Raw genomic sequence first — 288,358 nt, forward strand, 5'->3', positions numbered from 1 at the left:
TTTTGCTCAACACTCTCCCCTTGCCCCTCTGGGAGCCATCAGCTTATTCTCTGTATTTATAGGTTTGATTCTGCTTTTAGTTTGTGTCTTCATTTGTCTTCTTTTTAGATTCCACTTACGAGTGAAATCATATGATATTTGTCTTCCTCAGTCTGACTTATTTCTCTTAGCGTAATACCCTCTAGGGCCAGCCATGTTGTCTCAGATAGCATGATCTCATCCCCCTTTATGGCTGTGTAATATGCCATTACGTGTATGTATACAACCCCCCCCACCCCCCCCCCCCCACACACACACACATCTTCCTTATCCATTTATCTGTCAAGGGACACTTAGGTTGCTTCCATATCTTGACTATTGTAAACAATGCTGCGATCCACACAGGTGCGTATATCTTTTTGAAGTAATGTTTTGTTTTCTTTGGATAAATACCCAATAGTGAAATTCTTGGATCATATGATATTTTTAATTTTTCAAGGAACCTCTATACTGTTTTCCACAGTGGCTGCACCAATTTACATTCCCTCTAATAGTGCTCGAGGGTTCCTTTTCTCCACCTCCTCACCAGCACTTGTTACTTCTTGTGTTTTTGATTCTAGCCATTCTGAACAGGTGTAAGGTGATCTTTCATTGAGGTGTTGATATGTATTTCCCTGATGATTAGTGATGTGGAACATCTTGTCATGTTTCTGTTGGCCAGCTGTATGTATTCTTTTAAAAAAAATGTCTATTCAGGTCTTCTGCCCATTTTTTAATTGGATTTTTTGGGGTTTTTTTGGTGTTGAGTTGTACAAGGTCTATGTATTTTGGATATTAACCCCTTATCAGATATATTATTTGCAAACGTATTCTCCCATTCAGTAGGTTGTCTTTTTGTTATGTTGATGGTTTCTTTCACTGTGCAAAAGCTTTTTACTTTGATGTCCCAATAGTTTATTTTTGCTTTTGTTTCTCTTGCCTTGGGAGACCTATCTAGAAAGATGCTGCTATGGCCACTGTCTGAGAAATTACTGCCTGTGCTCTCTTCTGGGATTTTTATGGTTTCAGATCTCACATTTAGATCTTTAATCCATTCTGAGTTTATTTTTGTATATGGTATTAAAAGGTGGTCCAGTTTCACTCTTTTACAGGTAGCTGTTCACTTCTCTGAGCACCATTTGTTGAAGAGACTATGTTTCCCTCGTTGTATAATCTTGCCTCCTTTGTCATAGATTGGACAAAGGATTCGGCATGTAATTGAGTTTATTTCTGGGCTCTCTATTCCATCCCATTGATCTTTGCGTCTTGTTCTGTGCTGGTATCCTGCCATTTTGATTACTAAACTTTGTAATGTATCTTGAAATCTGGAATTGTGATACGTCCAGCTTTTTTCCTTCTTTCTCAAGATTGATTGCTCTGGCCATTTGGGGTCTTTTGTGGTTCCATGCAAATTTTGTGTTATTTGTTCTAGTTTTGTGAAAAACACTGTTTGTATTTTGATAGAAATAGTATTGACTCTGTAGATTGGGTAATATGGACATTTTAACAATATTCTTCTAATCTATGAGCATGGAATATCTTTCTGTGTCATTTTGAATTTCTTTCATTAGTGTTTTATAGTTTTTGGACTACATGTCTTTTACCTCTTTGGTTAAGTTTATTCCTAGGTATTTTATTCCTTTTGGTGTAATTGTAAATTTCTTTTTTTTTTTTTTTTTTTTTTTTTTTAGTGCTTATTTTTGAGAGAGAGAGAGAGAGACAGAGACAGAACATGAGCGGGAAAGGGCAGAGAGAGAGAGAGAGAGAGGGAGACAGAGAATCCGAAGCAGGCTCCAGGTCTGAGCTGTCAGCACAAAGCCAGACGTGAGGCTTGAACCCACGAACCACAAGATCAGACCTGAGCGGAAGTCGGACGCTCAACTGACTGAGCCACCCAGGTGCCCCAGCAATTGTAAATTTCTTAATTTCTTTCTGCTACTTTGTTATTGGTATGTAGAAATGCTACAGATTTGGGGGGGATTGACTTTGTATTTTGAAACTTTACTGAATTCATTTATTATAGTAGTTTTTTGGTCATGTCTTTAGGATTTTCTATGTATAGTATCATGTCATCTGCAAATAATGACAGTTTAACTTCTTAACCAATATGTATTCCTCTTCTTTTTCTTGTCTGATTGCTGTGGATAGGACTTCCAGTACTATGTTGGATACAAGTGGTGAGAGTGGACATCCTTGTCTTGTTCCTGATCTTAGACAAAAAGCTCCTAGTGTTTTAGAATTACGATGTTAGCTGTGGGTTTGTTAAATATGGCCTTTATTATGTCGAGGTGTGTTCCCTCTAACCCTGTTTTATTGAGAGTTTTTATCATGAACGAATGCTGACTTTTGTCAAATGCTTTTTCTGCATCTGTTGAGATGACCATATGATTGTTATCTTTCATTTTGTTGATATGTATCACGTTGATTAATTTGCAAATATTGAACCATCCTTGTATCTCTGGAATAAATCTCATTTGGTTGTGGCAAATTACCTTTTTAATGTATTGTTGTATGTGGTTTGCTAATATTTTGTTGAGGATTTTTTCATCTATGATCATCAGGGATATTGACCTGTAGTTTTGTTTTGTTTTCCTTTGTGTGTGTGTGTGTGTGTGTGTGTGTGTGTGTGTGTGGTCTTTGTCTGGTTTTGGTATCAAGGTAATGTTGGCCTTGTAGAATGTATTTGGAAACTTTCCTTCCCTTTTATTTTTTGGAATAGTTTGAGGACAATAGGTGTTGAGTTTCTTTAACTGTTCGGTAGAATTCACCTGTGAATCCATCTTTTTATTTTTGGGTAGTTTTTTGATTACCAACTCAATTTTGTTACTTATAATCTGTTCAGATTTTCTATTTCCTCCTGGTTCAGTTTTGGAAGATTATATGTTTCTAGGAATTTATCCATTTCTTTTAGATTGTCTAATTTGTTGGCATATAAGCTTTCGTAGTATTCTCTTATAATTCTTTGTATTTCTGTGGTGTCGGTTGTTACTTCTCTCTTGTTTCTGATTTTATTTATCTGGGTCCTTTCTGTTTTTTCTTGATGAATCTGGGTAAGGCTTTGTCAGTTTTGTTGAACTTTTCAAAAAACCAGATTTTGGCTTCATTGATTTTTTTTTTTTTTTCTATTTGATTTGGGTTTTTGTTTTTGTTTTTTGTTTTTCGGGTTTTTTTTAGTCTGTACGTCATTTACTATTGCTCTTGTTTGCATTATTTCCTTTCTTTTACTCACCTTGGGCTTTATTATTCTTTTTCTAGTTCCTTAGGTACAAGGTTAGATTATTTATTTGAGCTTTTTGTTTCTTGACGTAGGCCTGTATCCCTGTATATTTCCCTCTTAGAACTGCTTTCACTGTGTCCCAAAGATTTTGGGCTGTTGTTCTCAGTTGTTTCCATGTATTTTTTTTAAATTTCTTCGATTGCTTCACTGACCCTTTGGTTGCTTAGTATCATGTTATTTAGTTTCCATGTGTTAGTGTTTTTTCCATTTTTTTATGTGTGCTTTATTTCTAGCTTCATACCATTGTGATTGGAAAAGATGCATGGTATGATTGCAATCTTCTTAAGTTTACTGAGACTTATTTTGTGGCCTAATATGTGATCTATCTGGAGAATGTTCCATGTGTACCTGAAAAGAATGTCTATTTTGTTGCTTTTGGATGGAATGTTCTGTATATATCTGCTGGGTCCATCTGGTCCAATGTGTCATTCAAAGACATAGTTTCCGTGATTTTCTGCCTGGATGATCTATCCATTGATGTAAATAGGGTGTTAAAGTCCCCTACTATTATTATATTACCATCAGTTTCTCTCTTTATGTCCGTTAATATTTACCTTATGTATTTAGATGCTCTAGTGTTAAGTGCATAGATATTTGAAATTGTTATCTACTCTTACTGGATTTATCCTTTTATCATTATGAAATGCCCTTCCTTGTCTCTTGTTACTATCTTTTTTTTAAAGTCTATTGTGTCTGATATAAGTATTGCTACCCTAGCTTTTTTTCCCCACTCCATTTGCATGGTAAATGTTTCTCCATTCCTTCACTTTCAGTCTGTATGTGTCTTTTTTTTAATTAAAAAATGTTTTAATGTTTGTTTATTTCTGAAAGAGAGAGAGAGCACAAGCGGGAGAGGGGCACAGAGAGAGGGAGACCCAGAATCCGAAGCAGGCTCTAGGTTCTGAGATGTCAGCACAGAGCCTGACATGGGACTCGAACCTCCAAGCTCTTAGATCATGACCTGAGCTGAAGCCAGATGCTTAACTGACTGAGTCACCCAGACGCCCCCGGTCTGTATGTGTCTTTAGGTCTGAGGTGACTTTCCTGTAGGCAGTATATAGATGCATTTTGTTTTTTTATCCATTTCACCACCCTGTGTCTTTTGATTGGAGCATTTAGGTCATTTATATCTGAAGCAATTATTCATAGGCCTGTATTTACTGCCATTTTGTTATTTGTTTTCTGGTTGCTTTTGTAGTTCTTCTCTGTTCTTTTGTCTCTTGCTCTCTTTTTTTGGGGGATTGATGAATTTCTTTAGTGCTATATTTGGCTTTCTTCTTATTTTTTGTGGTTCCTATATTACATCCTAAGTAAATAGTCTGTATTAGTTTATTGTCATTTAAGTTCAAATACATTCTAAAAAAACCCAAAAACCAAAACACAGAAAAAGGTTTTCTCTTTCCCCTTCTTTTCCTTTTCACTCCCTCCTCTGTGTTTTATGTATATGTTGTCATATTTTATATCTTTTTATTCATAATTTTCTGATGTCTAATTATGGACATTTCTTTTCCACCTAAAGACGTCCCTTTAACATTTCTTGTAAGGGTGGTTTAGGGGTGATAAACGTATCTTTTGTTTGTCTAGGAGAACTGTATCCCTTCTTCAAATCTGAATGATAACTTTGTCAGGTGGAGTATTCTTGGTTGTAGGGTTTTTCCCTTTCAGCACTTTGATTATATTGTGCCACTCCCTTCTGGCTTGCCAAGTTTCTGCTGAGAAATCAGCTGATAGCTTTATGGGGTTGTCACTTGAAGGTAACTTTTTGTGTTTCTCTTTCCGCTTTCAAAACTCTCTATCTTTAACCTTTGACATTTTAGTTATTGTGTGTGATGGTGTGGACCTCCTCAGGTTCGTCTTGTTTGGAACTCTGGTGCTTCTTGGACTTGGATGTCCTTTTCTTCCCTAGGTTGGGGAGGTTTTCAGCTATTATTTCTTCAGATAAGTTTCCTACCCCTTTCTCTCTTCTCGGCCTCCTCCCCTTTTCCCCCTCCCCCCATAATGCAAATGTTGGTCTGCTTGGTGTCTAAGAGATCCCTTAACTTATCCTCATTTTTAAAAATTCTTTTCTCTTTTGGCTGTTCAGCTTGGGCGCTTTCCATTGCTGTGTCTTCCAGATTGCTGATATGTTCTTCCGCATCTGCTGATCTGTTGATTTCCTCTAGTGTTTTTACTTTTATTTCTGTTACTGTATTCCTCAACTCTGATTGGTTCTTTTTTATATTTTCTATCTCTTTATTGGCGATCTCACTGAATTCTTCCACTCTTCTCTCCAAACCAGTGAGCATCTTTATGACATGTAAATTCTTTATCAGGCATATTGCTTTTCTCTGTTTCATTTAGTTTTTCTGAGATTGTTTTTCTTGTTCTTTTCTTGAACATATTTTTCTATCTCCCTATTTTGCTTGACTTTCTGTGTTTGTTTCCATGGATTAGATGGAATGGCTACTTCTCCTAAACTTGAAGGAATGGTCTCGTGTTTGGTCATCTCCTATATCAACTGTGTGTGCTTGGTGGCTTTTGCTGGCTGGCTGGAGCTGTGGCTGGCATGGGCTGGGGGCACGGGGGTTCCATGTAGCAGGTGCCCTGTCAGGACAGCTAAAACTGAAGTGGATGCATGCTGCAGTGTCCAAGGGATCTATCCCCTGAGGGCACTCCAGCAGGATCGTTGAAGCTGAAATAGGCACAAGCCAGAGTGTGCCATGGTGCTCTGCAAGGGGTGCCTTGGTGGGGTGGCTGGAGCTGATGTGGTGTGTAGGGGAAGAGGTCCTTGAGCTCTCTGTGCAGAGATGCCCTACTGGGATAGCTGAAAGTAAAGTGGGTGCTAGCTGGGGAGAACCCAGGGCTCTACACAGAGAGGGTACCTTGGCTAGATAGCTGACGCAGAAATGGATATAAACCAGGGTGTTCTTGGACTCCGCACAGAGGTTGCTCTGAAGGGCTGGCTGGAACTGAGCTAAGACACAGGCTGGGAGGTCCTGGGGTGCTTTGCATAGGGGGCGCCCTGGCAGGACAGCTAAAGCTAAAAGGGGCATGGGCGATGTGATCCCTGGGCTCTCCCTGTAAAATGTGCCCTGGTGGGACGGCTGAAGCTCCCTGGGGCACAAGCCAGGGTGTCCCAGGGTGCTTTGTGCAGCGGATGCCCTCGCTAGGCACCTGGAGCCAAGGCCAGTGCAGGCGAGAGGGTTCCAAGGCATTCTACACAGGGGGCGCCCTTGCGGTGTGGCCGAAACTGATGCAGGCACAGGCCTGGGGTTCCCGGGCACTCCGTGCAGCTGGATCAGAAGCCGTTGTCCGCTGAGATGTTCTGGCGTGCTCTACATCAGCGGTGCCCTAGCAAGCCATCTGAAGCCAAAGGGGTGTGGGCCTGGGGTATTCTGGGGGTACTTTGCACCTGTGTCACGTTGGTGTGAGGGCTGGGCCCGTAGTGAGTGCTAACCAGGGGTATCCCAGTGTGCACTGCCCCGTGGTCACCTTGGTGGGGCAGCTGGAGCTGGTGTGAGCTAGAGGCCCCGGGGTTTGCTGAAGTGGCAGGCCAGCTAGCGGGCCCAGATTGTGCATCGGTCTGTGCTTTCAAGGTAGAAGGGGAGTGTAAACTACGTCCGTTAGCCCTTCCCACCCAGAGCGAGTTCCAGTAGAGCTCCCCCACCACTGGGTGGAGCTCTAGGGCAGACACGTTTATTACGCTCGTTGCCTTTTCTCTCTTTTTTGAGAGAGAGAGAGCGCGCACGCGTGCGCGAGCTTGAGCGTGCAAGCGCCCACCTGTAGGTGAGCAGGGGAGGGGCAGAGGGAGAGGGAGAGAGGAACTCTTAAGCAGGCTCCATGCTCAGCATGGAGCCTCACGTGGGGCTCCGTCGCATGACCTCGAGATCATGACCTGAGCTGAAACCGAGAGTTGGACACTTAACTGACTAAGCCACCCAGGTGCCCCGCTAGTTGCTCTTTTAAATTGTGGCTCTTTAGAGAAAGAAAACAATAATTACGCAATTAAAAAGAAAGAAAAAAAAAAAAAAAACAGAGCCAAACCAGAATAAGACAAAAAACTCCCGTGGCTTATTTTCTATGCCCCAGCGCTCCCGGGGCTGGTGTGGGCTTGCGAACCCTGTGTGTTTGTTTTTATAAATTCTGTAACTGCAAAAGGTCTCCTTCTCTCTGGATGACTTACTTACTCTCTTGGATTTTCTTGCAAGATTTTTATTTTTTTGCCTTTAAGTCCTTAGGTCCAGGACTTTGTTTTACATACTATCATCTATTGTTTATGTGTATGTTCTTTCATATGGATACCCTGTTGTTTGTTGAATAGTTCATGCTTTGCTACTGAATTGAACCACCAAACTTGTCATATCCTACCTATTTCTCAAATATCCCAATATTCTAGATTTTCTAGATGTTTCCATTAATTTTTGTTTCTGTTACACTAATGTTAAATTGATTTTTGTGCTTTATAGAATTCCCTCATTTGTGTTAAGGCCCCTTCACTGTTCCTTTCGTCCTTCTTAGCTATTCTCAGACATTCATTTCTCTATCTGAACTTGAAGATAACTTTAGAGAATTCTAAGAAAAGTCCTGTTAAGATTCTAATTGAAATTGAATGCAACTTATATATTACATTTGGGAAATTTAACATTTTTCATTATTAAGTATTCCTATCTAAGAACAATTCTAACCTCCCATTGGTTCGTAAGTTGTTTTCTGTCTTTTAATAGGGTATTATAGGTGTTCACTTATGGGTCTTATGTCTCTCATACAAATTTTATTCCTGAATATTTTATACTTTTTTGCCACTGTTACAAATGAAAAACTTATCCCCATTTGCATTTCTACATAATTATTATTAGAGTAAAAAAAGCTCCTTGTTATTATAATATGTTTGGTTTCTAACCTCGTTACCAAATATTGTTAATGATTTTAAGTGTTTTAATAGGGTCTCTTGCGTTAACAGCAAACAAAACTAATTTATCTTTTCTCTTAGCGTTACTAGACATAGCAAAAAAGATATAGAATGCCCAGTTAAATATGAATTTCAGATAAACTACGAAGAATTTTTTAGGATAAGTAAGTCCCATGCAATATTTGGGGTATACTTACCCTAAAAAATGATTTATTGCTCAGGGTGCCTGGGTGGCTCCGTAGGTGAAGCATCTGACTCCTGATCTCGGCTCAGGTCATGATCTTGCACTTTGTGACTTCAAGCCCCACATTGGGCTCCGTGCTGACAGTGTGGCGTCTGCTTGGGATTCTTTTTCTCTCCCCAAATAAATAAATAAACTTCAAAAAATTATTCATTGTTCATTAGAAATTCTGCATTTTATCTGGCAACTCCACTACTTTCCCAATGATTATACCCACTCTTTTATTTATTTAAAAAGCATTTTTTAATGTTTATTTTTCAGAGAGGGAGAGAGACAGAGAGACAGAGTGCGTGCAGGGGAGGGGCACAGAGAGAGGGAGACACAGAATGCAAAGCAGGCTCCAGGCTCTGAGCTGTCAGCACAGAGCCCGACGCGGGGCTCGAACTCACAAGCCGTGAGATCAATCAGCCCCAACTCACAAGCCGCAGTCAGGTGGTTAACTGACTGAGCCACCCAGGCACCCCTGTGGTTTTCTTCTTAACATATTTAGTAAAATTTTCTTTGTGGTCCGGTACCTGATCTATTTCTGTAAATATTTCATGGACAATGTCTGTATTTTTCACTTGAGGTCCGGCTCTCTGTGTTTGTTACCCTAAGTTATTAGTTGTATCAATCATTTCATCTGTGCTCCTACTGACTTTTTGCTTATTAGATATATCCAATTCTGAAAGAAGTGAATTAAAACATCTCTCCAACACTGTATTTTTATTATATCCTATTTGCATTTCTAAAGGGGTTTTTTTTGCCTTATGATTTTGGCATCTGTTATTGAATGCACATAAATTTATAAATGTTTTGTTGCTTAACTGTATATTTTTGTTGTATACAGTGTCCTTTTTGATCTTATTTAGTGTTTTCAGCATTAATTTTTTCTTTACATCTGTTTTTCCTTTCCTCTTTTTAGCATTTTTCTTATATCTTTTTGGCATTTTATTTTCTGTCTTTCTTTGTCACTTTGTTTTTCTTCTAAGCAGCATATACCTGGATTTTTATTTTTAGCTCCAAAAGGCTGTGTCTTTTATTGGGTAAATTCAGTTTAGCCAATTTTGGTGAATTGACTAATATGCTTGATTTTACTTATCTTACTCTACTTATTAAGCTGTTGTTTGGGGTTTTGTCCCTCTATTTTTTCTAGTTTGGTTAAGTTGACATTCATTCTAGTTCCCCCCGCATTAATAGCGACTATAGAGTTTTAATGGAACTTACGGGTGTATAGTTTTCTTATTTTTGTGTGTTTTTGTACGGTTTTCATGAGAATTTTTTTAAGTTTATTTGAAAGAGAGAGAGCATGGGCCAGGGAGGGGCAGAGAGAGAGAGGGAGAGAGAATCCCAAGCGGGCTCCATGCTCCATCTCATGAACCATGAAATCATGATCTAAGCCAAAATCAAGAGTTGGATTCTTAACTGACTGAGCCACCCAGGCGCCCCTCACACGAGAGTTTTAAGTGACGAAGTGGCAGAGATAATTCATGCAATTGAAAGTCAAACCAATGTCCTTGTAATTCTAATGCCAGTGATCTTTCCGCGATAGCAGGGATTCAGAGCAAAGCCAAGCATTTCTAACTAAATGAACTGGGCTCGTGTTTAGATCAGCTTCAGGTCAGAGTCTGTCACTCTCTCCTGGGGCACATCGGTGATGGTCTCTAGTGAGCCAGACTTGTGTATCTCTGGTAAGAAGGGTGGATCCTCACTGTCCCATGGCTTCGTGGGCCTGGTGTGGCCAGAATCGAAGGCCCGTTAGCTGTTGCTCTTCAAGAGGCCCTGTGGGAGGAGCCTGGACTTCCTGCCCTTTCAGGAATGTCTCTTTACGAGTTACGCCTTGTAATTCTGAGCATCTCAGGGCAGGGACAAATGTTCGGGTTCTGTCTCCAGAGGCTCAGGTAGATGGCATTCTGAGGGCCCCTATGGCTTTTAGGGCTGTCCCCAAGGGAGGAAGGCCTTGAATCGCCGGCGTGGATCGTCTCTGCCTTGAGCACAGGCTGGAGGCCCTATTCCCGGCGTTGAGGTCCCTTCCTGTCCTACACTGCTGCCTCCTTGGGTCTTTGCCCAACCATTGTCCTGGGGGGGGGCACTGCCATGGTGGGATCAGAGCCCGTGGCTCCCCATCTGGGGTCCCTGGGCCTCCTGAGAGGGCAGTCATCGTAACAGGAGTCCACAGGATGTCATTTCATAAAGCTCTCCAGAGACTGTTCATGGTGCTTCAAAATCTTGGGCCAACAAAAACGTCACATTTCTTTGCTTTTGGCAGGAATCCCAGCTCCTCAGCTTGGGAGCGCCATTTATCCTTGCTGCACAGAAACTTCATTTGGCCATTGTGTTGGCCTCCAATTAATAAATTACAGGAGAACAAATTAATTTACTGATCACTTGCAGCTTGGTAGATAAAATCCTTCAAAGCAGAGGGAACATGGGGTAATAATAAAACACATCCCTGTTGGGGAAAAAAGTTGGGGATTCCTGAGGCCACTGAGAGCTCCCACAGAATCTGAGGTAGGGGCAGAGTCAACACCCCCGACCCCCATTAGTCTCCTGGGGCCGGCGTGAGGATCCCGGGGAGATGACTGCGTAGGAAGTTGCTGCGGCCTGACGTGTGTGATGAGGGTGGTTGTGTGCGGTCGCAGGGGCCCCGCTGACGGAGCCTGGGGTGGTTCGAAGGGGCGGGTGGTCCCCCAACACCACCCTGCCCTACAAGTCCCCTCTCCGAGAACGTCCGAGCGGCAGCCCCCCCCCCCCCCCCCCCGGGAGCACACGCGAGAGCCTCGGATGGCGTGTGAGACGACAGTGCTGTTCCCGCCCGGTTGCTGAGGCGAGGGGGACGCGCTTGTGTTTCCTCACCCTCGACGAAAGTGCCTGGGACAGGATGCGTTCCCACAGCCTGCGAACGCTGCCTCCGCCACGTCTCCCGGGTGCGGCTGCCCGCACAGCTGCGGCCCTGTTCCCTCGGTGACGTCACCGAAGGTCTGAGGACCGTGGTGGTGTCAGCGGGAGTGAAAGCTCGTCCGCTTCACGGATCCTCTAGGCCAAGGTCTGGTGTGAGTGTTTTGCGCGTGTTAACGCATTCACCTTCACTGCCACCCCGGGAGGTAAAGGCTGTTATCATCACTTCTATTTTGCGGACACAGAGACCAAGCCACCGGCCCCAGGTCGTGCCTCTGGCACACCCCGGGGGGGGGGGGGGGTGTGGTGGCTGCGAGCCTGCTGCCAGGCCCGAGGAGGGGGTGGTGGTGGCGGGGATGGTTCTGCGAGCTCACTGGGCTGTGCTGTTTGGTAACTGTCCTGGATCCGAGTTAAGCAAAAACTGCACGGGGATCAGGAAACTCCATTTTCTTTTATTAAAAAAAAAAAAAAAAAAAGCCTTTTTTTAATGTTTTATTTTTGAGAGAGAGAGAGCATGAGTCAGGGAGGGGCAGAGAGAGAGGGAGACGCAGAATCCGAAGCGGGCTCCAGGCTCCAAGCTGTCAGCACAGAGCCCCACACAGGGCTTGAACCCACGAACCACAAGAGATCACGACCTGAGCCGAACCCGACACTTAGACAACTGAGCCACCCAGGCGCCCCAAGAAACTCCCTTTTAACTTGGAGCTTCGACCTCTTCGCTCTCCCCAAATTTTACTTCAAAACCAAACCAAACCCCACCCAGCCCCGGAGACACTAGCAGTGCTTGAAATGGCTGGATTCCCCCTCCTTTCTTTTCCCCGGGGACCCGGAGGCATCAGCCCCAGGAGCTGGTGTGTGGGCCAGACCCTGCTCCTGCCCCTCTCTCCCTGGCCTGCTCCCCACCCCCCCACCCCCGCTCCCCCGCGCTAGGCTTTGTCCCCCACGAGGGAGAATGAAGGCAGGGGAGAGGGCGCAGGATCTTGAAGCGACGCACAAAGACCCCGAACGAAGGAGATATAAATGGAAATTCTGAGGCTGTGTGATTCACTCACCATCATGACTCATGCTCTGCTAAGGGTTCCGTGAACAATATGTTCGCAGTCTGATTTAATTATAGCCCCGATTCACTGCTGCCTCGGTGAGCTTCCGAGCGCACCCCATGCCTCACTACGCTGCCATGCGGCCCGAGCTGCGATGCCTCCCTGGGGGACGGGGGAGGGGGCCCTGGAAACGGTTTGCTGCCGCGGGTCACATCACACGCGGTGGGACAGCTCTGGAGGGGGGGGGGGGGACCTGGGCAGGGAGGGCGGCCGCCCCAAACGAGCCGACCAAGCTTTGTGGTGGGTGTCAAGCCCACTGGGGTGTCTGCCTCTTGGGCTTCCCCTCCGTGCGGAGGCTGGAGCTGGTGTGTGGGTGCAGGTGACGGACCGAGGGAGGGAGAGGATGGCGGGAAGCCCAAGGCCGCTGCCAAGCGCAGGGGGGCCATGCCTTCCCCGCCCCTGCCACCACTTGGAGTTTCCGCACCCGAAGGGGATTGGCTCGCACACGGAGAGCTGCGCCCACAGTTACAGCCCCGATCTAAGCAGCAGTCGGGTCCCCCGCCCCGCCCCCAAGTACAAAGGCCCCCGGGTGCATTTCAGTGGAAAGGGAGTGGTCCTTGCGCGGGGTACCGGGTATTGCACATAATTAACACCAGCTCAGCTGGCATCTGCGTGGGGGGGGATGGGAAGGAGGGTGATGACCCCACCGGCTTCAGGGCTGCCCGATAAACTACAGGGCACCCAGTTACCTTCGAATTCCAGATGCTGCATCATTTTGCAGCCTCAGCATGTCGCAAATATTAACTGGGACATGCTTGCGCTCAAAATGTATTGGTTGTTTACCAGAAATGCTAATTTAACTGGGCATCCTGTGGTTTTTCATTTGCTAACTGTGGCGACCGTCCAAGGCCTTTCAGGTCCCACAGCTTCTGCCTCTCTGCCACCAAGGCGTTGTGGAACTCCGTGGACGAATGACTTGAGCATTTGGAGCCTCTGTGGCTTGTCCTGCAAAAATGACGGTCACGCAACGCAGCCCGGAACCGCGGCACAGACAAGAGGGTGCGCAAGGTGGGCCTCCCACAGGAAGCCTCGCGGGCTGCAGCGGCCACGGTTGGTGGCCACCCACGTCCCCTTCGTGGCCAATGCGCCCACTCTCCAGCTTCTGGGACTGCTGGGTACTGACCACTCGGCTGCACCCTCCTCCCCCTAAGTTGCCCAGGGCTGAGGGGAGGCACCCACCTAGAAGGTCGTGATCCCCGCACACCCCCACCGCACCACCTGCCCTAGCCAGCGGCTGGCTGACCAGGCACCAGCACCTGGTTCCAGCCCCCTCCCTTCAAGGCAGGACATGCTGCGTCTCACCGCTGACACTCAGGGCTCCCCAGGGGTCAAGCTAAAGCTAGTCTTCTCTCCATGCACGTCCTTTCTCAGCAAACGACTCTGTTCTAGTTTTCTTCTTCTCTCACTTGCTTATAGGTAGGTCTCCTCTAAGAACAAGCCCTCAATATATCACTAGCACAACAATCTTCTACCTAGGGCCCCAGAAACAGGCACACCGGATAGCCGTGTTCTCGTAAGCCTTTGCGCTGTCAGTGTCAGAGCCCAGGGATGGCTCAGGCCCTGGGGCTGGGGGCAGGTTGGCGGCATGCGGTCCATGGGGTAGGGCACAGTGCTGGGCCGCAGGGAAGGGACTTGTCTCCTTGGGGAAGTCGGGAAATGGAGACGTGGGCCTCAGGCTTGGAGCCCTCTCTGCAGAGCCGGCCGGAGCGCCTGGGGTGGGCGGCCAAGGCCTCTCTGCCTCCTCTCGGGGAGCCTGGCTGCGGAGGCCGCCGGCCCCGGGGAGGCCCGGCCTCGGCCGGGCAGCGGTGGGGGAAATCGTGGGACCCGATTAAATTCAGAGGAGCGGCACGAACCGAAGGGCTCAGCGGGGTGCCGCGTGAACTCCCGTCTCCCCGTCCCACCCGTGGGCTCTTGCTCGCTATGCCACGTTGCTTTAAAAAGAAGCCGTGGGCAGGATGAATCCTCGGGAGAAGGTGTACCGTTTTAAAGAGCAAGGCCTGGCTTTGAAGCGGGGCTCTGCCGCTTGTGCGCAGGCTCCGGGGTCTGGAGCTTTGGAGCCTCGCCAGGCCTCAGGTTCCTTCCAACGGAAATGAGGATGCCTCCCCTCAGACGTGAGGCGCCCGTCACTGCTTTTCTGTCTCAGAGGTCGCTTTTTTTTTTTAATATGAAATTTATTGTCAAATTGGTTTCCGTACAACACCCAGTGCTCCTCCCAACAGGTGCCCTCACGCGAATTTCGAAAGGGGAGAACATCATGGGCACGAGAGGGCCCCTTGACGAGGAAGTGCTAATTTTGACCTTGGGTTCTAGCTCCTTGCTGCCTCCACAACAGTCGGGAATTTTCATGGCCACGGGGAGCAGGTGCGGCTTCGGGAGTGTCAGGGAAGGTGGCCGGGCTTAAGTGGCCGCTGGGAGATTTGGAATTCTGCACGGACATTTGGGGGAGCTGGAGTTTTGGGGTTCATGACCCCTGGAGCACTTTCTGAGGAAAACGGATCCTCTGAGAGGGCCAGCGGCACAGGGCACAGAGGCTGGCGTCTCAGGAGGCGCTTGACGTCCCTGGGGAGGGAGAGGAGGCCGCAGTCCTCGAGAACCGCCCCCGGGGGGCTCATTCCTCTCTCAGCGCCTCCCAGGGAGTTGGCCTCCTCGCTCTGCTGGGGTCCGTGTGGGAGGAAACAACCTATGAGTCCTCGGTGAGACGTCAGCAAGAGGGCCGGTGCCTCTGGGCCTGGAAGAAGGCCCCCCCTTGGCGGGCTTCCTGACCCAGGGCCTGCGTGTCTCCTGGGGTTGGGAACTATTGGCCTGGCCATCCCGGCAGATGCGTGTAGCTTTTCTCATTCCGTAGTATGGACGCGTGGCCGCTTCGTGCTCAATCAATAGCCCACTGTGGCTGCTTCCCACCAGCACAGGCCCTTTTGCATTCAGAAAAGCCGGGCGGTGCCCTTCACGGGCCAGCTGTCTGTTGGCACCCTGGATGAGTCGGAATGAGCAGATCCCTGGCTCCCGATTTCAAAATGTCAGTGACCTCTCCAAATGGTGACTGCGGAGGGGCTTATCACCGAGTGACAGGGCAGTGATTTTGCTGGGAAACGTGCCGTGATCTGCATTAGGCCCTGGGTGCACGGCTCCTCTCCCCACTAGAGGGGCCACACCAAGCTGGGACACCGGTTGGCCTTGACCTGGGTCCCAGTTCCAGTCAGCAGCCAGGGCCACATCCATCCTTCCAGCTGCTCAAGGGAAACACCTTGTGGCCACCCCGCCCTGTTCCCCCCACCGCCCAACTGGTCTGTCAGCAAGTCTTCTTGGCTGTATCTTCCATATGCCTCCGGAATGTGACCCTTCTCACCAGGTCGTCGGCCACCACCTTGAGTCAAGCTCCCATCATCTGTACCCCGGATGACTGCATTCCCCTCCAACCGGGTCTCCCTGCTCCTCTCACCCACCCCCGGGTGGCCCTCTTTAAAACCTAAGTTATCTTGGGTCATAGCTCTGTACAGAACTCCACAATGGTTTCTGGTTTCAGAGTCAAAGTCCAAGTCCTTCCAATGGCCTCCAGGGCCCCATGTGATCTGCCCTCATGGGCCCTGTGGCCTCATGGCCACTGCCTCACTCGCTCTCTCCCTCCGCTTGGTCACAACAGACCACCGTGGGTCACTCAGCTCGCAGGGCACGTGCCCCTGCCTTCAGGCCCTCGCTCTAGCCATCTTCCTGGCTTGGGATGCTCTCCCGAGTCACCTCATGCTGTCCCGCAACCCTTTCACAAATCGGCTCGAACCTTTTCCCGAGGACACCTAGCCTCGGCACCTTTTTGCCACCGCGGCCGGACTCCCATGCTCTGACCTTTCTTCTACCTGTGGTTCAGAGCAGGCCTCCTTGTCTAACATACTTTATAACAGACTTATTTTTTGCGGTTATCGTTTATGGTCAGTCTCTGCTAGAAGTTAGGTTCCGGGAGGGGAGGAGCCGCCATCTTGTTCGCTGATGCGTCCCGTGTCCAGGTCAGCACCTGGCACGTGGTGGGGGCTCCCTAAATACGAGTCAAGTAGAAGCACCGAGGAAACCGGGGCCTGAAGTGGTTAAGTAACCTGCCCAGGTCACCCAGCTCCCTGGGGTCGGAGCGGGGATTGAAGCCCAGACTCTCACCCCAGAATCCAGACTCTTAACCCTTGGACTCTACCGCCCACCCAGTGACACGCTGCATCCTTGCAATCCTCTCTGCCCCTCCTGCCGGGGTCTCAGCAGGCTGGGCCTGTGCCCTGCAGCCTCTTCTCTTTCCTCCCCGGCTGATGTTTGGATTCTCCCTGGGGCTCGTGTTCCCGCCTCTGGATCCCTTTGAGGAAGTAGACTGGGCTGTCCCTACCGGGTACCGACTGTCCCCTCGATGCCTGACATCCCTCAGAGGGGCAGGAGGCGGGCCTCCACAGTGACCTCTGAACCCTGGCCTGGCCTAGCTGGCGGCCAACAGCTATTAGAGTGGCTCTTGATGGGAGAGACACCCTCATGCTTTTCTGCAGCTGGCTGTGGCCTGTCCCCTGGTCCTTTTACCCTCGGGCCAGTCCTCGGAAATCCTCCTCTCTGAGAGTTAGTTTTGTACCAGGCAGATACAACGGGTCCTGAGCTGCAGCTGCCTCCAGTGAGACCCGAGAGCTGGCCTGAGCGGCCCCTGAGTTCCACCAGCTCCACACGGCATGAGAGGCGTCGCCTGCGGGGGCTGAGCTGGGGGAGCAGAGGGCAGACCCACAGAAGCGGCCTGGCCGGAGCCCCACGCGAAATAGCTCTGTACGAGTCCTAGAGTCTGGGCGGAACGTAACAAGGGCGGCGGACTCCGGATCTTTCCTCCAGTCAGCCTGAGTCCATCATCGGCTCAGCATGACCCGCTTCGATTGAACCCATTATTTAGCTAGCTATTTTTAATGATAAGCACACGCAGCCCATCGCCCCAGACAAAAAGCCAGGACTCTGACACTAACTGTCCACCTGGTCAGGTGGCTCCCCCTCCATCATCATCTCACAGTGGTTTACTTGTTCTGAATCCCTCAGAAAATCCCACAGGCGGGATACATTCTTTTTTTTTTTTTTTTAAGTTTTTTCTTTATTTAAGTAATCTCTACACCCAACGTGGGGCTCGAGCTCACGACCCCAAGATTAAGAGTCACGTGCTCTTCCGACCGAGCCAGCCAGGGCCCTGGAGGGACACATTTTTGCCCACAGACGGGTGAACACCTCCCAAGCTTCCGCCTTCGTGAACAGCTCGCCGCGAGCATTGCCAAGCCCTCTGCTGGTCTCAGTTGCAAAATTGCTGCCATAGTGTTGAATTTGTGGGTATTCTGCTTTTTTTTTTTTTTTTTTTTTTTAAATATTTAGTGTTTCTGTAGTGATGTCCGCCTTTCTGTCCATGATATTTTGAGCACCTCTGGCAGATGTTTACCTGTTTTGTTACTTTTCCTAAAAAGGTAACCTTTGGCTTGGTCGATCTGTCTTGTATCTTGATTAACCTGTCCGTATTTTTATTATCTTTGTTCTTTTTCTGACTTCTTAAAATGGAAACTCGCTTATTAATCTGGAGGCTCTCATCTTTTCTAATGTAAGTATTTAAGGTTGTAAATTTTTCCTCAAAGCGCTGGGTTTTTGTATCTCCCAAGCTTTGATATGCGATAGTTTCATTTTCATTCACTTCTGGGTATTTTAAAGGTTTCATATGATTTCCTTAGTTTATGAGCCATTTAGCAATTTAAACATTTCCGAACGTATTGGCATTATTTACCTTTTTAAAGGTCAGAGACTGTGGTCCGCATATTTATTTATCTTTGACTAGTTCTCTATGGGCTTAGTATATAATCAAAACCTTAATGTTCCAAGTGTGCTTGGAGAAGCCAAATGTGTGTTCTCAAATCGTTGCATCGGCCTTTCTACATGTCCGGTAGGTAAAGGCTGTTAATTGTGTCATTTGGATCTTTTGTCCTTGATGACTTATTGGTCGGCTTGATTTATCAGTAGTCAGAAGCCAGGTGTTCAAATCTCCTGTCGTGAAGACAGAGCCATCAGTTCCTCCTCGTACTTCTATTACTGTTGCCTTTACATTTTCTGAAGGGATGTTATTGGATATGTACACATTTAAAATGGCAGTCTCTTCTCGGTGAATTTAATCTTATCCTCATGTACTCACCCTTCTCATCCCTAATACTCCTTTTCGTCCCGAAGTCTATTTTAGCTGATGTCACCGCAGCTTGCTTTGGGTTGGCATCTGCCCGACAAGGCCTTTTTCATCCTTTTCCTTTCATCCTTCATGTTCACACGCAGATAAATAGCACACGTCTCTTTGTAGTCCTCCGATTGGCCTGTCTTTTAACTGGCGGTCTGGATCATTTGATCATCACTCTCTGTAGCTTGTTTCTAACATTTTCACCTATGTGGTGGCTTGTCTCACCTGGTCTGTTTCTATGCTTGATCCCATGGTGTAGGGAGGTAAGAAAGTGGTGGTGGGGAAAGGGGGTTCGAGTTGATGGAAACAAGTAAACAAGTCCCAAGTATTTAGTGAACCCCAGCTTTTTCCAAGCCAGAAAAGGCTCTTGAGGAGGCACAAGAAATTTCAGGAAGCACGAAAGAGGCCAAGACAATGGCCTGGGGGCTAAGTGCTCAGGAGAGGCTCTGGGTTGCCCATCCAGCAGCCATCTCCCCTTTTCACTGAAAGAACCCCAACTTAGTATGAGGTGCAATGGGTGAGGTCTCAGAAGGTGACTTCTACCTATAGGTCCCCAGTACTTCTAGATTTAGAACTACCATAGTTCCAAAGCTGTCCCGTCCATCCTCATTGTTTCTGCCAGTGATCAGCCTAAAATTGTTATGTGACTCAGTCCTGGCCAATGAGAACGAACAGAAAGTCTGCTAGGGGGAGGAAAGTAGAGGAAGAGAGATGCTCAAGAAGAAAGCTCTGCCCCTCCTTCCTGGTTGGGATGTTGTCTTTTAAGCACGTGAGGCTTTGAGCTGTGGCAGCCATCTTGTGACCACAAGAGAAAGCACCACATTCTGAAGATGATGGAGAAGGAAGACGGGAAGGGCACATATCCTTCATGACCATGTTGAAGCCACTGTGCCAACCCCGTAACATCCCAGCTCCATACTTCTTGTTAAATGTTCAATATCTTTATCGTTTGAGCCACTGAGAGCCATGCAGTCTATGATGTACCTCAAAGTATCCTGAGAGAGTGTTGTCGAATCTGTTCACTTGCACGATCCTGCCTTTCAGAGTTCTGGGAGCAGACAGGCCTTCAGGGTGCACCCCCAGCCAGTGCCAGCCCACACTTGGGCAAAAAACCCTCCGGGTGCAAGTGGTGGGCCTTTTACCCTCCCCTCTCCTTCGCCCTGTCCTCTCCAGACACCCTATCCAGCCCAGAGGCTAAGAATTCCACAAGTCAGAGTTTTGGAGACTAAGCCATGGCAGGAAATGCAAACGCCTCTAAAAGCGCCCTCCAGGCTGCTTTCTTCTAAACCTTCAACAGGAAGAATCTCTCAGAGGAAACAGACAAACAGATGCTGGAGTGAGGACAGAAGGGGAGAGAAGGCACTTCAGGGCTGTTTTGAAACAGGAACTCGTTGAATGGTTACCTTCACTACCTAATTTTTTTTTTTTTTTTTAAATCAAGCAAACGTTTGTTTCGCACTTCCTCTGGTGCCAAGGGATGTCCAAGCACTTTAAGAATACTCATATGTTTAATCCTTGCAACAACTGAATGAGGTGGAAGGGCTGCGCTAACCCCGGTTTCCAGATGATTTGGGCCTGGCAGGCCAGCGCCAGCTCAGAGCCGCGCTCTCAGCCATGCCCGCCGCAGCTGTCACGGTCTTGGGCAAAACGCCGCCGTGCTCCGCCGGCTCCCCGGCCCCAAGCCTTCTCCGGCTGCTGTCCCGGTGGGGCGGACTGGGCTGCCTGTGTGGCCCGAGGATCCGGGAGGCCCTGCCCCTCGGTCTGCTGCGCCGGGGACCGTGCCCACCCCAGGCACTTTCTTCTCCGAGGGCGCTGATACCGCTCCCAAGTCAGCGGGCGGGCTCCAGACCTCTCCTTTCACGAACCAGGTCCTCGGTGACAGGTTCTAAGAGGAAGAAGGAATTCAGGAGTAGACGAAAATAGGGCTTTGAAGCTCTTTGTTCCTTCCTCCGAAAGCACCATCTCGTCCTCTGTCCGCCCCGCTTCATCCTTGGTCGGCGGCAGAATGGGAGATAGGAGCCTTGACCTCTCTAGAGTGTTAGTGACTGCTCCCTGAATTGGGCTAACCCAAGTTTTGCCAGGTTGCAGTCCTGATAGACTGCTCTAACATTTTTTTTTTAAACTCCCCTTATCTCACCGTCGGTGGTCCTCCCAAACTCTACATGATGAGGACTACCGTCCGCATTGGACAAATGAGGAAACGCAGCTCAGAAGGTGACTGGCTGTCTGTGGCCACCCGTGGCCACACAGCTTAAAAGTAGCCTGAGTCCGAAGCCCAGATTCATAAGCACCTGGGCTGCCTCCCGTGGGGATCAGCAGCATGTAGCTCTAAGTGGGGTGCCACCATAGCGGAGGTGGGGGGGGGGTAACTGCAGCAGTGGCTTATAGACGTCGTCAGATGTTATTACATAGATGTGGTGATCACATACCTTATCCGATATCTGGTCTATATAGTCACCACCCCATTCCAGACAGGAGGAAACTGCAGCCCCAAGAGGCTATATATAACCCAAGGGTACCTAGCTCGAAGCAGCCGTGTGGAGATCGGACTTCAGGCCCGACTCGCCCCAGAGCACCTGGCAGGCGGAAGGGCCAGGGGGCCCAGGACGTGGTCGGAGCGAGGCGTGACACCTCAAGCCAAACGCTGCCTCCATGATAATTTTGCAGAAGTCGGATCATCTGGTCAGGGGCTCGAGGGTGGCAGGGTCTACGGGAATAGACACTCGAGTTGTTAAGAGCTTTGCAGTTTCCAAAGCATGGACTACGTTTCTTTGGGTTTGAAATGGCCCCCCAGAGAAAATGGAGCAGGGCCCGGCCTCCCTGCTTTAGCTGGGGAGCCAAGGGCCACGTAGCGGCTGCCCGAGGACTAAAGCCAGAGCGCCGGTAGTCTAGCCCTGAGCTGGACGCATGCTCCAGCAGGCTGCCCATTTGCAAACAGGATTTGCATTATCTTAGGCTGCGTTGGGTTTTCTAAACCCCTTTATGCAAAACTGGGAATTCCTGTCCCCTGCAGTACTTGTCCCCATATGTACCACCCAAACCTTGTGTAAACCAAGGAAATGGGTCTCTCTTGAGGTAGATTGGTAAAGGCAGTGTTCTTTTGCCCAGATCTAGGTACACACGGAGTCTTGAAACACAGGCTTTCATCTTGATCTGAAATAGGAGAACTTATGCAATGCCTAGGCCTTTTGAGCCTCAGTTTCCCCATCTGTACAATTCTGGTGCTAATAATGGTCTGGCAGCTAAGCAAATGTGCGATGAGGATAGGTTCGTTCTTTACCAATATCGGAGGGATGTACCAGATGCACAGTTTAAATCTCTGCCACCGGCCTCCGTCTTTCCAACACACGTGAGGTTGGCCCAGAAATAAGACCCTCAGAAGACAAGGTCATTTATTCTAGGGACTCCTCAGAGCCAATCCTGTTGGCCTCCCCTACTCCCACCATATTTCCACTCTCTCCCCTTTAAGGTACACACCACGCCCTGGCCAGCCTCCTGGAATGTTCTCCTGACCACCGCCTCTGATCAGGGAGGGAGCTGCTCCCTTCCTCCCGAGGATGAGTCACTAAGTGTCTTGCTTGCTTGCTTTCCACTGTGCTTTTTTTAAGTTCAAAAAAAGAAATGTGTCAAATTTAAAACTCAGCACAGCACATCTATTTAAAGCGCAGAGGAAGCAGCCTTGGAGCGACCTGCAGAACGTGAAGCCTTTAGAGCCTAGAAGGCCTTGGCCTCCGTCTTTCCTGTGCTTTCTAAGGCCCCAACTTGAAAGGCAGGGGAGTGCCCGTGGTCTGAGCCTTCGGGGCTGGGGGCGGGGAGAAACCTCCGTGGAGGGCTCAGGGGCAGGCGACAGCAGGCAGAGGCTTGCCTGAAGGTGAGCCCCGGGGACGGTTCCCAGCCAGTGCACCTTGGCGGCCCACGAGACATGGGAGTCACAGCCCCATCTCCGGAAGTGTCGCAGGCAGAGGCAGGCCAGGCCGACAGCCGTGTGCGCACTTGTGCACGTTTGCTTGAAGACGGTGTGAGGACTGCAGGGGTTTGAGGCCAGAGACGGGGGTGGAGGTTTGAGGAAGGGAACAGGAATAGCTCCTTGCAGTCCTCTGCCCGCCTCTACTTCCCCGCTTCGCGCCCCGAACGGCAGCAGGGCGGGGGCCGCTCCGGGAGCTTGTTGGCACCTCAGGAGGAGCGGAGGAAGTTCAGTTCCCTCGGGCGCTCGTTTCCTTCCCTCTGCCTCCCAGACGCAGTCCCCCTAGACCTGCGGTGCCATGAGACCCCCCTCCCCTCCGCCTTGAGCTCCTGCCCGCGGCCCTGCTTCCCCCTGCAGCAAGCCTCTCTGGAACTCACGTGCCGGTGACAGAAATGACAGCTAGCAGATGTCCTGGGAGGCCTGTGCTGGGAATGCATCCCAGCAGGTTGGGCAGTGTCCTTCCTCAGAGGTCTTCGCCAACGAGAGGCGTTTTTTCATCCCGCCACGCTCGTCCGTATTCCCGCGGGCCGAGCAACGCCTAGCCTGAAGTAGGCCCTAATAGATGCTTTCTGAGCAGTTCATTTTTCACAAGGGGTGACATATTGCGATGAGGCAGAGGGACGCGTCACATGACTGCAGAGTTCATCGGTTCCGATTATCCCACTCCTTCTAAGAAGGCGTTTTTGCCAAAAGTGCACATATGTTCCTTAAAAACACACATAGTGGTTTTCTGGTGGAATTGTTCCCTCTCCCCAACCATCCAACACTCCATGTGTTAGACTCCAGAATAGTCTCTTGTGGTTTCAGTTCCTCTCATGCCTCAGAGAACTCTCTTGGTAACTCAAGGGCATGGCTTTTCCTAAACGGCTTTCTGAGGAGGGCAAAGGGACACCGGGCTCTAAGAGGGTGACGGCGAGGCTTTGCTTTCTCCTCGCAAGCAGAGGAATCGGTGGCCAAGTCTGGGAGAACAGAAGGCATTCTGGGACCATGCAAAGTGCAAAGACACAGAACAGATGGCAGGGATTTCAAAAGCAGAAGAGTCACCTTGAAAGATAATGGCGCCAAGGGAGGGGGAGGGAGGCTTTTGTACCCTCTGACAACAAGGAAGCAGGGAAGATGAAAGCCATTTGCCAGACTTGTGTGCGTGTCTGTAGAACTGAGTGACGGTTCTGCTGTAATTTACATCAAGGGAGGCTGAGCCTCCTGTCGTCTTGTCCAGAAATAAATGGTATCAATCAGCTGACAAACTGTTTCTCTTGCCTCCTGATCTTCTGGGCTTTTTTCTTTTCCTTTTTTTGTGTGTGTGTTTTTGTGGGTTTTTTTTTTTTTTTTTTTTTTTAAACACAGGGAGCATCTAACTTCTCTCTACCCAGGCAGCTAATGTGTAACAATCTCCTGCCATTGACTAGGCCTCAGAAAAGTGGCAGAAGCCCTGACTTCCTGACAGATGCCCCCCCGCCACCCCGTCAGACACTGGCATGACCCAGAGACCCTCCTGCCCCTGGCCTTTGGCCCAGCTAGGAGCTGCCATTGGGAAAATCTGGATTCTTGTGAATGGGGAGCTCCAGGTTCTGACCGCCAGAGGCGGGGAGCGGAAGGCGTGATCCCTGTGATCCCCTCACACTTAGCCCTGTGCCAGTGTGCGGGCCTCGTGTGCATTTGACGGGTGGGCAAACGGGGGCGCACAGAGGCTACGTAACTCACCCCCAGGTCACAGAGGTGGGATGGAAGGCTAGCCTGACCCGGAGACAGAACTTTCCTCCTTGCTGCTGGCTTCACCTGGGTCAAAGCAGGGTGAGCAGCAGGTGGGGCGGCTGACGGATTTTCAACAGATGTTAAAAGAAATGTTTGTTCCCGGCTCTGCAAGAGGACATGCTACCCCCGCCCCACGCCCAGCACAGGTCAAAACTGGCCTTTCTGTTCTGAGGACGGAGAGAGGAAAAGAGCAGCAGGGGCTGCCGGCCGCTCTCTCCCAGCATGGAAACCCTGTGTGCCGAGGCCAGGACAGCAGCGGCTCGGGGTCTCTACCGTCCCCCTGGAGCATCTGTTCCCCGCGGCGGCGTGGGCCTCCGCCGCATCTAGCGTCAGAAGCCTGTTCTCCTTCTTTGAAGCTGACAGCTTGATGCCTGTGGAAATGCGATACTATTTCAGGATTTTATTTGAAAGAGGCTTCAAAAGAGTGAATCGAAGGCTCCGTTGAACTGCTTATTGTGGCTCTTCTCCCGGCCCGCATCGCGGTTGGTGAGCCCGAACACGGCATCTGTGGTTTTGTACGTCATCCACAGGCAGGTGATGTTCTAAATTAGCATCTGGCTCATTCTGGAGTGCTGTAACTCTTCTTGAGCTTTCTTCCAAGAAGCAGCCAGGACTTTCACAGCTGGTGCCTTTCTTACATCGTCTGTTTCAAATGATCCTCTAGGAAGTCTATCAGGTGAATTACACGATCCTTGTTTATGTCAAGCGTCTTAAAGACACTGACAAGCGAGGCTATGAAAATGTTAAGTCTGAAACCAGGGTGGCTGTGACCACCTCCGAATCCCAGACCCTCAAAGGCAAATGAGACCAAACAGGATTCCCAGGAAAGGCAGGGCACGAACAGGAAGCGCTGCAGGAGCTCGGGGGAAGCGTGGCGCGGGGCCAGGTGCCGCGTGGGCAGGAGCGGTAGGCCAGGCTGCCGGCACCGTCTCAGATCTGTGCCGATGCCGGTGCTCTGGGCAGGCCCCACCTTCCGGTCCCACACCGTGTTGTCTCTCTGACACCACCCCCGCCACCCTAAAGCGTGCTCATCTTTTCACACCAGCCTGCCTTGCCGGGGTGAGGTCCTTGAGTGCCGAGTCACGCCTCCTGTATCTTTGTGTTCCCACACCTGGCACAGAGAAAGTGTTCAACACGTGCTGATATTAATAGGGAAGGGAAAGAAGAGAAGGGGAGAAGTCCAGTGGAGCAGAAAGTGCGAGATGCCAGGGCTTTCCTTTATGTAACTACCCTGTGCCCGAGCGAAGAAAGTATTGTGGTTTCAAGAACAGGAGACAAAAGTTACGAAGTCACCTGTGCAAGACGAGCCCAGGTTGGGAGCACTGAGACGTGGACTTCTAGACCATCTCTCCCCTGGGTCTGGACCGGAGAGAGGCTCTTCAGCAGGAAGCGGCAGGAACGCGAGGCCACCCCGCCTCTCCTTCAGGAATGACCATCAGCACTGTGTCTGGACTCTGGGTGGGGCCGGGCACCCCCGGGGCCCCTCAAAGCAGCCGGAGCACCCACGTTCTCCACCGTCACGCAAACCCCGAGCCACAGGCCCGTGGCCACACCCCCCTTTCAGAGGCAGAGCCACTGCTAATGTAACCCGTCACGGTCGAGCCGCCGGGGCACACCGGTCGACCACCACGCATCTGCCTGTCCTCCGAAGTTTATTCTTCACGGGAAGTGTTCCCCTGGTGTTGCCCCATCCCCCACCAGGTAAGACCAGGCCTAGAGAAAACCCCATTCACCAGAACATCGGCCCAAGACTACGCGGCCCTGTCCCGTGAGGATGTGTCCTGGCTCGACGTCCAAGCTCCCCAAGCACACCTACCTGGGAGCTAAGAGGAAAACGCTCCCACGAGAAGGGCTCGAGTCGCCAGCCTGGCTCTCCGCTAAGACAGAAGCACTGCCTGTGCAGTAGCACAAATGGCATCGGGCACCGTGTACTCCTTGTGTGGCTCCCCACTTGCCTGCCAGGGCTGTCGCCCTATGTGGGGGTGGGGGGGGGGGCACAGGCCTTCCAGAGGGACTCCCTACTGCTCCGGCCCCCAAACAACAGTTGGCCCAGCTAGAAGTGCTGGCACCTCTCCTGCCACCCCCCCCTTTTTTTTTTTTTTTTTTTGCTATATTCCAGATTTTTTTTTTAAATAAGGCAGAAGAAATCTCTAATTCATAAGCAGCCAGGATAGAATCCTTGAAGACCACAAGCCAGAGTTAACTGTGAACACTCTTCTAAATCTCGGCAGGAGAGGACTGTCACGCAAAGGTAGCCGTGCCAGTAAAACGAGAGGCCTAGAAAGAAAGCAAGGCATAAGAAAACCAAAGTTGCACAGAAAGACAGAGTTGTTGTATTTGGTAAACAGTTTGGTCCACAGGCCACATCCTGTTAAGATGTCTCCCTTGTCAAGGTCCGCTCGTCAGACGCCCCCTGCTCGAAGATCTTCCCATCCTTGGAGGTGTCACTAGCATATCTGACCACCTGACTGCTTTCGGGAACTCTCAGTGAAAGCCAATTTAAGCTGGCCTCTCTGTTCACACTGCACTCAAAAGAGACCAGTTTCTAATTCCTCCTCATCTGGTCTCTTGGAGTCTGTTCTGGCAAACGTCACAGGGAAGTGAACCTAGACAGCGAACCCATGGTGCTCCCTGTGGGGACACAGGATCCATCGGCTCTGTGGCTTAGACACACACTGGTTTTTAGGTCGGTGGCTTCCAGGGTTTCTGACGGGACGTGCTTTTGTGACCACACCGGGGATCTTGGAGAACAGGATGTTCCTGAAGAGGCTAGGGAGCGAGGGACAGACTCAGAGCACTGAGGCCCTATTGCATCTGGCAGCCTGAATTGGGCAGCAGTTCCTGCAAATGGGAAGCTACTGCCTTTGTCAGGTAGGTCATTGTCCCATAAGCCCCACTCGGAGCGCTGTCGTAAAAGAAGTGGCAAATGCCCGTGACTTGGTCTTTCTCCAGGGTATCCGTGGCTCCAATTGACATCTGCAACGGGAAAAAACACAAAGAATGAGCAGCATTCAGCCCCCCCGGCGCTGTGATGGCTGTGTGCACTGGCGATCAGGTTGCTAGAGACCAGCGCCCCCCAGAGAGGGGCTCTGAGCCCAAGGGCAGGAGTCAAGGGTGCCCAGGGCCAACATCCAGCCTCTCCTCTGGGGGCCACACTGTGCTCCCGCACAGCCTAGTTTGCAGTGCGCGATGTCTCTGTAACGAGAGCACGGCTTCTCCTACCTCGATTCCGGACGCAGGGTAAGTGGTCTGCTTATCCAAGGCCGTATCCACAGCAAGAGTGGTGCTCGCACTAAAACCTAAGCCACAACGAGTCTATCCATTTGCAAAGATCTTTAGGTTTCCCAAGCGGCCGTTGTGCCATTTTCTAACCAAGTGGTTGACTTTTTTTTTTTTTTTTTAACCACCATCTGTGGTGACATTTTCTTTGTTTGAGAATATTCTTTCCTACTGGACACAAAATCCTCAGCCTTGACAGAGACACAGGCCAGCCAACCCGTCACCTTGCCCCTCTCTCCGTCTCGGCTGTGGGGGTGACTAGGTGGGCCTGGACACTCACCTGGTCCTGTAGGAACAGCTGGTTGGCCATCTGCACGATCTGGTCCACGTGGATGATGCCCCCGATGCTGTTCATCTCCGTGTCTGAGAGCAGCGTCAGCACCATGATGGCCTCCACCAGCAGCTGCCGGTACTCGGGCTGCGGCACGCGGTTCAGCACCGACTCAACGTGCACGGCGAACTTGATCTCCTGTGGGGTCATCTGTCAAAGGGACCGGCAGGGGGGCGGGAGTGAGCTGAGGCCAGACAGCCCTGTGACCAACGTTGACCGTAGCACCCGCTGGGCCCAGGGCTCAGCTCCAAAATGCTGCCTCCTTTCTGGCCACGTTGATTCCACCAGCTGGAACCCTCTGGAGCAGGAGGCCGGGAACCCTGCCGTGCGGGTGAGTTGGCCTTGTCCTAGCTTGATGAACCTACCCCACTGGACTGGGCCGTCCAGGGGGCAGGGCCCTTTTCTTATTCCTCTTTCTTCTTGGTCACTCCTTGTGCCATAAAGCATGGTGTCTCGGGTGGGACAGGAACTAAAAACTCAATTTGTAAAAGAATGAACCGGAAGAAGGAAACCCGGAAAGCGTTCTCGGTGGAGGGGGCCGAAGGGGACTGCGTCAGTGCCCAACGAGGGTGGCGGGCAGCTTTGCTCTTTTCTCTTAATAGCACTTTAAAGAGCAAGTGTATAGATCTTGGCGGTCAGAAATGCTATTTCTGTGAGGTCAAAGAAAAGGTGATGCCGATAAATGCGGGAAAGAGCAAAATTGGAAGGTGAAGTGGCTCAAGAGATGGACTTACAAAAGGCCTGTGTGGACGTAGCACGCTTGAAAGAAGCGGGAGTGTTAGGAGACGGTGAAAGAAAGCCCTGGGTAGGGGTGGGGGACGGGGTTTCCCATCATACCTCTCTTGTCGTTGAGGACGGGAGCACATAACCGTCGATGGACAGACCATGGCACTGGAGACAGAACACACACCGCACAGTTCAGATTCCAGGAGCGGATTAGTAAGTGTGCACACACGTTCGCACACACTCAAGTCACTCTGCCCTGGAAACCTACACGGGGGCTGAACACGCCAGACTGTCAGTTATTTTTAGAGAGCTTGTTCTCACTGCCCACAGGCTGTTTTCGATGGAGCGGTTCTAGGGAACCAGCAGGCATCTTTCAGATCCTGTGCGAACGATGCCCCAGGGAGCCGCGGGGTCCTCCTCTGTGGCAGCTCCGCCTTTCACTTGGCAACCAGGCCCCGGCGGCTGCGAGGCACCCTTTGGGGCCATAGAAAGGGATATTTTCACGGCTCCTGCTGGTGAAGTGATACTTCTGTGCCTTTGCAGGCATCTATTTTTGAGATTTCTATAATAAGCACCAATCACAAAAGACTTGAGCACATGCACAGACATGCACACGCGCACCCATGTATATAAATATCAAGCGCCGGCTCAACGCAAAATGCGGCTTTTTCATAATAAGAGTGTCTTGGTATTGAACTAGTGGAAGTCTGGATGGAAGCGTCTGATGCCCCAGGAAGAGTGGGGAGATTTTCTGGGAAGTCTGTTCTCATCTCACTGGCTGCCTTCTCAGTCCCGGTGCGCTGGCGGGCCGAGGACAGAGTGGCAGCAGTGGCCATACCTTCTGACCGCAGGTAGAAAGAGGAGAAGCAGAGGCTTCTGCGGGATCTGAGGGCTCTGCTCCCATGTGAGGACCAGCTGCCCAAGGACAGGGACCATTCTGACCTCCCCATGCCCAGCTGCATGAAGACCTCGCTCTCCACACAGCAGAGAGGCTAAGGCTCCTTAACGGACCACTGGCCCCTGCCACCGGAGTACAACCGCTGCGAGGTGCTATGCCTTTGGGAAGGGGGTTATAGCGTGTGCTCATTTGGGATTACTTTCCTCTCCTACTGTGAAATGAATGAGCTAACAAAAATAGTTTTAAGAAAAAACTGGTCCTGCCCATGGTTCTTAATTTGCACGGAAGCCTTTAACTGAGGCAGACTGTGTGCAAGGAAGGATGCGCGTTGGGGCTGGTGCGGCAGGGAGACGGAATGTGGGTGCGGACAGCAGAGGGGCACGGCTTCCCCGCTGACCCCCGGCACTCGGGCCCTCCTGCATTCGGGTGTGTGTGGTGCAGTCTGGGGCTCCACCGTACGGCCGTCTCTGACGGCCTCTGCAGACATTTCCATGTCCTCAGACAGCCGGGAAATGCAGCCCTGATGGCCACAGACTGGGCAGCCAGCTAAGGGGAGTGGGTCTGGGGTCCCCCCATCCTCTAGGTGGAGAGGCAAAGGTGGCCCCAGGTACGTTGGGGTTTGGGGTGACTCAAGGCACCCGGGAGCGGACACGGTGCCCCGCAGACAGGGGGTGCTCGATCGTGTCGCTGAACGGTGGGGACACCACACCCACTGGAACACGCAGGAGGCTAGAGCCTGCGGGGGTGGGGGGTGGGGGGGTGGGCATTCCAGGCCCTCTACGTCACAGTGTTTTCAGCCAAAGCCTTCCCTGGTTTTTGTCTATCTTCTGACATTTCTGTGTTCCTAAAATATGTCAAAGGTGGTCCCCTAACACTCGGGCTGCCACCTTATCTAACTTGCTGCAGTTCCAGCCGGCGGTTCTGAACTGGGATGATTTGCTGCGCGTCCCAGGGACACCTGGCAATGTCCAGGGATATCTGCGCTTGTCACAGCTGGGGGTGGGGGTGCCACTGACATCTAGCGGGTAGAGGCTGGGGATGTCACCGAGCATCCTGCATACACGGGACCCTCCCCCCCCCCCCCCAAAAAAAAGAATTGCCCCGCCCCAAATGTCAGAGGTGGAGAGACCCTGCTCTAGGCTGGGACTCCCCAGGCTCGGGGACAGGCTACCTGATCCCTGCAGGTGCTGCCATGCCTCGCGACGCAATTAACGGGGATGGTTCATCCCCCTGGGAGTGTCCGTCCCCCAGCAACAAGGCCAGTGGAACGCAGCACAGCGGCCAAGCTTACCTTCTGAAGGATCTTCCACACCTTCTGGTAGAATCCCACGGGGACCCTGTTGATGGCTCCGTCCAGCCTCCTCCTGCGTAGCCACTGGCCCTGCCGCTCCCCCCAGCCGATGTGATGCCCGCCAGAGTCTGACGATGATGTGCCAGTGGGCGAGGATGGGGTGCTGGATCTCTGCAAGACAGACAACACACGGCCTTCAGAAACCTCGGAGCCAGCAGCCGCAGGGACCGCTGGCCATCAAGAGGGATGACTCTGTGACCTAGTCAAACTACCAGACCACGTGTCCAGAAAGGAACAAAGTTCCTTAATTTGACTTGTGTGTTTCTTGAAGCTGGATGGATTCTTTCCTGTACCAGTTTGGTTATGGGTCTCCTGTGTATTCTTTCTAGCCCTCAAGAGGTAGCACGGCAGCAAAGGACCTTGACCTGACAGGGAGGCTGAGCAGGTAAGAGTGAGGGCTCTGGGGTCAGTCTGTGAATCCCAACTCGCCATACCTACATCAATCCTGAACACTAGCTCCGGGCCTCAGCTTCATCTGCACAATGGGTCACGGTCATACCTGCTTCAGGGAGCTGTGAGCACTCACTGAATACAGATGCAGAAAACCCCGAGAGCACACCTGGCTTGTGGTAAGTGCTCACAGGAGCCAGCTGTTACCACCGAGGCCCTCTGGCACTGCTGCAGGAGGGCCGGGGGGGGGGGGGGGGGGCCCTCTCAGAGTAGGTGAACCTCTTAGAGGTGCCATAGCCCAGGGACATAAATGCCCTAATGCCCACTTCTGCAGTGCCACAGGGAAGCAGTGGTCACCTCCCTGTATTCTAGGTGCCACAGAGAAGGTAACATAATATGGGGGCAGGCGAGAGAGAATGTTCTGGAACGAAAGACGAAAAGTAAAGGCAGGGAATCTGGCCCTTTGGCTCGCTTTCTATTCTGCCTGTTCTCAGCTCGGGGCCGGCTGCTCCCTGGGGCCGGTGGTGGCCTCCAAGTCAGAACACATGCTTTACTGAAGCGGAGGGAGAGGGCGTCCTCCTGTTCCCACCCCCCAAGCCCAAGGCCGGACTCACTCTGGCCTCCGGGAGGGAAGAGCTGGGGCAGGGCCAGCAGGCCCGCCCACGATGCAGATGCAGCTCAGAGAGGCTCCCCGTGGGGGCCTGGACCGGGGCCTGGAAGCGGAGCTGGCTCAGCGTGGGGGCGAGGCCGTGCCGCAAGCCTCCCTGTGGCAGCTCCCGCGGCCTGCTTTCCGCTGGAGGACGGCTTCTAACCCGTCCATCTAAAGGGCGGGAAAGGGATAACCCTCGTCCTTACACATCGTGTTCTGGACTACCTGGCACTTTTATTGCTCAAGGCATATCAAACTTCAAGGTTTAAAAATGAAATCCAAATGGTAAGCGTGCCAGCAGGGCAGGAGGCAGGAGTTTTCCCTATGTGCTCATTTGGACTTCATCGGATCTTATTTTGAAGAGGCTGTTAGGCTGGGTTATTCCATTGGGCTCATTACTGCCACTTAAATACGGCAACAATTAGATACAAATAAAAGTAATAACAGCCGCACTCATCAATGACTCAGCTGGTTTTCTCCTAGTTTCAAGAGGAAGATTAAGACTCACTTCTGCAATTAGAATATTTCCTAGTCCTCCACTTGATCTGGGGCCTCAAGCCAAGCCGGGGCATTAGGAGTACAAGGTGCTAATCACTCAGCAGGTGCAGGCGGTGGCTCACCGTCAGAGCTCCAAAGAAAGGCACAGAACCAATGCCTCAAAGGTCCCAGAAGCTCCTGGGCCAACAAAGCTCAATTCAAGAACTTCGTGGCTTTCTTTCTAGACTCTCTTCAGAACGACAGTCAAATGAAAACACTTAAACCTGTTCAAATCTTTGGGAGTTAGGGACGAGGTAGGTGCACGAGAAGGGCAACAACAGCATTCAGACACCACAACACGAGGAGGCGGTGAGGACAACAGCGGGGTGCGTGGTTTACCGCAGACTTGGAGGAATGTGCACTGCTGGCCACGGCCTGGCTCACAGAAAAGAGCTACAAAACAAAGAGAGTCCACTCAGTCATGGGCAGTGACACGAAAGGACACACACAGAGAGGAGGAACGCACAAGGCATGGAAAGCACCCCGCGCAAAGAAGGTGCACAGGATGCGGGCGCACAAGTCTCACTCACCATCTAGGCCGATGGCGCCAGGCGCCGGCCAGCGCGGAGCTCTGGGCCGTGCAACGGCGAACTTGGGAAAGGCTCAGACTATGAAATGTCACCCATTCTAGTCATATGTGGATGTGCCTCGCCAAGGTAGGGCACATTTTATTTTCCACAGTCATAGCCACAAACTGCTAAGCTTCTATGTGAAGAGTTTGAAAATCTGCAGAGACCAATAAAATACCTACCCATGACCAGCCATTTAGCATCTGGCACCTACTGCCATCCAATAGATATTTGTTACATGAACAAACACGATCAGGCGGATGACCTTTGGCCAAACAGGCATTTCTTCATCTAAAAACCTGTAACGTACCCTGAGCTTGCAGGGGGCAGGGCCTGCGCCCAAACCATGCATCCATGGTGTTCTTGCAAAGGCGAAGAGAAATGTAAAATGCCAAGACACCCATAAAATTTTGGACCGAGACCGTATTTCCTTGATATAAGTGGCCCAAAATAAAACTTGCACTGGCTGAATCTAAGCCTACCAAAGTAGATCATTTTGTCCCCATAATATGTAAGGGTGGTATTAAATGGAGGCAGAAGGAACCGCCCACATTCCCCCACAGTGAGCCACTGCCGGGATATGGTGCCACCGAGTGGCTAGCAAAGGGAGGTGTTCGGAAATGGAGCATAAATTAGCCTGGAAGACGACACACAGAAGCTGCATGTCACTGTATGACTCCTCTACGCTCTCTCAGTCACGCACGTGAAATCGTCAGGAACGCGCTTCCGACTTTCTGGAGGGACGAGGAGGAAGCACGTCCCAGGGGTGATATGAAAGAGTGGGATCCTCACACTGTTTTCCTTGCAGGGTTAAATTCCCCCAGGCAATCTGCAGACAGGGACAACAGTATTCTTTCTATTCATATACTCGATGACCACATTTTACCTTTCCCTATTTACTTCCCTTTTTTTGAACAGAAACTCCTGCCGAGGCAGAGCCCAGAACCATCTCTTTCACAAAGCATCCTATAAAACCCAAGAGCTTGATAAATGGACTTTTTTAAAGGCATGGGGCAAGGCCATTTCCCCTGCTCTCAAGTCCGGCACTCTGCCTGTCCCCAGGGCTGCCCGCCACAGTCCGCAGAGTCACCTCCACTCAAGCCCATTGGACGGGCAAAACCATTCTCCACGCAATCGCTCTCCGTATTCGCAGCCTCGCTTTCCGCATGCAAGCCAGAAAGGACACGAAACACACACGTGAAGGACGGAACAAGACAGAGGTTTCACCTGTTCATCAGCACTAAATCGCCTAGTCATCTGAAAGTAAAAATACATCAAGAAGTAAACACAAGCCACTTTTGAACCAAGGATGCCCTACCTCTTCTATCACCCTCTGGAAAATCCAGGGAAGTGCTGGCCCAACTGCTGGGTGTGACCCATCAGCACCTCGTGGACTCCATCTAGCGAGTCACCACCATTTGAAATGGAGAGGAGAACCTGAGTCCGTTTCTCACTCAGGTCATGGTCAGAAGGAAGCTCTCCTTCCCTCTGTACATCGGTCAAGTCCTAGCACCTGGGAACCCGGCACACTAGGACTAAAAAGCTGCTGCCTTGCAGTCCTGTGGGGTCAGTTCAGAAGGAATTTACTGTGAAATAAAAAGCGAACAAAGAAAAGAGACACCTGTAGATGGTGGCAAATACAGGTATCATGAGCATTCCATCCTCTTTCTACATTCCTCTTGCCATTTGGCGTGAAGGACACATTTGACGGAGAGGTGGTTCAGTTACGTTTTGCGCAACTCCACTTCTGGGATAGCTGCGGCCCACCACCGAGAAGCGTGGTTCTCGGCAACAGAGACAAACGTGGGTAAGGATATTTTCTGGAATGTTCACATAATTTTTCGATATCTGGGTAGAGTGTGTTCAGATTTCAGGACAGAGGGGACCTCACATCCTCTACGAAGAGCAGGCCGCGCCCTGCCTGCCCTGGGTTTCTATCACTTTCTGAGGTGAGTCCAGGTATGAAAACCACTTCTTTCCCGGCACCGCCACTGAGAGTTCCGTCTTACCTGTTTCATCTCGCTCCTCAGCCTGTTGATGCCACTCCTCTCGGTTTTGGTGACTCCCGTGTGTCCCACCTCATGGATGGAGATGGCAGGGCTGGATGTGGAGGAATGGATGGGTCGCACTGGAGGGGAAACGCACACAGGGCTCTTAGATACTATCAGCAGCCCCCGCCCCGGGGGAGGAATGCGTGCGACGTGCGCATTTTTATCCACATCTGCCGGACGTGCTTACAAACTCCATTAGAAGAGAGCCTCGTCTGCCCTGGCCAGTGCTCTGTCTCTAGCACTTGGAACAGCACCGGCCACACAGCGCGGGCTCCGCAGGCGTCCAGCGAATGGGTGAGAGAGTGACCATCGCTTTGAGCGGCACGCAAAAAAACCAGAGCGGCCATCAAACCCTTTAACGAATTGTTTCTAAAAAATAATTGACTCTCCAAAAGCACAGCTTCCTTGTAAAAAATGGAGACCACTCAAATAAGGGACCTTGGGACTGGAGAGGGAAGTCCCAGGAGAACAAGCGGCCCCAGGGCCACAAGTGGAGAAGAACCCACGCGCTCCCGCCATCACCTCACTTCCAACCCGCTCTGGCGGCCTCCGGACTCAGGTCTGTCTGCGTCCTGCCCCTCCCCGCTAACTGGCTCTCTGTGCTTCGGTCCCAGCTATCATTCGAAAAGGCAAGTGTGATCACGTCACTGCACGCCTGGAATCCTTCCAGGCCTAGCTCTGTCTTCCGGATAAAGCCTGCCTGACCTGAGTCCCACCTACCCCTCGCAGCTCCACACTCCTAGCCAGGTACATGGTGCCGGGCATTTGTATGTGCTGCTGCCTCCCATCCCACCTGCTCCCCCTCTGCCAGGCGCACCTTCTCCTTCTGCAAACGCAGCTCAAAGGCCACTTCCTAGAGCAGCTCCCCTGGGTGCCCAGCCTTCCCACCCAGCCCTCAATGAAGCTATGGGAGTAGAGGGCACCGCCTCGGAGACTGGAGACAAATAAGGAGCCAGGGGACACCAACATTTAAAGGACAGCAGGGAGGAAGGGACTCGCAGAAGAATCACAAAGATTAGCTGGAGAGCGAGGAAGGACACCAGGAAAGTGGAAACCAGAAGCGAAAGGGGTCTGAGGAGCTACGGTGGGGCCAGTGTAGGGTGGGCAGTGGCTGGAAAGATCTCTGACATCTCAGAATTAAAAAAAAAAATTCTAAGACTATTTGAGTTTCCTAACTTATAAAAACTGAACAATGACAGAAGACAATAAAATGATGTTATATGTAAGACGGACCTCTTCTGGCCTTGCTTGCAACCAGACATATTTATAGCTTTCTAGTGACACTAGTCTCTTCTCAATTTTGTAAGCATCTACAGCTTTATAATAACAAATTTTCAGTAATTATCTGCATCAAACCATGTATATGATTTTGATGAACAGAACACATAAAATATTTATCTCGCATATTTACGTTTCAAGGACTGTGCATTTGAAAGAACTGGAAATTACTTTTGGAAAAGGATCTCGAGCGCTCCTCCTTCAGGAAAGGAGAAAAGCGACCAAAACACGTCTGATTGCATGATGCCGCCGCCTTTGTTTGCTGGCTGGTGTGCGCTCTGGGGAAAAAATACGAAGTACCCAATGTCCTTCTCATTAAATAAAAAGAATGACAGCCTGCACGGCGTTTCTTTGGCGTGATGAAATAAATCTGCCAATGTGTCTGCAAATCATTTTGCTTTATTAGGAGAGATGATAATTGCTTCAATTATAATTAGGGAGCATTTGAGAACAAAATTCCACCAGGACTTGGGCGATTCTACTTCCTAGCACAGCAAAGAAGGTTCTGGTACAGATCAAAACCCAGTGAACAAGATGGAGTGAAGCTCAGTCTCTCAGCATGAAGGTGCTGAGAGCATGTGGAGGACCCCGCGCCCCTGAAGGGTAACGGGAGTGTGGCCGAGAGTGCTTCTACCCAAGCCAAAGGTGGGGCACGCAGGAGCTGGGAAAAGACAGCCCTTCCACCCCTACACCCTGCTCACCTCATCCCTCCTCACACCCGTGCATAGGGGCCAGCGGAAGGAGGGAGGGCGCAGGCCAGAGCGCAGAGGGGTGCACACCACACCCACGTGCGATGGCAACGCTCTCAGCAAGCCTATGAGGGGTCACAAAGGCCTAGGAGCCCCAATCTTGAGCCCAGGGACCGTCCATCTCCCTAAAGCAGGAAGCCTACCCTCGTCTATGCCGTCCACAGTGGCGGCTGTAGGCAACCCTGGGCACACCAGTCGGCCCCCTGTGCCGCTGTCCCCGGAGGTGAACTGAGCATTCACTTACCGCTTCTTTCAACGCCAAATTCTTTTCCACTCAGAATATGGTGCAGAAGGTTTTTCATGTCAAAAGGGCTGAGGTTCATCAAACTTTCAGAAGCTTCTTCTCCTACAAACAAACATAAGCGTCTCTGACATCGGGCTGGTGGTGCAGAGTCGGGTGGGCCTTGAAGAGGGGGTAACAAAGGATGCTGTAGCAGGCCTCCCTGCTCAGGGTGACCTCACCACTGTTTCAGGGCCGAAACGTGCCACTCCTCGGTGACGCTAAACGCTGCGGTTTCAATTGTGTCTTTACTTAACACTCAGACACATCCTTTTTCACCCTGTGATGGTTCCCAATGTTGGAATGCATCTCGTAGTCGATTTACACTTTTAAATTGATAGGATTTCTCCCAACAGAGGCGTTATGAGATGCGGGATGACATCTCACCACAAGGAGACACAGTAAGGGACTTAGCTGGCCGGAGCAGGGCACAAGATTCTAGTACCTCCTTCTCCCTGACATATGAAATTCAACGAGGTGCGCTGGCTGGCCTGGCGGAAGTTACATCTAAATGAGAGAACCTGGTAAAGCGTGAGCACACACAAAGGCCTGGAAGCCCCGGTTCCAGGATACTTGGGCAGGCTCCCCCTAGGGGCGGGGAGGGAGGTGCAGGAACCCCCCCCCCCCCCCCCCCCCCCCCGCCCCGAGTCCACCCGCGTACATCGTACCTGAGCAGTTCAGGCTCCGTGCCAGCTCCGTGGCCATCACCTGAATGATCAGTCCAATCCGCAGTCTGAGCATCTCCACGAAGAGGCTGGGCTGTGCCCTGACATACATGGCCAGGTAAACCACAATCTCCTGACGCAGACACACGTGGAGACAGTGTTTCAGAGACTGGCTGCTGGAGGAGAGGCCCCTGCGCCTGGAAGGCGGCTGTGGCCCTGCCCCTTCCTGGCTCACTGACCTGTGTGAGGACGGCGATGCTGATGTCCTGCCCGCTGGCTTCGTAGATGAGCTTTGTGAGCTCCTCGGGGGGCAGGGGCCTAGGAAGAAGCATCAGGACGTGAACATCATGAAAGGTGCCCAGGAGCGGTGCCCCCTCGCCCTCCATGGAAGAGCCTTATTTTCCTGCTGGAAGCTCCTGAGTGACAGCGTTTTTAAAAAGACCCTCTTCCCACATGGTGGCTGGCACTGATGCTTTCCCCACAGTCCCCCACAAACCTCAGCCCCCCCCCCCCCCCCCCCCCAGGCTGAAGACTTACGCAGAGATGGTCTTCTCCCGGGGCTCTGGTGGCAGGCCCACTGTGAGCTGCTTCTGGTGCGACAGCAGGTCCGTGCAGGCCTACTCATTTAGAGAAAAGGGTGAGGGCCACGGCGACAGCAGGAGGGGAGGGGGAGAGCGGGGGTGGGGTGGGGTGGAGATTAGCAAGGCCAGCAGGGAAGGGTCACTCCCAACAGAATCAGAAATTTACCTTTACAAACTTTATGACCCATGGTGTCCTTTATTTGAAAATTCATATACAGACCCTGTACTGAACAACCTAGGCAGGGCTGGGTCCCTGTGATCTTTGTGGCCTGGGCCGGGCTCTGCAGGGCCCATTGGGGTATTTAATGCCCATCCACTGTAGCAAACACATTGGATCCCCGGATATCCTACAAGGGAGATGAGCTGTCACGAGTCCTAAGATACCAACTACCAACGTTAAGGGTTAATGACCATATTACAGTCTTAGCTTGCCAGTTTCTCCATTATTCACATATAACAAATACCATCATCTTACCATAACACCGAACTCTAACGTCTTAGAAAGCAGTTCTGGATTTTGCAGGGCCTCGGGGCTAAAACGGTAATGATGATTATACTGCAGATGTGCAGAAATAAGAACGCTCTGTGTAAGGGCGCCAGGCCACAGAGCTTTTTCATTTGATTTCTTGGTAAACCTCTTTCTGCAGCTACAAAGGAACAAAACTAATCAACTTGAATCTCATTTCCTCTGCTTGTCTTCCAAGAGCAGTGGGAAGTCAGGAGAGGAGGGCCTGTGCCATCCACGTATGAGATAACTGGTTTCCTTTACAAACAAGAGGTGCTTGCCTCCAGCTTTCCTAACACAAAGAGGGCATGGGGCTACAAAGAACAAACGGGCTGCCCCAGTGCACTTGCTCTGACCTCTGCCAGGACCTCCACTTTCTTCCTGAGCAGGCCAGAGATGTAGCGAATCAAACCCCACTCCTGGTTCAAGCCAGCTTTCCCATAGAGCTCACTGAGGAGGTTGTGAACCGTGACCCCGTGCTGTCCGGAGAGATTTGTGTCCCAGCTGGGGCCCCTGTCAAGAGAGAGAAAATCCCAGAAGTATGACCTGGAATGCTTAAAGGCTGGATTCACTTGGCAGGGAGGAAAATGAATCACTGTACATTCTGCCAAGCTTTGGGGGCCTCCCCGTGCCTCTGAGTCTCACCAAGAGGGTTCCATCCTACCAAAGCATCCCTTCTATTTGAAACAGAAGCCTAACATAAACAGGGAGATCCTGGCCTCACTCAAGCCTTCTAGTCCTGAGAGGCCAGAGCTGGTGGGTAGAGAGGGAGACAGAAGTCGGCTCATGGTGATCCTGGGTTATGTGGGTGAATATAATCATGACCTGCTTTGCTGGAAGACCAAGAAAACGACAACAAAGAGTCCAGGAGCATGGAGAAGGCTCGAGCTGGTGAAGACCATAAACTTACTTTATTACATACAGAATGTACAGAATGTCTGCTTGGTCCTGTAGGTTTGAACAATCTTTCAGCTGCTCAACCAGCTTGTCACAGTCCACATCACCATGGTCATCTCTGGGCCACTGGAAGTCGTCTTCGGGGGCCTGGCCATACAAAAGCCAAACAGCGAGGGAGGGGCTGAGCATGCGAACTTTCAGAAGACCAGGAAGTGACACACCAACCGGGTCTTGAAACTGTCACTGCTGTGCTCCAGGTTTCAGTGACTCTTCCGTAGCTTTTTATTTATATGTTTTACTATTTCTGATCAGCGAATCATTGGGTTAGTCAATGTCTGAAGAGCCCAGACGGAACAGATGAAGATATGTGTATTTATGCAACGTTCAAAAACGGGTTAAAACGAAGCCCTGGTGTTTGAACTCAGGCCGGCAGTTACCAGCAGAGTGGAGGGAGGAAGCAATTGGGAGGGCACAGGGGGCAGCTGTTTCCACCGGTCCCCCGGTTCTAGCCTTTACGCCTTTCTCTGTATGCTGTACTGCAATAAAGATCTTTTTGAAAGCAAAACACAAAAAATACGTAAGTTTTAGACAACCTCCAATTGAAGTCAGGTTAAAATATTCTTCAGTAGACACTGAATCTTTCTATTCACGTAGGATAAAATCATAGACAAACCCCTAGATAAAACGAATTATAGGAATCAGTGGGAACACCCTGACATTTTATTCTCCTCAGGGATCTTTTTACTTACTTCCTCTAGTGAGACAGATTCTGGGCAGAAAGGCAGTAGCCTTTTCCTACATGCAAAGTATCCAGGTTTGCATCAAATGCATTGTGGATACTAACAAGAGGCAGATCGCAGACAACCAAGTGAGCGGGTTCCCACTGAGACCCAGAACTTTTAATCCCAAAGGTCCCGGACATCAAAAAATGTTCACTTTTGAGTTCAACCCCGTAAAAGAGTTCTTGGGAGTAACACCAACATCGAAAAACATTACACTAAAACAAAACAAGACCAAAGGGATTCTAAATACTTTACCTTGTTTAGGAGTGGCTGAGGAGAATCAACAAGATTTAGTGATTTACGGTGGGCACTTAGAACTTTAGTTGGCAAAGTCATGGGAACAACTGGAAGACAAAAGAATAAAGAAAGCCCTTCTGAGGAGGAGGAAGGATAAGATACTTCTTTCGAGCGTTACGGCGACTACTCCTTACCCAATACGAACCGACTAAAGGAACGATTACTTATTTAAATTAATTTCAGCCAAGAATTTACCAGGTAGCCACATCATGTGCTAGACCTGGGAACGAGAGGTGAGCAGGACATCGATCTCGCCTCTCCCTCCTGGAACTGAGGGAAGTGACACAGCATCTGAGGACCGGAAGGGGCCTTGGAACTGATGGAGGCCGACCTTTGTCCTTCGGATGAGGAAGATGGGAACGACAGAAGGAAGAGCATGTGTTCGGGGTCACTGGCCTTCTCCTCATTAAGGTGTCGGCTTCCAGAAGTCCAGTGTATATTTCACTTTGCCACCGCCAGGTGTTACCACTGCTGGTGTTTAACCGCCTTTGGATGCTATCATTACCAGTTATTTCTTCACCAAACCATCTGCGTCTTCCAGGCTAGGTCATATCATCTTGGGAACAGAGGAAGTTTTCAACAGAGAGAGGGGGCATATTTATAAGGCAACTTATAGACCTCCGGTTTACACTAGTAAATTAAACACACATTTTACTTCCTCTCAACCGACCACTAACACTGTAGAAAATGATTTTTTTTTTTTTTGTTTTAAAGACAAATCCTCAAGAATAGGGCAAAGCAGGGGCGACAAGAGAGTAGTAACGGCATTTTGGAAGCAGGGAAGCTGATGGATGAAAGATAACCGGCTTAGCAGACAGAAAGCAAAGGACAACCAGAGCCCAAGCCTGCAGTGGGAAAAACCAACAGTCAGACTGGTATCAGAGAATCCTCAGAAGTCTCTCCTGCTGCACTACAGACCTCTGAAACTGGGCTCCAGAAAGGGTGTCCAAACATAAGGAAGACTGCGGAGAAGCGGTGTAAGAAGCAGGGAGCTCCTTAGATCCCTTCCTCAAATCCAGACGGCTGGGCAACTGCCGTGCTCACCCCGACAGAAGACTAGAGGGTCTCTGTGAAGAGGGTAAAAGCCGCAGGCGGGGTATGTGGCACACCTAAAGGACGTGCACAGTCCTGAGGTGGAAAAAGTGACTATATAGCTCCAAGCAACCAGACCCTTACGTGTCAAAAAGGAGACTGAAAACGAGATGGTAGGGTGTCTCTGGGAGATCTACCCGGCCCGCACCCGTTAATCCCACAGGCTCCACCTACACGCTTAGAGACTGTCAAGCACGAGCAGGTAACCAAGAAACACCCAACCCTGGAGGAAAGACTCTAGTGTGGAAGACAGAAGCCAAAACAGGAAAAATTGACTTGGGGGACCTGAAAAACGTTTAGGGAGAAGAAAACGTGAAAGCAAAACCAAAAAGCCCTGCTGTTAATATTCTTGGAGTAATAAGAAATTAAATTGCATGCACGAAACAAGAATGGGTACAGATCAGAGAACAGAGATTTAAAACCTGGCAGCAAAAGTGAAAAAACTCAATCGAGGGGGTGGAACATAAAGTTGAAGCAACTGCCCTCAGAAGAGAGCGCAAGCCAGAGAACCGGAAGACAGAAGAGAAACGCTAAAGACTTCTCTGAGAGGGCAACAGTGGATTCACAGGTGCTAGAGAGAACAGAGAAAATGTAAGGAAGGAAGCGAGTCAAGACATTTTTCAGACAAACTTTACAGGACTGAAAAAAAAAAAAAAATTCCCAGGGTTGAAAGGGCCCACTGAGCCTCCAACACGGGGGATGAAAATATACCCAGATCGAGGCACATCCCTGAAATTTCACAACCTGGGAACAGAGAAGATCCTAAAAAAAATTTCCAAGAGAAAAACAATTCATATTTGAAGGATCAAACACCAGAACAGGATTAGATTTCTCAAAAGCAAGCCTGAAAGCAAAAAGACAGTGAAGCGATGATTTCAAAATTCTGATGAAAAGTGGATTTTCAACCTAGAATTCTATAACCAAACTCTCAAATGGATATACAGAATATCTGTAGGTATTTTCAGACTTGCAAAGCCTCGACAGTTCTCTCAACCGAGCACCGTTTCTCGGGAAACTACTAGATATCTTCCACCAGAGTAAGAGAGTAAGCTAAGAAAAAGGAAAAGTAGAGATACAGAAAGCAGGAGAGCCAACCCAGGAGACAAGGAAGTCTCAAGGGACTCTCCGGGATGCTGGCGAAGGAAGATCCCAGCATAAAATCGACATCCCGGACATGGAGGGCACCCAGGCAAACGGGGCGGGGAGCTTCCGAAACCAGCAGGCTGAGGGCTGCCACCACCGTGCCTGCCCCCTGTACTGTTTTAAAACTTGGCGAAACTATTCTAGAATGTGTTCCACCAAAGGAAGAAATCAAGAAGAACATGCCAAACTCAGGAAACAGGGAGGCCAACTGAAGCGATAAGCAAAGGAGATTCCAAAGATTATAGTAAAGAGAAGTCCTAGGATGCCAGGTGTGCAAAAGGCCTAGAGCACAACCAAGCAGACGGAGGAGACTTGTGGGCTCTACGAAAAGTAGTCCAACTGAGAGACTCATGGCTATGACTGGCCTTGTGAAAATTTGTATTGTGGGCCACTGGGGGCAAAGCAAATGAAAGAGAGCAACTTTGAATAAAGTTAATAGTATTCGTGACTTCTAAAGTTAGTGGTATGAACTTTAGAAAAAATAAAAACTAATACGGTCACAATATACTATACAGCTCAGTTGAGAATACTTGCATACATGCAATAATATGAAGAGCGAATACCGATTAAACTTGAATACAACTGCCATCACTAGGTTATGGGAAGCGAAGCATAAGAGTGGTGATTTAAGACAGCTACATCCTCATCCACAGAAGAGGAAGCCAACACATACTGAATAAAAGTCGACACGTCAAAAGATTGCACGATACACACATTGTTTTAGAAAAAGAGACATGTAAATGCCAGAAGAAACAGCTACCAGTGGAAAGTGGTCGCCTCTAAGCAGAAGGACTGGGTCAACGAGGAGGAGGCAGGAAATCTCTGCATTTTGTGGTTTTTTAGAATTCTCTGACTTCTAAATTATGCTCACGTATTACTTTGAGAAGTTATTTCAACAGGCAGAAAAGAGTTTTAATAACGCACATGGAATTTCCAAACCCTTTGCTTTTGCCATCACGGAAAGTATATCCCGAGTGGAGTGGATGGCACTGAAAACATGGCTGTCTTCTGTCTTCTTAGAAAGAGGGGGCAGATAGCACTTGGAGGAGGTGCTTTGGAGGAGGTGGTTGATATACTGGTCAAGTTCATCCTCGCTTTCTGTAACTGGACAGGCAAGAGAAAGAGCCAGTGAAAAGAAGCTGCAGAAATATTCTAAATGTGTAACAGTGATATAACATGCAGCGCTGAGTAGATTTAGTGGGAGACAACATTCGGCTATAGATACTTGCACCCCCACTCCCAGAGGGTAACGAAATTTACAAGGATAAATTATGTATGTGTTGATAAAGTTATCGTCTGGAAACACCTCATCCTAGGAGAAGAAAATGCAGGTCAAGACAGATACACATCATACCAAGATGAACTGAATATGTAACAAAACCGGAGGGCCAGCGGCTAAACATCTGAACTTTTTGTTTTGCTGTGAGTGAGCTAAGCATTAGGGAGTGCCCAGCCCCCACAACCACAGGCCATTTCAACCCCAAACCTTGTTTAATTTGAAAAATGTTACGTACATAGGATTTCATCACTCAAACCTGACCAAACCTACAAACCTAGATCACTCTACCATTCCTCTGAAAATTCAAGCAGGGGGTTTCTGTCTTTAGAACGTATTTTGTGAAAAATCCTCATTCCTGAGACTCTTTGTCCCTCTAGGTTAAAAAAAAAAGCCCCACTTCTGCAGGTTAGGTTTTTAAACCCGCATTTTACTCATTTTAATACACGCGAGTTTCTAAAGCCTCTTTTTAGTTATGTTAACGACCAATCATTTTCTGTGCTTGAGTCTCAGGGCAATTTTCTCACAATGCCACCGTTTAAATATTCAACGAACCACCTGCAAAGGCATTTCAAGCCATACCTTGATTATAGGTATCTTCCAAATATCCTCCCAAGTCGGAGTCAGGACTGAAGCTCCCTTCGCTGTCATCATTAAACAACTTCTCATCACAGTCTGGATCCAGGAAGGTCAGATATGTGTAGAAAGACGTGGTAAGAAATTCCGAAAGGCTCCCTAATTTCACTCTGCCAGCCAAGGAGAGACTATGTTAGACATACAGGTGTATGTGGACAGACTTCCACTATGAATCACGGAGAAACGTTTCAACAACCAGATGGTGCTTCTGCCAGAATCGATAAATACATCACTCTGCAGACTGCCCCACATAAGTAGTCAGCCAAGAAATTAAAACGAAAATTCAATACCAAGTATAAAGTGGGAGCACGTAGCATATTAAAAGCCAGAATGAATCATGCTGATTTCTTACTCCCAAACCCAACACAAACAGAAGTCTATCTTACTGAACCGACCAAAGTTTTACAAAACAGACTGAGCAAACCACTTTTAACCAGAACCAAACAAGCCTTGGGGGTTTTTTCTGCCCTAAAACAACTGGACCAGAAGAAAACCTACCATGCAATATGCTCACGCAGGCACAGGTATGTGATAGGAGAGGCAGTCTCAGAGGCAAAGTTCTTTCTAGAAGGAATGCCATGGGGGACCATCCCCAGACCAGAGCAGATGCCCAGTGTGGCCTTACTACAGTTTCAGGCTGGGAAAAGTTCCACTGAAAACTGGAAGCTGGGTCTGGCAGTGTGGGGTCCCGGGTCAGGGAGCACAAGGGAGGGGCCACCCCCTGCAGAAAGCCACCACTGTGTGCTTCTTAAAATGTTAGCTCCAGAGGCAGAAGACAATAGGATCCTGGGAGCTACCAGCATCAGATTGGGACATCAGATCAGCATCAGATTAGCAGCTGGAAGGACCGAGAGAAACATTTAGGGAACACACGGAAGGAAGTACGCGAAGCAAGTGAGTTCAGGGGTGCTGGAGCTTCAATGGGCAAACGGACGACAGCCAGAAACATGGCCTGAGGAAAGGAAAGTCTTTCCTTTAATAAAGTAACATCTTTTTCCCACCAGGGTCTTGGGGCCAGTTCTAATGATTCCTTTGCCTTGAGACTGAGGCCAGGAGGAGGTGAGGGGGAGAGTGGAAAGTTTCTCTCGTTGGAAGTTGAAAGGAGTCAGGTCAAAGGTAGAATGGCAGGAATTTAAAAAGGCTTCTGATAACCAGCTACCCCAGGAGGGTCTAGAGGGAAACTCTGGCATCTAGGGTTTTTAAAGACCCTCGAACCTAAAGGAAAAGCCAAAATGAGACTCAGTGTTAATTATTTCCTTTAGGAAAGGTAGCCTGTTGGAGCCTAGGCACTCCCGTTTCTTTCCACAGTCCTCCGAATCGTTTGCCATGCTCTATAAACAGGAGGCCCTCCAGATTCGTGGGAGCCCTCATCCAGCTCAGCATGGAGGCTGAGGCCTGGTTTCTGGGTTCATACAGAGATTCTGCACCTATTCATCTCGAGCCCCTCGCCCTCTGAGCCTATAGGTCCTGGTCTGTCAAACAGGAATACAGCCCACGACGCAAAGTGAAGACTAAGTCAGACAGTGCATCCAAAGCAACAAAGAAGGCACCGCAAGTGAGCAATTAACTGGAGACAGTATCCTTTTTGACAATGATTAGATTTCAATTGAAGAGTTTATTTTGCAAAAGTTAATTAGGAACGTATGGTATTTTCTCTTGGCTATAACGCCGTGCACCAGGCGGTAACTTCTCCAAACCGGAGGCGGAACGTTCCAAAGTGCATGCCTACTGCAGTTATGGCGCTCGTGCTGCAAAATGCTGGGGACGGTCTCACTGACACTCCAGGAGAAGATCGGAGTGGGGACATTCAAGTATACGGCAAAGCCGCAGCATGCTCTGTGAGCAGAGGTGTGAACCCCAGCACTTCGAAACACAGGGACTCAACTACGGGCGTGAGGCTAAGTGAAATATGCCAGTTACAGAAAAACACACTGGACGAGTCCACTTAGATGAGATATCTAGAGACACAAAATAGAAGGGTGGGTGTCAGGGAGAAATGGGGAGGTGGTGTTTAACGGGTAGAGAGTTTGAGTTTTGCAAGATGAAGAGAGTCCTAGAGATTGGTTGCACGACAATGTGAACACAATGTTACTGAACCATATACTTTAAAATGGCTAAGATGGTAAATTATAGGTTACGTGCATTTTACCACAGTTTTAAAAACCACTGCAGTGGCAGCAGAGTCCCAAGTGTGGGGAGACGGGAGAAGGGCCGACTTCAAGGCCCAAACACTTGGCGACTGACATTCTATCAGGGAACCAACAGAAGACTCCAGAGCCCAGGAAGGGTCACACCTCACTCAGGGCTAGCTGTACAGTGAGGTTCTTCTGGAACCCTTCTGGCATATTCCAAAGGATTTGGAGATTAGGGCATAGAAGCTATAGAGAAAACTTCTGCCTTGTACAAGAGGGTACAAAAATGGAACGGGTTTTCCCAGGAGGTGAGGCCCCTCTATCCCTCAAGGTGCTTAACCATCCTACCTGGGAGCATCTGTGGTACTGTGGGCCCGTCAACTGGAATAGGTATCACTCCACTGAGGATGAGAGGACAATGGTCTAGGCAGGCCCATTCAAGGGCTCTGCTCTGAGGGCCCCTCAGGGAATCTGTAAAGTTCTATGAATTAGTCTTAAGGTCATAACACACTCAAGTCAATTCAAGGAGTATTCACTGAGCACCTGTTAGATCCCAGGCACTGGGTGTTTTCCTCCGGGCCCTTTACTAGAGACAGACACAGCATTCCATACATGCGTTCCGAGAACGCCACTTTCGAGAGACCGGACGTTTCACCTCCCTATGCCTCAAGCCACCTGGCACCGGTAAAAGCATCACAAACACCCTCAAAAGCAGCTTTAGCGAGGATCCCAGTTTCACGTGGGTGAACGGGTAAGTTTCAACTTCTTTTTTACTCTAAACTCCATGCTTCTATGTTCAGTGATTCATATGAAAAGCGGAGAAGGGCAGCAGGAGACTTTTTAAGAAAGGTCACGGATACCTAAAAAAAGAAATAAAAAATAAGTTTAAAAATCACAAATTACCTGGCTCCTCCAAAATATCCATCCTCTAGTTTTCTAATTGTAGAAAGAACTGCAGAATGAATGTCTGAACCATCATTTGCTAAGGGGAAAAAAAAAAAAACAACAAATTAGTTTATTTAATCTGGGAATACTTTCTGGTTTTCCGGGCATGCGCTGAAATGTTTTCATCAACACTATCTAATTAAAATACTTATGGCATAGAAGATTCCTGACCTCAGAAAGCAAACTGCTGAGAACCCCCTTCAGTACTTAGCTTTGTCTGTGGGACTCATTTCAAACATTTTGAAAAGGGCCCAAACCAACAGGGGGGACACGAATCAGATCAAGTTCATGGAGTTACTGAGCATGGTGTGGGTGATGGGGAAGGTGAGCGTGGGTCTGCCCGTCATCCGCCAGCAGGTGCACAGGTAGGCCAGTTCGATCCTCAGCATCTCCACAATCATCTCATTGTCCAGGGCCAGGTAGAAATGATGCTGGTCGGTAAACTGCAAGTCAGATCAGGCCAAGTAAAAAGCTGTCCTTCATTCCCTCGACACAACCTCAGCTGTCATTCATGGCAGCACTAATCCTTGCATTTTGTTTCCAGAGAAGGAGCTCAATCCTGGCTGTAATCCTCCCCCATCACAGGGCTCTCCCTGCAATCAGACAAAAATTGATCTGTCGCCTGCCCGGGAGCCATAGCTACATTAGCCTGGAAGGGAAAGGTGCGTGGCTAGATCCATTTATAGCTCCGTGGATGAGGATTTAAGCACGCAGCCCAACACCACGGTCTCTGAAAGGAAATCAATAACTCCTTAATTCCTACGCATTCTAAGGCTGCTGGGCTCGGAGAGGATTTCCAAGTCAGGGAAGTGAGGGCACTGAGAGCCGGTGAGATGTGGAGACTGTGTTTACCCGATAGAGGGCCTGGTAAATGTGAACTAAAGGCACTACGGCCTGGTGTCGCTGAAAATCAAACTGTTCTAGCCTCTGGACCAGTCCACGCTCAGCTCTGGTCTGAAATTTGTTACAAAGGGAAATAACTCACAAGACTGAAGTGAACAACATGGGCTAGGGTGAAAAAGGACAACTTGGGGCTACTGACCCGTGACCCCACGGATGACAGTGTGACCAGGTGGTGGGGTGGTGTGCCCACGGTGACAAAGTGAGCCCACAGCTGATTTTTCTAGCTGGGCAAATGGATGAAAAACATTTGGTTTGGGTTCTGCCGGACTACCTTCCTTTGTAAACAAAGACTCTGAGAAAAAGGCTCTATAATCAGTATATTTAGGATCTCATCAGGTGGGTTGGGGCCTGAAAATCAGACCGGCTGTGTGTTGCACAGAGGGTCTGATGACAACCTAAACAAGGGTTAGGGACTACAGCAATCACAGGCACGAGGGCTGCAAGTCAAGTGACACGGCGCTAGTGAATTTGGAAAGTGGAGTGAATGTCACTACTACTCATGACCGAAAGTGACGGCACCCTCAGTCACTGAGCACCTACTGGGAATAAAGAATCGTACTAGGTACTGGGTGTCACAGTATGAATTTCTATTTGAACATACGCATGCACCTTCTGCCTCATTCTGAGTAGCTCACCAGGAAGAAAAGGGAACCTAGTCAAAGGATGAGTGCTGCTTTGCTGCCGGTCTGCTCTCCTCACCTGGGGTGTAAAAGTAAAGATCTGGTTCCTAATCACATATAGCTTAGATGTTCCAAGGACGCCAATGTGCCGATATGGCCTCCCACTCAATTTCATATTCTTATTCCGTCCTATTTGAAAAATAAAAGAGAAATGAGAGTTAGGACCAATATGGCAACATCTAATCCAAGCGACTTTGGCTAAGACTGGGCTTATTTTCATGCTAACCCACTTTGGGGTTTGGTGTTTCTAATACCATCCAACCCTTCTTTAAAATGGGGCAAGGATGAATTATAAACAAATCCTGCCACCTTCTTCTCATGCATGTATACAAACGGCACCTGATTCAACACCTATATGGAGTTAAACTATTGACGGAACTTTATGAAATGTTTATTTCTAATTTATTTAGTATTGAGCCATAATACTAAACAAAGTTAGATTTTAGATAAAGAGAACCCCCCTCCCATTTTAATGGGTGAATGAGCATTTTCTAAGGATACAGATAAAAATCAGAAACCTATTAAGACACAAGACTGATCCAATTGCAAATTTTCAGAGGTGGTGCCCTATTTTACAACAGATCTGGCGAAGGGCACAGCCAAGCTCTGGTGACATCTACTGAATTGAGTGAGAATGTACTGGTCTGCCACCCTTCTCCACTTTGAAGAGGTCGAGCCACACGCTTTGGTGGCTTGCCCAATTCTTCACAATTCACACCTATCGGTCTCCCCCACACCCGAAACCATGATGCCCCCTCACCAAAACCACCCTGCTATTTCCCCAAACCTACCAAGCTTGGCATATATGTGACTAAGAATCCGGCCTGGCTGGACTCGGATTGGATGAATGTCAGCAATACTCTGGACGTTTACCCCATGTTTCCTCAACAAGTCCTTAATGTGGTTGTTTTCTGCCAGAACGGTGACTGTGAACAAGAGCGTAGAATCTGCATTAGACTGGGGCCTTCTGTCTCCTCACATGGAGAATATATTGTATTGAATATATTGGATAAGTTTCTGAAACTGTACTTCTGCTTCCTCCAGCCCAGACCTTCTGATATTTGCTATTCTGTTCTGTTCTCTTACATTAAAAAAAAAAAAAAAAAAAAGTCGCTGCTGAAGACCCATCAGCTGGTCCCGGCCTGCAGCTGGAAAAGCAGCCCGGTGGATTTACGGGCTGGCGTAGCAGCGTGTGTCGTGGTCAAGCGCAGACTGTGGAGTCAGGTGAATCAGTCCACCTGGACGTGAGAGTGGAGTTGGTGCCTCCAGCTGTCAGCTCTGGGTCCCTGCGTGAGCTGACCTCTGAGCCTCACGTGTTAAGACATGGATGAGAATCACAACCGTCACGATTTCTATCTGATCGCAATGTTGTGACAGCTGGGTGTGTGTCTGAGGTCCCGGAGCACGGGAGCGACGCAGGGCCTCTTGCCGCATCACAGGCAGGGGTGGGGAAATGAGTCCATGGCCGCAGAGAGGGCTGCCCCCTCATTTGTTCAATAATTGCTTTGAACCTGTTGACTGACCGTGTGCCAATCAACACAGAAGCTACAAGAACAGTACGGGCCTTGTCCTTAAGAAACGTAGGGTGTAATTTAGAGGAAATAAGGCCTGTACACCACGTGCGTTGATATCAGCTGCCACGTAAGTTGCTCGGCTACGTAAGAGGCCCGCAAGCTCCTCACGAGTCCTCCCCAGGAGGGAGGGGGACCGGTGAGCCAGGACCCGCACCGAGGGTTTTCCTGGTGACAACTGCGGTGCATCTCGGGACCACCCTGTGAGGGGGCACCAGTTACGATGACCCCGAGGCACGGGGTGGTGAAATCACATGGCTCGGCAGGGACAGCACTGCGGCGGCCCAGGCTGGCCTTCCTCCTCTCTGAAAGAGTTGCTGGCTGGACAGGAGGGGAGGCAGGTGGAAAAACATGGGCCTGCAGCTCTGCAGAGAAGTCACACCTCAAAGGAAGCAACGAGTAAACCTTCACTCGGGTTCTGAATTTTCACCAGGGTCATGTTCTACTTTTTAAAGAATTTCAGTAATGACAAATGACGCGCGGTGAATCACTTGTGCCCCAACTGCGATCAAGATTTAGATTCAAGAAAACAATGGCTTTGTAGAAAGTAACTTTGTGGTTGGAAGAATACTGTTGCCTTTGGGAACTAGTGAGTTATAGAAGGTATGTCCAGGAAGTAAGTGATAAACGCTAGAGCACACATACATACTTTTTACAAAGTGGGATGGGAAACTAGGGAATCTTTTGCATTAAAAAGAGCATTGGTTTTAGACGGTTGGATATGAACAGTAAACACGCTCACAAACCTTGCACTACGACATCAGGTTTGACGGAAGTGGAAAATCTTCTATTTAAGGGATCAATTTCCCCAGTGGCAAGGAATCCCTAGGACAAGAGGAGAATTAACACTATAAAATACAATTAAATTTCACCTTAAACCCAACTTTGAGAATGAAATATTTTGGGGCTCAAAATATTCAGTATTTTATTCCTTTACGTTGTTTAAATCAATTGCTTATCTTCTCTGAAACACAGTACACCTTTTGGATAGCCACTGATACACGTATTGTGTTTCCAGCACCCAGCTCTCTAAGCTAGTCAGACACGCCAGCGTCTCGTGTGAGCGAAAAGAGCAATAGTGACTAAACTTCCCGAGTCCTTACTCCTCGCCGGGTCCCGTGCTGAGCCCCTCCACATGCCTGGCCACACTCAGGCCTCCCAACAGGGAGGCACTACGATTATCATTTTATAAGTGGGGAAACCGAAGTAACAAAGCACTTAAGGTAAGTGGCAGAGAGGGGACTTGGCCCCGGGGTGACTATCCTGAAACACAAAGCTCCCATCCCTGCTTGCAAAGAGCGCTGTTTGCATATGGATCTCCTCACGTCTTCTGCAAAGGACTGGAGCCCTCAGCAAGGGGATCAAGGTGTTCTAGGAGTTCTGAGGAAGAATCCGACCCAGTGCTGGGCCTAAATGAAGGCCTTTACACGGAAGAGGAAGAAACAGCTGTTTGTTCCCCCATCTCACTGACACAGACATCAGAGCTGGAAAGTAATGCAGAAAATGATCAAGCCCAACCTCTTCACTTTACAGATGAGGAAACCGAGGCTCCTGAGGCCAGAGAGCTAGTAAGAGGCAGACAAGACACATGAAATGTGTCTGACCATGAAATGGAGGAGGCAGTCACACCCATGAAACAGCTGCCCCACCTCAGCACCGGCAGCTCCCAAGGGCCGCTGCTACTGTGAGATCTTTACTTCTGATATTTTGCACACTAGGAACCCCAGTGGTATTGGAGCCACTACTCAAGCTCCCCACCCCCAACTTCCAGAGTCTGACAGAACACACAGGAATGGGCCAGCCTCACAGGCTGGAGCTCCTAGCTCTTCCCCCGGGACTCTTTCCTCCACACCCCTCCCCGGGGGCCCAGAGTAGTCAGCTGGGCAGGAGCCCCCCGAGGACAGATGAACCCATCTGATAACCTCACCCACACACCATCTACACCATCACCCCCGTTGGGGAGGGGGATTCATTTTTAGTAGACAAAAAAGCATTTGCATTTTAAAAACTTAAGCCTGGGGACGAGAGAACATTTAACAAGAAGAAAGGAGTCAGAGGCAGCAGACCTTCTAAGTAAGGGTGTTGGGGGCTGAGGGAACACCTGACACAAAACGCACCACAGGAAAATGAGCCCCTCCCTGCCCCTTGACATAGACAGACTGTGCAGCCACGCCATTTCCTGTGCCCAGGACTGTGCCAGGGGAGCCGGAAGCCGACTTCTCCAAACCTGTATCTTTCACACATGTGCGGATCCTGACTGGGAAGCTTCTAGTCTCCTGCTGACCATCGACTCAACCAGGTTCCAGCCACAGGCCAGGAATGTGAGGGGGGTTGGTGCCTGGCACGCAGCGAACTCTGAAGTGGCTTGATTTAGTAAATATGGGCACACAAGCCCAGGCAGCAGGCCTCAGAGCCGACCCAGTCCAGCTGCCTTTACAACTCTGAGTTGCCAAAGTCATTCACAGCCACGTGGGGCAGAGCTCCTACGCTCTTCTAGGGTCCCCTGTACCTCAAATCAGATGGCTTCCAGTCTGTGAGGTCCCCAAGTCCCCTACCTCTGCCAACAGCGAGCTGAGGATGTACAAGGACTGACCCCACAGATGGGGCAGCTTCCCCAGAGGAACTCTGTCCACCGTGTGGGGGTTCTTATACTCTTCATCTACCTGGCAAAGAGAAAAACCCAAAGTCAGAATGTCAGAGGATAAGGAGGCCCACGTCACTGTACATCGGGAAGCGCGCTGAGGATTTACAAAACACCACTCATTCGATCCCCGAAGCCAGTCCTGTGCGAGCACTGGGGCAGGGAGGCCGAGGAGCTAAGGCCTTTGCGTGGGGGCCACGTGGCTAAACGCAGCCGAAATGGAACTGAAATCCAGGCCTGGCTCCAGGCCAGCGCCCCTCGCACAAGCACACTGATGGCAGAAGGCAGAGAGGCAGGCACACGGAGCCTGGACTGCCTTCTGTGAGCACCGCTCTGGGCAGCAAGAAGTCTCGCAGCTCATGCTCGCGCTCGTCTATATGATGGGTACGATGATCTAAAGCACTGCCCTATAGCCAAGGCAATGCATCGCAGGATGCTAAGTCAGGTTCCTCCTGTCTTGTTATCCCCAGGAGCTCACAAACTGTGTGCCTATGCAAGACGGTTACCAGAAGGTGGCACTATTTATTGAGGAAAAATAGTACTGTACTATTAGATCACTAATTTTCCACCAGGGACTCAATAAGCTGGATCCACTGGGAGCTTCTGACTCATCAAAATAAGCTACGGTTCTTTTTTCAGATGGACAGCGCTGCATATACATTGTAAAAGTCAGTCTGCAATTTTCTCTGATGTAAACTCCATGCTGACCTTCGGATTCATTATTTTTTTTTTTTCAAGCCAACTCTACCCCATCATGGGGCTGGAACTCACAACCCCAAGATCAAGAGTCACATGTTCTACCGACTAAGCCAGCCAGGTACCCCTGGCCTTCGGGTTTTTAGCCATTACAACGCTGGTTGGGGTTAATGTTAGTGACCGCTTTTTTCCTGCAGAAAACACAGCAATCGAAGAAAATAGGAAACACTTCTCCTTCTCCAAAAGGGAAAGTCACACCACGGGGGGAGTCATACTCTGTGGATTAATCAGTGATGTTATTAATAAATTGTTAAAATTTGCTGCCGTAGTAAACATTAAGAAAACCTTAAACTCGTAAACTACACAGAATTAACCGTGTCAGTAACCAAAATGAGCTGCTAGCACGACAGTGTGGAAGGAGATTCTGCAAAATGTCAGAGTTATCGTTGGTAGCAAGTTTGGTTATCTTTGGGTAGTAAGAGGACGGAGAAGTATTTTCTCCTTTCTACAGAATCCTGGATGTTTTACAGTGTACAGGATTACTTTCACAATCAGATTGTACGTTAAGGCTATTTGAAATGTAAGTAGCGTTAAGAAAGATTGCAAAGATCTGGAATGAGAAATACTTGATGCAAAGAACAGAAGGCAAAGTGTCTGGATCAAAAGACAGCTTGGCTCTGGCCTCCCCCCACCCTTGGGCCAGCTCCTGCCTCCCTGTGAAGGTGTCGCTGTCTCTCGGCCCCTCTCCACCCCAGTGCCTGCAGGTCCTCTTAACGCACTAGGCCTTTGCAACGCCGCTCTATGTCTGCCTCCATTCCCCAGACCAGCTCCTTCACCCCCCAGTAGCCTGTAACCCTCGTCGAGACAGAGCTGGCACTGTAACCCCTTTGTGCCCCGTACCTAGCTTGGTGCTGAAGAGACCACTTCTGGAGAAAAGGTGTTAGGTCTGAAAGGGGGATGAAAAATACCAAAAGCCAAGCACGAACTCACTTCATTTTAGATAAGCAGCTCTCGGTTACCTTGTTAGGTGGGATGGCATACAGTTCTGGCACCAGGTGGATCCCGTTCTTGCCTCTGATTAATATTCCCTCCAGGGCCTCTCGGTACTCTTGGACCTGAAAAATGGCCCCATGCCCCAGCATGAAAGAGGGGTCACTAACACTGTAACAGGAGTACGGCATACAAAAATACCTCTCTTGGCAACAGATTACTAGTAGGACACAGGGCCAAGAAATGCATGAATACCTTCCACTTCAGAAGGGCAGGAGGAACTAGGACTCTTGCCGACAGCAAAGGTCAGAAGGAGCTAAACGCGTCGGGCTTTTCTGTATCGTCTGAACTCATGACTTCAATATTTCACCCTTAACGTCTCACATATGTAAATTTTGTCTCACCAGCTAGCCTGTATAAACTTCTTGGAGTGGAGGCCAGATCTTAAGCAGGGTATCCCTATTTCGACCTACCGGTTTTCCACTTAAAAAGCCCTCATTCAAACATTTATTGCTCAACAAATACTTGCAAAATCGAACCCGATGTGAGGAAAAGGAAGTGTATGTACTATGATTCATGGACCCGATTCTTAGGATGCACTGCTCAATATAACAAAAGCTGTTGATGTAAACATTTCCATTAAATTAAAAAGGCAGCGATAAAAAACCTATGTATGAAAAGGACATAGACAAAAGGGGAAAAACAATCCTTAACCCAGCCACCCAGCTATTTAACACATTTCATCTTTGGAAAACCTAATCAAATGCCTTTCAGATCTCATTTTCTTTACTTTTGAAGTTTGTGGACAACAAAGTCTGAGCAGGGGTGTGTCATTTTTTAAAGATCGTTGGGCATCAAGTGGAAGAGACAGAATAGGGCTAACAGTAGTAAATTCTACGAGGCCTAGAAAATAAGGTCCTAAAGCACATTCTTTTTTGTCTTCTCAACCTTTTGTTTGTAATAACTGTCAAACTTCATCACAATTGAAATTCCAAATCAATTCTTTTGAGACCTTTCAGTTCTGGGATAAAAAGACCGAAAACATAAGACCCGAGATAATCCCCAAGCATAACAGTAAGTATCAACGACAGGGGAGCATTAACATTTCAAGCTTACTGCCATGTTGGGAAGGAAGAATTCCCTCTGCCCTTCAAGGTCCTTCTAGCTGGACTGAGACTCAAGCTGACGTGAGACAGATTAAGAGGAGAAAATCAAATTTAGTTACATACATATGGGGAATCCACACAGGAGATTCTGAAGACAGTGAGGCAACACGAGGTTTATCTGACATCCTGAGCTCAGGAGAGGGGTAGGGGTCCGAGGATACAAAGGGAAGGAAGACCATTTGCAGGAGGATGAGAGGAGATGTTGGGAAAACAAAGGTTGCCCTGCTCTGCACTTAAGTTTCTGAGGTAAAGAGGAATCGTGTCGGAAGCTCTCTTTCTGGTATAGGCAGGCAGTTGAGGGGGAGCTTAAGAGCTTTTCTGGAATCTACTGGGTTTTTTGATTACTTTTAACTCAAAATAATGTTCATGCCAAAGCGGCCCATCTTGGGGTGGCCTGCCCGTGGCCCCTACACCCACTTCTGAAACCCCTCTCAGAATTTCTGAGCAGAGGCGGCTTTCAAAACCAAAATAAATCTTTGATTTCTGATCCCACGCCGGTGCATGTGCTCTGAACAGGTTAAGACAGCGGTGAAGCATCTGTCTGTCAGTCATTCACATGCGGTTCACGAGGATGGGTCTGTTCTAATGCGTACCAAAGTATGCACAGCAGCAAATGCCGAAGAAGTCTGTCTTGAACCAATGGATGCCGCATTAACAGATCTTTATTCGGCACTTGCTATACACACCAGGCACAGGGACTAGATTAGTGAAGTGGTCAAAGACCGCCTCCACCAGGGTGCTGTGACAGGTAAGTGGGAGATTAAATACAGCTATAGGTGCCATAGTGTGGTAAGTACTGTGGGACATATAAAAGGCTTTTTTTTTTTTTAATCCAACTTTTAGGATCAGGGAAGGCTTTCTGAAAAAACAGACATTTACGATGAATCAAGTGAAGGAGAGAGGGGCAGCTGGGGGAGAAAACCAGGACCTGGGTATTTAAGAAGAGGGGAGCCAGCACGGACTGTCCAAAAGACGGAAAGGGTTTCAGGGCATCCCAGAACTCAAGAAAGTAAGTGAACCGTAAGAAACCAGGTTACGGTGTTGAATACAAGGGCCAGATCTTATGAGACCCCACAAAACATGTGACGACCTTATACCAAGGCAAACCGGAGCCTTTGGAAGCTCTTAAGCAAAGCAGCGACACGATCTAATTTGCTTTTTAATAAGATGCCCCTGGCAGCGGTATAGAGAACCAGCAGGGAGTGAGGCTGGCGGCGGGGCCACCAGTTAGAAAGCTGTTACATTACATGGTAGCTGAGGGTACTCTTGGACTAGAGCTGAAGGCAGCAGAAGCCTAGGCAGGTGAGAAGAAGACAACAGAACTAAACGTGTGTGGGCCAAGGTGGTCCCCGATGAGCCCCGCTTCCCGTTACTCATGCCTGTGTGTAGTCCCCTCCCCTTGAATGTGGCACGACCCTTTAAACAAGAGAATGCAACAACAGTGACCCGGCCAGTTCCAGGCCTAAGCCTGAAGAAGGCGTGGGAGCTTTTGCTCTTGCATTCTGGGGGAAGAGGACCACCATGGAAACAGCCTAACTGCTCAGAGACTACACTTCTGTGAGAAGCAAGGCCTGGGCCCACAAGCCCAGCCAAGGTCCCAGCCAACAGCCAGCATCAAGCTGCAGGCCAGGTGAGTGAGGCCATCTTGGAAGGCCATCCTCCAGCCCCAGCGAACCAGCTGTCGCCAAGGGAAGCAGAGACAACCCGTCCCTGCCGAGCCCTGCCCAAACGGGGCAATCGTGAGCAAATAAACAAAGCAGTTGTGGCTTTAATTCACTATGTTTTGGGAGAGCTCGGTAAGCGGCAACAGGTAACTTAAAGTGCCCTCAGTTCTTGCATAACCTTATGTTCTCATACTAATCGGCACACCCATGGGACGAAAATGCCGATTATCAACACAACACCCAGCACTTTCTCACCTGAACGGCGTCACCGTTGAAGACCCCATCTATTATGAAATATGTCCAGAACACAGGCCATTCACATTCAATGTTTTCAAAGAGCTTGAGTTCAGCAGGGTCATAATGCAATCGGTTTGGGTCCTGGAATCAAACAGGAGACCGTCTAAAAGGTGATGTCAGATCACACGTATAACACCATCGTACCTCACTGGGTTTCCCTCGCTTTCTGATTCAACCCAGCTTTGCGGCTGATAACGATCAGGAGTCTGCTTTAATGGGGAGAAGCTATTTTTGGCAGTTTTCCGTGGAAAAATTTCGGAAAAGTAAATCAGAAATGTACACAAGACTCCTTAGTAGTTTATATTAAGCTTCCTATATCCCTAACAAATAAATAGCAATTGGCCGATCACGATGCTTGGCAGACTATCTGTTTTACTGAAATCACTCTATCAGTCACGATGGCAGAAAAAACTCAAGAGGGAGGCCACGGTTGCTCTTTAAAACATCATGTGAGCCACAGAACTGTTTTGTCCTTGTCTACAGGCTGCTTTTAAACCACCAGCCTGCTGTCCTCCTGATGATCTTATTCTTCTATTGCCTAACTTCAGCCTCGCTGTCTCCAAAATTAAGACTTCCCTTTCCAATTTTCCAACATGTAATTTTATAATCAAGGAAAGGAGAACACCACAGTGGTGACTTAAATATGAAGCACTTAAGGAACTATAAGAAACAATATTTAAGTACAACCTCTCTTGGGGTTTTATAACCGTCTCGAAGGAAGCGACAGCATCCATAACGCCCCTAAGAAGAAAAAAGAGTGCATTCGATGAAACAGAAGAATTTCTTTGCCTTTTTATTTTGATTCGCGTCAGCCCTTCACCCCCATTCCCATCAATCTTTTAGTAACGAACGAAATGTGTACCAAGTGCTTTTTGTTCTCAACACAAAAAGTTATTTTTAAGTAATAAGCAAAGTAAATTCAGGTTTGATTAGTGCCAACGAGGGAATGCCAAAACTTTCCGTCAGAGTATCAGGGCTGGGAGAGTAATTACTGAGAGTTCAGAGTGACCAGCCTTTCAGTCTGATTGGCTGTATCACGCAAAGATGCAAAGGGACCCTCACTGCTTGCAAAAGCCACTAAGGGAGACACTCGGACTGGACTACTTCTACTTGAAAGACTGGATAGCAGAAAGGACATTTCAGACTCCTCACAGTTAGGCTCTGGATGCAAAGAAGTAGGGCGGCGAGGTGGGGGCAGGGGCAGGGGTAGGGTGGGGTGGGTGGGGCTTCCTAGGACTCAGGGCTGTTGCTGCTGGTTTTCCTGCTGCAGGCTCCGATATTCTATTCATTCGTCTTCGGCTTTCTGGGTGTTAAGAAAGAAGGGCGGTGGCACCGCGCTGTTAACGTGCCTCCCTAATCCCTGGATGGCAGTGCTGGGTGCCCGCTCCCAGTTGGGGCTGCTTTAGCGCTGGCTGCGGAGGCAAGCACGCTCTGTGTGGCCAGCTCTGCGGTGTTCTGGGAGTCCTGGGGAGGCCCAGCCCAGAACCCGCTCCCCTTTAAACACTTCATTCCCTGCATTAACTCCCTGCCTACCTGGACGAGCTCAAACAGCTTGCTTTTACTCCACTAAACCGTGAGACAGCTTCTTTGGGGGTATGACTGGGGACCCTTTAACCCCTTTGAATCCAAGGGCTAAAATCATTTCTATGGAATCTAAGCAGGATCATCAATATGAAGATTTTGGCTTAGGAAATGTAAATGTTTTTTAAGGAAACTTACATTTTTCATCATTTTACTGATAAATCCAGTTGCCTGGACTATTTAATAACATTCTCAGCTTGGTGTACTGTATTGTAGTTCGTGCATTTCACCTCAAGGCAGGGATTTTTTTTTTAATTTTTTTTTAACTTACATCCAAGTTAGTTAGCATATAGCGCCACAATGATTTCAGGGGTAGATTCCTTAATGCCCCTTACCCGTTTAGCCCATCCCCCCTCCCACACCCCCTCCAGTAACCCCGTTTGTTCTCCATATTTATGGAGAAACATCTCTTATGTTTTGTCCCCCCTCCCTGTTTTTATATTAGTTTTGCTTCCCTTCCCTTACGTTCATCTGTTTTGTCTCTTAAAGTCCTCATATGAGTGGAGTCAGATGATATTTGTCTCTAATTTCGCCTAGCATAATACCCTCTGGTTCCATCCACGTAGTTGCAAATGGCAAGATTTCATTCTTTTTGATAAGGCAGGGATTCTTTTAACCTCAATGTAACTTGGGGATTGCCAAGTCCTCAGAAATTGTGCATGAAGTTGGAGGATACTGGGACGTGTGCGTTTTTTTCTGGCAGGGACTTTATAGCTTTCAAGACGTTCTCAAAGAAGTCTGTGATCTCTCACGGGTTAAGCAGCTCTGCTTTAGAAGTACAGGAGGGATACGAATCGGGGTTCAAAGGCGCCGGCTTGGGCGCTTGAGCTCAAGCTCTGCTATCAGGAAAAGAACCAAGACACTTGAACGCTCTGAGCCTTTGTTTTCTCACCTGTAGACTCGGCTTTGGATGCTCTGAGTCCACTCAGATAAACCAAGCCTCTGACCTCACGGAGAACTGAGGCCCGGGTGAGCGACTCCATGTGATCACATGAAAGGGGCACATAACACAGGGTAGGGGGGCACCAGCCTGATCAACGCTTACCTGGAGCTTGGAAATAATTTCATTTTTGGTCACATTCACAAGGTTCATATCTTCCACTGCAAAGGCCGGGAAAGAGATAATGGAAAGAAGTCCAGCGTCAATCTCCTTAGACGTTGATGCTCTTGGCAGCATGGAGAACAGAATAGACTGAATGAGAAACAAACAGGTGGCTTTAACCTGGGAGGCGCTGATAGTTACGTACGATATCTAGAGACCATGACCTTAGCCCCAAGGAACACCTGAATAAGTGTGCCAATTCTGAGTAGAGCTTTTTCCTACCAACACGGCCCTCGCTGGGGGACCTCGCCTACCCAGCCAACGACTCCCGTTCCTTGCGGGAGAGAAGGAGCTCGGGGAGAGCACGGTACTGCCTGGAGCGCATGCTGAGAACCGCTGGTCTCCCTCCCTCGGGTGCCTTCTGTAGACTGTGCTGTGTCTTTTAGGACACACAGGAGAGGGACTAAGGGCTAATGCGTCAGCAGGCCGGGGTGTGCTGGCTGTGAAGACGGAGACACAGAAGAACACACATATGGGGCTAGCACACAGAAATGTCCGGCTTCTGTGGAATGTGACTGGGTGATCCAGAACCCACTTGAAGAGGGAGGCCAATCCGAGAGACCACACAAACAGGCAAAATGGTAAATAACAGAATTACTTTAGTCCTAGAACTAGGGTTACTTAGTGGCACTATAACGTGACCTCGATTATAAGGTGGTTGGGTTAGGCACTATAAACGAAAGGAAGGTGAAATGATAAGGAAAGTTTGCGAAGGGAAGGTAGCTGACACTGGGATCTAACATGTACAGACATGGGGCTAGTTCCCTGCAAACATAAGCTTGCTAACTCTCAGATACACATGGTGCACTACACTAACTGATTTTCAAATGTTAAACCAATTTTGCATTCCTGGAGTAAATCCCATTTGGTCGTTAAAAAAATTTTTTTTCTATTTTATAAAGAAGGAATTTGGATACTGTGCCCAGGGCACACGAGGGCTCTGAGACTCAGACACAGAGATTCATGTGACAGAACGAGGATTCTAACCGAGGCCCAGCTGGCTATAAAGCTCACACAGTTTCCCCTAGGGACTATGCATTATTAAGATGTATCATCAGCTTGTTCTGTTAAACCGTAGCTCAAGAAATAAACAGATTCCCCATTCAGGACTATTTGATGGGGGGAAACGGAGTGAGCCGGAAGGTAGGTAAACACGGCGGAACCTTCAGCTTCAGAATAAAGCTTCGTTTTCTTATTTTTATTGTTTTTAATTTTTATTTATTTATTTTTTAAATTTACATCCAAGTTAGTTAGCATATAGTGCCACGATGATCTCAGGGGTAGTCCTTAATGCCCCTTACCCGTTTAGCCCATCCCCCATCCCACAACCCCCCAGTGACCCCTGTTTGTTTTCCATATTTAAGAGTCTCTTATGAGAATAAAGCTTCAGTTTCTAAAGCAAACTGACCTCCAAGCCCAGTTCAGTAACTAGTCGCTCACTCCTAGGCTCTCTGCCTGCACACACGGCCCTCCCCCCAGAAGCTCTCTGCGTACAAGCTGATACTTCCACGACCCTGGCGCGGTACCTGGCCCAGAGGGGGCCCTCACTAAGTAAGAGTTTGCTGACTGACCAGCAATCGGTGACCTACTGCCTGCTCGATGGAGTCCCCTAATCTGCAACGAATCGCTCCTTTCTCTGACCTGTATTTCATGCAGTTTCTACTAATTTTGCCATTTCTCCCATCTCACCTCTCCTCCACTATCCGTCCCGCCCCTCCCCAGCCCTCCCCAAGTGAACTAATGCTTGCTAGTCATCCATTTTGGTGGCACCACGAAATAAACTTGAGAGAAAACCACCTGTATGCTCAAAAACCGAAAAAGATGTTGCCTCCAGCAAAAGAAGGTTGCTGTGATTGCTGACTCCGCAGATACACCTCGTGATCATCGTGTCTTGTGTTTACCCAGTACTTTTTAGCTCATCGAGTGCTCTGACAAACTAAGTTCATTTACTCTGATCCTTACAACCGCCTTGTGTGACGGGAGAGGAAGGTGCCAGCACGCCCGTTTTATGGATGAGGGGACTGAAGCTCAAGGAAGCCAAGTACCACCAAGCGAGAAATGTGAGGAATGCGGGCTGCCCGGCTGGCTCAGTCGGTAGAGCATACGACTCTTGATCTTGGGACTACTACGTTCGAGCCCCATGTTGGAAGCAGATTACTTAAAATCTTCAAAAAACAAAACAAAACAAAACAAAACAAAAGCGAGAAAGAAAGAAAGGTGAGGAATGTGACGTGGAGCCCAGTCTTCCATTCCATCAGCCTCCTGCCCTCCTGTCTGGACTGTGAGAGGCTTGGAGCTGTTACCTGGCAGTGTTCGACATCATCAGGCAGCACGTGGATCACTGACTTGCGTCCTCCATGGGCTCCAAAGAGGTCCAGTTCGTCAATTGCCTCAAGGGCTGCCTACAAGCACAGGTGTGAATCGGATTTTCTTTCTAGTAAACGGACACTTTCACAGCCACGACTCCTTTACCATTAAGCAATCTAGCGTAAATGCCTTCCCCAAGGTGGGGAAACATATCAGTAAAATTCAGCTAAAGTGTCCTGGAGACAGGTCCTGTCCTTATTTTCAGTGAAATCACAACTTTCCTGGATGTTGCCACTCTTTGTAGAAACAAGAAAGAAAAAGCAGACTAACGTTCCCCCAAATGAAGTTAGTATTTCTCCCAAAGTGTGAGATATCAATGAGTTTATAACATTGTGTGGCAGGGAGGGGGGGGGGGGGGCGGGCACTAAATTCAGACAGCTTTTCTTTCACCTATTTGTGTTAATTTTAACATTAGCAATCTGCCACTTAAGGAAGTTAATTCTTTTAGTATTAAGCTTTCTGTCAGTTGACTGTAACAGAACATATTTATTGTTGTTTTGAAAATTCTAGCTCTGGAGTCTTTATTCTATCCAAAAATATACTTCAGTCTTGAGCAAGAGGGAGGCACATTAAATGTCTAGGGCAAGAGACATAAACCGGTGACTGGCAGACTGAATCTGCCCCACAGGTGTGTTCTGTTTGGCCTGATGAAGTTTCATTTTATTATTTTTTAATGTTTTATTTATTTTTGAGAGACAGAGACAGGAGTGGGAGAGGGCAGAGAGAGAGGGAGACACAGAATCTGAAGCAGGCTCCAGGCTCTGATCTGTCAGCACAGAGCCCGATGCGGGATTCGAACTCATGAGCAGTGAGATCATGACCTGAGCCGAAGTCGGACACCCAACCGACCGAGCCGCCCAGGCACCCCAAGGCCTGAAGTAGTTTTAAAAATGATTTTGAGGGGCGCCTGGGCGGCTCGGTTGGTTAAGCGTCCGATTTTGGCTCAGGTCATGATCTCACACTCCATGAGTTCGAGCCCCGTGTCGGGCTCTGGGCCGACAGCTCAGTGCCTGGAGCCTGCTTCAGATTCTGTGTCTCCCCTTCTCTCTGCCCCTCCCCTGCTCATGCTCTGTCTCTCTCTGTCTCAAAAATAAAGACATTTAAAAAAAATTAAAAAATAAATAAAAATGATTTTGAACTGGAATACTTTTAGAGAAAGTTTCCAGTGCCTCCAATACCCCTCAATACTTTTCTATCTGGCCAGCTTCATTTGTTTATGTTACTTGCCAGACCTGAGCCCACAGGCTTTGGAACTTTTGAGCCCTGCCCTACAAAGCAGTCATATTCTTCAGCTCTCTTTATGACCCAGAAAAGGAGACTGGACATCATACATCCAGATGCTTGGACAACAACAAGAGCTTAGACCTGTGGGTGATAATAATGAGGAAGCAGGACACTTATTTTCGGGCACAGGCACACTTCAGTGTAGGAATCCTACATTCTTTACCTATAATCTCAGCTGTCCGGGGTACCTGTGCCACTTGAATTTCATACTTGTGGCTGACTTGAAAAATATGCTCATTAGATTAAATCCATCCCCCTAAAGATGAGAACCAAATCAAAGCAGTAAAAATGCACAGCAGGAAGAACAAACAGGTCAAGACCATCACCTTGGCCATTCCTACAGAGCTTGCGTTCAGTTCCGGAATGCCCTGATTAGTCTTATCTCCGCGCTCCCACATTCCATAATCCTGAGGAAGAAAAAGGTAGTCATCAGAGCAGGAAAAAGAGGTATATGAGAAGTGCTAGGGAAACATAATTCCTTTATGTTACCACAGGCACAATGGCACACGAATATCCATTCTCAAAGGTGACAGGATTCATGGCTGTGTTTGTCCTTGATTTCACTTCATTTGACCTCTGTGTAGAATTTAACTCAAGTGGAACAAAAATGCATGCAAAAACACTCTCAATTTTCTTATTCCTAAAAGTTATCAATTTGTAAGAAATTCCTGATTTGTAGAGAACAACATGTTTTATTTCTCTTCAAATGAAATGCTGCCCCTCTATTTAGCTAACTTAAATTGTAAGATAGAATAAAGAAACTTTAACAGATGCATTATAGCTAGTTGAAGCCAACCAAACCACTTAAAATAATTTAATACCAATTTCTAGCGTTACCTCTTGGGAAAAAGTGCTAATAAGCAAGGAACAAAAGCCAAAATCAAGTGAGGCACAGAATACTGAACTTGCCCTATCTTTTAAACCAGATTAATAAGAACTGGGTCAGAACATGCCATCCACACAGAGGCTGTGATCCACGCATACCTTTTATAATTCGTATTTTCACTGAGGTGAGGCAAGCGCTGGATACGCTTCTGAAATAACGCTACACACGCTACTGAAAAATGACAACCCAACGAGAACAGGACCAGTGCCAGAATTGCAGCGTTTATTGTTTGATCTGCAAAGACGAACATTTCCAAAATGTGCACACCGGAGCGGCTTTCGTCTCGGTCCTGCTGGCACACCTTGTAGCTTAGCCCCAGGACTCCTTCCTCCGTAGTCCTCATACCTGGGCCTTTGCGCGCATTCCACGCCATTCTCACTCCAACCCCAGAGCCAAGTGACTCATCCTCAGCAACTGCTTTGATCAGCTCACCCCCCTGTGGAGGACTCTAAAATGACAAACCATTTATTCCCCAGGGGCTCCCGGTCAAATGTCTCTCTCTGGCTGGCCACACACCTCTGTTATCTGGCCCCCGCCCCTTGCACGCCCACAAGCAGACTCGGTTTTCCGGTTTTCCGCTTGTCTCCAAGACTCTGCTTTCAGGCTGTCTCCTCCTTCCCCCTGAGCCCCCTCTCCCCAAGGACCGCTCCCGCATTCAGAGCTCATTCCCGCCCATGACTGCACATGCTCTTCCCGCACCGTTCTGCTCACCTAAACCCTACTCACCCTCCAAGGTCTACCTCAAGTCCCACCCTTCCCACAAGGACTTTTCTGGTTTCTTTAGACCTGGGCACTGCCGCCATTTGGAGCCGGATCCTGCCGTGTTTGGGTGCTGCCCGTGCGAGGTGGGATGTTCAGCAGAATCCCTCGCCTCTGCTCACTAGGGGCCAGTAGCTCCCTCCACCGTGTGACAAGCAAAACTGTTACCAGATGTTGCCCAACGTCCCCCGGGAGGGGAAGATTGCCCCTCGTTGAGAATTGCCTCTTTAGACCCGGGGTAGCCCTTGGACCAAGCCTAGTTTGCCATGTATTTTTGTAAACAAGGTCTGTCTGGGACACAGCCATGCTCACATGCTCACGTGTTGTCTAGGGCTGCCTTCCTACGACAATGGCACACTTGAGTGGAAGCAACAGGGACCGTAGGGGCTGAAAAGTTGAAAATATTTACTGTCTGGCCCTTTACAAAAACTGTTTGCCGACCCTTGCTCTAGACCATAGTGGCGTTTTGGGTTTGTTTTTTTTTTTTTTTTGAAAACAAACTCTACCCTTTCTTTACTTCCCTTACGCTCAGCTTTGCAAAGGTTCCTTGTTTTCTAAGAAGTGCGCAAGGCGCCGCCTTCCATATCAGACAGAAGCCTGGAGGAACTGGGTGGGGTTTATACAGTTTACACCCACCGGCACCGGCCAGGGCCCACATCTGGCTCTGGGCCCTCCGCCTGTTGGCTGCGTGGGGGGATCCCCACGCACAGCAGTTCCTACCCACACGCCAACGCGGCCGCCCATCACCCTGGGTCAGGCCGGCCCGGTACAGGCCACAGGACACGTTTTGGTCTTATTTCAGATCGGAACAATGGGTTCGAGCAGAGCACGTGGTGCATTCCAAAAACATCAACTCCCCAGCTGCGTTCCAGGTCGAAAACGTGCACTCTGTGCACAGAGGTGACAGTCACAGAGCTCTAACCTCGCTAACCTTCTGATCAGCTCCAAACAGTCTGGCCCTCCAAGAATGGTAGGAGTTTTATTCTTCTTAACTGGACACCTGAAAACATTACCGGGGTTGATACTTACAGCGACTTTATATGCAGCTTCTATGTAAAAAACAAGATTCTGTACGAAGGCCACCTCGTCAAGGGTGAAAATAATACGTAAACCTAGTAAAGAAAAACAATAAAGTTACGGACTTACGTTGTGAAGAGAGAGCTGCCAATTACCAACTACAAATACCACACTAGGAAAGAAATCCTTGTACCCCCCATTTTCAGTTTTCTTACGAGCGCATCAAAAATTAAGTCTGAAGCATGGGGTGCCTGAGGAGCTCAGTCAGTTGAACATGTGACTTCGGCTCAGGTCATAATCTAACAGTTGATGAGTTTGAGCCCCACACTGGGCCTGCTGCCGTCACCCTGTCAGCATGGAGCCTGCTTAGACCCTCCGTCCTCCTCTCTCTCTGTCCCTCTCCCACTCATGCTCGCTCTCAAAAAATAAATAAAACATTAAAAAAAACCCTTTTTTTAATTCAGTCTGAAGTAAATTGGAACGGTTAATGCCTAATCTCTGAAAGAAAAAGGAAGGGAGGAGTGTGTGCCTACAGGTAGTAAAAATGGGAAGAGAAGGTGTGGGGCCTTCTGGTAGTGCTGGATTTGTGCAAAGAAGTTTCCAACAAACCATGAATTTTAGCCCGGAGCAACCAGACACCATTCTTACCCTTGAGTGAGCCAAAGGGTGGGTACATTTCCCCAGTGGCAGGCGAGAGAGTAGAGCCCCCAGCGTCAGGAGACAACCCTTAACCTCGTGGAAAGGCGAGCTCCCCGGACCTCCCTAGGGGGCTGCACTGAAGCAGGCGGTGACCAACAGGGCTGGAGTTTTGCTTGGGTCCTTTAACGTTTAGTTGATCATGGCAAATACACATACTTTTAAAGTATGAATTCTTGAAGCTGGTAGAGGTATGGTGAGATATGAACTCTTGCATCAATGGGGGGAGTTTGGCTAGTAAACTGTTCTGAAAACAACTTGGTAATATATGTAAGTAGCCTCTGAATGACACCCAACAGAAGGAAGCAAACGGAGAAGGGGTCAAAGTTGGTATTGCAACATTAGTTACAATAGGGGGAAAAGAATAAAGGAATGGTTTGATTATAACATATCCACTGATAAAGTCACTAAAATTATGTTTATCGAGAGCTTGTAAGATCATGGGGAAAATGCTCAAGTTACAATGCTGTATAATAAAGATTATTAGCCATGCAAACGATAAGACCTTAAATAGAAAAAAAAAACTTGGAGGACACACATTCAAATGAAAATGGACAGTGGAATTTTTTCTTTGTATTTTGTTAAATTTTCCAAACTATTTACAGGTTCATATTAATTTTCACAACCAAGAAGTATTTTTTATAAATGCCTGGTGTATTCACAAAGCTGTAACAATATCATTTGTGGATTTCTGCTAACTTTGAGTTTCACACCTGCAGTCCGAACTACACGGGAAGCCTCTAACTCCAAAGGTCAGTTTACCGCCGGTGACGAGAACTTGGCGACACAGCAGCTGACTGACCTAAGCCCCGGGGGCCACAGTGGCAGGCTCTGGCCCGGGAGGGACCCTCTGGTTACAGACGAGCTGCGGCCTGAAGCTCAGGAAGCCAACGGCTCGGGCTGAGGGGCAATGCTCACGGTCGGGGACTTCGGGCCCACTCCCAGCATGGGTACTATGGACTGACCGACCACTCCGGGCACACAGCCGAGCTCTAGAAATGACACTGTTTGGGTATAATTCAGGTAGATGAGGGTGTGTCTCGAAGGGGGTGAGCCGGGCAGTGAGAGGAAAAGGTGAAGGGGCCAGGCCTGCTAATACTAGAGAAGAAAATCCTGAGAGGGGGTTTGCCGCTGTCTGCAGATGTTCAGACTGTCAGAAGTCGATCTGATCTCGGCTGCTCCAGTAAACAGTGGCAGCAAGGAAGCTTTGGGATCAACAGCCCTTTGTCCTACCAGTCCTCAGAAGGTTGGCTATGAGCATGTCACAGAGTCAGTGCACGTAACGTTACCAAGAGCATGCTTTTTCTTTACAGAAATAACTTATTTTGAATTCTAATCAATGCCTGTCCCTCCCCACCCCCTTCTCCCTGTACAATGGGCTCGAACGACCCTGGCTCACCGGAGGCCGTCATCTGGGCCAGGAACAGGAGGAAGAGGGAGGTGGCATCCACCTGGAGGTGGCCCCACTGGTCGTCACCCACCACGGTGCTGCAGGTGGCGGTGTTGTACTTGGCGTGCAGGCTGTCCTTGGTACTCTGAGTGTGCTTGAACTTCTCCACTTTATGTACCTGAGGGAGGAAGCAAGCCGGCTCCACACAGTAAAGGGGCTGACGGCGGGCGGAGGCCATACCCAAAGTCCATCTCTTAGTTCTAGACCTCTTAGCAGCTACCTCTGGGAGCCAGAGGGATGGAAGGCAGCACATGATCCCTAGTGAGCACCACACAGAGGGGCTGTGTGGGGGATTCTTCCCGTCCGCACCAGAAGGGGCCCGGCCCAGTGGGATTTTAACAAGCTCTGCAGGGCGACGGGTCAAGCCAAAGGGTTTCTTTGTCTGCATATGCCCGGCATGAGCTGTGACACACGGGAGGCACTCAGTAAGAGAGAGAGGGAACAAAGAGGCCCCGTTTAAACTTCAACTTCTTGTTTCCTTATGTCCAAAGGAAAGGGCAACTAGGTCTTCGAAGACTAACCGGGCATATGCTGATGAAGGGCGGGGACAGTATCATTCATCTCGGAATGCGTGCAGATCCCAGCAGGATGTTCTGCACACAGTACAAGCTCAATGAATTGTTTTATTTACTCCTCGCTGAAAATACCAGTAAACAGCAATGTCAAGTTTTAAAAACTCAAGCATTTCAACTCAAATGAAAGGAAACCCTTTTATAAACTCAACAAAATAAAGAGTGCTACATGGCTGTCTGGGAGTGGCTTTAAAAAACAATGATATCTGGGGCGCCTGAGCAGCTCAGTCGGTTAAGTGTCCGACTCTTGATTCTGGCTCAGGTCATGATCTCATGGTTCATGGGATCGAGCCCCATGTGAGCTCTGCACTGACAGCGCAGAACCTGCTTAGGATTCTCTCTCTCCTTCTCTCTCTCTCTCTCTCTCTCTCTCTCTCTGCCCCTTCCCTGACCGTGCTCTCTCTCTCTCTCAAAATAAATAAGTCAACATTGAAAATAAATAAATAACAATGGTCTCTGCCCCATTTAAAAAAAGGGCATGTTCTCCTTTTACACAAGTAACTCTTCAAAAGAGATTCTGAGTAACGGGGTCCTTTGAGTCTGGGTCCTTATTGAAGATAATTGAAAAGGACAAAGAATATAAAATATTTCCTATTTCTCTTCCACTTGAGAAGAAAAGCTCAAGACGCTTTAGGGATGTTAGCTGTCACCATGTAAATGATAAATACCCACTGAGATGACCTGAAAACACATTTGCCATTTTCTGCCTACCTGTCTCATCATGCACTGGAGAAGACCCCGCATCAGTTTCACCACGTTCTGCGGAAATAAAGCGGGATGAGTGACGAGGCCAGCTTCCCTGCTCCATGAAAACCACCTCCTTACCACGTGGTCGGTAACCAGGGCTGCCTGGAGACCTCCCTGAGAAGGCACATCCTGAGCATATACACGTCTTCCGATTGTTTCGATTACCTCCAATCCATCACAAACAAAGAAAATCTGGATGCAGCGACTTATCTCAAATAAAGGGGTTGGACCACATGGCACCTCCAGTTCTGAAATCCACTGGTGTTTTAGCGAGACAATTTTTATAAGCCTAGTGCCCTGATGTTTAATTCTGATGTCACAATTCTTAGTAATTCAGTTTTGTCATGCTAAAGATGAATTAAGTCCACCATCCTGCCCCAAAGTAATGACACTTTGCCAAAAGAGCCATTTGTGACACCATCACTGGACTATTGAGTAAAGTTCTTACAAAATGCAAGTAGCCGCCAAGGTTACTCAATAATACGTATCGCAACCAACTATTGTAATTATTATTATAAATAATAACAATAGTACGATGATAATCAGACATTCTGCCCAGGAGCTGTATAAAACACTTTACCTGGGTTCTGTGTAATTCTCGCAAACAACCTTACGAGGTGAGTGTCATTATTACCCCACTTTATAGATGAGGAACCTGAGGCTGAGAAAGATGAGGCGACATTGCTAAAGTCACGCAGCTGGCAGGCGTTTGAGCTCTTAGTCAATACGTTATGTTGCCTCCCACTTCCTTCACAATTCAGGCCCATCGAAAGACTGCTCTTAATAGGTCCTATGAGAAACACCATAAAATGAATTCACAAGTGGCTACAGAATGGGACAGTTTGTAGGTCGAAGTAGACTGGCTGGAAGAAGCTCCCACCCAGGACCACGAGCATCTCCTGTCTTGCAGAACGTACGTGGTTTGCCGAGGAGGAATGTAGTAAAGGCCATGAAAGTTAATTACCAGAGAAAAGTCTGGAGTGAATTATCCTTCAGATCCTTCTGCCTCTAAAATCCTAGGATTCTAGCATACGATTTCACTTTAGGTCATAAACTCTTTTGAGGCAGAAAATGTTACCTCACGATAAGGTTATAACTAACATTGCTATAATTAACATTTCCTACTGTGTACAGCGTGACCATTTGTCAACTGACTTCCCCTCAAGTAAAGAAAACTTATTTTCCATTATGAAGAGGCACAGTGGTTCCCAACTGGGTGGCCATTCCCATCCTCCAGTGGGGAGGGAACATCTGGAAATGTGGGGCCAGGAGCATTTTTACCGTCACGAAGGTAAAGATGGGGACTACCGGCATTTAGTGCATAGGGACCAAGGAGCCTAAGTGTCCTGCCATGCATGGGCTAGTCTCACACAATGAACGACTGTGCTTCCCAAGCTCCAAGCGCAATAGCATCCCTGCTTCGGATCACTGGAAGATCCCATGTTATCTTCCATAATCAAGGGAAACGTCTCTCTTTAGTCGTCAACCACACTCATCAAAACAACGTGCCCTATTCGTGCCTCGCTATCGTCCGTCACAGAGCAGCAAATCCAGTCAACTCTAGCCTGCGTCAGAAAATGCTTACAGAGGGGGCGCCTGGGTGGCTCAGTCGGTTAGGCGTCCGACTTCGGCTTGGGTCACGATCTCGCCTTTCATGAGTCCGAGCCCCGCGTCGGGCTCTGCGCTGACGGCTCGGAGCCCGCTTCAGATCCTCTGTCTCCCTCTCTCTTTGCCCCTCCCCTGCTCACACCCTGTCTCGCAAAAATGAATAAACATTAAAAAAAAAAATTAAGAAGAAAAGAAAACGCTTACAGAGGAGAGGTACATGGTGTGTGTGCGTGCGTGCACACGTGTGTGTAGACGGGCAGGCTTTACTTTGACTTCGTCTCAAGGGAGGATGGGAAGTTTGATGAACATCCACATTAAATTATTACGCTGCTAAGAACGGCTCACTTATGTGCTAGCTATCCAACTTCTTGGGGAAGCACCCAGTGCTTGCTATAAGCATTTTTTAAAACTACCTCTTGCTCTACCTCCAAGGCTTGGTGATTGTATCGCCTTACGCTCAGCAACGTCCAGTCAAATCCAAACCGTCCTTCCCTTGCTCCCACAGACAGGTTTCCTCTCTTAAGTTTCCCTACTGTCGTCAAGGCTGCCCACAACTCCTGCCCACTTCGGTTGCCATCACAAGCACTGATCGGGCTGTAAGAACTCTCCCTGGGTCTGACAATCGGCTGGCTGGGAGGGCCAAGGAGGAACGTACGAATCAAAGATAAATCCAAAAGGTTCTCCTGCTAAGAGGACTATAATTTTCTATGTCAATGCTTTCTGCTTCAACACCGTCACTCCAAATACTCTGAAAATACCTCCCGTGCTCAAGGGCAGAATATTTTCTTACGTACTCAAGGATGGCAAACCTTTGCTTCGGCGGGTGCGTCAGTTTCTGATCTGAGAAATCAGTAAGAGGATTTCATAGTGCTGTGATGGTAACACAGGCATGAATATTGGACAACACCAATGTGACTCAAAATTAAAGGTAACTATAAATTAATAAGACCGCTTTGGAAGGGCTCAAACTGGAAAGGAATTTCTAAGGGAAATTCCGAAAATGTTTCAAGCAGCAGCAATACCGTTTGGAGAAATACCCTTTCAACATGACTACTACAGAGCATACACTCCGGAACGTATATTTCTGGTGTATTCTTTGAAAACAGTCATTATATGAGTGTATAATGGCACTGTGTATGTAAGTATATGTAAAATGGACAGAGCATGTGAGAGAGACATGTAGCTGGTTAGAAATGTGGACGCTTTCTTTTCCTGTTCAGAATAGTATGATTTTTATTGTTTTTAAGGAAGACAAAAAATCTCAAAGAGAAAGACCAATGAGAGGTGGAGGCTACCTAAGCACCCCCCTAAAATATTCTATAGCAGGAATGGACGGGGCGCGTACACCGAACTGTTCTACACAAACAGCTACCTCCTTGGAGGCTTTTCAGTTCAGGGGAAAGGGGCTGAGCAGCCAACGTGGCTGCCACTCGGCATTACCTGCTCCAGCTCGTAGGCTTTGGCCTTGTCCTCGTCGCGGTCGGCATTCTTGCGGTAGGCCATGCCCAGGCCCCACACGGCCAGAATGCTGTAGATGTTATCCCGCACCCAGGCGTCCTTCTGTTCGTGACTGGCTGACAGCAGCCCTGTGACCGGATTCTGTTAGACAAGAGACACAAAATGACTCAGCGCCACCTTCACCCAACTCCTGGCAAACGGACGCCTGCCCTGAGGGGCACGCCGAGGGCCGGGATGAGGAGTAGAAATCGGAGTTCTGGTCCTTCCTTGCTCTGCCACCAACAGCATGGTCTTGCGAGAGAAGTGACGTCACTCCTCTGTGGTTCCCTCATCTATATAATAGAAATATTAGCCTAGAAAGTCTCTAGGGAACCTTCTAACGCTGAAGTTCTTGTGCTTTCAAACCAGATCATACCGTTGAGACAAACAAAACGACCGACCAATAGAAAAAGCCCACGAGAGTCTTACAAATCTGCGCACCACAGTCTTCAGGTCTTCTCCTGCCTGTATGCTTCCACACCAGCTGGGGAGACATTGAACCTGGAGCGAGAGACCCAGATGTGGGGCCCCACTCCACCAGTCCAGCTCTGTATGCCAGGGGAAGCCTCCTACCCTATCCAGGCCTCCAAGGCCTTGTCTGTAATCCAGACATTTCACGTGCCCAAAAAGGACACACTAAGCAACAGGACATCGGAGGTCCTATTTAGCTATGATATTTAAAATTTGTTTTTATGTTTTTTTTGAGAGGGCCAGAGCGCAAGCGGGGGTGGGGCAGAGAGGGAGGGCGACTCAGAATCCGAAGTGGGCTCTGGGCTCCGAGCCGTCAGCACAGAGCCCGACGCGGGGCTCGAACCCACGCGCCGTGAGATCGTGACCCGAGCTGAAGCCGGATGCTTAACCGACTGAGCCACCCAGGCGCCCCTAGCTATGATATTTAAAAGGGCAGCCGAGTCACTAAAAAGCCAGATCTTCACACACACAGAAGTACACACAATATTCTTAACAGCATTAGTCCTAATAACTCAAAAGTGGAGACAACAGATGCCCATCAACTGATGAATGAACAAAATGTAGTCTATACAATGAAATATCATTCAGCAATAAAAAGGAATGAAGAAGCATTCGTATATGCTACAGCATGGGTGAACCTGGCAAACATAATGCTAAGTAAAAAAAAAAAGCTGGTCACAAAGGACCACATACTCTCTCATTCCATTTATATGAAACGTCCAGAATAGGTTAACCTGTAGAGATAGAAAGATTAGTGGTTGTCTAGGGCGGGGGTGGGGGGCGGGTAGAAGGAAATGGGGTGTGAGTGACTGTTAACAGGTCACTTTCTGGAGCTGATCAAATTGTTCCAAAATTGATCACGGTGATGATGCACGACTCTGTAAATATACTGAAAACCATTACACTGTTTACTTTAAACAGATGAAATGTACGGTAAGTAAATTATATCCCAATAAAGCTATTATTTTTTTTTAAAGCCAGTGCTAATAACTCTGTGCCTAGAAATAAAATGGATAAGATAGAAAAAGAGTGACATAAAGATCAACCTTTGTTGACCTGTCCTGAAAATATGTAAAGAAATATGTATCTGATAAAATACGTCCAATAAAATACAGAGCCTTGCCAGCTTAAAAAAAATTACTCAAAAGAGAACTAAATTATTTACAAGGAGGCTCACGAAAAAACTGTTGGGTACTTTCAAAGTGATAGTGCCACGGTTATTAGATAAAAGAAAACACTGGCATAGTTCCAAACGGTCCCACATGAGGAATTAAATAGTGGACTTTCTCCTTTAACTAATCTATGCCCTCTTCAAAAGCATCTAAAACTCAACTGAAACTGCCCACAGGGGCAACAGAGTTTTGTGTTTTGACACAGCTCCATGGCCAACAATTGTACATCAATCATTTTAAAGAACTGAAGTCTAGAAATGGCTGGGTGAAGGTGTGAGTCTTAGTCCAACATCGGACAACTGGGGTTTTTAAAAAAAAAAAATCCAACAATGTATAACATAAGCAACTTTAACTGTTCTGAGGCCAGTTGGCTAATCCCAGGACGGGAATCATCAGGAGATCCAGAGAAAGAAATCAGTCCCTTCCTCGAATATCCGTCAACTGAGAGTCCACGGAGACAAACAGCCTTCCGATGACACAGCAGTGACCGCCGACACATAGTGCCAAGTGTGGTTTGGATTATGAAATGTCACTGTCCTGTTAGCTGGAAGTTACTTCTTTGATTCTTTAGTTTGGGCTTACCTGGTGAACTGGATTATTTTATCTCCACCCAGAGCTATTATGTCTGAACCCCTCGTTTCACTACAGGGATGCAGTCTGGGTGTTGAGATCCCCACATTCAAAACTACCTACTCAAACCATGTTAAACTGCGGTGCTACTGCACTCAGTGAAAGGAGTTATGAACAGTAAGTTATGAATTTAGTATTTAAAAAAATTTTTTTAATGTTTATTTTTGAGACAGTGACAGAGCATGAACGGGGGCGGGGCAGAGAGAGAGGGAGACACAGAATCCGAAGCAGGCTCCAGGCTCTGAGCCCGATGAGGGGCTCGAACCCGTGAACCGTGAGATCATGACCCGAGCCGAACATGGACACCTAACGGACTGAGCCGCCCAGCGGCCCTTTGAATTTACTATTATGAACTGAACATTCCTGTCTATTCAGATGCTGAAATCTAATTCCCAACGTGATGCTATTCGGAGGTGGGGCCTTTGGGAGGCGATTATTGAGGGTAGAGCCCTCATGAATGGCACCTAGTGCCCTTATAGAAGAGGCCAGAATGCCAGCTTGCTCTCTCTGCCACGTGAGGTTGCAATAAGAAGCCGGCTGTCTGCAACCTGGAAGAGGGCCGTCACCAGAACCTGACCATGCTGGCACCCTCGTCTTGGACTTCCCAGCCTCCAGAACTGTGAGAAATAAATTTCTGTTGTTTCAGCTCGCCTGTCTGTGGTATTTCGTTACGGCAGCCCCAGCTAAGACTGGCTTCTTTCTCTAAGTTTATAAAAAATAATGTGCTGTGTTGGAAGACGTGGGAGGTTCCATTTTGATGTAATTCATAAAAACTGAAACGACCACAGATCGGGAGATACTGTGCGATGCCCAGTCTGCTGTCCCTTCTTCTAACCGAGCCAGTGGCTTTGCCTTTGTGCTACTTACTCCCCTCCTTAAAGGTGGCTTATGCTGCACCCCCTGCATTCTCACTCACTGGTTTCTGTGAACCACCCAACAGGTCCATCCCTTCAGAGCTCTCTCTGGGGTCTTTTACTTGCATTAGCTATCTAAACGGAAGGGGCCTTCAAATCTGCTGCAATTTTACAAGCCAAACACAAACAGCCAAACCGCAGACAACAGGAGGAAAGTGGGCAGAGCTTTTCAGGCTAAGCCAATGGCTTCAGATATGATCATTTTAACCATATGCTGCTTTCCAATCTTTTAAAAATATAATTGTATCTATACCCACACATAGCCTTCAGCGTATTATGTTTAAGAGCAGAGGTGCTGGGAGGCACCTGGGTAGCTCAATCGGTTAAGCATCCGACTCTTAATTTCGGCTCAGGTCACGATCCCACAGCCATGGGATCGAGCCCCGTGTGGGGCTCTGCACTGAGCGTGGAGCCTGCTTCAGATACTCTCTCTCACTCCGTCTCTCCCTCTGCCCCTCTCCCCAACTTGCGCTCGTGCTCGCTCTCTCTCTCTCAAATGGAGGGTGTTGTTGGTGAGAATTAAATGAGTAATCCAAATCAAGCATTTTGGACTGTATCTACCATAAATCAGTGCTCAATAACTGCTAACTATATTATCAACCTATCTGAACAGATTTCATTCACATTACTTCTTTTTCATAGAATTATTTCAGGAAATCCGATGGGGAAGATGGGGATAGTGGTTAGGGGAACAATCTACAAGTCTGCTTAGCGTAACCATCATTATTTTTATTAGGAAAAAAAAAGCCTGGTGCCTTCTTTTATTTTTACAGTAAATATGGCTAGTGGATATATTTATCCCATTGATATGTTCAAGAAAAAAACCCTGGCAACCCTCCACCCTCTCCACCCCCAGGTCTTTGCCTTTCCCCTTCTTTAGCCCTGAATTTTGCTCACTCAAATCAATCTTCCTTGTTTTACTAAACTCTCTGTGTACTTTACCTGTAAGAGTAAATTAACATTAGTGACAAATTCTGTAATAAGTGCCATGACCGCTCGACAACCGTTTCCTGAGGTGACAGGTGTGGGGCCATGAAGGAAGAAGATGGGGCGGACTGCAGACAATGGGGCTATGAGGACAGCCATGAAGAGTCAAGGGTAGTGTCCCAATGTGGAGAAGGCACAGGCCTGAGCCAGGAGACTCAGCACCCCTGCTGTGAGGGAACTGACAATGATACCCTTCAACTCGAGGAGAAGAGGCCTGAGACAATGAGCCCAAAATAAATTGTGTTTCATTGAGCACAAGGGGCCAACAGTTGGGCATCTTGTCCTTCAGTTTCAGTCATCTGATGGCCCCTCTTACCTCTTCCACCACTTCTTCATTTCTAAATTAGAGAAAGTGCCCTTCTTGGCACCTATTTGTGAGAGAAAGGCCTAGAATGAATTGGGCCCAGGGCTTGGCGTCTTATAACACCAAACATTCATTTCTCTTCCATGCCTCATGTCCATCGCTGGTCGACCGTGGTTCTGCTCTGTCTTGTCTTTCTTCTAGGAACCAGGCTACTGGAGCAGCCTATACCCACAACACTGCCCATCCCATGGCAGGGGAGAAGAAAGACAGCGAACCCTGAGCTGCCTCTTCAGGCTGCCAGCCAGAATGGACACATATTACCTCCCCTCTTATCTCATCCATGAAACCAAGTCTCATGGCCATTTCTGAGTTCAACAAGGGAGAGATGTGAAATCCTCCCCTAAGGATGGGAAGCAAATAATTGTGAACTATTATGTGAACAATTATGTAAACAACTATTATGTAAAGAATTGTGAATAATTATGCTGTCATGATGACCTTACCTGCTAGCTGTGGTGGGTTGGGACCCCCACCTTTATAGCCCACTGATAAGTGAATCTGTAGCAATCACAGATTAACATGGTAACGAGCCATTTGCATTTTGCTTTTTGGCTTATAAAAAAGTCTCTCTCTGTCTTTCAAAAATGAATAAATGTTAAAAAAAAGACTGGCTTATAAAAAAGTATTAAATAAATGATAATTCCTACTCTTTAGGACAGGGGTAGGAGGAAAAAGGAATTGAGATATTAATATCAGGTAAGGTCTTTGCTGACTTTACTGCAAAGAATATTACCAGGGATACAGAGGAATATTACATAAAAATGAAAGAGTCAGTTCACCATGAAGACTTAACAATCCTAAATTTGTCTCTACCTAATAAGAAGTAAAGGGATAGACACACAGAGGTCAGAGTACAGAGTCCAGAAATAGATCCACACAAATATGACAAATTGATTTTTGACAAAAGTCTACAGACAAACGGGGAAAGGACATTTTTTTTTTTAAGATTTTATTTTTAAGTAATCTCTACACCCAACATGTGTCTCAAACTTACAACCCTAAGATCAAAAGTTTCATGATCTACCGACTGAGCCAGCCAGGCACCCCGAAAGGACAGTTATTATTTTAATAAGTGGTGTTGGAACACAGAAATACAAAGGGTAATAAAAGAATACTATGAACCATTATGTGCCAACAAATTGGATAACTCAGAATAAATGAATAAATTCCTAGAGGCACACAACTTTCTAAAACTCAATCACACAAACCTCACCATACTCATGGAATGGAAGAATTGTTAAGTTAATTAAATTAATTGTTAAAATGTCCATTCTACCCAAAGCAATCTACAGGTTCAATGCAATCCCTATCAAAATACCAATAGCATTTTTCACAAAACTAGAACAAAAAAATCCTAAGATTTGTATAAAACCACAAAAGACCCCAAATAGCCAAAGCAATCTTGAGAAAGAAGAACAAAGCTGGAAGTATCACAACCCCAGCTTTCAACATATACTACAAAGCTATGGTAATTGAAAACATTATGGTACTGGCACAAAGACAGACACATAGATCAATAGAACAAAACAGCCAGCCCAGAAATAAACCCATGATTATATAATCAATTAACCTACAACAAAGGAGGTCAGACTATACAATGGAGAAAAGACAGTCTCTTCAATAAACGGTTCTGGGAAAACTGGATAGCTATATGCAAAAGAATGGCAATGGGCCCCTTTTTTAGACCATACACAAAAACTAGCTTGAAATGGGTTAAAGACTTAAACCTAAGACCTGAAATCATAAAACTCCTAAAAGAAAACATGAGCAGTAATTACATGGACACTGGACTTAGCAACATATTTATGGATAGGTCTCCTCAGGCAAGGGAAACAAAAGCAAAAATTAACTAATGGGACTACACCAAAGTAAAAAGCTTTTGCACAGTGAAGGAAATCATCAACAAAACAAAAAGGCAACCTACTGAATGGGAGAAGATATTTGCAAATAATAAATCTGATAGAGGGTTTATACCCAAAGTATAACAAGAACCTATACAACTCAATAACAACAACAACAACAAAAAAGCAAATAATCTGATTTAAAAATGGGCAGAAGATCTGAATAGACATTTTTCGAAAGGAGACATACAAATGGCCAACGGACACATGAAAAGATGCTCAACACCAGTAATCACCAGGGAAACGCAAATCAAAACCATAATGAGATCACCTTAAACCTGTCAGAATGACTAGAATGAAAATGACAAGAAATGGGTGGCATTAGCAAGGATGTGGAGAAAAGGGAACACTTGTGCACTGTTGGTAGGAATGCAAACTAGTGCAGCCACTATGGAAAATAGTACTGAGGTTCCTCAAAAAGATAAAAAATAGAAATACCATACAATCCAGTAATTTCACTACCCAAAGAAAATGAAAACACTTATTAAAAAAGATATATGCACTCCTATGTTTACTGCATCATTATTTACAATAGCCAAGATAAGGAGGCAATCCAAGTTTCCACTGACAAACGAACAGAAAAAGAAGATGTGGTTTATAAATACAATGAAATATTCCTTGGCCATAAAAAAGAGTAAGACTGTGCCATTTGTGACAACATGGATGGACCTAGAGGGTTATGTTAAGAGAAAGACAAGTACCGTATGATTTCACTTATATGTGGAATCTAAAAAACAAAAACAAACAGAAACAGATTCATAAGTACAAAGAACAAACTGGTGGTTGCCAAGGGGCGGGAGGTGGTGAGAGGATGAGTGAAAGAAGTGAAGACGATTAAGAAGGACAAACTTCCGGTTATAAAATAAATAAGTCACAGGGATGAAAAGTACAGCATAGGAAATACAGTCATTATTGTATTTGACATTTGTCATTATTGTATACATTGTAAATAACTTTGTATGACAGCAGATGGTAACTATACTTACTGTGGTGAGCATTTCATAATGTATATAATTGTCAAATCACTGTACTGTATACCTGAAACTAACATAATACTATATAGGTCAACTACACTTGAATTAAAAAAAAATACTCAAAGAAATATTGAAACCACTCAAGGAAAGAATGAGAATAATAAAAACGTGCTATTTTTAAAAAATGTGAGTAAACAAAAACAATAAACTTAGATGTCAAAATTGTCGTTAACATGGTTCTAGAGCAAAGCAAATACCGGGCATCCATATGCAAGAAAATGAATCTCAATCTCAATCCTGCATCTCCTACAAGAGTTAACTCAGGGACGCCTGTGTGGTTCAGTCAGTTAAGAGTCTAACTCTTGATTTCAGCTCAGGTCATGATCTCACAGTCATGAGATCAAGCACCGTGTTAGGCTCTGTGCTGAGCTTGGAGCCCGCTAGGGATTCTCTCCCCCATCCTCTCTCTCTGCCTCTCCCCTGCTCACTCTCTCTCTCTCAAAATAAATAAATAAAACATTACAAAAATTAACTCAAAATCACAGATCTCAATGTTAAATGGAAGCCTCTAAAACTTTTATAAGCAAACACAGAAGAAAAACCTTCATGACCTACAGCTGGGCGGAATTAGCCATGATAGTACTAAAAGGAAGATCCATAGAAGAAAAACCGATAAATAGGACTTGAGTAAAATCAAAGACTTTTGCTCTGCGAAGGACACTGTTAAGAGGTAAAAACAAACAAACAAAAACAAGCTACAGACTAGGAGAAACTATTTGCAAGTCACATACTCAACAAGAGAATTGTATTCAGAATATATGAAGAACTCTCAAAACTCAACAGTAAGAAAACAAACAGCCTAATTTAAAAATTGGTAAAAACAAACAAAAAAACTTGGATACTTCACTTAAGAGGACAGATGACAAATAAGCACATAAAAAGCTCAACATCATTAGCTATTAAATACAAATTAAAACTACTATGAGCTATCACTACATACCTATTAAGATGGCTACAATTAAAAATACTGCCATTACTAAGTGTTGACAGAGACGTAGAGTCACTGGAATCCTCTTATGTTGCTGGTGGGAATGCAAAGTGGTGCTGCCGCTCTAGAGAACGGTTTGGCAATTTTTTTTTTTTTAAGCTTATTTATTTTGAGAGAGAGAGAAAAAGAGAGCATGAGCAGGGGAGAGGCAGAGAGAGAGGAGAGAATCTCAAGCGGGCTCCACACTGCCAGCACAGAGCTCAACGTGGGGCTCAATCTCACAAACCGTGGGATCATGACCTGAACAGAAACCAAGAGTCAGATGCTTAACTGACTGAGCCACCCAGGTGCCCCCAGTTTGACAATTTCCAATAAACTTGAGCACTTACCCTACAACCCAGCAATCCTGTTCCTGAATATTTACCCTAGAGAAACAGAGACCTCTACAAGCATGTGTAAGGCAGCTCAATTCTTAACTACCAAAAACTGGAAACTCAAATGCCCTTCAATAGGTGAATGGATAAACACACTGGGATATATCCCTATAATGAATACTACCTAGGAATGAAAAGAACAAACTATTGATATACAGCAACCTGGATGAATTTCACAGGCCTTATGTTAAGTGAAAGAAGCCGCTTGCAAAGGTTACATACCACATGATTCCACTTATATGACATTTTTGAAAAGACAAAACTATAGCGATAGAGAAGTGATCGGTGGTTTCCAGGGGTTAGGGGTGGGGAGAGGGTGTGACAAAGGGGTAGCAGGAGGGAGATCTTTTGGGGTTGAAGGAACTGCTTTGTATCTTGATTATGGTTACGGTTACATGACTCTACACATGTTTTAAAATGCACAGAACTGTACACTAAGTATATGGAAAAGGAAATTTATTGTGATTTCTAGCACTTTTTACAAAAATGTTTTATTGTGACATAACTCATATACCATATACTTTACCCATTTAAAGGGTACAATTCAATGGTTTTTGCTATAGTTACAGACTTACAGAAACATCGCAGTTAATTTTAGAATATTTTCATCACTCCAAAATGAAACCCCATACCCATTAAAAGTCATTTCCCATCTGCCCCTGACCTTCAAACTCCCAGGCCTTGGCAACCACTAACCTACTTTCTGTTCCTATAGATTTGCCTGGACATTTTGTATAAACGGCCTCATACCATATGTGATCTCTCATGCCCGGCTTCTTTCAATCAGCATAATGTGTTCCAGGTCTTTCAATGTTATAGAGGTGTCAGTACTCCATCCCTTCTTATTGCAAATAACATTCCGCTGTGTAGACATAGTAAATTTTGTGTTCCCACTCATTAGTGGATGAACATTTTGGTTTCGGCAAGTGTAGGGGTACAGGGGTAGAGGATGACCAAAGAAAACAGTAGACATGACTTCCTAAGAGTGGTGTGCATGTAGTTGAAAAAACACATATTCAACATTATAAGTATCTACTTGAAAAATGAAAAAAATGAAAGCTAAAGCCTTCATACAAGCTCAAGAAAGAACACTTACACAATCTTGGCTGGTGGCAATACAAAGATGATTCTCAGAGCAAGCAGGAAATGGAGATTTTAACAACAGAAGAGAACAGAGATGTTGAAACGGTGATAGTTACTGCCCTTAGAGGATGTGTAGAGGGGACAGGAGAGACAGGTAAGGGCTGCAAAGTAGATGCTGAGCCAGTACTGGACCAGGAGAATGCTTATGGACTTGGGCAACTGGTCGAAACAAACTAGAAAGAATTCAACAAGAATTTATTTATTGGGCTCATATGCTTAATAAATGTTTGCTGAACTAATTTTATTAGCCAACACTCCCACACATTCGAGTCGACTCAGTTCCCTTTACACATACATTCCTGCCCCAGGGGCCCCAACACATCTTTAACAGAACCTCTTCTCTCTTTTCCAAATCACCCCCTCCTTCCCAACTCCAGCAGCTACCCTGTGACACTGACATTATCCGGTCCCAACACTTAGGTGCAAGAAATTTCAACCATACAACAATGACTACAAGTTTTAACAGTCACCTACCAACAGCATATGAGTGGATACCAAAAAAGCCAATGCTGTGTTAATGGAAGCAAAGTTTTCAGATGAGAGAAATGAGAGTCTCACTAAACTGCCAGCCTCACGGAGCACATCTAGCATATTTAGTCACTGCCAAACACCATGTTTTATTCATTTAAAAATTTTTTAATGTTTTTAATTTATTTCTGAGAGTGAGAGTGGGGGAGGGACAGAAGGAGAGGTGGACAGACGATCTGAAGCAGGCTCTGTGCTGACAGAAGTAAGCCCGATGTGGGGCTCAAACTCATTAACTCTGAGATCATGACCTAAGCTGATGTCAGACGTTCAACCAACTGAACTACCCAGACGCCCCCAAACACCGTATTTTACAGGGGACGTTCACCGCCTAGAATGTCCCCAGAGGGTGATTAGGGCTATGAATAGGCTGAAAGCCAGATCTCATGGGAACAGGGGAAGATTATGGGTATTTAGAGAAGGCTTAATGGAGAGCAAGTTAGCATCTTCAAAGAGCTGAGAGGCTGTCTTGTGAAAGAGGGATTCAATTTTCTCAGTTACTAAAACTCAAGTCAGATTTCAACTCAATACAAGAACTTCCTAACATTTAGAATTTTCCAAAGAGAATGGACAGGATTGTAGGTAATGCGGTCTCAGTCTGGCATTATTTGGGCAGAAGGAGCCTGAGCGCCAAACCCCACCCCCACCGCCCACACACACACGCCCCCCCCCCCCCCCAGGAGGTGTAGTGTATAACCCAGTGGTTAAGGGCATGGGCCCTACTCTACATAAGATACAGCTGGGTTCAAATTTCTGTCCTGACACTTACCTGCTATGTGATCTTGGGCAAATTACTTAACTTCTCCGGACCTCGATTTCTCTCTCTATAAAAAAGAGGATTCAAAGCAGATTGGAGAGCATGGGTCTCCCTGGGCCCTTCGCTTGATCCCTACCCTAATGGAAACACTGTTGTCTCTGCCTGTCTAGCACCCGTTCTGCTTTTTCTGGTAAAGGCCTATTATTTCCCCTACTCTGATTCAGTGTGATTCTGGTGGGGCTGACCCATCACTGCCTGCCCCCTGGCCCCAGCCCCAGCTTCAGGGAAGGACATGGGATCCCAGGCCTGGCCAATCTAGGCACAGTTCATGGAGGAGCACACAACCCAAGCTGGATCAGCTGAGAGCCATTCTCGTCAGGACTTGTGCTGGAGTCACTATAAAAAAGCTTTCTTTTTGCAGAGGCCACCACTCTAAAAGGATACAACCTGGAGCTGCCAAGCGGGCACCGCTGTGACCATGTGGGATGAGCCCGCCAGAGAATAAAGTCCACTCCAAGTCAAAGGTGGCCAAGCAATGCTAAGAGACATACTTGATCATTTGAGGTCCCGATTCCAGCCATGCCTGAATCCAGAACAATCCCTCGGACTTTTAAGTTATTTGAGCAAGAGATCCTCTTTTGTGCTTAAAGGCTGTTTGAGGCGGGTTTCAGTCATTTACACCTGATAGAATCCTGACAAATGCAATCATGAATGTTTAAATGGCCAAAGTGAACTAGATACCATAATTTATTTGATGCTGTTAAAGACATCCAAGGTTGCGGCAATATTAGAGCAAAATACAGACGCCTGATGGTAGCCCCACGGTACTTCACATTGTCCAATTCAATTTCTAGCTGGAGGGCACGGAGATGGATGTGGTCTATGCACCAAAATTGGCAGAGTATAAATTCCCTCCTCCCCTACCGCTATCCCACGAGAAGATTGGAATAACTCCTTACTGATGTTCCTGCCTCTAGTACTGGTCCCTTCCAATCTATCCTCCACAAAGGAAGGTCGCAGAAAGAACTAGAATCTCAATCACTGCCCTGCTCAGAATGCTCCAATCCTACAAAGTAGGCTCATCAGGTGCAGCCTCCTCCTCCCACATCTGGCCCAATCACCTGACACTCCTTCCTTCGCCCCTGCCCCCAAGCTGGAATTCATTTCCTGCCCGCACTTTGCACACTTCCGCACACTTCCGAGCCCGTGGGCCCGGAATGTCCTCACGCCAATGCCTCCCCACACACTTGCTCTTCTGTGAAGCCTCTCGGCTGGCTCCCTTTTCCTATACTCTGTGAGACAGAGGTCAGAGGCTTCCAGCTAATCTCTGCCCTCAGTCCTTTTTCCTTTAGATTAAGAATGGCTAAGACCATGTCGCTGCCTTGCTCAGTTCCAAGGAAGAAAAGTACAATTCGATTAGTCAAATGAAATACCTAGAAGAAACTAGGACAAATATTGAAAATACATGATTGGGGCGCCTGGGTGGCTTGGTCGGTTAAGCATCCGACTTCGGCTCAGGTCATGATCTCACGGTCCGTGGGTTCGAGCCCCGCGTCGGGCTCTGTGCTAACAGCTCGGAGCCTGGAGCCTGTTTCAGATTCTGTGTCTCCCTCTCTCTCTGCTCCTCCCCTGCTCATGCTCTGTCTCTCTCTGTCTCAAAAATAAATAAACGTTACAAAAAAAAATTTAAAAAAAAAAAAAAAAAAAAAAAAAAAAAAGAAAATACATGATTATTCACTATCATCCCCCAACTCCAACCCCATTTTGGAAAGCAAAAAACAGAAAGTGAAAAATTCTGATATTAAAAACTCCAAAAACTGGTTAAATTCATTTGTCATGCTGAAATTTTATTCTAGCAACTACCATTTAAAATATTAAAGGGGACAGGAAAGGGCAATCAATGCCTTGGACTTGAGATGTTTTTTAGGGTGGGAATTCCAAAAGCCTTTGTCTTAAAATGATTACATCTGGGGCTCCTAGCTGGCTCACTCAAGTAGAGTGTGTGACTCTTAATTTCGGGGTCATGAGTTCAAGCCCCACACTGGGAGTGGAACTTACTTAAATTAAAAAATAGAATGTTAAAAAATAAAAAGATTACATCTCTAATTGAGACCACGGGCTGTGTAACACTTTATCAGTTTAAAAAATAGGTTTTGTATCATTTGATATGTAAACCTTGGGCATTCAGAGAATAATGCTGAAAACGGAAACTCTAATATGCAGCAGGCCTCATGCTTTTACCTAAGGAGATCACAGGTGGGCAACTTTTCCTTTCAACTGATGTCTTTTTCTAAATTGCTGCTTAGCAGACTTTCCCCTCTGGGTTCACAAATAATACACACCTCCAAGGTGCCCCAGGCCTAGGCACTTGCACCATCTCCTATGACTGAAGAATGGCTTCCAGGGAAATAAACTAGGTCAGGAGCCAAGTACTGCAAGCGCCCACTTCAATCCAGTTTTCTTCCAGCTTCAATCCAGATCCCACTGCCCATCTCAAAACTTTCGAAACGTACGGAAACTGGCTGGGCCCCTTGGCTACCATCAAATGGACAAAGGATTTTACCACAGTCTTAGGCTATTTTATTTCTTTGCCTCTCTCGCCGATCCCTGTAGTAAAGTGGGGATGACTGAGATGTCAGTCCGTAGCCAGCTGTGAGAAGTGATGGAGTACAAACGCAGTGGGGTTGCTGGGATCCTCTTGGCCGACACCTGAAGTCCGAGGTTTCAGGGATTGCTGGGTACCACACTAGTAATGTTCCCCCCCCCCCCCCACAGAAGAGTTGTGGGCATCGCTATTTATTTGCAGCTCTAAGACTGACTTTGATTTCATTAGGCTCAGGTTCAGAGCACCAAGTACCACACGTCACTGCGAATCTGGACTCACTAGAGGATCTACTAGGAGTTGACTGATGGGCTTTGGGGGGCAGGGAGGTGGAGGTCCATGAGACTCCTGGAAATTCTTCATGAGCATTTTTCTCAGGAGACAATAAAACATTCAGCTTTCACCAAGCTCCCAAATGGCTCTGTAACTCATTTGATTAAGAACCACTACTCTACATGTATGTTACGAACATTAATTACGTTCTCTCCACCCAGTGTGAGGCAGACATGATATTTATTTCACTCTGTGACTTTCACTAATAGAGTGAAATAAATATCACGTCTGCCTCAGAGTATAAAGAAAGGGCCTATGAAAGTTTCACTATTTTAACAGGCAAAAATAAAGGGCCTACGAAAGTTTCACTATTTTAACAGGTAAAAATAAGGAGAATGCAACTTTTAATTGGTGCTCACAGCAATCTGGTGTATCTAAAGTATTTCTCTCCATTCCTCTCATCGCAGGGCTGTCGGCTCACCAGAAGGATGGCCTTGAAAAAGGTCCCCTCAACTCTCCTGGCTGAAGTTTTTAGCTATAAAAGGAAACCAGTTGATCTAACTAGATGATCTTTTGGATTCCTGCAAAACTGGAAACAGTTCTAAATCTCTCCCGTGTATGGGTTATTACAGTCCTCTATTTGTTAAGTGGAAGATTCAAGGGCTTTTTTCATTCAATTACTCAAATGTTTTCATCCGGCACTAAAATATTTAAAAGCTGTCCTGAAAAGAGCACAGCAAAAGCCCTCCTCCTGGCACCCAAAAGAGTTGAAGTAGGAGATGGCAAAAGGCAGGGCACTGAATTATGTGAAGGAAAAGATGTCATCCGTTCAGTACTTTCTTTCTCCAATCAACACACAGAGCAGACAGCCATCTATCGGCCCTAAAAGGGCTCGGGGATCCTAAGGGATCTGGGGACCACACTCCTGAGAACCACTATACTACTTCAAAGCAGGAGTGGATTTTTCCTGTTCATGTTTTAGAAATTCTTGTAAGTACGTGTCCCTAAGCAAGGAAGAATATTATTGGGGATGCTTTTAAAGTTCCACATACGCAACAGCAGACTGTACTTATTCTTCTATAACTTGTTTTCATTCAACTTTAAATTTCTGAGTGCTATCCAATTTGATACATGTAAGTCTAGGTCACTCATTTCAAGTGCTATATGGTGTATGGCTATTGTGTGGCTAGATATCTCTATTCGTCCTTTCCCAAAGTGATGAACACTTAGATTGTTTCTAATTTTTCCCTCTTACAATGCCTCAACAAATGTCCTTGTACATGTCTCCTTGGGTAACAGGTAAGAGCACACCATTGGTATGCATAACTACATATGGACCTCCTGGGTCACGTGATATGCATCGCTTCAATTTCACCAATATCTCCAAAACGTTTTCCAAGGTGGCTGTACCACTTAACAGTCTGTAACTTACATTCTAAGGCACAGACTACTAGCTAATCACTAATTGGATTTCCTCTTCTTCTTAGGCCTTCAGCTATACTGCATTTCCCATCCTCCCCTGTAGTTAGATGCGACCATGTGTTTGGGTTCTAGCCAAAGGAACCTAAGTGAAAGTGAAGTACGCAACTTCCATGCCTTGACCGTAAAACTCTCCCATGAACAATCTTCCGAACTCTTTCCTGATCCACCAGCTGGAGGTCGACATTCGGGGTGACCTTCGGAGCTGCACACTGAAGCTGGCAGAGCCACTGGTAGCCCAGGTCTCTAGATGACACCGCTACTGACCTGGACCCACACTGGCTGTTACATGAGTGAGAAATAAACTTCTGCGTTTATTCAATGAAATTTTGGGCTTTCTTCGGTCTATCTTAACTAGTGCCTCTTCCCATGAGTAGCGTATAACAATTGCCCCTTCTCTATAACCTTGTCAACACTTAGAATTATGCTTCCAAACTGCTGCCAATCTGTCAGTGTGTATTGTCTTGATCTGTTAGAGTTCGAGATACTAGCGAGGTTGAGTCATCATTTCACATATTAGTTTCCTCTTCTGTGAACTGCCTATTTATATTATAGAATACAATCATGGAAATAAAATATATAAAATTACTATAAATGAGAAAGAGAATCAACTTAATTAAAGGGAAACTATGAAATAGGACACTTGGACTTAAAATATTTTTTGGTTATTTTGGAACTTCTCTTTGGTGTTAGGAGAAGTAATGAAAGGAGAATATTTACAAACACAGAAGCCAAACAATAATGTCAACTGCTATCTAATCAAATTGAAACAAGGTCTCAAGTAAAAATTGAAACGTAAATCAATCAACTATAAGTGGCTGGCTCCCTAAAGACTCTTTTAGGATTAAGCTTCTGTATTTATTATTTATTAATCACCCCAAAACTTACTCTAAAAATCGAGAATTCTAGTTACAGTAGTTTTGGGTTTCCTATGGCATTTATATCTGCAAATATCATCTCTATCCTGCTCATTTGTTTTTCATCTCTGTTATGTGGGTCACAATTACAGTGCTGAATAGAAGGAACGCTAGTGGCGATCCTTGACGTCCTTGACTTTAAAGATACTGTTTCTAATCTTTTGCCAATACGTTAGTCATGTTTGCAGATTTTTTTAAACAATTTTCCTTTATCAGGATAATACAATTCCCTGGAATGCCTAGTTTGCTAAGAGGTGTTTGTAATAAATCATTTCAGATGCTGAATTTTATCAAAGGTTTTTCTACACTTACTGAGATGATCACACTATTTTCTCCTTTAATTTGATAATGTGGCAAAATGCATTAGATTTTCTTATAGTAAATTTCTTAGTATTCCTGGGTAAACTCAACTTGATTGTGATGCGTTTTTTTAAACAAATTATTGGGTTTTTTTAAATGTTCATTTTTTTTGAGAGAACAAGCACAAGCAGGGGAGGGGCAAAGAGAGGAGGGGGACAGAGGATCTGAAGCAGATTATGCGTTGACAGCAGAAAGCCCCAGAGAGCCTGACATGGAGCTGGAACTCACGAACCAGGAGATCAAGACCTGAGCTGAAGTCAGACGCTTAACCAACTGAGCCACCCAGGAGCCCCTGTGATACATTTTTTAATACACTGCTGGATTTATTTTATTGAGTATTTCACTTTGTATTTCACATCAATATTTATAAGTGAATTTCCTCCCTAGATATTATTTCTCATTATGTCTTGTTTGCCTATGGTATCTTGGGATATTGGCCACATAGGAGGAGTTAAGAATTATCCCTCTTTATCTTTTATCTGAAACAGTTTAAGATAGGAGTTCTCCGTTAATCCTTTGCACCCACCCCTCTCACTCCATTGTATTCACTGGGCAAAGCCCCACCTCTTGTTAAATCTGACTCTGCCTACTCTGGGGGTGCACCTGAGCAGCTGAATGTGGCTGGAGAAAAACACAGCCATAATTTCCACTGGAAATTAATGACCCTCCAGTGCTGTCCAACAATCCTATTAAAAATCCCTGATTTCCTTGAGAAGGAAGGACTATTTTATACCTGCTCCTCTCTCTTCGATCCTCCAATAACTCCTCCCCATCTGTACCCTTGGCTGATGACCATGCCTTATGTTTCAATGAGAAAGTAGAAACAATAAAAGAGAACATGGCGCCCATGCACCCTGCCTTCCTTCTTGTTTTGATGAATAAACAATCTGTGCTCCTCTTTAAGGTCATCTACCACGTGTGTGCTACACTCCACCCCTCTCACTCGTTCAAGGCCTTTGCTCCAGTGATTTTCACTCTGCCTCTTCTCAGTCTTCCTTGGCAGCTGGTCATCTTTTGGATCTTTCCACCTCTGTAAAGCTCCTCTTTGAACATCATCTCTTCTCTGTCTACACTCACTCCTGTAATCTCATCCAGCCTCATGGACCTTTTAAACACCACATATAAACCAATATAACTCCCAGATTTTTATCTCCAGCCCAGACCTCTCCCTTACTTCTAGATTCATATATTCAATTGCCTACTTGCTATGTCTACTTGGATGCCTAATGGGCACCTCAAACTTAATAAAAACTCCTTATCTTCCTCCCGAAGTTTGTTCTTCCACAATCTTTCCCAACTCAGTAAATGGCAATTCCATCCTACCAGTTGCTCAAGCCATTAACCTTGGAGTCATTCTTGACTTCTTTCTTCTACACACCTTACACCCAATCCACCAGTAAATCCCGTTGCCTCTACAAAATTTCCCCCAAACGCCACCACTCCCAGTGGTCTCCACTGCAACCACCCTTGTCTAGGCCACTGTGGTCCAACTGCAGCAGCTTCTCAATTGGTCACTCTGCTCTGCTCTGTGACCTCTTACAGACAATATTCTATGCAGTGATAGCGGGATTCTTTTCAAACATTATTCAGATGTCACTCATCTGCTCAAAACCTGCTCGTGGCTTCACTTCTTAGAATAAAAGTCAAATTCTGGGGCACCTGGGCGGCTCCGTCGGTTGAGCGTCCGACTTCGGCCCAGGTCACGACCTCGCGGTCCGTGAGTTCGAGCCCCGCGTCGGGCTCTGTGCTGACGGCTCGGAGCCTGGAGCCTGTTTCCGATTCTGTGTCTCCCTCTCTTGCTGCCCCTCCCCCGTTCATGCTCTGTCTCTCTCTCAAAAATACACAAACATTACAAGAAGTTAAAAAGTAAATAAATATATAATACCTCTCTCCTTAATGTGATAAAGGCCTAAGAATGCTTTAACCTACTTCCCATTGCTCTGCTATGTTCTTTCACAGTATTTAATTCTATCTTTTTTTTTTTTTATAAATTTTTTTTTTCAACGTTTTTTAATTTATTTTTGGGACAGAGAGAGACAGAGCATGAACGGGGGAGGGGCAGAGAGAGAGGGAGACACAGAATCGGAAACAGGCTCCGGGCTCCGAGCCGTCGGCCCGGAGCCCGACGCGGGGCTCGAACTCACGGACCGCGAGATCGTGACCTGGCTGAAGTCGGCCGCTTAACCGACGGCGCCACCCAGGCGCCCCTAATTCTATCTTTTTTAAACCTCCCCCAAACTAGACTTCACTATTATTATTACTATTTGTTCCCTACTCCGTGTTTTGGTTATCCCATTCTTTTCGTTTTAAATTCCATTGCCCCTAAATAAATAATACTCAGTTACTGTTCTTATTTCTTAATTATATGCTTTTTATAATAATCTGCAGTTACGGTCACTGCCTCGATCACTTTTTCTTTCTAATCCATATTCTCTTATCACTACTTTGTGCTTAACACTTTTATGAGCCTTCAAACAGAACTTATATTCAAGAAATGTACATTTAATGTTTATCTGGACCAAAATAAATCTGAGAATTTCTTTTTTTTTTTTTTAAGTCAATGATTAACTGAAGATACTTCCTGGAGTGTATATTTATACTCTCTGTGTATATGAAATCCTATCTGCAAAAGAACCCTTTTATAAACATAGCTCTTCTCTGCCTTAAAAAATTGAGTAATATTTAGTAGCACATGTATGTGGCAAATGACTAATGGAAAAAGTTGTTCTCTTTCACAGATACAGGAAAAGGAATTAGTTGACACGCTATTGCCTCTAACAAAAGAATGTTTAACATGTTTAACACTAAATGATTCCTAACGAGTGAAATCAATTTAGAAAGCAAATCAGAAAACAGAATGCAATGAAAAACACCTCATAACATCTCCATACATCTACAGGAGATGGGGAGATACAGCAATCAATTTAGAAACCGTTAGTCCAGCTCATTCATTTTTTTAGTATGGCAACATATGCATAAAATTGCCCATTCATTTTTAGACTGCTTAGGTGACCGGAGATCACTCAGCAAGAGGATGAAACTCTAAATGGGTTAAGGGTCTACAACTGTGAAGCCCAGCTGTTGGGGCTGGATGGGTTGGGGGCGGGGTTGGGGGCGGGATGGGGGGCGGTAAGGAGCGTGATTCTGTGAATGCAGACTCCTGGCATTTCCCAGCAGGATGGTACGCGGAGGATTCTGGTCAGCCGCAAGGGTACAGAGGGCAAATCTGAGAGCTTTTCACCAACTACCCCCCAAATAAATACAACTAAAGGCTAAGATAACTTTCTTTTAATCATTAAAATGTTGGAGAGGAAAGTCCAACGCTGCACGTTTGCTCTAATGAGGCAGTTCTTTTGCTCCTGAGAGAAGGCAAGCCTGGATCAATGGCTGGGTCAGAGCCTGCAGGAAGTATTTGATCAACAAGGATTTAATGGTTCCTTTCACGAGCCTGGAACACTGCTTAACTCAAAACGTACAAAACTGATGAGGCCTCTGTGCTTAAGGATCTCACTGCATCAATGGGGACACATAATCATGTTCACGGACTAGAAAGCAATTAGTAGTTATATCAGGGCCTTCAAGAAAGGGAGTATTATGGCCCAGGGTGGTGAGGTGACGACGTGTGGCCCAGGTATGTGTGGCCTATGTCAAAGTCATAATACCACCAATAGCACTATTTACTGTTGGCCTACTGGGCGCCAGGCAACATACTAGACCCGAATTTTCTTCACAATACCTCAATGAAGGTAGGTGTTACTGTTCCCATTTTACAGATGCGGGCGTGGACTTAAGAGATGTTGAGTAAAAGCTAACACATCATTCAAGGCAGAGCCGGGGACACAAACACGGGTGTGACACACGAACCAGGCTTCATCACTTCTCCTTATAGCCCCTTCCATGACAGTAATGAAGGGAAAAACGTTTCAATTTGAATTTTAAAACAATCTGCCGATGTAATTATAATATTTTCCAAATGGGAAGGCAAAGAGTAACCACCCTTTGCCCGCCTGTTCCTTGTTCAATTCTCAACTTGAACATCATCTCTTCCAGGACTCCACCCCTGGTCCCCAAACTGGGCTAACCTCCCCCAAATAAGGACCGCAATCCGTGTGCAATTTCTAAAGCCAATAAGCTCTGAAAATTTAAAGTCTTTTCCTAAGTTTGTAGCAAGCTTGGTGGCAAAAGGTGACCTGAACTGATGTGAAACTATTTAAGTCTTTGCTTTTCCTACTCAGTGCGAATATTCACATTCGGGTGTGAGAAAAATGGGTCCAAGGGTCCAATACTTCCCATTGCAGTTATTAAAGACTTTATGTGTATATTACCTTTCCAAAATCCAAACATTTCTGACTTGCAAACATCTGGCCCCAAGGATCTCAGACAAAGGAGTCTGGACCTACACCTTATGCACAGATCGCACTACGAGGATTTATTCTTTTCCTAAGTCCAGCACTTGACAGAGTGCCTTGCATATAACAGGTACACAATAAATATTTCCTGAATGAAGAAATGAGACTGAGAAATTGGTTAAGAAGGGAAAATGGTCAGTGGCTTGGGAATGATTACAGCTCCGACTTGTAGCCTGAGCCTCTACTCATGGAATGCCACTTCCTTCTCAGACATGGAGGTCCTATAAATAGTTGCTGCTGATTGAGGGCAAGGGACATAGCTGCTGTCCTCACTAGGAATAAAAATAGTCCAGTGGTCTTAACATGATGGGCCCACATATCACTTTAGCCCAGTAATACAGAACAGCAGGCATATTCATACATCAGACCACATGGGCAGCCTCACAGGTCCCCTTAAAGCTGGGAGCAGAAGACCTGCGTTTGGCTCAGACGGTAACCTTTCTGGCCTGTGGTTTTCTCACCTGTAAAATATCAACCAGAGTAACCCCTGAGGTCCTCCCAGGTGGGTCTCTAACAAAGTGACTCAAGGAGCAGCAGCAGTCGCCCCACTCTCTTGAGGCCGGATGCAAACCCCAGGAGGTTCTTCGCTCCTGTCTACTGCCCTGGCAGTCCGAGTTCCCCATCCTTATTCAGTGTGCTCTGTCCAACCTATACACACCCCCTCTCTCACCCCCCAAAATGGACAGTCAATGCAAAAAGACGCATTTTTGTGTCCAGGGCACGGGGTCGGAGGGGGGGGGGGGGGCTCTGTCTTCGATCCCAAACAGGGGTCAAAGAATCTGTGAAGAGTGGCCACACAGCACTTCGGTCCCCTGAAAGAGGATGGGGTGGAATGGGGGTGAGGGTAATCACTGGCCAGCAAGCTCTGGATTTGAAGAGAAAAACCTCTTAACTGCAAAGTCTCAGGACGCGGGAGGGGATTGGGTAGGAGAGTAAGTGCCACGAAGAGGGCAGCTTGGGGTGGTCCTTCCTTACCTGGTAGCACAGGATGGTTTGCTGTACCAGCCGCGCGTATCCATCCAAGCGGACTCCGGAATTGCTCCTGCTCCTCATCTCCGCGTGCTGCCCGAGCCCCGGCGCCCGACGGGTTGTGCAGAGGTGGGACGCCCGGAATGAGGCCGCCTAGCGGGCCTGGTTCCCAAACACTCACAGCCTCGTTGTTCTCGGGATGGAGCCTGGCGGTGGGAGGTCGAGACTTTTTAAAATGGAAGAAGCAAAGTATGCTTGGAAAGCAAGCCAACCAGAGTTTCACTCTTCTGGAAGACGCGGGGGCGGTGATGGGGGCTGGCGCTAAAGCGGTCCCGCCTTGACCAGGCCCGCCGCACGCCCGACGCCCGCGGGTCCCGGGCTGCCACACGGGAGACGCGGGGAACTGGGCTCTGGACGTGAGACGACAACGACCCCGTCGAGCCTTTTCTGCCTTCCAGAGGTCTTGAAGAGGCCCCGGGGCGGGCCGCCAACCCTACCCAACCAGCCTGCCGCAGCACACTTGCCGCCCCGCCCCCGCCGCGGAACGCAACCTTCCGAGTCGCGGCTCGAGGGGGAAAGAAAACGGGGTGGCCCACGGGAGCAGCGGAGAACCTGGCTCCGGGCGGGAACTCGGTTGCCTCCCTGAGCCCCTTACCTCCCCGCCGGCCGCCGACCGCCGAGCCCCGAGGAAACTGGAGAAACAGGCCCTTCCGCGGAGACCACCTGGACGTCCTGGGCCCGCCCCACGCCCCACCCCTGGACCCGCCTCCAGCTCCGCCCCCGCCGCGGAGCGGAACCCGCGGAGCTGGGCTTGAGGAGCAAGGTAAGCGGACCGCTTTGCCAGGGACCCCGAACGCCCCTAAAACCGCCCACTTGTGGCCCCGCCCCTCCCTGGGATGAGCTCACCAGCGCGTCGGTGAGCCCGCCTTCCATCCCCGCCCCGCAGCGGAGCAGAACCCTCCGCGTGTCGGGGATAAGGGCCGGGGATGAGCCGCCAACCTCATCGGAGGCGGGAGAAGTAGGCCCGCCCACCGCGGCCGCCTGAGCGCCCGACCGCGGGCCAGGATCACAACTGTGTACCTGGCCGCGTCCCCACCTCCCTGCAGAAGCAGAGTAGCGGGGCCCCTCAGGGAAGGAAAAAGGGGATGTCGGGGCAGAGTTCCACGGCTGCACCTCCCCCCCCCCCCCCCCACTCCGGCTTCTGTAGCGCCGCCCCTGGTCACTGCCCTTGAAGTCAGGCCTGCTGTCCACCTCCTATAGGCCTACAACTTGAAATTGGCATCACAGTTTTCCGTAGCGGCTAACAGGCTTTGACCCAGTGTTCATTTTCCAACAGCATCTGTTCCGCGGGACAGCTCGGCTAATGGAATTTTCACAAGTCTTCTGCTAGTCTCCATGCATTTACTATATGCTTGACCTAGTAGGCCATTCTTCCACCTCCTTTTCCTCCTCCTCACCTATTTACTGAAGCCTATCCTTTAAGGGCCAGCTCAGTTCCCCCTGCTATAATAAGCCCTCCCCATTCTCTGAATTCCCACAATTTCTTTGTAAGAACTTAGGTTTTGGAGTCAGTTCAAATTAAATTCAAATTACGGGTTGTGCCATTTACAAGTGTGAGCTTGTCTGCCATTGAAGCTGTTTGAAACTCAACATTCCCTTCCGTAAAATGGGGATAATAGCACCTACCTCCTAGGGTGGCCAACATCAAGAGGATGGATATAAAGCATTTAGCACCATGCCTGGCTCATAGAAAAGTACTTCATGAGTCGTCATAGTTGTTTTCATCCATCATTTGACAATGTACTGCCTCATATTGTTAGTTTTCAGATAAGGCATGCTTTTCTAATGATTGTAAGTTACTCATTGAAATAGTCTTTGATATCTCCTGCCATGTCTGGAACAGTGTTGAGCATGTAGTGTGGCTCAGTGTTGAATGAATGAAAGAAAATCCGTCCTGCTAACTGGGTCCCCTTAACTGAGTTCACTTTAGAAATTCCATACCATAAATCTATGTCACTCAACTAAAGCATCAAACCCCTCATCATCTCACATACTTTTTTCTTCCTATTGGCTCTTAAAGTATGCAGCAACCCATGTGATATGCCTCCATGCAGAATTTGCTATGGTCTAGGGGTGAAATGAGACATTGTTATCACCAATCTCTTTTGGAATATGTACTCTTACTAGAACTCATATATTTTGAATCAAAAAGCTGGGATCCTTGCTTCATTACTGTTTTTGTTCATACTGAATGCTTCTTCAAGAGTCCATTTTGCAGCCATGGGAGGCAATAACTGATAACCTTTGCTCATTATCTGGCATTTCCATCCAGTATGGAAACATTTTTAGTTTATCTCATTCTTAGTAAATTCTTCTGTGCACACATATACCCCTTTTGGTGTATAGCTAGTCTTTATGCTTAAGCTTTGGCCTGTACTTTAGTGAATATTATCATATAAGCTATATTTTTCAATAAGCTTGAAATCCAATGATAAAACCAAGAAGGAAGGCTACAACTGTTTACCTTGTAAATTTCTATGCAAATTTTGGGCCATAAACTGTGCTACATAAAAATCAGACTCACATCTTAGTATCCTATGTCCCTAAGATACAAAACCTCCATATATTGGTTTCCATATCCACAAAGCTTTTCTCTGGCTGTGATCCAACAGAAACCTGTCTCCACGTCATTTCTCAAATATTGGTCAAGAATCAGATATGGAACGTGATGGGGTATGTTGTTGTTTCTGAAGCTGATGCATGATCTTCGTAAACATGAAAGCCCCAAACTGGACTCGGGTAGCACCCCATTTGACTTCTCAGACCCCATCCAGAGCGTCTGCCCCATTGTCCTGCCATGGGGGCTGAGGCCAATGAAGTTCCCATTGGGCCCCATGTCAGCATCCAAGGGAGAAATCATCCAATGTTTCTTCTTGAAGGCTCAAGTTTTTGGGTCTAAAGAAAAGCACTCCATCTTTGACACAGGGGAGAGGGTTCATTCTAAATCAATTTGCTGAAAATAGCCAATTTGCCAAATTTCATTATTTTTTTGGCAGTTAAGTTTTTGTTGACTGGAGGTCATTTTCATTGCAATATTTTAAAGAATGTACAATTTGTCTCTATTCCAGGGTCCCGTAGCTAGTTTGAGACTAAGAGGTAAAGAGGAGAAACACCGGGGACTGTAAGATTTCTTCTCAGTGACGAATATATAGATATATTTAGAAGAATATATTCTGAAAGAAGGTATTCAATTTTTGTCTGGCCCAAGTTTTTAATGCTTTACCTACAGAAAAGGAAAAAGAATCTACTGACAAGAATTCTGCCCATTCAAGATTATGTTTTTGTATCCACCCAGTCTTTCCTTTTTCCTCTCCTTCAGACTCCAACTACATCAGCGTGGAGCTGAGGCAGAGACATATTGAACAGTCCTTAAAATGCCGTCATGGAGAAAAAATGGCAACACACGAGTCCAATCGGTAACTTGTTCATTCAGTGAAGCAGTCCTTTGTCCAAATGGCCTTCAAACCAACCTGCTTTCTAGGCAACCTCATTAGATACAACCTAGTATCCCAAATGAAGCCATGTCACCATTTTTGCTAAGAGCAGTCATGAAAAGTCATGAACAGCCTTCAGCTTTTGCTAAGAGCTCGCTGAAGTGAAGAGTTACTTTGTGGGATTAATGACTGCAGTGTGTTTTGGGGAAAAACACTTCTCAAATGTTCTGAGGAGATTCTTCAAATTCTGGTCAGTGCTGTGACACTCCTCGCCTCCTCACACTGGCACTTCTCTCCCTTTCGATGGAATCTCAGACTGTGACGCCAATTTTAAACTCAAAGGAGGATGCTTCTCGGGGACATTCTCTCCGTCCTGCCCCTTATCCGTGTAAAGTAAAAAAGTAGACAAGAGAATCTGGCTTAAGGCCCACGGCCCAGACACAAAACACAGCAGGAAAAATGAGGGGGCGATGGACAGGATCTAAAGAATGTTGGAATTGTGCATTCTTTGGTGTATGCTTTGATCACATCATGTGCAGGAGATTGGGTTTCTGAGCTCTCACGCCCAGATCTAGAGTAGCTCACCACCTTCCTCATCAGTGGAATCCTCAACCTCTTTGGGGCAGCTGAGCATCATAGGAGAGGCTGCTCTAAGACCTCTTGTGGAATCGAGGCCAGTTTCCCCCATTGGTGGCTCCCACATGCTAATCAGTTCCCCAGAAACCCCTAATCCTGTCCTCACCTTCTCGAAATCCTACTGCTGAATGCTGAGGAAGCAGAGACACGGAGGGGATCTAAATCTGGGACTGTGTGGGCCAAAGGCAACATTTGTTAAAGAGGGAATCTTGAAAGAGATCAAGAGGAAACTGAAGAGGCGACCCCAGAAGCTGATCTTGTGAGGAAGACCCTTGCTCTAACCCCGCGGTGACTGTGTGTCTGCTGTCTTCCAGGAGATGTTACTGTCACGTTCATCTCGGGCCACTTACACGCCACGCCGCCAGGGAAAGAGACTGCAAACGCCTTCTCTTTGTGAAGGCTTTCAAACTCAAAGGACTGAGCTACAAATTTATTTTGGCGATTTTAACAGTCTTGTCGATTTTAACATAAATACAAGACAATTAAATAAATCAGAGAAGAAATATTGCGAAGGCAAATCAGCACTCACAGAAGTGTATTACGTTATTACTGTGGTTAACCTGGAATACAACATTCACTTGAACTATATGCAAGGGAACCTTCGTGAAAGGCCTAACTAAAGGGTTTTGCAATGTTCCTAATAAGGACCTACTCGAGACATTGCTCAAACAGCTGTAGGTGGGAAGCAAGATAAACCCTCTATAACTAGAAACAATCAGGCTTTGATACGTATGGAAACAAGAGCATTGAAGGATAGGTCGTGTTCCCAATAGCTGCTCCCCCTTGTCACTATACATTCTTCAAGACTTCACACCTTTTAAAGAATAATCCTAGCTCTGGCTGGGCCAGAGCGTACCAATCATGACAATTAACAAAGTACTACGCAGTTGCCTTTTAAAGAGCAGCAATATGATTATTTTCCCCCATGTACACCTCCCTTAAAAAGTAATCCTACTCTACTCCCCTTTTCTGAAAGGCTCTGGGGATTTGAGAAGTGGCAGTGTATGTATCTCTTCCACATTCACAATTTTCCTGACAGATGGTCTAGATTACAGTTCCATCCCTCTCTGTGGCCAAGGTGCTAAGCTAAACGTCTTGGTGCAGATTCCCTAATCTGGTGATTAGGCATGAGGTCAGGAGACGGGTGTTGGTATTGGGTGCCGCATGTGGGTGTACAGATGGTATCCTGCACAAGGGTGCACCCAAGAGGATGAGAGAGGCTAAAACATGGCCCCCACTCAGTGTGCCAAGCCATGAGCCCTTGGGGCTGTGTCTGCCCAGTCGGGGCACCTTTTTCCAACTCGCTCAAAGGCACTATATGAGCTAATTGTGGCACTGTCTGTTTACATTTTGTCCAGTCTGGCTGGCATCATTAATTTCTTGATTTCAGTGAGGCTTCTGTATTTCACATCCCATATAATCTCCAAAAGGAGCTTTAGAATTCACTGAACCATCAAGGATTTTCTGAATTATCACATTAGACACAAGAACACAACCACGATTCTACAAAGAAATACATTTACACGGTAGAAAATAAATACAAAAGACGTGGAAGATATCTGACATGTGGGTCACTAGAATTTAGCTTATTTACAACAAATGCATGCACAACTCAACTCACCAACAGGCTGAAGTCAACAGTTGCTTTCTGGGACGTTATCAAAGATGACTTCGCCTCTAAACTGTGGCTGGAAATGAACTACTTTGATTTTCAAGAAGTCTTACTCTTACTGTGTTGTTTAAACCCAATCTCCTCTTAAAAGGAAGGATAAAAAAACAAACTGCAAATGTCTAAAAACCATGTCTAAAACCTCTTGGCTTCCTCTTCCAATAACCATCGCCCTTCAATTGGCAAATGCTCCTCCAGAGGTTGCCGAGTATAAAATTAGTTGATTTTCATACATCTCACATTGTGTAAAAGATAAAATTGGACATTTCACACTGTCAAGCATCATGCTTTGATTTTAGAAAAAGGAATCACATTTACTCAATAAAGTGTAAGCTTCCCCGCTTTGAAGTCCTTCTGAGAGCGATACGGCTTTTCCCATTGCACGGATCTTCTTTCTCGTTAAACATGTGCTGCTTTCCAGTGAAATCATGAAGGCACACATCTCCGTTCTGAACACTGAAAGAAACCCCGTTCTTCTCTGAAGACGCATTCCCTATATAAGGAAAAACAAAATTGGTGTCATGGAGTATCCACAGAAAGCAATTAAAAATAAACTTAAGCATCACTTTATTCTGAAGTAGGCACGTGTAGAATGGTTTTTTAAAAAATGTATTTGTTTTTTACTTTGCATTCCTTCCCTAAGGCCACTCAAAGTAAGCAAAACAAACTGGGGAATTAGTCAGAAGCCAGTTCTCTGTGGCATTTTTTTTTTTTTTAATGAAACGGTCAAAAATGAAGCAAAGCAATATATGTGATTTGAAAAGGCCCATTTCCTAACTCTGGTTGATCATTATCGATCCTATGTGTAGTGTATTGATCGCATATCGAGCATACGTATAGTATAACCTGTGATATTCTGGTCTCCCCCAAAAGGTAAAGGTTAACAGAGATCCCCATAGGTCCCCTGACAAGGTTCCTGGTTCCTTAAGATTCCTATGAAATAAAACCTTGTACCAGAGAAACCCAGAGCAAAAACAGTTATGGCCAAGAAAAAAATCATCTCTCGTAGACCAAACCAGCCCCTCTGACTACATCAGGACAGGGCTGATTCCCAAGAGGAAACTATCAATGACAACCTCAGAGTCTAGGCCAGGGTGCAGCTGGGCATTCTAGAGACATCGAAGTTTGGACCTGGGCCTCCCGTACCGCAAGCAGGCCCCGAACTGTGTGTGACCATTATACTATTAGAAGACAATGTAGAAAGCTGAATAATAAGCCCATTTTTTTAGTTCAGGCCATAATTGTAGTAATAACGGTAAGAGTGCCGAGAACTTTGTAAGTATTATCTCATTACACTGCAGGTTGAGTGCGATTATCATCCCCATTTCACAGACGATGAAACAACGGTTTCAGAAGTCAAGTGCTTGGCACAAGGTTATACAGCTCAGAATTGATGGAGTCAACATGTGATGTTTCTTTCAAACTGTGAGCTTGTGGCCCCACGTACCTAACAACACGGCTGCTGGCACCAAGCCCGTAGAGCAGAACTAAACGTGTCACACACCAACAGGGTGATAGATAAGCTCAACTAGGGCATGTGACTGTCTGAGGCAGCTATCCTGACCTAGGCATTCTGGTCTGAGGACATCTGGTGCAGGGACAATTTCACCTGGTTTAAGAAACCATTAACCTTCCAGCTTCTTTTTTCAAATTGCCTGTCCCGTCCCTCATCCATCCCAGATCCTGGTGTGTAGCCCGAGGAGTCAGGGAGGTCTATCGGATGAGCATGTCACGTGGTATTAAAAACCTGGCTGTTCTAGGGGCGCCTGGGTGGCTCAGTTGGTTAAGTGTCCCACTTCGGCTCAGATAGTGATCTCAGTTGGTGGGTTCAAGCCCCGCGTCGGGCTCTGTGCTGACGGCTCAGAGCCTGGAGCCTCCTTCAGATTCTGTGTCTCCCTCTCTCTCTGCCCTTTCCCTGCTCCCTCCCTTCCTCCCTCCCTCTCTCTCTCAAAAATAAACAAACATAAAAAAAAAAACAAAAAACTTGGCCATTCTGGTGGCCCAAAATGTACCCCTACCCTCACTGGTAGCCATCAAAAACAGCTGTGCAAAATGTGTTGCTTCAGTCAAATCTGACTCCCCAAAGGATGGATGGCAACACAAGCTAGGCAAATGAGGCTTCATCTCTGAGTTGTTTCTAGAATATGGAAAAATCTGGCTTTAAGACCTCCAAACATTTTGGTCCAAGCTAATAGGCTCTATTGGTATGTTGTGATTCTGAGGATTCATGACGGCTTACCTCATACCTCCGATTTCTCTGCTTTGAACTTGCTTTCTCATGCTAACAACTTATTAACCAGCCCTGAAGCTACTGCCTGTACTCTGTTTACCTGTATTGAGTCATTCCTGACACAGCCATTTGGCACAGAAGCCAGAGCTCTTACCCTGGTAGCAGAGCTAAGGCCATGTGGTAACTGTTTCCCATCTTCTACGGCATTGGTTCTCAGTGAAGGGGGGTGCATGATTTTTACCCCTCCGGGGACATTTCATAATGTCTGAAGGCATTTTTGGTTGTCAAAACTGGGGGGGTGAGTGGGTGGGTGCTACTTGTATCTGGTGGGTGGAAACTAGCATGTTGCTAAACACTCCCAATTGCACAGGACAGCCCCCCCCCCCCAACAGTTACCTAGCTCCAAATGCCAATTGCGCCAAGGTGGAGAAACCTCGATTTAGAGGCACTCTATTGCATTTTTTAATTCTATATAAACAAGCAGGACCTCCCATTTTTGGAGGGTTGGAAAACTATGTGGTATATAAACCTTCTCACAAACTTATTTGAATTCGTCATAAAAATAACTAATGTCTTAAAATGATGAATGAAGGCTGGGGCGCCTGGGTGGCTCAGTCGGTTAAGCGTCCCACTTCGGCTCAGGTCACGATCTCACGGCTTCTGGGTTCGAGCCCCGCATCGGGCTCTGTGCGGACAGCTCAGAGCCTGGAGCCTTCTTCGGACTCTGTGTCTCCTCTCTCTCTGCCCCTCTCCCGCTCATGCTCTGTCTTTCTCTCTCTCAAAAAGTAAACATTAAAAAATGTTTAGATCGTCATCAAGTCCCATCATGAAAAACTAAATCCTAAAAAAGTAAAGGTTTTGGTATTTGCTCTAAAATGAGTAAGTCTGGATGAATAAACCTTCTCTTCTATAACGGAACCGCATTGTGATCCACTAGTCCTATGTAATTTTTCTCTTAGCTGAGCAAAAATGTCATTAAAGGATAAAACTACTTTAATAAAAACAAACACTAGCTTGAGACATACTATATTGAGACCTACGTACCGTTCCCGCTCACAAGTCCCGAGCAATCGCTATTCACCAGCAGCGTGGTGGAGTGTGTGGAGTTACTGTTTGACTGTAAGGAATTTGAAGAGCTGGACACTCCTTGGTTTACGGTCTGCTTCTTTAAACCATTAGTAGCAGTTTTACTCCAGTCTGTAACAGAATAAGCATTTCAGAAAAACCAGATGGAACGCTGAAGCTCAAATGCAAGAGACAGATCATCGCGGTATAACCTGTTCTATCTAGCAACTGATCTTGCTTCCATTTCTTGCAAGGAACTCACACATTTCGCAAGGTGGTGTGATAAAATGTATTTTCATTTAAGACTATATACATCTGTGCTTTAAATGACTTCCTGGTTAGAAGTAAGCTATATTCTCTTGGACTGAAGTCCACACTGATTTGATTGTGTCTGTAAATATCCCCTGAATTAGGTAGTAGTCAGGAGCCCAGGACTATCTTAACAAGAACACAAGACAACTGTGTTGTGATGACTGATGGCTCTTAAACGTTTTAGAAGAACCGCACCAACTGTACTGCCATTTTCCGAGTACAGATCTCATGCCACCAGATCTTTGCAATATTGCAAAGGTTGTGTTCATGGGTGGTATTCGTGTAAAAGGAATTTATTTTTTCAAACAGTACTTCATTTTTCTTATTTTCTTGCAAATGAGCAATGTGCTCTACAATTCGGCAGGGCGTACCTGAAAATAATTTCAAAATAACCAAAGGTATGCTAAAGCTTATATACAAAGACTTGCCTGCTAACAAATGAAGCAACTGACCACTGGGACCTGTGGTAAAAAGGTTGAGCCAAGACATTTTTTTGTAAGAAAATAATATGCTTTATTAAAGAACCATAGAATTTTTAGAATGTTCTTATTTAATTTCCAGTTAGTTAACAGCGTATGTAATGTTAGTTTCACGTGTACAATAGAGTGATTCAACACTTCGATACATTACCCGGTGCTTATCACAAGTGCCCTCCTTAATCCTGCCACCTGTTTAACCCATCTCCCAACCCCCCAGGTTGAGTTAAGACTTAACAAGTTCTGAAAGCAAATATCAAAACTCACTTTGTGTAAATGGAAAAACTGAGCTCAAAAGGGAATTCTAAAAATTTCACTCTTGTTTCATGTAAGAAGCAACAAGCCCATTCATTCTATTGCTCGTGAAGCTCCCAGGTCCCAGACGGGAATAATTATTTTTTAATTCACTAGATTTTATTCCCTAACGTTCACAATTGGGATCTGTTCATTGATTTCTAGATCAGACGGCCTTTTGACATTGATTGCTTTAGATCTTAACTTCTGTCTTTTCCTCAGGATTTAAGAGGAGAAAAAGGTAAATCTTTACCAGAATTTTCAGCCAGCCGTAACTTTCCACAACAAAGATACCGCCTCCATTGCTTTCTGACGTTCTCTTTCGCTACACAGTAAAAGATGAATATGAAAAATCCTACGGAGGAAAAAAAAGTCACATAATTCCAAACTAAGACCTGAATATCATGGGCTTCCTTTGCACAAAAGATAAAATATTTGGCAGCTATAGGCAAAGTGAAATTTTGTGAATAAAAAAAAAAAAAAAAAAGTCCAAAGTCCTGAAAAAGTTTGCTATTGAAAGACACCCTGCAGGGACTCTTTGTAAGATAAAAAACAAAAAAAAAACAAAAACAAAACACAAACTACTTATAAAAGTAATGATAACTCCGTATTTCCAGAATTAAACTGTCCCTCCTCTCACATCCTGTCCTTGGCCTTCTCTACCTTTGCAAGTACAAGCCATCCACTCAGGATGCCAGCTCACACGGAGGCTCCTACCTCCCCAGCCTTCCTTCCATATGCATCCAGTTTCATGTTCTGTCAAGTGCCACATCCTTGTCCGTCTCAAATCCCTGACTCATCTTCTCCAGCCCACGGCTGAGTCCCAAGCCTGGTACCCTGCGGTGATGTCCTTGTCTGCCTTCCAGCCTCTCTCTAATCTGCTCAAGGAAACCGTCCACTGGCGACCTTGGCCACAAAGAGAGCGACACTACAGACCTGAAGAGGCACGCAGGCTCTGCCTCCCACCCGCCTTCTTCCTGGTGATGCAGGCACGGGGCTCCCCACTGCTCCCATTCCTCCAGGCTTTTGCCAGTCAATATTTGCTGAATGAGTGGACAAACTCTGAATTCTCCCTCTCCTGAAGCCCCAGTCTGTCTACTTGAAAGCCTTGCATTTTAAATCTCAGGTTTGCTTCTAGTAGGGTACACGTGCCCATCCTAAAGACACGTGCCCATCCTAAAGCCCATCTTGACTACTGCACACCTTTATTTATTTGCCACCATGGGCGGCTACCCTTGGCTGCCTAAGGAGAGAAACAGCGTGTATGGGAGAGACCAAAATGGGCCTACCTAAGTCCCAAATCAGAACCTATACACATCTCTCCTTTAATGGACCCCAAAGCCCTGTGAATTAGGCATTCGTTCCTTTTCAGAAATGAAACGATACACTGCTTTCGTCCATTCATATTCTAATGAGGAGACATTCTAGGGAAATGAAGACAAAGAGGCAGGTTCAGTTTCCACATTAAATATATGAGGATGGGTACCTTGCTTTCGTGTTTGTGAGTAGTGCAATTTGGGTATTTTTTTTTTTCTTTTAGCATGCCATTATGGCAGAGAAAGCTTTTCTGTTTACTACTATGTAGCGTAACACCTGGATGTACCAAGTCAGAAGCTGGTACACCGTTAAGTCAAAATTAACAACCGTACGTAACCGACAAGCATATTAACTGGCTTCCTCCAAATCAGAACGGATAGCCAAATTAGGCATTTGAAGTCAATCACGGGTTGGGATTTCTTGGAAAGCCAGCAAAACGATCCATCGCCTGACAGAACTACAGGAGGACGCTATGGGAGTTAAAAGCAACAAACAGGAAAAGATGAAAACAAGCGGATGAGAATGCAATTAAAAGGCATCCCAACAGAGGATTTGGAATAAAAAGAAACCAAGAGACATGAATTATCGTTATTGTAATGTAAACCTATTAGGCTGCTTAGCTTTTAATGCCAAAGTACTTCCATTAAAAATTAAGTACATCTGACAAGTCTTTTATAACACTGATCTGAAAGAGGTAGTAATTTTGCTTTTCTGAACAACGCAACTGGACGGGCTCCGAAACGGCTGCAGCTGGGTCTCAGTCACAAACGGGACGCTGCAAAGGAGATGCCCAGAACCTGCCCCTGTCCTGCGGGGGGTGGCCCGGCACAGCATCTTCTCAGGATCAGCCACTGGGGGCCAGGCTGCGGCCCCTGGGGTCTGTCTGTTGACTTCACAATTATCACTACCTGCAAACCAAGCACAGACCTAGAAGGTTGGAGCGGCAGGACGTCACGGGGACATTTATGGTACGTGCGCTCTTCTGTATGCATGTTTACCTCGATCAACAGATTTAAAAAAAAAAAAAAAAAAAAAAAAAAAGGCACCAAGTGAAGGAAGAGTGACTCCAGAAAGAGCTCCTGGCAGGCTCCCCTCAGTATGTTCCCTCCGAGGAGACAATCTGGATAAGAAGGAAAAATACCCCTTGCTGAATCTAGTGAATGCCTTTCTTCCAAGGATCTTAAAGCATGCCCCACCTTGTCAAAGATAAATCTGTTTTTCAACAAATCAGTCTTAAGCTCTGAAATAAGCCACTCTGCGGATGCTCTAACTTTTAGATAGCTTTAAGTTCCACTGGGATCTTTCATGTGTATTTAGCGCCAAGAACTTACCTTGTAGGGTGTTAAAGATTGCAAAGAGATACATGAAGGTGACGTTAACTGGCCCCCAGGCAAAGAAGGCAAAACCCCAAGTAATGCCCAGCAAAAACGTGAGGCCGGCAACGCTCCTCAGGTCCTGAATACTGGTTTTTCGCTGGGCTCCGAGTTGTTTCTTCTTTTTAATTCGACAGAGCTGAACCAGGACCACAATGAACATGCTGATGTTCAGCAAGAATATCACACAGAAATATCCCACAACTGTAATATAGAATACAGCATTGCTGTTGATCCAGCAGCTGGAATTTAGGGGGGGGGGGGGAAACAATGGGGAACGTATTACAGTGCTGCAGCATGGTTCAAGAGGATACAATGAATCTATATCGTTTTTACTGAAACATTTCCTAAAAGTAGAAGAAGGAAAAAAAAGATAAAACCACTGTTCTCCAACAACCACTGAAAGCTCTAGGGAGGGGCGCCTGGGTGGCGCAGTCGGTTGAGCGTCCGACTTCAGCCAGGTCACGATCTCGCGGTCCGTGAGTTCGAGCCCCGCGTCGGGCTCTGGGCCGACGGCTCGGAGCCTGGAGCCTGCTTCCGATTCTGCGTCTCCCTCTCTCTCTGCCCCTCCCCCGTTCATGCTCTGTCTCTCTCTGTCCCAAAAATAAATAAAAAACGTTGAAAAAAAATTAAAAAAAAAAAAAAAAGAAAGCTCTAGGGGAAAAAACCTAACAGTCTATTTTAGGACACTTGGTTATTACAAGTATTTAAAAGATATTCTTTGAAAACATTCAGGGTTTTACCCCCTTTAAATACTAGTAACTCTATTCCATGAGTCTTTACTAATGTAATATAGCAGGTATTTCATATGCATCAGAGGCTTAGAAAATTATTTTCAAAACACTTTTTTTTTTTAGAGAGAGCAAGCAACCATGAGCCGGGGAAAGAGGCAGAGAGAGAGGGAGAGGGAGAGAGAGAGAGAGAGAGAGAGAGGATCTCAAGCAGGCTCCATGCTCAACGTGAAGCCCGACGTGGGGCTCGATCCCACAACCCTAGGATCATGACCTGAGCTGAAATCAAGAGTCAGGTGTTCACCCGACTGAGCCACCCAGGCGCCCCACCCATTTGTTTTTGTAATACTTAAGTAGTAAAGTAGCATGGCATTTTCAACTAGCTTATGTCATTACATACATAACTGGGAAGGCTGCTACAAATGTCACTGGATTTCGTTAGGGTGAGAGTCAGGGTCGATACGCTTTCTTGGAGAATTCTGTTTTTCCAGTTCACTTCACATTCCCTCCGGGGCTTTGTACTCACAAGTCATCCGGTGAGCCATTAGGGAATTTCCCATAGGATCCAAGGCCATAGTTATTTGGAGATATAGCCAGGACGACGATCACAACCACAGCCGGTACCCCTGGAAGACGGGAGACGTCAGTCACGCATACTTCTAATAACCAAGGTGCTGACGAGAAAGACTACAGATCACGTGCCATTTTTCGCTGGTAGCAGACTGGTGAGCTGTTCACCCAAGCCACTTTCTCTTCCTCCTGGGCACACGGTGGACACCTCCCAGCCTGCTTTGCAGCTAGGTGTGTGTGGCCACATAACTAGGTCTTGGTCGATGGGATGCGGAAGATTTGCTCCACCTCTAGGCCTGCCCCATAAAAACTTCCTGTGAAATCCTCTACTCTCTTTCCTCCCAAATTCAGGGCAACTTTGGAAGTCCTGTGTTGAGGCAGAGTCTCCAGCAGCTTGGATCCTGAATAACGGCAAGGCCAGAGACTTCTCCACTCCTGCTGACTGGACTGTGCATGAGAAATTATCTTCTCCTGAGACTTTTTGTCGGCCACACAGCTAGAGTTTCCCTTAACTTACACACATCTGGGATGTAATTTTGAGTCTCAGGTGGCAGGCAAAGGGAAGGACTCCAAAACGTAACCCAAATAATCCACATATTAGGGTTACCAGCGACTCCTGGCAGATCTTACATTATGAAGCCCAAATCTTCAGTTGATCATCTGGAACCCACTGATGGATTGAGGAGCAGACCTGGTTGATTTGAGGATGCTGACTACAGTGGCTCTCCAAAAGGCCTGCTGGCACTTCCACTAAGAGAAAGCACGAGAAGGCTCTTCCCAGCTTAAAATGGCGTTTGGCCGGGAAGGAGTCCCTCTCATCCCCCATCCCGTCACCTCTCACTCCAGTCCCCGTGGACATCTCACACTCTGTGCACACAGACCGACCTGACATCCAATCTCAAGGCCCTGGCAGATACAAAACAATTTCTCCTCACAGGTTGGGGTGCCTGGTACAATCTAACATAGTATTTCATTTAATTCTTTTCTATTTGCACCTTACAGAGACACTGACATGTGGTGGCTTCCTAGGTGAGACACTTGCCTAAAAATAAAATATCAGGGTTGTGGAGCTCGTCTAGGACCTTCGGGAATGCGGCCTTTTGGTATTCACAAAGACAGAATCCATGCCCAATGTCAGAAGCGGGGACTTAATTTCTGGGGAGAAGTGACTTTTCTTTCCGGAAAGGTGTTCTGTTATTCTTGACAAAGACAGAATGACAGGTGCAGTAACAAGGGCAGTAAGTGGTAAGGTTTTTAAAAGCCCTCTTGGTGATTCTAATGTGCAACCAATGTTGAGAATCACTGCCTTAAATTCACCACATCAGTGGAGGGAAACTGAGAGTCAGAGGCTCCAAAGTAGCAGATGACCCCAAAGTTATGGACGACGTGATCACAGGTATATAAAAATATACGTAGGAAAAGCTAGGGAGTGAATGAATGAATGAAAATACTCACAGGGGTTCCCAGTGATTGGCCTGCCTACTGTCAGTACAGGCAGTATTTTGTTTACTTTTCCTTTTTTTCTTTGCAGCATTTTCCATACTTTATTACAATCAGGTAAACTTTGTATTTGAACAAAAGGAATATGTAGCCTGAAAAAGGGGAGTGAGTCTGGGCGGGATGGTGGCCATAATTCAGTGGAAAGGAAATGCGTAAGAATTCAGAAAGCCAGTCTGGGCTGTTGTCAAGTTGTGTGGATTGGGTAAATCACGTTACCACTTTGAGCCGGTTTCTTCACCCGATGTTAGTAATAACGGCCTTGTGCTAACCTCACTGGCTCGTGTTTCATGGGGTTACTTGTGTGAAAATACACTGAAAAGTAGGGCATTATTCATAATGTTATATACTACTTCTAGATTATCTACAAGGCTGTTCAGTCGAGAGGTGTTAGCTGATCATTTTTTCGCCAGAGAGAGCAGAAACAAGACCACTGGTGCCAACAGAGAGCCAAGTGAACTTAATGGCAGAGCAGAACTGTAGGGCTTTACAACATGGTTATTGGCTGCCTTGTAAGGTGTTAAAAACAAGACAACAGGCCTAAAATTGGGTCACTTATGCTACGCCCCAGGTCATGAGCCCGAGACTTGACTTAATTAGTTTCAGCTCTTCCAGAAAGGGCATCCTAGACCAGTCGATCAGGAATCGTGTTATCAGTACTCGTTAGGTAATCTGCCTGACAGACACCTCCGTCATCCCCTAAAGGAGAATAACCTTGTAATAATCAACCCGCCTCTTTGCCTAGCGTAACTCGCTTGTTCCTGTTCCCTTCAGTCTATAAAAGTCTCTCATCTTGTACAGCTCCTTTCTCTCTGCGTCTTAGACTGTATGCTGCCGATTCATGAATCACTGAAAAGAGCCGATAAGATTTTAAAAACGTAGTCAGTTAGGGCGCCTGAGTGGCTCAGTCGGTTAAGCGTCTGACTTCGGCTCAGGTCACGATCTCGCGGTCCGTGAGTTCGAGCCCCGCGTCGGGCTCTGGGCTGACGGCCCGGAGCCTGCAGCCTGCTTCCGATTCTGTGTCTCCCTCTCTCTCTGCTCCTCCCCCGTTCATGCTCTGTCTCTCTCTGTCTCAAAAATAAATAAACGTTAAAAAAAAAATTAAAAAAAAAATGTAGTCAGTTGAGGGGCGCCCGGGGGGCTCAGTCGGTTAAGCGTCCGACTTCGTCTCAAGTATCTCACAGTTCATGAGTTCGGGGCCCTCATCAGGCTCTGTGCTGACAGCACGGAGCCTAGAGCCTGCTTCGGGTTCTGTGTCTCCCTTTCTCTCTGCCCCTCCCCCGCCCCTGCTCACCTTCTCTCTCTCTCTCTCTCTCTCTCTCTCTCTCTCTCTCTCTCTCTCTCTCTCTCTCAAAAATAAGTAATAAAAAAACATTTTAAAAAATACAGTCAGTTGAGTTTTGGTTTTTTAACAAAAATAATGAGCTCCCTAATAACAGAAGCATTCAAGCAGAAGTTAGATCATCTTCAGTCAAGGATAAGCCACAATGAGGAGGCTCCTACATTTGGTGCAGAGCTGAGTGAAGGGGCCTTCAAGACATGTGCCGTGTCTCAGACTTTGTGACCCACCACCACCAACACGTGGCATGATCTGAAAACTGTGTCACTGTGGCAGTGACGTTCCACCGGGTTTTACCTGTACGTTCATCTCATTCTGCTCTTCTGAGGATAGTGCCATGCGTGTGTGTGACATCTGGGACACACAGAATAGAGTGGGGCTGGCTGGGAGGTGGGGGACTGAGAGCTGGGCCTCATTATCACCCCGCTCACCTCTTCAACTTATTGAGCACCTTCTGTGTGCCAGCCCTGATTCTAGTGACTGGAGATACAGAGAGGATTCATAGCCCCAACCTAAAAGGGGTTTATGTTCACAACCAATCCAGCATAATATACAGGTGTTCTAGAAAGAGACTGGACAAGGTCGCCCTGTGGGCAGTGCAACGTATAGGGACAAAAAGCTGTTTTAGAAACCTGCCAAGTGTGACCTGCTTTATCACCGTTTCTGTGTAATGAAAAATCAAGATACTGGAGCGAAAGCAGAGAAAGCCCAGGCCACGTGCAAGCAAAATCATACATACCCCAACCGACAATGCAGAATTTAAGGATGTATTTCCGGATGTAAGTATTAAACACTTTCACGAGGGCCAGGTACATATGGAATGCTTCCAGGCCCATCCATGTGAATGAGACCAAGAGAAAATAATGCAGAAATACGGCCACTGAGATGCAGAGGCCTCGCACATCATACAGAGCAACCCACGAGTCCAGGAGGAACACCAGGTTCAGCAGGAGCAGGGCTGAACACAGCTGGAGGAGGATTTTGGAAGGGTAATCCCTCCGAATCTTTCTAGAAGGAAAGGACAAGGAAGGAATCAGCAGCACATTCTGACAGCCCTTGTGTGAGCGTATCTAAGAAATTTATTTTTATTCTTCGGTCAATGTCTACATGCATAAATTTCTTCTCTGTGTGTGTGGGAGGGGCAGGCATTAAAGTCAACGACCGACCGTAAGGATAACAACAACAACAACAACAAATCGAAACAGAATATCCTGTTATAACAATATGGAAAATTTGTATTGACATTCCTGGGGAACCTTTTACATGCTGACTGTTGACCCATCCTTTCAAAGAGTTTGTAGGGGAATCTACTAAGCCCCCCCCCTCATTTTCCCCAAGCTATTGCTAGAAGCATTGCTGTCGCTTCTCATACGATAGGCTCCTATATTCAGATCTTCAAAACATAGCCAGGTGCCCTAGTTATCTCATGTTATTAGTTAAAATGAGATCACGGAAAGAAGAGTCTGAACTATAGCTAAATGAAACGGGCGTAGGAAATTACAGCTAATTGATGACATGTACACATCTATGTGTGTGAAATTAGACGTGGTGAAATCATTCAGAGTAATTTAGCCTCATTAGTCATATTTCCAAAAGTCCACTAGAAGATCTGTAGTCACAGCTGGACCCAAAGTTTGGCACTGAAAGTAAATTTGTGCGTTTCCTGATCAGTGTCCAAAATCTAAATCCCAGAATGTACATACCGTTTAATTCAGTTAATGTAATCGAAGTGCCTGTTTTCTTTGTTTCCAACAGAATTTGTTGGGAGGCCCCACTCCTCCCCACAGTGACCAAAGGGACCCTTCGGGTAAGCCAAGGAGATGCCATTATTTGGAATGTCATTCTTGCTCTGACCTACTTACAAAGCTGCGCTCATGGAATATCTGTATTTTTCAGTGAGGCTTTATACCTTTTATTCTTCATCCTCTCACCTGCTAATGTTTTCCATCTTCCGTGTTTGTTCAGAGTAACTTCAAAATGTAATCAGTGAAGCACAGCTCTTAGGCTGTACACAAAAGTATGGTCTATATCAGAGTATAAGCTGTTAGGTTTTAAGGTTTGCATTGATCTTTCATTTCACACGTAATGTCGGCTAGCTACGAGGCATCATTCTAGGGTACAGAGATGATTAAGACACAACCCCTGCCTTCAGCAAGTGCAAAAACTGGTAGGAGGAAGTGAGTATATTACCCAAAAAGCCCCGTTAAGTTTTGCATAAGGGTGGCACTTCTAGGCAGTATACAGGACGAGGTAGGCCAAGGAACGCACTTAATTAAGACATTTTGGCAATGGAGGGGAGTACTGTGCCTTAGAATCCAAGTTCCCAGTGTCGGATACTCACTCAAAGGCTAAGTAGGTTACAAGAGTAACTGACAGAAAAATCGACGAGAGCCCACAACCAATATATGTGATAAACGTCAGAGCCATCATCTGAGTGGGTGGCAAGGATGTTCGAGATAGGTCCTGGAAAATAAAATACTGCTTTCAAGACCAAATATTTGAAATAAATAAAAGAGCTAGGATTTACAGTTATGGAGTATTCTACGTGTCCATCCACAGTTCATTCCACAAAACTACAACGTAGACGCGATTATTATCACCAGAAAAAACGAATGAAACTGAGCCCCAGCGAGGTTAAATAATGTGCCCAAGGTCACACAACTATGAAATGGAGGAACCAGGATCCAAATTCTGGTCTGGCTGACTCCAAAGCCCAGACGCTTATCAGTGGGTTATGATGCGCTGGAAAAGCACTGGGCTAGGAGCTTCAAGACCTGAATTTGGCTTCAGGCTCTTCTATTTCTTAGTTCTATGACTGTGGACAGTCGCTGAACCAATGAGTCTTATTTCTAACTTCTTACAATGACAATAACAACACTTCATTCCACCTATCTTGCAGGCCTGTTGGAGAGACTACAGAAGATAATTTATGTCAAAGCGTTTGGTGAAAATGTTAAAGTGCAATGCAAACCACACCATTTTTCTTACCCATTTTAACCTGAATCCCCTAGTTCTCGCTATTCAAAACAGGAAAACTTGTGTGTAAAAATAGGCTGGAGAAAATACTTCCACGTTCAAGAATTTTCTTTCAAGTGCATTTGCTTACTGGAAGGGTAATTTCATTAGTCTCTAACTTTGCCACAATGTCATATCTGCTGATCAAAGTCATCCATCACATTAGACATCACGGCATGATGCCCAGCTACCCCTCAGGCCCAGAATCTAAAGCGAGATAATGTGGGATTATTACCAGTAGGACGCCAAAGCTTGTAAGGTGGCTGCAGGTACAGACGGTTTCATTCGGTTTCCTGTCTTTAACAGAGCAGCCATCGGACGACCAGCCTCCTCTGCCACCTGTTGGCATTGGGAAGAGTATCTGTCCTTTCAGCAAGGCCATGGCATCGATGATTGCCCCATCGCTCTTGTCCCTTTCTTCCTCCCTCTGCCCCTGCCCCCTTAAGACTGAAAAAGTTATGACTGGAACCTACCATTTCTGTGCAAGTCCCAAAATACACATCTCACTGTTAAGTCATCCTGCAGTGGAAAGATAAATTACAAATAATTAATTCACTGAACTGAAAAAACTGAAAAGCAATTGGAAAAAAATTATGAATTTTTAAATTTCAGAATCTCATTCTTGATTTTTTAGAGAATTCCAATTTTATTCTAGTCCCTAGAAAGAGTGGGTCTCAAATAGGTCAGCGCTTCTTAAACTCAGCAATTGTACATAGGAATCACCTTGAGGCCTTGCTAACATGCACATTCTGATTCAGGGGGCCAGGGTGGGGCCTAAGAGTTGGCATTTCTAGCAAGCTCTCAGGTGGTGCCGATGGTACAGGTCTGCAGACCATGCTTTGAATAGTGAGGCTATAGATAATGCTCAATCTGACCTGAAATGAGAGATGTTTTCTCTTTGGAGGTGAGAATCAGACCTGTAGCCACAGATCTAAATGCACTAAAATTAGGTAATTGATAATAGCTGGCTATTGCCACTGCTTCTTCTGGGAAATTAGGTGGCCAGTTATCAGGCATGCTAAGACCCAACAGAGTGACTACGTGATTCTAGTCTTACACACTGCCTTGACCGAGTTTGAGGTTCTGCTGGATCTCCTTTTTTCTGGCCAACTCACAGACACGGTTTGCACAAGTGTATTTGGTCAATGAACAGACCAGACGGGCCTCTCCCACCTGGCTTGGATTGATGTGCTTTAATGTGACCGTCACATTTCTTGTCAAGTTGTTGACCGTCAGGTTTGCAACACTGGATGATATGACGTAGCTGATCAGAGAAAGATTCTCCAGGGCAGGGTCCTAGCACACCAAAGAATCGACAAGATGGCAAGGGTAAAAATGAAATGTCATCAGAGAATTTTCGAGCTGGAAGAGACCCTACAGCCCACTTAATCCACATGGTTTATTTTACAATCTAGGTGAGAAACTGAGGGTCACCAAGTAATGTGACTTTAGAAAGAGCTTGTCTGGGGCGCCTGGATGGCTCGGTCGATTAAGCGTCCGGCTCTTGGTTTCAACTCAGGTCAGGATCTCATGATTCGTGGGATCGAGCCCTACGTCAGGCTCTGTGCTGACAGTGCGGAGGCTGCTTGGGATTCCCTCTCTCTCCCTTGCTCTCTGCCCCTCCCCTGCTTGTATGTGCATGCGCATGCTCTCTCAAAATAAATAAACTTAACAAAACAAAAAAAAAAAAAAGAAAAAGAAACAGCTTGTTCCACTCTACAGTACTCTAAATACTGAGTTAAGTCTCACAAACTGACACAAAGGGGCCCTCGTGAATTGTATAGGGAATATAACATTAAGCCACTTAAACTGTGTGTTCTTGAGCAAGTTAAACCTCTCTATGGGGCACCTGGGTGGCGCAGTAGGTTAAGCGTCCGACTTCAGCCAGGTCACGATCTCGCGGTCCGTGAGTTCGAGCCCCGCGTCAGGCTCTGGGCTGATGGCTCGGAGCCTGGAGCCTGTTTCCGATTCTGTGTCTCCCTCTCTCTCTGCCCCTCCCCCGTTCATGCTCTGTCTCTCTCTGTCCCAAAAATAAATAAAAAACGTTGAAAAAAAAAAATAAAAAAAAAATAAAAAATAAAAAAAATAAACCTCTCTGCGTTTCCATGTCCTCATCTGTAAAATTGGGATAATAATTTTTTTTTTAATTTTTTTTTTTAACGTTTATTTATTTTTCAGACAGAGAGAGACACAGCATGAATGGGGGAGGGGCAGAGAGAGAGGGAAACACAGAATCGGAAGCAGGCTCCAGGCTCTGAGCCGTCAGCCCAGAGCCCGACGCGGGGCTCGAACCCGCGGACCGCGAGATCGTGACCTGAGCTGAAGTCGGACGCTTAACCGACTGAGCCACCCAGGCGCCCCAGGGATAATAATTTAATAGAAGTGCCAGTTATTGTTACTCATCATTACCAATATCGCTAGGTCCTGTTTAAAAATAAACTGAAGCTTTCAGTGGTTCGTTTGACTGATAGCAGATTTAAGAATGTGTGAGAATTAAAAGAAACGAGGGGCGCCTGGGTGGCGCAGTCGGTTGAGCGTCCGACTTCAGCCAGGTCACGATCTCGCGGTCCGTGAGTTCGAGCCCCGCGTCGGGCTCTGGGCCGATGGCTCGGAGCCTGGAGCCTGTTTCCGATTCTGTGTCTCCCTCTCTCTCTGCCCCTCCCCCGTTCATGCTCTGTCTCTCTCTGTCCCAAAAATAAATAAAAAACGTTGAAAAAAAAATTAAAAAAAAAAAAAAAAAAGAAACGAAACTGCAGCGCTCCAAGATAAAACCTAAACCAAAAGCAGTTAGCATGAACTTTACCTGAAACAGGGCAGGCGTTTCAAAGAAGTTGAACTGAACCCTGGAAGCCAGCTCCACATCATGAGCTGGTAAATTACTCATCAGTGATGAAGGCAGAGTAATAATGCCAATACTGTTCTCAGGAGCCTGAGGTTCCAGAGAAACCTGAAAATCAAGTAAAAGATACCAAAAATGCCGGGGGCTAGTATAACGAAGAGGTGGAAAACGCGAAGAGGTGGAAGACGCGAGAACTAGTTAAGCCGGAGGATCCCGTAAAGGCATTTATTTGTGGTGCCTCTGTAAAATCGGTTGTTCTTGTGTCTCTGACTGCTCTGAAATTGGAGAGGATGTGTAGTTGGGCGATGAGGCCTCAGAGCAGGAAAGGAAACAATTTAAGGATACACAGAAATGGTCAGAAAGTGTAGGATATTACATGTCAATTACATAATGTCAACATTACATAACATGTACATGTCAACAGAACTGGGCGGGAAAAGCGCACGGTAACTACAGACACACCAACTTGGCCATCTGTTAGGGTCAAGTCTTCATAGAACCACACGCACTAAACTTGCAAAGGGAAGACTATAAAAATTAAATTAAAAGGCAAGACTTGGTTTTTCTTGGGTGTTTCCAGCCCCTAATCCCTATAATAGGTGGCTGGAAAACGCTAGGAGCAGGAATGATACTCAGCACCACTACTGAGACCAGTGCCATCGAAACACTTGTTAAAATATTGAAATGGGTTGATATGTAGTCGATGTCCCTGCTCTCTCGCCACTGGACACCTCTCCCCACCTGAGCAACACTACCCCCCTGCAAAACTTCCACAGTCTACCTGCTAAAGGGTTGACACTGGGCACAAAGACCTCTGAGATCCTGCTCCAGCCAAGACCAACGTCCTTTTTCTGATCCTGTGGTACCTCATTGTTCTAGATATTAAATACTTTGAGTATCGCCCCTGACTGTAAGCAGTAATTGCCTCCGTCATGGAGACTACAGTTATATACAAGAAAAGGTTTTTTCCACAACTGATTAGGATGTACCTGAAGATTTGCAGGGTCTTGGGCAGCAAAGGTAGTTGTGTCGAAATTACTAGCATTCACTCTGATCACGGCCAGAGCCAAAGAAGGGGAGGTTAGAGTTATGGTCTTGGTTGAAAAATTCAGCTGTAAGCCAATGTCATCCACTATTTTTAGCAATCTGCAAAGATAAGTGGTAGTTCAAATTCAGCACTCCCACTTTGTCTTCCCCATTCTAAGCAGAATATGCAGTAACAATTTAACGAGTCATTATGAACCTCTTATGTGGGAGAAAAATACTTGGCTATAATTAATCCTGTATTCTTACAGTTAGAGGGTCTCCTCTATGACCACATCAGTTTGCGAAGTCATACCTTTGGGCCAGAGGAGCCAGCAAGGCAGGTGGGGAATGAAGGAGTTTGCTGACATGGTTTATCATTTCCCCCGCGAGGTTAGGCTCCAAGCTGCCCAAGGACAGAGCCTTCTCCATCTGGGACACTTGGTTCTCAAGATCAGAATCACTGCTGCTGCTGCTGGTGTAAACAATTTCTGTAACAGAGAGCCAAATCGTTTTATGAACACATAATGGAAAAAATCACTAATAAAGAAACGCACATAGACTCTATGTCCTGGCAAACGTACGCCTAGGTATTTGCCCCAGGGAAATGTAAACGTATCTTGAGAAGACTTGTCCGTGAATTTTTATAGGGGCCTTTTTCATAACAGTCCCAAAGTGGAAACTCAAATGTCTATCAACTGAAGAATGGATAAACAAACCGTGATCCATCTATATAATGGACAATTATTCAGTAATTAAAAGGTAGGAGCTACTTGCAACAACATGGATGGATCTCCGGTTCTCCAACGTATTATGTTAACTGAAAGGAGCCGGACTCAAAAGGCTACATATTGTGTGAGTCTCTTCATATGACGTGTTAGAAAAATCCAAAGTACAGGAAAAACAAAACCGATCGGTGGTGGCCAGGGGCTGGGGGTAGTGGACAGGAGTGGACTATAAAGGAACACGAGGGAACTTTGGTGGTCGTGTGGCTGTTGGGTGCTTAATCCAACCTCATGGAACTATAAAAATTTCATCTATCCATAGATCTGGATGAGTTTTACTGTATGTAAATTATACTTCAAGAAACCTAACTGGGGTGCCTGGCCGGTTCAGTCGGTGGAGCATGTGACTCTTGATTTGGAGGTTTGTGAGTTCGAGCCCCACACTGGATGTGGAGACTACTTAAAAATAAAGTCTTAAAAAAAAACAAACAAACCTAACTGAACAAGATGTAAAAGCACATCAGTGTATTTAGTGTATATTTGTAAAAGTATAAATATACTTGTTTTTAATTTCTATCATGCGTACCGGATTTTACATGGATAACTAGAAGCTCTTTTTATGAAAAAGAGACTATTACGAAATTAGTAGCTGGACGACCAGCTGTAAGTTGGTTTTTAATAGTGCTTTTTAATTGGGAAACGATACAAACCTGTCTGGCAACGAAAAAGTCTCTTAATTCCACCACCTAACATCCTATTTCTTATTTTGCAGATTCCCTTCTTATCTCCATCCAGGTGTCATAACATACTCTTATAAACATAGTGTACCAACTCTTCCTTGTTGTGTTCTTTTCACTTCATTCCAGGCCTGGAAAATGCCCCCAGGTTTCCATCGAGCTGTTCTTATGCGCAGCTGCAGTCGGTGAGCTCAGGTGACTTATCGACTTGGCGTATTTCATTACTCCTCTCTTGTGGGGCTGTCAAGTTAGGTCTACTTTTTAGCTACCGAGTAATTCCCCGACACATCTTTCATATGTATGTCACTTGGCTTCTGTTGCGTCACTGGCTGAAACCCCAGCCCCACCCACAGAAGCACAGGCACAGCAGGCCACGTTGCTGGCCTTCCCGGGGAAATGGTCAGGTGGGATTCTGATGGTCACCGGGGATAGCTTTGCAAAGGTGGGCATTTTTAGGCCCAGGCTAACTAGTTTACTGAAGCCCCAATGATTTTATAATTTGGCCTAAAATGCCCATATTTATAAAAACAAACTGAGAGAGCAGTGCAAATTCAAAGAAACAGCAAGTCCCTTGGCAGAACTGGCAGAAGCTTCCAGTCTCCAGGGGACGCTCGCACTGTGGGGGAGGAGGCGGAGACCACAACCTCCGCTCCAATCTCGTCACCGAGAACTTGGTTTTGCCTCCTACTCGCCGAAAATCCGAGGACAGTCTGATTCTGACTCACTGAATTGAACCTTCAGAGCATCCAGAATTCTCTCTGGCGTCTTTCGCTCTTGCCTTTATCTCTTTACCCGTGAGCCTACTTTGTGTACGGGGAGCCCTCTGCAGTTTCCATGGCATCCTCATGTGAACCACCATTCTAAACCTAGTGCAGCTAGTGTGGTTATTTCCGTCTTTAAGTCCCCCAGGCTGGGTCAGGAGGAGCTAAGTGGCCTATCCCAGATCGCGCTGCCTGTGAGGGCCCCTGCAGACCCACATCTGTCGCTCTGTGACTGACTTTCAGGGCTGCAAAGTTTTTCTTTCTAAGTGGAATTACTGAATTTAATAGTTCAAAAGTTTTCTCTTTGCAATGTTGAAAACAGTGAGCTACCAACCTTTTGTAGGAGAAAGAAACCTGTAAAATAAGTCATCTCGGTAGAATATGCTAAGACCTATTCGCCTCAGGGCTATTTCTATGTTCTATGAAAGCCTGCAGGAAAGCTCTCGCTATCAAGCAGATATCGTAAGAAGAAAGGTCCAACGCGGTCTTATTACAGATACCTTGATTTGGCAGGCTGGCATCTGCCAGATTGTAACACACGTAGCAGCAGCTTGGATCCTCATATTTACCTGTCTCGTCAGGAGGTGTGTTGGTCGTGATGACATTCACAGGGACAGACGTGGTGGGGGAGGAAAGTGAGGATTTCACGGATGGCAGGGTGTGGGAAAGATCAGTCTGGGGCAGAGGGGAAGAGACAGTTCCAGATTTGGGGGGCGTATCAGCGGTAGGGCTGGAAGCAATGAGAGCTGTCGGCTGGGGAGAAGGAAGGTGAATCGCTCGTGTTGGAGAGGCAGGGTTCTGGGTTACAGGTGGATGGCTGAGAGGTTCAGCAGAAGAGAAGGCACCGGAGACCTGGGCCGGAATGGTGGCCTGAGGAGCAGCTGGGGTGGAACCGCTAGAAGAAGAAATCGGTGGGCCATCTGGATGACCAGCAAGACATACAACAGGATCCTGCGGGTCACTAAAGGAAAGAATCAGAGACATGCACGTGAGACCCGAATGAGTTAGAGAGAGGCTCGTCTCCTCTGGCAATCATCCGACACCACCAAGGCGACCTGGCTCCAGCGGGGACCTGCCACTCCCAGCCTCCGCCCCTGCACACCTTCTGTGCCCTTGCCACTGGCCCCCTGCCCCTGCCCCCTTCTACCACTTCCTCCCTGGGAGAGGAGTGAGCCAGGAGGGATGCTCTTTTATGAATTCCCAGTTCTGGTTCACTCAATCACCCCTCCTCTCGGGCTCTTGTGCCTTATCCCCTGTCATTCAGTTGAGGGGCTCTTGTAACACTTCTCTGTGCTCCTGGGGGAGGGGAGCGGCTAAATGCCTTTACCCAACTGTGGTTTTCATATATTAGGAATCTGTCTCTTACGGTTTTTTTAGATTTTACAAAAACGTGTTCTCAAAAAAGTAGAATCACATGCCCAACCTGTTCCTAACGTACTGAAAGGTTTTCTAAAAACTTAAATGCCAAAACATCATTTTCCTCTAGTATTCAAATCCACATGGACAAAACTGGCTCATCATTTGTAGAACAACTGATTTGACTTTGAAGCTAAAGCACGTCCGTTTCAAAACTACGTCCATAACAAATTCACACTCTTGTGTCAACTCAGTATTAACATGCGGTACAAAAGGGCATGGCATAAATTGAAAAGCAGCTCTAAATTTATCAAAGCAAGAAAATGTTCTTCAAGTTTTCCCTGTAGTTTTTGTGAAGTACATCATTCGGTCAATTACAATTACAATCTTCCGGGTGTTGATCCATTATTAGAAAAATGTGGAAATCATTATTATTGATTTGGATCGTGGAACTTATTTCAGCAAATTCTCATACGAGTCTTAGTGAGTCACAAGTGAGCCTTTCCTTTCCCGGAAACCTCCAATTTACCTCACTCATACGCAGCGTGGTATTGGCTGGGACAGGTAAACCACACTGCCATTTTTTTTCTTCGATTTACTGAATTTTGTTTCAAGAAAATCTTGAAGTGAGGTTAATGACACATAAACTTCTGTGAAACCGATGAACATAGGAATCTGTCTGAATCGATTTTCTACTGCTATAGCCTGGCATGATGCTAAGTGGCACACAGGTAGTGAGCAGGAAACGTTTGCTGAAGGAAGAAAATGAATGAAGCTGAGGCCACAGGGGTCCCCGGCCTGTAAATCAGCTACGCCCTCAATGTTGCTTTAGCCCAGCGGTTTTCAACCTAGGCTGTGCGTGAGAATAACCCTGAAGACTTTTTAAAAACAGAGAGATTTCTGTGGCCTATTCCTCAGTGTGTGTTCTAGTTGGTCTTGGCGCAGGGGTGAGGATCCCGGGCCCATATATTTTCATGGCATGGAAGCTTGAGAAGAACTCGTCTGCTATCAATATCCACCAGTCTTGGGGTGGGAGGAAGAACAACCAGAGGGGGCAACAAACTATTACCTAGGGAAGCCTCTGATGGATCCAGTTTTAGCTGATGACTTAAGAGCACCAACTAGAAGATGTTCTTAGAGCCTCTCTTGGGCGAGAGGAAGAAGGAATATTAGGTTGAGGAACCCGAGGCAAGTGACACCCATAAAGAGAAATGTCGGCTCGGTCCAGTCTGGCCAGACACCCGGCGGAGGCCTCTCTACACAGCCTGAAGTTCAGGATGGCAGTGTGAACAAAGGGGTGCCAGACAGTCAGAAAGGTGACGCGTCGAGAAGCCCTGGCTGAGGCTCCGGCTCTCATTATTCTTGTAGGCAATCCACCCGACTTCTCTGAGACTCTGTTCTCTGAATTGTATACTCCAGCAACTCACGGGGCCAAGTCATGGCGAAGGTGCTTTACGAAGTATAAATTAAATTTCCTTCTTACATCTGGGGGTCTGCGGCAGCCAAACCCCCAAGCGCGAGGGTTCCCATTCACGGGGCTCCACCACGAAGAGGCTACCCTCTATCTAATTCTGCCCGCACTCCTGCTATTCGGAGCCCTCCGTCCGTTGGGAGAGGCGCACGGGGAGTGGCAGGACGGTGGTGGGCAAAGCCAACTATATATTAGAAACGTCAGAGCACTTCAGCACCAGTGCTGGGGCTCCTGCCCCAGACCAACTGAACTGGAATCTCTGGGGTGGGTACTGGTATCCATATTTGTTTTAATATGCTTCTTCACTGAGGCGTAGCCTACGTACAGCAGAGTGTACTAATCTTACATTTAGAACTTGAAGAATTTTGATATACGTATACACCTGTATCATCACCGCCCAGATCAAAACAGAGTACTTCCGGCACCCCAGAAGACCACTTTGACACATCAGTAGGATTTAAAGGGCCCAAGGTGTTTGCAATACGCAGCCAACCTGAAGAACCAATGTATCGGAAAGACCCTGAGCCATCACCTAATTCTAGCCCAGTGGTTCTCACGTTTGGCTACACGTTAGAGTCACCCCACGCGGAAATTCTGAGAAATACAGAAGCCTGGGCTACACCCCAGACCAATGACATCATGAACCGGCAGCACTGGCTTCACCTGGGAACAGCACCAGAAATACAGAATCTCAGGCCTTTCCCAGACCTGGTGGATCGAAATCTTAACAAGGCCCTCTGGGACCGTATGCACAGTAACCTTTGGGAAGGGCTGATAGGACTTACTTCCTCATTTTGCAAAGGAGGAACCCGAGACTTATTTCTGTTTATAAAGAAGCAACAGCCGGACACACAGCTAGTTGATGACAGAGCCCTAGCCAGACACTGAGTTCATCCTCTGCCCGCTTTTCTGTGTCCTGCTTCTTTTTTCTAACAGCTCTTTGAATAGGCAGCCATCAGGGGTCTGTGGGGCTGCCTCAAAAGAGCTATGGTATCTTCATCTGATCTAATACTTCTAGAAATTCCATCTCCCAAATGGGCCTCAACCCTCCAGCTTAATGGGGCATGTTAAGCCTAAAACTTAAATACTGTTTACTTTTTACTACGGAAAATGCTATGAATTCTGAAGTCCTTCGGCTATTCCTTGAGGTCCAATGTTTAATATATCCCAGGAATATGGCTCACACAGGGCAGAAAGCTACAGTTAGCCTTCTGTCCCCATTTAAGAAGTTTTACGTTGAAAAACGTATGTCCTTTTGTTCAAATACAAATTTTACCTGACTGTAATAAAGTATAGAAAATGCTGCAAAGAAAAAAAGGAAAAGTAAACAAAATACTGCCTGTACTGACAGTAGGCAGGCCAATCACTGGGAACCCCTGTGAGTATTTTCATTCATTCACTCCCTAGCTTTTCCTACATATATTTTTATACACCTGTGATCACGTCGTCCATAACTTTGGGGTCATCTGCTACTTTGGAGCCTCTGACTGTCAGTTTCCCTCCACTGATGTGGTGAATTTAGGGCAGTGGTTCTCAACATTGGTTGCACATTAGAATGACCAAGAGGGCTTTTAAAAACCTTAATGCCTAGGCTGTGTCCCAGACCAATTAAATCCGAATCGCTGAGGGTAGGAGACTGGAAATAAAAGATTTTCAAAAAAAATTTTAACGGAATTAATTTTAGGCGTACGGAAAAATGCAAAAATAACACAGTTGTGTATCCCCCTAACCCGGCTTCCCCCAATGTTAACATCTGATGTCTGGAATTGGGACCAAATAGCTATGAACATTTAGCATGTTACACAGATGGCATCTCAAGTCACTGAGAAAAAGACTTTTTAATAAATGGCACAGGATCACTGGCTACACAGTTTGGAAAAGATTAAATTAGACCCGTACTTCACACCACACACAAGAATAAACTCCAAGTGGATTTAATGTAAAAAAAAAAAAAAAAAATGAAACCATATAAATAGTAGAAAACTTCAAGGGTGAATTCGCCCATAACCTGGGCATAGAGAAAGGCTTTCTAACTAAGACTCCAAATCCACAGGCAATAAAAGAAAAGACTAGTAAATTTAGCTACATTTAAAAAAAATTTAACTGACGTGACAAAAACATAAAGTCGAAAGATAACTGACAAACTAGAAGTAAATATTTGCAACATGTACCACAAAGGGTATTAATGTCCTTAGTATACAAAGGACTCTTAAAAGGTGATCAAATATCCACTAGAAAAAGTGGGAAAAGATATAAACACACAATTAACAAGAAAGATACAAAAATGACCCCCAAATACATGAAAAACGTTCAAACGGTCCTCATAAGAGAAGCGCCAATTAAAAATAACAATGAGATACCCTTTCTCAACTACCACACCAGAGAAATTTAAAAATATGAGGACATTCAGTTGGTGAGATTTGCGGGGGGGGGGGGGTATGTCAGAATATTTGTACTACTCCCTAGGTGATTTTAACTTGCAACCAAGATTGCAAACCATTGTTTCAAGGTAATGGTCCAAACGGAAACTTGATACAAGAGAATAATGCATTTTGCCTAAAACTGAAAGCCCTTCTTCACTATCGATATTTCAAAATTCCTTGGCCAGCATGGTGATTAAATATTGTTGTTGTTGTTATTATTATGATTATTATCACTTTTAGGAAAAGGGTCAGCATATTTGCTACATACCATTGCAGCTTTTCTAACTCTTCTGGGGAGGAAGGGCAGGGTATCCTGACAGAACAGCAGCACTGTTCTGGAGGAGGCAACAGAAAAGAAAGAAGAAAATACACGGTCAAGGATAAGACAAGACAGAAGCTCAGATCCATCAAGGATTAGGATTCCTACACCGACTACATTTTAAAGAGCATTTGTCTAAAACATGATAAAATAAACGAGATACCATTATATCGACAATTATACATTCATACTCGGTGCTCGAAATATTTATTGAGTGAATAATTCGGGGGTGGTTATACATCTGCAATTATCAGTTGCTCTTCAGCAACTTCTAAGAATTCAGAAGTAAATCCATCCCGGCAGCAATCGACCAAACACTCCAAAGAGAAGTCAGTCCCCTTCTCTCAGTAGGGCTTGTTCTACCCATGTTTTCAAATAAGGTATACTGAAACTCTACTGAAAAAGCAAGAAAAACCACCTTTTAGAGCTCTCTAAACACTGCCCAAGACTCATGTTTAAATTTATCGATTACATTTTCAGTTTTACACAGAACACATCAGAGTCATATGAAAACAAACACGGCAATAAAGACAGAGAGAGAGAACTTACCCATCGGTCGAATCTTTACTCTTTTCAAAGCAACCATCACAGCACATATGTTCATTGTTTTATTCATTTTTATTGTGAATGTACAATTTAATGTGCTGTAAAGAGAAATATATTTACATAACCAGAACGTTACTAAACTGGAAACCGACCTACGTAATTGTAAATGTTTTTTTCAAACTTGGGAGTGAGAAAAGGAGGCACTGATGCTGCTAACTTGCAACGTCAGCCCAATAAGCTGACCCATGGCCTTCTACCATGAGCCATTTATACAGGTTTCCATTCACAGAGGCTGCAAACCAGAGACCCTCTGACCGCACACAGCTGCTGATTCATTCTGCCCGTCGTAACCATGAACTGGCAAAGACAAGCATCTTAACATCTAGCCTTAACCCCAGCTGGCTACTTGCCTAGTATCTGTAGACATTTGAATTTCTATCATGGGAGCCCTTTCACATACCAGCCCAGACGAACATCAAGGTCTCTTAAATCCAAAAATCCCTCTGGCAATTCAATCCAGATGATCAGATAACTAGCAATTTAAGACATTATCGCTTTTTTTTTTTTTTTACTTCCGTCTTGGTTTACGTGAAAAAATGTTAATGTTGCAAATAATAAAAAAGTGGTGAGTGACATGAACTAAGTATATATAGCGGATAGGGATTCAATCCAGAATTTCATGGAAGAATTGCCATTATTTGTACCAGTGAATACCGTGATGAGCAGAAACTGTCATTTTCTAGGACTTTTACTCTCACAGATGCTCGGGATTCAGGTGGCGAGATTATTGACCTACATAAGCCATTCGCTTATGCAGCCAACGCAGCCAATGGACACAATTTAAAAGGATCATCTGTGCAACATCAAATAACTGTCCAGCAATCTCATATTCATCCCTGCACACACCTTTTAATTTCTTTTCTCTTCCTTTCCCATCTTTTCCTTCCCTCTCTCCTTTTTCTCCCAAGCGCCATATTATGTTCCTTCTTCTCTGTCGGGCCTATCACTAGACTGGAGCACTGGGAGCCATTTCTTGGTTATAGTGGTGGCCCTTGGGGCTAAGGACACTGATGATGCTCAGCGTCACAGAACCGGAGGCAATGGCCCAATACCACTCATCCCTCTGTGATTCATAATGAAATGAGAAGATGGATGTGACGGAATCGTGAGTGTTTCAAAGAATAAAAACATATATCCAAAATGTCATTAATATGTATTTATTTTAGAGGAACACATGTAAATTTGCAACCTAAGACTCCTCAATACTTTATTTCTCATGAGTAGAGAAACAATATGTATAAAAATATTAAAAACGACTCACCTTTGGGCCTCTGCTGTAGCACACACTATAAAATAAGTCTGAAAGAAACAAACAACATATATATATGTATACACACACACACACACACACACACACACACACACATATATTACTCTGACAGTTGAGAATGTCAGACAAAACAACCCAGGACTAATTACAGTATCACAGAATCTTAGAACCACAGTAACCCCCAAGGATCATCCAGTTCACATTCCTATCAGATTCCTGACGCATCATCAAAGCTATTCAGGGCATAAAGGCTCTACTTGCATACTTCTGTCCAGGGAACTCACTACCACACAAGGGAGCTCATTCTGCAGCCCTCGTTTTAAGAAACTTTTGGTTTTACATGAAGGAAAATCTACCCCCTTGTAACAACTATCCATTGTGCCCAGTTCTGATTTCCGGAGTAACAGAACTAGTCAGAGTTTTTCACATGACAGATTTGGGGAAGTGTGAATACGTTTTTCCTCAGGAACGCAGAGATCCATGCTCTCCCCCAAATAGGACAGTAATTACAAACAAGGTATAGGATGTACTGCGATTACCTCACTTAAGGTTTGCAGGGTTTTGTTTAGCTCTGATCGCCTGTGAATAAAAGGAGAGAAAATGACATGAAGGAGATCACTGGTGATGTGGAATTCAAAACAAGTTAGATTTTTAGCAATTCAATTAAGCCTATGGTATTTATTGCCTGCAGTGTTCACTTTGAAGAGGTAACACTGGGTATAATGAGATTCCTATGTGAGAAAAATAAATTATTTCTATGACAAGGGAAACTGACCAGACAGAAGCCGTAGAAGTTCTAGCCAACAGCAAGATACAAATTATGGTTGAACAATCTTGTTACTCATTAGGCTGCTGCAACCCCCAGGCAGCTTCTTCTGGCAGAGGGCCAGAGAAAGAACTGGCCCGAGGGCAAATTTCTGAAAGGGGTCCACCACTCACCATGGGCCCCTGCAACCGCACCTCTCATTTGCACCTCTCATTTCTTCCCTCATTTCTTCCTTGTTCCCTCTCCACCTGCCCCCACCTGCCCTCTAGCACTCTCCAGCACCCCCTTCCCCTCCTCTCCAGAATTTCCCTCTTTCCTCTCCTGCCATCCCACTCAACAACACTTTTATTTCTTCAATGTGGGAGAGCTTCACGGGAAGTTGGGACAACTTAGATACTTAGAACATCCTTTGGTAGCCTGGACAGGTCACGTTCATTGTAGTGATTGTACCGTACCGTTACTTGTTTGCATCCTAGGTCTATCCTACCAGACTCCAGATTTCTGGTCCTAAAAATTGGCCTCATGCTGGAACCACAAAGGGAGCATCCAAAAATACCAGTGTCTGCGTCTCAGCCCCCAAATACAGATTTAATTGTTATAGGGTGTGCCTGGGCATCAGAATTTTTTGAAAGCTCCCCAGGTGATTTTAATATGCAGCCAAGGTAGAGAACCACTGTTCTAGAACCAGTTTTCCATCATCAGAGTTGGGTTTATCCCCAAGGCCAAAACACATAGTAGGTGCTCAACAAATGCTTCATGGCTTTAAATGAACTCGATATTTCAAGTCTAGTAACTAAGCTGTATTACAGGTATGCAAAGCTGTGTTCTATTTATGAATTTGTGAGTTTAAAGAAATGTGTCTTATCACTATTGTTTCTCATCTCAAGTTTAAGATACTTCAAGGGCATTGATATCTTCTGCTTTTCATTTCACATATATACTATGCTTTGAATAGCTAGGAAAGTTAGATTTTTCTCAGGAGGTAAAAAAAAAAAATAGGCATAAAGGACAGGAATATCACCTCTGCCCATCCCACTTTAACTGTTTGCCACTATAAACTCAGTGGAGCCCTAGAGACGTTTGATATCAACCAGGTAGGCTCTGGGCCTCCTGTCTACCTAGGCATCGCTGAATCATCAGAAGCAGCCAGGTCAAAATGCTAACTGAAAGGAAGACCCTTAAGAGGACCTTCGTCTCCTTTTGTTTTGGCCTCGGAGAGGTTTCTTCCTTCAGGGCCGTCCCAGATAGTCCCCAGAGCTCTGGGTTCGTTTCAAAAGTTTATGAAAACCTCATTTGAGAGGTAGCAGCAAGGTTGAGAGAAGACGAATTTTGTCTCTAATGCTGTTTCCCTGCACGAGGGTGAACACATGGCGTTTCCCCTCCCAGTGACAGTCAGGTAAGACTGTCTCTGGGCCTGACATTTTGACCTTTTGTCTAACGGGGAGCATCCATGTGTGATGTATTTCTCATTGTCTGTGCTTGTCCTTACAAGCTGCCATCTACCTAACAAAGAGCTCTCTCTGACTTTTGAATGACTGATGTTTCCCGAAAGCATATGAACAAACGGTATACCTGCCATCCTACCTTGAACTCTTTCTACCTTTCTGGCCACCAAATCATATTAAAACTCAAATACCAATTCAAATGGAGCTCGTACATACTTTCAGATCATCAAAGAGAACAGCCTCATAAGGATATTAGGCGATGGCCAGTGACTACCAATGCTAATTTGCTAAGAACTCAAGAACCAATTCTTTATAACCTTCGGGTCTATTTCCTATTCTCGGTTTCCAAAAGAAAAGGTAGCTCAACAAGTATCTTTCCATCGTTGATGTCTTAACTTTTCAATCAAGCAGCAGATTACTCACTTGAGTTCACTTAGAGACAGGACTCCAGATAAGGTGCCATTAGCCAGATTTTGATTCTGTAGAAGCACAAAATCATTAAGAATATAACAAATACCGTTGTGTTTTTTTACACTCTCTAACAAGAAGTCGTTCTCTGGTTTTGTTGGCCACCCAAAGAACTACACCCCAAAGACTGAATGCTAACTGCTTGGAGTATTACCTAGCGAACGATCAAATCCATCTTGGCTCAGCTAGTTTTTGTTTCTGTATCTCCTTTAAAAATATTCTGAATCAGCAAGTCTAACGTGCTAATTAATTTCGTTATTCCTAGGGTTCCCCCAAAAGAACACTAGTAGAGCTCTCCACAGGAAAGGTCCCGGAGTTAAGTGAAAGATCCCAATGTGAAAAGGGAAACTTAGTAGCAGCCATCACCCCATTTGTAGCACGTAGCTCATTGCCTGGCACAGAGTAGGTGCTCAGGAAATATTCACTGAATGAACAATCTACATTTAGCTGGGCTCCTCTGAACCGATCTAGGTTATGGGAAGTATATGCATCCAGATCCCCCATGGGGTGGAACGGGATCAGAATCAGAAGACTATTCTTAGACCCAATCCATTTCTTATTGCTAGAAGTTTCTAATATAATTTTAAAATTTAAAAGGCAATAGAATTCCATCATATCAACATTCAGCAAGTCTAGTGAAAACCAAAATACGATTATTAAAAAAAATACTATGATTATTATGAAGTCAAACCCTCTTGACAAAGCTAGTGATTCAACAACACGTATTTTATTTAATTTTGGTCATAAAAATAAATATGCCAAATACCATAAATAAACTGTACCTTAAACAAATCTTTAAATGCACAAGCACTTGCTTTTTAAGTTAGCAATAAAAAAAATCTTTAAAACGTACCTGAGTAACACTGCTTTCTTCATATTGAAACATTATCTCACCTCTAAAAAATGCTAAAAATAAATTTTCAAAACAAAATTTGAGACTTCCATCCTTAGGGCTTAAGGATTACTACAACACAGGAAAAGGATTATCAAATTACTTTATAAACGGTTTCATCAAATTCTTTGTAGGTACTCACAGTTACTGTCTTTTCTAGCAGAAAGTTAGTCAATGACTCAATTTTCAGAAAATGTGAACTATAAATTTTATGTGGGAATGCAGAAAGAGAAAAAACTTGTCTCCTTGTCAAGAAATTCTAATCCTACATGCTTCTCATCAGAGCTTTGTTTCCCATAAAGATACTAACTGGGGGAACTGTGGCTCTAACATTAAAAATCTTTTCGGGCTGTTTTCATTGCCCAATGAAGGAGGGAGGGGAAAAGTGTTTTTCAGCAATTAAGCAATCTTGTGAAAGTCTATTTATTCCTTGCCATTTTGGGTTTGTTTTTTTTTTTCTCTTTAAAATATAGTACCAAATGCAATCTCTCTCCTGGGAACAAAGTTGAGATTTTGCTCTTGAAATCTGAAAAGTGTGCAGGGAGAATCCTTTCTTTAGTGGAATAACTCATTGTGGCTTTCATTCTAGAAACACCAGAAAACTCTACTCTTAAAATGCTCACTTTGGGAAATACAGAACCCATTTTAAGTCGACCTGTTTTCCTACAGGGTATACTCGGAGGAGCTCAGATTCTACCGGAAAAAAAAAAAAAGAAAATAGAGACTCCTTAACAGAAGCATATTGTGTGCACTTCATAACCTACAGAGACAGAAAACTGGCCTCTTAAGAAGAAGGGCAAAGAGGCCATAAAAACTAGAGCAGGTGTCAGCTACCTTTTTCGTGAAAGATCAGATATCCGAGGTTTTGTGGGCCATATGTTCCGTCAGAACTACTCAACTATGCATGAAAGCAGCCAGACAATATGTATGTGAATGACATTGCTACGTTCCAATAAAACTTTATTTACTAAAACAGGTGGCAGGCTTTATTTAGACTATGAGCAGTAGTTTGTCGACTCCGGAACTAGAAGGTTGAATGCTTCCTCAGCTCATCTTTTGTAACAATCCAAAGTACAACTGATTCTCATAACCAAGTTGGTCCACTTTCACTTAAAACAGCTGACAAAGGGGGCACCTGGGTGGCTCAGTCGGTTAAGCATCCGACTTCAGCTCAGGTCATGATCTCATAGTTTGTGGGATCGAGCCTCACATCGGGCTCGGTGCTGACAGCTCGGAGCCTGGAGCCTGCTTCACATTCTGTGAAGCATTCTCCCTCTCTCTCTGCCCCTCCTCTGCTCATGCTCTGTCCTTCTGTACCTCTCAAAAATAAAATTAAAATGTTAAAAAAAATTAAAAAAAAAAAAGAATGACAAAGCCACTAGTCCAGCGATTAACCAGATTCATCCATTCTGGCCACTTTTCTACCGAGAACCTCAACTTCTGCATACTGATATCGAAATCTCACTTGATGCAGTGCCTAATTATTAAAAGTAAAGATACGTGACATATACACAGAATTACTCATCCATTTTTGAAAAAATTCTTAGCTCTTAAAATTTATTTAGCGTGTGCATGTGTGTGCGCACCTGCGGACAGCCACAATTTCTCTCCCTCACCCGTCCGTTCTCCAAGTCCATCCTCCGGTCTGGTGGAATGCGTGCTGAGTTTCACAAATGTGCTGGGAGCACAGCGGTAGCAGAAAAACCAGGGAGCCACCACCTTTTGACCCTCAGCCTAACTCTGCCTGGTCGGCTCCCAGTTTTTTCAACAGCCTCCATTTCCATTAAGGAACTCAGACTGGAACCTGCAAGAAGTGAAGGTTTCTAGTTTCTGGCAGGATATCATGGAATTTCTGGTGCCAAAAAAGTTGGTTCCCTGATGAGGCTGTTTTCACCAGACACTAAAACAAATGGTCAATTCAGTTGCTTAATTGGGGAAAACATTACTCCAACCAGCTTCCTGGCATCTGTTATTCAAGATGACCAGTTTTTTTTGACTAAATGTTCAATTTTCAAAGTTATCAAACATTATGTAGACACAACACTAAACTAGACATTAGTCACCAGTCCAAAACACAGATGAAGCATAAAAATAATGAAATTATGGAGAATTCAGTAGAGGAGGGTAAGCGAAGATGCAGGGAAGGAGGGAGAGAGGGAGAGAGGGAGAGAGAGAGAGAGAGAGATACACAATATATGAAAGTGAAATGAACCTAACAAGTTTTTTCCCCTTGATCAAAGCCAGATAATATTTTCCTACTGTATTCTACCTGGTACACACTATCAGCAGAAAGCTCATACGAGGAAATCTCACATGCACACAAATAGAAAATGTCTGTGGACCATTCTTTGAATACAAAGTTTTCTTGTTTTCCAGCACCATTCCAACCTTAACTCATTTTTCCTGAAATTGTTTCCTATGTTTTTCAAACACGTTATTAAACAGAACAAAAAGAACAGACTGAAAGGAAAACATTCCTGTAAGAACGGTTTTTTGACACTTAAATATCACAACATACTCCGTTACCTTCCTCTTCTCTCTTCTCACGATCCAGTTCTGACCTGCCACACCACGTGTTTATGTTTTTTACATCTGCTTTCATTGGTTTTAACAAGGAAGGGAACCCAGAGAGCCAAACCGACGCGAGAAAACTGGTTGTTTCATTCCTTCTGGCCCATGGCAGAAGGGAAAATATTCCCATTTCAAAAATAGCATGTTCTCAAGAGATTTCCATCTTAATTTTAAGAAATAGTGGACAGCGTGGGCTAAAGATGGCAAAACACACTATGGACACTACTGGAATTAGCATCCAGTTAAACTAGGTGGACGTGAGGTTTTCAACATGCTTAGGAGAGCAGTTTATTTTATTTTCGGCAAAAGATGACACCCTGTTTCCAAGCTTTCATATTTAAGGTTCTGTGGAAAAGCTTGAGGGATTTATATACCAGAAGTTGCTTTCAATAATTAAGTTCACTACTTAATATATTCATAAGTCAACCTTAAGGGCATTAGTTATGGATTTAAAGCTATGATGAAAAATAGTTGGTGTGGACGGACCTTCGTGTTCTCATATTAAGTATATGTGCTGCCGAAGCGAGCACATCGTGTTCTCATATGAAGGAAGTTAATCTATCATCTCACTAAGCAATGGGAAGATAATTTCAGGCAGATGTCAAATTTGCTTTTGTCTTCATTTGGGACTTCTTAGTAGCCAGGCGGTACGAAAAGAGACAGATCAGAGAGATACACATCACATACTCAACAGGAGAAAAACAAACCTTTGCTCCCCACGGGGCACATTCACCTGGTAGCGTGTAATGTACATAAGCACTAACCTGAGTCACTGCAAATAGATGACAAATTGCAGACATTTCCCTGGGGTTTGACTCCTGCAAAGAAAACACAACCCAACCGGTTAAACATGTCATCAAGAGAATTCACAAATGTACATATCAAACGTGGACCAAAAATATGCTAAGTTGGCTACAACTGGCTGGATGAATTCCACAAAGGCTAAGGAAATGAGCTTTCGTTTCTTAGTTGGCCAGCTCCAGAACTTCCTTCTTTACTATTGTTCAGTATGTCACTCACTGTCTGATCCCCTACTCCTCCCTAAAAATATTTTTGTCCCATTCCAAATTAATCCCTCCCCTGTCCAATATAAAAAGAACAGTGTGAATGCAAATCCAGTATAGAGACTTTAAATGGAACAGCCCTTACTCAGAGATCCTCCTTCCTTTCCTGGGCAGGGGAGTCCATGAAGACTCTAATATTTCCTTGTGCAAACGTATGTAAGAAATAACACCAATGTCATGATGTTATTGCACCTAGGCAAAAACGACAAAACTCAAAAACTATTTGCTGAACAACTACCGTATTCGACAGGCTTTGGAATGTTGCAGATACAGACCCTGCCCTCAATGAGCATACAATCTAGGAAGCGATACTGGCCAGAAAATAAACAGTTATGGGGGCGCCTGGATGGCTCAGTCGGTCAAGCGTCCGACTTCGGCTCAGGTCATCATCTCACGGTTCGTGGGTTCGAGCCCCGCGTGGGGCTCTGTGCTGACAGCTCAGAGCCTGGAGCCCGCTTCGGATTCTGTGCCTCCCTCGCTCTCTGCCCCTCCCCCGCTCATGCTCTGTCTCTGTCTCAAAAATAAATAAACATTAAAAAGAAAAAAAGTCATAGTGAAGGCAAAATGGAGACACAGCCAGGACAACAAACTATACAGGCGTACGAAAGAGGCAGAGATGAATGGGAGATGAAATAAGCCATGTGAGAACAAAAAATTCCATACATATTCACCTAAAAAGCACTTTCTTCTTTGGTGAAAGGAGACGTACGTCTTCTTTGATTTGAAAAGAGCTCCAGGTTTACTCCCCTAAAAATCTTGCCTTCATTAATTTCATCCTTTTGGCGAAGTATAAGAAAACCACAGCAAATGTGAGGGGCAAATGCTCGTAATGTATTCAGCAAAGTGCCAAGAGGGAAAGGTTGTTACGGAGTATTTTGCTGTCCTTGTTAGGTCTGCTTTGGTCAGAATTACGTACGCAATGTCTGATTGCTATTTTATCTCCATTGTGTTTTTTGGGTGCTTAATTGTTTCTGAAGAGAACAACTTTGGACACAGACTAAAATTATAACTTGTGTTTAGTGCATGGGAAATGGTTTCTGCCAGGGTGATTTAGTTGGTGCGTAGGCATCACCCTTCAACTAAGAGTTGTGATTCTGGGGGCAAACTGAATTTAGGTGCCAAAAGTTATCTGACGTGTAGAATTCTATACTGTTTCACAGCTATGTTACCCACACCAAAAGATGAAGATTTCGACTTAACTATACCTGCTTGAGATGGTGGCTAGTAATGCTTTCAATGTTCTCCAGAACTATGGGTCTAGTCCCCACTAAATGTTACATTCTATCATCTCTCATCTTTCTCTAAATTTTAGTGGCAGCTTTGTTTCCAGGGGCGTGTGTCTTGGGCTGCTCGTTAATCTTGAGAATTTTCTTTCCCATTGCTAGGGCTGTTATCTGTAATTTCCCCCCCAAAGTACACAGCCACTGTTCATCCTTTAAGTCATGAACGAGACAACTTTGTAAAGGGTCAAATAGTAAGTATTTTAGGCTTTGTGGGCCATATAGTCTCTGTCACAACTACTCAACTCTCCTGTTCACTGTATTGGAAATTCACCGCAGATTAACATGTCAACAAATGGGCATGGCAGTGTTCCAATAAAACTTTATTTACAAAACTAGATGGTGGGCCATATTTGCCTCGTAGGCCGTAGTTTGCCAACCCCCTGTTTTAAATCAACCAGAAGACTTTGTTAAGCAGATCATGTATCCCTACCCTTGCAATCGGTACTTAAGAGTATATCCCTTTTTTGATTTCAAAAGAGAATGAGGTTCAGTCCTCTAAGAATCTTTCCCTCATAAATTCTATCCTGTCGATGACCACTAACACCAGCCCTTTTATCTCCCATGCTTCTTAACCATGTCAGAGACACTTGTGTAGTCTTTTGCCTTTATCTGCATACATGTGCAGGTTAGTTATCTGTTTGTTTGCCTTGTCTCTCCCCAGGCGAGCAGATTCCTAAGGGTGGGCATTGCATCTGATCATGATTACGTAGCCCCAAACGCTTAGCACGACTTCAGGTACCCAGAGCATAAACAGGTAAACATCTATTCATTAAGAACAGATTGCATTTTTAAAAGACAGGAAAAAAAGAGAAAGAAAACATAAATACCAGCCGTGTGTTTAATTTTACTTTAGTTACAAAAAAGAAAGTCTTGATATTGATAGTAAGTCATACCTGATGCATTGAAGGTTTTTACTATAGTGATTTTAGTTTTTTCTGCAAAGAAGCAATTTAAACATTAGAGCAGAATTGTTGCTTGTTTTAAAAAAAAAACAATTTGCCACGAGTATCATTTTAGTGAAGTGCTAAGAAAATCACACTGTCGACACCTTTACGACGCTACTGGTCATCCCAGCAGCAGAATACATGGGAATCGCATACACAGATCATATAGCCTTGGAACAGGGTGGGGCTGGGATTTGGATTCCCATGTTTACCCAGTTATTTCACACCCATTACACCCCCCACTGCTTGTGTAATTCTACTGCACTTTCCATGCGCTGCTGCTAGGCAAATCAACGTGGACTTACACTTCAGATAGGTACGATGAAGCAAGTCACTTGGAGTGGCAGGTTGTAAAGAACCGGTGATTCAGAGTAAAAAATGAATGGAAACACAAGATCTAAAATAGTGTATGCTCTACAATCAAGGGAGTGTCCTGCTCTTTTCTTTAGGAGCTAATAAAATATTATTGCCATTATGGCAATAAGATAAAATTATTCTCAAAGAGGTTGAAACGATCCAACTACAGTTGTCCAGCAGGCTCACAGCAGACCCAGGACAGAACTGTTCAAACCACAGGCAAATATTAACACACTCAGAAGAAGCAAACCTTAGAAATGTGTTCCCAATGCACTTTGGGCACATAGTCCATGGTTCATTTTTCAGATAATGGAGAACCAAGTTCAGAAATCCTTGCTGTAAGGATGGCCAATTAGAAGAGGTGTGTTGGGGCATAGATTTGCAAAGAAGGTCTGTCTCCTAGGGTGAGTGGCAAATTCTGCAGAAAACACAAAGCTCAGGTCTTGGAGAAGCACTTAAGAATGATGACATTACCCCAACAATTGCAGAAACCTCATTTGTGTTATGTGTTACATTGATGAGTTTCCGTTTCACTGTGACTGACCCATGGACAATGGTTGGTGGTAATCATAGAGGCTGACAGTATTTTGCATTATCAATAAGAATCTTTTAAATATCTTATTTTGGGGGCGCCTGGGTGGCGCAGTCGGTTAGGCGTCCGACTTCAGCCAGGTCACGATCTCGCGGTCCGTGAGTTCGAGCCCCGCGTCGGGCTCTGGGCTGATGGCTCGGAGCCTGGAGCCTGTTTCCGATTCTGTGTCTCCCTCTCTCTCTGCCCCTCCCCCGTTCATGCTCTGTCTCTCTCTGTCCCAAAAATAAATAAAAAACGTTGGGAAAAAAAAATTTTAAATATCTTATTTTGTTTGCCCTGATACTTTCCTTCCCAGAGCAAGCAAAATACATCTGTGAAATGAACTTCCGGTTTTAGTAACAAAAGTGCTTTTGGGGAAAGATGTTCAACCTCACCAACAATCAAGACTGCAAAATAGAACCTAAGGAATTGAAAGGTCTAATAACATATGGCATAGTCTCAACTCTGAGCAAAGGTACAGTGACACAGACATTCTCATTCACTGCCGGCACGCGTGTTGCTGGGTACAACCTTTCAAGAAGGTAATTGGGCAACACGCAGATCGAGGACCTTAAAAATACTCATCATGCTAACCCATTGAATCCAATCCTTGGAATGCATCCTACAGAAATCAGGAATGAATGTAAGATGTTGACACAAGGATGTTCATTGCAACAATTTCTATTAAAAGAGTAGACACAGCTTTAATAATGTTCAACATATGGTACGCAATGGAGTATTATCAAGTCATTAATAGTAAGGGGCAGTGGAAAATACTTAGAATTCAATATGAAGTCAAAAGGGCAAGACATAAAACTCCATATAAACTATGACAATTTTGTAAAAGAGATATATACACATATGTGTGTGTGTGTGTGTGTATATATGATACATGTATATATGATTCTGAATGGAAACATACCAGTAATAGTCTTAAGAAAGTAATATTAGCGACGATTTCTATTTTTTCTTTGCATTTTTCTACATTCTCCATTTGTTACGAGCTAAGATACATTACTATTGTAATTTTTAATGTTATTTTAAATGGAGTGCTATGGCCATAACAGTTTGGAAGCTCAGGAATGTGGTAACACCAGAATTACTGTTCAATGCCAAAGTAAAACGAGTAGTGACTCAACAAATGAAGGCACAGGAAGTGGGCAAGGAGATAACCTTTAGCAACCCAGGAGACTGACCACACAAGCGAGAAACCCAAGAAGGCAGAGAGGACAAACTATGATATTTAGAAAGAACTTGATATTACCTGTTTTGTTTAAAGTGGATAATACACTCGAAGTAGCATCTGAAATAATGAAATAGAAGTGAAGCCTAATTATTGACATGATTAACAAACACGTGCATTGTCTAGGTTCCTTAAACATTTCACCCTTCCCCAAATCCTAGAGAAGTTAGAGAGTTTTGCAAAAGCCAACCGACACGACCAAATGTATTTACTGCTCACCCGCCACACTGTCCATTCTCCAACCCCCAGACACCATTCCTGAGCAAGTATTCATCCTTTTAAAATGCATTTCTTGAACAGAGGTGATGTGTCTAAAATATAGCAACACTCCTATAATTATTAGATTGAAATAATCCCATTTATGTTTAATATTTTGTCCCTGTTTTACTCCATTATAATAAAAGTCCCTACGGGATACGATGTTTCCAGTTAGTACCAACTTTAAGATATAGCCCTGTGGATGCTGAATGGTACACTCTTAGGAAGCAATCTTTAAGCGATTCTAGTTTAAAATTAAAGTTCTTGAACATTACATTTAAGTAATTTTTAGAAAAACCTCACTTTGACCTGTTTCACTGAAAATTCCGTCGAAAATCTGTTCTAATTGGTATTTCTTTAAATAAAAATTATTCTATAATATATTATTCTGGATGAAACTTTAGGGGTGAAAAGGCATGTATTACATTAAGTAATGTATGACATTACTTAAAAACCCACATACAATGGATTCAAAACCTACTGCCAAAGGTATTTTGAAGGTGTCCTTTCACTGTAAAAAGTAATTAAGCATAAAAATGATATCTAGTCCTTCCCATTAGACCAAGTTTGAATTTAAACCAGTTTCGATCAGCGTGAGCTCAACCTATGATTGTTTAGCTCCTCAACCACCAACCACATGGTGCAAACTTTATTTTAACTAAGTAAGGGGCTGTGTAAAGCGTTGGGTTTTGACTGCACAAAGATGGAGGCTGTCTACCCACAGAGCGGGGGCCACAGAATGTGCTCTCCTGTCCACCTCCCTCCAACACGGCCCAGTTCTCTAGGATGATGAAGAAGGCCGGCTGTTGTTTTTTCATGTCAGACTATTTAAAATTGATACAATCATCTGGAAAAGGGCTATCTTTGAACGCTCTGTGCCTCCAAATCCATGCTGAAGCATACTGAAGTCACTGGATGTGCTTTTCACATTTAAACAGCCTGCCATATAAAATGTGCTGGCGCTGTGTTGGAGAGCAAGTTAAACAGGGCACTCAAAATGTGATCAATATTTCTCTTCTTTTACAGAACAGTTAGCGTGGGAGGGGGCTGTCCGCCCTCCGTGACAATAAGGATATTTTCATTTCGGCAAAAAGTTTCAGTTGTTCTCCACGGTTGATGGTTTTGGGGGTTTGTTTGATTTGGGGTTTTGTTTGTTTGTTTATTTGAATATAAAAACCTTCAACAGCACGCATTATACTTTTATTCACATTAAGTGTTATCAATTTTCACTTGCTTCAGAAAAATTCTTACCATTTAGGCTTGTAGTTTCAACCTCTTTGGCCCCGAGGGGGTGGGGGGGAAACAGTAAAAAGGTTTAATGAAATCACAAACTTAACAAAGTGGGTGAAATCTTGGTTTGAATTTTTTCAAAATCTTGCCTGCAGCAGTACCATTGGAGTAGGGGACAAAACCAACAAGAGATGATTCAGCTGTAAGAGGAAAAATAACAACAAAATTTGCTAGTTAATACTTTGAAACAATTATTTTTTGCATTTTAAAGGAATTAAAACTTTTGAGACGAATTATGCAAACAAGCAGACAACATGCTCTCAGACCAGTGTGAATCTGCAAGCCCCATAACCACTCAGAGAATATACACTTCATCAGAGAATTGCTGAGAAAGAATCCAAGAAGTGAAAGGAGCACAGCTGTCTCCTTTTACAGATGAAGAAGTTGACACCTGCTGCCTCAAAGCCTGCTCCTACCTATTGAAGATTAAGGAAATAAGTTCAGAAACCACAGCAAAATATGTGACATACTACTTTCAAATCTTTTCAGCCAGAGAATTCTAGAAAACATTTTCTACGTTAAATATTTGTCAGACTACAGGGGCGACTGGGAGGCTCAGTCACTTGTGCGTCCAGCTTCAGCTCAGGTCATGATCTCGCGGTCCGTGGGTTCAAGTCCCGCGTCGGGCTCTGTGCTGACAGCTCAGAGCCTGGAGCCTCCTTCTGATTCCGTGTCTCCCTCTCTCTCTCTGGCCCTCCCCTGCTAGCGCTCTGTTTTTCTCTCAAAATAAAATAAAGACATAAAAAAAGTAAAAAAAATTTCTCAAACTACAATTATGAAACATAGCAGCAGATCGGCTCCATTCTGTTAAGAGTGACGCCTGGCAACTCTTCCCATAGTGAATTGAGGATTTAAAAAAAAATAATAAAAAAATAAAACAACATTGCTATCACTCACCACTGTACTACCTAATACAATTTCCTAGTAAGTTATTTTAAAATATGGCTGCCACTAAGACAATCAAGTTATAAATTTCCCGTGGAGTACGTCCACTTACGCTAAGAGGTCAATCTACTGCATACATTTTGCATGTTTAAATATTAAAAAGATCCGATGGCTTCACTCGTACAGTATACACAGGAAAAGTAAACACAAACATTTTACAAGTGATACAGGCTCTGCAGTAGGCAGCCTGATATTCAGCCGGTGAGGACAACATTTGGGTGTGTCGAGGCACTTGGCTGGCCTGTCTGGGTCAGACTGCTCATGCGTTGGCTGAAACACACACACCCTGTCTTACATTATTGCTTCCATATTTTGTCATTTACTACATTTTTTTTTTTAATTACCAAGGATATTTCTTGAGAAATAAGACAGTTCCTGAGCAAACAGATTCAAAGTGTGGATATGGAATCCTTTGCTCTTGGGGCAAAACAAAACAATGGGCCAAAGCTGTTTTTCAATTAATGAGTATTAATTCTTCTGGAAGTTGATGAGTGGTAAGAAGAGGCCTGTGGGCACAAGCACCTGTCAGTTCCTGGATATGCACGGGCTCTTACATTCCGGTGAGTGTCACTCTCCCGCAAGGCACCCAGCACCCAGGCTGTGACTGGAACCAGTGGGTGCTTCCAAAGCTCCATACCCCATATTTCCATGCAAACAGGATTTTGTTAAGATATGACCATGATTAAGTCTGATGCCGGCTATTGAACTAGAAGTAAAATACAGTGGTTCATTTTACCCCAGCAGCTTAACAGCAAGGGGGCAAACTGGTGCAGTGAAAACAGTTTGGGCTTTGGAGGCTCGCAGTCCTGGGTTTGAATCTTTGCCCCATTACTTAGTAGTTCATAATAATGATAGTTATTACTTATTGAGGGTTTAATCTGTCAGGTGCATAGGTCATCTCATTTCATCTTCACAACTGCCCTATGAAGCTGGTACTGTTACAGTCCCCCATTTACAGATGAAGAAACTGAGGCACAGAAAGGTGAAGAAACTTGCCCAAAGACACACAGCTAGCAATGGAGGCGAGAGGCTGGTGGCTGAGTTCAAACACAAGTAAGTAGGTCTGGCTGCCCAGAATGTGCGAACATGAGCAAGTTTTATCCTCTCTGACCCTCAGTTTCCTCATTTAGAACCTGAATGTAATAATTCCTATACTGCAAGACTGGAAACTGAGTGAGATGTCTGAAGACTCCCAAGCATGTATATATATGTGCACAAGAAGTAACAGCTATCATTATTAATTTTTACTTATTTTTAATTAATTAATTAATTAATTTATCTTGAGAGAGAGCGCGCGTGCAAGCGGGGGAGGGGTACAGAGAGAGAGAAAGAGGGAGAGAATCTTTACTATTATTTTTAATGTTTATTTATTTTTGAGAGAGACAGAGACAGAGCATGAGCAGGGGAGGGGCAGAGAGGGAGGGAGACACGGAAACCGAAGCAGGCTCCAGGCTCCGAACTGTCAGCACAGAGCCCGACACAGGGTTCGAACCCACAAACCACAAGATCATGACCTGCGCCGAAGTCAGACACTTAACTGACCGAGCCACTCAGGCGCCCCATGGGAGAGAGAGAAGCTTAAGCAAAGCAGGCTCCATGCTCACCGCTGAGCCCAATGTGGGGCTCAAACCCACGGACTGTGAGATTGTGACCTGAGCCGAAATCAAGAGTCAGACACTTGACTAATTCGCCCAGGGAGCCCTTAATTTTATTTAAATTAATGAACAATAGAGCTCATTTTGATACCACTAAGGATAAAATGTGAGTCGACTCACCCCTTACCATAAAAGATTGTTCTACAACATGTGGTATACCAGAAAGAACACAGCAGTGGGAGGCAGAAAAGCCATGTGCTGCCTGTGCGTGATGGGGGCAGGAGGCTGTGTGACCTTAGGTAAGTTAGTGGGGCTTCACGATCCTGTCGACTAAGGGACGGGACTGGACCACTTTATCCCTGAGGTCCAGTTCCAGCTAGCAGGCTCGAATGTGGGTTCTATTCCTGGTTCCTGCCACGACGGTCTAGTTAAAAATTTCTCTATATTTGCCTTCCCATTCTGAGGAGTGCTAAGCCCTCAGAAGCCCTTTGAAAAATATTTGTTCAGAGGCGACTGAGGAAGTATATTGAAGAGAACATCGCGCCCCTCAAATGTAGGGACATTCGGCAGGCTTATGGTCTTGATACTCGTCAGGAGACCCGTGAACTAGAATACTAACAATAACGTTGAAGAACCTAACCAGCTACGGTAATGAAAACCCACAATTCATTCCGCAGATTTGTCCATAAGTGTGGGGGCATCAATATGCCTGTCCTCTTGTCTATGTGTGCTATTGGCTTTTCAGGTGCAGGTTTAATGACAGAATGTAATTAACCTTCATGGAAAAAAGCAACTTTGCTGTATCTGACTACGTGCCATATTTCATGGAGAACTTTTGGCATATTGTCCTGAAATTCCCCAAAGTCAAGAAATAACGGTCTTACCAGATGGTGATAACAAACTGGAATTACCGGCATTCTCTGTTGAGGAAAAAGGTGGTTTAAAGTTAGTCTAGTGTGTGCAAGAATTTGTAGATGAACATCTTTAATGGAAGTGAATGTAAACTGACTTGCAAATAGCTACCAAAAGAGGGCAGTATATTAATTTAGTATTATTTTCAACAGCCTCATCAGTCCTTCTCTTCAAATCTCTACAGACACATCTCTGGCGAAGCAATTCTCTAATATAACTGTTGACGGTGCTCTCTAGATTCTGTTATATAATGATTTAGTGCATCATAAACTGACAATGATGACTAAGAACTTCAACTGTTGGCTAATATTCATTCGAATTTGTAAAAGGAAAGGTATCTATGTGCATAAACTAAACTTCCATTAACTGTTTCTTTTTTATGTTTTAATTTAATTTCAGTATTTTAGAGAGAGAGAGGGAGCACAAGTGGGGGAGAGGGGCATAGGGAGGGAGGGAGGGAGAGAGGCAGGGGGAGAGAGAAAGAGAAAGAGAGAAAGAGAAAGAGAAAAAGAGAAAGAGAGAGAGAGAGAGAGAGAGAGAGAGAGAGAGAGAGAGAATCTTAGGCAGGTTCTATGCTCAGCACAGAGCCCGATGAGGGGCTCAATCCCACGACCCTGGGATCATGACCTGAGCCGAAATCAAGAGTTAGAAGCTCAACCAATTGAGACACGCAGGTGCCCCCAACTGTGCTTCTTTTTGTACCTATTAGCACAGCCTTTATACCTTTTAAGTACTACTTATGAGTTAAACTAGATCAGATGCCTCTGAGTTTATAAGCTAAGAGACTGTGTTACTTATTTTGAGAAGATGCTCAGGTTCCTTAAAAGTAATTCTATTTTTCTCTCTGTGAAAAATATTGCACACTTATTGGAGCAACTTCAGATAAATTACAGATAAAAAAGAAAATTAAAGCCACCTATCATTTCACCACCCAAATGTAATTGACATTAACATTTTGGCATATAGTCTTTGCTCTCTCTTTCTATATTCATATGTATATCTACATATGTATATAGATATATGAATATATGTGTGTATATGTGTCTTTATATGTATAAGAAAGATCATATCACATAAACTATTTGTAACCTGATTTTTCTCATGACATTGTATCCTGAACATTGTTCTATATCATTAAACAATTCTCCACAATACCACTTGTGATCACTGTATGGCATTTCATTGACTGGATATACCATTAATTTATACATTTTGATGTGTATAATTTTTCATGATTACAAACAATGTCTCAATAAATACTTCTGGCTAAATTTTGGCATCCGAGAGGCACCTGGGTGGCTCAGTTGGTTAGGCGTCCAACTTCAGCTCAGGTCATGATCTCACAGTCCGTGAGTTAGTTCGAGCCCTGCGTCGGGCTCTGTGCTGACAGCTCGGAGCCTGGAGCCTGGAGCCTGGAGCCTGGAGCCTGCTTCGGATTCTGTGTCTCCCTCTCTCTCTGCCCCTCCCCTGCTCACGTTCTGTCTCTGTCTCAAAAATAAATAAAAACATTTATATATACACAAAATACATTTTGGCATACGAACTTGGCTATCTCCTTCAGAAATTCCATGATTTTGACTGCCAAAATGCCTTACAGAAAACAAATCAATTTATACAACCCTCTGCAGGACATGAGTATCACTTCCCCAAACTCTCACCCATGTGGGGTGTTATTTTTAAATTTGTAATTTTTTTTTTTAATTACAAAGGAGTGATTCTTTCCATAGTGCTATCCTGAAATACAATTAAAAAAAAAAAGAATATGTATGTTTGGAAACTAAACTTGCACAGTGAAACATACCTGGTAGGGTCCAGGAGCCTATTTTCCTGAAGTGGTGGTAGGGTAGGAGTATTTTCTGGGATCATTAAAGCACAATTCTGCTTGAAAGCAAGACCGAATGAGTGCTCAAGTTCCCAATTACCCTGCAGCCACCAAGGCAAATGTACACAGAGTGGTTAGTGCCTTGATGCCTCAATTTAATTGGAATTGCTCCTCTTAGTCTCTGTCCTTCAGGGTAACCCTCAGGCTACGTTAATATTCCACCAGTGAGAGAGTCTGTTGAGTTAACAGGAGCTTAATTTTTAAATTACTCTTGGGAGCACTAAGGGCAAATCAGTCACTCACACCTTAGTATGGATTACTTCCAACTGGCTGAAATCTTCTGATCCTGTAGTAAAGACCTACCATAATGGGCCATGTTGACAAGAACTGGGAAGAATCAACATTCAATACAGGCTACTCTGAGAAGGACATTTATCAGTGTGGGCAGGTGAGGTGGAGTGGGCAGGGAGCGCGGCACAGGGAGGAAAAAGCATGAAGGTGCTGAGGAAGAGCTGGATGGCATGGAAACAGGGATGGAAAGTGATGTTTCAGGGCAACAGAGACTTAACCGCTTCCTCTCCAATTCTACCCAGGGGTTGACCATAGCCACCAATGATTCCAACCTTGTCCACTGCTAAATCCTCTGACGCAACAGCTAGGGCTGGCCTTCTTCCATCTTGGAACCTAAGAGGCTCCCAGCAACGATCTACACTGATGAAGGGAGGAAATCTCGTTCACAAAACCAGAGATTTTTAAATTGTTATTGTCCACTTTTTTTCTCTTGGCATTTTCTTTCTTCTAGGGGCCCGAACGCTTAGTGACTAACATCGTACTCATTTTTTTCTCCCATTACGATCTTCCCACGTCACTCCTCCTGGTCCAAAATAGGGACGTCCCCGTAGGCCTTACATTTTCCTGACTATCAGCCCATTTCTCTCAGGCTCTCTCCTCACTCACTTCCCATCTGTTACAATCAAAGAGGTGGTCGGCATTTCCAATGAGTCAAATATTTGAGCCCCGTGCCATTCTTAGGAGACAAAACATTTCCATTGTTACAAGGATTCACAAATAAAGAAAGGAGAAACATTTAAATTTTTCAGATTTTCCTTCGGAAACATCCAAAGAGCAAATTTTAAAGCATTATTCATTTATTGAAGCTTCAATTTAAGTCAATAAATAAAATTATTGCGATATGCCTATAAATTTTACTCCACGTGACTCTCTAGTGATGTTTCAAAACCAAGTCCGTATACTCCGGTTGTGATGAGCGGGACTTTGGCATGCATACACTGCAAATGGAAGCCAAAGACAGGAACTGGGAACTCAAGAAACCGGCCTTCTGAATGGAGTCTCTTATCCCACGTCACCTCCCTGACCCTTTCTTTCAGTTACTACCACCACCTCTGCAATCCCACAGGGCCAAGTGTGGTCTGAGCACTGTCATGCGAACACCTTACTGTCTTTGCCCCTCCAACTCCATATATCCAAAAACTCATCCCTCATCACCCCACATCATTTCCATATCCACTTAGTTCTTGAATTTGATAGTACTGTTGGTAACGTCAGCCAAATAATTTAAGGTGGAAATCTCAGTGTATTAGCTTCCTGTTGCTGCTGTAACATGTTACCGTGAACTTAATGGTTTAAGACAACACAAATGTGTTAGGTTAGAGTTCTGTAGGTCAGAAGTCCAATATGGGTCTCACCAGACTAAAATCACAGTGTCAACAGGCTACGTGCCTTTCTGGAGGCTCTAGGGGTGAATCTGCGTCCTGCTTATCTGGGTTACTACGGAATTCAGTTCCTTGCAGTCATAGGACCAATGTTCTCATCTTCTTGCTGGCTATCAACTAATTCTAGAAGCCACCCACATTTCTTGGTTCATGCCTCATTCCTCTATCCTCAAAGCTAGCAGTGGGATGGGGTGGGGAGCTCCTTCACCTGGGGCATGCTTTTGACTCATTCTTCTGCCTCCCTTTTCCACTTTTAAGAACTCCCAGGATTAGACTGGGACCACCCAGGTAATCCACGATAATCTCCCCATCCCACAGTCCTTAACTTTAATCACAATGTGCAAAGTCCCTTTTGTTCTGTAAAGTAACATATTTACAGGTTCCAGGCATCAGGACAGGGACATCGTACAGGACCCATTATTCTTCCTACCATACTCAGAAATCCAGGGTTTTTTTTTAATTTATAGAAAATATAAATCGCAAGGAACCACCCTCTATGGAAAACAAAATCCCACAGGGGTTAAGAGAAGGGCCTGGAAACCCAGAGTTGGTTTCAACAATAGAACTGATTGTACAAATCAAATGCTCACTCTCTGGCCATTGCCCCTGGCTCCTCCCTTCTCCAACCTCCATGTCCAGTGCGCCCTTCTCACCGTAACCTCCTGTGCGTCCTTCTCACCAGAACATGGGGCTACTGTGAGGAGTAAAGAAAGATGGCGTATGTGTGACAAATAGCAATGGCAGTGGTTGGTGCTTCCTGTGAGCCAGGTTAACACTTCATACATACTTTATTATTTAATCAGCCAACAACTCCAGGAGATATGTGAATTCATTAGCATCAATCCATTTCAGGGCTTGAGAAACAGTCTGGGTAAGGCCCCACCAGTAATTCACTGTACAGCTGACATTTGAACCCAGACAGACTGACTTCAGAGCCTACCCTCTGAGCCTCTATTCTATCCTGCTTCCAATGACAAACTGTAGACCATAAACTAGTATATAAATGTAGGGTATTATTATTAATATTCCCTAATTGCTCTCTTGTCCGTTCCTTCTTCCCACTGCTCCCTTCTAAGCCCAGGCCTTGATCCCTCATACTTGAGTGAAATATTAGAACCCCAGAATCTTCTAATTGGAAAGGGTCTCCACGGTCTTTGCATTCGACTTCCCGCCTATTGCAGTCAGCCATTGAACAAATGCCTACCACTGGCTCGAGATCCCAATTCAGCTCCCAGGCAAGTTCTCTTTCTCTCACACAGTGGGAATCGTGCTGAGGTTTTTGAAAGTTTGAATTACTTACCGACATTTAAAAATGAGGTGGTTTCAAATGCAATTCCAAATTTTCACCTTGCCAAAATCGGGAGTTTTAGATGACCTCTTTAGGTCAGCTCTCTGGCCCTCTAAAGCATACTCTGGGGCTGCAAGAGCCAGTGGAGGTGGCTCTCTATTTTTATCTTAAAGTTTATTCCTTGACTACACCATTCACTCAGCACTGTCTATGCCATTCACTCGCCACATACTGGGCATATACTACTGGGCACTGTTATTTAACTTTTCTACTGTACGTCTTGTGTTCCCCACTAGATGCTAAGCTGCTTGATGCTTTATTATCCTCCGGGAATCCAGTCCCGTGTCCTGTATCTGGTAGATGTTCAAAAATATTTTTGGACTGACTGACGACATCATAAGGAGTCTCCATCAGTCAGGACCAGTCAGGAACCCATGACTGGTAGCTCAAGAGCAGGAACTTAACACAAATAGTGCAAGGAGTCAGGACCCTGGGATACAAAGCACGGCAGGGGAAGGTAGAGAACGGATCTGAGAGCAACGAGGCGGAGTCTACGAAGGAAAGCCTTGAGAGTACTTCTTGGATGGCTACTATTCAGAATCTGAAGTTTGGAAAAGTAGTTGTAACCGCCAATCACAGCAGACAGATTGCTTAACAGACCTTACAAATATGTGCTAAAATGGCCATTCGAATACATATCACAAACAACGTAACAGATTCAATGGTCCTGACCCTTCACTGCCCACAGCAGTGACCTCAATAATCTACCCTTTACCGGCTTTTCTTCTCTTCCTAATGCCCTCTTCCTGTTCCCCCATTCCTGATTCCTGAAATCACTTCCCCAACAAATTACCTGCATACAAGTCAGGCGAGGTCGCAGCTGGCTGTTCCTGACATTTTCATTTTTCTGCCCACCCTCCGATGCCTGACACCGGGGGTGGGCGGGGAGGGTGTTGTTAAGATGTAAAATGTGAGGTGGCTGGTGGTCTTAAATCTGTGACTGTGGCAACACTAATGAGCACTTACTTCCAACACATTCGCCCCAAGCTGAATGAGAAAGATAAAGACTTCATCTTCGAGGAGTGGATCTAACCCAGATACGACTAGCCCCCCCCTTGCATGAATATTTTAGACCCAGCTGAAACTTGGAATCTGGTGGCGGTCCTCTTCTGGACTGAATTACTATTCCATAGAGAGATGATTCAAAGCTAGGCGTCACGCCCAGGCACTCGTATATGGGAACCCCAAGCAAAACAATATTGTTTTGTTATTATATTGGCTCTTCAGGGCTTGGACAACAGATACTCTTCCAAGAGCTGTATTTTCGGATTTTACTACCCAACCAACGAAATGAATGAAAACAAGTCTCCTTTGGCACGGCCGAAAAGTGTTTACTTGAGCTGTGACCGTCTCACGTCACACTGCTCAGTAAATACTCTGACATAACGTTTTTATTAAACGATTAATGACATCATTAGAGAAAACTTCAGCTGCTAGCTAACGGAACTCCCCAAAGTGCAGACGACCACCAAATCTAGGTGGGCCTTGGCCTTTATTGAACACTTACTAGACTGGCAGTAGACCCTCGCTTCTTCATAGAATGTCCCCATGTTCTCGTGAAACAGATGACCTTCTAGCCATGTCCCATCTCCTCCTACTCTCCCCTCGCTCAGCCACGCAGGCCTCCCTGCTATCCTTCCAACACAGTGGCCATAGTTGCCCAACACAGTGGCCGGGCCTGCACCCACTGATTCCTCTGGGGAATCACACACACACACACACACACACACACACACACACACACACACACACGTGGCACTTAGATTGTGTGTGTCCTAACATTTTGTGCCCTAGACCCTTCACTTGCCTCATTCTAGTTCCAGCCCTGTATCACTGATAAGACTTTTTTTGCCTCCAAAAGAGAATTTTCACTCCCGTGGGGGCAATATTAGCCCCTGGAAAGAATGCATGCTCTAAGGTTATTACTCCTGGAAGAGATACAGCTTAAGGAGAGCAACATTTGCTTGGGTGCCCCTCTCCTCCCTGATTCCCAGTCCTGTCTAGGGTAATTCTACTGTTAGTTGACAAATTCTTTCATGCCAAAGCACCTGTAATTTATGGGTCAGGGAGAGTTTCTTGTAGTTTTAGGTGCAGAAGCACCTGGAAACGTAGGGGTAGGGGCACTAGTAGTTAGGGTTCAGAAGGTTTCCTAGTATCTTTTATTTTTTTTAATTTATTTATTTATTTTGAGCGGGGGGGAGGCATGAGTGACGGAGGGGCAGAGAGAGAGGGAGAGAGAGAATCCCAAGCAGGCTCTGTGCTGTCAGCTCAGAGTCTGACATGGGGCTCAGACCCACCAACTGTGAGATCATGACCTGAAGAGTCGGACCCTTAACCAACTGAGCCACCCAGGCACCTCTCAGACCGCACCACTCTGCCAGCTCACGGTCAAGCAGTGAACCCCTTGGCATCTTAGTTTAGGTTCTCCGGGGGTGCAGAGCCCAGGATAAGGACTTGGATGCAAAATGGGCTCTCCGCTCTCCCCAGTCCCTGGCACAAAACAATATATACTGTTTTATACAGCTAGAAAATAAATGAAGAAGGTGATCAGAAGTGAGATGGCCAGAGAGGTGGGTGTTACGGTAGACCAGCCAAGACACGATGAGGGCTTGAACCTGTGCTTGGGAAGCTGGCACGAAAAGAGGTTCTACAGACACTTCTAGGGTAAGGTGAGAGGATGGGGTGTCACTGAGATGTCGGGGTGCGGGGGAAATCGGAGTCGGCCCCAACAGCCGATGTGACATTGCCCTGAATCCCTCCAGTGTGATAAGTAGGCTAACAACCTCGACCACAAAACCCAGACAGCCGAGGTTCAAACGCGCCACTTGTTAATCCCGCACACCTTTTGTAATCTGCCACCACATAGCTTTGGACAACTTACTTGCCCCACCCGCACTTCGGCTTCCCATCTGGAAAATAGGGATGAAGATAATCACAATAGGACACACTTCACAGGTGCTACTGTTACAGTATTGAGGAGACCACACGGGAAATTCTGCTCGTGTACATAATTAATACGATCGTGCTCCATTCCTCGTTTTCCCAGGGACCTTTACTAAAAATGATTCCTCCCTTCTACTCAGCAAGATTTCCACTTCACTTTCTTTTTTCTTTCTATTATTTGCTTCTGATTTTCAGACACCTTTGGGATCACTTTGGAAACGTAAAGAAAGAGGCAGAAGTCAAAGGGTTTCAGGAGATCCGGTGACTGTAACTTATATTTAAGTTCTTGCACAAAGTCGAGACCTGGCAAAATTTCAGGGGACAAGCGAAAGGCACATGGAATCATGATGTTCTGAGGTTGCCCTCTAGTGGGATGTGTAGTCTCCCTAGGGGGTCACTGGCTGGCTTCTAAACATTAACATTAGTTTCTTTTCTAACTATAATAATAATGTGGGTTTGAGTGGAGAAAATTCTAAACCACAGAAAAGTATAAAGAAAAAATTTTTCTACATAGTCATCATAATGCTTTTACTCAAAGATGAGGTCAGCCAGCTGTACGGACCTTCAGACTATCTTTGGGCCAGTTGCAGAACAGAAACACTTAAATAGAGCCTTGGGGATGTTAGCATCGTGTTTTATTGAAAAGTATTAAGAGACACAAAATTGAGCTCATTAGCGTTCTACTATGCACGGTGTCCTGGTAACATAGCTAAGCTGCATTTCCCAGAATTCCCTTTTCTATACGTTTGTGGGTTTCGTGGGACACGAGAGAGCGTCCCGGGGGAGATGTGGGCAGACACGGAGCAGCAGCTGCCTCACGTCTTTGCTGTGAGGTGGCTGCCAGCCCACAACTGCTGTGCGCACCCACCCGCCCTCCGCCCGCCCCGGACCCGCTCCAGCTTCTCTGAGTCCTGGGCGAGGTGTGTATTTTATTTTTACTTTTTAAAAAAATTTTTTTAATATTTTATTTATTTTTGAGAGCAAGAGACAGAGTGTGAGTGGGGGAGGGGCGGAGAGAGAGGGAGACACAGAATCGGAAGCAGGCTCCAGGCTCCACGCTGTCAGCACAGACCCCGGCGCGGGGCTCGAACTCACGGACTGTGAGATCATGACCTGAGCCGAAGTCTGACGCTTAACCGACGAGCCACCCAGGGGCCCCGCGAGGTGTGTATTTAATCTCGTGCTAAGGCGGGCACCTGGGGGACTCAGTCGGTTGCGTGTCCAACTCTTGATTTTGGTGCTGACAGCACAGAGCCTGCTTGGGATTCTCTCTCTCCCTCTCTCTCTCTCTCTGCCCCTCTCCCACTCACGTTCTCTCCCCCACCACCTTCTCTCAAAATAAACAAACATTAATTTTGTGCTAAGGGGCCAGTTTCTGCAAGACAATCGTAGCACCAGCCACAGGTAACAAGAACTGACATGGGTTTCAGTCTGTTGTGGGTTCCAACTTGTCCCTGTTGTCACCCGTCTTACTGCCCTCCCTACAGCCTTCCCGACTGCCTTTCCCATCATAGATGTCAAGTTCTGGCATCAGATGTGAAGACAACAGCTTTACAGAGACTGCTTAGCTGGCTCCCACAGCCCTATAATGTCAAACCCCTGTGACAAATTCGTGTGTGTGTGTGTCCCTAGTGATTCTCCTTCTGTGACTGAACCCTAACTTATACAGTATGAAATAGAAAACTTCTGAAGCAATTAGAACAATTCTCTATAGCTGCCCTGTTCACTACAGCAGCCACTAGCCATGTGTGGCTATTTAAAGTTAAATTAATTCAAGTTAATAAAAATTAAAATCCAGTTCCCCGGTCACGTTTCAAGGGCTCAGTAGCCACATGTGGTTGGTGGCTGCTGTACTGGGCAGCACAGATACAGAATGCTCCCGTTATCAAAAGAAAATCTCTATTACTATGCTGGTCTCTAGTGATAATGGCTAGTGTTGACTGAGTCTTTACAATGTGTCAGACGCATTACAGGCATCTCTGGATGCGTTAACTCATGTAATCTGCATATCATTCTATGAAAAAGGTACTGCTATTTTACAGATAAGGAGACTAAGCAACAGAGATTAAACGCCCTGTAACAGTCAGAGGAAATAAACGGTAGAGGTAAGATTTGACCCCAGAAAGTTCAGAGCCTGTAGTCTTAACCTTAAGCCAAACCGTGAAGGTCCCGGCGGCCTGGGTTGGCCCAAAGGGAGTGAGGGGGTGGCTCTGGTGGGCCTCCTGCCCTCAAAGGACTCTCTCCTGATTGGATGATGAGCGTCTCGGTAGTGACCATAATAGACTCCCCCCAGCTTGGACCGTACGAACGCGGGCTCTTACGTGATCTCAAGAAAGAAAAGATGCCTGTCCCACCCCACCCTGCCTTCCAATGGCAGAATGAGATGTACCATTGGGGAGAAGGGTCACTGATGTATTAGTTAAGGTAAGGCAAATCGCCACGATAATTAAATCCTAAAATCTCAGGGGCTTACAAAAGTGGCAGCTTACTTTCTATGTGTAAAGTCCAATCAGCAGCCTATGGGCCACACCTGGGGGGCTCAGTCGTTTGAGCGTCGACTTCGGCTCAGGCCACGATCTCACAGCTTGTGAGTTCCAGCCCCGCGTCGGGCTCTGTGCTGACAGCTCGGAGTCTGGAGCCTGCTTCCGATTCTGTGTCTCCCTCTCTCTCTGCCCCTCACCTGCTCATGCTCTGTCTGTCTCTCTCAAAAATAAATAAACGGTAAAAAAAAAAAAAAAAATTTAAAGTCCAGTCAGTAGTCTAGAGTGGAGTGTAGAGTGGAGCAGAGAGAGGCCATCTGCTCCGTGCTGTCACTGAGGAGCCCGGGCGGACAGAGGCACTGCCATGTTCAACACGAAGATTCCAAGTGTGCTCCGGAGAGCAACATCCAGCAGGCACACAGGGAAAGAGAGTGAGGGGAATCGGGTTTTTAATGGCCAAGCCGCAAGGTGGAAACATCATTTCTACCCACATACATTAGCCAGAACTCAGTCACTCAGCCACTTCTACTCGCAAGGGAGGCTGGGAAATACAGTCTGGCTGTGTGCCGAGGAAGAAAAAAATTAAAGTTTGGTGAACTGCCAGCCAGTCTCTGCCACATCAGATTTACTTTGAGTGTCACAGAATAATTAAGATCCATTAAACTAATGATGGGACAAAATTAATGCTAAAATTACTCTCCCCAACCACCATTTTCTCTCTTGTTCTTTGTCATGATATTGACGAGGTCAAAAGTCAAGGAATCAATATGAATTTGAGAGCTGATGCATGGGGGCACTTGTACCCTAATGTTTATAGCAGCACTTTCAACAATAGCCAAATTATGGAAAGAGCCTAAATGTCCATCAACTGAGGAATGGAAAAAGAAGATGGGGTTTATATATACAATGGAATACTACCTGGCAATGAGAAAGAATGAAATCTGGCTATTTGTAGCAACGTGGATGGAACTGGAGACTGTGATGCTAAGTGAAATAAGTCAGACAGAGAAAGACAGATATCGTATGTTTTCAGTCATATGTGGGTCTTGAGAAACTCAACAGAAGACCGGGGGGGAGGGGAAGTGGGGGGAAGAAGTTACAGAGAGGGAAGGAGGCAAACCCTAAGAGACTCTTAAATACTGAGAATAAACTGAGGGTTGATGGTGGGGGAGGGGAGAGGGGAAAGTGGGTGATGGGCATGGAGGAGGGCACCTGTTGGGACGAGCCCTGGGTGTTGTACGGAAACCAATGTGATAATAAATTTCATGTAAAAAATATGAATTGGAGGAGGTAGAGGAGTCCCTGCCACTTTGAGGCTCAATATGAACTCCCCTTCTTTGTGACTCACCTCCCTCGCTTTGCTCCCAGCAAACATCCATATCACGATTTTCTCATGACCCTCAAGAGTAGAACTCCCATGTGACAAACCATTTCTCTAAGTAGATGCGTACCAGTAAAGCCACTAACAAAAGCTGGATGTATACTGCCGATGCATACTACTTGGCTGGAAAAGTTGTATATCTGGGGCACCCGGTTGGCTTAGTTGGCAGAGCATGACCTCTTGTTCTCACAGGCATGAGTTCGAGCCCTGCATTGGATGGAGACATCCTTAAGAAAATAAAAATTAAAAAAAATTGTTTTAAAGAAAAGTATTCGTGAGTTGTCTCTATTTTGAGGCCGTGTAAAAAGCTTTGCTGTAGCGCTTCTGGATAGAAAATCCTTCGCAGGCCTTTTGGCCTTTGTACGTTAGTGGCTCGTGTTCTAATGTCTTCGCCTTATATTGTCTTTGGCTTGTTGTGAGCTCTGAAAGACTGATCTGGGATTCCTCACTTTTAATAACGTGTAAATCTTGATCTGGTAAATTCCTCCATCTGAATAAAGAGCCATGTCCATTTATTTGTAATAAATGAATGAGCATACCTCCTTAACCAAGCTTTAAACGTGATTGAGAAACTGGGCTCTTGGGGCACCTGGGGGACTCAGGCAGTTAAGCGTCTGACTTGCTTTCGGCTCAGGTCAGTTCGTGAGATTGAGCCCTATATCGGGCTCTCCGCTGACTGTGGAGCCTGCTTGGGATTCTCTCTCTCCCTTTCTCTCTCTCTGCCCTTTCCCTGGCTCATGCTCTCGCTCTCTCTCAAAATATTTAAATAAACTTAAAAAAAAAAAAAAAAAAAAAAAAAGACCGGGCTCTTGAGTGAGACTTACTTGGTTTCAAATCCTGGCTCTGCCTTGAGTAAATTTCTAACACTTCCCTGCTTGTATTTGTGCACTTGTAAAACGGGGGTGATTATTTTGCATAAAATTATATTACATTTATATTTTATCACAGTTCTAGCAGTAAATCATAATTATTAATTCAGACTCTGTGCTCTTGAATAAAGCTTACTTTTATATAATAATGGTGTTTTTTTCCTTTTAAGATTTTATTTTTTAAGTAATCTCTACACCGAATGTGGGGCTCAACCTCACAGCCCCAAGATCAAGAGTCACATGCTCTTCTGACTGAGCCAGCCAGGCGCCCCCTGATTTTTTTCTTAAGGCAAGCGACATATCAATAACTCATAGAGAGGCACTTAAAAAATTATGAAGATGGTTTCTTTCCAAAATTTGCAGGTATGTGACTTCTATCTAACTATAAAACATTCTTAGGTATTCACTAACGCTTGATTAGTGGGACTATCCATTACAACACTGTCTAATTCAAGTTTCCATAGCTTAGGGCCATAGGAATTCATCTCCTAGAAAGACCCAAGGGGTTCCATCTGTGCATTACACGTCAGGAAATGGAAGGTCATAGAAATTCATTTCAGAGGTAAGGGAGACTTGAAGACGACCTAGTACAATTTTATAGATCTAGAAAACTGGCAGCATAGTCACTTAGACTATAGATCATTATTTCAAAAATTGCTTATTTACCAACAGTAAGCTGCATGAGAAAATTAGAGTGTGATTTGTAAAAATTATAGCTATACTGGTTTTCTACTGCTGATCACAAAAACTGGATCCAGGTTTGTACATCTTTGCTCAACACAAAAATGAAAAAAAAAATTCTTAAATAAATCATTTGAAAGATACTATCTTTTAGGGCTTGGAGTTCAGGGGACGAAAAGAACTACAAAATAGGTCCTAGGTAGGGAAAAGACTACAGACCAAACTAGCCCACCTTCCTCACACTATAAGTGAAGAAACAAGCCCAGAAACATGAAGGAATCTGCCCAAAGTTTATTCATTTGGTAAAATGTTTAAAGGCCTACTGCATACGCCAGGGACTGGGTTGTAGCAGGAAATGACACAAAGCCCCTGACCTCAGATAAAGTTTGCATTGTAGTCATATCATGCAACTCACTTAAAAGTATTAAAATTCTATTTTGAAAAGATCCTGTAACTGGACATTTTTTACGAATTCAAACTCATCCCCTCCTGCCCGTCCACTAAAACCCAGAACGTTAGACCTTACCATGAATCCAAATCAGTGTAATAACAAATCATATATTAGGAGCAAGACAAAAAAAAAAAACGACTACACGGTTGAAATACACCACCGCATACTAAGAACTCTGTGTTCGGTTCTTATTCGTTCAATTAATGAGATAATTAGAAGCAATTCTAATTTATTCGCCAAAGTGAGACTACTGCCCATTTCACATTTTTCATTTCTCTCTTCTTTAACAAAATTCTATATACTGTAATGAACACTACAGCAACAGGAGTAACTTTTACTTCAAGCTACGTGCATTCCTAAAAGAAACTAACACAATTGCCACAGACGTCATTACAAAAGCATCCTCGATTTATATTGATGTTTTTTTACAGCAGCACTGCGATCTTATGAACACAAGACTTCTTGCCAAGATCAATGTGTTTCTTATTATTTCCTTGAAGTAAAGAGACACCCGCCTCAAGGTACATTTCAACAGCGTATTCCCTTGGAATATCAACTTACTCCCTGATAGATTAAATCAGTGAAGCTACTGCTTTTATCCTTCAGATCTCCCTCAATCTTTATCTGGTCCCTTGGGAGTACAAATCCATTTCAGGATGAATGAACATGGCTAAGTTTCAGTCAAAGTTGTGTAAAAACCATCTCCGACTGCTAGAGGGACTAAACACAAAGGAAACGGTTAAGAACACAGGTTCTAGAATCCTAGCACCTCCACTTTCCAGCTGTGTGAACTTGGAAGTGACTCAAACTGTCCAAGCCTCAGCTCTCTCATCTAGGAAATAAGGGATTAACACTTGATTGTTGCTATTGTCCGGATCCACTAAGGTAACACATGAAGCATTTACAAGGACATCATGCATAGCACATTTCACCCTTGAACAACACGGGTTTGACTGTGCGGGTCCACTTACACGCAGATTTTTTCAATAAATACAGGCCAGTACTGCAAATGTATTTTTAGTTCCTTACGATTTTCTTAATAACATTTTCCTCTCTCTAGCTTACTTTATCATAAAAATACAGTGTACGGGGTACCTGGGTGGCTCAGTCAGTTAAGCATGCGACTTCAGCTCAGGTCATGAGCTCGCGGTTTGTGAGTTCGAGCCCCACGTCGGGCTCTGTGCTGACAGTTCAGAGCCTGGAGCCTGCTTCGGATTCCGTGTCTCCCTCTCTCTCTGCCCCTTCCCCACTCACGCTGTCTGTCTGTCTGTCTCTCTCTCCCCAAAATAAATAAACATTAAAAAAATTTTTTTAAATATAGTGTATAATGCATATAACATACAAAATATGCATTAATCAACTATGTATGTTATCGGTAAGGCTTCCGGTCAACAGTAGGCTATTAGTTGTTAAGTTTCTGGGGAGTCAAAGTTATGTGCACATTTTTGACTCTACAGGGATCGGCACCCCTAACCCCCGTTGTTTTTTTTCAAGAATCAACTGTAAACCTTTGAAATGTTAACTCTTCTATGTGTAAGAATGCTTTCGGGGGCAAGTCACAGAATACCCAATTAAAAGTACCATAAACATTAAAGACATTCATTTAGCCCACTTAAGAAATCCTAAAGCACACAGTTCTAAGAAGGTTCATCCGGCAGCTCAGGAAGACCCAGGCCCTTTCCATGCTTCTGTTCTTTCACCTTCAGAACACTATTCGCTCAACATCTTTTTTTTTTTTTTAATTTTTTCTTACCGTTTACTTATTTTTGAGACGGAGAGAGACAGAGCATGAACGGGGGAGGGGCAGAGAGAGACGGAGACACAGAATCCGAAACAGGCTCCAGGCTCTGAGCCGTCAGCCCAGAGCCCGACGCGGGGCTTGAACTCACGGACCGCGAGATCGTGACCTGAGCTGAAGTTGGACGCTTAACTGACTGAGCCACCCAGGCGCCCCTCGCTCAACATCTTCAAACTCTTAGGGTATCTCCATTTTCCACTGGCACTCACTACCTCCTCTCAATGTATTTAAGATGGCGACCAGTGTTCCAGGCATCAAATCCAGACCCAGAAACATCCAGATACAGCACTATCTGACAGAACTTCCTGCAGTGATGGAAATATTATGCATTTGCACTGCCCAGTACAGCAACCACTAGCCCCATGGGACTCCTGAGCACTTAAATTGTAGCTAGTGTGACTGAGGAACTGAATTTTTAATTTCATTTAGTTTTAATTAATTTAAATTTAATAGTCACATGTGCCTAATGGCTATCATATTGGACAGCGCAGCTCCAGAAGACGAAGAACTATTTCTCCTTGAGTCTCATTTTAAGAGTGGGGAAATTCTGGGGGCGCCTGGGTGGCTCCGTAGGTTGACCTTGTGACCTCAGCTCAGGTCATGATCTCACGGCTCGTGAGTCCAAGCCCCAAGTCGGGCTCTGTGCTGACAGCTCAGAGCCTGGAGCCTGCTTCAGATTCTGTGTCTCCCTCTCTGCCTATGCCCCTCCCCAACTTAGGCTCTCCCTCTCTGTCTCAAAAATAAATAAACATTAAAAAAATAATTTCAAAAAAGAGTGGGGAAATTTTTCCTCCAAGTCCCCCCAGGAGATTTTCCCATGTGTCTTATTGGTCAAAAGGAAGCCACATGCCCACTCCTAAAATCAAACACTGGCAAGGAACAGCATTTCCACAGTTGGCTTAGAATAATTAGGATTTGCTCCTCAGTCATGTGGAAAGGAGCAAGCACCCTGTGAAGCCAGGGCTTGGCCAGCAAGTAAAGAGCAAGGAATGGGTGGCATATAAATTTGATCAGTAGTATATGCTGTACCGCTTCTGCTCTGTCCCAATCAGGGATCTGTAAACTAGGGCCCATGGGCCAAATCCCACGTTTCTAACAAAGGCTTCATTGGTGCAAAGCCACGCCTATTTGCATATTGCCTACGGCTGCTTTGCCTACACCAACAGAGTTGACTAGTTGCCACAGAGACTGTGGATGACGCATGAATCCAAAAATATTTATTAGCTGGCTCTTCACAGAAAAGGTTTGCCAACCCCTGGTCTAAACGGACATTCCTTATGATTAAAATCACCATTGTTAAGGATGTTGGCTACAACGTACTCCTATTGCCAAAAGCAAGTACTTTGTGCAAGCTGATGTGGAGGACAGAGTTCTGGAGAGCTGCTTTTAAGGACCCTGATACTATTTCTTGCTGAGTAACTTTCAAAGTTACTCCATTGCTTTAACCTTCAATCTTCTCATCAGCAAAGTAGGGATAATAGAATTTTCTTTGCCTACCTCAGCAGGGACATGGTGAGATGACGTATGCCAAGGTGCCTTGTAAACCATGAAGACCTACAGAAATATCCAGTTGGGTTGTTGCTGCCGCTGGGTTTTTTTTTTTTTTTTTTTAATAAAGTTTACTTATTTATTTTGAGAGAGAGAACACAAGCAGAGGAGGGGCAGAGAGAGAGGGAGAGAGAGAATCTGAAGCAGGCTCCGCACTGTCAGCACGGAGCCCGGTGCGGAGCATGAACTCGCGAACCATGAGATCACGATCTGAGCTGAAACCAAGAGTCGGACAATCAACTGACTGAGCCACCCAGGTGCCACATCTGCTGCTGTTTTTAAAGTCTGGGACTATGAGCTGTTGCTACTGGATCCTACCAAGGAACACTGGGACTTTTCCATGACGAGCAAGGCAAGGATAGCACTGGCAACTGGCTGATTTGCCAGTCAGCAAAAGCCACTTCGGGAGCTTTTATCAATTTCGAAATCAAGAGATTGATTGGCTTCGCTGTAACTTTAAGACCCTTTGAAATCACCTTACGTAAAAACATGAAGTTTAAAAACTATTTTTTTTTAATTTTTTTTTTTAACGTTTATTTATTTTTGAGACAGAGAGAGACAGAGCATGAACGGGGGAGGGTCAGAGAGAGAGGGAGACACAGAATCGGAAACAGGCTCCAGGCTCTGAGCCATCAGCACAGAGCCCGACGCGGGGCTCGAACTCACGAACCGCGAGATCATGACCTGAGCCGAAGTTGGACGCTCAACTGACTGAGCCACCCAGGCGCCCCTAAAAACTATTTTAAATTGTTTCCAATTTCACATTAAGAATTTTGAATTGGAGAGCAGCTTTGAAATGAGATGGCAGACACAAGTGGTTCTCGGTTCAAAGCAGACCCCGAAGATCCCTGGTAAACCCAGGACAGTGAATTAGGAATCTGAAGACTGTCCCTACTGGACAATTGAACGCACAGAATCTCAGAGTTTGAAGGAATCTTAACAGGCAATCAGCTGAGACCCTTCATCATAGAGAGGCGAGGACACCACTCTTCAAGAGTAATTCTAGCCAATGAGCAGCCACTCCATTGCGGCCTATGCAAAACTTTAGAAGAGTAACCTACGTCGTATCAGAACTCACTGGCTTCAGACGAGGGCGATGCTGGTGACGTAAGCTGAGGGGAGAGGCTCACGTTCTAGAGTATCTCTAGGCCTGTGACTAGAGTCACAAATCAAAACCAGTCAAACGACCAGAGTTTATTGAGCCCTTAGTCTGTGCTAGACTATGAAGGATACGGAGAGGAAAAAGTTGCCACCCTCACCCACAAGGACCTGACTAGATATTTCTTCATACCTGAAAAGAGAAAACCAGAAGGAGGAGCAGAATTCGGGATATGATGATCACCTTCAACAATGCCTAGCAAAGTGTCCTCACACATCTGAAGTGTTTAATATGTATTCATTTTAAGGTTAGTTTAAAATGTATAAACAGAAGTTAGATGTACAAACAATAGCAACAATAAACAAACAGATACAAAAATACCCAAGCTTCCTTTAATGTCTAAGAAGGTTCCATCTTATTTTTGAGCCTCTATTCCAGAGGTTCAGGAAAAGCATTCTTAAACCTGATGATTTAAGGTAGCTCTCTCTTTTGCTCTAAAATGATCTCCAGTTAAGTCAATGTCTTTTGGAAAAATGCACAATCTTTGTATTCCCGCCCCTTCCTTCCGGTAGTCAAGATGGCTTCCAGGTTGGGAATGGGGCGCTAGTGTCCTTCTGGCAACAGGGACCAAGGGCCTGGATCTGTGAGCCCACCCCATGTTGAGCACTGGGTTCTCAATGACGTCTCCAAAGATCTCCCTCACCCTGTGGGGTTCCTGGCTATCCAGTTGGCATTCACTGCTGAAGGCTGTGTCACTGGCCCCCATGGTCAATTCTCTCAGTAGCCCGCCCTGGCCTGCGGGTCCGTCTCTTGCTGACCAGGTCCCCTCGGGTCCCACCATTGAGTGTCTGTCGCATCCTGCACCTGGCTGCTAGTCTAAATTGTCTACGCCATCACTTTTGTAGCCCTGTCCCTGCACCCGGCTCACAACACGGCTACCCACAAGGAAAGCGAGGGCCAATCAGAATCCCTACCCTGCCCCACAAGAGACAAAAGAGACTTGAAAAAGACATCGCCTCTAGCCTTCTTTCTGCCCAGACGCACTATGCCACCATCTTTCATCTCTACCACGCTCCCCGTGTCGACGTAGAGGCTGCTATGAGGAGTTCTGACCAGGACTTCCAAGTGGAAAGTCAGACACAAAACGTCCTCTGCTTTCAGTTTCCTCCTCAATCTATCCCGAGCCTCTACCATTCCCTGTCACCACTTCTACCTGCCGGGGAAAAGAGTGAGGGTCTACCAGAAGCGGCCTCATGCCTGTGTCCAGGTGGTGGGAACTCGGAGGGCTGTAAGACTGGCTGAGCATCGGATCAACGCCAAGGTATTTAAAATCTCATTTGCACAGACGGGGAATTGAGAGGGAAGGAGTGCAGCACCCGGTTTGATACCAGAGGACAAAGTCAAGCAAGACAGGTTCCCTGCCTTTCAAGAGCATCGCAGTCTACGCTCCTACAGCCTTAACGTGCACTGCACAAGGAAGAACAAAGACTTGGATGGACGAAGCGTGAGAAGGTGAGAGGAAATAAGACAGTGAGGCCTTGGAAGAGGGGAATTAGAGAGGAATCTACCACTGGAAATGCCTGCAGCACAGAAAGATCTAGGCCCAGACCAGAGAGAGAAAGTTGGGGATTATAGCTCATGAGCTCACTAAACTGGCTCAAATGTGTAATTGTTTCCAAATGGGGAAGACAACTCTGCAAGAATGAGATTATAACCATCTTCCATTATTATGTCATTTCACCCTCTGGAAAATAGTTGTACCTAAAAGAAGACCTCCTTCAAAGACCAAAAAAAAAAAAAAAAAAAAAGAGAGAGAGAGAGAGAGAAAGAAAAAAGAAAAAAGGCATGGCATAGCCCAGGAAAGCTAGAGGCTAGAAAGTATAGTTACCTACCAAAGCTCATCTGGGATTCTGGCAGACCAAGAATGATTCCCTCACACGTTACCAAATTATACAACTGAAAGCGCTAAGGCCTAAGGATTCTCTCTGTTGGCCAGTGGCCTAATAAAAGACTGTGAGACCGACCTCTCCTGCTGTTAATTAAGAGCTACTGAATCACTCTCAGGCTTCCAGGGTGAAGCTACTGTGTTTGCGATCCACAGCCCCCAGAGCCCAGGGTGATGGCTGCTCTCTGGCAGCTTACCCCAGACCCCCTCCCTCTCCAGCGTCTCCCCGTGCCTCACCGACACGTGCATTCGGTCTCCAGGCACTTACGAGGCAGCCTGGTGGAGTGCGAACAGCATAGGCTATGGGTTCCAACAGGGAATCCCCCAAGCTCTCAGGCTCTGTGCAAATGACTTAATCTCTTTGATACTCCATTTCTTCATCTGCAAACTGAGACTAAACCTATCTATCATGATGCGTTTTTGTGAGGATTGAATGAGATGACGTACATAAAGCACCCAGCAGGGCCTGGCCCAGGGCAAGCCCCCAGTCCTCATTAGGTTGCTTCCCATCAGTCTCCCACCCGCCTCGCCAAACCCTTCTTCTCCCTTCTCACGCGGCCCGGGATGGTGCACTAAAAGGACTCGTGGCGCATTGAAGTGCATTCGGCAAAGGAAGTACCTAATGCCGTCATATAAGGTGACAAGTATAAAGAGATATGGACAAAGAGAAAAAGGAGCAGGGCGCCTGGGTGGCTCAGTCGGTTGTGCGTCCACTTCAGCTCAGGTCATAACCTCACGGTTCATGGGTTCGAGCCCTGCTTCAGGCTCCTGCTGTAGGCACGGAGCCCACTTCCGATCCCCCCCCCCACCCCTCCCCTCCCCTGCTCTCCCTCTCTCAAAAAAATTATTTAACAAAAAAAGAGAGAAAGGAGCATTGGGGAGAGAGATTTACTTCTTTTGAGGAGATCAGGGCAGATTTTATAGAGGTAGTGATATTTGGCTGGACCTTGGAAAATTAGTGAGGTTCCAAGTGGGGGGACCCCAGAAAGCTGAGGGAGGGAGTAGGGAAGTATGATAGGGAAGGGAGTAAAGCCCATAACGGGTACACTAACGAGTGGGTTACTACTATGGGTAACTGCGGCACAATCCAACAATCTACTAGGTTTGTAGAACATACCTCAGCATCACCTCGCCAAGGGACGAGGAAGCTGACGCAGGTGAACACAAACTCTCAGCCCTCACTGTTCTGAAGCGTTAACTCCCTGGCGCTTCTGGCTTCTTCCACACATGAGCTACACATGGTTCCATCGGCACAGATCATTCTCGGTCAGAGAGACACGGGAGCCGTCAGCGTGCGTGTACTTTCCTGTTTACCTGCCCCCTTTTCATCATGTTTAAATACATTTTTTCAAAAAGACTTACGTCCCTGGGGACATTTACTCATCAGTAGAGTGGGGACATTTGATTTCTGCTTCACCAATCCCACAGTGACGTTTTAATGCCCCGAAAAGATGATGTGCGAGCATAATTTACATAAACGTCACAGGCCCGCGACAGTTTGTAACTTGTGATCTCCATCCAGGGGGAGTTTGCGCCCCCTACTTATGTCTTCGGCAAGCTGTGCAGGCAGTGTAGACTCTGGGCCAATCACATCAACATCACCTGGGAGCTTGTTAGAAACGTCAGTTCTCGGGTCCTGCCCTCTACCTACTGAATCAAAGACTGTGGGGGAGGGACACAGAAACCTGTTTTAACAAGTCCTCCAGGGCATTCTCCTATCTTGAGAACCGATGTTTTCAGAGGTTTGAGAACTCTGGCTTTCTGGTTATGAGCACAAATTTCAGAGCTGGCCACAAATCCCAGTCAGCCACTTCCTCGAGTAACTTACTTAGCTCTCTGAGACTCAGTGTCTTGATTTGGGAAATGGGGCTATGGCTAGGATCTGTCCTTCATGGATTTGGTTGAGAAGCTTAAGAGAGTGAATATGTGTAAGGCAGGTAGGAACCTGGCACACTATAAGCAGTCAGTATGCACTTAGCTCGTGTCATTTCTTTTTGTAAAGTGTGGTGGCTTCTTGACATGCCCCAGTGCCTACTTTTTGAAAGACTGTCAGTTGTGTTTCAGCCTATTGGGAAGTTTTCCACTTAAGTTGTGTGTGTGTGTGTGTGTGTGTGTGTGTGTGTGTGTGTGTGTTGTTTACACGTCATTGTTTGCTGTCCATTGACACTCGCTTTATCCAGCGAAGCTTCCTTGCTCCTGCCACTCTCCTCTGAATAAGAAAGGTATTTCTCTGTGTGGCCTTAATAATTCTTCTTAAAGGGGCACGTGGGTGGCTCAGTGGGTTGGGCGTCCGACTCTCGATTTCGGCTTGGGTCATGATCTCACGGTTCGTGAGTTCGAGTCCCGCATCGGGCTCTGCGCTGACAGGTGAAGAGCCTGCTTGAGATTCTCTCTCTGCACCTCCCCCACTTGCTCTCTGTATCTTTCTCAAAACAAAAATACACTTTAACAAAAAGAATTCTTCTTAAATAACATTGCAGGCGAGGATGCTTTCCATTTGCATAGCATGGTATTCTTTTGGCAGCTGTACCTACAGATGTTACAGCCAGGATTTCTGGCCTTTCTGCTGCCTTCCTTTATGTACCTTTCCTCCTTGTTTCATTCTAAAGATCCTCTTTTCTGAAAACCATTCTGCTTCATTTGGCTAATTCTCCATCTACTTCCCTTAAAGCTTCCATGCAGAAGTGCCTTCAAGTAGATACTTTTTTAAAAAACAGATAAACACCAAAAATACACCCTCACGCATGCGGTCAACTGATTTTTGACAAAGGTACCAAGACCATTCAATGGGGGAAGAACAGTCTTTTCAACAAAGAGCGCTGTGAAAAGTGGCTATCACGTGCAAAAGAACAAAGTGGGGTCCTTATCTCAAACCGTATACAAAAATGAACTCAAAATGGATCAAAGCTCCTAAACACAAGAGCTAACACTCTAAAACTCTTCAAAGAAAATGCAGGGAGAGATCTTCAGGACATCAGATTTGGCAGCGATTTCTTGGATAAGACAGCCAAAGCACAGGCAAAAAAGTAAACAGAGATCAATTGGACTTCGTCAAAATTAAGACCTTTAGTGCATCAAAGTGCACTATTAAGACAGTGAAAAGATAACACAGAGTAGGAGAAAATAGTTACAAATTGCATTATCTGGTAAAGGATTTAATACCCAGAGTATAAAAAGAACTCTTGAAACTCAACATCAAAAAACCCCCAAACACCCCAATTCAAAAAGGGGCCAAAGGTTTTAGTAGCGGCTTCTCTAAAAACAGATCTATATTATGTCCACTGAGCACATGAAAGATGCTCCCCATCACTAATCAGTAAGGAAGTGCAAATCAAAACCACAAGGAGATACCGTTTCACACCCACTATCGGCACAGCAGGAAACAGGAAGTGTTGGTGAGGATACAGAATCCTTGTGCCCTGCCGGGAGGAATGTAAAATGTAGTGCCACTGTGGGAAACGGTGTGGCAGAGCCTCAAAAAGTCAACCACGGAATCACCATATGATCCGGCAATTCCACTGCTAGGTTTATGTACCCAAAAGGATCGAAAGCATGGATTCAAACTTGTACTTGTACACCAATGTTCATAGTAGCATTATTTACAGTAGCAAAAGGTGGAAATACCCCAAATGTCTATCAACGATGAATGGATAAACAAACTGTGGTCTACGCACACAATGGAGTGCTATTCAGCCTTAAAAAGGCATGCAGTTCTGATACATACTACAACGTGGATGAACCCTGGGAGCATGCTAAGTGAATAAGCCAGACACAAAAGGACAAATATTATATGATTCCACTTATATGAGGTACCTAAATGACAAATTCATAGAGACAGAAAGAACAGAGGTTACCAGGGACTGAGGGGAAGGGAATGGGGAGTTACTGTTGAACACGTACAGAGTTTCGGGGCAGCTGGGTGGCTCGGTCGGTTAAGCGTCCGACTTCGGCTCAGGCGCCGATCTTGCGGTGTGTGGGCTCGAACCCCTCGTCTGGCTCTAGGCCGGCAGCTCAGAGCCTGGAGCCCGTTTCGGATTCTATCTCTCCCCCCCTCTCTCTCTGCCCCTCCCCGGCTTGTGCTCTGTCTCTCTCAAAAATCAATAAACAGTAAAAGAAGAAACACGTACAGAGTTTCTATCTGAGATGACGAAATGTTCTAAAAGTAGACAGTGGTGATGGCTGCACAAAACTGTGAATATATTTAATGCCAATGGTTAAAGGGTTAAAATGGCAAGTCTTATGCTTATTTTGCAGCAAAAAAATAAATTCTAAGTAAACACACATTACAGAGATAGAATGGGGAAAAAATGAAAAAAAAAAAATTTAAAAAGCAGGCACCTTACCTTCCAGGGATGTAACCAGAACAACATGAAGACAGATGATGGTAAGAAACATCTTGAACAGCAGAAGTTCTTCGGGTCTGCCAGCATGGCCACACTGCCTGCCACAGAAAAACATCCTGGAATAAAATAAGGGGAAAACATCATCATCACAGCACGCCATAATCACAACACAGAAATACCCAAGAGGTCAGTTACTTAACCAAGGCAAACTGCAATCCTGCTTCCTTTAAATTACTCTGGTTCCAGAGAACTGGCAATGCCAGCCGGGCACTGGCTACAAAAAGCAAAACCTATATTGATTATGGGAAGACCACCCAGTGGGATATCGTATTACATTCAAAATTATTTTAAAAAACAGGGGCACCTGTGTGGCTCAGCTGGTTAAGCGGAGGACTTTCGATTTCGGCTCAGGTCATGATCTCACGGTTGGTGGGTTTGAGCCCTGCGTCGGGCTCTGTGCTGATGGTACAGAGCCTGCTTAGGATTCAATCTCTCTCTCTCTCTCTCTCTCTCTCTCTCTCTCTCTCTCTCTCTCTGCTCCTCCCCCACTTTCTCTCTCTAAATAAATAAATAAGCTTTGAAAAAATTATTTGAAAAACAAAAACCAGAAACAGACGCACAAATGCAGAAAACAAGCTAGTGGTTGCCAGAGGTGAGGAGACAGGCAAAGTAAGTGGCAGGGATTAAGAGGGACAAAGTTCCAGTTATGAAATAAATAAGTCACGGGGATGAAAGGTACAGCATAAAAAACAGTCAGAGATACTGTAGTAAATTTGTATGGTGTCAGAAGGTAACTACACTGAACCATGGGGAGCATTTCATCGTGTACAGAACTGCCAAATCACTAGGTTGTACACCTGAAACTAATAGAAAGAATACTGCCTGTCAACTATACTTCACTTAAGACTGCGATTTTTTTAAAAAGACAGGCAAGGTAGTCCCTGTGAATTTATGGAAAACTTCAATACACGCAAAATATTAAGAGAAGAAATTAAAAACACAAAACACTGCATATATAATTAGTAACACTATACAAAGGCTGCTTAAAACGATGCTAAGAATCAGAAGGGGTTAGAGAATCCTATAAACATTCTACCCTTACTTATGTTTTATACTGTAAAAGGATTTCCTCTCTGTTACGTGTCAGCTCATGATCAGTGCTTGCATTTTTAGTAGTCAGGAGGGGAGAGTCAACATTTTTTTTTAAAAAAGCAAAGTTCGTAACAAAACTGAATTTAAAAGCTCCGTTTACCATTCGTGCATCCATGCATTCGACATTTATCGACGGGCAATAAAAAGAAAGGTATCGAGGGGGGTCCGGCATGCTGAGAGAACCGCCAATCCGAAGACCGCGTCTGTCCCTTTCACGGTGGAGGAGCTGGCCAGCAGCACCCCCGACAGGCAGTCGGCGCCAGCAGCCGAGGCTGGCATGGGACGCTGAGGGAGGGAGAGGCCAGGCAGGAGATCACAATCTGCCCACGGGCTTAGGCACAAGCACGCTGAGCGGCCAAAGAGCGGGAGTTCAAAGGTTCTGGCTCTGCCGTGCAATGTCGGCGTGACTCTGGACGAGTCCTTTCCAGTGGCCGAGATGCCCCGTCTAGCCAACTGTGATTAACAGGACCGACCCGAGAGTGCCGCTGTGCTAAGTGAGCACGGTGAAGCCACTAGAAAGGCTAGCTGTACTCTTGACTCGTTCAGTCAACAAATACCTACTTTGCGCCCTAGTACGTGCAGGGTGAAACAGTGCAGGGGTTATGTGGGTGAGGGCATGGACAGACGGGGATAAAACACAATTTCTCAGTCTCCAGGGAAAGCTGTCGGTCTTTAAGAATCCTGTAATTCCATAGCCATCACCAATGCCACGGAGGTAACTCTTTCCTTGGACATGGCGTGATAACGTCTCAGACCAGGAGGTGAATCCCTCTCCTTCCAAAGAGGGCTTACATTTTTTAAATCAATAAATTGTATTATATATTAATACACTACGTTCACAAACTGTAAAACGTCTCTGGTTTGGCCCTGCTCTTCAGCGCGCTTATCCTCTCTCTCTTCATAATGGCATATTATTGACCCTCCCAAATGAGTCACTCGAACCAGAATGTTAATATAGCCGTGCAGAGATGTAGCAATGTCTCTCTGGAGGAAAATTTACGTGTCCGCTACAGCTACATGCAACAATATTGATGAATCTCAGAGATACAAAGTTAGATAAAGGGGCCAGACGTGAACGAATGCATATCGTACAGGAGTCCATTCATGTGAGGTACAAAAGCAGGCAAAACTGACGGATGGAGCGAGGAGCAGGGGGAGCGGCTATCCCTGGAAGGGGGTGAGGGTGGAATGATTACAAGTGCGCACAAAGGGGTTTCTGAGGTACAGGTGCCGTTCTGTGTGCTGGTGACGTGGGTGTGTTCAGTTCCTGAAACTCAATCGAATTGGACACTTATGGGTCTGTCACAAAAAGTTGCATTTAAAAAGTTTAAAAATCAATCTATTTTTTTTATTTCTGAGTGCAGTTCCCCCTCCAAAAGCACTGCTATTCAAAAAACAATCTGCATTTAGTGCACCAAACCTCTACCAAAAAACTCTCTCCCATACACATGCCCTCAGGCTCAACTCTACCTGGAATTTGTAGAACTGACTTAGAAAATTTACTGCACAAATATCGGATTTCAGAGCAGTTTACTTCTGGAAAGGAACTCAGAATTCACCTAGCCTCAAACCCTCATTCGACAGACCAAGGAAGAGGCCCAACCAACATGCTCTAGGCGACGGGTCAAGGTCATCTGGCTGTTTGGTGGGACTCCTACTCTTTCTACCAGACCACGATGCTGTCCTCCTGAGGATCTGTGTCTTTGGAAGTAAACTGTTCTGAATCCACCAGGTGAAATGAATCAACAAAGTCAAAACGCTATTATATAATTTCAAAATTTTTGCCACCTCATTCTTGAGCTTTGCCAAGTCCTAGGGGAGGACCTCCTAAGTGGTACATAAGATACGGTCAAAGTTAAATTAGTCAGAGTGCACAGTGACTGGTTATTATGTGCTGGAACTTGGGCCTCTGATCAAAATAAACCACGCCTTTTCACTGAAGAGAGCTTGTACTCAACTCCCAACGACAGCAGGAAAGGCCAGAATGAAGGGTGATTCCAGCAATCATCTTGAAAAGAGAACACAGATCAAGAAGGACTTACTATAGACCGGGTGCCACGGAAAAGACCGCTTTCAGTTGTCAAGGCTGAAATACCTTTCCTCAAGGCTGAATATATATTTCCCAAAAGGAGATGTTTTATCACATTTAAAATAACGTGGCTCCTATTGCCTTCTGTATAAACTAGACAACACCCTGCTAAGTCATCACGTCCTAGGATCACCGACCAAGGAGGAAATCTGTGGATTTTGAAAGCCTTATTCATTATACACAAAAGTCATTTTTACCTTTTTGAGCTAGAACTTTTCTTCATTTTCTGGTGTAAGTTGGGTTAGCTCAGTGCTATCTAGGCCATCGAGAAAGATGATTTGAATAGCCATCGATTCTTAGCACATTTTCAAGGTGCTAAGCATGGCTGGTGAGATAGCATCAACTGGAAAGAAAACTATCTGCTCGCATTTAAACAGTAAAATCTAGGGGCGCCTGGGTGTCTCAGTCGGTTAAGCGTCTGACTGTTGATTTCAGCTCAGGTCATGATCTCACAGTCGTGAAATGGAGCCCCATGTGGGGCTCCGCCCTGACAGCACAGAGCCTGCTTGGGATTCATTCATTCATTCTCTCTCTCTCTCTCTCTCTCTCTCTCTCGATGCCCCTCCCCTGCTCATGCTTGCATGTATGCTCTCTCTCTCTCAAAACAAATAAACTTAATAAATAAATTAAATAAATAAATAAATAAACAAACAAACAAAGATCATCCAAAATCCATCTTGGTCCAGGGCCCCCTTTTGTGGTTGTGGACTCTGATGTACATGGCTGCCACGACATATGCAATGACCGATATTTTTTTTTGACCTAAGTAACAAGGGGTGTGATAATTGTTCCGCAAGCCTCCTAGAAAATTTTATGTCTTTGAGAGAAAACAATTAACCCTCAAAAGAGCATGTGATAGACTGACATCTGTCTTCTCAGAAGAAACAATGGAAGCCAGAAGACCAAACAAGAACTGTGATATCGTTCACTACCTACAAATCCTCACTGAAACAAATCCTAAAAGATGTACGCAGGCAAACAATGAGATCTGAGATGCAACAAGGAATGAAGGAGAAGGAAAAGTGGTTAATATGTGACCAGGCCCATTCCTAACATTTGTGATATACAGGTTAAGAGTTTGAAAGGAGGTCCGGGGTGAGACGCCTGGGTGGCTCAGTCGGTTGAGCGGCCGACTTCGGCTCAGGTCATGACCTTGCAGTCCGTGAGTTCGAGCCCCATGTCGGGCTCTGTGCTGACAGCTCAGAGCCTGGAGCCCGCTTCGGATTCTGTGTCACCCTCTCTCTCTCCGCCCCTCTGCCACTCGTGCTCTGTCCGTCTCTCTCAAAAACTAAATAAACATAAAAAAAAAAAAAATTTTAAAAAAAGGAGATCCAGGTTCCTGGCTGGCTCGGTTGGTAGAGCATGTGATTCTTTCTTTTTTTAAGTTTATTTATGTATTTTGAGACAGAGAGTGTGCAAGTGAGCATGGAAGAGGCAGAGAGATGGGGAGAGAGAATCCCAAGCAAGCTCTGCACTGTCAGCACAGAGCCCCACGTGGGGTTCGAATCCACGAACCATGAGATCAGTGACCCAAGCTGAAGTCAAGAGTCGGATGCTTAATCAACTGAGCCACCCAGGTGCCCCACACATGACTCTTGATCTCAGGGTCATGAGTTCAAGCCCCACAATGGGCATAGGGCTTACTTAAAAAAAAACAAAAGGAGGTCCAATTTGCCCTTATTCTTCCACTAGGGCTCCATCTCAAATTACAAGAGGCTTTGTGCGTATGCATGCGGATACCCCAGCCTGTATGTTTAACCCCCCCTCTCTCCCTGTAAGCAGCTACCCCTTGGTCATCCCTTAGGTCTAAAGGGATGTATACCTGCAGCATGTAGAGGCCTGCTCAGGTCCTAGAAATTGGCACAGAATGACCGGATAGGGGGATTCCAGGGTCCCACGTTCCAGGTGGGCATCACTTCTTTGCGTTGCAAACTTCTCACCCTTTGGAGAGGCTATGACTAGGGAAGGGCCAGAGAGGGACCTTCTAAAGCATGAGACACAGGTCAGACACCCCAGTTTCCCAGAGCTAACAGTGGCACTATATACTGGTAAATCCAAATGAATGTTTACTGTATAAAACATTAATATCTTGCAGGGATAAATGAAACATGACAGCATAAAAATATGACACCTATATTATTTACATATACAGTATATAATACAGATATATATATATCAATTAGGAGGTAAAAAAAATGAAATTAAGAAGTTAAAGTCTTCTGGGGCACCTGGGTGGCTGAGTAGGTTAAGCGTCTGACTCTTGATTTCAGCTCAAGTCACGATCTCACGGTTCATGAGATGAAGCCCCGAGTCGGGCTCTGCACTGACAGTGCGGAGCCTGCTTGGGATTCTCTGTCTCCCTCTCTCGCTCTGCTCCTCCCCCATTCATGCACGCTCCCTCCTTCTCTCTCTCTCTCTCTCAAAACACATATTAAAAAATGTATATATAAATGGACTAAATGGTTCAATTAAAAGGCAAAGATCATCAGACTGGAAAAAAAGAATCCAAATATGCTATTTACAAGGACACAACTAGAACATAATGATACAGCAAGTTTGCAAACAAAAGGATGGGAAAGATGTGCGATGCCAATACTAAGCAAAAGAAAATATACTAATTTTTTACTATATTATCAGATTATACTAATATCAGACAAATAATGCTTTCATTTTTTAAAAAGTTTTATTTATGTATTTTGAGAGAAAGAGAGAGAGACCATGTGGGCGGGGAAAGGGTACAGAGAGCTGAAGTCCCGGAGAGAAAGAATCCCAAGCAAGCTTTGCACTGCCAGCAGAGGGCTTGAACTCACGAACCCTGAGATGGTGACCTGAGCTGAAGCAGTCAGCGTGTGTGCACTCGCTCTCTCTCTCTCTCTCTCTCTCTCTCAAACTCTTCCCTCCCTCCTTTTTGAATTTTAAGAATATGTTAGGCCTTGTATTTTTCTCTCCATGTCTCTGAGCTTTTCTTTTGTATTTCATATCTGGAGCTCCAGTTTGCTTCATTAGGCCCATAAGCTCACACAGAAATGGTTCCTTTGTTTACATTACCTCCCTGAGTTCTTACTTTCCCTTCATCTCCGGCCTGGTAATTCTTTTCTCTCTTGTTAGCTCTTTGCTATATTTAAGAAAATGCTCTTAATATTTTGTTCACAATTTTTTATTGTATCCAGCAGAAGGTTTGGTGTGAATAACTGAACCCAATGTATTCTTGGATCACTGAAGAAAATTTTTTTTCTGAGGTATTTGCTGAATCAGGATCTTTTAGTCGACTTTGAATCGAAATTCAGTTATGTTCTTACTAATAGTTTCCTGATTCTTTTTTTAGAGTAGTTAAACATACAACCAGAGACTCTAAGGGGGAAAAAAAAAAGCAACCTTGAGATTCTCTGACTTCTTTGACAGTTGAATGATCCAAGTCAACTGCTTCATTTGCACTGAGAACCTCTCCAGTACCTCCCTTTTCAATTTCCACTTGTGCAAGTCTGGTTAGTCAACACTTATGACTCACTGTAAATATCTCAAAGGCATAAAATTTTCTAGGAGGCTTGCGGAACCATTATCACACCCCTTGTTACTTAGGTCAAAAAAAAAATATCGATCATTGCATATGTCGTGGCAGCCATGGTATAATCAAATTATGGCAATTAACCAGAGGTAACAGAGCATAACCCTTACCGAGACCTGCCCTAAAGTGGTCTCAAGCTATCGCCCCCCTCCTTTTAAATCTTATTCTCTAGTTATTCTATATTTAGATAAAGATAGATTTATCATTTATTGCCGTTCAAAGTTGCACTGATGGCATACATATCTTTCAAAATATGATCGTTGTTAGTATGTTTAAAGAAATTGAAGAGATCTAGCACATTTCTTGGAGGGGTCCAGCAGGGCTATGGCATACAGTCACGTAGCTTATACACACTGTACAACCCCAGGGATTGCCATGTACATCAGAGTCCGCAACCACAAAAGGGGGCCCTGGACCAAGATGAATCTTGGGTGATCTTTCTCTCTTTCCTTCCTTTCTTTCTTTCTTTCTTTCTTTCTTTCTTTCTTTCTTTCTTTCTATTTTTTAATTTTTTAATTTTTTTGGTTTTTTAAAATTTATTTATTTTTAAAGTTTATTTATTTGTTTTGACTCTCCTGAGGAGCTTAAGTAGCTTACCAACCGAGCCACCCAGGTACCCCAAATAATACTTTAAAGCAAAGAGCGTTACCTATAACTAAAATGGTTCATTCCTAAAAGGTTCAATTCAATAGGAAGATGACAAATTTACATCTCTATCATCATTTGGTAAAATTCAAATAAGAAAGCCACTAAGGATACAGAATATTTGAATGACACATTTAACGAACCTGACTTAAAGACCATGTATGAACCCTCCACTCCATTTGGAGTATTTATGAAAACCAAGCCATACAAGAAGTCTCAAAACTGTTTTACAGAATTGGGGAAAAGAAAAGAAGCATGTTCTCTGACCACAAGACAATCAAGCCATAACAAAAAGTTAAACTGTTATTTAACAAATAACTTAGAGGTCAAAGAAGAAGCCATAACATATATTAGAAAATATTTGGTAATATAATAAAAACACTTTTTCAAAACATGTGGGGCACAGCTAAAGACCTGTAAAGTTTACATCTTAAATGTACATATTAGAGGGGCGCCTAGGTGGCTCAGTCGTTTAAGTGTCCGACTTCAGCTCAGGTCATGATCTTGAGGTTCTTGGGTTCAAGCCCCGCATCGGGCTCTATGCTGACAGCTCCGAGCCTGGAGCCTGCTTCGGATTCTGTGTCTCTCTCTCTCTCTCTGCCCCTCCCCGACACGCACGCGTGTGCGCACGCTCTCTTTCTCTCAAAAATCTATTTAAAATTTTTTTAAAAAATTTAAATAAATTTAAAATAAATTAAATACATAAAAACTTTAAATGTACATATTAGAAAACAAGAAAGCCTTAAAATTAATAACTTAAGCTCCTTCTCAAGAAGTTTGAGGAAAAAAACCCAGCAAATTAAACCCAAAGAATTAGGGGGCGCCTGGGTGGCTCTGTTGGTTGAGCCTCCAACTTCGGTTCAGGTCATGATCTCACAGTTCATGAGTTCGAGCCCCGCATCGGGGTCTGTGCTGACAGCTCAGAACCTGGAGCCTGCTTCGATTCTGTTGTCTCCCTCTCTCTCTGCCCCTTCCCCGCTCGTGCTATGTATCTCTCTGTCTCTCAGAAATAAATAAAACATTAAAAATAACCAAAGAATTAGAAAGGAAACAACAAAAATAAAAGCATAAAATAATGCTATAGAAAAAAAAGACATAAAATAAAGGTTATTAACATAGCCCAGGTTGGTGTTTGAAAAGAAAATTCCGGCAAATTTAAGAGGAGGGGAGGGAGGGAGGCAAAGGGGGAAGAAAAGAGAGAGTGAGTATCAGCAAATAACCAATGGAAAGAATTTAAAAAGCAACATAACTGAAAATGCTATAAACATACAAGATTAAAGGATCTTAGGGATAACTTTATTCAATAATTTTGAAAATCTAGACAGAGATGGGCAAATCCCTATGTAAAACATACAACTTACCAACAAAGAATCAAGAAGAAATAGTGAACGTGAATCGATGTATAACCATTAAGTCTCAAGAAATTTCCCAAAGACAAAGAAAAGTCTGGTCTCAGATGTTTACACTGGTGATTCTAGCAAATGTTTAAAAAAACAAGAATTTCAGTCTCACAAACACTCCAGGAACAGAGACAGACAGCACAACCTAACTCATTTTCACCAGGCTAGGACAACCCTGATGCCAAAACCTGACAAGGAAAGTCCTCACAGTTTGACCCGTTTCATAAATCAAATGAGACTATTTACAGAAGCCTCTGCCATGCTCACAGAAACGTCTAGCAGCAGTTTCAAATCTTGTAAACTGGGGTAATTTGAATAAATACAGCACAAAAGGAACCATTCCAAACTTCAGCAACAAAATGTTTTGAAGATAAAGTCATCGAGAACCAAAGCCAGCAATGCTGTAAAAAGAGAAATGACCGCTCATATGCCCCCAAACACCCATGTCCTAACGATGACAGAAACTCAGTTAACCGGTAAGTGCTGCATACGAACTCCAAAATGGCAGCTTTGTGTGTCATTTATCATAGCGAAGTCAAGTCAAGGGGGAACCATATGGCACGATTGTAATATGAAGCTTTCACGTCTCTAGAAGCAAATGGAAGGACATGATTCGTTGGGTCTTGACGGTGCAGAATGATTTCCTCAGGAAGCATTAAGTGCTTTCTAACGCAGGGGGGAGAAAAAGCTTTATTCAATACAAGTGAAGGCCATACCACATGTGCAAGATTAGAAATAACTCGTGTGCTTAAAGTAAACAAAACTCCGTGAGAGGCCTTCTACTTTTCGACTCCCTCAGTCATCTCCAAATTTCTCCGCTGCCCTACCTGCAATCCACCATGCTGTTGATTACCCAAAGGCAAAGCGGAAGCCTGCTTTGTCTCTCCCCTCAGTCTTCAGGCTCCTCTCCCGACGCCCGGTAAATATGTCGAACAAAAGCATGCATGGTAGAGCCGTCCGCCTGCCTTCGAATCCAGGCTCCCCACCTACAGTGTGACCTTAATCCGTCCCTTAAATTCTCTGGACATAAACTCTTCGTCTGGAGGCACCTGGGTGGCTCATTTGGTTAAGTACCCGACTCTTGGTTTCGGCTCAGGTCACGATCTCACGGCTCGTGGGCTCGAGCCCCGCGTCGGGCTCTATGCTGACAGCACGGAGCCTGCTTGGGATTCTCTGTCTCCCTCTCTCTCTCTCTCTCTCTCTCTCTCTCTCTGCTCCTCCCCTGCTCGTGTGCACATGTGCTCTCTCCCTCTCAAAATAAAAAAAATAAACTTTAAGATTTTGGAATTATTTCCTACATTCACCTAGTTTTGCTGACGTTGTTGTTTCAAGTTTTTATTTAAATTCTAGTTAACATATATGGTGAAATTGGTTTCAGGTGTAGAATTTAGTGATTTTTTCACTTACGCACAATACCCACTGCTCATCACAAGTGCCCTCCTTAGTACCCATCCCCTATTCAGGCCATCTCCCGTCCACCTCCCTCCATTTGTTCTCTGTCATTAAGTCTCTTAGCATTCATCTAGTTTACAGAACTTTATTGAGGTTCTGTTACATGCAAGGTACTACACATGGGACTTAGGATACTACGATACACAGGACAGATATCTTTCCTGCCCTCCAGAACTCACAGCCACTATGCACTTGGATTCACTGGTCATTGGTGTAGCCAAATAAATAGTGACTTTTTTTTTTTTTTTAACTTTCTCTTCATGGTCCATGCGAGTCAACTTTGCCTAAAAACAAAAACAAGGCACCGGAACACAACATCCTCTCCTGTATAGACTCAGTCTCCACCTCACCCCCACCCCAGCGGCATGCAACTCCACCCACAGCAGGCACTCAAAAAAAGATGTTTTAATTGATTTGGTCTGGAATCTGTGGCTACACAATAATTTCATCAATATGGAGAGAAAAAAAATAGGAGACTCTCCTTACAAGCCTCCCCAAGATGGTGATCTGCACCGAAAGATGGGGACAGGGGTGGGGCAGAAGTACACGGTTTGTATCATCAGGAGATCGTATTTGAGAAGAAGTGAGGTACGAAGGAAAGCAAACCACCCGCCAGTATTCTGTGTCCTTCCTTGCTTTTGTCATCACACCGGGCCAACTCCTGTTTCAAGTCCCAGCGTGGCCATTCACTAGCTGGGTGACCTTGCTCAGACATTTTAACCTTATTTACAATAATAACTTATCGGGATTTAACATAGTAACAACGTGTATTATTTATCATTTAAATTATAATAGGATTGTTCTAATTTATGTTAACAGCAATAAACCGTTGTATCAGTTACAAGATTTCTATTGTTTATACCAGTCAAGAACCAGAAATAAGCAATATTTAGGTGTCTCAAAGGAAACAGGAAGTATAAGTCAGTAGAGGTTTAAAATTTTTTTTTTTTTCAACATTTTTTATTTATTTTTGGGACAGAGAGAGACAGAGCATGAACGGGGGAGGGGCAGAGAGAGAGGGAGACACAGAATCGGAAACAGGCTCCAGGCTCCGAGCCGTCAGCCCAGAGCCTGACGCGGGGCTCGAACTCACGGACCGCGAGATCGTGACCGGGCTGAAGTCGGACGCTTAACCGACTGCGCCACCCAGGCGCCCGTCAGTAGAGGTTTAAAAAGTCCTGTGTAGGGGTGCCTGGGTGGCTCAGTCGGTAAAGCATCCGACTTCAGCTCAGGTCGTGATCTCGCAGTTCGGGGGTTCGAGCCCCAAGTCGGGCTCTGTGCTGACAGCTTGGAGCCTGGAGCCTGCTTCGGATTCTGTGTCTCCCTCTCTCTCTGCCTCTCTCTCTCTCAAAAATAAATAAACATTAAAAAAAAATTCTTTTAATTACGTGTAGAAGAGTTGGGAGCAGAAATCTCGTTGGGAGGAGCCTTTGGAAGCTTCATGGGCACAGCACTTTAGGTAAGAAAGAGAACGTTCAGGGGCGCCTGGGTGGCTCAGTCAGTTGAGCGTCCAACTTCAGCTCAGGTCATGATCTCACGGTTCACGGGTTGAGTCCCTCATCAGGCTCTCTGCTATCAGCGCAGAGCCTACTTCGGATCCTCTGTCCCTCCTCTCTCTCTGCCCCTCCCCCTCTCATGCTCTCTCTCTCTCTCTCTCTCTCTCCCCAAAATAAAGTTTTTTTAAAAAAGAAAGAGAATGTTCAGTAGTCCATTTCAATGCGTGAGAAGAGCTATTGGAGACAGGGAAGTCAGTCCAGGGAGAAGGAAAGGGGAAAAGAGTGAAACCAAATCCCAAAGAGTTCTCTGGAAATGATCATTTTCCTTCCCCAGAGTTTATTGCGCCACATAACTTCAAAATCTGTACCCATTAGTGAAAGTTCTCAAAAAACAACTGGACTAGCAAGAAGAAATGGTTCCACAATAGAATCCCTGAGGAAAAGAAAATGTCTACAGAAGAGGCCTCCAAGTGGGAGTGAGGAGTTTAAAACAAAACAAAACAGAATACAGTAGTTAAGGGGATGGGGATTTGAAATGAAGGGAGGTCATTCGAGGGGGAAAAAAACACAATCAAATATGTTCATTATTTCTACAATATTATCACACAGAAATAGCCTCACTCACCTGACAGGAAGTTCAAGAGAAAAGATGGAGACTCTGCACAAATCTGAAAATGAAAAAAAAAAAAAAATTAGATCAATGGCAAGTTGGCTTCTTGGCACCATAATGCTTCAAGCTACCATCAGCCCATCAGCCATGGCCCACAGACCACCCTGCCATATACCAGGGCTTGAACTTGGAAGCAGAGTTAACAAAAGAAATGGAGGAAGCAAACCCTGCTCTTAAGGAACTCGTTTTAAACTGAAGACCAGCCCAAAGCCACTGTTGGGGAGGAGCGGGTTAATGTTTTAGTAGCGTTTATGACTGCTCAGTCTCAGGCTTCATTAACAGCATCATAGGGGCACTGGAGAATGAAGTGGCCGGGTCGGCGGGGGAAGGGAGTCCCTTCTAGAAACCATGCTTTGTCAGATATTTCTTTATGTTTTTGTGACTTAACTTCCCTAGAACATAAACTCCTTGATACCAAGAATTGGGTCATTTATGTTTCTTGTACCCCTAAAGCCAGAGGCAGAATTCTTTCTCCACAGAGGGACCACATAAATAACCGTATTGACTGTTACGTGTGGCTCAGAATTGGAAGGGGGATGTGGGAGTATGGGCAATGACCCGAGTGAGGGACAAAGCAGATGCATACCGGCGAAAGGGAAAGGGATGCCCACCCAAAGCAGAGTGCAATGTTGACAAAGTGACTTGTATCTTTCAGAATATTCCATTACGCTTTACTTCGAAACCAAAACACTGGTATGACTATTAACTCGAAGAGTTAATACGCTTCATACGAGAAGAGAACTCACTTCATACAATGGTGTCCCCTCAATGTGAAATACAGGCATAACGGTTTTCAAATCAAGATTTGTTAAGAGGAAACAATCTATAGGTGATCTTGGAACCAAGTGACCTACTTCTGGCTTCAGCCAACAGACAGAAGTTCAATGCTCAACGAAGAATCCAAGATATGAATTCAAAGAACAAATAAGGAGTCATGGTGAGTTTCTATTGATCATGATACGTTCTTTACCAAAAAAAAAAAAAAAAATAGTTCTTGGGACACCTGGTGGCTCAGTTGGTGGAGCACGTGACTCCTGATCTTGGGGTTGTGAGTCCGAGCCCCACACTAGGTACAGAGATTACTTAAAAATAAAATCTTAGAAAAAAAAATAGCTCTTAATAAAGTCTGATACGTCAGAAAAACTTCATTAAGCAATGTTTAAAGAAGACAAAAACGAAGGCCAAGCACGACATCCTGTCCTAGCATGAACAAATTGCAAACACATGGCCCAATGCTCAATGTGGAATGAATGTAGGATTAACAAGTGAAAAACATTCAGATAATCAAACAGAGAAACAAATCGACTGTGACTTGAGTATGGAAATAATTTCACTTCACGTTTGTGCAAATGAGGGTTTTCTACCTAGGGATTTTGCTGAAATTTCGCAACTCAAGAACATTGCCTCTTCGAAACCTTATCGATAACCACAGTAAAGCACGAAGGTTTTTGGTAACCAAGTTTATTAATAAACAACATGAGGCTCTCTTTGCTCCTTTGGAGTACTTTCAGGTAAAAAAAGAAGGCAAACAACAATGAGGTTTGTTTTGCCCACTGGAGGAAAAAATTTTAAAGGCCAGTAATATCCAGAGCTAGGGAGCATGTGGAGAAATGAACAGTCACATACAGTGTTGGTGGAAACATCAACTTTGAGAGAATAGTTCAGCTAGGTTTTGAAATGTGAAGGGTGTATAGCTTTTGATTCAGAAATTCTAATTCCAGAGGTTGTCCCTACAGAAACATTGATACACATACACACAAAAAACCTGTCGTTGCAGCTTCCGGTGTGGGGGAAGCTTAAGCACCCATCAGCAGATGAACAGTTAAATACAGAATGGCCCCTCCGGGGGCACCTGGGTGGCTCAGTCGGTTAAGCGTCCGACTTGGGCTCAGGTCACGATCTCGCGGTTTGTGAGTTCGTGCCCCGCGTCGGGCTCTGTGCTGACGGCTTGGAGCCTGGAGCCTGCTTCCGATTCTGTGTCTCCCTCTCTCTGTCCCTCCCCGTTCGCACTCTCTCTCTCCTTCAAAAATAAATAAACATTAAAAAAAAATAATGGTCCATCCATATTATGGAATATTATGCAATGCTTAAGAAAATGAAGTTGACCTACATGTATTGACATATAGAGATTGTGAGTACATGTAAGCCAGAAGAAAAAAAAATCAAGTATTCCTAATAATACATAAACTAGGATCTGGTAAGAAAGAAGCAAAGCTCTACGTGTGCATACTTATTTAAGTAGGGGCAAGTGCGAATGCACATGAAAAAGCCTGGAAGGAAACCCACCAAGCCTCCACAGAACGCAGTGTGATGGGGGGAAAGGATGAACACAAGACACGTATTCGTGTATTGCTTATGCAATGAAATCTATTGCTTCCAGCTAGGAAAAGCAGGAGAGAAGGAGAGCCAAGACATCCAGGTTCTCCAGAAAGAGCTCCCAAATCAAGCTCAGAGGGAGGGAGGCTGACTAGGAGCTAATGCCATCAATGGCTCAGCTGGAGGCCATGTCCACTGGCCCTGCCCTAATCCACTTAGAAAGAAAGAGAGACCATGTGGGGGGGGGGGGAAGGGTACAGTGACTGCCAATGTTTGGGCTCCTTACATCACTGAAAGGAAAGGGCAAGTCACAAAAGGAACCATATCGACTTATGCAAGACATGGCACAGAACAGAGAAAGTTCTCAGAGAACAGCAAATTCACCGACGGCTAGGATTAACTGAAACCTCCCGCGGTTGCAGACTGCCCCAGAGCATGACATCCGGGAGGCTGGAAGTACATCCAACTTCCTCCATTTATCAAGCTGGCTAAAAGCCAGGGTAATACCAGCGCGAGCAGGGAGAGAAAAAGGGTAAGCAGACTGGACAAGTGGTTTGGGTGGGAAGAAATGCTGCGTATATGGTCAGAGCCCCGCTCCAGTGTCAAGTAAGCTCTCAGAGAGGCAAGCCCCATCCAAGGATCGGGACTCCGGAGCTCACAGACCGCAGAGGCCCTGGGTGCAGGCCACAGGACCCAAGCATCCTGGGGGTAATCAGCAGAAGAGGCCAAGCACACACGTAACAGCCAGCCAGCCCCAGGCAGTTGTACCACTGCCCTCTGGGGCAATGCGAAGCTGGTCCAGGGATCAATTTAAAAAACAAAAAGAAAAACCCCCGCTGGCTGGCGACACATGGCGACACATGGCGACACAAGGCCCTCCTGGAAGACTCAGCACGTCATTTGAAACCTAATGATTAAGTAGTGGCCCGGACCGAGGGACAGAGAATGGCAGAGGGTTCCTGGCATTGACACCACCACGGAAGAAAGGACCAAACACAGGGGCTGTGATAAATCGGGAACGAGTGAAGAAATCAACAAAGAGAGGCTTCTCCACACTAGTAGGAAAAGCAAATTGCACTGTCAGAGATGACACTGAAGGTTAGGCTTGTGGGCACGCACAGAAGGCCAGGGATATGCAGGTTCTGGACTGGAGAGTAGTGGGTATCACCATCGAGGCACAAACAAAAGAGGGATGGCAGAACCGTGCGGTGGTCCCACTGCCGATCAGACCCAACCTAATAAGATCTTCACCCACACAGACTGCTAGAAAGAGTTAAATTGTGACAAGGCTCTGGAAAACTCTGAAGATAATTCATGCAACAAACATTTACTGAATGCCTACTACATGCCAATAACAGGGCCACTCTGTATGGCTCCGCAGGCTGCACCCTGCCGAAGGGTGCCCGGCCAAGAGGAACTTCGGAGCCTGAATCCAGAATGTCAAGTTTTCTGGAAGTGCCAGATGAACCGGCTGCAGACTCTGTCACAGGCATGGCAGGAGCTCTGAGGAAGGAAACTCAACCAGTGCAGGGAAATGGATGCAGGCACGGAACACCTCGAGGAGGTAACAGCCATGCCGCGTCCCAAAGGGTGCACGACCCCTTTTACGTGAAGAAATGGGAAAGAGCATTCCGGAGAGGAAACAGCCTAAATCAAGACACAGAGCCCATGACCGGCACAGAGTGGGCAGGACTTGGAATCAGCTGACATTCCTGACGCATAAAGAGCAAAGCAGAGGATGGCCAGAAGGGACCCTGGAGAGATGGAGCAGAAAACCAATGGAACGTATTAAAAATATGTGAACGGGGCGCCCGGGTGGCTCAGTCGGTTGAGCGTCCGACTTCGGATCAGATCATGATGTCACCGTTAGTGGGTTCGAGCCCTGCCATTGGGCTCTGTGCTGACATCTAGGAGCCTGGGGCCTGCTTCACATTCTGTATCTCCCTCTCTCTCTGCCCCTTCCCCTGTCATGCTCTGGCTCTGTCTCTGTCTGTCTGTCTGTCTCTCTCTCAAAAATAAATAAACAACATTTTAAAAAATTTTAAAAAATACATCATGCGAATGGACTGGGAAAAATTCACACTGCGTGTCCACAGGGAGATCGTGATGGATCATGACTAATAGCCGCTGAGTATACGAGACACTCACAGGAAAAAGAAAAAAAAGGCAGCTAGGTGTTCTCCAGCTCTCCGAGGGGCAGAGGAGGAGAAACGGTGGCTTAAACCATAGCCCAAGATTTAAGTTAAACAGGAGGACGGATGCCCTGGTGTTGATCGCTGTTCTTTTGCGGAAGTGACAGAGCTTGTGGAATTGCTTTCTCAAACATCTAAGGAGATGACCTCATCGTGCCTGTGGTAAATGGAACAGACCAGGCCAGGGAAAGTAGCTGCCATACTATTTTTCCTACACTCAACTCCTTTCCTCTCTCACCCCTCCCCATTGTTCTCTCTGTCCTTCCCTTCAACAGGCGTTAACTTGTTTCACTGTGCTTCGCCTGATTGAGCCTCAAGGATACCGCGGGGAGGTTTTGGGGTTTACAGATTGAAGGGTTGTGGCAAATGGAAGGGTTGTGACAATCCTGCATTAAGCAGGTCTGTCGCTACCTCCCTTCCAACAGCATTTGCTCACTTTCTGTCTCTAGGTCACGTTTTGCTCATCCTCACAATATTTCGACCTTGTTCATCATTATTGTATTTGTTATAGTGATCTGTGGTCAGTGATTACAAGTTGCTGACAGCTCAGATGATGGTTAGCATTTTTTAGCAATAAAGTATTTTTGAATTCAGGCGCGTACGCTGTTTTGTGCAATGCGATTATCGTACGCTCAGCAATTAACACGTAACGCTTCCAACAAAGTGTAAACATAACTTTCATATGCGCTTGGGAAACCAAAAACTTCATCTGACTTGCTTTATTGTGGTGGTCTGGACCCAAACCCACAATATCTCTCCAGCGTACCCATACTCTCCTTCGTCCTACAATGTCCCTCCTTTCCTTCTCTCCCCTTACCTAGCCTGACATTTGCCAAATTACTCCAAGACCTCAAATGTGGACAGTTACCTCTGTCCAGAGCTGGAAGAGCGGTATAGAAGACCGCGTGCCAAGGACCCATCATGGAATGACTCCCTGATAATCAGATCCAACTCTCTGAGGGAGGCAACCACAGCCCTCCACAGGACAAGGTGCAATTAAAGGTGTTCAGAACAAAGCATCACTTGCTCTAGGGTACAAATAATTACCACCTTAAAAGTAAATACGTCTGTGAGGACATACCAATTAGTTCTTTCTCAGAGCGTTAGTTTACGGTTTCACAAAAAGAGTATTTTTAACTTTTTTAAGTTTATTTATTTTGAGAGAGAGAGAGAGAGAGAGAGAGAGAGAGAGAGCACAAGCAGGGGAGGGGCAGGTATAGAGGGAGACAGAGAGAATCCCAAGCAGGCTCCGCACCGTCAGCACAGAGCCGGACACGGGGCTCAATCTCACAATCTCACGAACCACGACATTGCGACCTAAGCCAAAATCAAGAGTCAGACACTTAACGGACTGAGCCACCCAAGTGCCCCTGAAAGAATACTTTTTTTTAATACAAGTCTTAGACTAAACTATACATTCATACAAAGTTAACCTGAGGTGAACCATCTTCCATTTCTTTGGGAACATTTTGCCACGAAAGCTGAATTTAGGTAACCACCACAACCTTAAATCGACCCCAATTGTCATACCCGGGATTTTCTAACTCTTAACTTCCCTTTCCACTGGGTAGCAACAAATTCTGGGCATTTCCCTCTACTTGAACTATGTTTTGATATTGTATTTTCAATAATGAGATAAAATACAATGAAAACATACATAAACGGGGACAAAAACCAAACAATTGTACAGGTAGGAGAGGCTCTACCAAGCAACTAAGAAAACCCCCACGTCAATTTTTCCTTTGTTTGTTAAATTTTTGTTGTACATTTGACATTATATTGGGGCTAAAAATAAAGTCTGAAGCATTAAACATCTTTCTGTGTCCAAATATATTTGCCGGTGGAGACGTACTACACACTTAACTGTTCCTTAGTCCTATGTCAGGAGTGAAAGATGAAGAAACCTTTGCCCATGAAGGTTTCATTGTTCCCCCTGGAAATGAGTAAGAAGTCACATTATTATCCAGTCGTATTTGACAGATAAAGTGCGCAAGATAGGAACCTGGTGATTCATTAATAGCACTTTTTATTTCAACGTGACACCCTCACCCTCACCCTCGACACTGTTGTGTCTCTGCCAACTGTGCCCGCAAAATAAATTTCTAGTCCTTCTCTTTGGTGGTAGATTGCAAAACGAGGTGTACAAAACACGTACACCATGCATGCTTGCTATCCCAGCGTGCCTGTCCATTTGCAAGGCGACTTTACGGGGCCTCCTATCAAAAGGCAGAGTCTACTTCTCCACCCCCAGAACGTGGGCCGGCCTTGCCCCTTGCTTTTGCCCAAGAGGACATCAGCAAATGGGATACAAGCACGCAAGTTCGCACCCTCTTGCTGCTCCTGGCGCTCTCAAAGCACCGTGTAAGCACATATACAAGCCCGAGCTAGCCCGCCACATGGCGAAAGGCACCAGCCCAGTCGTCGCCACTGTGCCAACCCCCGGGGACAGTCATCTGGCTGACTGGCAGCTGATGCAGTGCATAAATGAGACCAACTGAGACCAGCAGGACCATCTGGCTGGGCCCAGGCCAACTACAGACTCCAGAATTGCGAATTAATAAAATGGCTGTGGCTTTATTAAGCCGCTAAATTTGGGGGCGTTTTGTTACACAGGAAAAGCTAATTTATATACTTTCTTTCTTCCTTTCCTTCCTCTTCATTCTGTCTCTTCCTTCTCTACCCTTTCTTCCTTTCATTACCACCCCCCCCCCAAACACACACACACACACACACACACACACACACACACACACACACTTCTTGCTTTCTTCCTGTCCTTCTACAAGTACTACAAAGTACCCTTTTAGGGCCCACTTGGTACAAGCCACTGGTCTGGACTATTTCGAATTCACAACCCTTTTCTTCTAACCCACTCCTTTTGAAAGCCACCAAGCTGACCCTGCAGACCTTGCAAGGTCTGTGGCCCCACTCCTAAGGTGATTCGGCAAGATGTTTCTGGAGACCAGCAGGCCAGAAGGCAGACTCTTGGCCGAGTTGGCAGCCCAGCTCCAGACATTTGCTGGTGACAATCTCCCGGGGGAGTCATTTGTCACTGAGACCTGCTGAGTGGGTCACTGAGGGCTTCCAGCCCTCCCCTCTACCCGCCAGCAGGGAAGTGTCATAAGAAAATGGACCTTTCAAGCCAGACACCCAAGGGTTAAAGGGCATAGCCCAAGACCCTTTCTCTCATGTGGCTGCTGAGGCTAAGTAAGCAGAAAATATATTTATAACTACAGGAAACAACGCATTGTGAGTGGTAAAATGCTTAGATTTCCATTTGTTTACTACACGAATAAAAGACAATCAATAGGATCATCTTACTAATGACACCAAACCACTCGGTACAACTCAGAAGCCAGAAGGTCATTCCTTAAAATGCTTTTCTTTCCTCTTCCACATTTAGAGTCTGCACTTTATTCCCTAACTTATTTTTCCCCCGAATGATGTTTTTTCAGACTTTTTAAAAGCTTACTTTTCCCTGGTGTCCTGGAACCTGCCGTTTGTTTGTGGTTACATTAATTTTTAGAAAGGTCAAATTAGATGTCAGGGTTGGATAAATGTTCGTGTGTGTGTGTGTGTGTGTGTGTGTGTGTGTGTGTGTGATGTTTTAAATGGGATTCTCTCCCTTAAGATTCCTTGGAGAAGCTCTCTCCTTCTCTAGGTGCATGTGTGAATGTATTTCAAACTGACCACCAAAATGTGAGGTGGACAGAAATTTTAATGGCTTCCATCAACAAGGGTAAATTGGAAGTATACCCTCTGGTACACATTTCTAAGATTTTTCTCAATTTCTGAACGCTGTCCTTTTTTTAAGTTTATTTTGAGAGAGAGGGAGAGACAGCGGGCACTTGCGAGTTGGGGGGGAGAGGGGGAGAGAGAGGGAGATGGGGGGAGAGAGAGAGAGAGAGAGAGAGAGAGAGAGAGAGAGAGAGAGAGGAGAGAGACAATCCCAAGCAGTCTCCATGCTGTCAGCGCAGAGCCCGAGGCAGGGCTCGATCTCACAACCGCGAGATCACGACCTGAGCCGAAGCCAAAAGTCGGTGGCTTCACTGACTGAGCCACCCAGGTAGCCCGTGAAGCCATCCTCTGGCAGAGCAGAGGAGGTTTACTGCTTCAAGCATCTTTAATATTTCCCTTCCTGTGTTCTCAAACTGTCCATAGAGCCTCATCATTTAGAGAGAATTACTTTTCCTCCTTCTCGTCTGTTAAGAGTAATAACTTCTTCCATTTGTACGATGGTTTATGATAGACAAGACGCTTTTGCGTACATGACCTCAAGTGACCCACAAATGTCTGCCAGGCCCCATACTAGGTAGTGGGGATACACTGGAAAGCAAAGTAAGTCCTGCCTTCAGGAAGCTTATCATCTGCCGGGGAAGCAAAGATGTGATATAAAAATTAACACCAAGAAATGCAAATGTGGTAAGTGCCACCAAGAAAAGCATGTGGACCTCCAAGTGAAGACAGTGGGATTTGACCTAGGGGGTCACGGATGGCTTCCCTGTGGAAGTGATGCTAAAACCCGAAGGATAAGTGGGAGGAGTGAACCCAGAAAAGAGGCAGGGAAAGACCATACAAAGTGGAAGCAGCACGTGCAAAGGCACCGTGGCAGGAGGGAATATGACCTATGCAACAAACTAAAAACATGTCAGAGTGGGCAGGACGCAGAGGGGTCGGGGGCACTCGGAGATGAGACTGAGGGAGCAGACAAGACTCGGTTCATGCGGGCTCCTGGTGGCCAAGGTGAGGATTCGTGTCTTGTTCTCAGAGCAATGGAAAGGCGCTGAAGGACTTTAAACCAAGGGTGATGCGTCCACATTTTGGCAAGACTGTTCTGGCTGTTGAGTGGAAAATGGATTAGGGAGGAACAGAGTGGAGTAGGGGTTCCAGTTTGGGGTTTCCACTCTCCATCTCAAACACTGCTCTGAAGGTCTGAGCAATTCAATAAAACAAAAATCCAAAGTCAGATGTATAATCAAGGAAATGGAAACTATAGACTTATGTCATACATACACAAATACAATGGAATTCAGGGTTTGCAAAAGGAGGGAGATTCAAAATGATGACACAAATCAGTTCCCCCAGGGCTCGACAAGCTTCTTCTGTGAAGGGGCGGATGGTAAATGTTGCCAGCTTTGAAGGCTATAGGATCCCTGCTGCAGCTACTCAACTCTGTCACTGCGGCCAGAGAACAGCCACGGACAAAACGTAAATGAATGGACGTGGCCGGGTGACAATGCAACTTGATTTTCAAAACCATGGGGCGGTTGCCCATGGGCAGTAGTTGGCCGGGCTCTATACCCCCGAGGAAGGGATATGAGTCTTTGAGAAGAGAGACGCTAGCTTGGCTGAGGCTGGTGGTAGTGGTGATGAGATACAGACATACGCGAGGATATCCGGAAGGGAGCATCAGTGGGCCTCGTGTCTGGATTGGATATTGAAGGTGAGCCAGTGGAAGGCACAGCCTCGATTTCGACGAGGCAAGAGAGGCTCAGAGGTAGTAAGCGGCCAAGTGTGGGCTAGAACCCAGTTCATCACACCTGGCTTTTGTGGTCACATACAATTTGTACAGGGTTAACGTCAATCCCCAGCTCTCCCCCTCACATCAGCCCCTGTGAGACAACGTGGAAATGAGGCAGGTGTCACCAATAACAAAAAACAACATAGCAGACAGTCAAGGCCTCGCTGGGGGCTGGGGCACAGGACAAAGAAACCAGAGTGGGTAGGATTAACCAGAGACCGGCTTTAAAAAAGATGAGCTTGAGGCGCCTGGGTGGCTCAGTCTGTTACGTATCCGATTTGGGCTCAGGTCATGATCTCATGGTGTGAGTTCGAGCCCCACACTGGGCTCTGCGCTGATGGTACAGAGCCTGTGTGGGATTCTCTTTCTCTCTCCCTCTCTCTCTCTGCCCCTTCCCCGCTCGCTCAAAATAAATAAACAAACTTTTAAAAAACTACAAATAAAAAGACGAGCTTACAGTCAAGTGTCTGGTGAGGATGAGGAGGGGCAAAGGCAGGAGGAAGAAGGGTAAACCCAAATGTGAGGGACAGACATGTGACCCAACACTTCCTAATGCCACCAGGGAAGGCACAGAGACTGATGTGGGAAGAGCAGGAAACCAGTGCTGGCTCTCGGAGCCGTTGGTACACAGGCCCTTCTTTTCTGCTCTTGCCTTCCAGTCTCGTCCCCCTGCCTTGCCCCTAGCATCTTAAAATTCTATCCTTGGACCTCTATCCTTGGACCTGGGTTACACAAACCCAGGAGGTCTCTGGAGAAGTAGAGTAAGAATTTCATCTTGGCCTCGTGTCTCAGAATCTCTGGTAGTATTTTTATTTAGAGACCCCACTTGTTCCATGGAGGCCAAGAGGTAATTAACAACCAAAAGCACAGATAACAAAATGGCACTCTGTGTTCCCCTCCTCCCACAAAGAAAAGTAGCTTCAAGGAGAATACATGAATCAGAGAAGGAGGCCAACCAAGGAGGGGAACTAGGAAACAGATAGATAGGTCCTAAGGCCTTCCTATTTGTATTATTAAACCACAAATGTGGCTCTTTGGTGCCCAGATAGAAAAATCAATCATATTCCATTCTGAACTCTTATCCATGAAGTAAAGAAAACAAAAGAATCCTTCGAGGTTGGGGCATCTGGCTGGCTCAGTCAGCAGAGCGTGTGGCTCTTGATCTTGGGGTTGTAAGTTCAAGCCACACATTGGGTGCAGAGATTACTGAAAAATAAAATCTTAAAAAAAAATCCTTTGGGGTGCCTGGGTGGCTCAGCCGGTTGAGCATCTGACTTCGGCTCAGATCGTGATCTCACAGTTCATGAGTTGAGCCCTGCGTCGGGCTCTATGCTGACACCTCAGAGCCTGGAGCCTGCTTCAGATTCTGTGTCTCCCTCCTTCTCTGCCCTCCCCTGCTCATGCTCCATTTCTCTCTCTCTCTCGCTCTCTCTCTTTCAAGTATAAATAAACATTTAAAACACATTTTTTTTTTCAAAAAAAAAAAAACCTTCAAGGAAGCGAAGTTTTTCATAAGCTAGTCAATGGAACCCACATAGGGGCTGGCCATACTTGGTCTCTCCACTTTCTTCTAGCCACTCTTGAATGTGTTTTAGTCAGGCTTTTGGGTTGCTTTTATCAAGGTCACCCATGACTTCCGCCTGCCAAACCCAGCCTTCACTTCTCAGTCCCCCACATGTCCTTTCAGCAGCCTTGAACGGCTGACCACATCGTCCGCAGGAAGTTGTGGCTTCCAATTAACACTCTTCAAAATGTAGGCCAGTCTGTCTGCACAGGGAAACAATAAAGGGGTATGTTCTGTGAAGGCAAAAAGCATCTGCAGTCAACTCCTACGCATGGATAAATGGTGCTATGAAACGTGCTCATAGTCCTAAGAACACTGCTTTGAGGACACAAAGATGGGAGTGACTGATTCTATCGCCTTTTTTTTCATTTTTTGAAGTTTTTTAATTTTATTTTTGAGAAAAAGAGTGTGAGCAAGGGAGGGGCAGAGAGAAACGGAGACAGAGAATCCCAAGCAGGCTCTACACTGTCAGTGTAGAGCCCAACGTGAGGCTTGAACTCACGAACTGTGAGATCATGACTGAGCTGAAATCAAGAGTCGGAAGCTTAACCAACTGAGCCACCCAGGCGCCCCTGATTCTATCTTTTGTGTGTTTTATGTAAGGCAGAGAAACATGTTCTATATCAGGGACTGAAGATGATGGCAACCTAGAAGGGACTTTTAAAGCTTGCCTCTACAGAGTAGGACTCCTCTCCTACCCGAAGAGTTCTGTTGTTTTTTAAAAGGAAAGATTTTTTTTTTAAATTTTTTTTCAACGTTTTTTATTTATTTTTGGGACAGAGAGAGACAGAGCATGAACGGGGGAGGGGCAGAGAGAGAGGGAGACACAGAATCGGAAACAGGCTCCAGGCTCCGAGCCATCAGCCCAGAGCCTGACGCGGGGCTCGAACTCACGGACCACGAGATCGTGACCTGGCTGAAGTCGGACGCTTAACCGACTGCGCCACCCAGGCGCCCCAAAAGGAAAGATTTTTTTAATGTTTACTATTATTATTAAATGTTACTTATCGTTATTATCTGTTTTTGAGAGAGAGAGAGAGAGAGAGACAGAGCATGAGCAGGGGAGGGGCAGAGAGAGAGGGAGACACAGAATCCCAAGCAGGCTCTACCCGGTCAGCACAGAGCCCAATGCGGGGCTCGAACCCATGAACCAAGAGATCATGACCTGAGCTGAAGCCGGAAGCTCGAGGACTGAAGCACCCAGGCGCCCCAAAAGTTTTTTGTTTTTAACTGCCCTCTAAAAGACAACCTCTCAAGGCTTCTTTCGTAAGGCAACGCAACCCACTAAAGAACATGAATTTCAAATACCAGGGTCATTAACAGAGAAGTGTGTCAGCTTCAATGGGGAGTAGGGCCACCACAGGCATGGATGGCTGGGAAGGGCCCAATGGGGTCAAGGCCCGGACAACACAGGAGCACTGAGGTAGAAAGCTGCCCGTTAGCTTGGAGAGGGCTTCTCCCAGGGAGGGCGAAAGGAGAGGGCCGGGGAAAGGGAAGAGACCCCAGGGAGGAGCTTTAGCTACAGCACAGGTCTGCTGGGCCGGGCCTCAGAAACTGGAGGTCAGTGCCGTTCCAATCAGCTCTCGGACATCCAGGAAAACCTCCCATTTCAAACTGGCCTTCTCGTTTTGTTTTATTTCCTCCCTCATCGGGATGTTCTCTTAAAGCATCAACACTACCTGCTCCTTTTGCTTATGTTGCCTTCAAAGGACTACTTGGCTCCTCCAGAAGCGGAGTTATTTTTACAGACTGGGTGGTGTAAGACAGGGTGGGGAAAGCCGGAGATGGCGGAAACTCCTCTCTCACCGGAGAACTTGGCCGAGGCACCGCGCCCTGGCCTCACACCAGAGCAGGGCCATCCATTTTCTTCTTTTTTTAGTACTAGCCTCTTTGACCCACCCAGTGCTGTGATTTGTCAGTGTGTTTTTCCGGGAGGGCTGGCAGACGACTTGTCGGGTTCAACGGTTTGCACCGACGGCCCCAGTGGAGTCCTCTGAAGACTGCAAAACTGGACGCACAGACGGCCCGTAAAAATCCTACCTCCCACAAGCGTCTGGATGCTGCCTTTTCCCAAATGACCCTCCAGCACTGATGCAGCATGGGTGGCTTCACGGTATTTTTTTTTAATGATTTTTCCAAAACCGAGGTGTTCCAAGTGATGTGGGAGTACTATTTTTTTTTTCCCTTGCGGGAAGCGTCTAAACTCCCCAGAGATTTGGGGAAAATGGGAGCGTAACTCATGAATGAACTGACTCTCAAAGCTCATCACCTGCCACCAAACCCCAAAGTCTCCGTGAACCATGAGATGCACGGGGCCTGCCTGTTAAGAGGCCTGTAAGTCACTTTAATACACTGCAGGGAAAGCGGTGTGATAATATATGTGCCATCTAGTTTGACCTTGAACTGTTACGAGGGGTCAGCAAACTTGACTGCAGAAAGGCTACTCTCCAGAGGCAGCTCCCCCGTGTCCTTCTGCCATGCAGATGTTGACCATTAATCCACACTTTGCTAGTCAGCATGTGGAATGCCAGGAACATTCTACTGATAAAAGCAGTGACTCAACAGGAGCGATGAAGAGGATGTGGAGGAAAAAAGCAGAAGTTATTTCTCTCATCTGAAGTCACATAGGTTAGTCTCGGGGATGCATGGAGAATTCTACAGTAAAAAAAAAAAAAGTGCAGGGTAAATATGAAACAAATACTTCAGTCGGTCTCCCAGGTTCACCTCCGAAAGGGTCAAGTTGAAAAGACACGGACCAGAATGGGAAGGTCAGGTAAGCTGCTAATGGGGTTTGTCAGAAACATTCACTAACTTCTTAACTCCTTGTAAATTGTCAAGAAATCTTAACCATAGAAAAGAAAGGTCGCCAGGCCCGCTCATGAAGTAAGTGGCAGTCGTTTCAAGGGTCATAAGCGCCTGCCTTTGAATTCTGGCTGTGCCCCCTGCCGTCCCTAAAACCTCGGGCAAGTCAGTCAGTCTCTCCGTGCACCTCAGTTTCTTCATATGTAAAATGGAGAGAATATCAACAGTGCCCATCTCACAGTTGTTGGAACACACAAAGGTGTAAATACAGACAAAATACGTAAGGGGCACCTGGGCGGCTCCGTCGGTTGAACGTCCGACTTCGGCTCAGGTCATGATCTCACAGTTCGGGAGTTCGAGCCCCGCGTCGGGCTCGCTGCTGTCAGCCCAGAGCGATGAAACAGGGATGATCCCTGTTTCAGGGATGTTTGCCCTTCACGGTTCTTGTGTGCAGGGGTGAGTAAGTGCGGGAAGGGTGCCCAGGGTGGAGTCTGGCTCCCGGCACCGGCTCGCGAGTGCCGCTTCGTAGTGCTCTCACCAGCTTTCGGGGCTGAAGCGCGGCAGGCAGGCCAGCCGCTCGGCTGCCTCACGCGCCCGGGGTCGTGGGTAAAACTGAACGGGCTCCTCCGAAGACACCTGCGCTCTGTCCTCCCCGGCGGCCCCACCTCGTCCAGCCCCCTGCGGCCCCCCTTCCCTGTGCCCTGCTCCTCATCCCCACCCCGTCACAATCGCCCCCCCCAGGACGTAGCCAGTGTGGGCTCCCGACCCCTGAGTGTGAAGGCTTAGTGAGCTTTCTGTCTCAAGGCACCGGCCGGTGGGAGGGTCGGATCACCGAATCACTGACTTTGTCATTCGTTAAAGGCATGTGGAGACCGGAAGAGAAAGTATACTCGAGGGGCCGTGAGGGGCCAGGCCTACGTTTGAGGATTGGTTGGCTGGCAGCCCACGGCGCCACACTAGGAACACACCAGGGAGCAGGACGGATACAACTGTGCCCTTCTGGAACTCACATGCCAATGGGGCACTCAAGCAAATAGAAATGTAAACGGACAAACACAGGCAACCGTCTCAAGTGTGAAAGAGGGCCGTGAAGGGAACACACGAGGAGATGGATGACATTCCTAGAGGAGACGACACAGAGAGAGTGCAGCTTGCTCCGTATTATAAGGAAAGTCAGCAGAGAGAAACTGAGTCACGGCGTGACCATTGCTGTTAAGACGTTCAGGTTGGCAGGAGTCGGGCAACGCTTGGCCGATACGCCAGGAGACCCTAAACTCCACACGAGGGAACATTCCTTTTCACTCAGCTTTTTCACTCCTTTTGTCTCAGACAAGTTTCATATGAGAATATGGACTCAAGTCCAAAGGAATCGGAATCATAATACTTAGAGAACAGGGTAAGTCTTCATCTGCTTCTGAGCTGTTTAGCTGAAGTTACAGGAGTAGACTAGAAAATGCACTCCCTCCAGAGCTGGTGGAAACTTGCCTTCTTACTACACCTCAAGATGCCAACTCGGAGGTGGGGGGGGGGGGAAGGGTGGGACTCGAGTTGAATTATATTTGTTTTGTTGCGGTTTTCTGGAATCTCTAAAATTTTAACAATAAAGATATATTATTTTTTAAAACAGAAAAAAATCTCACGAGCAGCATATTTTGGGGTTTTTTTCTATCCCAGCAATAGCAAAACAAAACTACACTAAAAACACTGTTAGCTGCTCAATAAAATCTGTACGCTATTAGTAATAAGTAGTAAGCAGAAAATCAAAGCTGGGAAGTGGATATGAAGTGTGTGTTGACCGGGGAGGGGGGGTGCGGGGGAGATTTTTGAGAGGTGGCCTGCGAAAGATGCCTGGAGGCCCACTGGGGGATGAGAGCTGGGGATGAGCGCCACAGGGAAAAGACACAGCTCTCTGGAAGAAGGATCCCTGATCACCCACTTACCCAGACAGGAAAGATTACTCCTGATGTGAATCAGTCTGGACTTGATGGAACCAAGCAACGAGTCAGAGGAAAATTAAGTGATGGGTTGGCATGGTGTTCGGATAAATGACAGCCAAAGTCTAGTAACTGCAGGCTATGATCAGGCAGGATTTGAAGTGCTTTATTTGTACTAATTCAATCCTGGGGCGCCTGGGTGGCTCAGTCGGTTGGGCGTCCAACCTTGATTTCGATTCAGGTCACGATCTCATGGTTCATGAGACTGAGCCCCAAGTCGGGCTCTGTGGTGACAGCATGGAGCCTGCTTCAGATTCTCTCTCTCCCTCTCTCTCTCTCTCTCTGCCCCTCCCCGATGGGCACACATACGCATACTCTCTCTCTCTCTCTCTCTCAAAATAAACTTTAAAAAAAAGGAAATAGAGAAAGAATGAAAGAATGACATCTGAAAACCTAGGGGAAGAAAAACTACTGCAAAGGAACTCAAACTCAACTTTGTGATTCCTTGTAGGCAAAAGACAATAGGATTACTACCCATTTCTGGAAGTTTCACCATTTCACTTTTACGTAATGCTAATTGCTTCTCCCACTTTCAGCTTTATACCATTTTGGTTTATAAAAGGTTTCACAAGAATGCTCTACTTTTGGACAGCACGGGAAACCTGTATTTCCAAAACCAATTTTATGGGTTGTGAACATTTGGAAGAACTAAAGCCACACAAAACAATCTCCAAAATAGCTGGTTAAAATCTAAATGAATTATTGGCTTGATTTAGGCTTAGTTAACAGAATAACTTGAGGTTTGTTGCAAGCTTCATTAACTCTGAGTGAGTGTGTGCGTGTGCGTGTGTGTGCGCGCGTGTGTGCGTGTGCATGTTTAAGCCCTCCTCTCGCCCCACCCTGGCAAACGGGGCGGGTTCAGTTGTTCAATGGGAGTGGTCTAGGGAACAGTAAGGAATCATTTGGGTGGACTGTGCGGGGAAACATATATTTGTCCCTGGCTTGGTTCAGGCCTTGGCAAGTCGTATTGTCACTTGTTCTACTTCTTCTTCAGAGTTCAATTCAAGCTCATGGTTAAAGCTAACGGCAAAATATTGCTTAACTGAATAGGCACATTGCCGCAGAGAGAAGGGTTCTTTGCTTAAGGTGCCAAGCTCTATTACAGCACATTCGACCAGCTACCTGATGCTCGCTGGAAGAAAATACCGCTTCACGGCTACAAAAGCAAGTGCACATATCTAACGCACAGCTCACAACCTAAACAACATTCAGCCTTCCAGACACAGTGCTTAGCAAAAGTCTGGCTTAGCTTTGTTGTTAGGCGTGTGAGTAATAATTTCACTGGGTCCTTAACTTCTTGAGGAAACGAATTTCCACTTACTGATTGATTTAATATGGTAACTGTAAAAAGAGCTGGACCCAGAGTCAGAAAACACGTCTAAAGGACTGAAGGAATGAAGGAAAAGGAAGAGAATGGAAAAGAAAAGAAGGTGAAGGTGAAGAAAGGAGAAATGAAGAAGGGAAAGGACAAGGAATGAAGTCCTGGCTCACGACAGGGAGGACCTCCGAAAACATGATGCTAAGCAAAAGAAACCAGACCCAGAAGGCCATATACCGTATGGTTCCAGTTATAGGAAATGTCCGGAGTAGGGGAATCCCTAGAGACAGAAAGTAGACGAATGGTTGCCAGGGGCTGAGGGCGGAAGGGAGAAATGGAGAGTGACTGCTAATGAGTCGGTAATGAAAAATGTTCTGGAATTAGATGGTGGTGATAGTTACACAATCTTGTGAATATGCTAAAAAACAAAAACAAAAACAAAAAAAAATATATGAAATTTCAGAGCACCTGGCTGGCTCAGTCGGAAGAGCACGCAACTCTTGATCTCAGGGTTGTGAGTTCAGGCCACCCATTGGGTGTCGAGATTACTTAAATAAAAAAAACTAAAACACACATACACACACACACACACACACACACATTGAATTGCACACTCTACAACGGTGAATTTTATGCTCTGTGAGTTATTTCTCAAGCAAAAAGGGGGGAGACAAAAAGAAAAAGTTAAAAAAAAAAAAAAAAAAAAAAGACCTGACTGCTATGGACACCCTCTGAGCTGTGAGCAAGGCATCTAATTTCGCTACTATGCTTCCTCATCTGAGAAATGGGGTGATATTAACCTACCTCCCAAGTGGTCGCAAGGTGAGGATGAGATTATCTACATGAAAGTAATCTCGGAAAAAATGTACAGTGCTACAATTCAAGACAATTTCACTCAAAGCTCAATGAGGTTCTTCACGGAAATTTATGGTAATTCTAAAGTGTGTATGTGAAAGCAAGTGGCTAAGACAACTTGACAAAGAAGAACAAGAAAGAAAGGCTTCACCTACCAGACACCAAGACTCATTAGAAAGCTACAGCTACGGGAGCCTGGGTGGCTCAGTCGGTTGAACATCTGACTTTGGCTCAGGTCACGATCTCACGGTTCGTGAGTTCAAGACCCGCATCGGACTCTGTGCCCACGGCTCTGAGCCTGGAGCCTGTTTCGGATTCTGTCTCCCTCTCTCTGCTCCTCCCTGCTCACACTCTGTCTCCCTCCCTCTCTCCCTCTCTCTCTCTCAAAGAGTAAATAAACATTAAAAAAAAGAAAGAAAGAAAGCTACAGCAATGAAGAAGGCAGTGTAGTATTCTCTCACAGTTAGACAAATACACCAGGAGGGCACATTTGGGTGAGCCCGGAAGCAGCTTTGCACACATAAGGACACTTGCTATGTACAGCAAAGGAAGTGCGAGGGCAGAAGCAGCTCAAGAGGGCAAGGACGCTGGGACGACTGGTTTTCCACACGCGGAAAAACAATCCAGATTCCTCTCCCTCAGTTCCAATCAGACAAATTATTTCCCAAGCCAACACTTAAAAACTTTCAGGAGACAAACAAAAGAATATCTTTAGGTTTGCAGGACAGGAACACGAAAAGAGGAGAAATCATAAGAGAAGGAAAAAAAAAAAGAAATTTGACTACATTAAAAGTAAGAACTTTATCAGAAAATACCATAAAAAGTAAAAATAAATAAATAAATAAGTAAGCCACAGAGTGGGAGTCACTGTCTACAACACATATCACAAAAAATTAGTTTCCAGAATATATAAAGAGCATCTACAAATCAATACCAAAAAAATATTGATAACCTGCCAGAAAATAGGTAAAAAACTGGAACTAGAATTTCACAAGATAAAACTGAAATAGCCAGTGAACAATGGTACTCAGAGAAACGCAAATCAAAACCGAAAGAGATATAATACCAATGCCTACCATCTCAGCAATATCCAAAAGTCTGGCTACGCTAAGTGTTGGCAAGGATTCTGTCCCTTAGGAAAGCAATCTGGCAATACCTAGTACACTTGAAGAGGCATAAACCCTACCATCCAGCACTTCCAATTTGAGATATTTAATCCCTGGAGAAACATTCATATACCAGTACAAGTAAATATGTTCACGGCTGTTCATAGTAGCTTCGTTTTTCACAATGAAATCTGCAACAACTTCAGTGACCATCGATAGAAGCAGGCATAAATGTATGTTTACATGATGGGACGCCACAGAGCAAAGACACAGACATGACCTAGAGCTACGTGTAACGAGGACAAGTGTCACCAAAAAAAATGTTTGAAAATGAAAATTGCAGAAGAATACGACAACAGAAAAGATAACCATCATATAAAGTTTAAAAGCTTGCAAGAAGCATTCTCCTTTGCTTAGGAAAGTATACATATGTAGGAAGTGTACATATGAGAAGATAAACACCAATTTCAAGATAGCGCTTACCTTTGTGCATTTTAAAAGCATTTTGAAAAACCCACATTTTTTAAATGTACAGCCGGGGTTGAAGCTCTCCTGGTGACACCATTGATGGAGCAGGTCCAAAGTACATGGAATTCTCTGCACTTTCCTCAGCACAACTGAACCAGCACAGACCCACCCACAGTGGGTCCCCATAGGAGCAAAGGCCACACAGGGGTCAGAGCCATGTGCTTGACTGATATACAGTGTTCTGATTACTTACCTGAGCCAATCATCCACAAGCAGTTGAACCCGGCAGCAACAAGACACAAGGCTCACTTCACCTCAGGTACCATTTCGATCCTAGCAGGGAAGGAAGCTGAAGTATTGAAGTCGAAACATCCTGGTTAATGAAGGATTACCATTTAGTAATAAACAGTAACGAAGATTATCAAAATCATAGTTAATATGAAAATCATCCTGTACCTAATTTAATCTTTAATTCCAGTAGCACGTAAGAAGCCTTACGAAAACATCTGTTGTCATTATACATAATTTTCCGGTAAAACGTCTGTGTTGATAGAAGGCTGGATAAACCAATGAGAAGTTGTACCTCTACCTCTCCCTTTGCACAGTCAATAGGTGCCTGGGTGACTCGGTTAAGCATCTGACTTCCCCAGCTCAGGTCATGAGTTAGAGCCCCACGTCGGGCTCCCTGCTGTCAGCGTGGGGTTCTCTTCTCTCTCTCTCTCTTTCTCTCTCTGCCCCTGGCCTACATGCACCCTCTCTCTCAAAAATAAATAATATGCACATTTTTTAAAAGGCCAGTCATAAACCCAAGAAAGCAGGGCTACATACACAATTCTTTTATTTTAAGGGTTATTTTGCAGGAAGTGGTAAGAAAATGATTCTGAGGACTTCAACAGGCCTTGGCAAGATGAACAGACGTTGCTTGGAGTAAACCAACTTCCTTTTTAGTACCCTTCTGTCCTCTAGGTGGGGCCCATTCCCTGGCTGTAGGTGTCCCGTGACCTCATACTCTTTGAACCCCTACCTGCTCTCAGAAGACCTCACATCAAGGCACATCAACCAAATTCTATGCCCATGTACATTTTAACAATGCTTTAAACCAAAGAAAGACTCTCTAAATGTGGAATTTCAGGATTCTGCTAGATGAATAGGAGAAATGCAGGGGGTATGAGGGAGCGAGGCAGTTATCGCTATGGACCAGATTGTGTACCCTCAAAATTCTTACGTTGATGCCCTAACCCTCAGGGTGACTGTATCTGGAGATAGGGTCTTTACAAGGTAATCAGGTTAAATGAAGTCATAAGGGTGGGGCCCTAATCCAGTTGGACTGTGGCTTTATAAGAGAAAGATCTCTCTCTCTCTCTCTCTCAAACTCCATCTCCCTCACCCCACCACCATTTGAGGATACAGCAAGAAGGTGGCAGTCTGCAAGCCAGGAAGAGAGCCTAAAGTCACAGGGAACAAGTCATGTGGCCATACATCCTCGATGTTTTTACAGATGTTTACATTGAAGCTAGCCCTGTTGATGTACCGTGTACCCTTAAAAGACCAAGTCTAAAGGACCAAGGGACTCTGATTAGGAACCCCAAGAGGTCCAAACAAAGATATGGGTATTCAGTCTGGTAGGCAACACACTCTGGCAGAGGAACAGCGAGACCGAGAAATCCAGTCCAGAGTGGCAGGTCAGGCTACCCTCCCGAACATCCCTGCATGGTGGGAGTTCCAAACACGCAAGGAGCCACAGAAAGGAAAATTCTGCATCCAAGGTCTTGAGGGGAGAAGGCTGGGTCATAACACACTTGTGAACGTACAGAAGGATTAAGAATCCCGATGTCGGTGCAGGCAGTCTTTAAATGTACTGAGAGGCTTGGATTATGCCCCGGTTCAGATCCACTTCCAGTCTCGGGAAGGTGGCAGGAGGAGGAGTTCAAGCTGAAGATGTGGCTAGGAGGGGCACTGATCCTTGATGCAAAGCTTGGAAAACAGGCGTGGGTACATCCTCGAAATTTAACATCAGAGGCCTTCGCAGTAAGATGAAGGTCCACGAAAGAGCTCCTTGTCCCAAGGGGCTGGACAGAGAGCCCAAAATACAGAATGGCAGGGAGAGGAACACAGAGTAGGATGTGGCCAGGGTGAAGTTCGTGGGGGGCACAAGATGCGGTCAAGAGCTCTGAGGCAAAACTCACAAACACCCCACTGGGCAGGGGCCAGAAAGACCAGAATCGGCTCTGCTGAGGGGCCCACGATATCGCCTCTGCTGACACGGTCCCCAAACAGCCCAAGAACACAAAAGCATTCTCTCCGTGACCGGACATACTTCCAGCCATCTAAAAGGTTTGTGTCATGCCAACACAATAGCTAGACACTGGTGAAACCCCCCAAAACAAACCTCACGGGGCTCCTATGTGGTTTTCTTGTAATGGAATTTTATTAAACAAAAGTAATTCCTGATTGCTGGCCTTGAAGACCCCGAACATAGTTTGGGTTCCTCCCAAAGGTGACTCTGAGGAAGGATTCGAGAGCAAGTAGTTGACTTAGGATGTGATCCCCGGGAACAGGAGAATGCGGAGATGAGGGGGAAGCAGCAACAGCTAATACAGGTGCGTTATCCAGCCAGTTACCACTGGGGGTGACTGAAGTTCAGTCCCGGGGAACTCGGTGTGTGTGTGGGGGGGCACTGGAGAATGCCAGTCTGTCTCGTTACCCCACCCATGGGCAAAGGACCACCGTTCCCTTGCACTCCCGACCTGCCCCCCGAACGAGCAGAGCGGGCTCTCGGGCAGCAAAATGCACAGCCGATAGGGGGCTGCTGGGTACTGAGGTGGTCGGGGGGGGGGGGGGGGGGCAGGGACATTGAGATGAACACCGGGTCTCTCTGGAATGAATGAGGAAGTATGAAATGTTGAAGCCAGGAGAGAAGAGGGTTGTTTCATGCATGCCCTGCCTCAGTCCTTTCTTCAGGTCAGTACCTGGGTGGGTGTGTGTGTGCGTGTGTGTGTGTGCGTGCGTGTGTGTGTGTGTGTGTGTGTGTGTGCGTTTTGGTTTGGCACGCGTTTGAGTGCAGCAGTTTTTCTTCAGGTGTTTGGAATGTCTGAGGAGAGACTAGGTGAAGGAGGTTGGAAGGAGTTTCTTCTTGAAGGTGACAGAAACATTCAAAGAGTACTGGCTTTGTGAGCCACTCTAAGGCAGACTGCACACACCTGCTTCTTCAGCCAGCGCTGGGAGGACCAGCACAGAGAGACGCGTGGGCAGGGATGTTTGTCATCCTGGAAATGGGCAATGGACAAAGGTTCCACATAATCCCCAGCTGTGCTCTAAAGCCTTGCTATTCAAAGTGTGGTCCCCTGAAATCTCCAGCCCCGGAGCTACAGAATCCGCACCTCCAGTTTAACAAGATCCCTGGGAGATAGGCTTGGACAATTGAAAAGCACTGCCGGAGATAGTAGTATTCACCCATGGTTCTCTGTATAGAGTTCATTCTGCGACCGTATCTCCCACCAAAACCAAATGGAAGGTATTTGCTTGATTTCAGCCTATATTCACTCTATCCAGTTTGTGGAATAAACTTCAGATTTGCTGAATGGAGTAAATTAATGCAACTTGGGACAATGAAAGAAACTAGTATCAACCTGCCAACCTGGGTGTAATCACAAAATAAAGTATGCTTCAGTTTTTCAAAACGTTCAATTACTTCTTTCTTCCCTTCCTTCCTTTTTTTTTCTTGGCAAAATTATGAACCAGTGCTTAAGAAGCCGGTACCATTCCAAGTCTATTCAGGTAGGTAAACCTTTGCCTCAACATCTGCAAAACACATTCAACAGTTTCAGGAGTGTTTTTCATTTCAAAATAATTACGTGTGTGTGTGTGTGTGTGTGTGTGTGTGTGTGTGTGTGTGTTGCAGGAAAAGAGAAAGCAGACCAAAATTCTTAAGATATTCTTTAAATGACATTGGATATAGGTAGTTGGTAAAGGAATAAATGAGCATAGAAACAGACTTAGGAAAAAATTAAGGTAGAAATACAACAGATGCCAAAAGTGAATTCAAGTTATGAATAAAAAGCATCAGTATTATATGTGGATACAGACGTGTGAGTATGTCCAAAGGTGACTACTAATCCTAATTGCTTTCAGAGGAGAAAATAATTGACAACTGTGCAAATGATTAGAAATAGCTGCCCCTTGAACAATGCAGGGGTTAGGGGTGTTTGGCCCTACCCCTTCCCCAGCACAGTTGAAAATCTGCATGTAATTTTTGACTCCCCCAAAACTTAACTACTAATAGTCTACTGCTGACCTGAACCTTTACCGATAACATAAACAGTTGATTAACACATATTTTGTATGTATTATATATTGCATTCTTACAATAAGTAAGCTAGGGAAAAAAGTGTTAAGAAAATCATAAGGAAGATCACATTTATAGTACTGTATTAAAGGAAATCTGCATATAAGTGGACCCGTGCCGATCAAAAACCTGCGTTGTCAATGCTCACCTATATATTTAAAGCATTCCTTTAGGTACTGAAGGGAAGCAGAATAGTGATGAGGGAACATAAGGTGGCTGAGGGCAAAACACAAGCTAGCACACCACCCCCCTCCACGTGAGATACGTGTGATATTCCTACCACACTCCTGACTGTCCAAGAACAAAGGAAAGGACAGAAAACAAATGGTTAACTGATAGAGATCACAGTCCTGCAGGACGTGGGTCTCCATCAGTTTACAAACATCTTAGTAAATTATAAGAAAAAGGCAATTTTATCTACAGCCTCATCTCCAGAAACCTGTAGAGGCAGTTTCCTGGAGCCCCAACAGCACCCCTCCTCCATGGTGATGTGGGGAACAAAGGCAGGAAGGAAATGGCAGGTAAAATTAAATTTCCTTATAACCTGCAGCCCATTGACAGATACTTGAGGCAGGCAGACTAAAACATTTGTCCAGGAACCCCCTACTGTCTTAATGTTAATGCTTTGCTAGAGGGAAAAACCACCTCGACTAGGCCTCCAGTATCCTGTGAGTCTTCTTTAGCATATGAAAATCTCTTTGGAAACTCTTGACTTTACCTTACCCCCCCCCCACCCCGCCCCAACCCCAAGTATATAATCAGTCTCTCTTCAGGGTCCCGGGGCAGCTCTTCATGCCCATGGGTCCTGTCCCCGTGCTTTAATAAAATCACCTTTTTGCACCAAAGACGTCTTCAACAATTATTTCTTGGCCGTCAGCTCCAAACCCCACGAACCCCCCACCATCACCCCAAAGCCTCATCAACAGGACACCCAAAATATGCCTGTTAGGCATAAGGATTATGTTGAGGCTGATTATTTTTAAGAAACCACAGACACAGGAGGAGCTCTGAAAACCCAGTAGAAGTTACCCTTTTATAAGACACATTTACATTTATAAGGGCAATATCAATTTCTAAGGTGTCTCCCTTCGTGTACCAGGAGGATACCCCAATCTCTAGAAGCTCTTATTGAGAAGAAAAGCTAGCAAAAAGAAGATAAAAGGGGCCAGCCATTTGTCCGAGGCTGGATACGCCCCTTGCACACTTTTGGCTTCTGTAATCTTGCTTGCCTCCTGTCCAACTGCCCCTCCCTTTTTTCTTTGGTCTCTCAACCCCCTACCATCCCAGCCATAAAAGGAGGCCAATGCCAAGGTTCGGGGCTCAGCCTTTGGAGGTGACTCCGCTGGGCCAGCACTGATGTGAAATAAACTGTGTTTTCTGATTTGCTTAGTACTTGTCGCTTGTCTCTTCCTGGGCGCCAGGTATTTGCTGTAACATTATCAATGCAGAAGGTAAGGACTTAGGTCTGCATAACAACCTTACCCTCCTCTATTGTGGTTTTCCTGGTAGCGTCCCATGACTGGCTTCCCACCATCCCAACATCTTCCTTTGTCATTCACTGGAGATGGTATTTAAGGGGCATCTTGCACAATTTGGGGGAGTCGCTCAGTTTTCCTGGGTCTTCCCCATGCATGTGGGAGGTATACATGTTATTAGATTCACTTTTCTTCTGTTTATCTGTCTTTTATTCTGGTGGGGGGGGGGGTTCTCAGCCAAGAACTTGAAAGGTAAATGGGAAAGTATTTTCCTCCCCTACAGTATTTACTGGGTAGTAATGCATACACGTGTTCATCAAAAGATATGTCCAAGGGTGTTCCCTACAGCACTGTTTATTAAAGCAAAAAAACCGTAAACAAGCCAATGGCCCAACGACAGCAGAAAGGATAAACTACCACAGTCCTATAATAGAATACGGCAACCAGGACTGCACACACAGTAAAAATGAATATCACAAACAGTACCGAGTGGAAGAAGTCAGAAGTCCTGTGTGGAACCATATATACAAAATTCAAGAACAGGCAAAATGAAGCTCTGACATGTGACTCAGACTAGGAGTTACTCCGGGGAGGCAGTGACCAGAAGGAGGCACGAAGGGGGCTTGCGGTTGCTGCCCGTGTTCTGATTCTTCATATGGCGGCTGGTAACAGGTGTGTGCGGTTTGTGAAAAGTCACTGAGCCGTCCATTTATGATATGTATAACATGTACTTCGATAAACAGTTTAACTTAAAAAATACAGGTATATACATTTAGCCCACTTCCACAGATGAGTCAAATATCCCTGAAATGCCACCAGACACACTTGCCTACTTTCACTACAGATGGATGCTGATGAGCCCAAGAAAATGACTAACATTGATGCACAGGTGATAAACCTCACAAGAGGGAACAGTGGTACACAGCTCTGGACTCCTGTGTGAACAATGAATACAATGAGCACTTGATTCAACGAAAAGATATAAATCCTACTGGGTCAAGGGTAATGGTTTCTCCAAATACCCTAAAACATGTGATGCATTCGATCAAAAAGTTAATCATCTGTATAACAAAACCACTAGCTGAGTTCATTTGTACTGATTTTTCCTGGAAGCTTTAGTACCATATAGAATCCACTACAAAAGTTTACCAAAAACCCACAGCTAACCTCCAAATAATACCTGAAAGGGAAGACTTTTAGCATACATCCTCCCAATCTTTCTCTCCCTCTTTTGACGTATTCCATTCATATACAGAGGGTTTGCGTGTTTCCGTAGTGCGGGTGGTTATCACGTTCGCCTAACATAAACAGTCAGAGGGTTTAGGAAATTCACATGTCTAAATCCCAAGGGAAACATGTTACTATTTTTAAATATCTGAGAACCAGCCTTATAGTTAGGAGGGCCAGGAAAGTCCCCCACTGAAAAATGTGACACTTTTGACTCCTGGAATTCTAGCACTGTTTGTTTTCTTGGTAAAATGCAATTCCCCTTCATCTGGAATCTCTAATAACTGGGATCCTAACACATAAATATGCATCTGTTTGTCAAATCACCATCCTTACCAGAAGCTTCTAGGATTAGTCCCAGAAAGAGATGGTCACTCATTTTAGAAAAAGAACATTTAGCGTCTTCCATGTACTGAAAACTTTGTCAGGCAATTTACATGTATCATTCATTCATCAAATATTTATTGAATACCTATTACATACCAAATACTATTCTAGGCACTAGGGATAGTGTGGGTCCTGCTCACATTCTAGCTGAAGGAGAGAAGGAGATGAAGAGGGGAACAATAAATATACAAATAAACAAGAAAACCAATATAATGGTAAAGCGCGGTGTTGAGACTTAAAATGAGAACGATACAGACGGTGATTCGTTGGCTATTTTCGATCAACTGATCAGAGGTGATATTTAAACTGACATGTAAATGATGAGAAATCAGCCATAAAAAGATGGGGGAAGAGACAAAGAGGACATTCCAGGGAGAACAGTTAGTACTAAGACCAAAGGGAGCTTGTCGTGCTGGAAGAATGAAAAGGAGGATGGTCAACGGGGAGAGGTGAGCAGCAGGGGACTGGCATCCAATTAATGCTTCTAAAAAGATGCTCCAGCCGCTGTATGGAGAACGGATTAAGGAGGCCATTGCAGTCGTCCGAGAAAGAGGTGGTAGCAAACCGACACAGGTGGAGGAGTGAAGACGGGAGTGGGAGCACCTGGACATACTCGGGGAGCCAAACTGACAAGACTTGCTGACGGGGTGGCTGCAGGGCAGGAGACTCAGAGGCCCGGGGCTTGGACAACTGGGTGGGTGGTGGTGCCACACGCAGAGATGGGGCTCGCGGGGAGAGGATCAGGTTTGGGGTAGCAGAGGCAAGGAATCAGATGTCGCTCTGCAAACACCGAGTGTGGGACGCCTATTAGACATCCATGTGGATTAGCAAGTCTTTTGTCTCCAGATTTTTCATTTTGATATTTAAAAAGCACACAACGTTTAAGAGCCTGATTTTTTCTGTGCCTTCTTCCCCGTTTTATTTTTCTACAGCTCCCATTTCTGAGCCTTTTAATGTTTCAAGTTTCCCCCCAAACTTTCAACATTCTTAGAATTGGTCAATTTATCAACATCGTTTCCGGGTAGTTCTCGATGATATTTGTGAGCCAGTGTAAAGATCTCAAAGATATTTTTTGAGACCATGAGATGGACTCTACATTTTAATCTCACAGAGGTAGTGCAGTATGAATGCCATGCTAAGGAGGCTGGAGTTTACTTTTTATAAAGCAGTGTAAATGAATGAGTTCTGGAATCTACTAATGTATGGCATGGTGACTCCAGATAACAATACTGTATTGTATACTTGAAGTTTGCTAAAAGGGTAGATCCTAACTGTTCACACACACACACACACACACACACCCCAAAACAAAGGTAACTGTGTGAGGGGGTACATGTTAGTTAGCTTGAGTGTGGTGATGACTTCACAATGTATTCCTATAACAAAACAGCTAACTAGGGGCTCCTGGGTGGCTCATTCCTATAAGCGTCCAACTCTTGATTTTGGCTCTGGTCATGAATCCAGGGCCACGGGATTGAGCCCTGTGTTGGGCTCAGCACAGAGCGTGGAGCCTGCTTGGTATATATTCTCTCTCTCTCTCTCTCTCTCCCTCTGCTCCTCTTCCCTGCTCACCCACTCTCTCTCTCTCTCTCTCAAAAAAAAAAAAAAACAACAGCAAATTGTACACCTTAAATATATACAAGTCCTATTTGTCAATTATACTTCAATAAAGTTGGGAAAGGGGCAGAGTAGATACAAAGTTTTTAAAAGAATGGACTAGTAAGTCTTCAGTGGTAGGAAAGGTCACGGCGGCAGGTACTAGCATCTAGATGAAATGTAAAGCCACGAGACTGGTGGGGTCATCTCCGGAGAGTCTGTAAGGAGAAGAAAAGGAGTCCCAGGGCCCTGGGGGGACACCAAACTTTGTAGGCTGTGCAGAGAAGGACGAGTCAGAAATGAAGACTTAGAATGAGTTACGAGCAAGAGTAGGAAAAGTGCAGTACAAGAGAGTGTACAACGGAAGCCACAAGGAGAAAAGCGTTCACAGAAGGAAAGAGTGACTGTGCCCAAAGCTGCTGCACAATAAGTCAGAAACGTGACAGCTGCTGTTGGGCAAGTGCTGTGTTTGGCAGTGTGGAGTTCATTGAGAACTGACCAGAGCCTCAGGACAGGACCCGGATTGGACAGGGGAAGAATGTGGGGTGATGAGGAATGTGGGGTAATTAAGTATGTGTGATCTTTTAAGAGGTTTCTCTCAGAAGAGGTGACTAGTAACATGGGGGCGACAGGAGGGGGATGTGGAACCAGTGGAGGAGATATTATGTCTTAGAGCATGATTGTAAGCTAATGGAAATGATCCAGAAGAGAGAGAGGGGTGCACTGAAGCAGGGAAGAAAGAGGAAACAGAATTAGGAATTACATTCTTCACAACACGAGAACAAAAATCATTAAGTACAGTAATGAATTACAAACCACGGAAAAAATAGGAACTCATGAGTCCATACTGATGTGGAGAACAAAGGCAAAAGAAAAACATTAAATTTCCTTGCAGCTTACAGCCCACTGACAAGTCCTTGTGACAGGCAGAGTGACCTCCCTCTAAGAAGGCAACTGCCTCGATGCTGATACTTTGCTAAGGGCAAAAGGCAATCTTAGCTTAATGTCATCCGGGCCTCTGTGATTCTGTAAGTCTCCTTTAACGTATAAAAATTCCTTTGGAAACTTCCTTTATCTCCACCCCCCAAATATATGTTAGCAATCCTCCTCCAAACATATGATCCACTGATATACATCTGAAGGGTCTCATGACTAAGGTTTTATTAGACAGAAGTAAATGACCCTTTCCTAACAATACTAGCCCCCTCAAGGTCCTGGAAACCTTGCTTCTAAAATTATTTAGAGACTTAGGCTCTCCCTAAGCCCCTCTCAACCCGAAGGTATATAATCAGTCACCCCTCACAACCCCAGGGCAGCTCTTTCTGCCCACGGGTCCTGTCCCTGTGCTTTAATAAAACCATCTTTTTGCACCGAAGACATCTGAAGAATTCTTTCTTGGCTGTCGGCTCCAAACCCCGACATTTCCACATCACGTACCGATAATAAAGACAGGAATGAATAAATATATAAGGAGGAAGGGTTCTTGGCGAAGGCCAACTGGTAAATGTGGAGGGAATATCAGAGTTGGAAAATCATTATCTTCAACCGTCATATTAAAGATTGAATCAGGCAAAAATCACCACTGACTGCGAAATCTAGAGAGAGATACTGATGAGAAGGAGCAGTCTATCTGTGTCTCCCCCAGAATACACATTAGCAAGGAAGAGACCGGAAACCACACAGTGGAGAAATGAGATAACACCTTGACCAGGTGACCAAAATTAACATCACCAATGAGGAAGAGAGAAACATCCAGACATGTGGGCCTCCAGATGTGATACCCTGAGAACACATCATCATCTCTGCAGTATTGTGGCCCAAAATGTATAATCTGTATCTAATTACAAGAAACATCAAACAAGCCCAAAATGATGAATATTCTCTTTAAAAGAGAGGGAGATGGTCTGTATTCATCCTAAATGCTGAAGACGAGAAGCATTTGCGACACCAAAACGTGCCTCTTTGGCATAAGGATTATTTTAAACTGATTATTTCTAAGAAGAGCAGACTACTGGTTAGAAGTTACCCTTTTGGAAGAGCCATTTACATGCATAAGGGAAATCTCCGTCTGTAAGGGTGTCTTCCTCTCCATACCAGGGATGACTCTAAATCTCTAGAAACCTTTATCAAGAGAGAAGCCAGGACTTAAATCTGCATCACAACCTTACCGTTTACAGTGCTTAGTGTTTACAGCCAGGTAACCTCCCACAACTGTCCCCCCCCCCCCGCCCCCCACACATACCTTCTCTTGTCTTTAGCCAGAGATGACATTTAAGGTGGTGGTTTGGGCCATTTCGGGGAGTTACTCAGTTGTCCTAGGTCTGTCCCATGTATACAGGAGGTACACGTTATTAAATTTCTTTTTCTCTTGTTAATGTCTTTTTTTTTAATTTTTTTTAGGTTTATTTTTGAGAGAGACTGAGCGTGAGCAGGGGAGGGGCAGAGAGAGGGAGACACAGAATCTGAAGCAGGCTCCAGGCTCCGAGCTGTCAGCACAGAGCCCGACGCAGAGCTCGAACCCATGAACCCTGAGATCGTGAGCTGAGCCGAAGTCAGACACTCAACGGACTGAGCCACCCAGGCGCCCCATTAATCTGTCTTTTATCACAAGGGGAACATTACTTTTCCTTCCCCACACTGCCAATATCATAAAAGACAAAGAAAGGATGTGGAAATGTTCCAGACTAAAGGAGGCTAAGAGACCTGACAACTAAATGCCAACAATCCTAGAGCAAATCATGGGCTGGAAGGAAAAAATGCCGTAAAGGATGCTATCAGGTCTATTGTCGAACTTGGACTACAAATAGCAGATTAGGTAAAACAAACAAACACAAACAGCAGATTAGGTAACAGCATAACATCAATGTTAAATTTACTGAAGTTGACAACAGTACTGTGGTTATGTAATAGAATATCCTAGGAAATCCACACTGAAGTGCTTAGGAGTAAAGGCCACGATGCATGGAACCCCCTCAAATGGTTCAGACAAGTGAGGTACACGTGCAAAAGTGCAGATGACAAAGCAAATGGGGTAAAGCGTTAGCAATAGAGGAATCTGGACAAAGGTTATATGGGCGTTCTCTGTACTATTTTTATTTTTGCAACTTATTTATGAAGTTTGAAATGATTGCCAAATAAAAAGCTTTTATTTATTTACTTTTTTAAGTAGGCTCCCCACCTAACGTAGGGCTTGAACCCACGACCCAAGATTTAAGAGTCGCATGTTCTACCAAACTGAGCCAGCCAGGCGCCCCTCCAAATAAAAAGCTTTTAAAAAGGAAGGGGGAAAAAAGAATATGTTCTTGAGAAGGCAAGGAGGATAAGAGGTCCAGAACCCAGAAAAGCAGCCGATCTTTGACACACTGGGAACGTTTCATCCCCTTTCACAGCACAGTGGGGAGTGATGAGGGATCGTAAGGCAAGCAAACACCCCTGCCCCCAGGTGGGATACGTGTGCTAGTCCTCAGGCACTCCTGACTGCCCAAGAACAAAGGAAAGGACAGAAAACAAATGGTTAACTGAGAGAGATCTCAGTCACGCAGGACACGAGTCTCCATCAGTTTACAAATATCTTAGTAAATTACAAGAAAAAGGCAGTCTTGTCAAGAGCCTCATCTCCAACCTTATAGACTCAGTTTCCTGGAGCTCCAACATCACCCTCCCCTCCATAGTGAAGTGGGGAACAAAGGCAAGAAGGGAATGGCAGGTAAAATTAAATTGCCCTGTAACCTGCAGCCCAGTGACAAATACTTGAGGCAAATAGAGTATAACATTTCCCCAGGAACCCCCTACTGTCATTATGTTGATGCCCCACTAAAGGAAAAACAGCTTTAGCTTGACAATAGCCAGGAGCCACGGGTATTCTGGGAGTCTTCTTTAGCGTAAGAAAATCCCTTTGGAAACTTAACTCTTGTCTTTACCTCCCCCAACTCCACAGAACGTCACCAGACACTCTTCACAACCCCAGGGCAGCTCTTCTGCCCGCAGGCCCTGTCCCCGTTTTTTAATATAATCACCCTTTTTGCACCGAACACATCTCAAGAATTCTTTCTTGCCTGTCAGCTCCGAACCCCCCCTCACTCCAAAACCCGATCACTCCAAATACCGAGTATTTAGTGTCTGCACAAACGGGGGCATGTTGGGAATTTGGGTGGTGAGAATCTAAGGCTTTGGGGGCTCCCATCTAAACAGCCAGAATCAGCAGCCGATGTAGAAGGGCAGAAAAAATAAAAGAAGGTGTCAAACAGCTGTTTTGGAGAAGAGAAAAGGAAAGCTCTACACAAGCAAGGTAGGCTTGCTAGGCAATGCGAGAGTCCACTTGAAGTTTCTCAAGGTCAAGACCTGCACCTAGATATCAGTATTTACTCTGAAAACTCCCTGAGTGATTTGAATGGGCAGCCAACTAAGGCAGGGTTTCTCAAGCTCAATACTATGGATTTTTGGGCCACATAATCCTTTGTTGGGGAGTAAGCGGGGAGGGGCTCCTGTGCATTACAGGATGTTTAGCAGCAGCGTCCCTGGCCTCTACCCACCAGATGTCAGTAGCACCCCCACCTCTGCCAGTCATGACAACCAAAAACGTCTCCAGACGACAACCAAAAATATCTCCAGACACTGCCAAATGTCCCCGGGGGGGAGGGGGGGGGGGGGAAATCGGCCCTGGTTGAGAACCACTCTGTAAGGGAATAAAGGCCATAAACACTCCATGTTTATAAAGCTTAGGAATTGTGTAAGCTCCTTGTTACCATGAGCACTATGGGTAAGAACACAGGCTCTGAAATCAGATGGTCTGCGTTCAAACCTCAGATCCACACGACCTACCTTTCGTATGACTTTAGATAAGTTACTTAACTGCTCTGTGCCTCAGTTTCCTCATCTGTAAAATAATAATAGTACCTGCCTCAGGAAGTTGGAAGGATTGAGTGAATATATGTAAAGCAGTAAGACCAGTGCCTGCTCATTAAATATTAGCCACCAGCTACCATTATTATCACAGAATCAGAAATGTAATAGATACCAGATGTCTTGTTGATTAATGAACTGCTTACATTAAGATATACTCCACCCTTAACCAACAGAAATTTCCACAGTAAAACAGAACAGAAAGGCAGAATACATTGAATCTTTTATTTATTTTTTTAAATTTACATCCAAGTTCGTTAGCATATAGTGCAATAATGATTTCAGGAGTAGAATCCAGTGACTCATCCCGTACATATAACGCCCAGTGCTCATCCCAACAAGTGTCCTCCTTAATGCCCCTTCCCATTTAGCCCATGCCCCCACCCTCAACCCCCCAGAAACCCTCAGTTTGTTCTGCATATTTAAGAGTCTCTTATGTTTTGTCCCCCTCCCTGTCTTTATATTATTTTTGCTTCCCTTCCTTTAGGTTCATCTGTTTTCTATCTTAAACTCCACATATGAGTGAAGTCATATGATGTTTGTCTTTCTCTAATTTTGCTTAGCATAACAGAGTACATTGAATTTCTCTTAGGATTAGTGTCCTGATTCCTTCTAGATTCTAGGCACACTCATTCATCCATTTGACAAATATTTAGGGAGCACCTACTGTGTCCCACTGTTGTAGGTCCTGCGAATACAACAGTGAGCAAGATACACAAAGTCCTGGCTCTCTCTTGGAACTTATATTCTAGCCGGGAAAAGAAGACATGGAATCAGTACACAAGTAATTAAATGATATAATTGCAGATAATAGTTGTTACAAAGAAAACGAACAAAAGCGGGATGAGGGGATGGGCATTCACAGTGGTTAGTAGGGAATGTTGTTTTGGAATGCCGAAACAAGGCAATAAGTTATGTGAGTGTCTGATGAAATGGTGCCCTAGGCAGGCAGCGCAGCAAATGCAAAGGCTGGAAGGCAGGCACATGTCTGGGCTGGTGTATTTGGGGAAGTGTGCAAATAGGGGGGGTAGCGACCAGACAGGGTCTCAAAGGCTACAGTAGAGAGGAACCAGGGTCTTATTTTCAGTGTGGTAGAGGTTTTATCAGAGGGTTCTGAGCAGTGGGTTTACAAGACTGCATGCACAGGCTATTCTATGGGGTCAAGGGTGGATGCTGGTTTAGAGGCTACACACTAATTCAAGAGAGAAACGTGGGCAGCTAAGATTATCTCAGGGTATTATAATTGAAGTCACTTTGCATCATAGCAGGATCTGATATAAAATGAATCTGTCCGGAACACAGTTCAGCAGTTTGGGGGGCTTAGGAACTAAATGAACAGCTTTATGAAAGAGTGGTTGAATCCATTTACAGGGTAATGATCATCATTTTTAATGAAATAGAACAGATGGAAGAACACTGAAAATATAAGAACACATTGTACAAAGGAAAAACGCATAATGCTTTGTGAGATCCTATTTCAATCATATATGCGTATGTTCACACTAGGCTGAGATATAAAATATACTTCTCACTATGGATAACAGGCAGAAACGTTCGAAAAACACTACAAAAAGCTATCTTATTTATACATAAATAGGTTATAAGCTGTCCCTTTATTTTTTCCCTTTCTTGCTGTGCCTGGCATCCCCCCAAACGAGGACATCATGAAAAGGTCCAAAGGTAGTATCTTCGTAGTCTAAATAAAACGATTGACTTATGCTACACTATCTTCTCTTCCAGGGAGATCAAAATATGACCCTCCAAAGCTGGGAAGAGTGACTCACCTCTAAACTGTTAGGCTTTTTCAATGGAAAAAAAAAAAAAAAGAATCTAAGCAGAACAAGAAATTTTAAAATTAAGCTTTAGACGTTTAGAAGCTAAAAATGGAAAGAAACCTCCTGAAGGTGGTAAGAATAACTACCAGAACTCTACAGCGAGCACAATACCCAGTAGTAAAGTATTAGAACCATCCCCCCCCCCCAAATCAGATACTCCTTAATGGTGCCCTAGAGGGAAGCTTGGCCACTAAGGTAAGCAAATAAAATGAGGGAAAATATTCGGGGTTGGGGCGGGAATCCCTATATTATTTCATTTCCAGACAGTTTGACTATCTAACCTTCAAAATCCAAGAAAACTGCCTGGAAAAACTTTGAACTAATAAAAGTTCAGTAACATGGCTTGAATATGATAGACCTCCAAAAAAATTAAACAGCCCTTCCCTATAAGAGTATAGTGATTATAAAATAAAATGGGAATAAATGATACAATTTCTAAAAGCAATAAAAATTACACACACAACACAATCTAGGAATTCACCTAACAAGAATGTGCAAGACCTACAGTGTGGTATAGGCACAAGGATAGACATACACATCAACAGAACAGAACAGAGTTCAAAAATAAACCCGCACATGTACAGCCTATTAGTTTTTGTCAAAGGGGCCAAGGGGACACAAGGGGTGGGGGGAAGTACAGTCTTTTCAACAAACGGTGGGAGGGCGGTGCGCCTGGGTGGCTCAGTAGGTTAAGCGTCTGACAGTTGGTTTCGGGCTCAGGTCACGCTCTCAGGGCTTGTGAGTTTAGCTCTCCCAACCCCGTCAAGCCCCTCCCCACTCCACGCATAGGGCTCCATGCTGCCAGTGCAGAGCCTGCTTGGGATTCTCTCTCTCTCTCCCTCTCTCTGCCCCTCTCCCACTTTCTCTTCAAAATAAAGGTAAATAAACTTTTTTAAGAAAAACATTAAAAGGGGTATCTGGGTGGCTCAGTCGGTTAAGCGTCCGACTTCGGCTCAGGTCATGATCTCACGGTTCGTGGGTTCGAGCCCCACATCGGGCTCTGTGCTGAGCCTGGAGCCTGCTTCAGATTCTGTGTCTCCCTCTCTCTCTGCCCCTCCCCTGCTCGCTCTGTCTCTCTCTCTCTCTCTCCAAAAATAAACATTAAAAAAATAAATAAAATAAATTAAAAAATAAAAAAAAAACATTAAAAAAAAAAACCCCAAATGGTATTGGAACAACTGGATATCTATACGGACAAAAGTGAACCTTGACCCATACAAAAATTAACCGAAACGAAGTCATATATCTACGTATCAATGATAAAGCTAAAATGTCTAGAAGAAAGCACGGTAGAAAAACCTTGGTAAACATGAGGTAGACAAAGATTTCCCAGACAGGTTCCTAAAACTGCTATCTAATATGAAGGGAAAAAGCCTGGTAAGTTAGACTTTTATCAAAATTTAAAACTTCTCCTCTTCAAAAAATATATATCATTAATTGCATGCATGTGATAAACAAGTCAAAATAAAATCGTCAAAGTCATAGAAACGAATAGTAGTAGAATGGTGGTTGCCGGGGGTGGGGGAGGGGGAAATAGGGAGTTACTGTTCAATGGGCATAAGGCTTCGGTTGTACATGATGAATAAGTTCTAGAGATCTGCGGTACAACAGAGTGCTGATAGTTAACAGTACTATATCGCACACTTAAAAATTGAAGACAGTAGATCTCAAGTTAGGTGTTCTCAAACCAAAATAAAAAGAAAGCAAATGAAAAGGCAAGCCACAGACTAAAAGAAAATATTTGCAATACAGATTATCTGACTTGCATCCAGATATGTGGTTCATTAAGACAAACGACACAATTTAGAAAAAGACATTTCATAAAAGAAGATACACAAACGACCAAAAAGCACACGAGGACTAGTCATCAGAGAGGTGCAAACTAAAACCACAAAGAGCTGCCACCACAAACCCCGTGAAATGGCTACAGTAAAATAAACTGCCAATACCAAGTGCTAGCGAGCAGGGCAGGGAACCGGACCTCTCCGACACTGCTGGTGGCAGTGAACTGCTGTGGCCACATAGGAAAAGTCTGGCAGTTTCTTACGAAGTTAAATTAACCACACAATACAGCAGCAATCCTACTTCTAGGTGTTTACCTGAGTGAAATGAACATTATATGCACACAGGAAGCTGTATGTAAATGTTTGTATCGGCCCTATTCATAACCACCGAAAGTCAGTGAATGGATAAACAGTCTGTGGAATATTACTCAGCAAAAAAAAGAACAAATTATCGATTCACACGACACTGATAAATCTCAAATGGATTATACTAGGCGAAAGAAGCCAGACTCAGAAGGCCACATCGCGTATGAATCCATTCGCAGGACATTCTGGAAAAGATCAATTTATAGCAACAGAAAACAAAGCCGTGGTTGCCAGGGGCTGAGAGTGGTGGAGGAAGTTGAATACAAAGGGTCAATAAGGAATTTTCTGGAGTGATGGAATTCTTCTCTATCTTGCTGATCTTGCTGTGGTGCTCGTTACAGGACTATATATATCCGTCAAAACGTATAGAACTATACACGAAAAGGGTGGATGTTATTCTACATAAATTATACCTCGATTCCAAAAACATGGAATCAACTCAAGAATTAATCAGGCAGATTTATAAAATGGAACAGAGTGTTCACAGAATCTTAGTTGATTGAGAGAATTTACTTTATGGTAATTTTTACCAAATGTTTAGCCCATCTCTTAACTTTCAGTACCCTCACCTCATACCATGTCCCCAAAATAAGTTCCATGTGGATTAAAGGCCCACCTAGTTTAAAAACCATAAACATTTTAAAAGAATTTTTTCCCCTCTATCTTGGGGTAGGGAAGGCCTTTCTCAGCAAGGCATAAAAACCAGTTCCCAAGTTTTTACTAAAGGCAGAATCTCCTTTCTATCTTTTCAATTATTAACATCACAGAAATAATTCCTCTGACCACCCCCCACCTTTTTTTTTTTTTTGAATGGTGCTCTGCCCAGTGTGTAACAAGTATCTGAAAGGGACTTGGCGCTCTTAGGCAGCAAAATGGAAAAATGTGTTTGTCAGTTTCTCGTGAGCAGTGAAAGCACCAGGAACGTAGTGATATCCCTCTCTGAGTCCAAAACCTATACAGCGATGTCCCCCTCTGAATCCCAAACCGGACTCAGGCACACCACAGCCACACCAGAGCCCCCAGAATGAACACATAAGCCACACCAAAGCAGCTTCTTAACTGGCTCTCCCTACACCTGAGCAAACTCACTTTGCCATTTCTGGAAGGCTATTCATGGTACCAAAAACACAGCAGCTCGCCTTTCCTGGCCAAACTTGCCGATGAAATTCCATTTCTCAGACTTTTTCTCCCTCTGCTGAACAAAATCATATCCATAATTAAAGTTCAACTTTTTGTTCTTTTCTGTGTTTCCGACAATTTTTTTTTTTCTAGGAAAGTCACACATACCTGGAATCTGTGGGGTTTGGGCAAGAATTATTCACACAGAAAACACCCTGCATTTCATCAGTGTCTTTCAACAGCAAAATCTGCTCTATCCCCCCCTTTAAGGAAAGTCACCTTGCAGGGATGTGGGAATGATAAAAGCAGAGGGAATCTGATCAGGGCTTGGCACTGCGCTGAGGCCCTGTAAAACAATATCCCTGAACAGCTACAAAATTTGGCCACTTTTTGTTTTCCAGCTTTGCATTTGAGCTGTAAACGCAGCCCAAACCAAGAAATGTCCAGATCTTAACTAAGCAAAATTTCGGGACACTAAAACAGGACTCCCCAAATCCTTTGGAAATAACACCTACTTTGTCACTTAATTTACAAATTATTATGACATTGAACTTAATTGTATTGTCTTTTAATAACTAAACTCTTAATAAATTGTTAATTATGAATAGCAAGAAAGCAAGAAATATTGGCATACCATGTATAACTGAGGTTACACTCATAGGCTTAGCTCTTAAAATAGCCAAAGAGAAGTGGAGAAAGATGGGGGGAACTGTAACATCTAGTTAGACCTTGGCTTAATAAATCTTCATTCTCCATCACCCAACAGCTCCCAACCCTGATCAAAGAAATGAGTCCTTTTTCTGTCTATGGTGACTATCAGACAGGATCAGCTACATAATTTATGGGGCTCAGTGTAAAATGAAAATGCGAAGCCCCTTGTTCAGAAATTGCCAAGAATTTCAACAGCGACAGCAAAGCATGAAAACCACATACAGGTTTCATACCCACGAAGCCAGCTCTACCAACAGATAGATCATGTATTTGGCTAGCGAGCTGGTAAGAAAAGTAAAGCATTTCGCTTCTAAGTGAGTAGCAATGATTTCATGTGTGTGTCTGCGCTGCAACTGGGGTTGTAAAGTTTTACGACCTCCTCTCCCAATCTCTCGCTTTTCCTGAGGGTTTCAGCCTGTTGGGCAAAACGTACTCCTGCAGTGCCTACCATACAAAATGTGGTCCACGGAGCCGCAGCACCCGCAGCACCCGCATCACGTGGGGGGCTTGTCAGAAATGCAGACGGTCGGGCCCCAACCCGGATCTACTGCATTTTAACAAGATTCCCAGGAGATTCGTGTGGACGGTACATACTAAGGAGGGTCACTATCCAGACGGCCACGGAAAACCTCTGCCGTCTGCCTCATCCGCGTTGGCAAAGCCCGTCGGCTCCCCTGCTCCTCACCTTATACATAGTACCGGAGCCTCAAAAGGGCAAGTCCCTGTTGGAATGCTCTCACCCGAGACCTCCAGCCTCCTCTTTCTCCCGGTGTTCACCGCCCCCCCCCCCCCCCCGGCCCCGGGCTGCCGCTCAATCCCGCCGCGCCCCCGGCCACCTGTTCTGGGTCCCGCCAAACAGCGCCGCGCCAAGCCCTTCGGGGCCCTGGGCGCGTTCGCGCTCCGCCCGCAGCGGTAAACTGAGTTCCCCAGGAGTCTGGTCTCGAAGACCGCCCGCGTGAACACGATTCGCGGCTCCGTTTCCCGGCGGGGTGGGGACAGTCTGAGTCCTTACGAAGCTTTTGGATACACACGCCGTCCCCCGACCCCTCGGAGAACGCGGCGCCGCAGCCCCCTTTCCCACGGCGCGCACTCCCCGGCTATCCGGGTGCGGCCCCCCCGGGTGCTCGGCGGCTTCGCCTCTGCCTTTCAGGGCGGCCCCGGGCTCCGACTCAGAGCCGCAGCCGGGCGGAGGGAGCGTTCGCCCCGCTGTCCCGTCGCCCTCCAGGTCCAGGCGCTCCGCCCGAGCTGCCCGCGCCCGTTGTCAGCTCCGGGGGGGAGACGGCGGTGCTGGGTCTCAGGAGCCCGAAGGGAACGGACTCATCCCAGCGCCGCGCGCTTACCTGTCTGTCCCCGCAGACGGGCTGGCTGCCGGCGCCCTCCCGCCCTCCTTCTTGTCTTTCCCTCCGGCCGCGTCCCTCCCCCTTTCCCGCGGGCTGGCTCCGCCCCCGCCGCTCCGGGCCGGTCCGCCCGCCCGCCCGCTCTCCAGCTGTCCGGCGCGGCGTGGCGCGTCCGGCGCTCGGCGGCGGCAAGGCTGGGCGCGGAGGCTGGACGCGGAGGTGGGGAGCGGGCGGGGCGCCGGCCGGGGAGGGTGTGAGCGAGCGGCGCGGCGGGCGGGGGGAGAATCGCGGCCGGGGGGCTGGGCGGCCCACCCCTCGCCTGCAGAGGCCCCCCACTGCGCTTCTGGACTACCCGCGCCGCGAGACCTCCGGTGGCCCGGCGTCCGGTCCGGCGCGCTCCCGGGAGACGCCCAACCTCCAAACCCAGCCTCTCACCTTTAGGGGTCGCCCTGGTATCCAAATGCCTGTCTCACCGTTTTCAGCGGGGTGCACTGTGACGGGCGGGAACCCCGAGGTCGCCCCTCTGCCACAATACTCCCAATGCAGACGTCAAAATTCAGACCACTGGAGGGGGATCTGGAGAGATCAGTAAAAGGAAAATGTCCTGGGGAAGCTTTTAGCCCCATGGTTATCTGATGGATAGGTTACACCGGATACCTAGAAACCGGGATTCCCAGCACTCTGCTTGTATGTGTGTTGGGGGGGGGGGGGGAGGAGTGGGAGGGTGGGATACGGAGTGAGTTACCTCTGGGCCCTTCTATCTTTTCTCTGTGTTAGCATCTCCTCCGTATGCAGGTTCACGGAATAAAAATTAGATCTGGATAGGACTTACAGACCATCTAACTAGTTTGTCAAAGTTCCCCATGTTACAGATGGGAAAATGGAGGCCTGGGGGCCTTGACTCAGTTCTACAATTCCAATTACTTGTAGAGACGGGGGGGGGGGGGGGGGGGGGGGGGGGGAAACGCTCTGAATTCCCTCTCTGGCTCCTTCTACTGCTGCCCAACTCTCCGCTTCAGCCCCACCCTTGACGGTCAAACAGCTTCTATACTTGCAAAATGCTTTATCACTTTAAAGGCACCATTCTCTTTCGCTAAAACCTGCAGGAGAATATTCCGTTGTTCTTTACCACCGAAACAAAGTTCCAGATTCTGAATTGCATCCACAGCTCTGGAGAAGATGTTTCTAAAGGGCAGGTGTGCAGAGCACATCCTGGCTGACTCTGCCACCTTAGACACAACCTCTCGGGGGAAGATGTGCACCGCTTTGCAGGAGGCTTGAATTTGTTTCGCAAACACCAACTTATTAACACTCATAACATTCTAGCTGGATAAATGAATGGAAAGTGTTTTCAGAGAGACTTTTGACTGGTTGGATTAAGGGGGAGTGGAGGTCAGGAAGTTCATCCAGATTACATAACAAGTTGGAGGCAGAATTATGATAAGGGGGAAAACAGTATATTTTACTAAACACGTTTAATGATACTCCAGAGGATTAAATTGTTTCTCTTTGCATTAACTTAATACTCGCACTGTATATGTTCCACTTACTAGAAAATAGACTTCATATTGTGTAGAGCCCCCCAAAATCTCCTAAATTGCCATTTGGCAGAATCTATTGAAACTGAGTGTACGATTACCCCACGTCCGGCAGTTGCCCTTCTAGGTGTGTATGCAACAGAAATGAGTGCATATGTTTACCAAAGGATGTGCATGAGAACGTTCATAGCAGTGCCTTTCTAATAGCCCTAGATTGAAAACTACTGCAATGTCCATCAGCAGAATGGATCGAAAACATTGCGGCGGTACAGTCACAAAATGGAATACCAAACAACAAGGAGAAAGCACGAGCCACTGCTACACTGAGTACAGATGGAACTCATAAACAATATCGAGCAATGGAAGTCAGACATGAAAGCATGCGTACAATGTGACTCCGTTTATGCAAAGTATAAAACAGGCAAAACCAACAATCAGGGTAGTGGTCATTGAGAAGTTGGTGACTGGAGGGGGTTCCAGGGGGGATAAGAAGGGTTTGTGGGGCGCAGGTGATGTCTTGTTTCTTCATCTGGGTGCTGCTTACGTGGATCTATTAGGTTTGTGAAAAATCAATGAGAAGCTCACCTGTGATAGGTACTTATGATATGAATCGCACCTATGATATGTGCACTTTCCCTATACATGTTTTACTTCAAGAAAAAGTTAAAATATATATGTACCTCCTATTAAAAGTTGCTCGAATTTCTTTTTCTTTTTTTTTTTTTTTTACATTTATTTATTTTTGAGACAGAGAGAGACAGAGCATGAACAGGGGAGGGTCAGAGAGAGAGGGAGACACAGAATCCGAAACAGGCTCCAGGCTCTGAGCGGTCAGCACAGAGCCCGACGCGGGGCTCGAACTCACGGACCGTGAGATCATGACCTGAGCCGAAGTCGGACGCTTAACAGACCAAGCCACCCAGGCGCCCCTCGAATTTCTAAAGTAATGCCAGAAGAAGTATGCTTTTCCTTTCAACAATCTCGCTATTAAAAAAAAAAGACACTTGAAGGAAATATGTCTAAAACGCAAAAATGAGACACTCCTTAGCCTAACATTAAAATTCAGATTTTGATGCGCTTCCAGCCAAACTTTTATTCCCACTGGCACACCCTCTCAGGTCAACATAACTCTGCCATCAAGACCGAAGGAAGACAGGGTCACACGCCTACACAGGCACTGTCTGGTGATATGAAGGAAGGCTGTGGGTGCTCCTGATTTGCAGTTAAAGGTTTTGGGGGATTATTTGTTTTTTGTTTTTTTGTTTTGTTTTGTTTTTGCAGTTAAATCGTAAATCTAGGGGACCGCAGACCGGAGGCTGATGTCCCAGCAACGAGAGAGTGGGCAATTTGGATCCTGCTCCACACGGTATTTGAGCCGGTGATAGAGTTTGATCCCCAGCATCAGTCGGTCAGGAAACATGGCAGAGACTGAGTGGGGAGAGCAGAAGGCCTTGTCTCCCTTGTCCCCTCCCTCTGGTGGACCCCTGAGCGTGGGCTCTCTGTAAAGGGAGGTGGCAGTAAAGGACAGCTTACCAGGGCTCAGGGCCCAGCTCCCTCCATAGAACTTCAAAGGCAAGTTCACCTGTGGCCAAATAGTCTAAAAATATATCACCCAATGAGCTCACACAGATTTATGATGTCCCCAGGGAAATGAGCACAAAGGGAACACGGGACTTGGACGTGAGTCGAGAGTGGGATGAGAAACTAGCACGGCAGTGATGGTGACGATGTTCGTGAAGGTCATACTCACTATGTGCTGGGCACTAGGTTCTACCTACTTGATACGAAATCTTCATGGCAACCCACTGAGGATTGCCCAGCTGAGGAAACTGAGGCACAGAGAGGTTAAGCAGCTTCTCCCAAGATCCATGGCTAGTAAGCGGTAGAGCCAGGACGGGAGTCAGGCCAAGGGTGACTCTCAAACTCCTGCTGTCTTCAGGCTGGGCATGAAAGGCAGAATTTGGGGATGGCTAAAGCACTACAGAGAGAATCAGGAGATGAGGGGAGGGGTTTGTTGTCTTCCAGGTCTGCTACTAGCTAATCGGTGTAGTCACTTAGACTACACTGAGTCTGGGTCCCAGTTTCCCCATTTGTAAAATACATGGTGGGTGGCAAGACAGCCTGAGCCCTAGCGGTCATGCCAAGGGTTGGTTTGGGGTATTTTAGGTCCCTCCTAATCTCATCAGCATTCCAACACCCCGAATAAAAGGCATCTCATCAAAACAGTGTACTAGACAAACAAAACGAGAAAAGTCCCCTGGCCAGCAGGGCCCCCACTTCCCGCACAAGTGTAGTCCGACTACCAGGCCTGAATTTCTCCTTTATAGAAATTCTGGAGCTACTACTTCTCAGAAGTTCTTTCTGGCTTCAATCTTTCGTTCATCCAACAAACATTTAGTCTATGTCTACAGCATCGGCGACGATAGCCTAGGATATGCTGCAGTAACAACTCGAAATCTCTATAGTTAACACAACAAAGGTTTATGTCTTACTCATACCGTGTGTTCACTGCAGGTTGGAAGGGAGAGCTCTACTTTACCACGGTCGCTCAGGGGCCCAGGCTGACCGAGTAGCCACCTTCTCAAATGTTGCTGGTTGCTCAGGCAGAAGGAAAAGAGAGCTCTGGACCACCAGCATTTAAATGCTTCGGCCCAGACTTGATGTGCAATGCTTCTGCTCCCGACTCATCGGCTAGAACTGTTCACATAGTTGCACGAGGCACAGAGGGCCAGGATATGCAACCCTATAAGGACCCAGGAAGTGCAGAGGTAGAAATACTCCCATACCCACTATAGCTGGACCCTGGGCAGATGACGATGAGCAAGAGGTGATCCCAGCCCCCAGGCACTCACAATCAAACCAGAGAAGTCTCTGGCCACATGATTCCAGCCCTGTGGTGTAGGCTTTGGTGGATCTAGGTGAAAAACCAATCACTGCCCGTGTAAGTGATGTCACCATGTGGTACAGCAAAATTGTTCTCTAGAACATTGCGTTAGTTGTAGTGGTGGTGAATCTATTGCACAACGGAGGAGATGAATAAATCACACATCCTCGTGGGAGGCAGAAGCCTCTCTCTTGTGAAAATACTGAATGAAGACAGTTGGACATGTTGTCATTCTGTTCGATGAAAGTTACGAATAGCAGTTTAATGAAAAATGAAACCAGACTTTGGCCTCTAGCAAGATAAGGGTGGTGGGACCAGCCCTTTCTGAGAATGTGTCCCAACCTGGGAAGAGCTGAGCATGGCCCCGTGCCAATACAAATAATCCTAGAGTCGAGAAAAAAACGGAACGCCTCCCAAATAGATCTGCACACTGGCGTTAGCTCGTACAACTCAACACCACCCTGCCTTCAGTGAGCAATCCAGGGCCTTGGGGTGGAGACTGGGGGAAGGAAGATGAGCCCATCTCCTCAGAAGTGAGGCAAGGGACAACTCTCTGGGCCAGGCCACATTCAGCTCAGCTGTAATTGAAGTTCTCTGAACAGAGATGGCCTGTTTGTTTCTTGAAGGAACCCATGAAGTCCTGGCCAGGCCTTTTTTTTTTTTTTTTTTTTTTTTAATATTTTGTTTTTAAGTAATTGCTACACCCAAATGGGGCTCGAGCCCACAACCCCTAGGTCAGGAATTGCATGCTCTAACGACTGAGCCAGCCAGGCACCCGCTCACCATGCAATTTTATTTTTTAATTTGTTTTTAATTTTTTTTCAACGTTTTTTATTTATTTTTGGGACAGAGAGAGACAGAGCATGAACGGGGGAGGGGCAGAGAGAGAGGGAGACACAGAATCGGAAACAGGCTCCGGGCTCCGAGCCGTCAGCCCGGAGCCTGACGCGGGGCTCGAACTCACGGACCACGAGATCGTGACCTGGCTGAAGTCGGACGCTTAACCGACTGTGCCACCCAGGCGCCCCTCACCATGCAATTTTAAACCAAACCTTTGGTTTACCTGTCTCTGAAACCACAGGGCATATTTCAGGAGAGAATTCTGGACAGACACACCCTTACAGCACCCTAGTTTGTCTTATGTGTCCATTTTCCCCCTTCGAGAAGATACTTTGAGATATGCAAATATTCTGTTTCTCGTCAAACGTTCTCTTATTTTTTTTTTTAATTTTTTTTTTTAACATTTATTTATTTTTGAGACAGACAGACAGAGCATGAGCGGGGGAGGGTCAGAGAGAGAGGGAGACACAGAATCTGAAACAGGCTCCAGGCTCTGAGCAGTCGGCACAGAGCCCGACGCGGGGCTCGAACTCACGGACCGTGAGATCGTGACCTGAGCCGAAGTCGGACGCTTAACCGACTGAGCCACCCAGGCGCCCCAAACATTCTCTTATTAATGGCAGCATCCGTCTGTGAACCATACCTGCAACAGTGATTACTGTGGTGTTTTCTATTTCCCTCATTGCTTCCACGTTCATTCATTGGAATTCTTCTATAGGGAAGGGCTATACCTTCTCTCCCATTACTGTACTTATTCAACTGCTCAATTTATATCAGTATGGACTCATAGGTAATTGTTTCAGTCTTTGGGTTCTAATCCAATGCTATCACTTATTTTGTTGTCAAACTGTCTTGGCTTCAGTCACTGGGAGCTCTTTCAGGTTGGCTCCCGTGTCCGTTCCTTTTTTGAACACTTCCTTACTTTCTGGAACCACAAGATATTTCAGGCTTATCTTGTATATCACATCATTTTTTTTTCTTTCATTTCACCCAAGAAGATGTCTTAAGTCCCCCTCCTATTTAAAACTAACTATTTGCATATTTTTAGCCAATTCACCAATTGGGGACCCGATGCATGAAGTGATACTCCATTTTATTTGTCCTAAGTTGCTTTTCTCAAGTTATAACAATTCTTCTACCTGTGTCTCGTTTCGGGGAACTTAGTGAAAAAACAAATACCTGTTAACCTACATCCTTCACCCTAGAATATTTTTGGTATACCCATTGGCCCCATACATACTTCCTTGATCTCACCTGTTGTTATGACATCTTTGGCTATAAGTACAAGAAACCACAAATCCAACTGGCTGAAATCATAAGGAAATGTGTTATGTCAGGAAACAGGAAGACCAGATGCACAGCACAAGGACTCTGGCTCCTCCTCGCTGTTATCCTTTCGACACTGCCCTCAGCCTGGTTTCCCTCCTGGTCGTATGTTGGCAGTCAGCAACAAAGAAGCAACAGGCTACCTCGCTTCAGCCCACCAAGAGGGGTGAGGGAGGGAAGGAGAGGGAAAAACAAAAACTAAAAACAAAACAAAAACAAACACCTTCCTTGCACTGTGGCTTAAATAGCCTTCGCTTTAGCTTGATTGGGCTAAGTTAGATCATATGATGACCTCTGGACCAATTCAGCTGCCAGGGGGATGCCAGAAACTGATTGGCTTAAGCCTGAATTCAAGAACCAATCACTATCAAGGGGAATGTGATTAACATGTTTGGTGAGGACAAGTGGTTCTCAAATATAAGACGGAATCCGAATCACCAGGAAGGCTTACTAAAATACCAATTGCAGGGCTTATAGCCCCAGGGTTTCTGATTCAGTAATCTTGGATAGAGCCTGACAATTTTCTGCTCTGCTCTTCTCTTCTCCTTTCTTTTCTTTTCTTCTCTCTTAATTTTGAGAGAGAGAAAGAGAGGGTGCGAGCGAGCACAGGAAGTGGGGAGAGGAGCAGAAGGAGAGGGAGAGAGAATCTTAAGCAGGCTCCATGCTCAGCACAGAGTCCAACTGGGAGCTCAATCTCAGGACCACGAGAACATGACCTGAGCCAAGATCAAGAGTTGGACACTTAACTGCCTGACTGAGCCACCCAGGTGCCCCAATTTGCTTTTCTTTTTTTTTTTTCCTGTAAAAAAAATTCTTTTAACGTTTATTTATATTTGAGAGACAGAAAGCACGAGTGGGGGAGGGGCAGAGAGAGCCGGAGACAGAATCTGAAGCAGGCTCCAGGCTCTGAGCTTTCGGCACAGAGCCTGACATGGGGTTTGAACCCACCAACCGGGAGATAATGACCTGAGCCAAAGCCGGACACCTAACTGACTGAGCCACCCAGGCGCCCCAGCCTGGTCTTTTAAATGCCACAGCCTAGAAGTGATACCTATTACTTCTGCCTACAATTCATTGGCCAGTATTAGTCCTATGGCTCCAACTTAAATGTATGGAATGTTTGATGACCACTCATCTATACCATAGTAGGTATCAGTAGTTATTTCTTTTCTTTTCTTTTTTAAGATCTTATTTTTCAGTAATCTCTACCCTGAATCTGGGGCTTGAACTTACAAGCCTGAGATCAAGAGTCCCATGCTCCACCGACTGAGCCAGCCAGGCACCCATTAGTAGTTATTTATTTCTTTTAAGTGTCTATTTATTATTTTTGAGAGAGAGAGAGAGTGTGCGAGAGGGAGAGGGGCAGAGAGAGAGGGAGACAAAGAATCCCAAGCAGGCTCCAGCCCCTGAGCTGTCAGCACAGAGCCCCACGCCAGGCTAGAACTCACGAAGCGAGAGATCATGGCCTGAGCCGAAGTTGGACGCTTAACCAACTGAGCCACTCGGGCGCCCCAATAGTTATTTCTTGATAAATAGTTTGAGTCTTTTTCTCAGGACCTTTTCCAGCCTCAAGAGGTCTTTCTTGAGGGTTGATGACAAAGGCCACACTGGATTCCAGTGAGGCCTTCCCCGACGGCCTTATTTACTTATTTATTTTTTTAACTTCCTCCTGCACCATGCCCAGATCTCTCTCTACTCTTTCCCTGCTTTATTTTCTCTCCATAGCACTAATTGCCAACCAACTTATGTCACTTATTTGTTTGGTTTATTGTCCGTCTCCCCTCCCCAAAACAGAAAGCAAGTCCCATAGGGGCAAGAATGTTCTGGTTTAGTTTTTTTTTGTTTTGTTTTGTTTTTTTTTTTTACTGTTTTTGTTGCTGCTGTGTTCCCAGTGCCTAGACCTGTGCCTGGTACATAGTTGGTATTCAATAAATAATGAATGAATGAATGAATGAATGAATGTGTGAATCATGGGTTTATATGAGAGGAGGTGATGCTTTTTTTTTTTTTTTTTTTACCAGGTACCTTCCTGGAGGGCCCTGGCCTTGCCTGAGTAGATGTACCAAAGGAAAAGTGTATAGTGACTATTAAAAGCTGTGCTCTCTAAAATTCGTAGTGCCAGCCACTTACCTTGGTCCTTTGCACAGCTCCCTGCTATGACCGTCTCTATACTCAAGAACAGGCAAAGGAGACACTAAGAAAGGCCTCAGAAATATTGGTGTCAGAGCCTTTCTTCCCCTAAGTTTGCCTCTGGATAGACCAAGTCCCCAGGGCAGGCTGGACACATCATCGGAAAGCCAGCTACTAAATAGAGTTTCCAGGGACACCGTGGAACGCTGCTGATCTCTGCCTCCACCTGAAAAAGAAAGTTCAAAAAACGCAAGTTATTCTCCAAGTCACCAGGTTAGGCGCCCAGTTTCCCTGGGAGGGACGTCTGCCCTGGCGACAACAATGATAAAACCCCTTTCTCCCGACCGGAGAGGTGGGACTCGGGGGAAAACGTCAATCCCTTGCTTTTTGTTCATCTTCTTTAGTCCTGCACTCCACAAAGCGAAATGTGATAGTAGCATAATTTCTGTAGCTTTTCTAAGAAATTCCTCTTTGCTGGCACATAAAGAGGACTCTCCTGGATTCCTGCCATTGGCCATGGAGCTTTAACACATTGTTGTTGGCTCGGCTGGGGAGCCAAGATGAGTAAAATATTCTCCAAACTCCTGTGGAAACACACAGCAAGTGTTTCCAACCGTACTGTATTATTTGACCCAAAATATTTTTCCCCCTCCTATTTGCCAATCCATGTGTTACTTCCCTCAAAACTCCAAGTGACCTTCCTTTTCCAAACCCCACAGCCCTTGGATTACTATAAGGGTCTGAGGCCACCTCTAAATAGTTCGGTGATCTTCAGCAAGTTACCTCCCGTTTCTGAGCTTGTCTTTTCCCATCTCATGGAAAGAGATGTATTAGAACAGAGTTTCTCAGGCTTCAGTGTGGATCAAAATCATCTGGAGGGCCTGTTACAACTGTGGGCTGGGCCCTCCCTCCAGACCTACTGATTCAGTAGGTTTGGGGTAGAATTCCAGGATTTGCATCTCTAACAAGTCCTCAGTGGGCCCAAGGCCACTGGCTCAGGGACCCTATTTTGAGAGTCACTGTCTTAGATGAACTCAGAGGTTTATGTAGCTGTTCTTGTAATGAGTCTATTGGTCTGAGTCAGGGCTCTTTTGGTGGCAAGTGACAGAAACTTGAGGCAAATCAGCTTAGATAAGGAAGGGAATTTATCAGCTCATATATCTGGGAAGGACAGAGGTGGAGTGGATTCTGCATACAGGAATTCAAATTATGTCATCAGATTCCTCTCCCTCCCTCTCTCAATAGTTAGTTCCAATCTCCTCTTTCTACACAGGACTTCTTCCATGCTAAGTGGCATGAAACATGGCTATAGACACTTCCAACTTCTATCATCAGCCCAGATAACAATCACAGAGAAGAAACAGAACTTCTGGTTTGGGGAATAATCATCCCAGGGACAGGTTCTCATTGGCCTGGCTTGGGCCATCATATGGTGAGGAGGATGGAGTGTTATGATTGACTAAGCCCATGTCACATGACTTCTCTTGATGTGGACATCCAGGGCATTAGGCTGGACAGCACCCTTCTCAGATGGAGCCTCTGTACCCGTCGTGTTTGTTGCTGTATTTTCAGGGTCTAGTACCTAGCGCATAGCAGGTGATTAACAAATATTTGTCGAGTGGGTGAATCATTTCATGAATGGTGTGAACTCTTCTCAAGGAATCTGGAAATCTTCAAAATTGGAGATCCTGTGCCCTCTGGGGTAGACGTGAAATTTCTTGGGACTTTTCACACAACTTTACTGGCCCCAACCAAAGTACAGTGTGGTGTTGTTCTCCTTTTTCGTTTTCTCCTCCATGTGGAGGCTAGAATTCTGCTAAGACCCAGCAGATGCTCCACCCTTTACACTCTTTTTGGGTTTCTGACACTCCTTTTGATGCTGCTTTGTCTTTGGAAACGCAGCCGTGTACCTTTTTTCCTCAAAATACTGTAAATCACTCTCCAAGTGTCGATCCTCTTTAGTGTCTTTTAGTGAGTGCCCTGTAGGCTTTTATTAGTTTATAGTTTAATAAGGTTTAAATTATCATTTTTTTCCAACAAAGATAAACATCTGCCCGTCCCCCTCCCCAGCCTGTATTGCAGTGGCTTCTCTTTAGGATATTGACTGAATGAGGGGACCCGGGTTCTGTGTTTCAATCACTGACTCTTTGAAGGCCCCCCCGGGGGGGCTTCGTCGGTTAACCATGTGACTTCAGCTCAGGTCATTATCTCACGGTTTGTGAGTTCCAGCCCCGTGTCAGAATCTGTGCAGACAGCTCAGAGCCTGGAGCCTGCTTCAGATTCTGTGTCTCCCTCTCTCTCTGCCCTCCCCGCCTCGCACTCTGCCTCCGTCTCTCTCTCTCAAAAATAAATACACATTTAAAAATAATAATAATAATAAACACTGACTCTTTGGGGGGACCTCAATTTCCTTATTTGTAAAAGAAGGGTTAAACCACATCAGTGGTACTCTGAATTGACTACCCATTGAAACCGCCTGGGGAGCTTGAAATAAAGACTGATGATTAGGCCACATCCGCAGAGAATCTGATGTATATGGTGGGGCCATCAGTATTTTTAAAAGTTCTCCAGGTAGATCTAATGTGCAGCCAGAGTTAAGAACGGCTGCCTAGATCTTTCTAATTTAAGAATGTAGACTTAGAGTCAGAATGCCAGCCCTACCACTTAAGACAAATCGTGTGATCTCCCTAGGACTCGGTTTCCTTATCTGTAAAATGGAGACATTGAGAGTATTTAGGGTTGCTGTGAGAATTAACTGAGATGATCCAAGTAGAACCTTGCTATTCAAAGTATGGTACCTGAACCCAGCCAGTGGTATATATATATCACTTAGGTACTTCCCAAATGAGAAATCTCAGTTTCCTCCCCAGACCTACTGAAGCAGAATCTGCATTTTAATCGGACCCTCAGACAATTCTTACGTACGTTACAATCTGAGAAGTATTGGTGTTGAGGGTTTATTAGACTACCCAGCACAAAGTAAATGTTCAATCAACATTAGTCATGACTAATATTTGTACTAAAAATTCTCAAGGTAGATCATTCTATTTCCTTCCCAGCTTCTCAAGTTTTTTCTAGACCCAGCACTAATATTTTAGTCTTTGGACTTCTCTTTAACTAAAATAATCATGTACTCCCAACATCACTCATTATTAAAGATATAAATATGTTTTAATTATAAACGGAAATGCCCCATAACCAAGCCTTGGGGTTTTTGGGGGGGTAAATTAAATAGAATCTATTTCTGCATTACTTATCTTCAGTGCCCATGACAGCCATACAGTTCTTTTTCCATTTAGACAAATAAAAATCATTTCACATAACTAGGATTGTTCTTTAAAACTACCAAATTTGGTATATTTTATTTAAAAGCAGTTTATTCAGATAGCAAGAACATCATTATTACTTTAATTTTTTGTACAACTTTTATAATAATTCCTTTTTTAATCTTATTTATTTATTTTGAGAGAGAGAGAGAGAGAGAGAGAGAGAGCAGGGGAGAGGCAGAGAGAGAGGGAGACAGAGAATCCCAAGCAGGCTCTGCACCATCAGCAGGGAGCCCAACGCAGCGCTCTATCCCAAAAACCATGAGATCGTGACCTGAGCCAAAACCAAGAGTTGGACACTTAGCTGACTGAGTCACCCAGGCACCCCATTTCCCGATTCTTCTAACGCTTTATTTTTATTTCTGTGGTTTTTGCCTAGAGGATTGTTAAATAATTTTATTAACCGTGATTTTTCAGAGACAGGTCCATTCCTTTCACATTCTCAAGGCAGAACAGTTGTTGCCAAGTGAACTGGGGAGATCTGGGGCCCTAAGGCCTTGACCCAGCCAGACCCAAGGGAGTGGCTGAAGGTTCTTGGTCTTGTCACAAGAATGAATTCAAGGACAGACATGCAGCACAGTGGATGAGTAACACGAGCAGGAAAGTTTATTAAAGTGAAAAGTACACTCTGGAGATACAAGCGTGAACAAGCTCAGGAGAGAGAGAGCTGCACGCCCTGGGGGTTGGGTTTCTATCTTTTACTGACTGTTGTTAACTAGGGGGTGGAATATTTATTACTTGAGGCGGGAAGCAGGGTTTCATGCTTTTTCTTCCTAATTTGGTGAGGGGTTTCCTGTCATGGCATCTGCCATCTTGGGCCTGCCTGGTTTGATCTAGCTTCTTGTGGAGCTCTGCCAGGACGGGCCTCGGACCTTCCCAAAAGCCAGCCATGACTTCCTCATTGCTGATCTCCAGGTACCCTATTAGAACCTAACTAACTGCCTACTCTAACACAAGCAGCAAGGGAAGTCAAACACTGAGATGTAGAGTCCCTGATGTTCTGGGGAAGAAGAGAAACCCTCTATTTTCTCTGCTGGCCTAATCCCTCCTAATCCCGCCTAACACTCAAAGTTCTTGGCCCCAGCACGAGGATCTAAAAGTGTTGATATTTAGCCATCTTGGTCCAGCGGAAGAGAGTCGATACCGGCTGTTGCTGATGAGGGAGCGTGAGACAAGCTGAGGGCAAAGTCTAACAGTACCCACCCCCGCCCCGAGGTGGGACATGTGTGATATTCCTTGGACACTCCTGGCTGCCCAAGAACAGGGGAAAGGAAAGAAAGCAAGTGGTTGACTGATGGGGATCACAGTCCTGCAGGACAGAAGTCTCCTTCAGTGCACGGATCACTTAGTAAACCACAAGAAAAAGGTAAATCTTACCCAAAGCCTAATGTCCAGAAACATATAGACTCCGTTTCCTGGAGCCCTAATAATCACCCTCATCAAGATGGAAGGGGTTTTTAAGTGCTTGCCATGGTGACGTGGGAAACAAAGGCAAATGAAAAATGAAATTCCCTGACTGCCTACAGCCCAGTGACGAGTCCTTGAAACAGGCAGAGTGACCTCCCTCTAGGAGCTCAGCTGCCTCGATGATGACACTTTGCTGGGGGCAAAAGGGAATCTTAGTTTAACATTATCCTGAGAGCACCCCCTCCCCCAGGATCCTGTGAGTCTCCTTAAACACATAAAAATTCCTTTGCAAACCTCCTTTATCTTTAACCCCCAAGTATATGCTGGCAATTAAACTCCAAGCATATGGCCCCTGATATACAACCAAAGGATGTCATAACTGAGGTTTTACTAAATAGTAATAAATGATGTTTTCCTAACAACAGCTAGGCCTCAAGGTCCTGGAAACCGTGCTTCCAAAATTCCTTAGAGACTTACGCTGTCCCTGTCCCTCTCCCAACCTGAGAGTATATAACCAGTTACCCGTCACAACCCCGTGCAGCTCCTTCTGCCCACGGGTCCTGTCCCCGTGCTCTAATAAAGTCACCTTTTTGCACCAAAGATGTCTTCAAGAATTCCTCCTTGGCCTTCAGCTCTGAACCCCACCATCACTCCAAAACCCCATCACTGATATTCATGCCTCTGAGGAAGGGAGCCTCTGTGGGCTCCCATGGGAATGAGGAAGGTCACCAGCTAAGACCCTCCTCACTCCTTTGTCCTCACATATGAGGGCATCAGTTCTTTTGGTATTGGCTTACGAGTTAAGGATAGTCCTTTGTAGGAGCAGAAAAGGTTTCCCTTCTTCCTTTCTAGGTTCTTTGGTCAGTCTAACAATTCAATTGCTATAAGACACAGTAACAAAAAGAAGTTTAATAACATGTATACCTCCTGTAAATACAGGACAGACCCAGGGAACAGAGTGACTCCCCCAAATGCCCCAAAGCCATCACCTTAAACACCATCGCCAGCTAAGGCCTAAAGATCTTGGGGGTGTGGAGTCAGTTATGGGAGGCCACCAGGAAAGCACAGTAAACAAGGGCGAGGATGTTATGCAGATCTCAGTCATTGCCTTCTCCATAAATCACGATTTCTAGAGATATAGAGTCAACCTCCTCTTCCTGCTACTGGGAGAAAGACACCCTTAAAAATGGAGATTTCCCTCCATACAAATGGGGACAAATGTAAATGTCTCTTGCAAGAGGGTGACTCTGCCTGGGTTTTCAGAGCTTCTCCTGTGTGTGCAGTTTCTTAAAAATATCCAGCTTAAAATGATCACTATGGCAAGGAGGGCTATCAGGGTGGCAAAATTTGCTCCCCTTTACCTTGTTTTTAGAGAACAGAATTATAATGACTTCTTGCCACTTCAAGTGTGGTTCTGGGACCGGTATTGACACCATCAACTGTGGACTTGTTAGAAATGTGGAATCTCAGGGAGCCTGGGTGGCTCAGTAGGTTAAGCAGCTGACGTCAGCTCAGGTCATGATCTCCAGGTCCGTGGGTTCACGTCGGGGCTCTGTGCTGACAGCTCAGAGCCTGGAGCCTGCGTCCAATTCTGTGTCTCCTCTCTCTGGCCCTCTCCAACTCGCTCTCTCTTTCTCTCCCTCTCAAAAAATAAATAGAGGGGCGCCTGGGTGGCGCAGTCGGTTAAGCGTCCGACTTCAGCCAGGTCACGATCTCGCGGTCTGTGAGTTCGAGCCCCGCATCAGGCTCTGGGCCGATGGCTCGGAGCCTGGAGCCTGTTTCCGATTCTGTGTCTCCCTCTCTCTCTGCCCCTCCCCCGTTCATGCTCTGTCTCTCTCTGTCCCAAAAATAAATAAAAAATGTTAAAAAAAATAAATAAATAAATAAATAAATAAATAAATAGAAAAAAAACATAAAAAAAGAAATAGAGTATCTCAGGCCCCACTCCAGACCTTCTGCATCAGAATTTTCTTTTTTTTTTTACAATACAACATATATACATTTTTAAAAATTAAACCGGCAATTTTCATTATAAACACAGCTCTCTGCAAAATTGGTCGTGCCACTTTTAACTTTCGTAAACTTTATTTCTAAATTTTTTCAGCTTTATTGAGATATAATTGACCCAAAACATCATGTAAGTTGAAGATGTACAGTGTGTTGATTTGATGCATTTATATATTGCGAAATGATTACCACCACAGCGTTTCTATCCTGTCACAGAATGCTTAGTTTCACAGGCTCCCCAGGTGATTTGTATGTGCATTCAAATTTAAGAAACACTGTTCTAGGCACACTTACATACTATCTTCCTATTCTGGTTTTTTTTAATTGATTTAGGACAGTATTTATAGCTTATCCTGAATATATTTTTCCCTCAAAATAAATTTGAAAAACCTCAAAATATTAGTGCCTTTTATTTCCCGTCATTTTGAGGGAACACTTCTCCCTCATTATCTCCCTTGATTTTCTCATTTTTAGTCACCATTTTATTCATCATTCCAGAAAGTGATTCTGTGGAACGAGAAGACACAAGACTGTTCCTTAGAGCCGCCAGGGACTATGTGTAAAACCCCTTATGAGGCCACACCCCTTATGAGGCAACTAACGTCTCATTGTCAATGTGAAGTTTTTTTGTGTCCTCAAGGATGACTTTTGCACACAGAAAATATTATTCAGATGCTAATTTGGTTCTTGGAAATAATATTCAATCCAAATTAAATTAACAAATTTTAAAACTGAAAAACAGACCTTTCTTAAGCTTTTAAGATCAACTTACAAATCTTGTTTTCTTTATAAATATAATTGCATTTTATCAATAATTTTACTGGGACTTTTACAATTAATTAATTAAGTTATTTCAAATAATTTTAAGCCAAATTTGAACATCTAACATTTTATTTTCTGCATCAACTGTTTCCTAATAAACAACTTCCTCAAGAATGTCACCAATTCTAATAAGTAGTAAACAAAACTTCTAAGTAAGTCCTTTCCAATGTTCGGATACTGTTTGCAAACTTCATAAACTGGTCGTCACAAGCCTAAATCAATTTCTCACGTGCATATTTTAAATTAGAAACATAAAACTAATCGGGGCTCTTGAGTGGCCCAGTTGGTTAAGCGTCTGACTCTTCATCTGGGCTCAGGTCACGATCTCACAGTTCATGGGATCCGGCCCCACGTTGGGCTCTGTGCTGACAGCATGGGGCCTGCTTGGGATTCTCTCTCCCCCTCTCTCTCTGCCCTTCCCTCACTCACACGCTCACTCTCTCTCTCAAAATAAGTAAACATTAAAAAAGAAACATAAAGCTAATCTGTTAGATAATTAAATATTCAAAATTATCTTAAACATTACAAGTAGATACATACAGACAATTCCCAAACATAACACAAAAATATTAATACTATAGGTTTGATTGACTTACCTATCTCTATACTTCACTGTAAATCTTCTTAGGGGTAAAGCAGTGATCATGAATAAAGGGTGATTTTGCCTCCTGGGCACATTTGCCAATGTCCAAGAGCTTTCTGTTTGTTTTTTTTGTTTTGTTTTTGTTTTTGTTTTTTGTTTTTTGGTTGCAACTGGGATAGGGGAGAAATTCTACTGGCATCTAGTGGGTAGAGAGCAGGGATGCTGCTAAATATCATACAATGCATAAGACAGTTCCCACGGGAGAGAATCATACAGCACAAAGTATCACTAGTGTCAAGGGGGTGAAACTCTGGGCTAAAGGTGCTATTTCAACAGACAATCATGAACCCAAATGTCCATCGACAGTTGAAGGGTTAAAGAAATGTGGCGTGTGTGTGTGTGTGTGCGTGTGTGTGCGCATACATATATATGCAATGGAATATTACTCAGCCTTAAAAAAGAATGAGATCTTGGCATTTGTGGCAGCACAGATGGACCCAGAGGGTATTATGCTAAGTGAAATAGGTCAGGCAGAGAAAGACAAATACCACATGATTTTACTTATATGTGGAATCTAAAAACAAAACAAGTGAATAAACAAACAAAAAGCAAAAACAGACTCACAGATACAGAGCAAACTGATTGTTGCCAGAGGGAAGAAGGTGGGTGGAGGGGGTGGACAAAAGGGGTAAAGGGGAGAGAGAGGTACAGGTTTCCAGTTATGGAATGAACAAGTCACAGGAATGAAAGGTACAGCATAGGGAAAAGAGTCAATGGTATTGTAATAATGTTGTATGATGACAGGTGACACCTACACTTGTAGTGAGCACAGCATAAGCTTTAAACTTGTTGAATCACCATGTTGTACACCTGAAACTAATGTAACATTGCATGTCAACTGTACTTCAATTTAAAAGTAGAAAGCAATTATGTCATCACAAGCAATTTGGAGTTACTCCCCAAGTGGATTTTGAGGTTACCTTCTCAGTTGAGTGAGATTTGATCAGAATGTGAGATCTGGAGCTATAGACATTCAGAGTGATCTTTCCCACAACCCAAACTGCCTTACAGTGCCCCTGCCACACGCATGGTTTTTCATGGTGGCTATCTCAGTGGGCAACTCCAGGGATGCCTGGGTGGTTCAGTCGGTTAAGCATCTGACTTCGGCTCAGGTCATGATCTCATGGCTCACAAGTTCGAGCCCTATGTAGGGCTCTGTGCTGACAGCTCAGAGCCTGGAGCCTGCTTCGGATTCCGTGTGTGTCTCTCTCTACCCCTCCCCTGCTCATGCTCTGTCTCTCTCAGCCTCTCAAAAATAAATAAATATTAAAAACAAAACTCAATAGGCAACTCCAAGTTCAGATCCCATAAATGTGGTTAGTTTTGCTCTCAGAATCCCAAGTAAATTCAAGTCAAGGCTTATTTACTTTTGTAACTTCTTTGACACTTTTCATCTGAGAAGAATCATTGAAAATCTGAGACCCTTCAATTCAGATTGCTACACCATCCGATTGGATTTACCTTATCTATTTACAGCTTCACTCTATTATGAAATGTTATCCTATCTCAGAGGGCTGAAACACTTAAATAATTACTCTTACTGGATTCCACATATTTGTCTACTCTAGCTAGACAGTGAAGTTCTAAAGTTATTTCAATGCCAATTATGATGAGAAACATACATATACATACATATATATATATTAATATATCATGTACATATTAATATACAATATATTATATAATTCCATGCCTGCTGTGTGCCAGGCACTAATATTTTACATTCATTATTGCTTTAGACATAGAAATTTGCTTTAAGCGGCTGATGAGAGGGGCCCTTGCGTGGCTCGGTGGGTTAAGTGTCTGACTTTGACTTCAGCTCAGGTCATGATCTTACAGTTTGTGAGTTTGAGCCTCACGTTGGGCTCTCTGCCGTCAGCGCAGAGCCTGCTTGAGATCTTCTGTCTGTCTCTCTGTCTGTCTCTCTCTGTCTCAAAAACAAACATTAAAAAAATTGTGGGGCACCTGGGTGGCTCAGTCAGTTGAGCGTCCGACTTCAGCTCAGGTCATGATCTCGAAGTTTCTTAAGTTCGAGCCCCACACCAGGCTCACTGCCGTCAGCCTGTCAGTGCAGATTCTCTGTCACCCTCTCTCTGCCCCTCCCCTGCTTGCACTCTTCCCAAAATAAATAATTATTAAAAAAAAAATAGACTGCTGACACGTTCTTGTAAACCTCTCTTTCCGTGCCCTCAACCTACTCAAGGTGGTGTATCTATTCATTCAGCAAGTATTTATTGAGTACCTATTATGTTGCTGATACTGTGAGAGATGCCGAGGATAAGGTGACCAGGATATACACATTTGCCATTTTCACTGACATTACATTCTCGGGCTGTTTTTAGGACTAAATGCGATAATATACAACAGCCCTTTATACTTCCTAAGTCACTGGGCAAATTCTAAAGTTTCAGGCACACAGTAGCTACAGCCGACTCAAGTGGGAGGACTATGCATCCACAGGGGTTAGAGTCATCCCGGGATTGAATTCTAGAAAGTTTCAATTCTCTTTATCACAAAAATCACAGAGGAACTTGGTTACACAACTCTTGAGTGTGGATGACTAAGGTAGACACAGGCGGTAGGAAAGACTCCATCTTCAATCTGTGGCTTTCAAGAATGCCCTGAGGGCAACGTTCAGCCAGCAGACGGCGGGAAGGGAGAGAAGACTGTGATTGGGTATTTCCGGGACTGGGCTGAACGGTGCACTTCTCTTTTTGCTCTCATTTCATTGGCGAGGCTAGAGTTACATGGCCATACCTAACTGCAGGGAGGCTGGGAAATGAATTCTACCTGGGTGCCCAGGGGTGAGATAATCGAGTTTTTGTGACCAGCTAGCCACTCTCTAACACAGTCATTCACACAAGGTTAATGAACTAAGGTGGACGAGGTTATATGAAAACCCTAAATGGTGTGCCTTGAGCCTTGACGCTTCGCTCATTTTGTTCTTCCAAAGCTTAAGACTTACCTTTAGAAGGAAGGATGAGGGGCTCCCAGCTGGCTCAGTGGGTGGAACATGTGCACGACTCTTGATCTCAGGGTTGTGAGTTCAAGCCCCACGTTGGGTATAGAGATTACTTAAAAATAAAATCTTAAAAAAAAAAAAAAAAAGGAAGGATGAAATGTATGTGAGTTAATTTCTTAGAGCAAAGCTCTTTGCCTCTTAGGGTTACAGTTTTTCATCTGTAAAAGAAAATATTGACACAATAAATATTAGCACATAATGTAATAAACAGAAAAACAATGGAGAAAATAAAAGTTTGTTCTTTGGCAAGATCAACAAAAGTCGACAAATCTTTAATTATGTGGACTGAGAAGAAAAGAAAGACGACTCAAATTACTAAAAATCAGAAATAAAACAGGGGGCTCCTGGGTGGCTCAGTGTGTTAAGTGTCTGACTTCAGTTCAGGTCACGATCTCATGGTTCGTGAGTTTGAGCCCCATATCAGCCTCCACACTGACAGTGCGGAGCCTGCCTGGGATTCTCTGCCTCTCCCCTCTCTCTCTGCCCCTCCCCCACTTGCATGCACGTGTGCTCTCTCTTTCTATCAAAATAAATTAATAAACTTAAAACAATAAAAACAAGAAGTTTAAAAAAAGAAATAAAGCAGGGGACATTATACCAACGTTAAAGAAATAAAGAGGACGATAAAGGAATGTTAGATAACTTAAATAAAATGGACACATTTGTAGAATGACACAAACTACTTAAACTGACTCAAGAAGTAGATGTCCATTTTATCTCAATAAAAAAAGAAGAAGAAATAGAAAATGTGAGGAGACCCAAAACTAGTGAAGAGACTGAACAAGTAAAAAAACAAAAACAGACAAAAAAAACCTACCCACAAGGAAAAGCCCAGGCCCAGATGGCTTCATTGATGAATTCTACCAAATTTTTTTTAATGTTTTTGTTAATGTTTATTTATGAGAGAGAGAGAGAGAGAGAGAGAGAGAGAGCATGAGTGGGAGGGGCAGAGAGAGAGAGAGAGAGAGAGAGAGAATCCAAAGTGGGCTCCAGGCTCTGAGCTATCAGCACACAGCCAGACACAGGCCTTGAACCCACAAGCTGTGAGATCATGATCTGAGCCCAAATCAAGAGCCAGATGCTTAACCGACTGAGCCACCCAGACACCCCTGAATTCTTTCTACCAAATATTTAAAGAGGAACTTATAGCATTTCTTCACAAACTCTTCAAAAAATTCCCAACTCATTATATGAAGCCCGAATTACCCTGAGAACAAAATTAGACTAAGACATCATAAGCAAAGAAAAATACAGACCAATATCTGTCCTAGATATAGATTGATATAGATATAGATATATGCAAAAATAAAAAAATACAAATCTAGCAACATATAAAAAGCATTACACACATAACCAAGAGCAATTTATCCCAGGAACGCAGGTTGGTCTAACATGCGAAAATTAATTACTCTAATACAGTGTATTAATAAAATAAAGGACAAAAACCACATAATTATCTCAATAGAGGCAGAGAAGCATTAAAAATATTCAACACCTCTTCATGATAAAAGCACTCAACAAACTAAGAATGTAAGGGAATTTTCTAAACCTGATAAAGAGCATCTTAATGGCTTCTCCTAAAATCAGGAATAAGACAAGGATGTCTGCTCTTAATACTTCGATTCCACTAACTCTGTTTATAGATAACATGACTTTATATATAGAAAATCCCAAATAATCCTCTAAAATCTACTAGAACTAATAAACTATTTTAAAAAGTTTTCAGGATATGGGGCGCCTGGCTGCCTGGCAGGCTCGGTCGGTAGAGCATGCAACTCTTGATCTCGGGGTTGTAAGTTCCAGCCCCGTGCTGGGTGTAGAGATTACTTAAAAATGAAATCTTTGGGGAGCGACTGGGTGGCTCAGTCAGTTAAGTGTCAAACTCTTGATCTCAGCTCAGGTCTTGATCTCAGGGTCATGAGTTCAAGCCTCGCGTTGGGCTCCACACTGGGTATGGAGCCTACTTAAAAATTAAAATAAAATAAAATAATAAAATCTTTAGGGTGCCTGACTGGCTCCGTTGGTAGAGCATGTGACCCTGGATCTCAGGATCATGAGTTTGAGCTTGAGCCCCACATCAGGGGTAGAGTTTACTTAAAAACACACCAGACAGGGGTGCCTAGGTGGCTCAGTTGGTTAAGTGACTGACTCTTGATTTCGGTTCAGGTCCTAATGTCAGTTTGTGAGTTCGAACCCTGTGTCTGGCCCTGTGCTGAGAGTGTGGAGCCTGCTTGGGATTCTCTTTCTCTCCCTCTCTCTCTGCCCCTCCCCAGCCCTCTCTCTCTCCCAAAATAAATAAATTAACTTAAAAAAAAAAAAACACCAAAAAATAATAATAACAAAAAAGAAAGAAAAAAATAAAATAATGTTTTTTCTTAAAAAAAAGTTTCAGGATATAAAATTAATGTACAAAAATCAATTGTATTTCTTTCTTCAAGTTTATTTATTTATTTTGAAAGAGACAGAGAGAGTGCAAGCAGGGGAGGGGCAGAGAGAAAGGAAAAATTACAAGCATGCTTTGCACTGTCGGTGCAGAGCTGAACGTGAGGCGTGAACTCATGAAACTGTGAGATCATGACCTGAGCTGAAATCAAGAGTCGGAAGCTTAACCAACTGAGCCACCCAGGTGCCCCAATCAATTGTATTTCTATATACTTAAAATGAACAATCAGAAAATGAAATTAAAAAGCAATTCTATTTAAAATAGCATTAAACAATAAAACACTCAGGAATAAAATTAAAGAAATTCAAAATTTAGGGGCACCTGGGTGGCTCAGTTGGTTGACCGTCTGACTTCAGCTCAGGTCGTGATCCCACAGTTCGTGAGTTCGAGCCCCACATTGGGCTATCTGCTGTTAACATGGAGCCCACTTCAGATCCTCTGTCCCTCTTTCTCTCTGCACCTACCCCACTTGCTCTCTCTCTCTCTCTCAAAAATAAGTAAACATTAAAAAAAAAAGAAATTCAAAATTTATATTCTGAAATACAAAACATTCTTGAAAGAAACGAAAGACTTAAGCAAACAGACAGATATCGTTGTTCACAAGAACTTAATATCGTCATAATGGCAACAGTTCCCAAATTGATCTCCAGATTGAATGCAATCTATCAAAATCCAGGCTGGCTTTTTTACAGAAATCAACGAGCTGTTCCTAAAATTCAAATGGACACAGAAGGGACTCAGAATAGACAAAACAATTTTGAAAAAGAGTAACAAACAAAAGAAGGATAACAAATTTAGACTCAAACTTACCAATTTCGGAACTTACTACAAAGCTACGTTAATCAAGATAGTGTGGTGCTGGCCTAAGGACAGATATATAGATTAATGGAATCGAATTAAAAAATTATTTAATAGAATTAACAAGAGTCCAGACACAAATTCTCACATTTACAGTCAACTGATTTTCAACAAAGGTGCTGGGCAAGAATAGTCTTTTCAACCAGTGGTGCCGGAACCGCTGGTTACCGACAAACAAAAGAATTAAGTTGTATCCCTGATTTATACCATATACAAACATTAACTGAAAATGGATCAAAGACATAAGAGTGAAAACTATAAAACTTTTAGAAGAAAGCATAGGCCTCAATCTTTCTTGCCTTGGATTACACAATGGGTCTTAGACATGATACTGAAAAGCACAAGCAACAAAAGGAAAAACTGATAAATTACACTTTATCAACAGTGAAAACTTTATCAAGAAAATAAGAAGACAGCTCACAGAGCAAAAGAAAATATTTGTGTGGGGGACGAAACATGATTTCTAGATTCCTTCTGGATTCCTGGCTGAGACCCCTCTGTAATAAAAGATAGATTGACAGGGGAAAGACATACAGATGTTTAATAACATTGATACCTCCTGTACACATGGGAGAGACCCAGGACAAGTGAGTAACTCCCAGAAATGGCCTAAGCAACCACCTTAAATAAATAACATCTTCCGCTAAAGACAAAACGTGTTGGGGCTGGGGGTGGGGGAGGAGGAAGACCTGGTAAGGGGAAGTTTACCAGGAAAAGCACAGCCAACAGGGGTACGGTTGTCAAGTAGACCCAAGTCCTTACCTTCTCCATCAATAAGAGTTTCTAGAGATTTAGTCATCTTTCTCTTCCTGGTACAGAGAGGGCGACACCCTTACAAATGGAGATTTCCCTCATAAATGTAATGTTTCTTACAAAAGGGCACTTCTACTATGACTCCAAAGATTCTCCTGTGTCTGCAGCCTCTCAAAAATAATCAGCCCCAAATAATCAATATGTCAAAGAGGAATATTTTGGGGTGGCATTCCTGCTCCCCTTCGTTTGCAAATCATGTAACTGATAAGGGACTTGTACCTAGAAAATATAAAAAACTTACCACCTAATAATAAAAAAAAAATAACCCAATTAAAACATGGGCAAAGGATCTGGGGCCTGGGTGGCTCGGTCGGTTGGACATCCGACTTCGGTTCAGGTCATGATCTCACAGTTCATGAGTTCGAGCCCCACGTCGGGCTCTGTGCTGAAGGCTCAGAGCCTGGATCCTGCTTCGGATTCTGTGTCTCCCTCTCTCTCTGCCCCTCCCCCACTCACACTCTGTTTCTCTCTCAAAAATGAATAAACGTTAAAAATTTTTTTAATGGGCAAAAGATCTGAATAGATATCTCTCCAAAGAAAATATACAAATGACTAATAAGCACATGAAAATTTGCTCATCATCCTTAATCATCAAGGAAGTGCAAATTGAATCCCCAGTGAGATACCAATTTGCACCCACTAGGATGGCTACAAAAAAGGGAGAGATGATTATAATTGTTCTAAGACTATAGAGAACTTGGAACCCTCACACACCACTGGTAAGAATGGAAAATGATGCAGTTGTTTTAGAAAAGAGTGTGGCAGTTTCTCAAAAAGTTTCACACAGAGTTACCATATGTTCCAGAAATTTTACTCCTTGGTATACACATACACCCAAGAGAAACGAAAACATATACCCACACAAAAACTTGTATGTGAATGTTGAAAGCTGCATTATTAATAATACCCAAAAAGTGGAAAGGGCCCAGATGTCCGTCAACCGATGAACGGATGAACAAAATGACATATCCATACAATGAAATATTATTTGGCCATGAAAAGGAATGGGGTGGCGGTACATGCCATAACATGGATGATCCCTGAAAACACGATGCTAAGTGAAAAAAGTCAGTCAGAAAAGGCTATATGTTGTATATTGTATGATTCCATTTATCTCAAATGTCCAGCATAGGCAAATCATTTTTAAAAATTTTTTTTAATTGTACTTTTCAGAGAGAGAGAGAGACACAGAGCACAAGCAGGGGAGGAACAGAGAAAGAAGACACAGAAGCCGAAGCAGGCTCCAGGCTCTGAGCTGTCAGCACAGAGCCTGACGCGAGTTTCAAACTCACAAACCATGAGATCGTGACCTGAGCCGAAGTCTGACACTTAACCAACTGAGCCACCCAGGCGCCCCCAGCATAGGCAAATCTATAGAGACAGAAAGTAGATTCGTTGTTGCCTAGGGCTGAGAGAAGTGGGGAGGGAAACTGGGAACTGAGTGCTAATGGGTATGGTGTTTCTTTTTAGGGTGATGAAATGTTCGGAAATTTATTGTGGTGAACAGTTACACAACTCTGTGAATATATAAAAAACGAATGAATTTTATACCTTAAGGGGTGAATTGCATGCTTTGTGAGTTATACCTCTAAAAAGCTGTTATTGAAGGGGCGCCTGGGTGGCTCAGTAGGTTGAGTGTCTGACTCTGGATTTGGGGTCAGGTCATAATCCCAGGGTCGTGGGATTGAGCCCCAAGTCGGGCTCTGTGCTGAGCGTGGAGCCTGCTTACGATTCTTTCCCTTTCTCCCCTGCTGCCCCTTTCTCCAACTCATGTGCACTCTCTCTCTCTCTCTTAAAAAAATAATAAAGCTGCTACTGAAAAAAAAAAAAACATTTTTAAGAAAGCATTGGTTTTCCCACCAACAGTGCAAGAGGGTTCCCGTTTCTCCACATCCTCTCCAGCATCTAGAGTCTCCTGATTTGTTCATTTTGGCCACTCTGACTGGCGTGAGGTGATATCTGAGTGTGGTTTTGATTTGTATTTCCCAGATAAGGAGCGACGTTGAGCATCTTTTCATGTGCCTGTCGGCCATCCGGATGTCTTCTTTAGAGAAGTGTCTATTCATGTTTTCTGCCCATTTCTTCACTGGGTTATTTGTTTTTCGGGTGTGGAGTTTGGTGAGCTGTTTATCCCCAAAGCATGAGAGACTCTTAAAAACTGAGAACAAACTGAGGGTTGATGGGGGGTGGGAGGGAGGGGAGGGTGGGTGATGGGTATTGGGGAGGGCACCTTTTGGGATGAGCACTGGGTGTTGTATGGAAACCATTTTGACAATAAATTTCATATATTGAAAAAAAAGAAAAAAGAAAAAAAAAGAAAAAAGAAAAAAAGAAAAAAAAAAAGAAAGCATTGGTTAATTCCTATCAGCTGGAATGATCTAGAACTGATTTTCCAGAATGAATACATCAGAGATCCCCTGAGTGATTAAAATTGTTAGGTCCTGCACAAAGTGTTTCCTTTTAGGTTATTTCTATAGGATAACAAAACATTTGGTGTGTGTGTGTGTGTGTGTGTGTGTGTGCGTACATGCATTTATGTACAATCTGCATGTAGTCTGTACTTTCAAACAACCATATCAAAACTCCCAAAGTCTTGGGAGCCACTGCTTCAGATTAATATTGTATTCATTGTGAGAAATACTTTCAGATTTTCCTCAGTGTTCTGTAGGGACTGAGAGCAAGCTGCCCCAAATGGGCTATACCCAGCATGAAGATTATTTTGAGCTGAAGGCAATCAACACCTCATGGGCTCAAGAGAAACGTTTGCCTCTCCTTTACTACACAGAAGAATCTGCATTGGGGGTCTTTCCCAGAATAAGGGTTATTAGCAGAGGTAAATTTTATCTGAGTGACCCATGTGTATGGTAGGGTCTAATTACCAACATCCAGGCTTCTTATCGCTCCAAGAAGGGCATCCCTTTCCTGTGAAGCCCCAGGCTTCTACCCCTTCTCCTTAGTTCAAGATGATGGACAGACCTCATTGTGCCTGACTGTCCTTGGAATTTCCATGTCGATGTGGGTTCCCCGAATGTGTGTCTATTAAATTTTATTTTCTCCTGTTAATCTGACTCATGTCAATTTGATTCTTAGCCCAGCCAGAAGGACCGCTGAAGGAAACATGAGTTCTTGCTCCTTAACGGTTCCAAAAGATGAATTATTTTTGAAATTTCAATATCTTCCTGCATGTTTACTCAGATCTAAGAACTTTTTAAAAAATGTTTATTTGAGAGAGAGAGAGCACAAGCAGGGGAGGGCCAGAGAGAGAGAGAGAATCCCAAGCAGGCTTCGTGTGGTCAGTGCACAGAGATCCATGTAGGGCTTGAACCTAAGAAACCGGGAGATCATGACCTGAGCTGAAATCAAGAGTTGGACGCTCAACCGGCTGAGCCACCCAGGTGCCCCAGAACTCAGATCTTTTATAACAGGAGAAAAAGGAAAAAAATATTAAAGTAGAAAAGAGAGAGAGGGAGGGGCACCTGGCTGGCTCAGTTGGTAGCAACTCTTGATCTCAGGGTGGTGAGTTCAAGCCTCACGTTGGGTGTGAACCCCATGTTGGGTGTGGACCCTACTTAAAAAAATAAATCAAAATGAGTAAAAAATAAAAAAGAGAGGGGGAAAGAGAGATAGATAGGGACAGAAAATTGTTCACGTTCCCCACTTTGACCTTTCCTTTTCTGTTCTTCAGGTACTTTTAGAAATAATACTTCTATTTTATTCCATTTGTTCCCCCTTAAATTCTGTCTTCATCTTTGTTCTTTATTTATGATAATTACATGTTTGCCCTGCCATGCAGGTAAGTCTTTCAGATGAAAGTTATCTCTGATAGTAGCTCACTTTCTGGGCCAGGCCCCCTACCTGAGTTCTTTAGGCAGTTGAGGAAGAGGCCTCTTGATTGCTTTCAGTTCAAAATTATCCACAAGCCCAAGTGGCACATTTTGAGGGGGCACATTCTGCTCCCCTCCAACCTCAAGGAAGTCATAGTTTAGTGTTTCTCAACCGTTTTTTCATCAACTCTCCCCAAGGAACCTTTGTAGACCTTTCCTCCCCTTCCATGAAATTTCAAGTCCACAGATACACAGCTTAACTATCGATGTGTTTGTGGCCCTTTGGGGGGCCATAAATCATTGTCATAGCTAAGATTTTTGGTCTCTCATTGAGAATGCATGCTTTAGGGGGAGAGAGCAATGCCAACAGGGCGACAAAATGAAGTGACATTATCAAGGTTGAGCAAAATATATCAGATCTAAGAGAAAGGAGAGACCTTACATCCCAATCTACTTAAATGGCAAGAGCCTGTGCTGGGGGCATTTAGGGATAAAAAAAACCAATGAAACAGGTCTCTATGCCCAAAGCTTTTGCAAAAGATCAATCCTTCCTCCCTCCTTCCCTCCCTCCCTTCCTTCCTTCCCCTCTTCCCCCTTCCTTCCATAAATGCTTCTTGATTAACTAGTAAGTGCCAAACACTGACTCTTTTCTTTAGCTTTCCTTCCCTAATCCAGTCTTACTTCTTTTCTTCTCCTCTTCTCAGATCCCAGTACATTTCTATTCTCTCCTAAAATAATTTGTTCAGGTCCCTTATCCCCACTCATGCTTAAATGACTGATAAAAGATTGAAAATGTTATCCTTCCATGGTTGAGACCACTGGTTACCTTTCTTCCTTGGGTACAGAATCTTAGCTTTATTCTAGATTACACTGAGACCAGTGACAAGATTATATTACCCAACCTACCTTTCAGCTAGGGTTGACCAATGTGATCTAAGGAGAAGTTCTTGGATGGGATATTCAGGAAGCCTCTTTAGAAGGGGATACAAATTGGCAGGGGCCCTTTGCCTTTCTTTCTTTTTTCTTTCCTACTGGCTGGAATACATATATGATGGCTTGAGCTCCTGCAGCCATATTGGACTCTGAGTGGAACTTGGAAATAGAATGCATGTGCTTAAGATGAGGAAGCAAAAAGACTAAAGGGGATTGGGTTCTTAATGACCATGGGACTTTCTTCCCAACATTGAACTACCTACTTCCAAATTTATGCGTTATTATGCAATAAACTATGCATTTAAGTACTGCTATTTTGGGTTTTCTGTTACTCGCAGCCAATTCAAATGTAGATTACTACCTTCCCAAAATGGTATTTGCATTTCAAGACGCATTGAGAGTTTGACCTAAAAGAGGGAAACTCTATCCCAAAGTTTCAGGCAGAAATCAGCAGATAGGACTGTGAAGTCTTAGATCTTCTTTGGGATTTTGAGATCCCCCTTTGGAGGCAGTCCTAGCATCTATAAAATGAGCAGCTGTGTTTCAGATGTAATTATTTTCTACCTTAGCGACTCTGTGACATCACATTTACATCTACAAAATAACGGTTAAAGCACAATTTCTTATGCAATCATTTATTTAAATGGTTAAGTGCTAAAAAGAACACTTTAAGATAAGTATGTGAATGTTTAATTACCAAGTCGATTGGTTCCAATAAAAATTCTGTACCTTTCTAAAAATGTAATGGCTCCGTCCCTTAAGCGACCGACTCTTGATTTAGATCTCGCTCTCACATGCGTGTGCCCCGGGCGTGAGCACTCCCGCTCTCTCAAATAAACAAACAAAACAAACAAACGAACAGATAAAAATGCGACAGAGACTTACGTATTTGTTACGACCCGTTTTCTGCCTGTTTCCTGGTCTTGTGCTGAGGAAATGAGCATCTAGACCTGGACTCTGATAAGCCACACGTATCTCAACATGTGCATGCCCGTGGCAGATCGTGTCCAGGCGGCGTGCTGGGGTCCGGAACAGTGTAGCTCTAATGAGAAGCTATCTCTGCTTAGTCACACCGCCCTTAACAAAAGTCAACCCTATCAACTTGGAAACTATACGTAAGAATTCCAGTGGCTAAGAAAATATGAATCATGAGGGTTGGGAAGAGGAAAATTGGATTACGTTTACGTGATATTTAAAATCTATTATGTGCGGTTGTCTTATGCGTTATTTGACACTGAGTTATGCCCAAGGATATAGACAGATTCCAGGACAAGCTTTTAAATATATTTTCCTACTTAACGTCTAAGAAATTGGGAGCCAGTGTGAAGCTGCAACTCAAGCCTCTATTTCCAACGTCTGCTCTTGTTTTAAAAGCGTATTAATTTGCCTCAACCCTAGAACATTTGTTCCTGGAGCACCTGGCTGGCTCAGTCCATCCAGCATGTGACTCTTGATCTCAGGGTTATGCATTCAAGGCCCCGCGTTGAGGGTAGAGATTACTTAAGAAACAAAATGAAAAAAAAGAGAACATTTATCCATTTATGATATACGAAATTATATTATAAAGACTCAAGTTTTCCCAAGAATGCAATTGAGCCGTTAAACCCTCTGAGCTGCCAATAAAGTTCTTCCCCACACAGACTGTGCTAAGGCCACGAACAGCACCTTGCGGAAATTTGTCTAACCGGATTTTCCAGAAATGCCCCCAAATGTTTACTTTGGTTTAAGGGGATAAAAGTTGCTTGCCGGTTACTATAATGTGTGCTTGTGTCACACTGAACACCAGCCCTTGAGACTTTTCAGTTACACATTTGTGAATAAGAAGTAGTAATCCCTGGAGAGGGTCGGTATCCAGAAATACGTACGTATGGCTACGGAAGATGGTTTCTACAGTCGGGAGTCAAATTAACCAGTGCTCACCTGAAAAACAGATAACTTTATGTGTAAGACCAGTTCTCTTCAAATAAAGCCCAGTGGCCATTTCAAAACAAACAAACAAAAACATAGCATTTAGAAGAAGGAAATAAGTAAAGAAATGAAACGGGCAGGATCTGTGGCGGATGGTTCCGAGCTCAAATGTTAATGTATCAGCCAGAGTTCTAGCAAGAAACAGAAGGCACACGCCGCTGGCCATCTGCAGAGATAATTTAATGAAGACGCTATTTATATAGGTATGAGCAGGGTTAAAGGAACCAACCGGAGAGGTCAGGGCACCCAGAGACCAGCAGCAGCAGGAGGTTCTTAAAACCCCTGGGCCAGAAAGAAGAGGAAAAGGAAGTGGTGTGTCCGGCTCCCAGTGAGAGCTGGAGCTCTGGAGAAGGGATGACTGGCCAAGGCTGTCACCGTGAAGGGAGAAAGCTAGCTGCTGCCACGACCAGAGAGAGGGTGAAGTGGGATCTATGAAGAAATACCCCAATCTCTCTCTCTTTTCTCCTACCGTCCAGTCTCCCGTGGCAACTCCCATTGGCCAAACCCAAACAGAATCCAAAGGATACGGAGTCTGGGGCACAGAGCAAGGCCCAGATGGGGCAAGAATGGATTAGGAAGGGGAGTTCAAGTAGACAATGTGCAAATGGGGATAAAAATAGTACCTCTCTCCTAAATTTGTTTTGAAGATTAAACGAGACAGCGCATGTGTAATTCTTTTTTTGTAATGTGTATTTATTTATTTTGAGAAAGAAGGTGGGGGAGCATGAGGGAGCAGGGAAGGGGCAGAGAGAGAGAGGGAGAGAGAGAATCCCAAGCAGGCTCCATGCTGTCAGCACAGAGGCCGACGCGGGGCTCAATTCCGTGACCCTGGGATCATGACCTGAGCCGAAATCGAGCGGGACACTTAACCGACTGAGCTACCCAGGCACCCCGGTATGTGTGTAATTCTTAACACAATGCCTGGCATAGAAGAAGCATCCAATTCATGCTAGGTATTATTTTTATTGCACGGGCTATCGAAGATACAGACATGTTCTACGACATAACAAGTGATGTATCAGACAGTAATTCCATCTCATTTAAGCCTGTATACTCACATGATCCGTTCAATGATAAAGGAGAAACTGAAGAATGTAGGGGAACTTTTCTTTCCCCCTCTGGAAAAATAATATGCTAAAAGTCCAAGTTTTTTTCTCTTTTGATTGGCAGAAGGGCTCATAAAACATTAGTATTCTAGATTCTTCAGCTCCCAAAATTCTTCCCCAGCTGCCTCTGATGCCTGAAATTCTTCTATAAAGGAATAAATCTTTTCCTTCTGCAATTGAAGCCGGGACACGAAATAAAAATGGCCCTTGGGAAAAGAAGATATTGGCCAAGATTTCGGCTGCTTCCCCGGGCAGCGAAGTTTGATACCTGCAGCAAGGGTGTGGATGGGCATCCTTTAACTACCCAGGCCCTGCCGACACTGACAGAGGCAAGATAAGTGGGAGTGGTCCCCACTGGTTGTGCCAGGGAAGGAAGGTTCTCGAGGCCTGGGCTGAATTAAAAGGGGTGTGACTCAAGGCGGTGTGAGGCGGTGTAGCCAGCTGCAGGGGAGAACCAGAATAGTTCCCGCCTGGAGCCAAGGTCAGCGCTGGGAAGCCAATTCCATGCGTGCCATCCAAAAGGTGAAGCCAGGACAGAAAGCTAGTGTGGAATGTGAGTTGTGCCTAGGAGCAGTGGTCAAAATACCTAACAACAGGTATAGTAATATAGAGATACAGCTACAGAAATATAATTAATATAGGTAGATGGAGATAGAGACATTTGGATATATTGATACATATTACATGATATATTCATCAAAAATTAAATGCATATAAATCCTTTTATTCTCTAACTCTCTATGTTTATAGATTATAAAACTGCTTTTTAAATCATTCATCAAATAGTTGTAATAATTTCTAAGTTATTTGTTGATGTTTAGAAAATCTTGACGTGGTCTTTTTTTTTTTTTTAATATAATTTATTGTCAAATTGACTTCCATACAACACCCAGCGCTGATCCCGACAGGTGCCCTCCTCGATGCGCATCATCCACTTCCCCCTCTCCCCCACCCCCCACTGATGTGGTCTTTTGTTTGACATGGGCTATGACTGCCAAATAATGCCTCTGAGCGAGCGGTGATTAGGTGCAGGGAGCAGCCACACCATTAAATGGTTAGTTTAATAACTACATAATTGTAGCTTGTAGTCTCAATTCATAGATAATTCATCTTAATATCATCTTGTTCATGGTGCTGATGCTTCTCTCAGCCTCTACTGAACCCACAGCATTGACATCGGAAGACTTTCCGGCTCTTTGTTATTCTGCTTGAGACTTTTGTAGATTCAGCGTCTTTCTTATTTTCGCGACGAAAGTCCTGACAATCACTTATTAGAATTGTATTTGAAACTGGTTGTCTTATTTTAAAAAAATTTTTGTTCTCCTTCAATCCAAAGAGATTCACAAGCATCATTTGGTCAAATTTCAGGTTCCAATATTAGGAGTTTTTGCCTCATATTTGTCATTGAGCAACAAGCCCATTTTAAAATAATTTTTAAGGCAAGTGAATAGTATTTCTTCTTAGAATTGATATTTGCTTAGTTTCAAAGTGTACGTTAGTATTTTCAATTATTTTGTTTTATATATTCAGTAACTTTTTGTCTTCATCATATTCATCCGCCAGCTTTATTAATTTTCTTAAGTTTATTTTTTAAAGTAATCTCTGCACCCAATGTGGGGCTCAAACTCACTACCCCAAGATCAAGAATCATGAGCTCTACTGACTGAGCCAGCCAGGTGCCCCTAATCTGCCAGCTTTACAATCAAAAGATTTCTTTCTTGGAGAGCCGAAGAAAGTAATTGACGTCTCAGGAAGAATAGCATTGACTTCAGCCAAATCTCTCAAAAATATTGTATTTTCCAAAGATTTAATTAACTCCATTTAATGATTTCTATGAAAGTGACTGTACAAGGCTAGCTATCGTCCCCAAACTGCCTCGGCAGCTTCTAATCCTACAGGCTGCTTGGGGAGATCCAAATATTCTCATTTTCATTACTTCAATTTCCAGATTTTCGTCTGTCTTTTTTAATCCTTTCCAATTATTTCGTGTACGATAGTATATTGCAAAATTTATGGAGAAAGGATTTTAAGAGTTCTGCTTCAGTCTGTTAAATTTTTCCTATATTGGGCCAGATGATAAATATCTTAGGCCTTGCAGGACAGGGGTGTCCGTTGTAAGTATTCAACTCTGCTGTCGCAGCTAAACAGCCGACATGTCAAAGATGATATGTAAATGAGTGGGCGTGGCTGGGTTCCAATAAAACCTGATTTTACTCTGATTTTACATTTTTATTGTATCATCCAAAGATAATTGAATGCAGTGACTTATTTCCAAGTTAAAATATCCAGAAGTTTTCCTAAAATTTTGGTCGAAGTTCCATTTTTTTAATCAGGCAATAAGATTTTTTGTAAATATTTGGCATTTAAATAATTTTTTCTAAGCACCAACAATAGTGTTTAAGATATTACTTCTCCTGGTTCTATAATATTGACAAAAACCATTAAACTACATTCAGTCTTGAATTTCATAATTTAGATACATTACTAAAATACTTTTGTGCAAAATAGTTGGAGAAGCTTAGATAAGTATTAAAATTTGTGTGTCCTTGTTTCATCTGTTTTCCTGAACATTATTTCCTCATGTTACTAGATAAGTTTTATCATAAGAATTTTTTTTTATTTTTTTTATTTTTTATTTTTTATTTTTTAATATATGAAATTTACTGTCAAATTGGTTTCCATACAACACCCAGTGCTCATCCCAAAAGGTGCCCTCCTCAATACCCATCACCCACCCTGCCCTCCCTCCCACCCCCCATCAACCCTCAGTTTGTTCTCAGTTTTTAACAGTCTCTTATGCTTTGGCTCTCTCCCACTCTAACCTCTTTTTTTTTTTTTTTTTCCCTTCCCCTCCCCCATGGGTTTCTGTTACGTTTCTCAGGATCCACATAAGAGTGAAACCATATGGTATCTGTCTTTCTCTGTATGGCTTATTTCACTTAGCATCACACTCTCCAGTTCCATCCACGCTGCTACAAAACGCCATATTTCATTTTTTCTCATTGCCACGTAGTATTCCATTGTGTATATAAACCACAATTTCTTTATCCATTCATCAGTTGATGGACATTTAGGCTCTTTCCATAATTTGGCTATTGTTGAGAGTGCTGCTATAAACATTGGGGTACAAGTGCCCCTATGCATCAGTACTCCTGTATCCCTTGGATAAATTCCTAGCAGTGCTATTGCTGGGTCATAGGGTAGGTCTATTTTTAATTTTCTGAGGAACCTCCACACTGCTTTCCAGAGCGGCTGCACCAATTTGCATTCCCACCAACAGTGCAAGAGGGTTCCCGTCTCTCCACATCCTCTCCAGCATCTATAGTCTCCTGATTTCTTCATTTTGGCCACTCTGACTGGCGTGAGGTGGTATCTGAGTGTGGTTTTGATTTGTATTTCCCTGATGAGGAGCGACGTTGAACATCTTTTCATGTGCCTGTTGGCCATCCGGATGTCTTCTTTAGAGAAGTGTCTATTCATGTTTTCTGCCCATTTCTTCACTGGGTTATTTGTTTTTCGGGTGTGGAGTTTGATGAGCTCTTTATAGATTTTGGATACTAGCCCTTTGTCCGATGTGTCATTTGCAAATATCTTTTCCCATTCCGTTGGTTGCCTTTTAGTTTTGTTGGTTGTTTCCTTTGCTGCGCAGAAGCTTTTTATCTTCATAAGGTCCCAGTAATTCACTTTTGCTTTTAATTCCCTTGCCTTTGGGGATGTGCCGAGTAAGAGATTGCTACGGCTGAGGTCAGAGAGGTCTTTTCCTGCTTTCTCCTCTAAGGTTTTGATGGTTTCCTGTCTCACATTCAGGTCCTTTATCCATTTTGAGTTTATTTTTGTGAATGGTGTGAGAAAGTGGTCTAGTTTCAACCTTCTGCATGTTGCTGTCCAGTTCTCCCAGCACCATTTGTTAAAGAGACTGTCTTTTTTCCATTGGATGTTCTTTCCTGCTTTGTCAAAAATGAGTTGGCCATACGTTTGTGGGTCTAGTTCTGGGGTTTCTATTCGATTCCATTGGTCTATGTGTCTGTTTTTATGCCAATACCATGCTGTCTTGATGATGACAGCTTTGTAGTAGAGGCTAAAGTCTGGGATTGTGATGCCTCCTGCTTTGGTCTTCTTCTTCAAAATTACTTTGGCTATTCGGGGCCTTTTGTGGTTCCATATGAATTTTAGGATTGCTTGTTCTAGTTTCGAGAAGAATGCTGGTGCAATTTTGATTGGGATTGCATTGAATGTGTAGATAGCTTTGGGTAGTATTGACATTTTGACAATATTTATTCTTCCAATCCATGAGCAGGGAATGTCTTTCCATTTCTTTATATCTTCTTCAATTACCTGCATAAGCTTTCTATAGTTTTCAGCATACAGATCTTTTACATCTTTGGTTAGATTTATTCCTAGGTATTTTATGCTTCTTGGTGCAATTGTGAATGGGATCAGTTTCTTTATTTGTCTTTCTGTTGCTTCATTTTATCATAAGAATTTTATTTATTTATTTTTTTTCAACTTTTTTTTTTTGTTTTTGTTTTTTTGGGACAGAGAGAGACAGAGCATGAACGGGGGAGGGGCAGAGAGAGAGGGAGACACAGAATCGGAAACAGGCTCCAGGCTCCGAGCCATCAGCCCAGAGCCTGACGCGGGGCTCGAACTCACGGACCGCGAGATCGTGACCTGGCTGAAGTCGGACGCTTAACCGACTGCGCCACCCAGGCGCCCCTATCATAAGAATTTTAAATCTTGATTGCATTATTCTTTCTTCAAAGTTCTCATAAAAATTCCCTTTCTGAGAAAGCTTGATTACCTTTATCTACAGAGTAGACAATGTTTAAGATTCTGATTGTGTTTTTTAAATGATTTTTATTTGCTCTTGCGACATTTCGATCAAATATGTATGGAACGCTTTTACTATTTCCAAAGCTTTGTTTATGGAATAATTCTTGATACTATTTCACATTTTTCCTCATTGATAATGCTGAACTTTTTTTTCTCAATTTTTAAAAAATGGTCATTTATTGGGGCGCCTGGGTGGCTCAGTCGGTTAAGCGTCCGACTTCGGCTCAGGTCATGATCTCGCGGTCCGTGGGTTCGAGCCCCGCGTCGGGCTCTGTGCTGACAGCTCGGAGCCTGGAGCCTGCTTTGGATTCTGTGTCTCCCTCTCTCTCTGCTCCTCCTCCGTGCGTGCTCTCTCTCTCTCTCTCTCTCTTTGTCAAGAATAAACGTTAAAAAAATGTTCATTTATTTTGGAGAGACAGAGAGAGAGAGAGAGAGAGCACGCACAGGGGAGGGGCAGAGAGAGAGGCAGACAGGGGATCTGAGGCAGAGCTTGAACTCACAAATCGAGAGAGCTCACGACCTGATGCCAAAGTCGGACGCTTAACCGACTAAGCCGGGCAGGCATCTCGGATAATGGTGAACATTTTTCTGGAATCATGAGTTTTAACAGAGTATGATTACCATTTTTATAGAAACACAGGGTTAGCAACTTTCAAATTTGAGCAATAGAACTTTTGAGTCCATTTGCACCTGACATTTATGTCATTATTGTACTTGGAACTGATTCTTGCACGGTATCAAAGGACGTTTCAGGCTGCTTGTGACTTCTGCCACCACCAGAAGGTGTAACAGGCTGCAGCTCGTGATCGATCTTGTTTCTTTGTTTTCGCCCAAATTCAAAAAGGTTCATGTTGAAGATATTTTAAAGGGACATTGAGAAACTTAGGGCGATTTTATTGTCTCGCCATTCTCCAAAAACTCTTGAATTTGTTAATATTAACACATTGCGCTTACCACGTGCACATTTCAATGTACTAATAACAAACCAACACGTGAGTGCAACTGAGCAAATGAGGATAGTAAGAACATGATGGTTTTTCTACAGCACAGAGTGCTCAGAAGGAAAGTGCAGTTCGGCCTGGCCAACGTCCATACACTCACACACAAAGTTAACACTAACGAATCGTATAATATCGCAAAATGTTTGCCAGCCGCTGAGTGCAGCCACAGTGGATGCCACAGTAATTCATGAGGATCTTCGGAACTCCAAAAAGGGAAGGAAGAAAGCGGATACCCGTGTCAAGGACTGGAAGCCATCGTTCTTTATGAAAGGATCTACTACGTTCATGACATGTGACAGAAACGTTAATGGATTAACTCGGGTTTTCTCTTATCTAAGCACTTGCATAGCTGAAATCTCGGTCGTACTCCAAAGCTGTAGCTGTTTTTTTAGGCCGATTGCTGTGCAATCACAGACTCCTACAGAGATTGGACATAGTTGCCTTTGTTTTAAGGACACAGGGTGAGAGGGGCGCCCGGGTGGCTCAGTCAGTTAAGCGTTCAACTTCGGCTCAGGTCGTGATCTCGCGGTTCATGGGTTCGAGCCCTGCCTGGGGCTCTGTGCTGACAGCTCAGAGCCTGGAGCCTGCTTCCGATTCTGTGTCTCCCTCTCTCTCTGCCCCTCCCCCATTGGCTCTCTCTCTCTGTCTCTCTGTCTCTCAAAAATGAATAAACATTAAAAAAAATTAAGGACACAGGGTGAGAGATGTGCAGAAGCATTTCCCTGAAGCCTGAACAGTGTTAGTCACGAGAGTAAACGTTTTCACTCACAGGTTGCACTGTGCCAGGCTGAGCACTGGATTCCTCACGACAGTGGTGTCCAAATATTCAATACTTTTTTGGGGGGGCGGGGGTGGGACGGTGATATCTGTGGCCCCCTAAAGCATGGTGTCCGGGACTTTTCTTGCGTACATCCAACAAGGGAGCCTGTGTCAAGTGCTGTACAAGTTTAAAAAATCAAGTTACACATAGACCGATGACGGAAGACAGACGAGGAAACTGTGTGATGTGCTGCGTTCACACCAGAAACCGGCATGGACTCTGTGGGCAGGACAGGGAGTGCCTAGCTCAGCCGGGAGAAGGGAGAGAACGGCCGGAGAAGACTTCCAGAGGAGGTAAGTTTGAAAGAAGGGGAAGTAAGGAAGAAAAACAGAGCATTTCCGGTGGAAACGATGGCAGGGGTGTGAGGAGGCAGGTGGGCTGACATGGCCAGTTGGGGTTGGGCGGAGACCAGAGGCCTCAGAAGTCATAGTGAGAGGTCTGGATTTAATTGTGAGGGCCATTTGGAGCCACATAAAGATAGAAAGCAGAGGAATGATATAACCAGATATCCATTTCCAAAGGAGTCCTTGACAGCCGGCTAGAGGGTGACTCGGACCAGTGCTGGGATCCAGGCCAGAAAAGCAAGTCACAGAAAGTGGAGGGTTGAAACGACAGACGGGACAGGCTGACCCTCTACACATTGGTGGCTCGGTGTACATCAGGGGGAAAGAGAGGGAGTCATCAAGAAAGACTGCCAGATTTGTGGGTTTTCTGGCTTGAGGTACTGGCTGGACACCAGCACTATTGTTCAAGATGGGAGGCTGGGGAGGACACAGAGGATTTTGTGGAAGGTGAGTTCAGTTGCAGACCTGCTGAGCATGGGTACATCCAGAGACAACTGTCCAGATGGGTTGACTCCATGGATCTGGAGTTCAAGAGAGGGTTCCAGGCAGGAGAACATAGATTTCAGAGGAGAGGGCCATCTAAATATGGGCAGTAGTTGAAATCTTGGGGATGGACTTATCTGTGGAGAAAGGACTGGGCGGGGAGAGGAAGGGAGAGAGGAAAGTGGAGATGAGGAGTGAGGAGGTAAAAGAAGAGGGGTAGTGAGGGGAGGAGAAGTGAGAGGAGAAGAGGTGGGGGAAAGACTGAGGGCAGGGCCTTGGGAAACCTGCCATATTTAAGGAGAGAGAGAGGAGGCAACCACAGGAAGCCCATGAAGAAGACAAAGAAAGAGCAAGCAAAGATCAGGAGGCATAGGAGGAAAGGGTGGTGTCACCTAAGTCAAGGGAGGAAAGCTCTTGAAAGGAGGCAGCGGCCAGCACTAGGTTGTGAACTGGATTTGGCAGTGAGGTCCCTCACTGCCTTAGGGTGAGTGGTTGCAGCGACTTGCCAGGGGCTGAAGAAGAGTCACAGTGGCTTGAATAATGAATGGGAGGTGAGAAGTGCATCATAAGAAGCTGGATTAGGGGCGCCTGGGTGGCGCAGTCGGTTAAGCGTCCGACTTCAGCCAGGTCACGATCTCGCGGTCCGTGAGTTCGAGCCCCGCGTCAGGCTCTGGGCTGATGGCTCAGAGCCTGGAGCCTGTTTCCGATTCTGTGTCTCCCTCTCTCTCTGCCCCTCCCCCGTTCATGCTCTGTCTCTCTCTGTCCCAAAAATAAATAAAAAACGTTGAAAAAAAAAAAAAGAAGCTGGATTGAAAGGGAAGGAGACAAATTGGTTCTGGCAAGATGGGAGAGGAATTTGAAGAGGGTTTAATTTGGAAGTGTTTAACCCTAGATGAGAGGAGGAGATGTGGGGTTTAAAGGGCAGGAGAATTGCGTAGCCGAAGCACTGGGAAGGGGGTGGCCCCCTGCCCAGGTGGATGTAAGGTGGAGACCCCCTGACAGAAACGGAGGGAAGACTGTGAGGGAGGGAGAGAAAGAACGTGCCTGGCTTGGGTGGGGAGCGTGAAGGGGAGGGCTCTCTGCTCGGCTTCCATAGTCCCTGTGTTGTATGGGGATGTCGCCTGCTGGTGTAGATGACTTAAAATGTGCTGTGAACGTTTGAAAGAATTGCTGCGGATGGTGGGGGGTTTGGGGGTGGGGAGGATGCAATCAGAGAGTGGGACTGTGAAGTTGAAGATTTTAAGATTCTGGGGCAGTGCCTCTAGTTCTCTCTAACTACCCTGCCTGGCTTTCCGGATACTGCCGAAAGCTGTGATGTCATCAAATAGTAAATTAAAACTGGGTACCCTGTATTTCGTGCCTGGGGTTTTCTGGTTCCATTCCCTACTGCTTCCTACATGCAGCCGGCCACTGAACATTGAGAGTCACCTCTCCACAGTAGTTCACACAATCCCAATTTGGGACAGGAGTGGTAAACAACCAAGTGCAGCCCCAGTAGTGCCCCCGTCAGCCTTACAGGGTTATGAGTCCCTAAGCAAATCTTCTCTTTTTTTGAGTAGTCTCTACACCCAACACGGGGCTCAAACTCACGACCCTAAGATGAAGAGTCACATGCTCCACCGACTGAGCCAGCCAGGCGTCCCTGAGCCCATACACAATTCCTTTTGGATTCTTTGTCAACAGAGTTTACACAGTCTGGCTATCAGTCCCTGGAGTCCTTTCAGGCTAGCCTCGGAGCGTAACTGGATTCTCCACAGGCCCCCTGTGAATGGTTCCCTTTATCACAAAGATACTAAGTGCCCTTGAAGCCTGATTTCCAAAGTGACCGATTCTCCAGTCCCAACAGGTGTGATGTCTCTCCGAGCCTGGATGTTATCCCTAGTTCCTCCTCAGGCCTAGATGCTGTCTGGGCTTTTCTCAATCTGCCAATACCTTGCTTTGCTGCTAAGCGCTCACTGCCACTATACCCACCACCATCAGGTTGGTTCCACTGGGCATGGTGCTCCCCTGGCCAGTTCTGCCCACGAGATTCACTTTGGCAGGTGCTTCCCAGTAGCAGCAGCCCCTCAAAGCCGGATAGTGCCACACTCCTTCTGTGCATGCACATTCCATGGCCCAGCATGCCTCTGCTCAGAGTCTCGGGGCTTCAGGTGGGACCCAGCCCAGCACAGCCGGGTTGTGCAGCTTCGCACTCCCTGGCCTTCCGAATGCTCAGTCCTCCACTTGTGGGGAGTCTGCCCCCCCAACTCTGTCGCCAGCAGTCTCCTAGCCCCTGGAGGCAGATGGACCCATAGCTCTAGGCGCTTGGCAACAGAATAGCCATCCCTTCTGGTGAGCGGGCCTGTCATGTCACAGGCTGTAGACCCTCCAACCAGCCAGTTACTTCCCAAGTGGCCAAAGGTCTGCATTTTCAGCATAAAATTGAAAAAGTCCCTCCACCTCCCTGGGTCCTACCCACCAGTTTACCATTTACCCGAGTAAATGCTACTTCTTCCATGCAGCCTTCCCTCATCCCTGTGAATAAATGTCATTTTTTTCCTTCTCTAAACAGCCAGAGTCTCCCCTGGGCTTCAAATTCATTCATTCATTCATTCATTCATTCATTCAATAAATATCTATTGAGAATCTTCTGGGATCAGGCTCTGTGCCAAGCGCTAGCACACAAGAATAAAAACACAAGCCTTTTACCGCATAGAACTTTCCAGAGTAACTGGGAAACAGCTATGTACACGAACAATTTAATATTGAAAAAATTGCTGTGCGGTAGGTAGTATAGTCATTAAGAATGTGGACTCTGAACCCAGACTGCTTGGATCTGAATCTCAGCTCTACCACTAATTGGCTGTTGAACTTGGGCCAATGCTTTAGTTCTTATATCTGTAAAGTAAGATAGTAATAATACTATCTAACGATAACTACCTCATAGAGTCTAGACTAACAAAAGTGTTCTCCAAATGAGTTCCTATTATTATTGTTGTTATGATTGTTTCAACCATTATAAGTACAAAGGGAAATTGGCACCAGAAGCATTTAATCCTCTTGACTACATTGGAGTTTTTTATCTGTGTGTCTTATCTCCCCTACCAGATTCTAAGGTCCTCCAGGGAAGACATTTACAAACTACATAACCTTTGACTCAGCTCCTAGCACTTAGTAGGTGCTCCATGAATATTCACTGGTCTCATGGAAACAGATTTGCCCAGATTTGGGTTAGCACCTGGGCCACTCCAATTGGGTATAAAAGTCACCAGAGCTGCCTCCTGCCTTCTAAACCAAATCCTGAGGGGCTGCGCGGATCTGTGCTCAAAGCAAAGGGGAAAATGAGAATGAAGGAAAGGCTGTCTCACCCCGACATGCCACATTTTCATCCTGGGCTTTACGTTTATTCTTTCTCATGAAGGCCAGCTGGACTTTGGCGTTTCTACTTCCATGATGTAAATGTATTTTCAAGGGTTGGTTACTTGGCTCTTGAGTTCACTGGGTGGACCTCAGCACTCAAAAATCTATCCTGGGAGCTGTTAGCACTTTCTCACCCCTACCCCCTTAATAAACTAACTGAAAGAGAACAAGCAAAAAGATCAGTTTTGAGGTCCACAAATGTAAGCAACTTACTGTTGCATAAGAAAATCACTTCTTTCGGGGCGCCTGGGTGGCGCAGTCGGTTAAGTGTCCGACTTCAGCCAGGTCACGATCTCGCGGTCCGTGAGTTCGAGCCCCGCGTCGGGCTCTGGGCTGATGGCTCGGAGCCTGGAGCCTGTTTCCGATTCTGTGTCTCCCTCTCTCTCTGCCCCTCCCCCGTTCAGCTCTGTCTCTCTCTGTCCCAAAAATAAATAAAAAACGTTGAAAAAAAAATTTTAAAAAAAAAAAAGAAAATCACTTCTTTCTTCTTGAAGTAAATCGTCATTGACCTATTATGGAATTTTCCAGAAATTCTTCAAATTTCTTAAATTTTGAGTCATGTGGTTCTGAAAAGAAAATATGTCATGCTGGTTTTAATTTCAAATGGCTTCCAGTTTGAAGTCCTGGCAAGTTTCTGTTCTGGATTGCACCCTAGACGGACTTTGAATTAATTCTAATAAATGATGGAGATGAATAGCTTGCTTGTTGCCAACTTCACTGAAGTAAGTTAAAGCAAGTTGAGTTAATATATTTTTCTTTCCTACCTTGGGTATCACGTGCCTAATACTTTTGTTACTGTAATTTCCAGTCTTCTGTGATCTCATTAGAGAAGGGTTTTAAAAATACAATTGCATAAAGGATGTGCAGAACACTAATCATTAGTTTCTCAAGTAAATTTGTATTGTGGAGGAGAATTTTAAAAGAGGCATTGGTTAAAAACTGGCATCAGATACGGGCAAGAATGCAAAAGGTGTTCATATGTAGGGTGGCCGATTTTTGAAGGTGAAGGAATCACAGAATTTAGAGAAGGAAGTCAAATCAGAGCTCCTCCCACCCAGCTACTTATAGAGTGCGAGGTCCTGTTGACAAGATCCAGGACTGCTTGAATAGCTCCAGAGAGAAGCAGGTGTCTGTATATCAGACTGTTGGTGCTCTACGCATATTCCCTTGACATTCAGTCTCCGCCCAGGGATTCCAGCAACTCTGTTCCTGAGAGCATTTTTTTTGTTGGAGCACATTCGACTCACATGCAGGGCAAGCCCAAAGTGGTGGAGAGTTTGTGTTTCTGGAAGCAGTTCTAAACCAATGGTGGTTGGGGAATTGGGGAATAAATCCCCTACCTTCCTGGTCCCTTGAGGGTAAACCTCTGAGGTGTGCTCTCCTGTCTCCCAGAGCTCCTGAGTGGGATTGACCTCCAGTCACCCACACTAGTAACTGGCTTGCTAACACACCCGTTATTGTCTTCATTTCTTTCCCTGTTTCCCCTCTCCCAACCCGTGTTTCCTGGGATCATCTCTCAAAGAAACTATTTGCACTCGAATCCTTGTCCCGGGGTCTGCTTCTGGAAGGATCCCAAATGAAGATAATTCCTAGTTCTGTAACTCGGGTAAGATTTTTCCCACTTCTCTCTTGGATGACTTTATACATTTGCCAACTGTTTCTGGCCTGCTATTTCTTTTCCTTCTGTTCTTACCCCACATTGCTCCCAGATCTTCCTTCCTCCTAAGGCACTGCTCAGACGTATTGTTCCCCTACCCCACATTCTAAGTAGGAACAAGTCCATACCCCTTTCATAATCTGGCCCATACTCCTCCCTAGACTTTGACCCACAAACCCTTGAATGTGTAGGGTGCTACTGCTGACCTATCCTGCTCACAGTTGCTAAATATTTGTAGAATCAGAAAGCTTAAGGGAAGGTGAGAATAGTCAGCTGGGTATTACAGTTCTAGCTTTATCCTACTTAAGAGAAGTTCAAAGTAGTTTTTTTGCACTTACACATTTCCTGTAAATAGATTAGAAACAGTTTTCCCTTCCCTCCCCCGCCCCCAGTTCTTTCATTCTAGAGATAGGGCTCTTATCCATTCAATAAGAACACAACTCCATGTAACTCCGCATGTGAATGTCCTACTGTAGTTTCTTTCTTTTTCTTTCTTTCTTTCTTTCTTTCTTTCTTTCTTTCTTTCTTCTTTCCTTCCCTTTCTCTCTCCCTTTCTTTCTTTCTTTTTCTCTTCCTTTCTTTTCTTTCTTTCTCTCTTCCTTCCTTTTTTTTCTTTCTTTCTTTCTTTCTTTCTTTCTTTCTTTCTTTCTTTCTTTCTTTCGTAGTCTGTACACCCAACGTGGGATCAAGAGTTGCAGGCTCTACCAACTGAGCCAGCCAGGCACCCCCTACTGTAGTTTATTATTAAAGTATTCTTAACTTTAATTCCAGTAAAACTAAACCACCAATTTTCCAATTGCTTTTCTACTTTGTTGACATCACAATAGGTACTGTAATGATAATCATTTGACAAATGTAGAAAGAGGGAGGGAGTGTGTTATGTGGGCCCGAGCAACATAACAGCCTCAGCCATAGCTTGACTCTGCCCATAAGAGCTCGGGTGATATTGAGCAAGTCTTGTAACTTCTCTGAACCTCAGCTTCCTTATCTGTAAAGCCAAGAGGTTGTGCCTAAGATCCATTCCAGAGCTAAGATGCCACTGACAAGCTACCATGATTTGAAGTTGTGGTTCCTGGGAATGAATAGGTAGTCAGATTCAAAGGCTCAGAAGCTACTCTAAATTTGTTCATGCATCTCATAATCTTAGTTTAGTCATTCCAAAAATTCACCTAATGTTTGAAGTCCTTAAAAATGATTATTGAGTATTACCCATCAGAACATGAACTAAAGTCAGCCACAGTCTTTGCTTCCCCTAGAAACTCTTGCTTCTTCCCTTCTAACAGTACCTTCCTGACCTTCAGGCTGGATGACTATAACATGCTTAACTTGGTCCTGGCTTTCTCTTGAGATAAATAAATATTAATGTGAAATGAAAACCTCACACGTAATAATGTTGGGATTAATGAGGTGCTGAATTGTATTCTTACTTTGCTATTGTTGGCAAGCTGAATTCAAAACCGTGGAACCATTTGTAAAACAGGAATGTTAGTCCAAAGTTTTGCATCCACCATGTGACTTATTATTCTTCCGAGGTGGGATGATAGGGTCCTCCACATCTGGGAGACAGGGCAGGCAGTGCTGGTGTGGTGTGGTCTGGGAGTTCTGGGTAAGCCCCCACTTCCAGCCTCCATGCTTGGCCAGTCACAAAGGAAAGAAGAGGAGAGGACAGGAGGGAAGAGAATTGTTCTCACTTACCTAAATCTGGTGAAGGTGGTTGGGTAGTGTTGTCCATCTGACCATTATTGGCCATTAAATTCTAAACTGTCATTCTGTTCCAAGGTTAGTCTCCAAGCAGAGCTGAAAGGACATGTGAATTAAGCCTCATATGTGCAGCTTCTCACATGTTCATCACAATAGCTCTTTGGGAAGGTGTCGTTACTCCCATTAGACATATGAAGAAACCAAGTCTTAGAAGAGCAAGTGACCCACCAAGGTCACATAGTTGGCAAGTCAGCATTTAACTCCAGCAGTCAGTGCAGCCACCACCCATATTACCTTCAGAAGCCCAGGAATATAATCCCAGATGTGCCTTTTCTTCTGTCCCATGTGGCAGGTGGGAGTGAAAGTTGGAACCACCTTTAGGGAAGGTAATTTATATTATGCGTCAAGACCCTTTAAAGTGTTGGTGCCTTTGGATTGTGTAATTCCGCTTTTAGGAAACTTCCTGGAAGACATTTCCTGAGATGTGGGTGATTACCAGAGATTAATGCAAAAAAGATGCTTATTACAGTATTATTTATAATGGTGAAATGCTTTAAACCCCCCTTCTAGGAGAACGACTAAACCACTGCAGCAGAGGCTCCAGTTAAGTCAGAACAGAGATGCAAACACGTGGGGTGTTCCCACCCTTTGAGTATAGGTCTGAATTAACTCATACACATGGGTACGTGAGCTGAAAAAACATTAACTCAAGCCCACAGTTGAAGTTTAGATTATACAGGTAGACTCAGTAGGGAGGAGGAGGATGCCAACAGAAGCTAGCTTGCAGGGAGGGACTGTAGGGCCCCTCAAAAATAATTGTCCTAGAAAAGAAAGGATTTGATATGATAAAGTGGCTTCAGCAACATAGCCTGAGATTCTAAGAGAACAGAACAAACTCTGTCGCCCCCAACATTCTCCACCACGGCTTATCAACCACCAGCTTTGGACCTTTTCTTGGGGTCTTGTCCTGATGACCAGTTTGGCCTTTTGACATACTACTCACCTACCCTTGGCTTGTTTTGGGACTACCCTCTCAGCTTAAGTCTTGCCCTGGACTGCTGTATCCCTCTTTCTATCAGATACGCACAAATATCTAGTAGCCATGAAAATAATGCTTGGGAAGAGTTTTAAGTGGAATGGGAATAATGTTAGATATAATCTTAAGCAAGTAATGAGGGATGAAAAAAATCTATGTATATAAAAGATGATTTTCATTATAAAAACACATTCAAAATACTGGAAAGAAATATGTTAAAACCTTAGAGTGGGGTTATGGGTGACCTATATTTCATTTTTATTTAACTTTTCATTTTCCATGAACATGAAGGTATTATTTTATAGTTACAAAAGAGAGGTATTTAACATGCATTCTTTTTCTCCCTCCTAAAAGGCAGGCAATGCACAAATCTATTAAATTTGGGTTGAAAAATAGATGGAATTGGCTTGGAAGTCACTGAAGCGGCCCATCTGGTTTAGCTGTATTGGACAAGAACCAGTTGACTGCTTAATTTGGCATCAGCTTGGGTCACTGGCGCTTTTATGCAACCTCAGGGAGAGAACTGAACTGTTCCATATCTGGAAAACTGCGATGGTACCATCCTGATATAGGTGGTCCAAGGGGAATAGTTTTGTATGATGTGGCAAATTAATGTTTGCAAAGAAAATGCCGTTCTGTTCTTCAAATGTTCTCAAAAATAGTTTACTGAAACTAGACAGCCTTCCTGTCCAATTGCAAAAGAACTTTCAGTTCTCATTTATAAGTGAAACTTGAATCAAACGTGGATCAATAAGCCAAGCGTAACGGTGAGGATTTTGTTTAGATATTGATGTAAGCAATCACATACATTTATATTCTAAATTCAGAATTTACTACTTGAGCCTAGTCAACTCCTTTTCACTATACAGCAATAGTTTATTTGTAACATGTTTATGTTCTTATTTTTCCTTTAGCCTAGGAACCACGAGCAGTCATGTATTCAATTTTGTACTGTTGCTTTGCACAAAGTCAAAATAATGCATATTCTGCCCTTCAACTATATTGCAATTGTGGTTTTAACGGTATACACTACTTCCTCTCTGCCTAAACATAAAGATTCACAGTATATCGTTGGTACTTATTAAATATATAAGAAGCAGGGGCACCTGGGTGGTTCAGTCGGTTCAGCGTCAGACTTTGGCTCAGGTCATGATCTCGAGGTTCACGAGTTCGAGCCCCACATCAGTCTATCTGCTGTCAACACGCAGAGCACACTTCGGATACTCTGTCCCTCTCTCTCTGCCCCTCCCCTGCTCACACTCTCTCTAAATAAACAAATAAATAAGAACCAAAGATTTTGGGGGCCCTCCAGTCACATCTCCAGTTTTATAGTACCATTTCTCCTCCCTGAATTTTTGCCTCCCTTCATTTCCCTGTCACCAAGTTGATTCATTTGCTGTAGCTTGAATAGCTGAGTAAGAAAAGAAATTTTTTGTCTTCCTTGGCACTGCCTACAGAGGTGGCAGCCATCTCCTATTTGGCATCATGGCTGCCCTCAGGCCTCTGGTGAAGCCCAAGATCATTAAAAAGTGGACCGAGAAGTTCATCAGGCACCAGCAAGACCGGTATGTCAACATTAAGTGCAACTGGTGGAAACCCAGAGGCATCGACAATTGGGTGAACAAAAGATTCAAGGGCCAGACCTTGACGCCCAACAGTGGTTATGGGAGCAACAAGAAGACAAAGCACATGCTGCCCAGTGGCTTCCGGAAGTTCCTAGTCCACAACGTTACGGAGCTCGAAGTGCTGCTGGTGCTCAACAGATCTTCCTGCGCAGAGGTAGCTCATCATGTCTCCTCCAAGAACCACAAAGCCTCTGTGGAAAGAGCAGCCCTGCTGGCCATCAGAGTCACCAATACCAATGCCAGGCTGCCCAGCGAAGAAAATGGATAGACAGACAGCTTATGTGCACGTCGTGTTTGTGTTACTAAAATCATAAAACTATAAAAAGGCAATTGTTTGAAACTCTCACGGGGTCCTTACTCCAGCATACAAACACATTCACGCCTCTGCCATCTTAAAACAGCACTACAACAAAACATTTCCAGGTTAAAATGGAGACTAGGTGTTGATAAGCTAAGGGCAAGTGCATTGCTCCTTGGGCTTCTAAACTTCCAAGGGTAGGAGAGAAGAAGGGCCTCAGAACTCTGAGCCACCCCCTCCTCCAACACTCACAGTCTCACCATTACACTCTGTCTTGAAGACCACTGGGGATCATGCCCTCCTGCCCTCTCTCGGTTATCCACTGAAATGTGTCCTCCCAAAATTCATGTGGAGGTCCCAACCACTGGTACCTCAGAATGTGACCACATTAAACTGCATTTAAGGTCTTTAAGGAGACCATTAAGTTTAAACGATGTTGTCAGGGTGGGGCTCGACTCCCATATGACTGATATCATTACCAGAGGATGAGGTACCAAGATGCAGTCGTCTGCAAGCCAAGGAGAGAGGTCTTAGGAGAAAACAACGCTGTTGGCACCTTGATCTTGGACTTCCAGCTTCCAGGACTGTGAGAAAATAAATTCCTGTTGTTGAAGCCACACAGTCTGCGGTACTTTGTTACGGCAGCCCGAGCCGACTGATACGGCCTCCATCTCTGTTTGTGTCTGAAGCCCAGCACCCCCACGTCACCCCTCTGCCCTCCAACGCTCAAACCCCGTGGCTCTGTACAGCTCCTCATCCAGTTTTCACATGGCACATTGGAACCCAGTAGCAGGTTATGAAGTCAATTTCGTGAATTTCAGCCAGCAGATGAAAAATGAAATAGAATAAAACAGAAGAGAACAAAATACAGCAGAACGGCACAGAAGAGGATAGAAGAAAATAGGAAATATCAGATGCACTACATGTAGTAACGGAGAGTATCACCCTGGTGAAGTCTTTATTTCCATGCTATATGCACATATGTGTATCCAAGGTCATGCTGTAAACTGTATTTCATTCTGTGGGTCATGATAAAAACAAATGAGGAAGCAACTGACCTAATGTGACTCCATATTCTGTCCCTTTCCAAATTCCAAAGCACGTCCATTCTGGTCGATCATCAGCAAAATCCCCCATGCACTTAACCTCCTCAAAATGTTCTGTTCGACTTGCCCAAACCAAAACTAAAAACCACAAATCTCACAAGCATAATATAACTGAGGCAAGGATAGATGTTACTAGGTATGCTCCAAGCAGAAAAACTTTTACTTCATTTTGACCCTCATTGGATTTATATAGAATACCTGTGTATTCATTTTTGAAGGAAAGAACAAAATTAAAAAGTATGTATGAAAGGCTGGAAATATAACACTGAAAATTATATCTAATGTTGAAATACAGATTTTGGGGGGCACCTGGGTGGCTCAATCAGTTGAGCATCTGACTCTTGATTTCGCCTCAGGTCATAATCCCAGGGTTATGGGATCGAGCCCCACAGTGGGCTTTGTGCTGAGCATGGGACCTGCTTAAGATCTTCTCTCTCTCCCTCTGCCCCTCTCCCCTGTTCTCTCTCATGCGCTCTCTCTCTCTGTCTCTCAAATTAAAAAAAAATCATTATAAAATGCAAATTTTAAAATCATAATTTTTTCACTTTTTTCTTTTCTAAAAGCCATTAATAGTAAGATGAACCATTAACTTCATAATGGCTTTTCAGGCAAGAAAGAAACCCTATAGAGTTGCACGTTTCAGTGTGGTAGCTGGTAGCCATATGTGGCTACTTAAATTTAAAGTAATTAAAATTAAAAGTCTAGTTCTTTAGTCTCCCTAGCTGCACGTCAAATGCTTGAGAGCTACATCTTCTATCTTACAGAACTTTTCCACCATCATACAAAGTTCTAGTGGACGGCACTGCTATAGAGTTTTCCTGAAGGAGAGGTGACAAAGGAAGATGGCTTGAGGGCAGCCGTGGCTTGCAAAAGCCCTGGGGAGCAAGTTGCTTTGGAGGAAACGGATTTTAACAAGTGGTGGGTACGGATTATCGTTGGATCTTTACCTACTTCGAGGGAAGGAAGTAAAAATCGGAATTGCATAAAAATGGAGCCCTACAACAGTAGACATATCAATACAAGACAGCAAGATTGATAATTCGTGTGAAGAGTTGGCTGTTGTCAAGCCCCATGCTAAGTGCTTTACAGAAGATCTGTGATTACAACCCTAGGAAGTAAGACTTAGCCATTTTCACCGGCGAGAAAATTGAGGGTCGCAGATGAATTTCTTCAGGGTGGCCCAAAGAAGCAGTTTCCGAGACTCCTTCTTCTTCCGTTTCTCCAGCAGTTCTCAACTGGAGATTGGAAAGGTGGGAGGCCCGGAGGGGGCGTCAAGAGGAGCTTTAGCAGCACTTGGACTCATTGGAAAACCAGGAACACTTCCTACTCTCAGGGAACACTTTCCTGAAGCTCTCCCTCACCCTCCCCCCCCCCCCCAACATTCCCCATTCCCGCTGAGCGATTAATGCAAAGGCTTCCCTAGACACACAGAATTAGATGTCTGAGTCGGGTGTAGAGCCAGGGAACGTGAATTTACCGGAAAAACTCTCCGGGTGATTCTCATTTGCACGCTGTAGTAAAGAAAATTGTACCACACCATGAAAAAGATTGGCAGCAAACTTGAAAGTCAATTAAATATTTAGTTAAATGAAAATAATTGTAAATATGTTTGCTACATCGAATGCAAAATCCAAAGCCACATCTTGAAAAAGAATACTTATGTCATAACTACAGCATAATTGAGTTTTATGACCCCAGATTACATTAGCATGAAAAGGGCTACATTTAATGAACTTAAAGGTAATCATTACTAGAATTAAGAATCACCTTCCAAATCACCACTAAAGAAAACAGAATCACAAAGCAAATGACAAAAAAATGTAGAAAATAGCAAATAAGCCAAAAGATTCCAGAAATAAGAGCAAACGCACCAGTGCTTCTGCTGATCATAAATGTTTTATTTTTAGTGTTTATTTATTCTGAGAGAGAGCATGAGCACGAGCAGGGGAAGGACAGAGAGAGGGAGAGAGAGTGCAGATTCCAACACGGGGCTCAAACCCACGAACTGTGAGATCATGACCTGAGCTGAAACCAAGAGTCAGACACTTCACTGACTGAGCCACCCAGGCGCCCCGATCATAAATGTTTTACACTCTGTAATACGAAGATGTTCACATAGGGCTAAAAGCAAACAAAATATGATCATGTGCTCCTTAAAAAGGACAACCTAGGACATAACCACACAGAAATGTTAAAAGGATGACTAAAGACATACCAATCAAAGACAGACAAAAGAAAGCATCAGCGGTGATAATACCAAACAGAGGACTCAAGACAAAAACATCATTCGAAATGAATATTTATCAAATACCGGGATGAGGGAGGACTTTACAAGCTTAAGACAATGAAAAATATGTCAAAGATCTTTTCGTAAGGAAAAAGTGTACTGGACTTAACTGTATAAAAATTTCAAATGGTTGAAAAGCTAAAAGCAACACAATCAGTTGAAAAGGTAAACAATGAACAGAAAAATATTTTCCACAGATGTAACACAGAATTAATACTTTTCATATGTAAAGAGTTTATATAAATCTGTGAGAACAATATTAATGTAAAGATAGACACTTCAAAAAAGGGCATGGACTGATCCAATCTAAATCAAAGAAATTAGACTTTCAATGAGATTATTTGCTTCTTTCACATTAACCATTTTTTTAATCTAAGTTTTATTTATCTAAGTGATCTCCACACCCAGTGTGGGGCCCGAATGCACGACGCTGAGATCAAGAGTAGCGTGCTCTTCTGATGGAGCCAGCCAGGCTCTCCTGGCATCAGCTATTAAAAAAAAAATCCCATCAAGAGCACTGGATGAAATATAAATTGATATCTTATCATCTGGACATGATTCCAGCACCAGCTCTCCCGTGCTTTTAAAATGTTCACTCTTGGGGCACCTCGGTGGCTCAGTTGGTTAAGCACCTGACTTCTGCTCAGGTCATGATCTCATGGTTTGTGAGCTCAAGCCCCGCTTTGGGTGAGCCGCTTCTGTCTTCCTCTCCTTCTCTCTCTGTCCCTTGTGGGATTCTTTCTCTCTCTCTCTTTCTGCCCCTTACATACTTGTATCCTCTCTCTCTCAAAAAATAAATAAATAAATAAATAAATAGTCCACTCGTTTCAAAACAAAACAGATGAACACATGGGAAGGGGTGGGGAGAGGAGAGAGGGAAACAAACTACAAGAGACTCTTAATGACAGAGAACAAACTGAGGGTTGATGGAGGGAGATGGGTGGGGGATGGGCTAGATAGGTGATGGGCATTCAGGAGGGCACTTGTGATGAGCACTGGGTATTGTACGTAAGTGATGAACCACTGAATTCTACTCCTGAAGCCAATATCACACTGTGTGTTAACTAACTAAAATTTACATTAAAACATTTTTTTAAAAGGAAAAAAATATTCACTATTTTTGAGACAGTAACTCCACCTCTGGGAATCATGCCTATGAGTGGGCAGAATCAGAACTGCCAGACCAAGATTTATGAATAAAGACTTTCAGGAAAAGATTCTTTATAATTGAAATAATGTTTCTTTCATTCTTTTTTTTTGTTAATGAGCTCTACACCCAACGTGGGACTCGAATTCGTAACCCCGAGATAGGAGTCGCATGCTCTATGACTGAGCCAACCAGGCCCCCCCTATAAATGAGATAATTTTGACAGAATCAGAATATTAAATGATGGTGGAATACTTCATTTCACTTCACTTCAGTTCATTTCACTTCATTTCAATTTCATTTCAATTTCATGTTTTTAGAGAGAGGTCTCACTATGTTTCCCAGGCTGGAGTGCAGTGGCTAGTCACAGGCTCCATCCCACTACTGGTCAGCACAGGAGTTTGACTTGCTCTGGTTCAGACTTGGGCCAGCTCACCCCTCCTTAGGTGGTCCCCTCGCTCCGAGGTGGACACCCCATTGGCACAGCGCACTGCAGCCCAGTGCTCCTGGGCTAAAGCAATCCTCCTGCCCCAGACTCCCGAGTAGCTGGAACTACAAGGCATGCGCCACTGCGTGCATGGTGATGGTGGAAAATTTAGAAAAGTATGGTATATCCATAAGGCCCAATATTCTGATTCATCAAAGTTCTATTTGAGAAGTTGTTATTAAGATAAAAATGATGTGTGGTACAATGTTGAGTAAAAAAAAAAATGTATGCCATATTCTATGAACTGGATTCTCAATTGCATACATAGTATCATCTCAACTAAATTAATAGTGTTTGCCTTTGAGTAACGGGATGATAAATTGTTGGTTTTTTCTGCTTCAGAATACTTTTCTGTACTTTCTAAACTTTCTACATTGAACACAGGTTACAGAAAAAAATCTGAGCAGTTTCTTCAATAAATGATGTTGGGAAAACTGGATATTCACATGCAAAAGAATGAAATTGTACCTCTCTTATGCCATACACAAAAATTAACTTGAAATGGATTCAAGACTTAAATGTAAGGCCTGAAACCATAAAACTCCCAGAAAAAAACATAGGGGAAAAGCTCCTTGACATTGGCCTTAGCAATGAACTTTTTGGGTAGAACACCAAAAGCACAAGCAGCAAAAGCAAAAATAAACAAGTAGAACTACATCAAACTACAAAGCTTCTGAACAGCAGAAGAAATAAGCAACAAAATGATAAAGCAACCTATGGAATGGGAGAAAATATTTGCAAAACATTATCTGCTAAGGTGTCAATATCCAAAATATATGAGGAACTTATACAACTCGATAACATAAAAAACAAATAATTCAATTTAAAAATGGGAAGGGGGGCCGGCTGGCACATGATGGAACATGCTACACTTGATCTCAGGGTTGTGAGTTTGAGTCCCATGTTGGGTGTAGAGATTACTTAAAAATAAAAAAAAAAAATCTTTAAAATAAATAAATACATAAAAATGGGCAAAGTACCTAAATAGACATTTTCCCAAAGAAGACATACGAATGATCCTCAGGCACATGAAAAGGTGTTCAACATCACAAATCATCAGGGAAATGCAAATCAAAGCCACAATGAGTCAGAATGACTATTATCAAAAAGACCAGAGATAACAGCGTTTGCAGGCCGTGAAGAAAAGGGAACCGTTTTGCTCTATTGGTAGGAATGTAAATTGGTAGAGCCACTATGAAAAACAATCTGGAGGATCCTCAAAAAATTAAAAATAGAACTACCCCGTGGATCCAGGAATATCGCTTTTGGGTACATCTCCAAAGGAACTTCAGTCACTATCTCAAAGACATATCTGCACCCATGTTCATGCAGCATTGTTAATAGGAACCAAGACATGGAAACAACCTAAGGGTCCACCGATGGATGATGAATAGATAAAGAAGATGTGATATATATATGCAATATTACTCAGCCGTAAGAAAGAAGGAAATCCTGCCATTTGAGACAACATGGACAGACCTTGAGGGCATTATGCTAAGTGAAATACATCAGACAGCAAAAGACAAATACTGTATGATCTTACTAACATGTGGAGTCTAAAAAGCCGAACTCAAAGAAACAGAGTAGCTTGGTGGTTGCCAGGGGCTGGCGGGTGAGAGAAATGGGGATTGGTCGAGGGGTACAACACCCAATTATAAAATGAATAAGTTCTAGGGAATCTAATCACAGCCTAGTGACTACAGTTGACAATACTGTATCATATACTTGAAAGTTGCTAAGAGAGTGAATCTTCAATATTCTCACCACACACACGCGTGCGTGCACACACATACACACACACCCCAAAGGTAATTATGAGAGGTGATAGATGTGTTAGCTAACCTTATTGTGGTAATCATTTCATAATACATACATGTCTTAAGTCATCACATCGTGCCTCTTAAACTCACACAATGTTCTATGTCAATCATATTTCAATAAAGCTAGGAAAAAAACCCACCAAAGTACAATAAAATTAATTTTAGATTATAAATCATAAAAATAAAGGAAAAAACCTGAGCAGAAACAAATCACTCTCACTCTGCAAAATCTTTAGTTATAACCCTCTTTTATTAATCAGGATTCTTGGCTGCAAAAACTGCCTCTGGCAATCTTGATTGGCGAAAGTTAATATGTTACAAGGATTTGGGAAACAAAAAAGAAGGCTTGGAAAAGCCTGGTTAGCACTAAGTGGTGTCTTCATATGCTTCTATCACTCAGGTTTCGAAGACCTGGGTGAGGGCAGCCCGTGATCCAGCCTAGGTCACCCGCCTCCATCAGGGTGAGGCAGCTGTCCTGTTAACTGCCACTGAGGGAGGTAGACACCACCAAGACAAGGCAGAGTGCGAGAAAGGTGAGCCCCAGACTATTAGGACGCTGTTGGGATGGGGGATGAAATCCTATTGAACTGAAATGTGTGTGGTGTCATGACGATGTGTCTTCTGTCGAAAACTCGGCTTCTGGTGGACCTTCTTCACCATTCCTGTCCTATTCATTCCTTACCTCCTGGAAATGCTGCATCTCCCCTCTCTAGTCTTATGCAACTTTCTCACCCAAGTCACCAATCGAGTGGACTGTCCGATCTGGTGGATGTTTCTCAGGCTTTCTCTTTGTAGATATCTTAGTTTGGGTTGCCCTAAAAGCAGAACTTGAAACGAGAATTCGAGCGTAAGTAGTCTGTTTGGGAGGTGAGCCCAGGAAGTACAGGCAAAAGAGTGAAGAAGAAAAAGATAAGGGAAGGAAGTCAACATGGTGTGCTATGAGCGACCAGAAGCTTACTCCCGCTCCAGGGAACTCTGGGAAATGGTGTAGAACATGCAGCTCAGAGTTATGTCACCCAAGGGGCAAGGGAGCTGGAGTAGTTATACACCACCTTCAGTCAATCATCAGTGAAAGGCTGCCTGAGGGGGAGTGGTGTGCCTTAAATTCCCTGGCACTCCCAGCCTGCCGCCCATGGGCAGAGCAGGTTCTGGAAACTAGAGAAAGTCCAGAATCAAAGAGATGCAGGTTCTGGCAGTTGGAAGTTTGGCTGCCTCTGCTAGGAAGTGCTATGGCAATATGGGCTTGGCACCAACAGCATTTGCTATATTAGACATTTCTGTGTGTTGTTTCACATTACTTGTGACTCTTGGAAATTCTTCCTTCCCTTGGATACTGGAACATACCACCCAACTTGTTTTCTGCCCTCTTTTCTTGCCATTTCTTCCCATTCTTCTTCTTGTCTTTTTTCCTATACTTAGATATTGGTAATCTGCCAACTGTTGTCTTCTCTTCCCACACAATCTCCTCATCAACCTCAACACATCCTGGCCACCAAATCCCATCTATGGATGGACTGATCTGGATCGATATTTCTAGTCCTGCTCTTTTTTGGCAGATTCTAGACCCGGCAGCTTAACGAACTTTTCCACTTGGGTCTCGTGAGCACCTTAACCCAACGCGTCCAAAACTTACCTCTCCAAACCTTATGTTCTCTCTAAATTTCTCTCTCCCCTGAGTGCCCTCTCTCAAAATGGTACTATTATCCATCCAGGTTCCCAAGCCAGAGAACTAGGATCATCGTTCCTTCACTCTTCCTCCTCCTCACCTCTGATGCCTAATTGGTCACAAAGTCTCCTGACTTCTAATCTCTTCTCTACCCTCTCTAGCTTTAAGGCAAACTACTCGATGCACCATGCTTAATAAAGCAAGGTATAGAAGGGACTCTTAGCTTTCCCCACAACCTTCCATTTGCTCCTTTGGGGCTCATTCCAGTTCCTGAGCCTTTGTGGACTTCATCACTGTCCCTTTGTCTTAGAAAGACCTCAGCTTCCCCGGCTCACTTCAAAGTGTTTGGTGCAGCCTTGGAGCTGGTCTTAACCCCAGAATATTCCCACTCTTGGTAGGATTCTGAGTCAGTTAGGATCCAGTTCAGTAGTGAATTACTGAAATAAAAAATCACTGGGGCTTAAAAAGGCTACAAGTATATTCATTTCTTATATTAAAAGAAAATCTCCAAAGAAAATCAGTCCAGGGCTGGTGTGCCCCCCACCATGGGTCTCAGTTTCTGCTTCTGAGGGGACCCACATTAAGACAAAAGGGTCAAAATTCACCTGGGGCATTTGATTCAAAACAGTAATTCCCCTGAGCGCAGTTCTTTAACAGCATGGTTAATTTTCAGGCATACATAAATCTGCAGAGGTCAGAGGCCCTAGGAAGGTTTTCAATGAATTTCTTCTGCGTGTAGGACTATGACACCATACAGCTGTGTAGCAACCTAGAAGAGGCTTGGTCCTGAGGGGAACCAGATAATGTGACTTTTTTCTTTTGGGGTTCCCAGGGACACTCCTGGCCACAATTCCACCCACCACCACCAAGCTCTAACTTCTAAGCATCTTTGTCCCCCTCTTCCCTTCAGGCCTACTCACTCTGGAGCCCAGCAACCATCTCACTGGCTTCTCCCAGTCTCAGCCCAGGTCCAAAACTCACCCATAATCTGAGGGAGGTGTCACTGAGCTGTCAGAGTCACAAGAGCTGATGCTGAAACACCCGAGGTGTTAAGTATTAATAATAACTTGCTGAGTTAACTCCACCCCCCCCCATATATTTACATCTTAATGGGAACAATCGGGAACCAGTGTTTTTTTCATCACTTGGCCTCAAAGACAGTGGTGATAATCTGAACAGCACCCTAGGGTAGACAGATGAGACTCCTCAGGGCTATAGGTTCCCAGTGCAGGAATTCTGGCTATTCTGAGAGGCCCGCCCTCTGCCTTAGGCCCTGCTGGCCAGCCTGGGGCTGAGGGGTCTTTATCTCAGCCACACCTGCAATCCACACCGCACGGTGCTAGAGAAACCACCTTACACCCTTGAAGAAGGGATGGTGCCAGCCTGATGCCCAGCGGGCCACAGCAGGATTGAAAACCAGTGCCTAATGGGGCGCCTGGGTGGCTCAGTCGGTTAAGCGTCCAACTTCAGCTCAGGTGACAATCTCACGCTCCGTGAGTTCGAGCCCCGCGTCGGGCTCTGGGCTGATGGCTCAGAGCCTGGAGCCTGCTTCCGATTCTGTGTCTCCCTCTCTCTCTGCCCCTCCCCCATTCATGCTCTGTCTCTCTCTGTCTCAAAAATAAATAAAACGTTAAAAAAAAAATTAAAAAAAGAAAAGAAAACCAGTGCCTAAAAACAGAAAAATGTGCTTTTTATTGGGAAAAATTCTAAAACTACATACAAGTGAAGACTCCAAGTAATCAGGCTTAACCCAGATAGTTAACAGGCAATACTTGCTATTCTTGTTTTATCAGGTACCCCACACTTTTTTTTTGTTTTTTGGCCAAGTTTTCTTTAAAGCAAATCTCAGTTGTTATGCCCTATCACTTCAGTGTGCGTCCCAAAAGGATGGAAGGGAAGAAGGAAGGAAGGAAGGAAGGAAGGAAGGAAGGAAGGAAGGAAGGAAAAGATTTTTCTTATATAACCATAATGTTATTATCACAGTTAATAAAATTAATAACAGTTCATAAATATTATCTATCATTCAGTCCATATTTAAATTTCTAGATAATTGGGAAAATAGAGAAATACTTTTTAAATAATGGTTCCTTTTTACAACATCAGGATAGACAGGTTTATGGGAATAAATTTGGGAAGCAGAAATTGTACCCTCTTAGACCCCCGCAGAAAACCCAGTTGACCTAAACTAAGGTGGTACAACCTTGTTAAGCTGAAAAAGCAAATTATCTTCTTATACTTCTTCAGTCTTCTTTGTATCAAAGGCTCAGGGAGAAAATGATGAGGATTTTGTACATTTGTACACAAGCCAGGAGTTGTCCATTAACTTTTGAAATGATCCAGCCACAGTCTACTGAATTTGAAACAACTGCCAAAGATGAAAGATCTTTTCCTGCTCAGCCGGAACTAAGGAAAGGTGGTTTGGGACAGTAAGTGACAAGTCAGAGAAGAGAAAAATCACCATAACTCCTGCCAGCTTGCCTAGAAGAGAGTTCGCTTTAATTTGATCGGTTACACCTTCTCCCTGCTGCAAAACGAGTCTTTTCTAGTTATAGCTAGTATGTTTGAGTTTTCATCACATCCCAGCGTCTATTCTCAGGACTCGATTTAGGTCTTGGCTCATTTCATCCCCACAACCTTGTGAAGTAGGAATGTTTATTATTCTCATTTTTACAAATGAGGAAATGGAAGTGCAGAGGAGTTCAAGGATAAGTTGGGCAAAAATCCTCGGCCAGTTATAAGTGGCAGAGGCAGGGCTTGAACCCAGGGCATCTAGGTTGGGACGAAATGCTGTAATTTCTATTCACATGATTTCATCTGATATCATTGCTTTCATTGCTCAGCTCTGTTCCAACGCTTTTCACACCATCCAAATTAATTTCTGCTTCCTCTCTCGTTTTTCCACATAAAGCCGTGAGCTCCTTGAAAGCCAAGGCTGCTATGTCCCAACAGGGCTTCCTTGGTAAATGGCAGACATTTATTAAATGTATGTAACCAGGCCAGGGCTTGGGTGAAGAGACTGAGGCACTCACTCACAGTGCAGAATTTAAGAGGGCTCAAGAACAAAAACAAAAACAAAAACAAAAAAACAAAACGAAACAAAAACAAAAACAAAAAGATGCCTCAGCAATAAAATGAATCATACTTTAATGCCATGTTTCTTGACAAATTAAAATCGAGATCAGTAGCAGTGCCATAGGCTGAGCTATGTTGGAGTCTGAGGCAAAAGGAAAAATCAGCCATAGTGATCTGGTCTTTAAAATATTGATATTTTAATCATCATGGATTTTTTTGGCATTAATGTTGATTTCTTTAAAATATTGCATTAAAATATTATTTCTCTTGATTATTGAGTTTTTAGTGTCTCCCCCCACTCCTGAGGTGAGTGCCTCACTTGTCTCATCCTCGTCAGGCCTCAGATACAATTGAATGAATGGTTGAGTTCACTTGCCAGTATCTACCTTTTGCAGATAAAAAAAGTATATGTATATGTATGTGTGTGTGTGTGTGTGTGTGTGTGCTGCTCAATGAATAATAGAAAAGACAAATATAGCAACAAACAACAAACCAACAAAGCTCAAAGTTATAAAAGATACTGTTTCTAGGAAATTCTTTGCGTTTGCCTGAGTCATCTGAGTTTGGTTATCTTCGTTATTTCAAGCAAGTTGTTAATGAGGTCACAGCCGTTGACCAATATCTTAAAAGCCCCTCAAAGAGCATGTCCTGCTAACAATGACTCATTCATAAACAAATATTCCCTGAGCACCTACCATGTACCAAGGTGCTGGGGATACAGTGATGCAAAGTCAGGGCCCGCTTTCAAGTGGGGGTAGAGATGAAAGAAAGTCAACAGGCAAGAGTTCATGGGTCCACCAGGAGGGCTCATGCAAGGCTTCTTAGAGGGGCCAAGAGCATGTCAGTTTAGAGCTGGATTGTTTGAAAGGGCCCAGTAGATAATTCTACCCAACTTGAGATCTGAATTGCTTATAAAATAAGACAAAAAAGTTGGCAGTTAGAGACCAAAATATTAACTTTATCCCTGGTACAATGGATGCTGGAGAATGTGGCTTACACCAGCCAACAAGCGGGCTTCTCAATGCTGAATCCCACAGTTAGACTGACCCACCCACTCAGCATCCCTGGACCAAGGCAGACCTTGTCCGCTGCAGGGACAGAGCTTGCCTCTGGAGATTTGGAAGAGAATGGCAGTTGTCTGGGGGCAGCTTGCACCCAAGAAGTAGTGATTGGATGAACCACGCCCACTATTGCCTATATGGAATAAACAGTGAGATGCAAATGTGTAAGTGTGCATGAATGAACTTTAAGTCCTAGAGGTGGTCAGTTAGCATTTGAGACGCCTAATCAGGAATGCACATTCCAGAGAGGTTTAAGCACTACAAATATTGTTATCTAAATCTACACCCATAGGATTTGTTAATACGTTAGACGTAATTTTTCATTGATGAAATGACTGGTATTTCATATACATATGGCAGATTAGAAAGAGTATACTGGCCCAACTACTTTTGCACAAATGAGAATCTGGCAAGCTGAGCAGTCTGATATTGTTAGAGCAGTGCCTTGGGTCTAAAGCCTTGGTCCTATGCCCACCTCGCCATGGAGAACTCAGTTGGAGATCAACTATAGGATTGGCCAGTCCCATCATCTGAACTTTGCCGTATCCATCTTAAGAGTGAATCTTTCTTGTAAGGTGCTTGTTGGAACGTATAAGGACCGAGAGTGTCACTTCCACAAGTTTACGAGAACATGGGGCATGACTGTTTTTGTGCCTACTCGCTGATAAACATGCATTGGTAGGATTTGGTGTAAGACTTGTTTTTATTATAATAGGCCACATAGTAGCTAAGTTGTGGTGATGTGTATTTCACCTCCTTACTTTTCTTTGCTGGAACCAAAAGAGCCTGACCACTACAGAACGGCCAGATTGGCTTGGGTCACTTCAGTACATCCTTCCCAAACTCACCAGTCAGGTAAGTGATTCCTCCCCGACCCCAGTGGTGGAGAGAGCAGGAGTGTTACACTAATAGAAGTCCCTTCACATGAAAAGGAAACTATTTGACTACTAGAAAAATGGCTTTTTTGGCAGTGTGGGGCATAGAGTGTAAGGGGAAGACAGCAAGACTAGAAGCAGGGATACCAAAAAAGTAAGGAAATCCTGATGATGAAATGGTATGATTTAAGACAGTGGAAGAGAGAAGGCAAAGGAGGAAAGAATGTGAATGACGTTTAGAAAGGAAAATTTGGAAAGACCTAGCGATTGAGGGGATATATGAGGCAAGGGAGCATCTTGATCCATTCAGGCTGCTATAACAGAATACTATAGACAGGGTGGTTTACAAACCACAGGAATTTATTTCTCATAGTTCTGGAGGCTGGAAAGTCTGAGACCAAGGTGCCAGCAGATTCAGTGTCTGGTGAGAGCCCACTTCCTGGTTCATAGATGGCCGTCTTCTCGCTGTGCCCTCACGCGACAGGAGAGGTAAGGTAAGAGGCTCTGAGCTCTCTTTTATAAGGGCACTAATCCCATCCATGAGGGCTCCACCTTCATGACCTAACCGCCTCCCATGGCCCCACCTCCTAATACCATCACCTCGGGAGTAAGATTTCAATACATGATTGGGGGTGGGGGCACAAACGTTCAGCCCAAAGCAGGG

The 288,358-nt window shown here is 45.1% G+C and overlaps 3 protein-coding genes and 1 long non-coding RNA gene across 14 annotated transcripts; 2 read left to right on the plus strand and 2 right to left on the minus strand.

Moving 5' to 3' along the window:
- Positions 1-26,632: 26,632 nt before the first annotated feature.
- PHKA2 (phosphorylase kinase regulatory subunit alpha 2) lies at positions 26,633-97,598 on the minus strand. 7 transcript variants are annotated; one of them, XM_058713987.1, is made up of 34 exons: positions 97,460-97,598; positions 96,811-97,010; positions 74,479-74,637; positions 71,395-71,442; positions 70,061-70,229; positions 67,978-68,060; positions 65,630-65,710; positions 63,956-64,054; positions 61,596-61,742; positions 59,657-59,710; positions 58,928-59,050; positions 55,872-55,967; positions 54,071-54,178; positions 52,262-52,340; positions 50,736-50,870; positions 49,964-50,073; positions 48,660-48,804; positions 48,320-48,398; positions 45,231-45,394; positions 44,297-44,476; positions 41,096-41,184; positions 40,072-40,205; positions 39,518-39,674; positions 38,613-38,692; positions 38,315-38,393; positions 38,079-38,208; positions 37,375-37,476; positions 35,062-35,180; positions 34,280-34,309; positions 32,823-32,876; positions 30,848-31,018; positions 28,770-28,823; positions 27,882-28,082; positions 26,633-27,298 (listed from the first exon to the last, which is right to left on the minus strand). In XM_058713987.1, the coding sequence occupies exons 2-34, from the start codon at positions 96,886-96,888 to the stop codon at positions 27,128-27,130; spliced, it is 3,708 nt and encodes a 1,235-aa protein (XP_058569970.1). In that variant the 5' UTR covers positions 96,889-97,010; positions 97,460-97,598; the 3' UTR covers positions 26,633-27,127. The 7 variants fall into 7 exon arrangements, with proteins under 7 accessions (XP_058569970.1, XP_058569975.1, XP_058569972.1 ...); XM_058713992.1 differs by lacking the exon at positions 54,071-54,178; XM_058713989.1 differs by lacking the exon at positions 34,280-34,309.
- On the plus strand, positions 97,523-102,947 carry LOC131502874 (uncharacterized). Its single transcript, XR_009257227.1, has 2 exons — positions 97,523-97,627; positions 99,933-102,947. It is a non-coding gene; the product is annotated as an uncharacterized LOC131502874 (long non-coding RNA).
- On the minus strand, positions 101,350-225,198 carry ADGRG2 (adhesion G protein-coupled receptor G2). Of its 5 annotated transcripts, none has more exons than XM_058713997.1 (29): positions 225,090-225,198; positions 183,822-183,864; positions 171,398-171,513; positions 146,929-146,964; positions 143,606-143,644; positions 143,466-143,489; positions 141,978-142,016; positions 139,735-139,776; positions 137,259-137,312; positions 133,885-133,937; positions 132,987-133,042; positions 130,892-130,931; positions 130,344-130,381; positions 129,026-129,120; positions 128,426-128,492; positions 123,477-123,868; positions 121,001-121,175; positions 120,651-120,807; positions 119,626-119,769; positions 117,996-118,118; positions 117,296-117,341; positions 117,058-117,161; positions 116,149-116,270; positions 114,547-114,815; positions 110,928-111,027; positions 109,629-109,912; positions 107,234-107,335; positions 105,878-106,030; positions 101,350-103,096 (listed from the first exon to the last, which is right to left on the minus strand). In XM_058713997.1, the coding sequence occupies exons 3-29, from the start codon at positions 171,510-171,512 to the stop codon at positions 102,918-102,920; spliced, it is 3,048 nt and encodes a 1,015-aa protein (XP_058569980.1). In that variant the 5' UTR covers position 171,513; positions 183,822-183,864; positions 225,090-225,198; the 3' UTR covers positions 101,350-102,917. The 5 variants fall into 5 exon arrangements, with proteins under 5 accessions (XP_058569980.1, XP_058569978.1, XP_058569979.1 ...); XM_058713995.1 differs by lacking the exon at positions 225,090-225,198 and adding an exon at positions 204,256-204,343; XM_058713996.1 differs by lacking the exons at positions 139,735-139,776; positions 225,090-225,198 and adding an exon at positions 204,256-204,342.
- Positions 225,199-273,694: 48,496 nt separating this feature from the next.
- LOC131503017 (large ribosomal subunit protein eL32-like) lies at positions 273,695-274,143 on the plus strand. The gene has a single exon (XM_058714334.1). The coding sequence runs from the start codon at positions 273,736-273,738 to the stop codon at positions 274,141-274,143; it is 408 nt and encodes a 135-aa protein (XP_058570317.1). The 5' UTR covers positions 273,695-273,735.
- Positions 274,144-288,358: the final 14,215 nt, after the last annotated feature.

This window comes from Neofelis nebulosa, chromosome X, assembly GCF_028018385.1.
Source record: "Neofelis nebulosa isolate mNeoNeb1 chromosome X, mNeoNeb1.pri, whole genome shotgun sequence".
Lineage (NCBI taxonomy): Eukaryota > Metazoa > Chordata > Mammalia > Carnivora > Felidae > Neofelis > Neofelis nebulosa.

Excerpts from the sequence above, each read along its gene's own strand:
- PHKA2 (XM_058713987.1), bottom strand. The coding sequence starts at position 96,888 with ATGAGGAGCAGGAGCAATTCCGGAGTCCGCTTGGATGGATACGCGCGG. Across the intron at positions 50,871-52,261 it reads ACCTGATGTCGTAGTGCAAG|TCACCGTTCTGGCAGAAAAC; the intron begins GTTTGTGAGCGT and ends TCTTGTTCACAG. Across the intron at positions 44,477-45,230 it reads GGAAGATACCTATAATCAAG|TTACAGAAAGCGAGGATGAA; the intron begins GTATGGCTTGAA and ends TTGCCTGTCCAG.
- ADGRG2 (XM_058713995.1), bottom strand. Across the intron at positions 121,176-123,476 it reads CACACCTCCTGACGAGACAG|AAATTGTTTACACCAGCAGC; the intron begins GTAAATATGAGG and ends TCTCTGTTACAG. Across the intron at positions 118,119-119,625 it reads AAACGCCTGCCCTGTTTCAG|GACCCTGCCCTGGAGAATCT; the intron begins GTAAAGTTCATG and ends TTGGTGTGCTAG.
- LOC131503017 (XM_058714334.1), top strand. The coding sequence starts at position 273,736 with ATGGCTGCCCTCAGGCCTCTGGTGAAGCCCAAGATCATTAAAAAGTGG.